Source organism: Panthera tigris, chromosome C1 (genome assembly GCF_018350195.1).
Source record: "Panthera tigris isolate Pti1 chromosome C1, P.tigris_Pti1_mat1.1, whole genome shotgun sequence".
In the NCBI taxonomy this organism is placed as follows: Eukaryota; Metazoa; Chordata; class Mammalia; order Carnivora; family Felidae; genus Panthera; species Panthera tigris.
In genome coordinates, this window is record NC_056667.1 from 24,094,693 (window position 1) to 24,354,710 (window position 260,018).

A 260,018-nucleotide genomic window follows, 5' to 3' on the forward strand; every position below is an offset into this window, starting at 1 on the left:
CATGCAGCTAATAAGTGGTGGAGCCGGGATTTGATTCTAAACTACAGCAGAGAAGGTGCTCGGAATAACTACACTTTAATATTGAAAACACTGCCTCACGTTTCCATGAATAAAACGGATACTCCAGAAAGCAGTATTGTGTTTTGTCCTGTGGTTGCACACCCCCACTGGGTACCACTAGAGGTCTGCATAGTCCAGGTAGAAAACTACTGATCCAGAGGACAGAATCGCCAGCCATGGCCCCAAAATAACGTGACCAAGGAAGAGATCCCAACTCTAGAGACTCAATGACACAGGACTGGCCTGGAGCCAGTGACATTTCCTCAAGAACCGAGACTCCTGGAGGAGCCAATAGAGAACAAGTTATTAGGAAATGAAGATGCAAAGAAGGGAAGCAAGGGCTTCAGGGTCACAAAACAGCTGGGACACGTGGCCACAGATCTGGAAAACAAGAACCTAAGCAACATCCTGCCATCTTACGATTCTTTCCCCCGGGGATCCTATAGGAGGCAGATGTGAAAAGACTAGGACCCTAGATGTTTCTGCTAGATGCTGGGATCGAAGTGTACGTTGTTCTGGATTATTTCAGTTGCAGTTGTCAGACCCCAAACACAAACTGGCTTTTTATAATAGAAAAGTCCATAAAGGATTCAGATATGGCTGGACCCAGGGGTTCAAATGATGCTATCAAGACAGTGTCAACTGATTTTTTTTACTTTTCTGTGTTTCCTTCATTGCCTGAGTTCTCCCTCCCTAAAAGGTGGCAACGTAGCCACCAGAAGCTCCAAGTTCATATCCTATTTGCTTTGACATCCCTGGGGGGCAGGGGAAGGAAGTATTTCCCAGTTGTTCTAGCAAAAGTCCTAGGATAGCATCTCATTTGGCCTGAGTAGAGTCAGGAATCACCCCTGCTCCAAAATTGGTCACTGTAGCCTGGAGTGGCAGGATGGAATGCTTTGATTCACCAGGCAGGGTTATCTGCCCACACTGAACCTGCAGAGTAAGGCAGCCCCACCAGACCACATGGACTGAGAGAGTGGGAGGGAGGGTCGTTTCGCAAGGGAAAATCAAAGTGTTTTAAACAGAAGGAGAAAGGATGTTGGGCAGGCAAAATCAACAGACAACTGATACAAGGTGGGCAGGAGACACGGGTAATGGGTTGCATGCAGAGCAGCCCATTTGAATGGCCTTCCCCTCTTACACTGGGTTACTGGGTCGTACGAATGCCCTCAAATCAATTAAGCAAACATTTCCTGAGCATTTGCCACGTACAAGGTCCAGCGCCCTTCCACGTAATAGACGGATAGCAAGACCTGCCCCTGCCACCAGCCCCAGTAAGGCAATTACTGTTACGCTTCCTCCCATAGGAGCATAACAGACAAACTCTTACTCGTCTCTCAGAAACCAGCTCTGATGTCATCTTTCAAGAAGCCTTCTCTTGACTACCTCCCCTGTCAGACTCAGTCACCTTCCCTCCACCTCTGAACTTGGTACATACTGCTATTGTTATCACACTGTGCCATAATATATTGATTCTTCTGTCTTTCCCAAGGATGAGCGGCACTTCTGTATCCCTAGTGCCCACCGTATAATAGATGTTCAAAAACATTTTTTGACCTGAGTTAAAATGAGTTCCCAGGAATGGCTCAGCTTCAGTCTTTTATGGACCATTCCTGAAACCACTTAGCTTCCCTTCCCAACTGGCTTTCCTTTTATTTATTTATTTTTAACGTTTTTATTTATTTTTGAGACAGAGAGAGACAGAGCATGAATGGGGGAGGGGCAGAGAGAGCGGGAGACACAGAATCAGAAGCAGGCTCCAGGCTCTGAGCCATCAGCCCAGAGCCCGACGCGGGGCTCGAACTCACAGACTGTGAGATCGTGACCTGAGCCGAAGTCGGATGCTTAACCGACTGAACCACCCAGGCGCCCCGCGGCTTTCCTTTTAAGAACCAGTTTGCTACTACCTGAATTCAACTGAACTGATACACATTTGAATGCCTATCAGGTGGGAGGTAGTTTAGGCTTTGGCAGTTCAGAAATTAACAAGATACATTTCAAACTCAGAACTCTAAAGAGATCAGAACCAGCTCTACTATCAGAATTTCTTTGGCCGAAGCAAGAAATCTCACTGATTCCTACTCTACTTTGTGAGTTGGTCATTCTCCCTCTCTTGGCCTCTTTTCCCCCAGATGGGAAGGCCTGACTTGGTGTAAAATTTGTAATTTAATAGATATCTATGAGTTGAATTAAACCACGTTTCCATTTTGCCTAGACTAAAACCCTTGGAGCAATAGGGGGCGCCTGAGTGTCTCAGTCACCAACTTCTGCTCAGGTTATGATCTCCTGGTTCGTGTGCTGACAGCTCAGAGCTTGGAGCCTGCTTCGGATTCTCTGTCTCCCTCTCTCTCTCTGCCCCTCCCCCCCGTCTCGAAAATAAATAAACACTAAAATAAATCAGTAAAAATGTTGGAGTAATACTTGATCTTCTCTTTCTTCCACACACCTATCCAATCTGTCCACAAATCCTGCTCACTTTACCGTCAAATCCAGAATCCAACATGTCTCACTCCCTCACTCAATCTGGTACATTCCATCAACATCTCTTGCTAATATCATTGCCCTATCTCTATCTGTTCTCCCTGCTTCCACCCTTGTGCCCCTACAGTCTATTCTCACACAGCAGCCAGAGTGATTCTTTAAAAATGTAAGTTCAGAGTTGCCTGGGTGGCTCAGTTGGTTGAGGGTCTGACTTCGGCTCGGGTCATGATCTCATGGTTCGTGGGTTCGAGCCCCATGTCGGGCTCTGTGCTGACAGCTCAGAGCCTGGAGCCTGCTTCAGATTCTGTGTCTCCCTCTCTCTCTGCCCCAACCCTGCTCATACTCTGTCTCTCTCAAAAATAAATAAACATTAAAAAAAAAATTTTTTAATGTAAGTTCAGAGGAGCCTGGGTGGCTCAGTCAGTTAAGCATCCGACACTCAATTTCAGCTCAATTCATCCACGATCTCACCGTTCTTGAGATCAAGTCCTGTGTGGGGCTCTGTGCTGACAGCACGGAGCCTGGTTGGGATTCGCTCTCTTCCTCTCTCTCTGCTTCTCCCCTCCACGTGCACACACGCACCCTCATGCTCTCTCTCAAAATAAACTTAAAAAACAAAATGTAAGTTCAAACCCTCCATCTTCCCCATCCCATTCAGAGTAAGTAGGAGCCCTATAGTGTCCACCCCTTCTCACATCCCACTCTCATGTCTATTTCAGCCAAGCCAAACTGACCTTGCCATTTCTTAAGTTAAAAAAAAAAAAATTTAATTTATTTTTGAGACAGAGAGAGACAGAGTGTGAGCAGGGGAGGGGCAGAAAGGGAGACAGAATCCAAAGCAGGCTCCAGGCTCTGAGCTGTCAGCACAGAGCCCGATGCAGGGCTCAAACCCACAGACTGTGAGATCACGATCTGAACCGAAGCCAGATGCTCAACCAACTGAGCCACCCAGGTGCCCCTGACCTTGCCGCTTCTTAAACACATTAGCTGGGTTCATACCTGATTTTTTTTTTTCCCCTCTGCCCAGCCCAGAACACCCGTTTTCTCTGGATGTCTACATGACTCACTCATTTCCTTCAAGTGTTTGGTCAAAAGTCACCTTCACAGTGAAGCCTACTCTGACTGTCCTGTTTAAAATTGCAACCTCCCATACCCCTCTCCTGTTTACCCCCACAATTATCCCCTCCTGATATACTACAGAATTTACTAATTTTATGTCCATCTCCTCCCAGTTAACTGTAAGTATGAATATCAAATATCTACTAATTCATTCAATTAATTGAATATTGATGTCTATTACGTGCCAAGCACTGTGCTAAGTCATGGAGCTACCAGGTGATTAAGACAGTTTACAGGTCTTGTGAGGGAAGAAATCATAACACTTGGTAACAGTACCTCATTTACTGAGTGTTTCCTGTGTTAAGTGCTTGCCATGCATCCTAATAATAATGATGGCTAACATTTTTAAAAACAGACCCTGTTCTGTGAGCGTTATCTCATTCAATCCTCACCAAGACCTATAAGGTGAATATTACGAGCCTCATTGTAAAGAGCAAGAAAAAAGATTTCAAGGCTCAGAATTGGCAGAAGCAGGATTTGAACTAAGGTGGTGGCAGGAGAAATATTTAGGATTTAGGGTCAGCAAAACTAAGTGAAAGAGTGGGTGTGGGGGGTCGAGGGAAACGACTCCCAGATTTTCGCTAGGGTGGACCAGAGAACAATAAGGCTAACGACAAATGAAAGCCCAATTTGGGACGCGTTGAATTTGAGCCGCCGGGGGGCCACTCAAGGATACAGTCCATCTCGCGCAGGAGCCGAGGGACGGTTCCGGTCCCCTCCCTCCGGCCTGAAGAGACGGTGGGAGAAGGCACGCAAGGGAAAAGCAGGAGGTGACTTCCCTCCCTCTGGGGTCTCCCGAGCAGCAGCTGCTGCAAGGGCGTAGGGGGCCTGGAGACAAAGAGAGCGCGCAGGCACCGCCTTTGTCCGCGCGGCCCCTTTAAGAAGCGCGTTCCCAGCTTCCAGCCCGCCTTGTATGCAAATTTGGCGGCCAGGCGGGAGCGCGCGACTGATACCCGGGGACTGGGCTGCGGCGGTTAGTCCTCTCCCGGCCGCCGTCGCCTCCGACATATTGCCCGCAGGAGCTGCGGCGGCGGAGCGGAGAGCGCCGGGGGGAGGAGATGGGTGAGCGGAGCGGGTCCGGCTCGGCCGGGGAACGGGCAGACGTGGGGGTCGGGATGGCCAAGCTGCTGATTGCTCCCCCACGCGGACAAGATCCCGGCGAGGGAAGGGGGAGGGGATGCGGGGCACAGAGGGGCCCCGCCCCCTCCTGTCGCTTTGCAGGGTGGGGCCTCGGTTATAGGGGCGGGGCATTGGCGCGGTAGGCGGGGCTTCTAAAAGGGAGAGGGCCCGTGGGGGCTTGGGCTTTGGTGAAGACCCGCTCACCTGGGTTAGAAGCGGGGACGGGGCGTAGCGGTAGGCGGGGCCTTACTGCTGGGGCGGAGCTCCTGGGTTGTAGGCGTTTGTTCGGGGGCGAACTTTCTGGGTTTTCGGGCTTTGCACGAGGGGCGGCGGGGCGAGAAGACCTTCCGGACCTAGGGAGCCCATTCTGGAGCCGCGCTTCTGGGCAAAGAGAGCTTTTATTGGCTTGTGGGCGCGTGTTCTGGGCTGACAACTGTGTGTAGGCGGGGCTTCTGGGCCTAGGGGCTTTACGTGGGTGTAGAGCTTCTAAAGAGAGGAGAGTGGGTGTGGGCAGAGCTTTTGGACTGAAGGTGCTTACGTGGGATGTTTTAAGCCAGGTGTAATAGTGTATGAACAAAGCTTCTGGGTTGGAGCCTGACTGGGGGCAGAGCTGAACAAGTACTTTTTGGAGACACGTGTGAGAAAACCTTCTGAGCTGGGAAGCTAGGCGAGTGCAGGCTCTGTTGCCATGAGGTGGTTTGAACAGGGATGTAATTTTGATTAGGACTGGGGTGGTGCTTAGGACCTTTGTGCAGGGCTTTTGTGCAGGATGGTGCCTGGGAGTTTGGGCTACACTGACAAGCTTAGAGAAATAGGGTTTGGGTCCACAACCACAGCATTCTCCCAGAACCCACATCCTTGACCCTGTGCTCAGGTCCTGGTCCTGACCATGAAACCCCAGGATGCCTACTGAGCTGGATCTTGGGCTCTTGAGAAAAAGACCTCAAGGGTGCCCAGAATCATAAGCCTAGAGAGGCTTGTAGTATCTGAACAGGACAGCGTACGCCAGAGCTAAGAGCTCAAGCCTCAGACCCACCAATTACCCGTGACACAGTGTAAACTCAGTTTCCTAATCTGTGGGAAACCTATTTTGCTGGGTTCAGCCACTCATCAAGACAGACTTATAGAGCACTTAACTTTATGCTGGGCTCTGTGGTAGGGGGAGGGGATACACAGTGAAAACGACAGCTAAAGTTAATGACCTCACTGACTTCCTGCTCTAGTGAGAAAGACGATACATATGTTAACAAGTGAGTAAGATAAATTCTAAGACTGAATTGTGAAAAAAGTAGAAATAAGAGGGTTATGGGGGCAGATGCTTAAAAAATGGCAGTCAGGGGAGGGCTCTCCAGACATACAGCAAGGATAAGAGGTAGCAACAAGTTTGATTTGCTTAAGGAGAGAAAGGACAGGATGGCTGAAGCTTGGAGGCCAGGCAGGGAATGGGAGATGAGGTTGAAGCCGTAGGCAGGGGCCAGATCAGAGGTCTCTGTGATTGAATGATAAAACGAGACACCAGGTAACTGGTAGCCAGTATCATTGCTGTTATCCTTGATATATGCCCTCCGGCTTGAGGATCTATTTTATGTTGAGTCCCACAGGAGGACGAAGAGGTCCCAACAGGACATCCTACTGTCGAAATCCACTGTGTGAGCCAGGATCGTCAGGGGGCTCTGGTGGGGGCCATACTTCCAGCGCATCAGTCACCAGTGTCCGCTCCCGCACCAGGTAAACCACCTCTGTGTCTTGCCCCTCACTGTGGGCTCACAGGGGCAGTATGAACAAAGCTCTCTCTCACTGGGCTCTAGGATGTGATACCCCAGATCCCAGACGGGGGCTTAGAGTGCAGTGAGCAGCAAAAGACCCAGAGTGGTGGTCACTTGGGCAGATGCAGAGGGACATAGTATAGTAAGCCCAGTTACAGGATTCCACTTACATTTCTGCTCCTGATTTTCTGGTGGCTTCAGCAAGTTGTCTCCGTTCATTGGGCCTCCTTTTCCTCATCTGTAAAATGGATCTAATAATTCTTTCCTTCCTGGGGAATGTTGGAAAGCCTGAATAAGATTAGGGATAGGAAAAGTGTCTGTCGGCTCCTTTGTCTGACAGGCAGGATTAGGACTCCGTGTTTGCCTTGTGCTGCTTTTCTGACCCAACCTCACCATCCTTTGCCCCAGAAGCCCTTCTTGGTGGGGTTCGCAGGACAGCTCCTGATGTTTTTTCCCTCCCCACCTCCCAGGAGCAGTTCTGGGACGGGCCTCTCCAGCCCCCCTCTGGCCACCCAGACGGTCGTGCCCCTACAGCACTGCAAGATCCCCGAGCTGCCAGTCCAGGCCAGCATTCTGTTTGAGTTGCAGCTCTTCTTCTGCCAGCTCATAGCCCTCTTCGTCCACTACATCAACATCTACAAGACAGTGTGGTGGTATCCGCCTTCCCACCCGCCATCCCACACCTCCCTGGTAGGTGCCCAGCCAGGACCAGCTCTGTGTGTGTGTGTGTGTGTGTGTGTGTGTGTGTGTGTGTGTGTATGACGTTTGGCTTCAGTTTAACACAGCTTACCGAGTGCCCTGTACATTTGGCCTCATGCCGGCCATAGAACATGTAGAAGGAACAGAAAATGAATGATTCCTGAACACTCACCCGAATTGCTCAGTACTGCATTAGGCGGTTCAAAGGTAGTGGAGATAAATTGGATAGATTTTGCCTAAAGGAAGGCAGAATCTTAAGTCCTGTGGGGGAGAAGAGCCACAGGCATACCTGAGTATTTTAAGGAGTGGAAAGATCTCCGTGTAGAAAGAGAGGTTCAGGGACTGGAGCATGGGTGATCAGAGCAACAGGGCTCACACACCACTCTCTTATCTCCAGGGACTGTCCCACTTCCCTCCTCTGGGTCCTGTTCTGCTCCTCTAGGTAATTTCCTGGCCTGACTCAGCTAGAGACTTGTGAAGGTCGGAGAGTGGGGATAGTCCCTGTGGAAAGGACCGGGCAGGGGGAGGTGGGTTTGAAAAAAGCCCGTATATGGGCAGGGGGCCCACGTGACCCCCAGCCTCTGCCCCCTGACAGAATTTCCACCTGATCGACTTCAACTTGCTGATGGTGACCACCATCGTTCTGGGCCGCCGCTTCATTGGGTCCATCGTGAAGGAGGTGATTGGGTCCTAGAGGATGACCGGGGACTTGGGGACTCGCCTTTCCCCTGGGGGTACCAAGGAAACACGCCTAGCCCTTCAAGCCCAAGGCATTTTCCTTGGGGCTCCCTTTGAACTTGGTTGAAGAACATTACTCACATCCCGTTACTCTTGGAGTTTCCTGGGCGCCAAGGAAGAGCATTCACCTTGCCAGGTTCTGTCCGGCCTGCTGCCCCATGGTTCCCTGGGTGGGATCACAGGTCACGCTGGGTGGGATTTGGGCACTGTCCCCGTGGCCTATCCAAGGCCCCATCCTGTCCTATCTCGCCCTGACCCAGGCTTCTCAGAGGGGGAAGGTCTCCCTCTTTCGCTCCATCCTGCTGTTCCTCACCCGCTTCACCGTTCTCACGGCAACAGGCTGGAGTCTGTGCCGCTCCCTCATCCACCTCTTCAGGACCTACTCCTTCCTGAACCTCCTGTTCCTCTGCTATCCGTGAGTACCCCTCACTCCACCCCTCACTGCCTAGCACCTGGCTCCTGACCTCTGCCCTGAGTGTGGCTGGGTCAGCAGGCCCCCATACCTGGAAGACTCATGGCAGGGCAGCAGCAATATCCTCTCACGTTGTCTGAGAACATCCCCCTGAGACTAAGGTGATTAGTTTTTTGCAGGAGCAGAAACTGAGACAGCAGGCCTAATTTACCCAAGGTGCCACCAAGGGGGAGGTCAGAATGGGACTCAGATCTGAGTGTATATGCCAAAGGAACAGTTCCTGATAGGGGTGCATGGGCTTTGTCTCCCTCTCTCTTTCTTCTCTCTCTGGTTCTTTCTCTTTCTCTGTCTTTTTTTGTATGTTAATGTTTATGTAATCTCTCGGTGCCTCCCCCAGGTCTGTGTGCATGCGAGCACCTGCGTGTGTGCATGTCTCTCTGTGTGGGTGTCTATGCATGAAGTGTGTGTGCATATCTACACGTCTATGCGTGTATGTCAGTCTTTGTGTTTGTTTTGCTCACTCACTCCATCTCACCAGAGCCCAGATTATTGAGGACGGAAAGACAGTGTCTGGAAAGAGCCCAGGACTTCCCCCTTCTGACCTAGAACCGGGGAGAGCTTTGGCAAGATGTCCACGCTGGCTGTTCTTGGGGCAGGCTCCTGGCTGCCTGGGCATTTACAATCATTTCCCAACCCTGGGCTTTCTGGTTTATGAACTTCCTCAGGCTGGGCCATTTCTGTGTCCCGGGAAGCTTCAGAGCTGGATACTCCTCCCTCTGTACCTTGCATGACCAAAAGGGCACTGTCATGGGAGGAGCCCATCACACTTGTTTCAGTTATAACTAGTGTTTAATTATAAGAGTGACACATGTGTCATATAAAAACATTAAACTTTACAGAAGCTTTTAATGTAGAAAATGAAAGTCCTATAGAACACCAGTCCTCCAGAAAACCATTATTTGCAGCATATCCTTCCAAATTTTTCTGTCCGAGCATACACACGTATACTTTTTTTTTTTTTAACAAAAAAGGAATTAAACTATGCATGATATTGTACAATTTACTGCATTTTTTTGCATCATCATATAACTTGGGTATTTTTCCATGGCGATGCATACAGGTTTGCCTCATTTTTTTAAATAGCCTATGGTATTCCATTGTGTAGATGTTTCACAGTTGTACTTGTCTTCTATTGGTGCCCTTTTGAGGTGTTCCTAGCTTTCCCTATTGGAGACCGTGAGGTAGGGAACATTCTTTTGCATACATCTTTGCCCACTTGTCCAATATTTCTGTCAACAGGTTCCCAGAAGTAGAATGACTGTACTGAAAGGTGCAGTACATTTTTGATAGATGATAACAAATGGTTAGAGCCGTCAATAGTCGCCTTAATTTTCTCACTTTCTGGTTGCTATCCAGTGAATCCATTCTCTTTGGGGACAGGTATCATTTAGTATTCATACTTTGCCTTTTTTTTTTTTTTATTATTTAACGTTTAAATTTTTATTAACATAAGACATACATAGCCTAACATCAGTCCAGTAGTGCTAAAAAGCTTATGATGAACAACAGCCTCCAACCCCACTTTTTCGCTTTTTATTTATTTATTTTTTAAGTGTATTCATTTTGAGAGAATGAGCACGAGCAGAAGAGGGGCAGAGAAAGAGGGAGAGAGAGAATCCCAAGCAGGCTGTGCACTGTCAGCACCGAGCCCGATGCGGGGCTTGAACTCCTGTACCATGAGATCATGAGTTGATCTGAAATCAAGAGTCAGACACGTTTAACTGACTGAGCCCCCCAGGCGCCCTACTTACTAGCTTTTTAGTCCCACTTCTCCAAAGCGATCTCTCTCACTGTTTCTGACTTTCAGTGTTTTTTGAGTTACCTCCATAATTCTAGTATCTTTATTCCTTTCAAAAAGGAGTTACCTCCATAATTCTAGTATCTTTATTCCTTTCAAAAATTTATCATTGATTTTATAGCTGGATAATAGGTTTACATAGTTAAAATTCAAAATGTATAAATATGTGTAAAAATGTATAAAGAACATAGAATGAAGAGGTCTCTCTTTGGCTCCTGTCTCTTAGCTACCCAGTTTCCCTTCCAAGAGGTAACCACCACCATTTCTGGTTTCTTGTATATCCTGGAAATAAATGTTTTATGCATATACAAGCACACACAAATACATACATTGATTCCCTTCAATGACAGGTGAAGATTTACTTAATTCACCCTTCCATCCATACTATTCCCAGTATTTGATAACTTATTATTTTTATTTTTCTATTGATTATCTTTTCCAATAATATCACCATGCCTGTATTTTTTATCTCATCAACAATAGTATCTTAATCCCTTTAATGTAGACAATAATGTTAGGAACTCTACCCTTCCACTTTTCCTCCCCTCTTCCTCCTCTCACTTCCTGGCAGCTATACTCTTATGTTGTTAAGCTTGACATTCACATTCTCCTATATAACCACATTTAAGTCTTCCATTCTTTGTTTAAGATTAATTCTAAAAGCTAGAAAGCAATAAGTAGCCTTGATGTTATTATGAATATGAAAATACCGTTCACTTCAGGACCAAGTAGTGTGCATAGATAACGTTCCTTCTCTGTGGTTACTGAGTTATAATCTTGGACCTCTTAAAAAAGAAAGTTCTTCATGTCAAAGTCAAATGGTTTCTCTTTTCTTACATTCCATCAATTGCTTAAAATCATGCCACATTTTAGTTTGCTTCGTATTTAGATTGTAACTGTCTAATACAGGCTCTTTTTTTTTCCTTGGAGTTCTAATTGCCTTTCTTTTTTCTTGTTGACAAAAGAGTGATGGGCCTTCAACATATCCTCAAGTTTATCCAGCCTCTCAATCATGCTACCTGTTGCCTGGAGTCCATTTTTCCCCCTAAAGACATCCTTCCTGGAGCCTTCCATCCTCCTGCTCCAGTCTGGAGTGGTTGCTCTTTAGGCCTGCTGTACAGCTCTCAGCCTGGGACTTCCCTTCGCTGCCCTCCTGGGTTGGATCCACTGTTTCCTGGATCCCATGTCTTCTTTCTTGGTTTTCTCCCTTATTTTGCTGGAGTGCGTTATCAGGTAATTTCCTTAACAATGGGTGTGGGAGGTATATACATTTAGAGGCCTTGCATGTCTAAAAATGTCTTTATTCTGCCTTCATACTTGGTTGATGGTTCAGCTAAATGTAGATTTCTAAGTTCAAATTCATATTCTCCCAGAAGTCTGAAGATATTATTCCATTGTGTCTAGCATCCAGTGAGAAGTCTGATGCCAGTTTGATTCCAGTTACTTTGTAGATGACTTGTTTTTTCCTTTCTAAAAGCTTTTAGAGGTAGCCTGTTTGTCTTTTGATTAGTTGAAATTTTATAAGGAGGTGTCTGGTGTGGGACTTCGTCAGTCATCGTATCTGTACTCTAGGACTTTTTAACCTGGAGATTTGGCTATTTCTTCAGATCAGGGAAATTTTCTCCTATTATTTCTTTGATAATATCTTCCCTTCCATTTTTTCTATTCTGTCTAGGACTTCTGTTCTTAAGGTGGTAGACCTCATAGAGTGATCATCTGTTTCTCTTATATTTTCCCTCATATTTTTCATCGCTCTCCCTTTCTCCACCCCCCCATCCCCGTCTTTCTTCCCCTCTGTCTCTCTCCCCCCTCTTTCTCCTCTCTCTCTTTTTTTACTTTGCCTTTAGGGAGATTTTCTCAACTTTATCTTCCAGCTTTTTTACTGAGTTTTTCAGCAGTCAAATTTTTTATCTCTCAGACCTCTTTCTTGTTTTCTGATTGTCCTTTTCTCATAGCATTCTGTTCTTGTTTTAAAAATCTCTCATGTTCCCTCAATTTTGTCTTTCCACTGGGGTCAATCTTTCGTTTCCTGCTGCTAGGCTTCTAAGCATCGTTAGTTTCTTCAGTTGTCTCTTTACACTTACAAATGAAGGACTGAGTAGGTTGGAGCACACTTCCTCTCCCTCTGCCATTGTATATATGAGTGGGAGCTTTGGCCAGGGATTCTAACTATAAGAGCAGGACACAACAGACTGGCAGACTTTGCTTTAGGATAAGTGAGTTGTGCGCCCCCATAGGCCAGAAACCAGGGTGAGGGGGTTACCCTAGGATGCCCCCATTAGAGATATCAGTTCTCCCCAGGGTAGTTTATTCACATTCTTTACAGAAGAATCTTTCAGGGTAGATTGTGTGAGGTGAATAAGGGAATAAATGGACTGACTCTTATAAATAAATACAGATCTTTGTTTAATCCCATTTGTTCAGTCCTGCTGCTCACTTCTACCCTTTATCAGATGTGTCTGCTTCAAGCCAGAGTCTCTCTTGGGTCACTGGGCAGATAAGCTCCTACCCCCAGTACAGCCCTCGCAGCATATTCTAGACCTACGCCATCCAGTTGAGCAGCTTCTAGCTACCTGTTATTATTGAACATTGGAGAGAAGTTCGTTTGAATTGAAATGTGTTGTTGTAAGTGTGAAGTACACGTCAGATTCTGAAGGCTTAGTACAAAAAAAGAAAGTAAGTAAAGATCTCATTGGTAAATGATGCCATGTTGAAATGATAATGTGTGGCATATATTGGGTTAAGCAGAGCATTCACATTAATTTCATTTTTTTTCAAAGTGGCTACCAGAAAATTTCAAATTACATACGTAATTCTCATTATATTTCTGTTGGACAGCGTCGCTCTGTTGATGGCTTCCTTCCTCCTCTGCCAACATGTTTCCCGCTGCTTTCTAAATTTGTCAAAATCGCTTGTGAACCAGTAACCCCACTCCCATTCTTTTTGCTGATATGAATTTATTACCTACTTTTATACGGTCACGTCTTGAGTGGAGAAGGTGAGAGGGAATCTGCCATCTTGCAGTGAAGCTGCTTCTAACCTGTGACCCGCGGAGCAGTCACTTGCTGTTGCCAAATAACGTAATTGTATCTGCAGTCCTCCTTAGAGGCAAAACCAGGAAGATTCTTGAGTACTTGCCCTTAAATTTGAGTCGGAATCCCTCGTATCACCCTGATCCCACCGGTGCTCCACTCCTTCGTTCCCACAGGGTATCCTGAAGAATATTTTGGGAGTCCCATTACAGTCTTCTTTTCTGTCCCACAGAATCCCTGGTCTCTCTTTTCTAAGCAAAATTTTACGGATCTTCTGCTTTGGGTCAAACACCATGCTGGGTGTTGTTACAAGGTTTGAAAGAGGGTATTTATGAAAACACTAGGTGTAATACCTGAGTGTAGAGGATCAGTACAAGCTATGTAATTTAAAGCAAATTAAGGAAACGGAGGCTCATAGAGATGAAATGACTTGCCCTAAATCAGAGTGCTAGTCAATAGCAGAGCTGGGATTTTAATCCTGGCCTGTTTGACCCTAACAGTTATGCTGCTGACCACAGTTCTCAAAGTAATCTTACTTAACCTTATACCAGGGAGAATGGTAGCATCCCCATTTTATAGACCAGAAAGCAAAAACCCAAAAAGGCCAACTGCTTACCCAAGGATACTCATGTATTCCTTCTTGGAACATCAGGGAAAAGGAAGAAAAACGCTACTCTGGGGAAGAAAATGTAGCATTCTCATTGGCCCTAACTCGTAGGGGCAGCCCAGGGACCTTTCTGGGGCTGTGTCTGAGGACCTGGGGAAATTGACAAGCCCCAAGCTGAAAAAAGGAACGCCTCGAAATAGCACCTACTACACTGTTCCATGGACACGTGCTAGGCTAACTTAGCTACTTTTCTCCCCCTACATATTTATTTATACTTAAAGTAATCTCTATGCCCAATGTGGTACTTGAACTCACAACCCCAAGATCAGGAGCTGCATGCTTTACCAACTGAGCCAGCCAGGCACCCTGGCACTTAGCTACTTTCTATAATTATCTACTCTCCTGGCCTTTAGGTCTATCTAGTTCTCTTCTCAAAAGATACCAGCCATACACTCAAAATACCCCACACTGAGTAGCACCAACCCTAAGGGTACTACTCAGGGAAAGGGATTTGTACTGTTCAAGGGCCCATTTCAGTGCTTGGCACATAATAGGCACACGGTAAATACTGTCCCTGAACTGCTTTCCTCCACAAGCTGAAGAGCTGCCTTTAATGTATGCAGCCATAACAACTTAGACCTCTTGTGGTACCGCGTCCGTTTTTTGTTTTGTTTTGTTTTGTTTTGTTTTGTTTTGTTTTGTTTTGTTTTGTTTAAGTAAGCTCTGTGCTGAGTGCGGGGCTCGAACTCACATCCCTGAGATCAAGCGCTGCATGCTCCACCGACTGAGCCAGCCAGGCACCCCTTGTACCTTTTTTTTTAACTAATGAATTACTCTTAGTATTTGTTGATTATGCGTCTCGGTCTTTGGTACCAGACAGTTCTGGGTTTGAATCCCAGCTCTATTGCTTCCTTATCATTGGGTAAATTTTGGGAATCCGCTTCACTTCTCTGAGCCACAGCTTTCTCAAAAGGGTACAAAATAACCGTACCTAATGCATTGTGTTCTTAGGAGACACACAAGAAGAGAACGTGTGTGAGGCACTTAGTACAGTGTCTAGAGCATGGAGTGTGCCTAAGGAATGTGGGCTGTTAGGATCACTGTTGGTCAGCAATAGACTGTGAGGCAGGGCCTTGTCTCCTACTTCCTACTTTGTTCCCGACGCTCGGCACAATGCTTGGCCTGCACTCGATGCTAATACGTGTGTTGAATGTCTTACCGGAGGATGGCTGTACAGAAGGATGGATAAATTCTCTCCTCTGAGCAGCCGGGAGAGCTAAGGCCCAGGGAGGAAAGAAGATTCCCTCCGTGGGTAAAGATTGGGATTGTGGCCCATGGGCAGGCCTACCCTCACCACTGTCTTCCCCAGCAGGTTTGGGATGTACATTCCGTTCCTGCAGCTGAACTGTGACCTGCGCAAGACAAACCTCTTCAGCCACATGGCCTCTGTGGGTCCCCGGGAGGCCGTCAGTGGCCTGGCACGGAGCCGGGACTACCTGCTGACGCTGCGGGAGACGTGGAAGCAGCACACGCGACAGCTGTACGGCCCAGATGCCATGCCCACCCACGCCTGCTGCCTGTCCCCCAGCCTCATCCGCAGCGAGGTAGAATTCCTCAAGATGGACTTCAACTGGCGCATGAAGGAAGTGCTGGTCAGCTCCATGCTGAGTGCCTATTACGTGGCCTTTGTGCCTGTCTGGTTTGTGAAGGTACGTAGCTCAGCCCGTGGAGTGGGAGTGGGGGGGAGCTGCCCCGCAGGAGCCCTCCCCCTTGCGTAAATAACTGGACCGTTTTTGACAAGATTCCCATCTGTTCTCTTGAGGGCTAGAGTGACCGCTACCTCGATTTTAGAGTAGAGAGCACAAGGCTCCCTGAAAGGGAGTGGCCTGCGCAAGGTCACCCAGCCAATGATTGGGACATGATATTGCTGTTCATAATACTTGATTGATAACAAAAAGCAGTGATGTTGTATTTCACTGTGGCTGTTTTGGCACAGGCATGTCACAATGTCCAGCTTCATCAGTAAGTAGGAAAGCCAGGATTCATCCAGACCTGAATGACTCCAAAAGCCTGTGCCTTCTCTCTTGCTCGTCTGGCCTTCTGGGAAGGTACCTCCCCAGCTGACAGTAGGCTGGAAACATTTCTCCAGGGGTAGACTGCGCTGAATGATTTGAGGCTGAGAGGACATAATATTTCTTGAACACCTACAATGTGCTAGAGCTTTCAGGAGTGTGATAATCCCCCTAACGCCTCTCATAGGTGGTTGGTAGCTATTCTTATCCTCATTTAACAGATGAGGCAGCTAGAGCACAGAGAAGTGAAATGGTTTGCCCAGCATCACATAGTTAATAAAGCAGCAGAGTCAAGATTTGAACTGATGTCTGTTGGACCCCGGAGTCTATGCTCTGGCTCAGAGTCGTAGGCAGCGGGAGCAGTTTTTATGTAAGAGGAGCTTGTGGAGAACTGAGTAGTGGGCACAGGGTCTAAGCCCATGATTAAGCCTTCTTCGTTAGGTATTTGATCCTTGGTCTCAGGCCCCCACTGAGGGCTGTCCTGGTTTCCGAGGCAGACAGAATCAGGGAAGGGGGAGGGAGGGAGGCCATTATGGACATCCCAGGCCTTAACCCACCACCCCCTGCCCCCAGAACACGCATTATTATGACAAGCGCTGGTCCTGCGAGCTCTTCCTCCTGGTGTCCATCAGCACCTCAGTCATCCTCATGCAGCACCTGCTGCCTGCCAGCTACTGTGACCTACTGCACAAGGCCGCTGCCCACCTGGGCTGCTGGCAGAAGGTGGACCCAGCGCTGTGCTCCAACGTGCTGCAGCACCCGTGAGTCGCCCTGCCCTTCTCTGCCCAACCCCGGCCCTCCTGGTCAGTGTCTGGAGTTAGTCCCCTCCTCCGTCACCAACTCATTCATTCAGTCAGCAGGTGGTTGTTGAGCACATCTGGTGTGCTGGGCCTTGTGGCCAGAGGAGGGTATGGCAGGACCCAAGGCAGACATGTCCTCTGTCCTTAGGTAACTTGCAGTGTGCTGGAGATGCGAGGAGGCCAGGCAGTAAATTCACAGACTCGTTGACTTTCTCATTCGCTGACTGTTCTTTATTCAGCTCGTTGACCAATATGCTCTTGCATTCATTCATTGCTTCTCTCCTTCTGTCCCTTGCTCACTCATCCATTCAATCATTAGGTCACCTCCTTTCCAGCAGGCATTTACCTCTACCGAAGCCATAAACAGCCTGGTGCTATGTATTGGACAGAGGAGCTTAGACTTTGACCTACAGGCAGAGGGGGGCTGGGGGGGTTTTGAACAGTGAAGGAACCCATTCCATCTGTCTGGTCAGAGGATATGTGCTGTGTTAGCCCTGACCGTGGTTATGGTGAGCCCTGGCCAGGGAAGCAGAGCCACGGGGAGGAAATGACTGAGACAAGGTCCTTGAGGTGTTCACAGTCTGGTGGGGGTGACAGCCGTACACAAATCGTTAGGATGATGGGCCGAAAGAAGCCCAGCTGCAGGACGGCCCTGCAGAGGCAGAAGTCACCTGCTCAGGAGCCCTGAGGTGCTGGGCCGGCCTCCCCTCAGCCTGGCTCGTCCTTCATGGTGCCTTTACCGCAGTACTTTTCGCCCAGGTTACCCTAATTTTCCTGCCTGCTTTCCCCCAGTAGACCAGAAGCTCCTTGAGGCTGGGCCCACCTGAATCCTATCTGAGCCGTGGGCCGAGCACAAGGTGTGGCAGAGAAGAGGCCCCCAGACAGATTTGTAGGGGTAGGCCCACCAAGAAGCAGAGATGCAAAGGAAGGCCACAGAAGCCAAGCTTCCTGATGTTGGCTGTCAATGCTAGTTAGGGACCCTCCCAGTCTCTGTCCAGGTGGTCCAGGAAAGGGGATGAAGATTGCCAAATGGGCTCAAAGGGGGCTCGGCTTAGCCATAGCCTCTGAGGGGAGCGAGGAGTAGAAAGATAGAATATAGCTAAGGGGCACCTGGGGGGCTCAGTCAGTTGAGTGTCTGACTCTTGATTTTGGCTCAGGTCATGATCTCAGTGGGGTCATGGGATGGAACCCAGCATTGGGCTCCATGCAGACCGTGGAGTGTGCTTAAGATGCTCTTTCTCTCTGCCCCCTCCCCTGCTTATGTGTGTGCGCTCTCTCTCTCTCTCTCTCTCTCCCCCCCCCACTAATAAAAAAATAAAAAAATAAAATGAGAAAAATAAGAATATAGCTGAACATGAGGGAGGTACCTGTCTGTAGCTCACCGTGGTCCACAGAGAAGACCCAGGCTCCTGCACATGGCTTCCCAGCCGCTACACTGGGTCCTGCCAGCCTTTTCTGCCTCATCTCTTACCATGCCTCCACTCATACTCTGCCTTAGCCAGACCAAACTGCTTCAGATCCTCAAATTCTGTATGCATGTGTGTATCCAGGGTTTTGCATATGATGCTTGTTTTGCCTGGAACACCCTTTCCAATTCTTTTCCTGATTAATTCTTATGCATTCCTTAGCACTTTGCTTCCTCCAGGAACACTTTCCTCACCACCCAGGATGGGTTTGGCGCCCCTCCCCTGTGTTCCCACAACCCCATAATATCATGATCATTGCACCTAACACTCTGCTGTGTTTGCTTAGTTACTTGGCTGTTATTCCAGGAGTAAAGCTCCCGGTTGTCAGGGTCCTTGCCTGTCAAGTACTCAGCCATCTCACTCCCAGAGTGCCTGGCTTATAATAGGGCCACAGTAAATTTTTGTGGTTCATGTCTAGTCTTTTTATAAGGTAAAATTTACATATAGTGAAATGCATAGACCTTAAAGTGTATAATTCTTTGAGTTTTGATAGTCATATATACCCACATAGCCCACATCGAATCAAGATGTAGAACATTTACAGCCTCTGAAAATTTCCTCCTAGCTTTTGCCAATGACCGCCCCCTCACCACCACCACCCAGACAACTATTTTTCTACATTCTTTCAAAACTAACCATAGGGGGGGTGCCTGAGTAGCTCTGTTGGTTGAGCATCTGACTCGTGATTTCTGCTCCAGTCATGATCCCAGGGTCGTGGGATCAAATTCCGCATCGGGCTCCGTGCTGAGCAGGGAGCCTGCTTAAGATTCCTTCTCTTGGGGCCTCTGAATAGCTCAGTTGGTTGAGCATCTGACTTCGGCTCAGGTCATGATCTCACGGCTCATGGGTTCGAATCCCCCATTGGGCTCACTGCTGTCAGCACAGAGCCCGCTTTGGATCTTCTGCCCTCCTCTTTGTCCTTCTCCGCTTGCCCTCTCTCTTTCAAAAGTAAATAAATCTCAAAAAAAAGATTCTCTCTCTCTCTCGGGGTGCCTGGATGGCTCAGTTGGTTAAGTGTCCCAACTCATGATTTTGGCTCAGGTCATGATCTCACGATTCGTGAGATCAGGCCCCACATGCTTGGCATTCTTTCTCTGCCCCTCCCCTGCACACGCTTTCTCTCTCAAAATAAAAATAAATAAACATTTTAAAAAAAGATTTTCTCTCTCTCCCTCTGTCCTTCTCCCTCACTCATGCGTGTACATGTGCTCCTGTTCTCTCTTAAAAAAAAAAAGATTTTTTTTTTTTAATAAATAAATAAACTAACCACAGGTTAGTTTTGGCTGTTCTACAAGTTCATGTAAATGAAATCTTGGGTTCAGTTTCTTTTTCATTCAGCACATCCCTGTGAGTTTCATCTGTGTTATTAGGTATAATGTGATAGCTGGTTTTTCTTTTTTGTTTTCTTTTTTTTAAGTTTTATTTTTTTATTTTCTGGGGGGGGGGCAGAGAGAGAGAGGGAGACTCAGAATCTGAAGCAGGCTCAGACGCAGGGCTCAAACCCACAAGCCGTGAGATCATGACCTGAGCTGAAGTCAGACATTTAATCAACTGAGCCACCCAGGTGCCCCTCTTTTTGTTTTTTTGTTTTGTTTTGGTTTGGTTTTTTTTGAGAGAGAGTACCGTGCAAGCAGGGAAGGGACATAGGGAGAGGGAGCGAGAACATCTCAAGCAGGCTCCATACCTAGCACGGAGCCTGATGCGGGGCTGGCTCTCACAACCCTGAGATCCTGACCTGAACTGAAATCAAGAGTCGGACGCTTAACTAACTGAGCCATCCAGGTGCCCTGATGACTGGTTTTTAAGTGAATGAATCAACAGGGTAGGAATGAGATAGAGTTTTTTGTAGACAGCAATTCTCTGTCCTCTGGCCCAGGACCCCGGGAGTCCCTGTGATATCTGGCAGAACACTGGAAGATTTGGAAGATCCCACCATCTCAGTCACATGCTTATTGAAGTCCCTCTGTGCCGGGCCTTGTGTCATGCTCTAAGGTCGTAGAAATGAATTGGATACCATCTCTTCCGTCAAGGGTTCCCAGATTAGTGAGGGATACAGGGAAATACATAAGTGATAAAACACTGGGGAAAGTGGACCAGTAGCAGGAGATTCAGGGAGCAGTTGAAGAATGCTGAACTCTGTGGGGAGTTTGAGGAAGGGTTTCTGGAGGATCCTGAGTTTGGAAAGAGCCTGCCGGAAGGATACGGCATCAGGAAGTGCAGTTCAGTCGGAGGGAGAGACTTGCGCAGAGACATGAAACGGTAAGCTGTGCTGGAGGAATTAGAGACAGTTCTGAATGGCTTGTGCCTGAGCTGTGCGGTGGGAGTCACGGAAGGGCCTCAGCGGCAACACCACATCCTTGGGGACTTGACTCCGAGAGCACTGAAAACACTTAAGGGGGTTCGAGCAGAGAATAGGCTCAGCTTGGTGTTTTACAAAGATCACTCGGGCAGCTGTGTAGTAGACCAGCTGGAGGCTAGAGGTTAAGAGCAGGTGAGGAAAATGCACCCAAAGAGGGAAAAGGGTTTTCTGGACGGTCTCTCAGACATGAATGACAGCCCTAGGCCCTCTGCCTCCCAGTGCAGTGAATTTCTCATGATTGTTACCCCATTTTACAGAGGAGGCAGCTGAGACCCAGAAAAGGAAAGTCACTGTGTCTAAATGATAGAAATGGGAGTCGGGGGCCCTGGTGATCACGCCAGGCCCAGGCTTCTGGTACCCCCTTTTGTGGGTGAGCTGGGCATAAGGGGCACTGTTGGGCTGTGCCTCCAGGTGGACGGAAGAATGCATGTGGCCGCAGGGCGTGCTGGTGAAACACAGCAAGAACGTCTACAAGGCAGTGGGCCACTACAACGTGGCTATCCCCTCTGACGTCTCCCACTTCCGCTTCCACGTGAGTCTCCTCCCCTGGGAAGGAGGGGTGGGGCCTGATCTGGAGAGCAGGAGGATCCCGGACGGGAAGGTGATGTCCTAGCAAGAGACAGCTATTTTCCGCATTTCCCAAATCCAGCGGAAACTACACACTGTGCAGCACAAGGACAGCCATACCAGTGGTGACTTCATAACTGCAGCTCACTTGGTGGCTGATCCTCGAAAACACCGGGTGGAGGCGGGGAGGATGATACAATAAAAGAAGAGGTTCTCAGTGGCGAAAATAAGAACTATCCCCATTCCATATGGTGCGCCAGGCACAGTGGTAAGCAGTTGCCATGTAGCCTCCGTGCAGTCTTCGCCTGTGTGTGAGAGAAACACCACGGCTCTCCCCATTTTCCGAGACTGAAATTGGCTCAGAGGGTCTAACTCGTTCAAGGGTGCCTTGCTCGGAAACTTGGGATCTGATGGTCATGACTCCTGGACTCAGCATTATGGAAAGGGTTGCTCAAAATCATTGAGGCTAGTGGTCTCCATTTTATTTACTTATTTTACTCTCAAAAGCCTTTTTTCCAACACAGTCATAGACTGAAGTCTGGTATATAGGACCTCCTGGCACTACTCTATTTGAAAGAGTTGGAACTCCCTTCAGTTCCCACTCACCACTGCTATAGCCCCTAAAAGACCTCCTCAGAACCCAGGGTTCCAAGGAACACAGTTTGAGGAATCATTGATCTGGGTCATCTCTTCACGGTAGAGAAACCCGAGGCCCCGACAGGAAAGGGACTTGCCCAAGGTCCTGTAGCCTGTCAGGTTCAGAACTGAGCCTGGCATGCTGGTTTCTTGGACTCCCATTTCCTGCCACTTCTCTTCCCATCCTTTAAGTAGCTCTTGAGGTCAGGTACCTTGGTCCCTGCAGAATTGAAATTCCCTAAGACGTTGATTGCACTTTGGAACGGATGAGAACATTTTTCTCGAGTCCCCACACTCTGTCTTCCTTTGTAAATACCAGGTCAGAGTGAGGTGTCGCCACATGCCCTAGAAGCTTCTGGCCTAGATCGGGATGCTACCCATGAAGAAGTGGGTTTCTCAGACTGTAGAGTCTATGATGACTTTCCATGCCTGTGTCGTAAGATTCTAATTTGTTCAGGCCTGACTATACCCAGGAGGATCACATATAAAAAGGTGTCGATTATAGACCAGAAAAAGTTTGAGGGAGTAAGCGAAACCTCTCAAGAAAAGCTTCCCGGAAAAGAAACACCACAGGCAGAGGCGGAGAGGTGGCAAAGTCCGTGTCCAACCTCACAGTCTTCCTCCCCACCCAAGTCTGCATGGGTCCCCCAGAGCTTGTCCCCTTCCCTGGCCCACCCCAAACCCCCATCCGGGAGGCAGGCTCCTCGAACATACTTTCCAGTCCCTGCCTACCCTTTCCTGGGCAGTTCTTTTTCAGCAAACCCCTGAGGATCCTCAACATCCTTCTGCTGCTGGAGGGTGCTGTCATTGTCTACCAGCTGTACTCCTTAATGTCCTCTGAAAAGTGGCACCAGACGATCTCCCTGGCGCTCATCCTCTTCAGCAACTACTATGCCTTCTTCAAGCTGCTGCGGGACCGCTTGGTATTGGGCAAGGCCTACTCCTACTCGGCCAGCCCCCAGAGGGACCTGGACCACCGGTTCTCCTAAGCCCCAGGGTGACCCCAGGGACAGCATCCAGGCTTCAGCCAGGAGCTCTCTGGGAAGGGGCTGTTGGGGAGGGTTGGGTGAGGGAGCAAAAAAACACAAAAACAGACAAAAAAATTGACCAGAGCTTTGTATTTTTGTTACATACTGTTTCTTTCTTTGATAATTGATGTGATTATGAGGGGGGAAAAAAGTCCTATTTTTATACTCCCATTAAGCCTGTGTGTCCTGTGTTTCTTTCCCTTCTTGCCTGTCAGGCAGAGAGCAGAGGTTAGGATTCTGGGCCAGGAAGCCCTGTGTGTGGCTTCTGGGGTCCTCATGGGTCCTGCCTGCTCCAGTGGAGAGGAAATGAGACACCAGAAGTCATGGTGTTTACCGCTGGCTGAATGCTGTGTATCAGACATTACTCTCATGTGTATTATAAGCCTTGTTTCAATCCAACTTTTATGTCAACCCTAGGAGGTAGGTACTGTCACTCTAACTCTATAGGTGAATAACAAGCTCAGAGAGCTATAGTGACTTGCCGAAGGTAACACAGCAGCCAAAAAACCCTCCCAAAATACAACACCACTATCCTCTCAAAATGTGATGTCCTGATTCTCTCAGCATGCAGTCACTGAGACCCTGCTCTGTGTCAGGTGCTATGGTAGACAGGACGCCAAGACAGAAACAGACAGGTCACACTACACTGGGATGGGTGTTAACAGTTACAAGACAGCAGCGCAGGAGAGAGCATGTTTAATGCTCTAAGAATTTCTCGAAGGAGGGGACAGTCTGAGTTGTCAGGCACTTTCTAGGTGGGCAAACTGGGGGAAAGGCACTTCAAGCAGAGTAAAGGAGACATGTAATACAGAGATTTGGAACATTCTGGTGTATTTGGGGCAGGTAAGCAGAATGGTTCCTAGAGCAGGAAGGATCGGGAACAAGGGGTGGGGGTGGGGTAGAGCTGGAAAATTTTGCAGGAGATGGATCAGGGTGGGCCAGTGGTTCTAGGCCAGGGAGGGTGTGTAAGCAAGGTCAAGCGCTAGAGTGGAAACAAAGCTGCTTGGAGGACCACCTGGCTCTTACTGGACAGGCTAGAGGGCTCACACTGGGAAAAAAGGACAGTCATAGCCACTCGTCTACTCTGTTTCCTGAGCCCTTTTTGGCCACAGGATATGCAGATGAGTCTGTGGCGGTGTATGGGAGACAAATACTGCAACAAAAACTTTTTGGTGTCGAGGAAGGCATCGTACTAGGTAAGCATGAGACAGATAAAAAGAAAGATGTACCTTAGACAACCAGGAGACAGAAACATACCTTGTAAGCAAATCAGAGTGCTAAGTGCTGAGGAAAATGTGTGTCCAGGGCACTGGGGAGCAGAGGATAGGTACCCAGGCTCTGTCTGGAAAAATCGGGTTTTTTAGGGAGGGGAGAGTTGAACTGGATCTTGAAAGTGAATTTGTTCACCCTATGGTCAAGGGGGGAGGGAGGGCATTGCATTCCAAGCAGGGGAAACAGCATATGCAAAGGCACAAAAGATGCATACTTGGGGAAAGGGGTTCCTCAAATATGAATGGAACCTGGGTGGCTTAGTGGAGAATAGCCCAAGAAGTGAATAAGGACCAGCCTGTGTGTCAGATTGAAATGTTTGAGCATTACCTAAGGGCAGACAAGTAACTAAGCTGAGGAACAATCTGACAAATTCTCTGCTTTTTTAAATCTGATTGTTTAATGTTTATTTTGTAAGTACCCATGCCGCATATGCACACACATGTGGGGTAAGGGCAGAGAGAGGGGAAGAGAGAATCCCAAGCAGGCTCTGCGCTGCCAGCCTGGAGCCTGACACAGGGCTCGATCCCACGAACGGCGAGATCATTACCTGAGCCGAAATCAAGAGTTACAGACTTAACCAGCTGAGCTACACAGGTGCCCCATAAGGTCTCTGCATTTTGGAGATGGTGGGCACAAGTGGGAGAATCTGGACACAAGAGACCAGTGAGGATCTGGCAAAATAGACCAAGAGAAAATGAAGAGATCTGACCTTGAGGAGTGGAAGTAGGAAGAGAAAGATAATGCTCCCTTTCCTGACCCTGAGTTCCGGATTGGCTTTTTGAGTTATTTCCCTTAATGGCCCAGGCACAAGCCAGGCACACATGTAGAAGAGGCAATATGTTGTGGCAGGACTTGGAAACCCAGGTCCCTCACTCTGCTTCCAAAAGACAGTTCCCTGTGGGCCTAGTGACTTGAAGATGTAGCCTTTCCCTGTTTGTTGAGGTGGGGGACAGGAGGGCTGGCCTGTCATGCAAAACGGAGGTCTGATGTGTACCAGCCATAAATTCCATGATTCAAAAGGCACGTGAACGCTCAGAGCCTCAATTTCCTCATCTCTAAAAAGGGAGATGATATCCCTCACTTTGTGTAAGTCTCAGGCCTGTTCATTTGTTTGTTTATTCACTAAACTATTTATGGAGCACATACCATGTGCCAGATACTGGGCTAGGCGCTGGAGGAGATACGATGATGAACAGTACAGAACCTACCACTGCCCTCAGCTTGCTGGTGGGGTGGGCGGGGGAGGATGAAATCCCACGGTCAGCTAGAAAGCCCTGCATCTGTCTCCTTATTTTTCCATTTGTCTCCCAATAAAGTCATGATCTGGTTTACTTTTGCTTTCTTAATTTCCTTATCTCCATATCCTTAAGCAAATCTCTTCCCCCTCTCCAGGTGATCCCTTACATCCAGCTCAGGGTCTATGATTGGCTTTAACTACGGAGAGGAAGGAATGTGCTTCTGGGAAAAAATTTTTTCAAGGAGAGGTGGCTTCATTATACAGAGGAAATAGGAGCAGAAAAAGCTGAGAATTCCTGAACACACTTGACTTTCTTTAGTATCCCTCCTAATTATCTCCCTCCACCACTCCTTTTATAGTCCATCCCTATTCCCCGCCTTCAGTAGCTGCGGTCTCTTTAAGTGCGCTCCTCCCCCGTAAGCTAGGCTGGGGGGCGGAGAGCGCGTTTCTTCCCGGGGTTGAATGTTAAGTTGTTTGTCCGTTTCGGGCTGCCGTCCTGCAGATCCGCCATATTGTCTGCTGAAGCTACTGCTGAAGCTGCCGCTGCTGCCGCCGCCAAGTAGGAGCGAGCGGAGCCGCGATGGGTGAGTAAGGACACCAGGCAATTGGGGACTCGAGCTGAGACACTCCTGGGGCGTGGGGCCTAGCGGGAGCCTGTCTCCGGTCTGCGGAAAATGTCTGAGGCCCCTCCAAATAGGTGTGAGGGGAGAAGCCAGGCCGGGAGAGCGGCTCAGGCCAGTTTGGGGCCGGGCTAGGGCCCCTGCGGGAGCAGTCTTTGGGGGCTGATTCCGGGAGCACCTTGCCACGCCTGGAGCCCCCACGTGGTGGCCTTGGGCCGGAGCCCTCGCGTTCCCAGGGGCTGGAAAGGGGCCGACCCTCCGGCCTGCGCCGAGACCGCGGCTGGGGGGACGGGCGCCCGGCGGCAGGCCCGGGCGGCGCTCAGGGAGCCGTTTCCAGGCGTGTGTTTGACCGACGCGCATCTTGACTAGATTCGGGGCTCCTCCGAACTCGAGGGAAATCCTGCCTACGTCGCGAGTAGAGTCCTCTGGTGAGGGAACGCCAGGCGAGCTAGCTCCAGGCCCGTAACGAGGGGCAGCCATGCCGAAAGCAGCCTGGGCCGCTGAAGGCCGGCAGAACTTCCCGAGCCGCGGGCGGAAATGGGGTGGTTCGGTTGGACTCAGTGACAGCTTGGTAGTAGAAAATCACAGACCGAGACCTCGGGGCCATGTGTGGTAGATCGGGACTTCAGGTTTGTGGGTCTGGCACTGGTTAGGAGAAAAGGAGCGACCTGTTGCTGTCTCTCTGAAGGGACTCCCGCGGGCAAGGCCTGTGCTCAGGGATAATACGATGGCGAAGTCTTTGGACTTAGCGACAGAACCATCAGTGAAGAGATACTTCCTCTTAAGCGTTAAAATCGATTCATTTTGCTAAACTCTTCCTACGCGCGGGTATTGTTCTGACTGCTTTACATGTTACGTTTTTCTTAATATGCACAAGCTAGTGAGCCAGTTACTACTGTTACCCCTGTTTTACAGGTAAGGAAACTGAGGCTTAGAGAGAGGTAAAGTAACTTACCCAAGGTCGTACAGTTAGTGGCTATACCCCGGTGATCCAGACCCCTAGGTTATAGCTGCAGTTCTTTATGGCTTGGCCCCCTAGCGGTTGGGCTGGAAAAGGGGGAAGAAAGCTTTTAACCCTAGGCAAAGTTGTAAAGGTGTTTTTGTGTGCTGGTGTGCCCACTTTGAAATCTTTAGTCTGAAGAAACTGAAAAACTACAAAGTAGATTGCTAACTCCAGCAGTTGTGTGTGGAAGGGAGTGCTCAATGAGGTTCTGGGATTTAGTTTTGTAAGATCCCAGATCCTGAAGAAACAAATTACTCCCTTGAGCAAGGCAATGACTTTTTTTTTTTTTTTTTTTTTTGCAAGGCAGTGACTTTAGAATCAGATCTGGGATTATAATCCTGCCTGCCACTTTCTAGCTCTCATCAGTTAAATATCAGATAGTAAGAGAAGTCACTTAAATATCACATGCAACAGTGCACATAGGAAGCATGTAGCACAGTTCACAGTAAATGTTATTTCTCTTCCCTTCTGATCCTTCCTTTCCTCATCTCTAGAAGGAGGGGACAGAGTGTTATCAAGATGTTTGAAGACTAAATAAGATAACAAGTGTTTAGAAAACAGTCTAGTACGGGCTCTGCAGGCATCAGAACAGATTCTTTTCTACCTGCAGTAGCATTCCTTTCCCTTAAGCACTCTGGTTTTCAGAATCGAGTGTCAAGCCTGATAGGTTTGTCTAACTGCAGCTTTATGAAGTGAAACATTTGGGGGACTTTTATGTTATAGATTTCTGTCGGCCTTCAATTTTAGAAACACTTCCTTCAAAGGGAAGGAGCTAGTGTTTACTTTATTAAGCGCAGTGAAATAAGTTTACAGCTTGGGAAACTACCTTAGAGAAGATAACACAGCTAGTAAGCAGCAAAGCCAGACATGAGATTCTTACTCATTTTGCTGTACATAAACCTCTTAGAAGAGTTAAGGTGTGAACTAAAATTAGTCCTTTTCTGGTAGACTTTGAAATGAAAGTTATTTTTTTCTTTTTTCTTTTTTTTTAATGTTTTGTTTATTTTTGAGAGAGACAGAATACGAGTGGGGCGGAGGCAGAGAGAGGGAGACACAGAATCCGAAGCAGGCTCCAGGTTTTGAGCTGTCAGCACAGAACCCGACGCAAGGTTCGAACTCCCAAACCATGAGATCATGACCTGAGCCGAAGTCGGACGCTCAGCCATCTGAGCCACCCAGGCACCCCTGAAATGAAAGTTCTTATGTGGAGCAACAAAGCCTGACCAAGGTCCTGAAGGGGCTTTTTAGTATAGAGTCAGGTGGCCTCCTTTTTTCTTTCCGACTCCATTTCAGATACCTCTCTCCTATCCCACTTGGTCTTTCCGCACGTCCAGCTATTGGTGTGTGTGTTTCTGGCTGGTCTTTATACACATGATGGGAGTGAAACTAGCGTAAGGATACATTTAATCCTAACATGGGATCCGAGGTGGTTTGGGTTATCCCCATTTATAAGTGAGTAAACTGAGGCTCTGAGAAGATTAGGTGACTTGTCCAAGGCTGGTGGTCTAGGCCCTTTGTGTGCTTCGACCACTAACACAGCCTGTACCACACCTCCATGAATCTAGAACCTGCTGTGTTTCACTGCCTGTCAGGTGTGCTCCACTCAGGCCCTGGCCTGTATCCTATACTGTTTGTCCTGTGCCAAACTTTATTAGCTTTAACAGACTTCTGTAGTGACTTTCACTGCCATTAGGAGCCCTGTGGGGGTGATGCTTGCAGCTCTGGAAGTTACTTATTCTGACCCTCCCTAGCAGAGACCACAGTCTTTTAAGACTAAGTCTTGGCAGACACTGGTTGTTTTATCAACCATTCCTGCCATTTTGCTAACCAGGAATCTGGCAGCCCCTCCCCAGCCCCAGGGATAGGTCTTGATTAATATAAACTATAAACCAATCATTGTAATTCTGTCTCCCTAGGCAGTGATTGATTTAGGCTTGGCTATGTGATACAGCTCTGGCTAATTAGATAGGAAGGGAAGCCTGAGGGATTTCTGGAAAAGCTTTCTTTATTTAAAAGAGATTTGTTAGTGGGGTGCCTGGGTGGCTCAGTCCTTTAAACGTCTGACTTTACCTCAGATCACGACTTCATGGTTCTTGAGTTCAAGCACTGCATGGGGCCCTGTGCTGATAGCTCAGAGCCTGGAGCCTGCTTCGGATTCTGTGTCTCCCTCACTCTCTCTGCCCCTCCTGTGATTGCACACACGGCTCTCTTTCGCTCTCAAAAATAAACACTAAACATTTTTATTTTTTTTTAATGTTTTAATGTTTTTATTTTCTTTTCTTTCCTTTTTAAAAATTTTAATGTTTGTTTATTTTTGAGAGAGGAAGAGAGACAAAGCATGAGTGGGGAAGGGGCAGAGAGAGGGAGACACAGAACCCAAAGCAGCCTCCAGGCTCTGGGCTGAGAGCATAGAGCCCAGTGCAGGGCTCGAACTCACAAACTGTGAGATCATGACCTGAGCCGAAGTTGGATGCTTAACCAACTGAGCCACCCAGGCACCCCTTTATTTCTTTTAATGTTTATTTATTTTTAAGAGATCGAGTGAGACAGAGCGTGAGCAGGGGAGCGGCAGAGAGAGAGGAAGACACAGAATCCAATGCAGGCTCCAGGTTGTGAGCTGTCAGCCCAGGGCCCGACGACACAGGGCTCAAACTCACGAACCACAAGATCATGACCTGAGCTGAAGTCTGACACAACTGACTGAACTATCCAGGCACCCCTGTTTTTATTTTATTTTTGAGAGAGAGAGAGAGTGTGAGTGGGGAAGGGGCAGAGAGAGTAGGAGACACAGAATCTGAAGCAGGCTCTAAGCTCTGAGCTGTCAGCACAGAGCCCAACACGGGGCTTGAACTCATGGACGGTGAGATCATGACCTGAGCTGAAGTCAGACGCTTAACTGACTGAGCCACCCAGGCGCCCACCCCAAATTTTTTTAAATAAAATAAAAGAGATTTGCCAGGGGGCTCATGGGTGGCTCAGTCCATTGAGCATCTGACTCTTGGTTTTGGCCCAGGTCATGATCCCAGGGTCCTGGGATTGGGCTCTACAAGGGGCTCCACGCTGAGAGTGGAGACTGCTTTGGATTCTCTCTCTCCCTCTGCCCCTCTCCTCAACTCACATGCTCTCGTTCTCTCTCAAAAAATGAAAAAAAAAAAAAAAATTGCCAGGTTTTATTTTATTTTTTGCCAGCATATATTTTAACTCAAGTATCACCAAAGTGTGAGAGCCTCAAAAAAAAAAAAAAAAAAGAGAGAGATGGAAAAGCTATAATAATAGCCAGCACTTAAATAGAACTTGCTATGTGCTAGGCACTAAGTACTATAATATTAACTCCTTTATGTCTCAGATTATCATGTTCTAGTTGATGAAACAAGCACAGAGAAGTTCAGTAACTTGTGCAAGGTCAGAGCTAATAAATAGAACCACTTAAGTTGTATGGTTCTAACCAATATATGGCAATTAAGGGCTATGTTCTGCCTCTAAAAAGGAAAGAGCCCTTTTCTGACTCTGAAATTGCCATTAGTAATGCTGGGGTGATGAGGCAGAATTTATAAATAAGAGCAGGCAGCTTGAAGAGTGAGAATAGAGAAGATGGGAAGAATCTGATGTTTTTAAGCTACTGAATTAGGCAACTTTGGAACTGTCTTATCTCTTGGTTTAACTAGGATACTGAAGGCCAATTCTTGTTTGTTTTTGGCTGCAAGTAACAAAACCTTTCTGATAACACTTCCAGGTCAGGAAGTAACTTAGCCCATTCTTCTTTTAGTTTCTCTCCAACCTTGTGCACCCACCCCACCATTTGTAACAGCTACTTGCAGAGATGGCACTGAACCATCAGTCACCACCTAAGTGTCCCACAAGCATCAAGCTCACTCCCCTTTCCTGACCTGCTTTTCCTGCATTTTTGTTAATGGTAATGGTAGGACCACTGGCCCAGACACTAGGGCATCTATCCATCTTTGGTTCCTCACTCTTTTCTTCCATTTCTGTATTGGCAGTTGAAGACTATGTGATTGTGTTACTGAGGTCTCCTCTAAATTGCTTTGTGTAGGTTTTTCTCACAGCATAGACCCACAAAGAATATTCTGTGCTCTTTAACCTTACTGAGTCTCAGGCTCATCAAAGTGAAAATATGGATAACAGTATTTATTAAAATTAATGAAGATTTGTGAAATATTAGATGTAAGCAAATAGTGTAAATTGTAAAGGTATTAATTTAGAAGCCCTCCAGAACTTTTCCGTAGCCTCCTGTACCACTGCTGTAATTCTTCTGCAGCAGCGTCGCTAAAACACCCATTTGATCTGGTCACTCTAGTCCTTAGCTTAGGAACCTTCATGGACTTGCTGTTATCTACGGGATAAAATCATAACCCATACGATATGGTATTCAAGGCCTTCCTATTGATTTTACTAATCTTACTCTATTTAAAGATGTATCCACATATCCTGCATTCCAGTTAGACTACCTCCTTTGTAATTTAGCATTACTGGCAGAGAAGGTAACACAAGTAATTCTTTCCCCACCAATCTTTTCCTATGGAAATCTTGCCTGATTTTCAAGGACTAGTTTATTTTCATTTTATTTTTATTTTATTTTTAAATGTCTATTTTATTTATTTTTGAGAGAGGGAGAGGGAAAGAATCCCAAGGAGGCTCCGTGCTGTCAGCAGAGAGCCCAGCATGTGGCTTGAACCCACAAAATCGAGATCATGACCTGAACTGAAATCAAGAGTCAGACGTTCAACTGACTGAGCCACCCAGGCACCCTTCAAGGTCTAATTTAAATGCTACCTCCTAGGGGCACTTGGGTGGCTCAGTTGGTTAAGTGTCTGACATGACATGGGTTCAGGTCATAATCTCAAGTCCATGATGAGTTCAAGCCCTGCCCCTGGCTCTGTGCTGACAGCTCAGAGCCTAGATCCTGCTTTGGATTCTGTGTCTCCCTCTCTCTGCCCCTCCCCAGCTCCTGCTCTGTCTTTCTCTGTCTCTCTGTCTCTCTCTCTCTCTCTCTCTCTCTCTCTCAAAAATAAATAAACATTATAAATAAATAAATAAACAAATAAATGCTACTTCATGAACTCTCAAATGCTTTTTGCCTTCCAAACTGGAAGTGGATTTCTGATTTCTGTAGCACTTTCTTCTTGCCTTTCCTGTAGCCCATTTCATATTCTTTTCCTGTGTTACAGTTAATCTGTAATATAATTCGTTCTTCAACCAGTAACTTAATTTCCAGTCTTAGAGTTCTCATGTCTAAAATGGGGATAATAGGGGCGCCTGGGTGGCGCAGTCGGTTAAGCGTCCGACTTCAGCCAGGTCACGATCTCGCGGTCAGTGAGTTCGAGCCCCGCGTCAGGCTCTGGGCTGATGGCTCGGAGCCTGGAGCCTGTTTCCGATTCTGTGTCTCCCTCTCTCTCTGCCCCTCCCCCGTTCATGCTCTGTCTCTCTCTGTCCCAAAAAAAAAAAAAAAAACGTTGAAAAAAAAAATAAAATGGGGATAATAATATCTATGTAAACCATTTTAGCATGGTGTTTATTAGCACATAGTACTCAGTAATTTCTTTTAGTCAGTGAATAAATAAAGGGCTTACTATATTTCAGGCCGTATGCTAAATATAGATTAATCAGTTTGTCTTTGAGGGGAAGGCAGTAACATGAAAACTTGTCAGAAACATACTTTTAGGGGCCAGGCAGTTATTCAACAGTTATTCATCAATTTCAGCAGATGTTTATTGAATACCTAGTATGTGCCAGGGACTGTTCTGCTCCAGGCCCTGGAAATATAGTGGTAAACAAAAGAGACAAAAATCTATCTTGTGAAATGTCAGAATTTAAATTCTAATGGGTAATCAGCTACATGGAGACTAGCATGCGAGGACTATGGAGCTCCATGCAGTCTATGCAGCTCTAGCCAATTGTTGCCCTGGGGGACTGTAGGTCTAATATTGCTGTATTGCATAATTTCCCATTCCTTTCATCATCTCTCTCCTCTTAAAGTTAGAAATCCAGATTTTCATGATATTTCTGGATTAAACATTGATAAATGCTACAAGTTAACTCTTAAAATCTAGAAAGCTTAAGCTAACCAAATATAGGATATTTGAGGCCAAATATAGCCCAAGAACATCCGGTTTTACTTGTAAAATATTAGAAAATAATATTCCATGTATTTTATAAAATATTTCTTAGTTTATGTATTTTACCAAATTCTATGTGTTTAAAAAAAAGTTTTATTATTGTTTCTTTGGGTTGTTTTTTTTTTTTTTTTTTTTTTTAAGTTTATTTTGAGAGAGAGAGAGAGAGCGTGCTTGCCGGTGCAGAGAGAGAAGGAGGAGAGAAAATCCCAAGCAGGCTCTGCATCGGCATCACGCTGCCTGATCACAGGGCTCAAACTCATGAACCATGAGGCCATGACCCGAGCCGAAATCAAGAGTAGGATGCTCAACTGACTGAGCCACCCAGGTGCCCCTAAAAAAAACCAACAAAAAAAATTTTAAAAGGATGAAGACAGACATTTTTAGTCTTACGGATCGTGATTGCATTACATATTCAGTAGGGACTCTTTTTAAGCACAATATACATTTGGAGTAAGATGCACAAGAGATTGTAAGTCCATATTTTAACTAGTCTTCTAGATAATTTTAAAATTTTGGCTGGCTTAGATCTGACTAGCTGGCCATAATATTTTGTTTTGTTTTATTGTGATGTGGCAGGTGGAATTCTGATACTTGGGAGATCTTTCTTCCAGGGACGTCAGCTCTGCTGTTTTTTGTTCCTCTTGTGATAACATTATTAACATTATCTTCCATTAAGTTTCTTGATGGTACTCCATACCATTTATCCATTTTACAAATATTTAGTTAAAACTAGATAGTTTGCAAATCCACTTAACTAGGCTCACAAACTACAGTATGAGGCACTGTCTTAAATGTGAAAGAACTAGTATCCTCACCTTTTTGGTATAACTTTTAGTCTTCCTTCAGGAAAATTTGGCCATCTGACTGACAGATAAACATTGCCACATTGCCAGTATTAATAGGCTTATATGTGTATGTACACCCATGATAAAGGTAAACCTTACTAATGCATGTATTAGCATATATACATGTATGTATTTCTTCCTATCTCCTACTTAAACTTGCATCCCATACTTTGGAGAGCAGTATAAAGTGGTAAATATTTGGATGAGGCAGTCCAGAATGCTATGGGCACATATAGTAAGGGGGTCCAGCCCAGCCCAGGGGAATCAGCGAAGGCCTTTAAGCTCAGTGAGATCTGACCTATCGATGAGAGTTGTCAGTGGGAGGGAGAGAATGATTATTTCAGAAACAAAAGATTGGTAGACTAAATGGATTGGTAGGATGGGGGGAATGATATTTGGACTTTATCTTGATAATAGGGAAATGCCATTGAATGGTTTTAATCTGTGATACCAAATTTACTTATTTCTATAACTTGGACAGCTCTAGAAGGATGAATCAGACTGCAGTAAGATTCCAACTAGGAGGTTCTTTAAAAATTTTTTTTAAAGTTTATTTATTTTTGAGAGAGAGAGCAGAAAAGGTGCAGAGAGAGAGGGATACACAGAATCCGAAGCAGGCTCCAGGCTCCGAGCTGTCAGCACAGAGCTCGACGCGGGGCTTGAGCTCACGAACTGTGAGATCATGACCTGAGCCGAAGTCAGACGCTTAACTGACCAAGCCACCCAGGTGCCCCTAGGAGGTTCTTCAAAAGTTGGTTCTTGGGGCGCCTGGGTGGTTCCGTCAGTTAAGCATCCGACTCTTGATTTTGCCTCAGGTCATGATCTCACTCTTCATGGGTTCAAGCCCCACTTCAGGCTATGCGCTGGCAGTGCAGAGCCTGCTTGGGATTCTCTCCCTCACTCTCTGCCCCTCCCCCACTCACTCTGTGAAAGGAAATAAATAAACTTAAAAAAAAAAAAGTAGTTGGTTCTTAAGTAGTGCAATAGTCCTGGCAAGAGAAGATGATGATGATTGAGGTGGTAATGGTAGGGAATAAGAGAGTTAGGAATTTGAATTAGCAGGACTTGGTTATCACCTGGAGGCTGATGGGGCCTGTGGGGGAATTAAAAATTGCAGGACTCCCTGGCCTCTTGCCTTAAACACCAGAGTGGATAGTGATGCTGTTAACTGAGATGAGTTTAAATTTCAATATTTTGAGGTATCTCTGTGATCTCCAGAGGAAGCTGTCTCAAAAGTGATTGGATATACAGTTCTGGAGCTCATGAGGGGTCTGGGGATGGAGTTAGGTGTTTGATCATCTATTTATCTGTATATGGTAACTAAAACCATGGAATCACTGATGTAATCATGGGAGGTGTACTGAAAAGAGAACATCAAGGTGCATCAGCCTTCACATGCAAGAAGAGGATCAGCAGCCAGAATTGGAAGAAGAAACCAGTGATTAATGTTTCAAAAACCAAGGAAAAAGTATTTCAAGAAGGAAATGGTTGTCAGGGTTGAGTGCTGCCAAGAGCACCAGCAAAATAAGTGCTTAAAAAGGTTGGTTGAATTTAGCATCATGCACCTGACAGTTGCTTTTACAAAACGAGTTTTGATGGTATGCAAGCAAATTGGAGCAGGCTAATGCAAGAGGAGAGGCAAACTGTTTCAGGAAGTTTGAAGTATATCGAGAAAGAAGAGGTTAATGAGGCTCTTAATAAAGTCTACCCAAGAAATCACGAAGACTGGAGTTAGGGCAATTGGCAGTAGGAATGGAGAAAAAGAATCCAAGAAATAATTAAAGAAATAAAACTGGCCATTCTTAGTGATTGGATGTGGGGATAAGGGAAAAGGGGTTATCAAGAGTAACTCCCACGTTTCTGGTTTGAAAAGCTGGGAAGATGTTGGTACAGACCCCTAATTCCTGTATGTGTTTTTCTTAGCCTTTTTTTTTTTTTCATTATCACCCTCCTAAGGAACCCTTTTAGACTTTTTCCTCCCCTGATGCATCCCTCCAATGAAATTTCTTTTTACATGCAGTAAATATATCTGTGCTTTCTTTATGCATAAAGAGTAAGCATACAGTTGGCTTTTATTCAAAGTAAGGTTAAAATTTGGGGTTAAAAGGGGCTCCTGGGTGGCTCAATCGGTTAAACGTCCGAGTTTGGCTCAGGTCATGATCTCACAGTTCATGAGTTCAAGCCCTGCGTCGGGCTCTGTGCTGACAGCTCAGAGCCTGGACCCTGCTTCGGATTCTGTGTCTCCCTCTCTCTCTCTGCTGCTCCCCCCACTCACACTTTGTCTCTCTCTCAAAAATAAATAAACATTTAAAAAAAAAAATTGGGGGTTAAAAGTTAAAAAGCTGTTTGCGTTTAACTAAGTTTTATAGCTGGTATTTGTTGAGTAACTTTTAATATACTTTACCTATACGAATTGTAAAGTATCAAATTACACATGCAAATTAACATTTATGAATACCTAACAAATGTAATTAAAAATTTTTTTAATGTTTATTTTTGAGAGAGAGAGAGAGTGCGCGGGTACGCATGAGACAGCATGAGCAGGGGAGGGGCAGAGAGCGAGGGAGACACAGAATCTGAACCAAGCTCCAGGCTCTGAGCTGTCAGTACAGAGCCCCATGCAGGGCTTGAACTCACGAACAGCAAGATCATGACCTGAGCCAAAGTCAGACGCTTAACCTAACCAACTGAGCCATCCAGGTGCCCCCAATATAATCAAATTTAAAAATCATTCACAGCTGTTCCTTTTCCCATGAAAGCTTCTTGTTTTCCAATAATAGAAAAAAATCACGGGGCACCTGGGTGACTCAGTCGGTTAAGCGTCCGATTTCGGCTCAGGTCATGATCTTGCAGTTTGTGGGTTCAAGCCCCGCGTCAGGCTCTCTGCTGACAGCTCAGAACCTGGAACCTGCTTCAGATTCTGTGTCTCCCTCTGTCTCTGCCCCTCCCCTGTTAGCACTCTGTATCTCTCTGTCTCTCAAAAGTGAATAAAAACATTTAAAAAAAAATCACTTTCTTAAAATTATTTTTTGTCAAACTTTATTGTTATTATTACCTAACTTATTTGAGAGAGAGAGAGAGAGCACGAGCAGAGGGAGGGACAGAGGGAGAGAGAGAAAATCTTAAGCAGGCTCCATGCTCAGCACAGAGACTGAGGAGGGTCTCAATCCCACCACCCTGGGATCATGACCTCAGCCAGAACCATGAGTTGGATGCTCGGCTGACTGAGCCACCCAGGCTCCCTATTATTGGTGAACTTTTAAACTGCTTGATAGGAAAAACTTACAACTTAACTAGCTTTTCGACACTCCTTTAGCTATCGTTGACATTTCTCTTTTCAATACTTGGCATAATGAATCATGACAAATTTTAGTCTGTGGAATTAAATAACAAAGTATAAACTTTAATTACCACAACCTTTGTCACACACAAAAGCACTGAGTATCAAACATATTAAATAACATCCACAGGCATGACAGTCATGCATAAGCCACCTCTCATATGACTTCAGGACCCAGTGGTTAGTCAAGAGAAAGTGCCCCCGTCATAGCCATCTGTTCACCATAGATTTGTAGTACAGATCTTGCATACTTATTGTCTGCCTTTCATGAAATTAGTGTCAATACTGTTCATGTAATACTCAAGAAAATCCAATGAGAGAAATTAAATACTAAGAAATAAGACTTTATTGATAATGTTGCACTTTGGAGCACCACATACCACTGTAATATCTAGGTCCTTCCCACTCCCCATGAACCAGTTTCACCCTTCTGGGTGCAGTATTTACCCCATTGAGAATGCATGTCTTGAAGAAACCATTTAAGCCAGATATTTCAGAATTCTGATTATTTAGATTTTAAAAGGCATTATAGTGCATATAAGTTGGATAGCACGTCCAGCAGGGTGTGGGATAGAGTTCTATATATATAGTCAATTATTGTTAATATTTTGTAGCAAACCATTAAGTGAGATAAAGAAGGGCTGTCATCTCATGTTTTGTTCAAGTTTCAGTAAATGTGTTTTGAAGCTATATTTACTACACTTGATCTTAGCCAAAAGGCCGAGAAGCGATGAAGCTATATTTACTAAAAACCTTATTTTCAGAGCTCTGTTGAATTCAGAATTTGAAATAAGGGATTGTGGATTGTGAATTAAGAGAAATGTATAAGGAGCAGATTTATGGGAAAAGTGATAACTTAAATTTTTTTTAATATATTTATTTTGAGAGAGCGTGCATATGTGCCAGTGGGCAAGGGGCAGAGAGAGAGGGAGAGAGAATGGCAAGCAGGCTCCACACTATCAGCACAGAGCCCAGTGTGGGGCTCGAACCCATGAACTGCAAGATCATGACCTGAGCTGAAATCAAGAGTTGGACGCCCAACTGACTGAGCCATCCAGGCACCCCTAAATTTTTTTTAAAACATGCTTTTTAAAAAGATGCTTATGGGTTATGGTTGGAAGGTACCTCTTGGGTATTAGGTGTGGACTGTAGATGTAGATTTGGAAATTATCACCGTCTTCCAAAGAGGCAGTAATTGTCTAATGAGACGTGATTGGAGTTGCTTATTTTGGGGTGAAGTAAATGGTAGAGAATAGGCCCTTTTTTTAAAACTCGGGCTCATTGGTTCCTACAGCCTAGCTCTGGAGGGAGTGAAGGTGGAAGAATAAAGATTAAGAGAAAGGAGCTACAGTGTCAGGAGAAAGGAAAAGGAAAAACCACCTGTTATGGAAAGCAGGAGAATATAGCTGTCCTCTTTGACCATAACTTCCTAGGAATTCCCCTCCTGGGGAGGTGAGGCCTTTTTAGAGGAGGAGCTGAGAAGAAATCACCTGTCTCCCAAATTGGCCTTCTTTCCCACTACATCACATTGGAGGGCGTTGATAGGATTTGAGGGGCAACATTGGCAGAGAGGATTCCCTTTGTGTGGCCTCTCAATCTGGCACTCCGCTGTATTGTCCTGGGCCCTTTATATATGGGGCCTCAGAAGATTGCCTTCCAAAATTGGCTCCTCCTTTTTGGATTATTATATATAGGTTAGAGAAATCTCTGCTTTTAATTTGTCAGAAGGGCTCTTGGAAAAGCCCTTTCTCAGATTACTAAAAGTTAAAACAAAGAGCTAATCAGAGAGATTTGTGTAATCCAACCTACAGACTTGCAGAACCCTCCTTGTTCAGTGACTAAGGCTGGAGCAGCATAGTGCTGCAGAATAGAGGCCCAGGAGTCAGCAGTTCACTGTTATAACTCAGAGACATTTTGCTGTGGACCTTTGTTTTTATACCTCTCTAATCAAACTTCTTGTTCCTCAAACAAATCTTGGGCCTTCTAATCTTGTAGTCTTTGCTCCCGGTGAACTGCTTTCCCTCCCTACCCCTATTACCTTTAGAAATATTAACATCTAGGGGCACCTGGGTGGCTCTGTTGGTTAAACATTCGACTCTTGGTTTTGACTCAGGTCATGATCTCAAGGTCCTGAGATCAAGCCCTGCATCGGGCTCCACACTGAACATGGTTAAAATTCTCTCTCCCTGTTTCTTGCCCCCGGCCCCAAAATATTAACATCTAGCCTTCAAAGACCACTGTAGAGCTTACGCTCAGGACACAGTTCTCACTCCCACCTTCTGAACTCATTGAATGCTTAGATTCATTGTCTTTTTATATTCTTGATGCTATGACAGTTGTAAAGTAAGTTATAAAGCTTCCTAAAGGCAGACTCCTTTACACAGTGCCTGGCACACACATTTTTTAAAATGAATAATAAATTACTTTTCTATTTGAGTCAGTTTAGGGATTATTTGGATTTTATATATGTACGTATATATGTATAATATATGTATACAATATGTGTATATGTAGATATATTTATAGAAATGTATAATATATTTATATAAATACACAATAAATTTATATATAAATTACAGTGTATAAATATATAATATATATTTATGTATACAATATGTGTATATGTAGATATATTTATAGAAATGTATATTTATATAAATACACAATAAATTTATATATAAATTACAGTGTATAAATATATAATATATATTAAGTATTATATAAATATATGTAAATTATATAATTATATATAATGATTTTATTTTTACCATTTTTTTAATTTTTTTTTTTTTTTTAAGCGTTTATTTATTTTTGAGACAGAGAGAGACAAAGCATGAACGGGGGGAGGGTCAGAGAGAGGGAGACACAGAATCTGAAACAGGCTCCGGGCTCTGAGCTGTCAGCACAGAGCCCGGCGTGGGGCTCGAACTCACGGACCGCGAGATCATGACCTGGGCCAAAGTCGGCCACCAAACCGACTGAGCCACCCAGGTGCCCCTAATTTTTTTTTTTTTTTTTTTTTTTTTTTTTTTTTTTTTAATTTACATCCAAGTCAGTTAGCATACAGTGCAGCAAGATTTCAGGAGTAGATTTTTTTTTTTTTTTTAATGTTTATTTTTGACCGAGAGAGACAGAGCATGAGTGGGGGAGGGGCAGAGAGAGAAGGAGACACAATATCCGAAGCAGGCTCCAGGCTCTGAGCTGTCAGCAGAGAGCCCCACGCGGGGCTTGAACTCACAGACCGCAAGATCATGACCTGAGCCAAAGTCGGATGCTCAATCGACTGAGCCACCCAGGCGCCCCCAGGAGTAGATTTCTTAATACCCCTTACCCATTTGGCCCATCCCCCCCTTCCAAAACCCCTCCAATAATCCTCTGTTTGTTTTCATATTTAAGAGTCTCTTATGTTTTGTCCCCCTCCCTGTTTTTATATTATTTTTGCTTCCCTTATGTTCATCTGTTTTGTATCTTAAAGTCCTCATACGAGTGAAGTCATATATTTGTCTTTCTTTGACTAATTTCACTTAGCATAATACCCTCTAGTTCATCCACATAGTTGCAAATAGCAAGATGTCATTCTTTTTGATTGCTGAGTAATGCTCCATTGTATATATATACACCACATCTTCTTTATCCATTCATTCATCCATCGATGGACACTTGGACTCTTTCCATACTTTGGCTATTGTTGATAGTGCTGCTATGAACATTGGGGTGCATGTGCCCCTTTGAAACAGCATACCTGTATTAGTGCAATTGCTGGGTAGGGTAGTTCTATTTTTAGTTTTTTGAGGAACCTCCATACTGTTTTCCAGAGTGGCTGCACCAGCTTGCATTCCCACCAACAATGCAAAAGAGATCCTCTTTCTCTGCATCCTCGCCAATCAGGCAATCTGTTGTTGCCTGAGTTGTTAATGTTAGCCATTCTGACAGGCATGAGGTGTATCTCATTGTGGTTTTGATTTGTATTTCCCTGATGATGAGTGGTGTTGAGCAGTTTTTCATGTGTCGGTTGGCCATCTAGATGTCTTTGGAGAAGTGTCTATTCATGTCTTTTGCCCATTTCTTCACTGGATTGTTTGTTTTTTGAGTTTGATAAGTTCTTTATAGATTTTGGATACTAACCCTTCATCTGATATGTCGTTTGCAAATATCTTCTCCCATTCCATCAGTTGCCTTTTAGTTTTACTGATAGTTTCCTTCACTGTGCAGAAGCTGTTTCTTTTGATGAGGTCCCAATAGTTCATTTTTGCTTTTGTTTCCCTTGCCTCTGGTGACGTGTTGAGTAAGAAGCTGCTGTAGCCTAGATCAAAGAGGTTTTTGCCTGCTTTCTCCTTGGGGATTTTGATGGCTTCCTGTCTTACATTTAGGTCTTTCATCCATTTTGAGTTTATTTTTGTGTATGGTGTAAAAAAATGGTCCAGGTTCATTTTTCTGCATGTTGCTGTCCCGTTTTCCCAGCACCACTTGCTGAAGAGACTGTCTTTATTCCGTTGGATATTCTTTCCTGCTTTGTAAAAGATTGGTTGGCCATATGTTTGTGGGTCCATTTCTGGGTTCCCTATTCTGTTCCATTGATCTGAATGTCTGTTTTTGTGCCATATAATGATTTTATTTTTAAGTAATCTCTATACCCAGTGTGGGGCTCAAACTTACAACCCCGAGATCAAGAGTTGCACGCTCTACTGGCTGAGCCAGCCAGGTACCCCTAATTTTTTCTTGATATTTTGAACAGTGTGAGTGCTTAGGAGATATTAAGTGAATATTTGGGGGTTGGCTTAAATGGAAGTTGAGCTCTTTGGTTTCTCTACTTTAATTCATCTTAGTTCCTTGTAGCACTTAGTGGTGTTGGCAGTTGGGTCTCTCTAAGAAGGTGAGAACTGCCATATTCTGCACAGTCTATAAAGGATAGTTGGAAGTTTTCTTTTGGAGAAAAAAATGTTTGGACTGTAGCTATCCTAGTCCTATCCTGTGTTTCTCATCACCCCTTACTTCCCACCCCTAGGTCTGACCATTGCACTTACGTATAGACTCAAGAGCCAAAAGGACTAATAAATTTATAGGAGAATCAGTATTAGAGAACTAGTATCTGGGACTGTCAACACCTTGTTGATTCACTACTTCAGTGTGCCATACTTCACTTAGACCTTGAGCTTTGAATACATAGTTGTGTATGCACGTAAGTTTCCCCATGTGGTCTTTTAGCCAAACCACCTAGTTTATAGACTCAACTTTGTTTCCTCGAGTGATGACTACTCAGCCCAGTCCTGTGAGGATCTGCCAGAATAGAAGTAGCCTTAGTATGGCCCCATTCTGGACTGACCCACTTGTCCTGTAGAGGAGCCTCTCCCATTGTCTTGATGACTAGCATTTTTGACAAGCTTGCAGATAACACCCTGAGAGCCTCATGCTGTCCTACCTGTTTCACACTGTTTCCTTGTTGGCCATATTTCCTGGTCATGAACTGCCGGGGAGAAATTTGAGAAGTTTGAAAAGCTATTACCAAACCTAATCCTAAATTATTTTCATGTATGTTCTCAATTATCTTCAACATAACTCTGAAGTAGACAGGGTAAGGGTAGGAAAATTGAGATACAGATAAATGACATCCAAGGTTGTACATTTATTAAGTAGCAAGACCAGAAATCAGTTTGTCTGGCTTTGTAGCCCCTTTCACCAGTACCACAGTGTTTCCAGTGTGCCTTTTGGTGGTTCATCCAGCACAGCTGCCTTTTCTCAGCCTAGCTATTTATTTACTTTTTTTTAAATGTTTGTTTATTTTTGAGAGAGAGAGCACTTGCGGGCTTGTGCCCACGAGCACAGGGGAGGGGCAAGGAGAAGGAAACAGAGGATCCGAAGCAGGCTCTATGCTGACAGCAGTGAGCCTCATGCGGGACTCAAATCCATGAACCATGAGATCATGACTTGAGCCGAAGTCAGATGCTTAACCAACTGAACCACGCAGGCGCCCTACTATATCTTTCTAATACAAACCCTTAAAGACATTCTGTCCATTTACGTAATGTTGAACTTCTTGAAAACATTTTCAAACCTTACACCATACTTAAATGACATTTATCTCCCTTCATCCTATTTCCCTCAACTTGATATCATCAATGCAGCTGCCGCCACCGTGACTCCCTCCTACACACACAAATAGGGTGGAGGGCTTCTAAAACAAGGATTAACTCAAATGGTTGTTTTCGGTTTTTCTTTGAGGTGGCAGACAGCCTTGAAATGACTGCCTAACCACTTGCCAGTCCCTACAGTTTTCTACTTCTGTTCATATCAGTGTTGTTATCTAATATTTTGTATTCCCTGTTCCTGGCAAGAACCAGACCACACCTCATTTGAGGGATTGAGTCAGGCAATGATTAGGATAGAAGGAACATTTACACTTCTTCCAGAAAATAACAAGGGAGTCCCCTTGTGGCTAGTATGCTATTAAGTATATGTAATGGAGAGAGCATTGGCTTTAGAAATACCTGGATTAGACCCATTAAATTAGCTGGGTCCTTCTGTAAATAATGCCTTGGTCTCCCTACCTCTAAAATGGGGGTTCTGTATGAGTTTAGCCTTAGGAGCTAAGCAAATCATTACTAAATTATTACCAGTTAAATTTGAATTTCCTTGGAAAAATCTTGAATTTTCCTTCTATGGAGGTTAAACATTGACTTTGGGTTATTTCAAAGATCTTTCAAAAGGGAGATCTTGGCTTTTACTCTGGATTTAGTAGATAAAACCTTTTCATCATGGGTAGAGACTTTGGAAAGCATTCTGTGCTGAACTCAAGAAGATGGCTTCACATCTAGCAGTGAGGACACAGATGTATGATTTTCTTGGCAGGAGCATCATGATCTTTGTCTGCTTTGGGGAGTCTGACAGAGGTCTCCTAGTGGGACACAGAAGTAAGAAACTTGACACAGGAAATGAACTTGTATACTGCAGCAGTTTCTTGGTTTAATAGATTGGTTTAATCATAAAAATCATTAACTTTGAAGACATCGCAATTAAAGATAAATTCATTAAGAAAGAACTTGTGTGGATCACTGGTTTATTTTTATTATCCTCATGTGCTAGGTATTATATCTAATGCCTAAATTATATACAGGTGTCCATTTGCAAAAGAATAAAGTTGGACCCCTCTGCCTTACATCATATACAAAATTAACTCAGTGGATCAAAGACAAATGTAAAGGGTCAAAGCCATAAAACTCTTTTAAGAAATTAGGAGTAAATCATGACCTTGGCTTAGACAGTAGTTTCTTAGATATGACGTCAGCAGCACCAGCAACCAAAAAAGGAAAAGTCAAAATTTTAAACTTTTGTGTTTTAAAAGTCACCATCACGGATAATGAAAATTATGTAAGTGTTTGCTCATTGCTTCGTTTTGGCTGCCAAGCAGCTGACCTGTCAAAATTCAGATCAATTTTAATAATGGATTCTTTGCGTCATCCTTGTCTGTATTCATCTCTTCTGTTTTTTATACAAATTGGTATATTTCTATCCCAGATTTTTGTTTTTGTAATTTTATTTTGTTGAATTTATTGTAAACCACTTTGGATCCTTTGGAAAACTGAAGTTTAAGATGTTGAATGGAACATTTGAGAGCATGTTCGTGGTGTGCATTGTGCCATGGATTCTTGCTCTCAAAGATTTAATAGTTTAGAAGTGAAAGGTGGTGGGTTGTAAAGTACAACAGTGTCATTGGAAGTTGTCAGTTGGAACCATTTTGGGGTAACGACTCACAGATAAACAAAGCTGGATACTAGTTAATGTGACAAGGACAGATTTTAATCATTAACATACTATTGCAACAGGGAAAAGTGTGAATTAAATTCAACCTCGATTTGTACAGGGGTAACTGGGCATTTTGAAGGGAGGATGAGAGAATAGAGGGGGCAGAGAAAGGGGGCTCAGAAGAGTCAGGGAAGTGAAAAATTACAAAATGTGAGAAAGAGGGGTTGGCCTGTCTGCAACCCGTCTGGGTTTGCTAACTGGTGCTTACTGACATTAGACTCTTACCCTCCCACAGAGCCTGGGAGACAGGGGCCCTGTTTTCAGGTGTTGGTGGAACAAACAGTAAACTCTTTTTGCAACCTTGAGATTTTCTTAAGCAGGCACTTTAAGGGCAGGGGGCTAGGGTCATCCTAGGAACCATGAGTGTTTTGTTCAACTATTATTAGGCCATGGTTGAGGCCTAGTTGAGAAAAGTTTCAAAGGAGGCTGGATAGAGTTTGGTTAAGGAGAGACTCTGGCACAGGTAAAAATCTGTTTATCTGTTGAAGCTTGGGGAGGAGGAAGTTCATGGCTGACTCTAAAGCCAGGTGAATGGTAATGGCGTTAACTGAACTAGGGAAGATACGAGAAGTAACTGGCTTAAAGAGAGGGTGAGGTGGAGATATAGCCAGTAGGCATTTGGAAATACACTTTCAGGCAGGAGGCTGAGACAGTAGGGATTTGGTTCTTGGTATAAAAGTGGAGGTTGAAGGGGCACCTGGGTGGCTCAGTCAGTTGAGCGTCCGACTTCAGCTCAGGTCATGATCTCACAGTTCGTCAGTTCGAGCCCTGCATAGGTCTCTGTGCTGACAGCTCAGAGCATGGAGCCTGCTTCGGATTCTGTGTCTCCCTCTCTCTCTACCCCTTCCCCGTTCATGTGCACTCTCTCGCTCTCTCTTTCAAAAATAAATAAACATTAGAAAAAAATTTTTTTTAAAAAGTGGAGGTTGAAGCTGGGGAAGATTACTTGCGGGAGCTGCTCCTGCTGTGATGAGGACCAAAGGTAGAACTTTGATGCACACTGAGAGTGAGAGATGGGCATTGAAGAGGAACACAGTATGAAACCTGAGGATTGGTAAGAAAGGCAGAACTGGGATAGGGTGGAGCTGTCAGAATGATGGGTAGAGTTTCAAGAAGGCAAAGGTGATCATCAGTGGCAAATTAGAAAGTCAAACAGAATCAACATTGACAAGGTCACTGGATTTAGTAGTCTAAAATGTTTTTTCTGAAGCGTGTGTGTCCTTTTTTTTTAATAGCTTCATTTTTTGACTTAGATGAACATCATGGTATATTATCCTTTTTTTAAGTTTTTATTTATTTATTTATTTTGAGAGAGACACAGTGCGAGCAGGGGAGGGGCAGAGAGAGAGAATCCCAAGCAGGCTTCGCACTGTCAGCACAGAGCCCTACGTGGTGCTGGATCCCACAAACCATGAGACCATGACCTGAGCTTAAACCAAGAATCGGACATTTTAACCAACTGAGCCACCCAGGTCCCCGTGTCCTGCTGTTTTACAACCTTTTTTTTTTTTTTTTTTTTTTTGCGTGGGGCGTAGGGGTGCTGTTTGTTCGTTTATGTATAGAGAGAGAGCAGGGGAAAGGAGGAGAGAGAGAGGAGAGAGAATCCTAACCAGGCTTCACTATCAGACCTGAGCCAAAATCAAGAGTCAGAAGCTGACCACCCAGATGCCCCTACAACTCTTTTTTATTCGGTTTTCTGTCAATTCTGGAAGAAACCCTTCTAAAATCTGCCTTTGGAAATTCTGCTCACTCCAGTCACAGAAGATTTCTTTGCTGTACATTTCTTCACTAACCTTACACCTACTGGCAAACACTTATTATGCAACTCTTACAGCTAAGCCCTGTGTCTGGGGCAGTGTAGGTGTTCAGTAAATATTGAATAAATATTTGAACAGTGACTCATTAACAAATTCTTGTGTATCTATGATAACCATAGATGCTGGAGATACAACAAAGGTCCCTGCCTTTGCGGAACTTAAAACATCCTACGGAAGAGAAGAGACACAGACTGTAAATAGTGTAATAAAGGAAATAAAACAGGTGTTCTGACAAAAATAGAGTAGCTTACTTTGGGTTAGGGTAATGAGGAAAGGACCTAGCAATTCTAAGAGCTAGGGAAGAGCATTGTGGGCAGAAAGAAAACAGGAAATGTAAAGACTACACCCGGAAACAGCCTCTAAATACCTAGCAGTGGTCTCTCTGGTTTTATTGTGGTGACTTATTGTGGTGACGGATGGAGAGTAAGGGGGAAGAGAGGAAGAGGTAGGTTGTTTTTTAGTAGCCAGGTGAGATATGGTAGTGACTTGGATGGTGTGGGGGTCAGAAATTGATAGATATGTAAATACATTCAAGATACATTTAGAGATAAAACGGACAGGTTTTGTTAAGAGATTAGATGAAAGAGGAGAGAGAAGAGAAGGAATCAAGGATGGCTTGAGTAACTTGCAAATGCTGTTGCTGGCAGGGGGGTGAGTAGAAGTTATAAATGGAGCTAGTTTTGGATATCAAAGTAAAGATTTCGATACGTGGTTGAATATATGGGTCTGGAGCTCAAGGGAAAAGGCTGCACTTGGGACATAAATTTGGAAGTTATCATGGGAATGAATGAAATCGCCTAGAAAGAGAGTAAAGATAGAAACCACTATCTAGATGTAGTGAAGACTGAGAAGACTGGGTGAAGTTGGAAGTGGTGCCAAGAGAGAACCTTCTCCAAGAGAAGGGATTAGTGATTAATATTGAGGGCTTAAGAAGAGAACAGAAATTTCTGTCTGTTAGATATGGCAGTGAGGTTGTTGGTGAACGTGATAAAAGCAGTTTCTGTGGAATAGAAGGAGTAGAAGTCAGGGTTGAAGAGTTAGAAGAATGAACAGCACACAGATTCAACAATAGTGGTAATACCTCTTTTAATAATGGTCGTTTCATTGTGCTTTATATCTTACACACAAAATATGTAATATTCAAGAAACATGTCAGAACAAAATCAAAGTGAATGTAGACTTAGGATATGTAGATGACCTTTTTTAAGTTTATTTACTTTTGAGAGAGAGAGAGAGAGTGTGGGCAAACAGGATAGGGACAGAGAGAGAGGGAGAGTCCCAGAGAGGGCATAGAGCCTGACGCTGGGCTTGAACCCAGGAAGCACAGCCTGAGCCAAAGTCAGATGCTTAACCAACTGAGGCACCCAGGAGCCCTGTAGATGACTTTCAGGAGAGATCTGGTTACCATCTTACCAAATTTATGATCATTTAGGCAGCCTACCATTACATGTCTCCTAATGTGATGAGTATGAAACACAAAGCATCGCCTATATGTGTTCTTGCCAAAAAAAATATTGTGAACCTGAATCTGTTCTAGCCTCTAGACCTAACTTCCATTTTACAGGAAACACAGGAGATAGACATAAATTAATGACAAAAAAATGAGAATGTGAGGCATTCATTAAGACAACTGACCTAGTCTTCACAAAGTCAGTATCACAAGTAAATAAAGGGATTGAGGGAGGGGTGCCTGGGTGGCTCAGTCGGTTGAGCATCCGACTTCAGCTCAGGTCATGATCTTGGGGTTTGTGAGTTTGAGCCCCGCGTTGGGCTCTGTGCTGACAGTTCAGAGCCTGGAACCTGCTTCAGATTCTGTCTCCCTCTCTCTCTGCTCCTGCGCTTGCGCATGCGCTCTCTCAAAAATAAACATTAAAAAAAATTTTTTTTTAAAAGGATTGAGGGAGAGGATGGGGATTTTGTAGATTAAAAGCGACCAAATGTTGGAATAATGATAATGTAATTTTTTTTTTAAATTTTTTAAAAATTTACATCCAAGTTAGTTAGTATATCATGCAACAGTGATTTCAGGAGGAGTAGATTCCTTAATGTCCCTTACCCATTTAACTCATCCACCCTCCCACAACCCCTCCAGTAATGTTTTCCATATTTAAGAGTCTCTTATGTTTTGTCTCCCTCCCTGTTTTTATATTAGTTTTGCTTCCCTTCCCTTATGTTCATCTGTTTTGTATCTTAAAGTCCTCATATGAGTGAAGCCATATGATATTTGTCTTTCTCTGACTGACTAATTTCACTTAGCGTAATATCCTCCAGTTCTGTCCACATAGTTGCAAATGGCAAGATTTCATTCTTTTTGATGGCCGAGTAATGAATGCTTCATTGTATGTATGTGCGTGTGTATGTGTGTGTACATACACACACACACCACATCTTCTGTATCCATTCATCCATTGATGGACATTTGGACTCTTTCCATACTTTGGCTATTGTCGATAGTGCTGCTATAAACATTGGGGTACATGTGCCCCTTCGAAACAGCGTACCTGCATCCCTTGGATAAATGCCTAGTAGTGCAATTGCTCGGTCGTAGGGTAGTCCTATTTTTAATTTTTTGAGGAACCTCCATACTGTTTTCCAGAGTGGCTGCACCAGTATGCATCCCCACCAGCGATGTAAAAGAGATCCTCTTTCTCTGCATCCTCGCCAACATCTGTTGTTGCCTGAGTTGTTAATGTTAGCCACGTTGACAGACGTGAGATGGTATCTCATTGTGGTTTTGATTTGTATTTCCCTGATGATGAGTGGTGTTGAGCAGTTTTTCATGTGTCGGTTGGCCATCTAGATGTCTTTGGAGAAGTGTCTATTCATGTCTTTTGCCCATTTCTTCACTGGATTGTTTGTTTTCTGAGTTTGATAAGTTCTTTAGATTTTGGATACTAACCCTTTATCTGATATGTCATTTGCAAATACTGTCTCCCATTCCGTCAGTTGTTGCCTTTTAGTTTTGCTGATTGTTTCCTTCACTGTGCAGAAGCTTTTTCTTTTGATGAGTTCCCGATGTTTTTTTTTGCTTTTGTTTCTCTTGCCTCTGGTGACATGTTGAGTAAAAAGTTGCTGTGGCCTAGATCAAACAGGTTTTTGCCTGCTTTCTCCTCGAGGATTTTGATGGCTTCCTGTCTTACATTTAGGTCTTTCATCCATTTTGAGTTTATTTTTGTGTATGGTGTAAGAAAGTGGTCCAGGTTCATTTTTCTGCATGTTGCTGTCCAGTTTTCCCAGCACCACTCTCTGAAGAGACTGTCCTTATTCTATTGGATATTCTTCCTGCTTTGTCAAAGATTGGTTGGCCATATGTTTGTGGGTCCATTTCTGGGTTCTCTATTCTGTTCCATTGATCTGAGTGTTTTGCCAATGATAATGTAATTAAAAATATATATTGTTTGAAGCTACATATTGAAGTATATATAGATGAGATGTCAGGAATTTGCTTAAGTGATTCAGGATCTGGGTGTAGATAGAAACAGAGATTAATGGCTACTAGTTGATGATTGGCTCTGAATGATTGCATTGAGATTCACTTTATTTACTCTTCTGTCTACTTTTGTACATATTTGAAATTCTCCATAATAAAATTTAGAAGACTAAATACAGTGGGTGAACCTTGACTGGATTCTGGTTTGGGTTGAAAAAAAGCCAACTAGCTATAACAATCATTTTGAAATAAAAATTGAGTATGGACTAGATAATAGGTGTTTTGATAATTTTCTTAGGTTTGAAATTGTGGTTATGTACGAAGGTCCTTATTATGAGGCACATACTAAAGTAATAAGGGTGAAGTGCCAAGTTGTGCCATTTACAACTTTGGTATATTCAGTTTGGGGTGCCTGGCTGGCTCAGTCAGAAGAGCATGTGACTCTTGATCTCAGGGTCATGAGCTTGAGCCCCACTTTGGGTGTAGAGATTAAATAAACTTTAAAAAATATAAAACAAAATGTGTATAATATTTGTAAAATATCATTTGTACATCTGATGGAGTAAAACAAATAGGGCATCGTTAAAAAGTATTGAATCTTAGGGGTGCCTGGGTGGCTCAGTTAAGTGTCTGACTTCAGCTCAGGTCGTGATCTTACAGTTCATGAGTTCAAGCCCTGCTTTGGGATGAATAAACATTTAAAAAAACTTTTGAATCTTAAAGGAGAGTTTATAGATGTTTATTATGCTATTTCAATTTTTCAGTGCTTAAATAATTCATAATAAAAAGGGAGCAGAAAAATTATTTTGGTCTTCATGAGAATAGAGAAATGGGGCAGTAGTTTGGATGGGGGGTGGTAAATGAAAAGATACACTCACAAGTGACTGGCTGATTCTCAGGATAAAGAATTGCAGGTGGTGTGGCACCTGTCTGGCTCGGTCGGTGGAGCATGTGACTCTTGATCTCTGGACTGTAATTCCCAGCCCCATGTTGGGTGTAGAGATTACTTAAAATAAAATCTTTAGGGGCGCCTGGGTGGCTCAGTTGGTTGAGCCTCTGATTCGATTCTTGATTTTGGCTCAGGTCATGATCCCAAGGTTGTGGGGTCACGCCCCATATCTGGCTCTATACTGTGCATGGAGTCTGCTTAAGATTCTCTCCCTCTCTCTCTCTCTGTCTCTCTCTCCCCCACCCCACCCCAAAATAAAGACATAAACATTTTTAAAAATAAATACGGGGTACCTGGGTGGCTCAGTCAGTTAAGCCTCTGACTTTGGCTCAGGTCATTATCTCGCGGTTTGTGGGTTCAAGCCCCATGTTGGGTTCTGTCCTGACCCCTCAGAGCCTGGAACCTGCTTTGGATCCTATGTCTTCCTCCCCCCCCCCCCCCCCCAATTCTCTCTCTCTTTAATATTTATTTATTTTTGAGAAAGAGAGAGACAAAGCATGAGCAGGGGAGGGGCAGAGAGAGAGGGAGATCTCTTTAGACAAACATCTTGGCAGTTTTCAGTTGCTCCCTCTTCGTATGAGTACTAATTAAAGAATCGATTGCCAGTAATTCTCAAGTTAAAATGACTGAGTACATAGATCAGTATAGACAGAACCTAGTCTAAAGGCAGGAGCCAAATTGAATAGAAATATATGTGTGTTGCTGGGGCGGGGGGGGGGGGTTGGAAAGAAGGGAATTCTCAGAGGTTGGATGAAAAGTGGATGCCTTTAGAATTAGAGGGTCTAGATTCCAGTCCCAGGTTCACAATTTTTTTTAATATTTATTTTTGAGAGTGAGAGAGACAGAACATGAGTGGGGGAGGGGCAGAAAGAGAGGGAGACACAGAATCCGAAGCAGGCTCCAGGCTCTGAGCTGTCAGCATAGAGCCCAATATGGGGCTTGAACCCACAGACTGCGAGATCGTGACCTGAGCTGAAGTCTGGCAGCTTCTCCAACTGAGCCACCCAGGCACCCCCCCCCCCCCGCCCCCCCGCCCCGGGTTCACAATTTAATAGCTGAATGATCTTGTGTGAGTCATAACACCTCTGAACCTGGGTCCTTAGCTATTAATTGCTATTTAATTACTGTCCTCAAAGCAAGAGTTTAAAACAGCTGATTTCACCCTAGCCCCTGTCAGATTTTGTTTGGCTGGCACAATGTTGTAAAAACTGAGTATGAAGGCAGTCCCTGATGTAATATTATAACTGTCCTGTAAAACCTGGGATGTGAGCAAATTTGTTTCTTTATCGGAGATGGAGTAGCCCCCAACTGAGAATTCTGATGGATTTGCTGCTACCAATAGCTTACCTTTTTGGGAAATGAGAAGAACCTGGAGTTTGCAATCAAATAGGTCAAGGTTGATGGATTAGCTTCCTGGCTTGTTACCCTCTGAGTCTCATTTTTCTCATCTGTAAAATGGATTCTCAAAATTATTGTGAAGATCAGATATTATGTCTACAAAAAGCTTGGCACATTAGCAATTGTTACTAGCCTGCTAAGGCTGTGGACTCTATATCCTGGTATACTCTTATTCCTTTCTTTTCTTTAAATGTTCATTTATTTATTTTTGATAGAGAGTGAGTGTGAGTGGGGTAGGGACAGAGAGAGGAAGAGAGAATCGCAAGCAGGACTTGGCTCAATCCCATGAACCGTGAGATCATGACCTGAGCCAAAATCAAGAGTCAGACGCTTAACTGACTAAGCCACGCAGGCGCCTCTCCTTTCCTTTAAATTAACTGTAATATGGCCGTAGTGGAGTTTTTGTATTTGTTTTTGTTTTGTTTTTTTAATGTTTGTTTATTTTTGAAGGAGAGAGAGAGTGTGAGCCGGGAAGGGGCAAAGAGAGGGAGAGACAGAATTTGAACCCTGCTCCAGGCTCTGAGCTGTGAGCTCAGAGCCCGATGCGGGGCTTGAACTCAGCAGCCATGAGATCATGACCTGAGCTGAAGTCAGAAGCTTAACGGACTGAGTCACCCAGGCGCCCCTGGCCATAGTATTTTAACCCAGGATTCTTTGTGTGTGTGTGTGTGTGTGTGTGTGTGTGGAGAGAGAGAGAAAGCGAGCACGAGCGAGAGCACGTGCCAGCTTGCATAAGCAAGGGAGAGGCAGAGAGAGAGAGAGAATCCCAAGGAGCCTCTGCACTCTCAGCACAGAGCCTGATGTAGGGCTTGATCCCAGGAACTGTGAGATCATGACCTGAGCTGAAGTTAACTGACTGAGCCACCCAGGGGCCCCCAACCCAGGAATCTTATGTTGATACATATTAGCTAGATAATTCCTAGTGAAAGGTATGAGAGGCCAACTAAAAAAAGCCATTTTTTTAGCCTAGGAGGAATCAGATTTCTTTCTTGAAGGAAGAGGCCTTAAATTGAGAGATAACCATTTATCTTTTTTATCCCTCTTCCCACTATCATTAACTAACCTTTAATGCATCATGATGAGTTGTAAAGCTTCCTAATTGTAGCATATGCCCAACAGTGAGTCTGCATGATTTAAAGCCTCAGCTCATCCTTGATGCCTAGGCAGCTACAATGACATTTCTTTAGAAAGCTTCCTTCTGCAGTGATCAGCGCCCACTCAGCTTAACACCAGGGCAAGGGAACTGATTTGAAAGGACTGACTGCTTCGTAGTGTTCCAAGTCCCATCTCCGTTGAAGATTGTCAGGTCATTACCTAGAAAATAATGCTAGTTCCCTTATTTACTAAATATAGCTCTTTTGGGCTTTTTCTAGGCAGATGCCAAGTGATTGCTTGGTACTTTTTGAAGTACAGACCATGAACATAAGGCTTTGATTTGGAAAGTCCTAGAGCCAGCAGGTATACAGGATGTGAGCTTGAAGGTGTAGTAGAATCATTCCCATCCCACACACAGGACAGCTGGCTATATGTAGTATGCCTTTTTCTGAGAACATGTGCATAATTTTAAAGTTGTATGAATCTCAAAAGAGACTCTGGGGGCACCTGGGTGGCTCAGTCAGTTAAGCATCCAACTTCGGCCCAGGTCATGATCTAGCAATCTGTGAGTCTGAGCCCCATGTCAGGCTCCAGGCCTGGAGCCTGTTTCAGGTTCTGTGTCTCCCCCTCTCTCTGCCCCTACCCCACTCATGCTCTGTCAAAAATAAATAAACATTTAAAAAAATTAAAAAAAGACTCTGATTCTATCAGTCAGAGCTTATATTATTTTGCTAGGGCTGCCAAAACAAAGTACCACAGCCAAGATGTCTTAAACAACAGGAATTTATTTTTCCACAGTTCTGGAGGCTAGAATTCCGAGATCAAGATGTCAGCAGGGTTGGCTTTTTCCGAGGCCTTTTTCTCTCTTTGGTTTATCAGTGGCTGTCTTCATGTTCACGTGATGTTTTCCCTCTGTGTGCATCTATATCTTAATCTTCTCTTTATAAGGACCCTAATCATAATTGGATTAGGGCCTTACCCCAGTATCCTCACTTTAAAAATACCCTGTCTGGGGGCGCCTGGGTGGCTCAGTCGGTTGAGCGGCCGACTTCGGCTCAGGTCATGATCTCGTGGTCTGTGAGTTCGAGCCCCGCGTCGGGCTCTGTGCTGACAGCTCAGAGCCTGGAGCCTGTTTCAGATTCTGTGTCTCCCTCTCTCTGACCCTCCCCCGTTCATGCTTTGTCTCTCTCTGTCTCAAAAATAAATAAACGCTAAAAAAAAAAAAAAAAAAAAATACCCTGTCTGGGGGTGCCTGGGTGGTTCAGTCGGTTAAGCATCTGAGTTCAGCTCAGGTCATGACCTTGTAGTCCTTATGTTCAAGCCCCCCATTGGGCTCTGTGCTGACAGCTCAGAGCCTAGAACCTGCCTCAGACTCTGTGTCTCCCTCTCTGTTTGCCCCTACCCTGCTCACACTCGGTCTCTCTCTCTCAAGAAAAAAATAAACATTAAAAAAATAAAAAGACCTTGTCCGCCGGAACTTCAAAATATGAGTTGTAGGCAGGGTACAATTCAGGACATAACAGTGTGTGTGCCTGTTTTGTATCATTGCTCGTCCCTTGGTTCCAAAAGTTTAGAGAGTACACTGTAACATTAGCCACTTATTTCCTAAGAAATGGGAGGTATAACTTCAGGGACCTATTCACTTTGAGAGAATTCCTTGACTAAGAAAACCCAAAGGCTGTCTAAGACAGTCAGGTGCTAGAAAAGGTTATTTGTATTCTGGATTTCTTAATCCAGTCTCTGCAAGTAAGGGAGTGCATGATGAAAACAAACCCTTTGCCTGTTGGTCCCTAAATGAGAGCCCAGCATTCCTTTGGTTGCTGATTCCAGATATGCTTCTGTGGTTGTTCCTTCTTCCAATCTAGCCTCCCTTGCCTGCCTTCTCCGATGAAGTCACAAGCAAATATTTGTGATGGTTTCTTGTCACCATGGTGACTAAAGAAGCACATCTTGGTTCTCCTTCCAGCTTTGTTGTCAGCTTTGCTCGAAGGAAGGGACAGCCCCCTGGGAGAGCCCAGGCTCAGAGTCATGAAAAACCATGTGTCAGGTAATGGGGGACAGCGGTCCACAGTCCTGCCTTTAGGAATCTCTGTCCTGTGCCTGTTAGTCTCCAGGCACAGGGGTAATCAGTAACCCCAAAGGGAGGCCACTGCATTCCCCTAGAATGTTTTTTTTTAATAATAAATTCACTTGGGACTTGCCAAGTGGGTGTGTAGGCTTGCACATTTTAAGACCCTACCGCTGCAGTTGGTTCACCGAGCTACTTTACAGAATGACGGTGCCTTCTCTGAAGTTTCATTTCCTCAGTTTCTCTAGCTCCGGAATTCAGCTCTTTCTTCAACTTCCATTTTCATTTCTCTTTCACTCAGATTCTCTTAATAGACTCTTCTCTCCCCCCCCCCCACTCCATTTATGTACTTCCTTATTCTGTTTCCACCCCCAACATGATTTCCTGGTTGAAGAAGCAGCCCCCATCTTCTTAGGAGATTTCTTTTTATTTTTATTTTTATTTTTTCAACATTTTTTTATTTATTTTTGGGACAGAGAGAGACATAGCATGAACGGGGAGGGGCAGAGAGAGAGGGAGACACAGAATCGGAAACAGGCTCCAGGCTCCGAGCCATCAGCCCAGAGCCTGACGCGGGGCTCGAACTCACGGACCGCGAGATCGTGACCTGGCTGAAGTCGGACGCTTAACCGACTGCGCCACCCAGGCGCCCCAGGAGATTTCTTTTTAAACTCTCGTTACAATCCCCCAACCATGCTACAAAGGGGGCAATCTTAGTTGTTCGTTCTGTGTGCCTATAAAACTTATTTTTCACCCCATTAGCAATAAATACTCTTGATAATTTCCAGTTAGAAATTCAGAGAATCAGAAAGGCCTCTAAAGGACTTATGGGTTAACATAATCAGCTTCACTTTCATCAGGTCTTTAGATAGTGAGATTGTTTTAAAAATGTAAATATTGGGTAAGGTACGATAAAGCCCCTCTGACCACAGGAAGAGACAGGAATGCGGCATGGAAGGAATACATTTGTTACACTCACAGGTCTCAAAGAGGAAGCCACTGCATGCGTGCAGGGTCACAGAAGAAATACATATGTATATATATACATATGTATATATATTGTCTGTGTGTGTGTGTGTGTGTGTGTGTGTGTGTATTTTGAGAGAGAGAGAGAGAGAACACACAAGCAGGGGGAGGGCAGAGAGAGGAGGACAAAGGATCCAACATAGGCTCCACACTGACAGCAGCAAGCCCAATGGTGCCCAAACCCACAAACTGAACCGAACAGTGAGATCATGACCTGAGCCGAAGCTCAACCCTAGGCCAGAGACTTTATTAAGGTTTCTGAGGGAAAGTGAAGGCAGGGCAGAGTAAACTGTTTAGGACTGGCAACTTTGAATTAATCCAAAGGATTTTGGTCTGTAGGAGTGGTTTCTACTTCCCTACTACCTCACCAAGAGATACTAAAGTGAAGGAATATTGTCTCCTGGGTGTATAGATAAAGTAGAGGAGGAGATATGGCTCTGGACTTTGCTGTTAGGCAAGTTGTTACCTTTAGGCATTAGCCATGGGAGGGGCAGTCTGTCCCTGGGTCTGTAAAGGTCCCAAATGCTGAAACATCAAGAACACAATGTAATGGGCACCTGAATGGCTCAGTTGGTCAAGTGTGTCCCCTCTTGGTTTTGGCTCAGGTCATGATCTCACAGTTCATGAGTTTGAGCCCCATGTCAACTTTTTTAAGTGCCAACACTTAAAAAAGAACACAGAAAATAAGAAAATAGAGTTAATACAATTGGCTCTGTAACTGGTGAATGCAAATAGACAAATATGGTATCTAAAAAAACATATAGAACAGGGATTCGGTGTTAGTTTTAATTGGCAGAGGTATGCTGCAATTAAAACTTTGGTAAAGGGGGGCTCCTGGATGGCTCAGTCGGTTAAGCATCTGACTTCGGCTCAGGTCATGATCTCACGGTCCGTGGGTTCGAGCCCCACATCGGGCTCTGTGCTGACAGCTCAGAGCCTGGAGCCTGCTTCAGATTCTGTATCTCCCTCTCTCTCTGACCCTCCCCTGTTCATGCTCTGTCTCAAAAATAAAATAAACATTAAAAAAAAATGTTTTTAAAAAAAGAAAACAAAAAGCTTTGGTAAAGAGGCGCCTTGGTGGCTTAGTTGGTTAAGCATTAGTTGGTTAATTGGACTCTGTGCATCATGACAGCTCAGAGCCTGAAGTCTGCTTTGGATTCTGTGTTTCCCTCTCTCTCTGCACCCCCCCCCCAGCCCCCACTCCCCTGCTTGGACTCTCTCTCTCTTTCTCAAAAAAATAAACATTAAAAAAAATTTTTTTTTAATTTTGGTAAAATATAACTCACCATTTTAGCTTTTTAAAAAATTTTTTTTGGTTTATTTTGAAAGAGCTCACAACAGGAGGGGCAGAGAGAGATAATTCCAAACAGGCTCTCACTGTCAGTGCAGTGACCCTGGGCTCAAAGTCAGCGAACCGTGAGATCATGACCTGAGCTGAAGTCAGACACTTAGCCAACTGAGCCACCCAGGCGCCCCATTCAATTTTTTTAGATATACAAAAGTGTAGAATTTACAGTCCCACCAGAAATGCACCAGATGCTAATTTCTCCACATCCTTGCCAACACTTGGTATTTTGTTTTCTTTTGTCTTTATTATAGCTATTTATTAGGCATGAAATCAAATCTCATTGTAGTTTTGGGTTTGTTTTTTTTTTTTAACGTTTATTTATTTTGGGGAGAAAAAGAGAGCACAGCAGGGGAGGCGTAGAAAGAGAGAGGGAGACACAGAATCAGAAGCAGGCTCCAGGCTCAGCTGTTAGCACAGAGCCTGACGCGGGGCTCGAACTCACAAACAGCAAGATCATGACCTGAGCCAAAAAGTCAGACACTCAACCTTCTGAGCCACCCAGACACCCCTGTAGTTTTTTTTTTTTTTTTTTTGTATTTTTTTTTTTTTTAATGTTTGTTTATTTTTGAGACAGAGACAGAACATGATCAGGGAGGGGCAGAGAGAGAGGGAGACACAGAATTGGAAGCAGGCTCCAGGCTCCTAGCTGTCAGCACAGAGCCTGACATGGAGCTCAAACTCATGGACTGCAAGATCATGAACTGAGCCAAAGTTGGAAGCTTAACCGATTGAGCCACCCAGGCACCCTTCATTGTAGTTTTGATTTGCATTTCTCAAGACTATGTTGAGCATCTTTCCATATGCATATTAGCCATTTATGTATCTTCTTTAGAGAAATGTATACAAATTATTTGTCCATTTTTAAATTGGGTTGTCTTTTTGTTGTTGAACTGTAGAAATTCTTTGTATATTCTTGATATTAAATCCTTACCAGATACATGACTTGGAAATAATTTTCCCATGCTGTAAGTTGTCTTTTCACTTTCTTGTTAATGTCTTTTGTTGCTTGTGTTTTTGATGTCATAGTAAAAGAATCTATTGCCAAATCCAAGGCCATAAAATTTTTTTTTCTATGTATTATTCTAAGTATTTTATGGTCTTAGCTTATATTTAGGTTGTTGATCCATTTGGAGTTAATTTTTGTGTATGGTGTAAGCCTGGGGTCCAACTTCATTCTTTTAGATATTAGTTGTCCCAGTAATATTTTTTGAAGAGAGTATTCTTATTCCGTTGAATGGACTTGACACTCTTATCAAAATTATTTGGTTGGCCATAGATGTATGAATTTATTTCTACACTGTCAATTTTATTCTATTTATCTGTATGTTTATCCTTATCCCAGTACCACACTATTCTGATTACTGTAGCTTTGTAGGAAGTTATAAAATCAGGAAGTGTGAGTCTTCCAACTTTATTATTTAAGAGTATGTTGTTAGTTTCCACATATTTCTGAATTTCTAGCTTCATTCTGTATGGTCAAATTTATTGAGAATTTATTGAGACTCTTTGTGGCCTAACATGGTCTGTTCTGGAGAATGTACCATGTACACTCGAGAAGGTATATTCTGCTATTGTTGGGTGGAGTGTTCTATGTCTTTTTAGGTCTGACTGATTCATAATGTTGTTGAAGTCCTCTGTTTCCTTATTAATCTTCTATTTAAGTATTCTGTTCATTATTGAAAGTGGTGTATGGAAGTCTCCAAGAACTATCGTAGAACTATTTTTCCCTTCACTTCTGACCATGTTTGTTTGCTTCATATATTTTGGGACTCTGTTTTGGTGCATATATGTTTTATAATTATTATATCTTCTTAATGAATTGACCGTTTTGTCAATATATAATGTCGTCCTTGATCTCTCATAAGAGTTTTTGACTTAAGGTTTTTTGTCTGATATTGGTTAGCTATTGCAGCTCTCTTTTGGCTACCATATGCTTGAAATATTTTTAAAAAAATTTTTTTAATGTTTATTTATTTTTGAGACAGAGAGAGACAGAGCATGAACAGGGAGGGTTAGAGAAAGGGAGACACAAGAACCTGAAGCAGGCTCCAGGTTCCAAGCTGTCAGCACAGAGCCCAACGCGGGACTCAAACTCACAGACTGTGAGATCATGACCTGAGCCAAACTCGGATGCTTAACCGACTGAGCCACCCAGGCGCCCCGCTTGAAATATTTTTTTCCATCCTTTTACTTTAAACCCATTCGTGTCTTTGGATATGCAGTAAGTCTTTGTAGACAGCATATAATAACTTAAGAGTTTAATCCATTTACACATATTACTCTGATAAGGAAGGACTTCTGGCATTTTATTCTTTGTTTTCTTTAGGTCTTCTACTTTTTTTGTCCCCCTCTTCCTCCAGTTACTGCCTTTTGTGTTTAGTTTAATTTTATGTGTTTAGTTTAATTTTATGTAGTGAATGGTTTTGATTCCCTTTTCATTTCCTTTCGTGTTTATTTTTTATTTCTATTTTGTATATGTATTTTTTTAGATGGTGTGGTTACCATGGGGATTACATTTAACATTCTAAATTTATAGCTATATAGTTTGAATTGGTACCAACTTCAAAAAATCTGTTTCTGTACAGCTCCAATTCCCCCTTTATGTTGTTGCCATCACACAAATTACCTCTTTACACGTACCCATTATATGCCCAGTAACATACATAAATTTGTAATTAGTTTATACACTTGTTCTTTAAATCATGTAGGAGATAAAAAGCAGTTACAAACCAATAATACTGATTTTTATATTTACCCATATAGTTACCTTTATTGGCTTCAAGTTACTGTGTAGTGTCCTTTCATTTCACTTCATTTTCAGTTTAAAGGACTCTCTCTAGCATTTCTTGTGGAGCAGGTCTCATGGTAACACACACTGTCAGCTTTTGTTTATCTAGAAATGTCTTAATTTCTCCCTTGTTTTTGAAGCACAATTCTGTCAAATGTAGAATTCTTTGGCTTTCTCCCCCCCTTTCAGTTCTTTAAATGTGTCATCCCAATGCCTTCTGGCCTTCATGGTTTCTAATGGAAAATTGACTTGTATGTGATGAGTCACTTCTCCCTTGCTGCTTTCAAGATTCTCTATGTCTTTGGCTCTCAGTAGTTTGATTATGTGACTAGATGTAGATCTGAATTTATCCTCCTTGGGATTCATTGAATATTTTTATGGGTAGATTCATGTTTTACATTGAATTTGGGAGGTTTTCTGCTATTATTTCTTAAATTTTTTCTGTCCCTTTCTTTTCTGTTTCTTTGACTCCCGTAATACTTTTTGGATATGCTTGTTGGAATTCCATGGACTCCATTGGCTCTGTTACTTTTCACTCTTTCCTCTCCTCAGAGTACATAATTTGTGTTCCTGTCTTCAAGTTTGTTGGTCCTCTTGTTTGTTCACATGTGCTATTGAGCCCCTCTAGTGAATTTTTCATTTTAGTTATTTTTCAACTAACTTTACTTACTTTTCAACTCCAGAACTGCCTTTTGTTTTAATTAATTAATTAATTTAAGTAATCTCTGCACCTAGCATAAGGCTCAAACTCACAACCCCGAGATCAAGAGTCACATGCTCCTCTCAACCAAGCCAACCAGACGCCCTTCAACTCCAGAACCTCTGGTTGATTCTTTCTCTATTTGTTGTTCTCATTTTGTTCTGGATTGCTTTCCTGATTTCCTTTAGTTGTTTGTCTTTTTTTTTTTTTTTTTTTTAGTTCTTTGTATTTAAGACAGTCGTTTGAAAGTCTTTGTCTACTATCTCTAGTAGTAGGGATAGTTTCTTGTCAATTTATTTTGTCCCTTCAAATGGGCCATACTTCCCTGTTTATCTCCATTATTGGTTTATTACCTTTAAAGAAGTTTCTTAATGGGAAGACTTTATTTTATATGTACTTACATGTTTACCATTTCTAGTATCCTTCCTTTTGTGAAGATCTGAGTTACCATCTGGCATAATTTTCCTTCTACTTAAAAGTAGTATTTCTTTAAAAAAATTTTTTTTAATGTTTATTTATTTTTGAGAGAGACAGAGACAGAATGGGAGTGGGATAGGGGCAGAGAGAGGGGGAGACACAGAATCCAAAGCAGGCTCCAGGCTCCGAGCTGTCAACACAGAGCCCGACACAGGGCTCGAACCCACGAGCTGGGAGATCATGACCTGAGCCGAAGTCAGACGCTCAACCAGCTGAGCCACCCAGGTGCCTCTATTTATTTTCAATTGAGAGAGAGACAGAGTGTGAGTGGGGTAGAGGCAGAGAGAGAGGGAGACACAGAATCCGAAGCAGGCTCCAGGCCCTGAGCTGTCAGCATAGAGCCTGACATGGGGCTCGAACTCACAAACTGTGAGACTATGACACAAGCCCAAGTCGGACACTTAACCAACTGAGCCACCCAGGCACTCCAGCTGTAGTATTTCTTCAATGCCTGTCTGCTAGAGACAAAGTCTCAGGTTTTGTTTGAAGAAGTCGATTCCTATTTCATTTTCATTTTTTGAAAGTATTTTCATTGGGTATAGAATTCTAGTTTGACAGGTTTCCTTCAATACAATTTCGTATTTCATTATCTTCTGACTTGCATAGTTTCTTTTTTTTTTTTTTTAAGTTAATTCATTTTGAAAGAGAGAGAGAGAGAGTAGGGGAGGGAGGGGCAGACAGCAAGGGGGAGAGAGAGGATCCTGAGCAGGCTGTACACTGCCAGCATGGAGCCCGAGCCCAATGTGGGGCTTGAACCTGAGCTGAAACCAAGAGTCAGTTGCTTAACCACCTGAGCCACCCAGGCTCCCTGACTTGCATAGTTTCTGACAGGAAGTCAGGTCATTCTTATCTTTGGTCTTCTGCATGTAATGAGTCATTCTAGCTGTTTTTAAGATTTTCGTTATCACTGGTTTTCAGGAATTTGACTATGATGTCCCTTAGTGTGATTTTCTTTGTTTTTACCATTCTTAAGGTTTATCATGATTTCTTGGGTTTATGGGATCAAGTTTGGAAATGTTTCACTCTTTGTTTCTTCATAAGTTTTTTGTCAACTTTCCTCACCCCCCACTTTTTCCCCTGTGAATGCAGCTACAGATAAATTAGGCATTTGATAAACATCGCATGAGCCACTGTGGCATCATTTTTGGTCTGTCTCGATTGATTTTTCTTCTTTCTGTGGGTGTGTCATGTTTTTCTGCTTCTTGGCATATCTACAAGTTTTTAATTGGATTTTTGATGTAATTTTTATTGTCTTTTTTTTTTTTTTGAAGGATGTAGAGCCTTATAGGTAGTTGTTACATTCTGCCCACTTGATCAGTTGAAGTGTTGTTTGGAAGCTTTGTTAGTAGTCTTGTCTAGGGACTTTTCCCCCCCTAAGTTTTATATATTTAAGTAATCTCTACACCCATCGTGGGGCTTGAACTCACGACCGCAACATCAAGAGTCCCGCACTACTCTGATGGAGGCAGCCAGGCACCCCTCTAGGGATAGTTTGATCTTACTCTTAAGGCATAGCCCTTTTTAGGGTTCACTGTATGCCCTGAGTGATCAGTGAGGAATCTCCATTCTGATTCATCAAATGCTTTCCAGCCCTGTGTGAGCTCTGGGAACTGTTGAGTTTACAGCTTCCCCATTGCTCTTTGCCTGACTCGTGAAGCTTCTTCACCTCACACCTGTACATCCTTAGTCTCTATCCCAGATTTAAGGGAACCCCAAGCAGATTTCCTGAGCTTTTTTTTCATGTATTTTGCTCTTCTCTGGAACTCTGCCTCACAATTTCCAGCTGTCTTAATCTCCTTGATCTCTTTCCTCAACTAGTGAGATTGCTTTGCTCTTTGGTAACCGTCTTCCTGCTCAGTGGTCTAGAACGTGCCTCCAGGCAGAAAGCCAAGGAGATACGTTAGGGCTCACCCTCTTGGGGATCACAGATTTTCAGTGCCTTGTGTCCAATACCTGAAACAAGTTTACAGCAGGAGGATAAATCCAATCCCTGTTATTCCACCATGGCTGGAATGGAAGTGATAGCTATATTTGTAATGCCTAACAAAATAAGACAAAAAGGAATTATAAGGAATAATTAAAAAACAACAACAACATGGGGCACCTGGGTGGCGCAGTCGGTTAAGCGTCCGACTTCAGCCAGGTCACGATCTCGCGGTCCGTGAGTTCAAGCCCCGCGTCAGGCTCTGGGCTGATGGCTCGGAGCCTGGAGCCTGTTTCCGATTCTGTGTCTCCCTCTCTCTCTCTGCCCCTCCCCCGTTCATGCTCTGTCTCTCTCTGTCCCGAAAATAAATAAAAAACGTTGAAAAAAAAAATTTAAAAACAACAACAACAGGAACTGGTGTTCAGACAGACTGTTCTAAATGTATGTACCTCTAATAAAATTGTCATAAAATATATAAAGCAAAATAAAACTACAGGGTGAGATGGATACATTTACTGTTGATAAGTCAAGAAAAAAGTTAGTAAAGTAATAGAAGAGTTGAATAACAAGGTGAACAACTTGATTTAATGGACATATGGTTAATAGAATGCCATGCACAACTATTAAAGAATACAGATTTTTCTCAAGCACACATGGGGCACTTACATAATTTGTATACATATTGAGCCGAAAAAGCAAATCTCGATATAGATGGTTCCTGACTTATTATTATTTTTTAATGTTTATTTATTTTTGAGAGACAGAGCATGAGGAGGGGAGGGGCAGAGAGAGGGAGATACAGAATCCGAAGCAGGCTGAGCCCGGCGTGAGGCTCAAACACGTGAACCGTGAGATCACGACCTGAGGTGAAGTCGGATGCTTAACCGACTGAGCCACCCAGGTGCCCCAATGGTTCCTGACTTATGATGGTTCAACTTACAATTTTTCAACTTTACTATGATATGAAAGCGGAAACACATTCAGTTGAAGCATTACTTTGAATTTTGATCTTTTCTCAGGCTGGTGACATATGGTACAATACTCATTCCCAATCCTGGCCAGCAGCAGTGAGTCACAGCTCCCAGTCAGCCACGTGATCACAAGGGTACACAATTGATAAACTTAAATCATTCTGTACCCATACAACCATTCCTTTTTTCACTTTCAGTGTAGTATTCAGTAAGTTACATGAGATAGTGAATATGTTACTATAAAATAGGCTTTGTGCTGCATGATTTTGCTTGGCCAACTACAGGCTGAAAGAGTATTCTTAGCACATTTGTGGTAGGCTAGGCTGAACTATGATATTCAGTAGGTTACGTGTATTAAGTGTATTTTTAACTTAACCAGGATCATCTTAACAGTGGGTTTATCAGGACATAGCCCAGTCATAACTCAAGAAAGATCAGTAAATTTAAAAGAATCCTTGAGACTCTGATCACGGTGTGATTAATTATATTAGAAATAAATAACAGAGGGGCACCTGGGTAACTCAGTCGATTAAGCATCTGACTTATGCTCAGGTCATGATCTCACGGTTCATGGGTTCAAGCCCCGTGTCAGGCTCTGTGCTGACAGCTCACAGCCTTGAGCCTGCTTTGGATTCTGTGTCTCCCTCTTTCTCTCTGCCCCTTCCCTGCTCATGCTCTGTCTCTCAAAAATAAATAAATACTAAAAAAAAATTTTGTTAAAGAAATAATAACAGAAAAGTAAGTCCCCAAACATTACTGATTAAAAAAAACACTCATGGTTCAAATAAAACCAAGGGAAATTTGGTATTCAGAAGTGAATTACAATGAAAATATTATTTTGAAGGAAATTAAAAAGACTTTTAGGAAGATAATAAGCAAAATACAAAGTCTGAATATTAATGACTTAGGTACACAGTTTAGAAAGAAAAGTAGTAAAGAGAAAGAAATCATACAGTAGAGAGAGGATTAACAGGCAAAATTGGATCTTTCAGAAGACTAAGATTAGTCAAATCATAAGATTTCTAAAGAATAAAAGAGGATACAAATAATATTAGAAATGAAAAAAAAAAGAACTACAAGTAACTAAGGAAATTAAAAAGAACATTAACAACTTTATGCACACCATTGAAAAGACAAATTCCTAGAATAACACAACTTAATAAAAGTGACTCTAATAGGATGTCTGACTAGCCTTATAATCATGACATATATTAAATTAGCAGCAAAGACTGTTCTCACAACGAAAATGCCAGATCTAAGTGGTTTTACAGAGGAGTCTTGCCAATTTTTTAAATTAATTCATTAATAAAAATTTACATCCAAATTAGTTAGCATATAGTGCAACAATAATTTCAGGAGTAGATTCCTTAAGGTCCCTTACCCATTTAGCCCATCCACCCCTCCCACAATCCCTCCAGTAACTCTCTGTTTGTTCTACATATTTAAAAGTCTCTTATGTTTTGTCCCCCTCCCTGTTTTTATATTAGTTTTGCTTCCCTTCCCTTATGTTCATCTGTTTTATATCTTAAAGTCCTCATATGAGTGAAGTCATATATTTGTCTTTCTCTGACTAATTTTGCTTAGCATAATACCCTCTAGTTCCATCCACATAGTTGCAAATGGCAAGATTTCATTCTTCTTGATTGCTGAGTAATACTCCATTGTGTATGTATATATGTATACACACACACACACACACACACACACACACACACACACACACCAAATCTTTATCCATTCATCCATCGATGGACATTTGGACTCTTTCCATACTTTGGCTATTGTCGATAGTGCTGCTATAAACATTGGGGTACATGTGCCCCTTCAAAACAGCATACCTGTATCCTTTGGATAAATGCCTAGTAATGTGGTTGCTGGGTCGTAGGGTAGTTCTGTTTTTAATTTTTTTGAGGAACCTCCATACTGTTTCCAGAGCGGCTGCACCAGTTTGCATCCCCACCAGCAATGCAAGAGATCCTTTTTCTCCACATCCTCGCCAACATCTGTTGTTGCCTCACTTGTTCATGTTAGCCATTCTGACAAGCGTGAGGTGGTATCTCATTGTGGTTTTGATTTGTATTTTCCTGATGATGAGTGATGTTGAGCAGTTTTTCATGTGTCGGTTGGCCATCTAGATGTCTTCTTTGGAGAAGTGTCTATTCATGTTTTTTGCCCATTTCTTCACTGGATTGTTTGTATTCTGAGTTTGATAAGTTCTTTATAGATTTTGGATACTAACCCTTTATCTGATATGTCACTTGCAAATATCTTCTCCCATTCTGTCGGTTGCCTTTTAGTTTTGCTGATTGTTCCCTTCACTGTGCAGAAGCTTTTTCTTTTGATGAGGTCCCAATAGTTCATTGTTGCTTTTGTTTCCCTTGCCTCCAGAGATGTGTTGAGTAAGAAATTGCTGTAGGAGTTTTGCCAAATTTTTAATAAATAAGTTATTTAACTCTTCTTACTTCCAGAAAACAGGAAAAGAGGGGATACTTCTTTTGATAATTACACCAAAGAATAATATGAGAAGCTCCTATACTTTTCTTTTGTCACTCATGAATAAGGATACAAAAATTCTAAACAATATTAAAACATAAACAGCAGTATATAAAAGGTGTAATTTATCCTGACCAAGTGGGGCTTATCATGGGTAGTCTGTAGTCTGGGGCACCTGGATGGCTCAATCTATTAAGTGCCTGACTTCAGTTCAGGTCATGATCTCAGGTTTATGGGTTCAAGCCCTGCATCAGGCTCTGCACTGACAATGCAGAGCTTGCTTGGGATTCTCTACCTCTCCCTCTTTCTCTCCCCTCCCCCACTAGTTATTTTTCTCTCTCTCTCTCTCAAAAGGAAAGGAAATCTATAGTTTGGGGCACCTGGGTGGCTCAGTCAGTTAAGCGTCCAGCTCTTGATTTTGGCTCAGGTCATGATTTCACGGTTCATGAGATCGACCCCCATGTAGGGCTCCACAATGAGTGTGGAGCCTGCTTGGGATTCCCTCACTTCCACTGTTTCTGTCCCTTCCCCCTTTCTCTCTCTCAAAAAGAAAAAAAAAAATTTAAAAACCTAAAAAAAAAAAAAAAAAAGAATCTTAGTTCAGTTCATTCATTATGCCTTTTAAAGAGAAAAACCATATATCATCTCAGTAGATGCAGAAAAATGATTGGATAATATTTAACAGTGGGGCTCAAACTCACAAACCATGAGATCATGACCTGAGCTGAAGTTGGACGCTTAACCGATGCAACTGAGCCACCCAGGCGCACCATTTGTGAAGAAAATTTTAAATCTATTGAGTAGCATTAACAAAAACAAACTAAGGGCTCCTGGGTGGCTCAGTCGTTTAAGCATCCGACTTCGTTTCAAGTCGTGATCTCACGTTCATGGGTTTGAGCCTCATGTCAGGCTCTGTGCAGACAGCTCGGAGCCTGGAGCCTGTTTCAGATTCTGTGTCTCCCTCTCTCTCTGCCCTTCCCCAACTCACGCTCTGTCTCTCTCAAAAATAAATTAACATTTAAAAAAACATAATAGTAATAAAAAGGAAATCAAACCAAAAAAGGGAGGGTGAGGGAAAGACCCACATGACCTCATTTCGTGAATATGGAATTTCAATACTGGTAACAGTAGTTCTGATTTAAATCCCAATAGCATTTGTTTAAGGTTTGGCAAGCTGATACAGATTTTCTGAAACTCAAAAAAGAGCCAGCCCACTTCTCAAGGTTTATGATTGGAGGACCAGCTCTACCAAATGAAGAGATTTGTTAAAACTTTATTTAAAAACTGGGATAGGGGCGCCTGGGTGGCTCAGTCGGTTGAGCGGCCGACTTCGGCTCAGGTCATGATCTCGTGGTCTGTGAGTTCGAGCCCCGCGTCGGGCTCTGTGCTGACAGCTCAGAGCCTGGAGCCTGTTTCAGATTCTGTGTTTCCCTCTCTCTGACCCTCCCCCATTCATGCTCTGTCTCTCTCTGTCTCAAAAATAAACGTTAAAAAAAAAAAAAACTGGGATATTGGAGGGATAGAGCATGTGACTCTTGATCTCAGGGTTAAGCTTGATCTCCATGTTGGTCTAGAGATTACTTTAAAATAAAATCTGTTGGGGCGGCTGGGTGGCTCAGTTGGTTAAGCGTCTGACTTCAGCTCAGGTCATGATTTCATGGTTCATGAGTTCGAGCCCCACATCAGGCTCTGTGCTGACAGCTCAGAGCTTGGAGCCTGCTTCGGATTCTGTGTCTCCCTCTCTCTCTGCCCTGACCCCACTCACACTCTGTCTCCCTCTCTCAAAAATAAATAAATGTTTAAATAAATAAATAAGATAAAATCTGTTAAGGGCCTCCTGGGTGGCTCAGTCAAGTGTCCGACTCTTGATTTCAGCTCAGGTCATGATCTCGTGGTTCGTGAGTTCAAGCCCTGCGTCTGGCTCTGCGCTGACAGTGTGGAGCCTGCTTGGGATTCTCTCTCCCTCTCTGCCCTTTCTCTGCTCATGCTGTCTCTCAAAATAAATAAATAAACTTTAATTTTAAAAAATCTGTTTAGGGGCGCCTGGGTGGCTCGGTCGGTTAAGCGTCCGACTTCAGCTCAGGTCACGATCTCGTGCTCTGTGGTTCAAGCCCTGCGTCAGGCTCTGTGCTGGCAGCCCAGAGCCTGGAGCCTGCTTCCAATTCTGTGTCCCTCTCTCTCTGCCCTTCCCCCATTCATGCTCTGTCTCTCTCTGTCTCAAAAATAAATAAACGTTATAAAAAATATATATGTTTAAAAAAATGTGATTGAAGCAAGATAGAAATTGACCAATAGTAGAGATTCTAACACTAAACTTGGTCACAGAGGGTGATTTTCTTGACGATAGGAGTGGCATAGTAAATAAACCGTGCTAGGACAGTTGATTTTCCACATGGAAAAAAATGAAATTGAATCCCTATTTCATATATAGACATAAATTCATAGATGAAACATTTGCATGTAAAAGGCAAACTTTAAAACCTCTAGAAGACATAGAGGCAGGCGCCTGGGTGGCTCTGTCATTTAGAGCATTCCACCTTGAGCTCAGGTCATGATCTCAGCGGTTTGTGGGTTCGAGCCCTGCATTGGACTCTTTGGGAGCCTGGAGCCTGCTTTGGATTCTGGATCTTCCTCTCTCTCTGCCCCTCCCCCACTTATGCTCTGTCTCTCCGTGTCTCAAAAATAAATAAATTGGAAAAATAAAAATAATACCAAATAAATAAAATCTCTTGAAGACATAAGAAGCTATCTTTCTGACTTTGGGAGCATTAAAGGATTTATTAAATAACAAAAAGTTAAGAATAAAAGAACATTTTTAATTACATTATAATGAAAAACTTCTTGTTAACTCCATAAGGTGAAAATCAAAAAAACTAAAAAGCTTCAAACTGCTGGAAGATATTTGAAGACACTTTATTTATTTGTTTGTTTGTTTGTTTGTTTGTCATTTTGAAAGAGAGAGAGAAAACAAGTGGGGAGGGACAGAGAGAGAGGGAGACAGAATCCCAACCAGGCTCCACACTGTCAGCACAGAGCCTGATTCAGGACTTGAACTCGTGAACCGTTGAGATCAGGACTTGAGCCAAAACCAAGAGTCGGATGCCTAAGTGACTGAGCCACCCAGGTGCCCTGCTGGAAGATATATGTAACACACATAACCAACAAGTGATTAACAACTAGAATATCTAAAGAGCTACAAATTAATAGGAAAGGGGCTAATAATTCAATAGAAAAATATTCAAAATACACAAATGGATTTTTTACAGGAGAAACATAGCTAATAAACATGAAATCTTACCTCATTAGTAATCTGGGATGTGCAAATCCTTATCTCAGTGAAAGACCTTACTATACAGAGTAGATTGGCAAAAGTGAAAATTCCAGGTAATAAGGTATATATCAACAGAAGCCTGTTGTGTATTGCTAGGATAGTATAAATTGACATCACATAAAGATGCGGTTTATATATACAATGCAATACTGCTTGGCAGTGAGAAAGAATGAAATCCTGCCATTTGCAACATGTTTGGAACTGGAGGATGATATGCTAAGTGAAAGAAGTCAGAAAAAGATACATGTTTTCACTCATGTGGAACTGGAGAAACTTAACAGAAGACCATCGGGGGAGGGGAAGGGAAAAAATAGTTTCAAACAGAGAGGGAGGCCAACCATAAGAGACTCTTAAATACAGAGAAAAACTGAGGGTTGATGGGGGGGCGGGTAGGGGAGAGGAGAAAATGGGTGATGGGTATTGAGGGCACTTGTTGGGACAACCACTGGGTGTTGTATGTAAGTGATGAATCATGGGAGTCTACCCCCAAAACCAAGAGCACTGTATGTTAACCAACTTGACAATAAATTATATTGAAAAATAAAGTGGCGCCTGGGTGGCTCGGTTGAGTGTCCGACTTTGGTTCAGGTGATGATCTCACGGGTCTTGTATAGGGCTCTGCACTGACAGCTCAGAGTCTAGAGCTGATTCTGCCGCAGATTCTGTGTCTCCTTCTCTCTCTGCCCCTTCCCTGCTTGTGCTCTGTCTCTCTCTCAAAACTAAGTAAACATTAAAAAAATATATATAAATATAAATTAAAATTTCTCTTAATGAAATGAAAAAAAATTTAAATGTTGGCATCACATGGAAGGCAACATGGTACTAGTTCATCAAGTTTAACATTAACCTGCCTACAGCCCAGCAATTAATTCCTTAGAGTTCTCAAAGTGTGATCTGCACAATATTTCAGAGGACCTGGGAAGTGAAGATTAAAATGTTATCTGCCGATGACATGATATTATACATGGAAAATCCGATAGACTCCGCCAGAAGTCTGCTAGAACTGATACATGAATTTAGCAAAGATGCAGGATACAAAATCAATGTACAGAAATCAGTTGCATTCTTATACACTAATAATGAAGCAACAGAAAGACAAATAAAGAAATTGATCCCATTCACAGTTGCACCAAGAAGCATAAAATACCTAGGAATAAATCTAACCAAAGATGTATAAGATCTGTATGCTGAAAACTATAGAAAGCTTATGAAGGAAATCGAAGAAGACATAAAGAAATGGAAAAACATTCCGTGCTCATGGATTGGAAGAATAAATATTGTCAAAATGTCAATACTACCCAAAGCTATCTACACATTCAATGCAATCCCAATCAAAATTGCACCAGCATTCTTCTCAAAACTAGAACAAGCAATCCTAAAATTCATATGGAACCACAAAAGGCCCCGAATAGCCAAAGTAATTTTGAAGTAGAAGACCAAAGCAGGAGGCATCACAATCCCAGACTTTAGCCTCTACTACAAAGCTGTAATCATCAAGACAGCATTGTATTGGCACAAAAACAGACACATAGACCAGTGGAATAGAATAGAAACCCCAGAACTAGACCCACAAACGTATGGTCAACTAATCTTTGACAAAGCAGGAAAGACTATCCAATGGAAAAAAGACAGTCTCTTTAACAAATGGTGCTGGGAAAACTGGACAGCAACATGCAGAAGATTGAAACTAGACCACTTTCTCACACCATTCACAAAAATAAACTCAAAATGGATAAAGGACCTGAATGTGAGACAGGAAACCATCAAAACCCTAGAGGAGAAAGCAGGAAAAGACCTCTCTGACCTCAGCCGTAGCAATCTCTTACTCGACACATCCCCAAAGGCAAGGGAATTAAAAGCAAAAATGAACTACTGGGACCTTATGAAGATAAAAAGCTTCTGCACAGCAAAGGAAACAACCAACAAAACTAAAAGGCAACCAACAGAATGGGAAAAGATATTTGCAAATGACATATCGGACAAAGGGTTAGTATCCAAAATCTATAAAGAGCTCACCAAACTCCACACCCGAAAAACAAATAATCCAGTGAAGAAATGGGTAGAAAACATGAATAGACACTTCTCTAAAGAAGACATCCGGATGGCCAACAGGCACATGAAAAGATGCTCAACATCGCTCCTCATCAGGGAAATACAAATCAAAACCACACTCAGATATCACCTCACGCCAGTCAGAGTGGCCAAAATGAACAAATCAGGAGACTATAGATGCTGGCGAGGATGTGGAGAAACAGGAACCCTCTTGCACTGTTGGTGGGAATGCAAATTGGTGCAGCCACTCTGGAAAACAGTGTGGAGGTTCCTCAAAAAATTAAAAATAGACCTACCCTATGACCCAGCAATAGCACTGCTAGGAATTTACCCAAGGAATACAGGAGTACTGATGCATAGGGGCACTTGTACCCCAATGTTTATAGCAGCACTCTCAACAATAGCCAAATTATGGAAAGAGCCTAAATGTCCATCAACTGATGAATGGATAAAGAAATTGTGGTTTATATACACAATGGAGTACTACGTGGCAATGAGAAAGAATGAAATATGGCCCTTTGTAGCAACATGGATGGAACTGGAGAGTGTTATGCTAAGTGAAATAAGCCATACAGAGAAAGACAGATACCATATGTTTTCACTCTTATGTGGAGCCTGAGAAACTAACAGAAACCCATGGGGGTGGGGAAGGAAAAAAAAAAGGGGGGGGGGTTAGAGTGGAAGAGAGCCAAAGCATAAGAGACTGTTAAAAACTGAGAACAAACTGAGGGTTGATGGGGGGTGGGAGGGAGGGGAGGGTGGGTGATGGGTATTGAGGAGGGCACCTTTGGGGATGAGCACTGGGTGTTGTATGGAAACCAATTTGACAATAAACTTCATATATTGAAAATAAAAATTTAAAAAAATAAAATGTTATCTGCTGATTCAAAATGGATCAAAGACTTAATTGGTAGAAACTGAAACTATAAAATTCCTAGAAGAAAACATGGGAAATAAGACCTTGGTTCTTGCCAATGATTTTTCGGATATGACACCAAAAACACAACAAAAGCAGAAATAAACAAGTGGGACTACATCAAACAAGAAAGCTTGAACCAAAATGAAAAGGCAACCTATAAGATGGGAGAAAATATTTGCAAACCATGTATCTGATAAGGAGTTAGTATCCAAAATATATAAGGAGCCCATACAACTCAGCAACAACAACAACAACAAAAACCCCCAAGTACTCCAATTAAAAATGGGCAAAGGACCTGAATAGACGTTTTTCCAGAGCAGGCATAGAATCGCCAACAGGTACATGAAAAAAGTGCTTAACATCACCAATCATCAGGGAAATGCAAATCAAAACCACAATGAGATACCACCTCACACCTGTTACGATGGCTATTATGAAAATAGATTAATTAAATAACGAGCTAAGCGGCAAAGAAAGACAAATACAAATACATGTACATGTAGAATCTGAAAAGACCAAACTCCTAGAAACAGTAGATTGGTGGTTGCCAGGGGTGGGATTGGGGAAATGGATGAAGGTGGTCAACAGGTACAAACTTTGGTTGTAAAGTGAATAAGGGATCTAATGTATAGCTTGTGACTACAGTTAACAGCACTGTATTATATACTTTAAGGTTGCTAAGAGAAAAATAAAGGCTGGCTAGTATTCTCTTGGGGTGCCTGGGTGACTCAGTCAGTTAAGCATCCAATTCTTGATCTCAGGGTCATGAGTTCAAGCTTCATGTTAAGCTCTGTGCTGTGCATTAAGCCTACTTAGGTAGACAGGTAGGTAGGTAGGTAGATATGTAGATAGAGCGAGTGCGTGCACGCGCATGCGTTCGTTGCTCCTTCGGTCAAGCATTTGACTCTTGATTTCAGCTCCAGTCATGATCTCCTCGTTCTTGAGATCTGAGCTGTCAGCCTGGAACCTGCACTGGATTCCCTCCCTCCCTCTCTGCCCCTCCTTTCCTCTCACTCTCTGGATAAATAAATAAACTTAAAAAAAAAAAAAAAAACAAGTTATAGATCACTTATATCTCTATAGCTGGAAAAAAGTTGTAAAGATGTTATTTGCTGTTTTTACTATTTTGACATTTGTACTGCGAAAGTAGTACAAAAGCAATGATGGGAAAAGTTCTGGTGTCTTAGCACAAATCAACACAGTGGCACCAAAGTGTACTAGTAGTCTGTATATTTGCCACTAGCTCACTCACTGTTGGGGAAAAAAATTGCTATGTCCTTGATGCAACAGGACAAATCCAACCTTTGAAAATGTGTCTGGAGGAAGATCGCCTGTGGTAATTAAGTTACTAGCTAAATTAGACGCTTTATAAATTGAAACTGTTTTTAAGGAAAAAAGAGACAAACTGGAAAACAGACTTAACTTAGACAACAAACTGATGGTTACCAGAAAGGAAGTGATGGCAGGGGCATGGGTCAAATAGGTGAAAGGGACTAAGAGCACACTTACCTTGATGAGCACTAACTAGTGTATACAGTTGTTGAATCACTATATTGTACGCTGATATAACACTGTAATTAATAGAACACTACTTGTTAACTATCCAAGAATTTTTTTTTTAATTGCCGCTATTTTCACGTGACTGAATGACAGACTATTATTCAGACTTAGATATTGGGCAGATGTTTTCTCAACATGCATGCCATTCAGGATAGCATTTTCCTTTTGCCTGGAGTTGGGGTGGGGCTGGAGGAGCCTGTGATAGAATGAGAGCCCACAAGTAGATTCAGGCATATTGGTAATGTTCTAGTTTAGATTTGGTGGTGGGTTTACAGATGTTCATTGTATTATTTTGCTTGGTAACATTATATTTCATCTCTTCGTTTTTATCAAATATTACAGAATTAATTAAAAAAAATTTTTTTAATTTGAAAGATAGATGGTGGACGTTAAAGATAACAGTATCTCACTGAATTAGATGTTTTCAAGTTTATTGAGCAAGTCAAGTTTTCTCTGTTGTCATAGAGGGATCATAACTTGTGACCATTTACCATATGGCCTAGCATCGTTCTAATACTTCACAGTAGTATTAACCTATTTAATCCCTCCCACAACTCTCTGAAGTAGGAATAGTTATGTCCATGTTTTAAAGATGAGATGTCAGGTGTTAAGTTATTGAGATTATCAGCCCTCCTCGAGGAGCTTCAGTCCCCCTGAGTAGGGGGAGTTGGGAGGCCGGGTGGAACCGAAGCCCAGTGAAAAGGAAATGCTGTCCTCTTAAGAGCCTTTATATTTGTATCTTCTCTTTTTCTAGAGACCATGGCGAGCCCAGGGAAAGACAATTATCGAATGAAGAGCTATAAGAACAATGCCCTAAACCCTGAGGAAATGAGACGAAGAAGAGAGGAAGAGGGCATTCAGCTCCGGAAGCAGAAACGGGAACAACAAGTAGGTTAACCTGAATATGCTCAAACATACTGTTCAGGGAAATGATCCAGCTGCCATGGTTGGGCTGCTCCTTGCATTTATTCTTCCTTTCCCCTTGGGAAAACAGCTTAGCTCTGGGGCCACTCATCCAGCTTTCTTTATTATAGAGAAGTGTTGGAAGCTTCGAAGAAAAGAACCAGTCCCTTACTCCTTTTCCACAATTTAGAACAACGTAGACATCATGTATGTCTTCTGTATAACATTCTAGTTCTAGCCCCTTGTTGCCTTCTCTCTTCTTCACCCCTACAGTCAGCATTAGGCCTGGCGCCTTAAGAGGTTCATCAGCTATTCTGGACTGCCTTACTTCTATGTCTTCAGTCCATTCTCTGGAAGTCTCCCTAGGACTGAGACTGTATGAATGCCTTATCAGCTATGCTCCACCACACACCACCAACCGATTGGTGCCTTGCCCCGGTCTAGATGCTATCACCTAACCTGCTTGTGCCCACCCTCTTGCTTTACTGTTACTCCTTTCCTTCAAAGCCTTTTATATCCATCACCTTTTATACAAAGGGCACAGAAATCTTTAAATGGTCTCTTAGGGGCACCTGGCTGGCTGGCTCAGTCGGTAGACCATATGACTCTTGATCTCAGAATCATGAGTTCAAGCCCTGCTTTGGGCATAGAGCCTACTTTAAAAAAAAAAAGAGAATGTTCTCTAAAAAACGTCAAACAATTAGATATAAAACAGTCAAGTGCTTAGATATCTTTCCATGTCCATATATGAAGCTTGGCATTGTCTCAACTATCCTAGCATTTCCTTGGCAATTATTGACATAATTTAACATCGGATCATTCTTTGTTTTCTTTATTACAGTGAGTAGTTTTACCACTATATCTTTTCTTTACTTTCAGCTTTTTAAACGGAGAAATGTGGAGCTGATTAATGAAGAAGCCGCCATGTTTGACAGTCTCCTCATGGACTCCTATGTGAGCTCTACCACTGGGGTAAGGCCCTTACATGTGCTTCAGGAAGGCCTGGGAAGTACCAACGTGTACAGAACAGGCAGTTCACATCATCCAGTGGCTTTGGCAACAACCATGCTAAGCTCTTTCTTCCATGGGCCCTTTTGTAGCTGGTTGGCTTAAAGAATCAGTAGGGTTACATCTGTGATGGAGACACCTGAGAAAACATTTTAAGGGAAGCCCTTATTTGCCTCAGAGGTTAGGAATCATTCAAATATCCCAACTTGAAGCAGCCATGAATTAAACAAACACCTTCTCCTGAGCCTGCTGTTATGCCATCCTCTTGCCCTCAACTCTTTAACAAGCAGGATGCCAAGCAGGGGTGTGTGCTCATATCTAGCTCTAGTGTTGGTTTGCCAAGTCTTAAATCTGTCTTATGTTCTAGGAGAGCGTGATCACACGAGAGATGGTGGAGATGCTCTTTTCTGATGATTCTGACCTACAGTTAGCAACCACACAGAAATTCCGGAAACTGCTCTCCAAAGGTACAAATCCTGGTCTTCCCCAGGGAGGCCCTACGTGATTTAACCTTATGTTTCCTTTCACTGACCTCATTTGCTGTTCCCCTTCACTCGTTCTACTCTAGTCATACTGCTTTGGTGTTCCATGGACAAGCCAGGCACATTCTTACCTTTGTTCCCTCTGTTCCCTCTGCCTGATATCCTCTGGTTGCAGATACCTGTGACGACTCCCCACTTGCATGATCATATTCTAGGTTCTCAACAAGCCTCCCCTGATGCCCTGTATAAAAAAGCAGATCCCCTTCACTCTCAGCGTTCTTAATCTTACCCTGCCCTACCTCTTTTTTTTTCCCCATTATACTTATTAATATAATAGAAAGTCTCTCCTCGTTAGGACATAAGCTCTGTAAGGGCAGAGACATTTGACTTTGTTCACTGTAGTGTTCTCAGTACCTGGAACTGGCACATAGTTTGTACTCAATAAAGATGTGATGTATGATAGGAAAAATACTTCTTGTCTCAGTAAATGAAGCAGTCCTGCCGAGAAAAGAATGCTCTTCTTAGAAGGGAAATATTTAGACTAGGGTTGCCCATTTCTTGGGCTTTCTTTTCCTTAATTACTTGCTTGCTTAGTTTCAGGAAGCCAAAGGCAAGTACACCTAAATTAGGGATTGGTTTTCTCTTTAGCATCCTAACTAGATCACACAGTTCAAAAATGACCAACTATTGTGAAAACCACCTCACCAAAAAGGAGTTTGGAAATGTTGATAAGGACGGTCAGGACTACCTAGGAAGGATGATAAACCGACCCCAGTGAATGCACCAGCCGAAATCTCTCCTGACTTTTCCTCTCTTTCCTTTCTCCCCTCTTCCAGAGCCTAGTCCTCCAATAGATGAAGTTATCAACACTCCAGGAGTGGTGGATCGGTTTGTAGAGTTTCTGAAGAGGAATGAGAATTGTACATTACAGGTGAGGACTGGTGTAGAGGGGTACCAGATGAAAGCCCCTTTTCCAAGAAATTGTAGTTGAGTGTTTCTATAGACGCATCTCTCAGGAAATAGACAAGTAATATGAGGAACTATTTAAGAGATGCTTCAGAGGTCTTGGCCTCAGATAAGAGAGCCAAAACCTCTTCTCTAAAACAATCTCGAAGGACACCAGAATAGGACAGGCTGATTATTCAGTTATAAATCAAAGGTTCTGGGGTGCCTGGCAGGCTCAGTCGGTAGAGCATGCGACTCTTGATCTCAGCGTTGTTAGTTTACTTAAAATATATATCTACTTTTTTTTTTTTTTTTTAACATTTATTCATCTTTTGAGAGACAGAGAGAGTGCAAGCAGGGGGTGGTCAGAGAGAGAGGGAGACACAGAATCTGAAGTAGGTTCCAGTCTCTGAGCTGTCAGAGCCTGACGTGGAGTTCGAACTCACAGACTACGAGATCATGACCTAAGGCGAAGTCCGGACGCTTAACCGAGTGAGCCACCCAGACACCCCAGTGATCTCGTACCTCTAATTACCTGTGTGACCTGAAGCAAATCATTTAGCTCCTCTGCGTCTCTCTTTTCAAAAATGAGTGATGAGTCAATGCATTAAAACTTAACCGGAAACTCAGCTGAAAGGGACTTTGAGTCACACGTGTCACTCTAATACTGGTTTCAGAAACGAAGAATGTGAATGAAGTTCAGGGAATAAAGCAACTTGCCAAAGGACTTGGGTGCTATGGTAGTGCAGAGCTAGACTTGGGACCACTGAAGCCCAGGTCCATTCTTCCCATTGTGTCACATCACTGCCCATACTGTGTTTTGTCATTTAAAGGAGAAGAGGAAAAGGCTCAAGTTTTAGTGTTTTAGTCAGGGGCAAGAGGCCTACTGCTCTCAACCAGCTGGTAGGCATGGCTGCTCTGTCTGGAATGACCTCTCAGTCATGGCTTAATCTCACTTCCAGTTTGAAGCTGCCTGGGCTCTAACGAACATTGCCTCTGGAACCTCTCAGCAGACCAAGATTGTCATTGAAGCAGGGGCCGTCCCCATTTTTATAGAGCTGCTTAACTCAGACTTTGAGGATGTACAGGAACAGGTAATGCTCAAGTTTGGCTTAATTCTTGATAGTACATGTATCATAATAACAAATACATTTGGTCTTTGTCCCCGGTTCCTAAAAATTCCTAAACACCTTGGAATTTTCTGAGTGATAGGAGTGTCTTTTGTTATTTATAATGGAACACACCCAATGAGATGACTGGGTGGGGTTCCTAGATAGCGTCAAGATGAGGGGGTTGTCATCAGAACCCCCAACTCTTCCATCCCTCCACCCCACCTCCCCAGAGAGCTTCTGGGTTGGTGAACACATTGATGTGGTGCCCTGCAGAGGGCACAGAAGTTCTGCACCACCCTGACCTCTCACCCCATACCTTGCCCTATGCATCTCTTCCATTTAGCTCTTTCTGAGCTGTGTCCATTACAGTAAGCTAGTAAATGAAAGTAAAGTGTTTTCCTGAGTTCTGTGAATCATTCTAGTGAACTGCTGAAACTGAGGAGGGGATTATGGGAACTTTTGCATTTATAACCAGTTGGTTAGTAGTATTATGACACCCAGGAATTGCGACTAGTGTTTAAAGTGGGGGTAGTATTGTGGGCCCGAGCCCTTAACCTGTGGGGTCTGCGCTAACTCTAAGCTTAATGTCAGAAATGAATTGGATTGTTGGACACAAAAATGGTGTGGGAGAATTGATTGCTGGTGTAGGGGAAAAAACATAACATTTGGCATCAGAGGTAGGTAGTATTGGAAAAAAGACACCACAGTACCCATTTCTCACTACCTATGCATCGTAGAGATAAAGACACAACTTGCATTTCTTCACTGGACTTTATTGATTGGATAGAAAATGGAAAGTGGTACCAAGATTTTTTCCTTCGTTACTACATATGGAGTAGATCCTATCAGGCTGCCAAAATGCAACTTTCCAATCGCTTTCTCTTTTTCTGGAGAGTGGGCATAGGGAGGTCTTGGTTTGGCTTCTTAGGCTGCAGTAAGATGTCAGCCTATCTTTCCCACTAAGCCAAGAACTCCCAGAGGAAAGGCCGTCATAGAACAAGTGCTCAATAAGGATGTCAACAAGGAGGGTACCTGATCCTGTTCAGGATGTCTTGGACGTTGATACGGTTTTTGTCCTAGTTACTGATGGGTACTCACTCTGGTGTAAAATATTGACAGGAGCCACTAGAGTCTGTGAGTGACAGTTCCACCGTCCCCTTTTCAGGCAGTCTGGGCACTGGGAAACATAGCTGGAGACAGCTCCGTTTGCCGAGATTACGTCTTGAACTGTTCCATCCTTAATCCTTTGTTAACGTGAGTAATTATGATCATCTGCAGCTGGGGCATCTATAAGGCAGACACATGGCAGATCTTTTCGGGGCAGCTTACATTAAGATGTTAAGTAAATGCAAAAACACTAAAAGTATGCTCATTGCCAAGGTAAAAGATCGGTATCTTTTGAGAGTAAGAAGATTGTGCCACTGGTCTTTGCTGAGTACAGTCTTCTGTTTCCTGACTGTATGGCACTATAGATTCTAGTGTTGGTCATACCTACCTCATCATTGAGCCAGAAGAGAGAGGCAAGACTAGCCCATCTGGAAAAATCCAACCTTCTCTAAAGAATGCATTGATTTATCATTTTATGCATAGGTACATTGGAGAGCTCTGTTGTAAAGCACAGATCAAAGACCCCATGAAGGAGCATAGGAGTCCTTCTCCCGTCCGTCCCTCCCATACCCTCAAATAGAACTTCATCTAAACCAAAACAGATAGATAAACTGTTCTTCCGAGACCACAGCCCCGTAGACTACCACCATAACTCTTTCTTGGGCCCTTCACAGACCTTTAGCTTTTATTTCCAAGGAGAAATAAAAGTATTCCTTGTTTAGATCTCGTGGCCACGGTTAGAGGCACAGTATGTCCTACCTTAAAAGGTTTTCAGACCTACTCAAATTCCAGCCCTTTGTCCTTATTAGTTGTGGTCTTAACTAGCCACAGCTGGTCCTAATTCTCTGTGAAGATGTAGGTCAGGCCTCCTGGTCCAGACAAGCACAGTTAACTTAGGTCTCTGGGTTGGAAGACAAGGTGAGGCTGCAAAAATCTTAAGGGTCTGATTGGACTTGCTCCTGGGGTTCATAGGTGACAGCCCTGTGCCAAGGGCATCATTGCTCAGGATCTGTCTTAAGACTTTGCTGTTTCCTTAGACTCCTTACGAAGTCCACAAGACTGACAATGACACGGAATGCAGTATGGGCCCTGTCAAACCTCTGCCGAGGAAAGAACCCACCCCCCGAGTTTGCAAAGGTAAGAGAGCTTACCAGTCCCTGAGTGAAAGCAGTTTCCTTCATATGTAGGAATTTTGATATGGGAGTTTTCAAGTCTTTGGGTTACCCCTTAGAGTCTCAGTCCCTGGGAAACTAGAAGAGGCAATTGTCAGTGAAGTAGGTGATCTCATGTATCTTGGACAGCAAAGTCAAAAAGGTAGTTCTGATGGTATAATGTAGGAGAAATCTCTAGGGCTTAGAATTACTTGTAGAGGAAGGGACAGCAATGTTAGGGTTAGTGGTAGAGCTGACGTAGCCCTGTCCCTCCATGAGTCTCTCTCACTCTGCTTCCAACAGGTCTCCCCTTGTTTGCCTGTGCTGTCTCGCCTACTCTTCAGCAGTGACTCAGACTTGCTGGCAGATGCTTGCTGGGCCCTTTCTTATCTGTCCGATGGCCCCAATGAAAAGATCCAGGCGGTCATAGACTCTGGAGTCTGCCGAAGATTGGTAGAGCTTCTAATGTGAGTGGTCTGATTAGAAAGTACAGATTCCCTAAGTTTCTCCCAGGCTCTAACTAAAGAACTGCAATAAGCATTCTGCTGCTCTCTGCAAAGATCTAGAGCCATGAGAGTGCTGCCAGCCTTGGTGGTCAGCAGGCTGGTAACTGTGTGCTGGCCCTCTACTGATCAGTTCTCCCTTCTCTGTAGGCACAATGATTACAAAGTGGCCTCTCCTGCCCTGAGAGCAGTTGGTAACATCGTCACTGGAGATGACATCCAAACCCAGGTAAGGAGGAAGAGAGCTGTTTATAGACAAAATCCTTCCCTGATGTTGGGGGGGTGGGGGTGGGGGGGTGGGTAGAGTGGGCAGTGTGGTAAGGAGAGAAAGTATGGGCTTGAGTAAAAAATTCCAATTTTGACACTTCCTGTATGATTGTGGGCAACTTAGTTGCCTTCATTTCTTCTACAAGTTGGAAGCAAATCATCTTCCACGGGGAGCTTTTGAAGGAAAACTGAGTGGAATAAACTGCCTTACTACCTGAGACGTTATAGGGTAATTCTCAAGTTTTGGAGTCCTGGTTCCCATGAGACACTAAAAGCTGCAGAACCTTATCCCTACTTCCTATACCTTTAGAATCCCATCTCATGTTAATAATACTTCCAGTGAGGGCACAGTAGGAACAGTCCTTTGTTCAAAGGCTAGAGATCAGAGTATTGTTTAAGTCTTGAGTTGGCATAATTTGGTAGGATTCTTGACAAATTCTTGAGTGATCTCACTCAAACCCACACTCACTACCTAGGTCATTCTTGTGTGTGTGTATGTGTGCACGTGCGCGAGCGTGTGCATGTATGTGCGAACATTCATAACATAAATTGTACTGCTTTTACCATTAAGTGTACAGTTTAGTGGCAGAAAGTCCATTCACCTTGTTATCTGTCAACACCATCCATCCCCACAACTTTCCATCATTCCAAACTGGTTTTCTGTACCCATTTAATAATAACTCCCCATCCCCCCCCCCCCCCCCTCCTCAGCCCCTGGTAACCATCATAACACTTTTTGTCTCTTAGGAGTCAATTGCTCTAGGTACCTTATATAAATGGAACTATATATAGTTGTCCTTTTGTGTCTACTTATTTCACTTAGCATAATGTCTTCCAGGTTCATCCGTATGTAGCATGTGTCATGCCTTCATTCCTTTTTAAGGCTGAATAGTAAGCAGTCCATTGTATGCATATATCCCATTTTGTTTATCCATTTGTCTGTTGATAGATTCCTGGGTCGTTTTTACCTTTTGGCTATTATGAATAATGCTATGTTGAACAATGTGTACAAAAGTATCTGAGTCCCTGCTTTCAGTTCTTCTAGGTACATACCCAGAAGTGGCATTACGGGATCATATGCTAATTTTATGTTTAAGATTTTGAGGGACCACCATACCATTTTGCACACTAGCTGTACCATTTTATACCTCCAATAGCTATATACTAGGTTCCAATTTCTCCACAACCTTACCAACACTTGTATTGTCTGGGTTTTTTTATAACAGCCATCTTGATAAGTGTGAAATGGTATCTTATTGCAGTTTTGATTTGCATTTCCCTAATGATTAGCGATGTTTGGTATCTTTTCATATGCTTATTGGCCATCTGTATTTCTTTTTTAAAGACTTTTTTTTTTTTTTTTTAACGTTTATTTATTTTTGAGACAGAGAGAGACAGAGCATGAACGGGGGAGGGGCAGAGAGAGAGGGAGACACAGAATCGGAAGCAGGCTCCAGGCTCTGAGCCATCAGCCCAGAGCCCGACGCGGGGCTCGAACTCACGGACTGTGAGATCGTGACCTGAGTGAAGTCGGACGCTTAACCGACTGAGCCACCCAGGCGCCCCTGTATTTCTTTAGAGAAATGTCTGTTCAAGCCCTTTGACCATTTTTTAATTGGGTTCTTCAGTTTTTTTGTGTTTAGTTGTTAAGAGTTCTTTATACATTATGGATATTAATCCTTATCAGATATGATTTGCATATATTTTCTCCTATTCTGTGACTTACCTGTTCACTCTGTTGATGGTATCTTTTGATGCACAAAAGTTTTTAATTTTGATTAAGTCCAGTTTACCTAGTTTTTCTTTTATTGCCTGTGCTTTTGGTGTTCTAGGTCATTCTTAACTGTTCAGCCCTCCCTTGCCTCCTCCACTTGCTGAGCAGCCCCAAGGAGTCAATCCGGAAGGAAGCTTGCTGGACCATTTCAAATATCACTGCTGGCAACAGGGCTCAAATACAGGTACAAGCAGTGGAGGGGAGGGCAGGAGCAGATGGGAAGGCATGGGAACTTGAGCAGTTGTGGGTTATTTGCTTCCAGAAGAAAGAATTTGTTTCCCTTTAGAAATTGGAGCCAATATGTGCTATTAAAGATTCTTTCTAAGAAGCCAGGTTCCTCTGTAGCTTCTCTACGGGGAGAACAGAGGATTCCCAGGAAGAGGAAGATGTCTGAATCATAACTGATTTTGTAGGCTAGATTTGCTTACTCTTTTTGAAGTGACTTTCTCTCTACCATGCTCCCCATCTTCTCTCAGGCTGTCATAGATGCAAATATCTTCCCTGTGTTGATCGAAATCCTTCAGAAAGCAGAGTTCCGTACAAGGAAAGAGGCAGCCTGGGCCATCACCAATGCCACATCAGGAGGAACCCCTGAGCAGATCAGGTATCACATTCATTTTTCATTGTCTTGAGTGGTATGTATACTGTCCTTCTTGGTTCATGGTCTGCAGTGACTGCTAAACTGCCTTTTCTGGAATAGATATGCCCTAGATCTAAACCAGCAGCTGGTTTAACTGGTAAGATGCTAGATTGGTACTGAAATTTGGAATAGATTGCTCTAAAGCATGAACTTCTTTTCCTTCCTAGAGAATAGAGACCTATAACACAGACATCCATTTCTCCTCTACTTCTTTCTCCAGAGAAATTTAAATCCATGTAATTCCCAATTATCCATATAAATGAAAGAGAACCAAACTGTGGCTCATTCACAACAGCTTCTTTGGGAAATCACTTTTGGGGGTGACACTTGGGAGAAACAAACAGAAAGCCACTGTATATGTGTGCATTCTTTGATTCTGGTTTCCGTTATCAACATGAGTAGGGGTGATGGGAACTGGACAAGTGTTTTGTCCTCAGATTGTGGCCCAGGAAGAGAAGTAGGAATAGATTCAACATATTTAAAGCCTTAGGAGAAAGGGGATAGCCGTTGGTTAAGCTTTGAAGGACACAGGGTTGCAAAAGCCCTTTGGGACAGGAAAAGCATAAGTAAAGGCACAAGAATCAGAAACTTGGAGATGTTTACACATTTGGAAGGTAGGGTCCTTGGAAGAGAATGATGGGAGGTGATGGGAGATGATGGGTAGGAACCTGATTGTAGAGGGTCTGTTTTGTCATGCCTATAGAGTTTGGACTGAAAATTTTAAGCAGGGAAGCAATGTGTTCAGAGTGGTAACATTACACTAAGGGGACATTAGAGATGAGAGGAATCTATGACAGCCTTCCCCATGGAAATGAACTAGACTTGGAGCATTGGGAGGATGGAGAGACTGAGATAAAGGATAGGTGGTTGTGAAGGCTCAGCAAGAGGGGGTTGCTCAGAGACCTGATGTGTGAGGGAGACCCACAGGCCCCACAGCACCTGCCTAGCACCTCCCTTGCGCTTTGTTAATTTAGAACTTGCCCGGTCTCTGCCTTTAGGTACCTGGTCTCACTGGGCTGCATCAAACCCCTGTGTGACTTGCTGACTGTGATGGATTCGAAGATTGTGCAGGTGGCCCTCAATGGGCTGGAGAACATCCTTCGGCTTGGAGAGCAAGAGGGCAAGCGCAGTGGCTCAGGGGTCAACCCCTACTGTGGCCTCATCGAGGAAGCCTATGGTATGTGCCCTCTCCCCAGCCTCACCTCTGCCTTCAGTAGAGAAGTTCTAGGTCATGACCCAGGGACTGTGAGCCCCCAAAGTAGTATACATGTGAGGCTGTGGGATTTGGGGGGTCATCATTGAATGCAAAGTTCTATCCCATCATATCCTTCTCCCTCTGAGGAGCAGTAGATCAGTTCTGTTTTTTGATAGGGTCTGTCTAGTAAGGAGGTATGGCACAGATGCAAAAATAAAGCTCTAGAATTGATGAGAGAATCAGGCACTGGAAGGTATGCTTCCAGCTGAGTGTCTAGCAAGTCCCAGTAAGAGTGCTCATCTTACGACTTTAGAGAGACTAATGATTTACCCAGGCCACACAGGTAGTTAAAAGCAGAATCAGGACTAGAACTTCTGGCTTATAGCTGACATTTTGGGTTTTTTCCTTTGGGGTTATGTAGTTTTAGGAAAAGGTCTTAATTCTCTTCTTTCAGGTCAAAGAGAGATCTGATCATATTACTTGGTAAACATTAACATACCACAAGGAAGGAAAAACGGATAAATATTTCATGGCCCCGTGGAAAAGCAATCACAGTTCACTCTTGTCCCTCCTTCCTTTTTGCCACCATAGGCTTGGATAAAATTGAGTTTCTCCAGAGCCATGAGAACCAGGAGATCTACCAGAAGGCCTTCGACCTCATTGAGCACTACTTTGGTGTAGAAGATGATGACAGCAGCCTGGCCCCCCAGGTGGATGAGACACAACAGCAGTTCATCTTCCAGCAGCCTGAGGCCCCCATGGAGGGCTTCCAGCTATAATGTCTGCCTCCGGGGAGGGGAGGGGATGGGAAGCACCACCAACCAGCGGAAAAGCAGCCCTCTGGTGGGCGGGAAACCAGCCCCCCCATCATCAGCCACCATACACCTCTGCTGCCCTGGAAACTGTGCTCTTGACCTGCTCCGCCCCCTTCCCTGGAGGGAGCACCCTCTGGACAGACAGAACCATCTGAGGCTCACATTTGGGTTTTGTGACAAGAAGGGGACGTGTTGGGTTTTCTTCCTTACACTATATTTTGGCTGCACATATGTCTTTAACCCAGGAGCCCCAGGGGTAGACAAAGGAGGACTGAGGTAATCAATTTTGCACCTTTTTTTAATTTTATTTTTTCTTTAGTGGTGACTTCCTTCCCTTTTATCTTCCTTCATCCTTCCCAGTTCTCTGCCCTGATCTGTGTAACTCTTATCTTGGGTACTTGAGCAGATGGAATGTTCCAGAGGTGGGGGGTGGGAGGGGAGGGGAGAAATCCAAAACAAAGTGTTCTTGCTCTGACAGAATATTAATCTTGTATGCTTGGATTGAGTTATTTAATTTTTTTTTTCTTTTGCACATTTTTCTTGTATTAAGATTGCTCTTTCCAAGAGCCATGAGTTCCTGGTTTTAGGAATCCCAGCTGCCAGCATGGTCTGGGACTAGAGGCTGAGGGGGAGGTCACCATGAGACAAAGGCCCCTTCTTCCCTCTAACCCCTTTCCAGACCTCTTTAGTTTGGGAGATCTCCTTCCCTCTCCAGGGGCAAGTACACCAGTGGGAGGGGAGGGGAGGAGCACAGGCCTTCAGATGGGGCTTCCCATGTGTCGCTACTGATCCCATGTTTCCTACCCACCTTCCTATGGTGCGACCCAACTTCATTTGTTTACTTGAAAAATTCCCCTCGGAGTTGAATGAACCTCTGAGGTAGCTGTATTTTCTCCTAAGCACGAGACAGGGGGCTGTGGGCCTTCCTCTCTCCTGAGGAGAAAGTCCTTGCTCTGGTGACCCATAAGTTGCAGAGGAGGCTGGAGTGAGAGCGTCATGTATTGGGATAGCCAGGGATCCCTGCCTTTGGCCTTTCTTCTTCCTCTTCCTCTTCCTCTTCCTCTTCCTCTTCCTCTTCCTCTTCCTCTTCCTCTTCCTCTTCCTCTTCCATAGTTGGATCATGTATATTTTACTTCCAAAGGAGAGAATGTCAAAAAGTTCTGTATTTTTTTATATTCTATATATTAGGTAGGTCAATCTTAATTGGTCTCAAGAGGAAGAACTGTCTGTAATTTCTAGAAGTAGGATACTGTGAGGAAGACCAAAAAGAGATGGGGAAGCTCCTTTGCTCAGGGAGCCTGAGCTTGGTCCTTTTCCTCTCTGCTTAGGTTCTGGGCCACCAACCTGGGACCAACCCTTAGCGCTGGAACCTTTCCATAGCAGGTCAGCCTGGTCTGATTGTCCCAGTACCTGAAGGGAGCAAGGATGGCCCCAGGGCCCAGTGAAGTCTACCACTCTAGTCCTTACTGCTAAGCGTCCTGCTTATATTAGGAAACCCAAAAAGCAGTCTGCCTTCTCAGATTCAGTCTCAAAGGCCCTGTCCACATAAGTTATCACACATGGCTGCTTCTCCAGTTATCACAGAACTTAGCAGCCTCCGGACTTTTGTGAGAGTCACTGGTATCTTTCCTGTTTGGGAATTCTTGGACCTGGTTTGGGTCTTGCCCTTCCTGGTGACAGTTATAATCCTAATGCCTTTTCTCTTTGAGGAAAGCTAGAGTGATGCTTCAGTGGCTTGCCTGCGCTTTGGTGGATTACAGGATAGTAGAGCCCAGTTGTTGGGGAAAAGGATGGAGAAAGCTGCTGGCTAAGTGTAGACCAGCTGCGGAGCTGTGGGCACAGTCGGGTCCCTGCACCGAGCTGTAGTTCCCCTTCCCCAGAGACTGTGCCACTCTTGCTCCCGTTCCCACATATCCCCCCCCCGGCTCAGGTTAAACCTATACCCCTCTGCTTACAGATCTAAAGTTTAGGTGCTCACTGTCGGCCATTGGTCTTGAATTTGCCCTCTCCTTCTAGTGTTGAGATCCAACTCCAGAACCATTTTCTAAGGAAGGTGGTTTGGGGCTTGTGGTTGTCACTAAAAAGTCACACCAATGCTGTTACACTTTAGTGAGTCAGATGCTATTCTTCAGCTTAAGAATGACAACTACCAACCCACAAGTAGGCAAGGGGCAGGACCCTTGTCACTTAGCCAGCTGACTCCATCATGAAACTATTCTCCTACAGTTCAAAGAAAAGCCACCCGCCCCCCGCGCGCGCCCCCCATCCTTATCCAAAGGGCAAAGCACTTTAGTAGGACCTATTTTATACATCTCAAGCAATAGTTGAGTCCCTGACATTGGGGCCAGATTTTTCTTGTGAGACATACACATCCTGCTTTTCCCAACTGCGCCTCTAAAATCTTACACTTCAGATCTGGGACCTGTACCAGATGGAAGATTCTCTTTTGATCTTCTGGCTGCTGCTTAAAGCCAGTTTTCTCCAAGGACTTCAAAGGTGAAGTCTCCCAGGGCACAACATGAGGACAGATTTCTCATCAGATAAAGTGGCCTCTAGGAGCTTTCCTTTGTTGGTGTCTTCCTCAGACCATATTTTCCCATTATTTCCCTCTAACCTACCCTTTCAGCCAGCAGGTAAGATTCTTCCAGCCCACAGGGGCAGTAATACCACCTTCTCTATCTCCTCCTCTCCTTTGGCCCTCTTGGGAAGCAAAACATTATTTCTGTGGCCCAGCCTTGACAGCCACTCTTTGTGGGCAGCCCCCACTTGGACTCTAGACCCTGGCCTTGGTGAAGTCGAAGGCCACTTTTTGGTGGATTTCTGAATGGATGTTGTAGGGATGTAGGGGCTCCCCAGCCTGTCGTAGGGAATAGCCTGAAAAGACCTGTTTTTAGAATCTCCCTATGTTGGCACATGGCTGGTCTATCCATTTTAAGATCTCTGGTGGAGGTGGAGGTATCTAGGTGTGGATTAGAGGACAAGGAGCCGCCTTCTTAGCTCAAGTGTTCTAGTACTGTTTGGAACAGTGCCAGCTTTTCTTTATTGCCAGCCCCTCTGGTTATCCAACCCCCTACATCTTCTCTAGTACTAATAAAGTCTCTAGTCTCAGAAACCTGCCTTCAGTTCTGAGCTATCCCCAGTGACTAACTGCCTCACCTTGGTGTTGGCTACAGCCTTCCGGTAGAACCACATGGGTTCCACTTTCAGCTGGCCAGCCTAGTTACTTGGGGCACTGTGTACAAATGACCCTTCGGAGGAGCAGGCATTGATGACCTCAGCTTTCAGGAACCCTTGCTGTCCGCTCCCCCCCCCCCCACCCCTTACCTAGAACCCTTAGACCTACTCCTACTCTTTGCCCTGGAAGCCACTTTCCCGGAGCCCTGTTTTTTGGAGCTAAACTGCACAGATTATAGCTGCTACTGTACTTGGTCAAGGAAGAGCAGAAGAAGGCTCTCAGGCACACTCTATTTCTCTCAAGCCACACCAGTTTAAAATGAAAACCGTCTTAGCAGAATGAACTGCTGGATTTCCATTTTCTCATGTCTACTACCTGCCTTTCCTCTACATCCTAGAGTTACCCATTCTAGCAGACTAGAAGGGAAGGAGATGAACACCTAACAGTACTTACTCCTCTTCCCACAGTGTCCTTTGGAGGCCTCAGCTCATTTGTTCTGGCCACATCTCCTCCCTGAGACTCATTCAGCTTGGTATCCATCATCTCTGACTCCTCAGTAGATTCATCTTGTGAGCTCAGATTCTGGAGTTTGAGTTGAAGGCAGGGAGCTGTAAGGAGAACAGGCTGGCTGGAGGCCTCAGGACTGTGTGTGCCTCCCTGGAAGAGGGAAGGGTGCAAGGCTCAGTGTGCTGAACCATAGGAAGTGTTCATAACCAGCAGCAACATCTCCCAGGTAGGACTATCCTAGAAGCGAGTGCGTGAGACTTGAGAATTTGCTCAGAGTAGGTTTCTTCCACAGCCGTTTAGGATTTCACATTGTAGACCAATCTTGTCCAGTATTTTTTCTGTTTTAACTTTTGAATTCTTTTGTTAAGCCAGCAAGCTGACAATTTGGCCCTGCGGGGATCCATGTGGTAGACACTAGCTGCTCTTTGGCCAAGGCCTTCATAAATGATTCAGTCATCCCACTGTCTACCCCCTAGCCCCACCCCCACACTAAGACCACGATAAGGGAAGAATTTGAAGTCCATACCAATCAAGTCTGTGAATTAAAGCTGTTATTTTTCCTCTGAGATGGCATTTTGCATCAGGCCTGGGGTATGTGTAGAACCAAAACTAGGTGTGGGAGTCAGCATTAACTTTTGGGTTGGGCCCAGAGCATCCAGGAAAAGGTTTGTGTAGTGTGTTACAGAGGTCTCCAGTGGGTCTGGGCCTACTGTGCTACTTCTGGGCCAGCCTGACTGCTGATGTTCACATTAGCACATACCTGAACGGCCAGACTTGCTCCCCTGTGTAGGTTAGATTTTCAGCCCTTGGGTTTGGGGAGAGAGAACTCTGCCATGCCTTGGGGGCAGTGAAGGAAGTCAAAGCTCAGATCCAGAGACTGGCTGGGAACCTCCGACTCAGGATGTCTTTAATGAGTCCACCTCTACAAGAACTCTCAGGCCCTGGAGCTAGGTACTGTCTCTTTCAGCCAGCTTCTGTGGGAACTGTCTGACTGAACCACTGAAGAAGCATGAGGGGTGGGAAGGCGGTATGAGGTCCCAGCCACCCAAGACAGACTGGATGTCCTTCAAAAACAGCTTGGGTTCCCAGCTAAAGACCCTAGGAAGCTGAATCAAAACTTTTTCCTCACTGGTTTATTCTTTCCAAATTCATTTGCTTTTAGTTTTCCAAAAACTATAAACTCTGGCTGTTTTCCATGTTCTCAGGGCCCCTGGGTAGACAGACAAAGCTTGATGATTTCAGAGCAGACATAGGCCAAGAAGCCGTGGCATTGAGTGTGCTGAGTCCAGACAAATGATATTTATATACACATCCAAATTTGAAGAGAAAATGTATTTCTTTAGGTTTCAAACACTGTACTAGATATAAAGCAAAAATAAAAACCTGTTGCAAAGTTCTAAATTGTCTTCTTTGGAATGATCCTAAACTAGAGTTTTGGGAAGTGAATGAGGAAAGGGTGTTTAAACTTAGGGCCTAACAATGGAATTAGGATTGCAGCAGCTTACTCCTGCTACAAAGAATTTTTTTAAATCCGCTTTATTGAGATATAATTGGCATACAGTAAATGGTACATATTTAAAATGTACAACTTGATAAGTTTTGACATATGCACCCATGAAACCATCACAATCAAGACACTGAACATATCCCATCACTTCCAGAATTCTCCACAAGCTCCTGTGGAATTCCTCCCCACCCAACCCCCAGCAACCACTGCTGTGTGTTCTGTCACAATACTTTAGTTTGCATTTTCTAGAGTTTATAGGATTTTGACATTTTATCAGCCCCACTCCTAGCCCTTTGAGCCCTACTCACATTTAGATCAATTCCAGGACAGAGATTACAAACAAACAGCCAAAAAGCTGATTCAACCCAAAAGGAGGATTTTGGTTTAATGTTTATTTTGAGGGAGAGGGAGGGAAAGAATCCCAAGCAGGCTCCACACTGTCAGCACAGAGCCCGACGCGGGGCTCAATCCCATGAACCGTGAGATTATGACCTGAGCCAAGATCAAAGAGATGCTTAACCGACTGAGCCATCCAGGGGCCCCCCTTGCTAACATTTTTTTTTTTTTTTAAAGATCTATCTTGAAAAATAAGCTGGCACTACTAGGTCTGAGTTTCTGCTTGAAAACAATCTGCAAGAGCTCTATTTTACCACAATCTCCACCATTCCAGTCTCCTTGACTGACTGGCAGGTATTAATACTGCTATTTTCTTTTACCGCAAAGGAGAAAATAACTTTCAACCCATGTTTCTTAAATTTTCTTATTCCTTGCCTGCCTACTCATTACCCAGCTGGCCTCTGTAGGCCACTGTTGATCCTTCCGGCTACGTTATTCCACCCGTCACCCCGTGCATATGTTGTTCTTATGATAACTTTATCTCTGCCTAGAACACCCTCTTCCCATGGGAATCCATCGAGGCCTGATTTGTATGTTACCTCCTCAAGAGATTTCCAACATGTTTGTCTGGAAATAATCAGGGACTTGGTTCTCAGAGACCTGGATTCCAAACCCTTCTGGCTTGAGTTCCACCTTCAGCCACACTGACTCTCAGTGTTACCTGGTAAACAGCAGACTAAGGGATGGGGGAGAGCATTGCCCTGCAGTCTAACTGAGGAAAATACTGAACATCTTGAAGAGCCCCAAAACAATGCGCGATTTGCACAACTTCATTCTCAACCTCACTGCCCCAGACTGATGCTAGGCTGTAGGACTAGAATTTAACCAATAGTTCTTACAATGTTCATTGACTCGTAAGCAAATAATTTCAACATCCCATTACTATGCTGTTACAGAGCTCTATCCAGACCGAGGAGCTGTGACAGACTGCAGAGCACTAGGAAGGCTCTGAAGTGGCCTTTGTGCTGGGCCTAAAAATACTGTTTTTGCCAGAAGGGCATTTTGAAAGCTGGAACAGCACCTGCAAAAACTGGGAAATCCTGGAAAGATTAAGAGTATACTGGAAGCAAAAAAGGCAGAGGGCATGGACAGAATTGGCTGGAAACAAAAGTCAAACCATTTAGGCATTAAATTCCAGGCACGTGGGTTGTTGGCTGTTTTTCTCTTGTCTATAGGCAGCTGAAAAAAGAACTGATCTCACGTTTGGAGAAAGTTTGGGTTCTCCCCCCCCCCCCCCCCCCCCTTTAGCCCAGTGCAACTGGGATTTTGTCTGTAGAGGGTGGGCCAAAGAAAAGGCTCAGGAATCTGCTGTGGCCAAACTGCTTGCAGAGGCCCCTCAGACCCTTCCAAAGAAGAACTAGGGCTAGTAATGGAGAAGAGATGGAAATAATTTCACAAATTACCTTGACTCATCCTCAGGGAAAGTGTGCCGTGGTTATTTCTCCTGGGTACGAATCAGGGTACTGAACTGTAGTTAAAATGGGTACTGGTGCCAGACTTCCTGCTTTTGAATCCCTGCCTGAGCCACTCATTAACGATGTGACAAAGTTATCTTTTATCTTACTGTCCTCAGATGCAAATGGGAAGAACACATACTACTGTTCTTGATAAGTAGTTACGAGGATTAAGCTAGTAGACGGGAAAGCACACGGTAAGCTCTCAAAGAACGGCTATAGTTATGAAGAGTTTTCATTTGAATACAGAAAATGAGGCCCTGGGAGAGACTGTCTGGTCACACAGCAAATTAGTGATGAAGTTAGGACTGGAACGCATGTCTCCAGATTCCCAGCCCAAAATTCCTTCTATCCCTTGTCCTCGGAGTTCCTCCTAGTCATAGATGTTCACAAAAGGGGGTAAGGCTTGTCGGGGCGTGCAGGAGAGAACAGCCAGTAGCAGGGCTTTGGACTTCTGCATGACAGAAACGGGCTGGACTCGTGTATCCGTGTAGAATGACTAGCTCCTTTCAGACCTCCTGGGTATCCGGCTCCTACGACTAAAGTTCTTTCCATTGCATCTTGGGAGATGGGGGCGTCAGCCCGGGCGCCTGGCGGGACTTGTAGTCCTTTCCCTCCCCCGCCTTCCCAACTCCCCCACCTCAGAGGCCGCCGTCGCTTCATCTTTCCCAGCAAGCCCCGCGAGAGTGCCGGCAATCGATTGGCTGTAGCGGGAGAAGGCGGCTCGGCCGGCAGCGGTTGCCCAGGGTTTCCGGTGCGAGGCCGGAGCGGGCGAAGCTGTCGGAACGTCGGCAGTGAGGTTCGTGTAGCGGTCTGGGGGAACGAGGCGACCAGAGGGTCTGTGGGCCTGAACGCTCTCGGCCAGTGGTGGGACTCACGCCGATTCCGCGCGAGGACTCAGGCCAGGCGGGGTACGGGGGGCGGGGGGGGGGGGGGAGGGGGGCAGGGCTGAGGCCTTTGCGCATGCGCTGGCGGGCGGTGCGCGCGGCTGGAGGGCGCGCGGGGCGTGGGTGGCTGCGCGCGCGGGGGGGCCCACGTGGGGCCTGGGGGCCGGGGGAGGGATGGGAATCGAGCGTCCCGCCACGTCAGTCTCCGGCCCTGAGCCTATCCCGCGCTGGGCCTGCAGTGAGGGGGTCGTGTAGTGCCGAGAAGCGGCTTCGATCGAGAAAGGAGGCCTCGCCTGCCCCGCTTCTGGAGCGGCGTCCTGCAAACCTGCCTGGGCGCGTCGAGCTTCCTTCACTGGCCAGAGGCAGAACCGTTGGCTCCCTCCCGTGAAGGCCGGCCGGCGTGTTCTAAGAAGCTCTGAGCACCCGGTACCGGGATCTCGGGTCTAGGCTGTGAAGACTATTGAAGTCTGGAGAATAGAGAGTGTGTTTGTTTCTATAGGATCCGCGCCCAGCCTAACACCGCAGACCACAATGAAGAACCAAGACAAAAAGAATGGGGCTGCCAAGCAGTCGGGCAACACTTCCAATGCAAAAAGCAACCCGGGGCAAGCGGAAGCAGGACCAGAGGGAGCCCAGGGGCGGCCCAGCCAGTCGGCTCCTGCGACAGAAGCCGAAGGTTCTTCCAGCCAGGCTCCGGGGAAGACTGAGGGTGTGTGCCAGCTCTGCTTTCCAGCGGGCAGGGGGAGGAGTTTGTGGTGCGCCAGGGTAGCTTCTGGAGTCAGAGGCCTTGGCCGCTGTCTGTGCCACCCGCCCCCCTCCCCCCCCAGATCCGCACAGCTTCCCAGGGTGGGGGGGTGATAGCGCCTCCCACTGTATGCACTGGAACAGAACTCTTGAGAGAAGGCTCTGGCAGGATTAAATCAGGGGGCAGCCAAAGAAGACACCCAACCAGCCAACCCGGGTTAGAAACCCCTCATTCACCAGTGGGCAACTGCTCTTCATATTGGAGCCATTCCTGGAACTTTTTTAATAGCAAGAAATAATTCTTGCGGTGAGGAGAAGGGTATGTACTAGACGTTTAGCTCCAGCTGTGTGCCAGCCCTATGTGCTGGATGCTTTATTTCCTTGATTTGTTTGACACTCACAAAACACATGGTTGGGTAATAGTAGGACATAGTTGTATCATTTTATAGGTAAGTAAACTGATGCTTAAAGAAGGTGGGCAACATTTGACCCAAACCAGTAAGTTTGGGCCTGGAAATTCCAACTGCTGGTGTAACCATCTTGTTTTTCATTTTGCCCCTTGTCCTGCCCTGCTGTAGGAGCACAAGCCAAAACTGCTCAGTCCGGGGCCCTCCGAGATGTCTCTGAGGAGCTGAGCCGCCAGCTGGAAGACATCCTGAGTACATATTGTGTAGACAACAATCAGGGGGGCCCAGGTGAGGATGGGGCACAAGGTGAGCCTGCTGAACCCGAAGATGCAGACAAGTCCCGGACCTATGCCTCGAGGAATGGGGAGCCTGAGCCAGAGACCCCAGTAGTCAATGGTGAGAAGGAGACCTCTAAAGGGGAGCCGGGCACAGATGAGATCCGAGCAAGTGACGAGGTCGGAGACCGAGATCACCGAAGGCCACAGGAGAAGAAGAAAGCCAAGGGTCTGGGTGAGCAGAGGGCAGCTTCTTGTGAGGCTGGTAAGGTGGGGAGTTTGGACCCAACATTCCCTGGGCTAACCTGCTCTGCCAGGATTCAGAGGAAACTACTTCCCAGAGCGGCAAGTTACATTAGTTTGATCTAAGCTGGGGCTGTAGGCCGTAGTACAGAGAGGTGTGTGAGTTGTTCGTTGCATAGGGACTTCTGGCCTTGGAAGGAAGTAAGAACCAAAATCTAGCTTGCTTTCTCTGTCTTTGAGAAAATGGAGAGTAGGAGGCCTGAGTGGGCTCCTATGTCAGCCAGCACTGTCTCTAACCTGCACTGTGAACTTGGGCAAGACCTTTCTCCTTCTGGTCCTTAGTTTTCACTTGTCTACAATAAGATTTAGACTAGACCAGGGTTGAAAACTCAAATAAGCCAAGTTAGACAGAGGGCCCCATGAAGACCAAGACATCGCCTACTTCATCCAAAGAGGTGATTGCCACTTGGTCCCAGCTTGTTGATAGCATGTAACATTACAAGCTAAGTATAGCCATGAAATTTCTCTGGAGTTTTAGCAGTTGACAACTAATATGCTAGGAGGCAAACAAAACCCGTCTTTGGGTTGGATTTGGCCTGTGTACATGTGCTTTGTGGTCTCCGCACCGATCTTTTGGAGCCTCCCAAGGTTGACACTCCAGGAGCTTGATGCTGTGCTATGTACAGCGGCCTTCCAGGGAGACAAGGCAGACTCGACTCAGGCACAGTGAGGGGAAGTCATTGGAGGGTTGGGCGGCTAATGTGTGTTAAAGGATCAAAGTTAGGTGATATTATATCCGTGTCTTAGTCCCTGCTTCCCCACTTCCTGCCTGTCATCCTGATTGAAAGAAGGTTTTTTGTTTGTTTTTGTTGTTACTTACTCTTGGAGTCAAATATTGGAAGGTATATGTGTTTTAAAGTTCACTGTCTGGAAGGGGTAGGGGAGGGAAAAAATAAATAAAGTTCGCTATTTGACTGCCTCTGTTGAAGAGAGTTTTGTAGTTCTCAAGGAGACCTCTTCCTTTTTGCATCCTTCTTTCATAAGGGCCTTCCTTGCATTGAAACAGTAGCACGTAATTTGCAGATGGGACATTTTTTTTTCTCCTGTTGGTAGAGCAGGCAGCTTTTGTGGTCCCACCCCTGGTGTTCACCAGGGAGTCTTCACATATATTCAGTCATTCATTTATTAAGCATTTGTTGAGTATGTCCTCTGAGGTGGGCACTGGGGACGGTACCGGGCAGTACTGGGACCACAGCAATAGGCAGAATTGGGTTGGCAGCAAACCTCATAAAGCACACACGGTCTAACGGGTCGGCAGCCAGTTCAACAAACAGAAGCGTAAAGTATGAGGAGAGAGGGCTGCGGAAGAGTGTGGGCCCAGGCCTGGGGAGACCCCCAGAGAAGGGGGTACATTTTTTTGCTCCCTGTGCTTTGCAGGGAAGGAGATCACGTTGCTGATGCAGACACTGAACACGCTGAGCACCCCAGAGGAGAAGCTGGCAGCTCTGTGCAAGAAGTATGCTGAACTGGTCAGTTCTCCCCCTTCTTGCACCCGCCCTGCCTTGGAAAGTCAGCAGGCCACCTGGCATGGGGTGGAGGGTGCAGGGGCAGGTGGGTGGCTTAATTGCTCTTCAGCCTCTCTGAGTCTTTTCCCCATCTGTTAAGTGGGGAGTCAAGTCCCAGCCGGCCTCTTCCAGGCTGACTGTAAGGAGAAGCTTCACATTCCAGTGGTCGAGCCCTGGCTTCCTGGCCACCGTGCCAGACACCGTGTCAGCTCACCCCTGTGTGCTTCGGCGTACATCTCCCCAAAATATGGAAACGCACAGTGCCATCGTCGTCACACTTGACAAGACTAGCATTAATCATGTGATGTTCTTTAGTACACAAATTTCCCCAGTTGTTTAAAATATCAGTTTGGTGACAGTCGGGCCAGAGGAGGTCTATTTAATACATTGGGTCCTTAACTTTTTTTTCCTTTTACTCCAAAACAGTCTTCATCTTACTGCCCACTGTTTTCCCCATGACATTGATTTATTGCAGGTCACTTATTCTGTAGGGTATCTCACTTTCTCACTTGGTGGTAGCATTTAACTTGTCCCTTTACCTCCTGTAGATAAAATGGAAATCAGCTGTAGAAGCTTGATCCGATCTGAGTTCAGCTCTTTTGATCAGAACTCTTCATAAATGGTCCTCTGTAGAGAAACAGAGTGTGCTGCTCCCACTTTCAGTGATGGAAGATTGTCCACTGGGTTCAGGTGGGGCCAGCCAGGTTCCTCCCTTGACAGGTTTCCATCAGAATTTGAGTGAACGGATTCATCCACTGAGGGTCATTGCCTAACTACTTATTTTTAAATTCTTTCATTCCATTTACATTTATTACCTGGAATTCTATAGAGAAGTGGTCTCATTTGTAAAATGGGGAAAATCGCATCTGCCTACTGGGGTTATTATAACCACTAAATAAAGGACAAGGTATGAAAAAGATAGCACCCCTTCAGAATGAGCCAGCTAGGGAACGATTGATGAAGCCAGAGAGGAGGAGCTGAGTCACTAGGGTGATGTTCTCAAGTAGACGAGGAGGTAAGGGCCAGAGCATGAGGAGAGGGTCGGCTGTGGTGGGAAGCACGGCTGGGGCCCGGTGACTGGAGGAGAGAGCAGGTGGAGGTGGATGGGCAGGGGTGTAGCTTGTGCCACCCCGTCTGGTTGCTTCTGTTCCCGGGGAGATGGGATCTCCCTGCTGGGTATGAGGAGAGGTGAAAAGGAGGAGGAGATAGTTGTCTAGGGGCACCTGGGTGGCTCAGTCTGTTAAGCGTCTGACTTTGGCTCAGGTCACGATCTCAACAGTGGGTGGGTTCAGGCCCCACATCTATGCTGACAGCTTGGAGCCTGGAGCCTGCTTCGGATTCTGTGTCTCCCTCTCTCTCTGCTCCTCCTCTGCTTGTGCTCTCTCTGTCTCTCAAAAATAAATATTAAAAAAAGAAAAGAAGTAGTTGTCTGGAAGAGGAGTGTGAGTGACAGGAGGGATGTAGTTGGGCTGCAAGGCAGACGAGGGTCTTCCCCAGAGGGGTGGTCACAAATTTAAAGTGCAATTCTTCAGGCAGGGCTGGTTCAGTGCCAGTGCAGAGGACTCAGAAGGTTGATATATCAGGGTTGGGGTTTATCAGGAAAAGGGGGCAAGAGAGTTGAGGATGTAAGAAATCTAAGCCAGGTGAGAAGGTCGGTGGTCATTTAAAGGAGGGTTTGGGGCCCCTGGGTGGCTCAGTCGGTTAAGCATTGATTTTGGCTCAGGTCATGATCCCAGGGTTGTTGGATTGAGCCCTGTGTCAGTCTGAGTGTGGAGCCTGATTAGAATTCTCTCCCTCCCTCCCTCTCTCTCTGCCTCTCTCGTGCTCACACATGCATGCACACACACTCTTTCTCTCTCTCAAAATACACTTCTATTATTATACATGTTTTATATATAAAGTAAAGAAGGGTTCAAGGAAAGTGAAAGGATGGTTGGGTCATTGAGTTGGAGGTCCAGTATGGTAGAATTTCTGGGTCCACAGATATTGGAATGAGCTAGAATGATAGGTTATAGTTGATCCTGCCCTGGGATGAGATAAGGGAGGTGCATGTGCTTCTGGGTAATGACAAAGTCTAGACCTGACTGTCCAGGACAGTAAGCACTGGCCAATTGAAGTACGCCTCATCTGAGTTTGGATGTGTTGTAAGTGTTGTAAGATACACATCAGATTTGAAACACCTGAGGAAAGGGGAAGAATTCAATATCTCCAGTGTTTTGCATTGATCGCAGGTTGAAATTAAAATATTCAGGTATTAGATTAAGTAAATATTTTACTAATGTTAATTTCATCTACTTTTTACCTTTTTAATTTTTTTTTTTTTTAACATTTATTCATTTTTGGGAGAGAGAGAGAGAGAGAGAGAGACACGGTGTGAGCAGGAGAGGGGCAGAGAGAGAGGGGGACACAGACCGAAACAGGCGCCAGGCTCTGAGCTGTCAGCAAAGAGCCCAACACGGGGCTCAAACTCATGAACCATGAGATCATGGCCTGAACCAAAGTCGGACACTTAACCGATTGAGCCACCCAGGCGCCCCTACTTTTTACCTTTTTATTGTAGCCACTAGAAAAACTATAATTACATAACTGAGTCACACTGTAGCTGCGTTGAATAGGCTCATGGGAGGGAAGCTGATCTGAGGAGAGGACAGGGTCTGAGGACGAAGTTAAGGTCTGTCCATAATATAAGACCAAAATGATAACAGCAATCGTGGTGAGAGAAGTGGTGCTAAGTCTCGGGGTAGCAAGAGGGAGTGATGGGTCTAGTGAGTACAAGGAGGGGGTGGCAGGAGATCTCGTCTGAGGGCATGAGTGTCCCAAGAGTTGAGGGAGTGTAATGGCCTGAGAGTCTTGAGAGCTGTTTCTTGAGTCAGAGCAGTCACAGAAACTGGGATCTGCACCCCTGCTTGTCCTGGGCACTTGTCTCTGTGTCCTCGAGATGGGGCCTCTGGGTTTATCGAAGTGTGTAAAGCTCCCGCACCACGTCCAGCTGGAGCGGTTACAGCCAGGGTCGGGAGATGGGGTTGGGGAGGGGCCCTTGGGAAGAGTCCCACGGGGCACTTACTTGCCCTCCCTGCCCCCAGCTGGAGGAGCATCGGAACTCCCAGAAGCAGATGAAGCTGCTACAGAAGAAGCAGAGCCAGCTGGTGCAGGAGAAGGACCACCTGCGTGGGGAGCACAGCAAGGCCGTGCTGGCCCGCAGCAAGCTGGAGAGCCTGTGCCGCGAGCTGCAGCGCCACAACCGCTCCCTCAAGGTGGGCACCCCCCGCCCCCAGCTCCTCTCTGATGGGCTTTGCCCTCAGCAAGTAGCACGGGCTTGGAGCAGAGAACTAGATGTGCCCAGCGGCGCCCTACCTTAGAGCATCTAGTCACCACTTGACCTGGACTAGTATCCCGTAAGGTGAGGGCCGAGGTGCTGGGGGAGCCCAGGACGCAGGGCTTCAGCGCCGCTCCGTTCCCTGGCAGTTCGCAGGGAGGCCGGGGCCCTGCACTGCCGGGTGGCTCCTCTTGCAGGTTCCAGCAGTCCCGGATGTGGCTCTTTTCTCCCGGTTCTGCCTCCCCTAGGAGGAGGTTCATGTGGTCAGAGCCTAGTCACTGCTGTGACCTCTGGGGGCGGTTTTTATGTGAATCCTTTGTCCCTCACAGATTTGGGTTGGCAAATATGTGGTAGTTTGCGACTTGTTTTGCTCATTTTTAGTTTGTCTTTGAAAACATTTCAACTTTAACATAAACTTGATGTGAGAGATTCAGAGGTGACAAAAGTATAACAAAGGTGACAGTTGCCCACCCTCCTCAACCCCAGTGTCCCGCAGAAACTGCTGGGAAGTAACTACTTACATGTAAGTTTACCTACAGACTTTAGACTTTTCTGAACACGTATGTAGTCTTATATAGGATTTTCTAAATGAAATAGCTATACTTCTATTGTTTCATATTCTGTTTCGTTTTGTCACTTTGCATAATGAATGCCTCTTTCCTTATCAATTTAGGAGTAACTCATTTTTAACAGCACTGTTGTATGGATATACTGTATTTCGTCAGTGCCTTAGTTAAGGAATCGCTGGGGTTTTTTCTAACTTTTCACTATTACATTAGTAGAGCAAAGTGAAAATTCTTGTTACATATATCCCTGGCTAATTATATAGAATTTATCCGTAGGATAAGTCTCAGAAGTGAAATGTCTGGGTCAAAGAGCATGCACGTTGTAAACGTCAATGGTTTAGCCAGATGGCCTTCCTGCCAATATGTCTGCGTGCCTGATTCTGCGCAGTCGAGCCAACCCTGGGATCACTGCATTTGAGTTGGTTGGGGGTGGGGAGGGGAGAGATGAAAGCACAAAAATTAAGACTTCTTAACCTGAGGTGTGGAAGAAAGGGCTTCGGGAGATCTAGGCTGCTTTAGAATGGCAGTTACGTGTATGCCTGCGTTTTTCTAGGAAGAGAATCTCTCACTTGATGTCACCTGATAGACAGAGGGGTTCGTTAGGAGCCCTTTTTGCATGACTTCTTGGAACCTGGCTGCTCCTGACTTGGAGAGCGGGGGGGGGGGGGTTGTGGGTACAGACCATTGCTGGCTGGGGAGCAGCGGGTGATGAAGCCGGGGCTGACTTCTCTGCCCAGGAAGAAGGTGTGCAGCGGGCCCGGGAAGAAGAGGAGAAACGCAAGGAGGTGACCTCACACTTCCAGGTGACACTCAATGACATCCAGCTGCAGATGGAGCAGCACAACGAGCGCAATTCCAAGCTCCGCCAGGAGAACATGGAGCTGGCCGAGAGGCTCAAGAAGCTGATCGAGCAGTATGAACTGCGGGAGGAGGTGAGGCGTCCCTCACAGCCATCACCCGTCTCCAAGCCACCTCTCCTTCGCTGCCCAAAAAGCGTATAAAATCCCCACGTCCCTTTTTGTCCGTTGCTTTGACCTCTGAAGTAGTACTTGAGTCCATCACCTTCTCTCCGTTCCTGCCCTCTCGCCTGGTCCCGGCTCCCAGGGCTCCTCCGGCAGTCAGGACTGCCAGTCCTCGAAACGTGCGCGTCTTGGGGCGGGTCTTTGCCAACTGAGCTAAGCTGTTGTGTTGGTGGAGGTGTCATTTCTGTCCTTTCTTCCCATCTGCAAGGGAGTCGGGCCACAAAAGGGAGGGTTGTTAGCCCAGCGGAGTGAACTCTTGGGGCTGGAGGTTTGAGGGTGTTCATTTCTTGGCTTCCTGGGAGCCGATTTCATCCCTGTGCACACCCAGGACTGACTGGAGAGAAGGTGAGGTTGGGAAGTAGGTCTTCCGGGGATCTGGGGCCCACGCGCTATGGTAGATGCGGGAGTCAGAGCGAGATGGGAGGATGGGCAGGAGACCCTCGGCTCTGCAGATGGGATGTCCCTGCAGCCGCCAGGCCTCCCTGAGAAAGGGCGCCGCTGACCGGTGGCCCTCCCACCGTGCTTTCCTGCAGCACATCGACAAAGTCTTCAAACACAAGGACCTGCAGCAGCAGCTGGTGGACGCCAAGCTCCAGCAGGCCCAGGAGATGCTGAAGGAGGCCGAGGAGAGGCACCAGCGGGAGAAGGATTTTGTGAGGCTCGGGCCCCGGGGGTGGAGGGTCTGGGATGAGGTGGGTTGGGTTCCAGCTCGGCTCATAGTTAAGCTGGTAAGGGAGAGGCTGCCGCCTGGCCAGACCAGGACACTTTTCCCTCAGATAGCAGTCTGAGAGCAGGAAGCCTCGGCGGGCTCTGGGGCCTGTGGCTTAAAAAGGCCAAACAGCCCCTAGGGGTTTCTGACAGGATCCGGGGTCCTGTCTTGGAAACAGCTCCTCAAAGAGGCGGTGGAATCCCAGAGGATGTGTGAGCTGATGAAGCAGCAGGAGACCCACCTGAAGCAGCAGGTGAGACCGTGTGTGTCCTGACCCTGTGCGTCTGAGGCCCCTCGCTGGGATCCATCCTGGGGGAGGGAAATAGGACCCTCGTTCTAGGACCACTTTGACTGCTGTGTGACCTTGCTGAGCCTTTGTTCCCTCTGGACCCGCCAGGCACCTGTGGTGGTGACCAGGTGGCTAGGTGAGCTTGAAGGACCTCGTTCCTAGTTGGAAGCGTGTGCTACTTTTGAGGAGGCAGCGATGCGATGGTTGTTTTTAACTACATAAGTTGTACTTAATTTCCGAAGGAAAGTTTGAAAACAAACATAAAGGCAGAACGTAAGGCAGCATAAATCCTGCTTTCCAGGCTTAGCATCTTGGATTCTGTCCTTCCAAATACACAGTTTTTTGCTTTAAAGAAAAAGGGTACCTCAATAGAATTGTCAGGTCAGAGGTCCGAGCGTGGGTCTGACCGTGTTAACCAGAAGTGCCCCCCGGAGAAGCCTAATCTTTGGACTTCTTTTTCACCCAGCTTGCCCTGTACACGGAGAAGTTTGAAGAGTTCCAGAATACTCTTTCCAAAAGCAGTGAGGTGTTCACCACATTCAAGCAGGAGATGGAAAAGGTAACAGTGTCCAGACTGCATAGGCTCCAGGGCACAAGTTGCTTCGTTCAGAATTGAGCACTGGGCCTATCGTCAGGAAGCCCCAGCCCCTGGGGTGCTTTGTGTGGGGAGCTGTTTACAGTAACAGTGTGATTGTCAGCAAAGGTGGGCTGTAAGGAGGCATCAGAACCTTTCCGCCCCCTCAAGCATCACTGATATGTGCATCCTTCAGGTTGTCCGAGGGGAAGGGGCAGCCTTGTCATTTTCTGTTGTTGGTGGTGGCACTTAACTTGAGATGTCCTGGTGTGGCACCAAAGGCACCGACTCTGCCCTGTAATGCCTTGCTCCCTCAGGACTGTTCCCCACCTTGGAGACACAGATGCGTAGACAGTCTGGCCCCTGACCATTTCCTTCTGTCTGCCCCATAACCCAGATGACTAAGAAGATCAAGAAGCTGGAGAAAGAAACCACCATGTATCGGTCCCGGTGGGAGAGCAGCAACAAGGCCCTGCTTGAGATGGCCGAGGAGGTGGGCTGAGTGTGCTCTGCCGCTGGGGGGAGGCGGGTGCAGTTTTTGAGTGTTCGGCCCTTTCCTCTACTTTGACCAGTAAGTCCTGCAGCTGGCACGAGGTGAAGCTGGGACTCACGTGTCCATCTGTCCAAGTCCAAAGGCACTGCCAGCTGTTTCCCTGTGGGAGATGGTGAGCCCAGTAGCAGGTCTGCAGTAGAAGCAAAGAGAACAAATGGAAGAAAGAAACACAGGAACGGAAAAACTAAGGGCTACAATGATGGACACGGTTTATGTGCAGAGTAGTTCAGCTACTTTGATTTCGTGGATTGAGATGTAGGAGAAGGGAACTGACTGCTGGAGTAGCTACGTATGCCAGACCCTCCTGAATGATTTAGATAATGCCTGTTCATCGAATCTTCTCAAGATCTGTGAGGTTGGTGTTAGTAGTCCATTTTAACAGATAAGGGAGTAGGCTCAAAAGCCAAGTCTTGACTTTGCCAAGGTCATCTGGTGGATAAATGGAGAAACACACTGTCATGCCCCCTCTCTGCACCACACTGCCCCCTACCTACAGCCACGTCTTGGCATCACACCAGGGCTGTTTTCCTAGGAAGGGACCAGCTTTTGACTCCGGTCTGCTCCCAGCATCATTAAAGTGTGGATGTTTTCTACCAAGAGGTATTGTTGCATGGGGGTTTGATGGCATGGCACTAAAGGCTCCATTTCTCCCCCTAGAAAACACTCCGGGACAAGGAGCTGGAGGGCCTGCAGGTAAAAATCCAGAGGCTGGAGAAGCTGTGCCGGGCGCTGCAGACAGAACGCAATGACCTGAACAAAAGGGTACAGGACCTGAGTGCTGGTGGCCAGGGCTCCCTCACTGATGGTGGCCCTGAGCAAAGGCCAGAGGCTCCAGCTGCCTCCAAGGAGCACGGTGGTGAAGGGCCTGGGGCTCAGTCACCTAGCTCCCCAAGGGCCACAGAAGCTCCTTGCTGCCCTGGAGCACCAAGCACAGAAACACTCGGCCAAGCAGGGCGCCAGGAGCCCACCTCCACCACCGCCTAGGGAGCCTGGCACGGGGGGCATGCTGGGAAGGGAGCAAGCCGCCCAGCCAGGCCTGGCCCATGCAAGGCTCCCGCCGCCAAGCAGTCCAGTGCTGAGGCCCAGGGTGCTCTGACCTGGCTGGCATCTGACACTTCGCAGTTTTGGATTTTGTGGGTCAGTTTTACATACATACGGCATATGTGCAAGGCCTCCTACATTTCTATCTGTAAGTGTAAAGTGGGCTTGCACTGGAGGTGGGGGTGTGTACAGGTGAAGTCACTGGCTCTTCTAGGAGCTCGAGAGTCTTAAAAAAGAGCTGTCACCTGTAGCTGCTGTCACAGTGAGCTGGCGGGACAAGTGACTTGAGCATTCCCCTGCCTGATTTGAGGCTTAGACCCCTCCCTAGACCTGCCCTTCAGGGCTCGTGACAAGTGACACACTCAGGCCTTGACCGTGTTTCCCTTGTTAGCCGGGCTTGGGCAGTCCTGGCTCTCCTAGCTCCCCTGGAAGTTCCTTTGCTTCTCAACCTGGAGAAGGGGTCCCCGGGCAGAGCCCTGGCAGGGCCCGCACAGCCAGGGATCCAGCTGCTGTCCTGCCTCGGACGGGGGACCAGGGGAAAGTTGCTGTGGGCTGGTACACTGTTAGGGAGCCCCCGGGCACCGCTTCCCCTGCCCTCAGGTGGTGCCAGGACCAGGCCAGTGATGCTTCTCAGTAGCCTTATCATTCACAGGTGCCTCTCTAGCCTGCACAAATGATTGACAAGAGATCACCCAAAGGATGCTTTCTGAAGGTTTTTGTTTTTTGTTTTTTTGTTTTGCACATGACAGTGTGTGTGTTGATCTGAGGGAGGAGGAGGGGTCCTGGAGCAGTTGGGTCTCCAGTGCCACCACCCTCACCATCCGACCTGGTACCTTTGCCATGTTGGTGCTGAGGTTTCCTGTTTGGTGAAACCAGATTGTTTGTGGTAGGAGAAAGGAAAGGGCATCTAATGGTTTTGCCACAAGCTTGCCTTTGTGTTTCAATCCTGGGAGGCCACCGCTGATTCCCATCACTACTGTCTCCATGTGGAAGTTGCTGGGCCCCGTGCCCAACTGTCCCTTTGGCTTTTATGAATCTGTTTCTGCTTCTGACCCCATCCCTAATGTGCAATCCTTGAGATTTGCCCTGGTTCCATTGCCCAAGGAATAAGAGCTGAAGTATGTCCCCCTTGACATTCCACCTCCCAGCTCTTGTCTGATAGCTAAGGGATAGAGTGAGACTTGACAGCTGAGCCTCAGAAATCCACAGGTGGCTGCAAATATTTGTGTCTGGTCCCTGCCCCCCAAACTTGCTACTCTAGACTGAAAGTTCTGCCGGTTGCACACTTGCCAGGGCACTAGCCGGTCTGTGCAGAGCAATTTTCTGGAACAACAGAACGAGTCTCAGACCCAGAGGCTGGGCTCTGCTGGGCTTGAGGTTCTAGATCCCACCTCTAGCCAGGCTTTGGCTTCGGTGCAGCTGAGGGAGGCACAGGGTCATAGAGCTTTTTTTGCTGGATTTCCTTAAAGCTGGTTCATTATCCTTCAGGTCCCTTCATCTTGCACGACCAGCTCACTCTCCACACCTTTTACTTCAGTCCATCACATAAATAGGTTCATGAAGAGTGTTAAGTACTCCTGAATCATGTTATGACCTCGAACAGAGATGGCAAATGAATGGCACACCATGGTCCCTCTGCCCCCCATGGCAGATACCACTAATTGGCCTAGAGTGTTTTCCACTAACCTCTGGAATATCCTCATTAACCAAGATTCCCCCAGCAGCCAGTAGAAGTATTGAGACTTACTTGCCATCCCTGGCTGAGCTTCTTCCCTCCTGTGGAGAAATGTTCCTGAGATCTTTCCCTCTGAAATTCCTGTGTCTGGAATGGTCCCTGGATATGCCTTTTCCTGCCCCAATAAGGCCTTCTTCCAATAATGCCTGTGTCAGGCTGAGACACACAAGAACTGTCAACCCCATACAGGGTTTGCTGGGTTCTGGAAGCACAGGGAAGAGGCAGAAGCTTCTGCCTGCCTGCTTTAAATAGCAGGAGGCCTGCAGTAGCCCATGTGATTGCCTCCCTTGCTTCAGCTACCTCGTAGAGCCTATGGGGTCGGGGGGGGGGGGGGTCGAGGAGCTGTTGGAGCCCAGTGTGGTGGTGGGGAATCATGACTGTGCAGCACAGCAGCCCTCTGAGACCCAGTCTAACTACTGTGGGGCTATGGTGAGCTACGGTGTGGCCCCAGCTCGTCTTCCCAGGTCCAAAATCTAGGTCCTGGGCAAGTCAAACCTTTGCTCTCAGCTCCAGCCATGTCTAGGTATCCAGACCAAGCTATAGATGGGAATCCCATTTTCTCCCTTCCTCTCCGTTGACCACATCACACCAATCACTACAGCTGCTCTGTTTGTTCTGCTTTCCAAAGTCAACCCAGGTACCTGGGTGCTGCCCTCACCAGCCAGGAGCCTGGGCCAGATGCGGGGAAGGTGGCCTGTCTGAATGAAGGCCAGTGCCTTCCTCACCAGGGCAGGTCCCGTGCACGTGACCTCAGTTTTAGGACCAAGTGCTGTGTTGGATTCTTCAGTTGCTAGCTTTTCCTCCAGGGGACCAGAGCCGGCGAGGCTCACAGCCTTGAGCCCTTGTCCCTACTGACAGTAATTTGTGTTCAGGACCTTGTCCAGCTGAGAGCCTCACATACACCAGATTGTGAAGAGGTTTCGGCAGCACTTTGTTATAATTTGTTTTCCATGAGGCTTTCAGACCATGGGCTGAGCTCAGGCACTTTCTGTAGGAGAATGTTCTGTCTGTAAAGATGGCTATTTCCATTCCTCCGCCCCCATCACCGTGGCCCTGCTGAGGGCTGACCAAGAGGCCAGTCGAACTGCCCTCATGGCTTTGGGGAGGGTCAAGGCCTGCTGAGTGGATTATCCAGCTGTGGCTCCAGCCCTCCCACCTTTGCAGCACAGAGGTGGTCACCCCAGGGACAGCCAGGTATCTGCCTGGGGGAGGGGTGCTGCCTTCTGTCCCTGTAACTGCTTCCCATGTGGCTCAACCTGGCCGCCCAGATTTGTTTTAAAGCTGTGCTGACAGCCTCTTTGTCTCCTTTTGGTATTCACAACAGCCAGGGACTTGATTTTGATGTATTTTAAACCACATTAAATAAAGAGTCTGTTGCCTTACTTGTTTCTCTTTTGACCTTTGTGGTCATTGGTGCTTCTGGATCCATCTAGCCGGCACTGACTTGTCTGGCTCTACTGCAAAGCTTCTGGCTGTGCCCAGCTTTCGTGCATCTTCCAGAGCACCCCTCTGGCTGCCTTCCAGGAATTACCATGGGCTAATGCATTTGAGCTGCCCAAGCAAAGCCATTGCCAAAGTTGGCATGATGCTCATATCCATAGAAGGATCAGATATTTTTCATTCAAGTCAGAGGTTACCCCTGCCCACTAAGGGTCAGGCTAGTGATGAAGAAAGATACTACATTTTATTTATTTTTGAGTAATCTCTGCACCCAACGTCAGGCTTGAACTCACAACCCCTGGGTTAAGGGTCCCATACTCTACCACTGAGCCAGCAAGCACCCTGGAGAAAGATACTTTCAGATACAGAAAAGTCAGTGGTGCTGTGGGAACATAAAGGAGGTCTCTGTCCCCTTCAGCAAGGAGATAGGGGTGGACACCTGGAAAGGAATTATGACCCGAAAGGCAGGTAGAAGTTTGACAACTTAGTAGCGAAGTAGTTTACCTAGAAATGCAGGTGTCCAGGATGGGTAGTGGGAGATCACCAGGAGCCTGTGTGCCAAGTTAAGTGATTTGGGCTAGATCCACAGGGCAGGAGGACCCACTAAAGGTATTTAGGACATTGGGAAGATCGACAAAGAAGGCATAAGGTAAGGAAACCAGAGAGTTAGGCATAGGCCAATTGAGGCCCAAAATCAGATGGCTGGATACTAATCCTTGCTGCTCAGGGCTGTCACAGGCCGCATCCTCTGGCATTGACCTACCTCTGAGTTCTTTTGATTTTGTACATTCCTTGAGAAGACCACATTCTGCATGCAGTCCTGAAGAATGGGCTGCTTTCTTAAACACTCCTGTTCACCCTGCCAAGCCTAGGCGCAAAAGTTTAGGCTCCTGTATGGGAGGCATCCTATTCTCTCCGGAGCCTGGGTTTGGTCTGGCACAAGGGATGGTATGTGAATGCCCAACAAATAAATGGCAGAGACAACTAAAGGGCCCTTCCCTCCAGGCCTCCATGAGCAGTTGTGTCCACACTGGCTGTGACAGTCCTCTCAGAGCCTCTGCCTTTTCTAATCGGGGTCCAAATGGGTTGATACTTTTCTGTGCTGGTCACAATGGTTTCCGTCAAAGATCCTTTGGAAGAAGTCCGGGGAGGCTGCCGCAACTCTTAAAACTCACAAAGCATCTCTGAGAATAACCACCCATAGTGGTGTCTCAGGACCTGCCACCATTTTCCTGGAGGAGCCCTGGTTCTCCTCTAGCAGCTGGAGGACAGCAGCTTCCCAGTTGTCCTCTCTGCCTGTGCAGACCCCTCCTTCCAACCTCTGGTTATTTAAAAAGTCCTGGGTTAAAGTGTCCCCTTCTGGGACAGTCTAGGTGTTGGAAGAACCTGGAAAAGAGCCCCTGCATGGGTGCCTGTGGGAAGGATTAGGTGCAGGAAAGCTGTTCCTGCCCATTGGTAGGGGGAGGTGAACAATGGGGCTCTGCACATTGCCCTGGGGCAGTTATTTGAGACTGCAGGGCAGCCTGGCCAAGGATAAGCCTGTCTCCTGTTGCATCAGATGGTTCTCTGGGGACCTGAGCTGGGAGCCTCTGCCAGGTCTTTAAATAGCTGCCCCATTGATCTGGCCTCCCAGGCAGTGCGGGCAGCGCTGGGTCACTCTCCATGTGGCGCTTGGGTTTCCCTCCTGGGGGCTGGGGTCAAGTGCCAGGTAATCGCACCGATTTTCCTCTGATCTGGTGCTCCCCACACGCGTCTCCTAGAACTGGGGAAGGGGAGGGAGGAGGCGTGGTCCCACCACTTCATCAGTGACTGAATATAGCCTCCGCTACTTACCAGTGAGGAGTGTCTGGGTATTGTGGAGTGAGTGGTATTGCCCTCAAGACTATAGTTGACTTTCAGCACAGGGGATAATGACAGTAACTTCCTGCAGGATTGTTACAGGGATCAAACGCACATAAAATGCTTAACAGGTGACCTGGACTCAATAGATGGTTGTCTTTTCTTGTAGTTTCTTCCTGCTGCTGCTGCTTATAGGCTTATGTGTGTGTGTGTGTGTGTGTGTGTGTGTGTGTGTGTGTGTATATATATATATATCTATATATATATCTATATATATATCTTGTATGTTTATATATATTTTACATGTGTCTGCCCATTTTCTCCCCCCCCCCCCCACATCCATATCCCTCCACCCTGGCCTTCTGACAAAGCCAGCACCATTTTGTAAGGGACTGTAACTTCTCCCCAAAACTGATGAAAAAGTGAGATTTTTAGATTGCCATCACACAACAAACATAGCCACCTTAGTTCGGGTGGGCAGGTAAAGTCCAGTGAGAGGGGCAGCCTGGTAACTGTTGTAGGCTCCTCCCATCTCCCAAGCACTAAAAAAAGATCACTTTCTCTTTAAATGCAAATTACCTCCTGCAAGCTCTGCTTCCACACGCTCAGTTCCCTAGGACGGGAGCGCTAAGGGCGGAGGGAACCACGCTTCTGCCTCACTCCAGACCCCAAACCTCCAGGTCAGTTGCCTGCTTCCGGGGTGTGTGTGGGGGGGTGTGGAACATCGCGGGTCCGATGCTGCATTTAGGATCCTGGCTCCCCAGCTGAGGGATCCCTTTGGCACACGGCTTTGAAGACTGAGTGTAGGAAACAGATCCCAGGTGGCCCCCAGCCATTCCTGGGAAGCAGGGGCTCCTGCTCTTCTATCAAGACTTTAACTGGGCCAAGCTGCAGCAACGCATGGCAGAGGACGTGCTCCTATCTCCTCTCCACCACACACCCCCTGGGGACCAGCCAGCCGGGTGCCAATTTCAATGCTTATGCCCCCAGTGCCGCCGCCACCATCCTAGACGCGGGCTTGGTGGCTGCAGCCTGGAGTGAGCAGCTGGGGAAAGCCCCTGTAAAGGGCCCCGGGCCTCCATCGGGAGGACCTCGGCAGACCTGAGACTTAGGGGGTGGAGCTGGACCGGAGGCTGAGCGGTACCAGCCACAGGCGCAGCCATTGTTGGAGGCCAAGACAGCCAGCTGCCCGACCACCCACCCCACCCTGGCTGCAGCTGAAGCGGAGCAGGGCCTTTCTGACCGGGGACGGTGAAGCAGCAGGAAGCCTGTCCCAGGGAACTTCTGGGAGTTGCCTGATGTTCGCGGTTGGGGGTGGGCGGAAGAGGAGGGATGCCAGCGTAGAAGTAGCTGAACTCACAGTGAACCCTGTCCCGCAGGCTGTGGCTTCTCCCTCCGTCCCCCATCCACTGCCCGACACCGAGGTCTTCCCAGGCGCCCCCACCCACACCTTGGTCACCGCCCTTTGCTGACAGGGTTTGTCAGCATCTGCCTGGACAGTCGATTAAATAGAAGAAGGTCTAGTTAAGACACCCCTAATCCTCAACTGGCCGCTCCTGCCAGCTCACATCCACCCTGCCCCTCCCCTCCGTGTTTCCTCTCTCAGGTCCGCCCCCTCAGCTCCTGGGACAGGAAATCCCAACAGCAGAGGAACGGTGTCTGGTCCAGCATTTCACGCAGGGCTCAGGTTTTCAGTTAGGGCTGGAGGGCAGGTGGGAGACCTGGGATGGGCCACGGAAGGTCCTTCACATACACATCCAAGACCCTAGCAGTGAGGCGCCGAGATCTGGCCGTGCCCATACTTGACAGAGAAGGGGACAGAGGTCCCAGTTGGTATGAGGGGACAGTTAGAAGTTCCCAGGGCCCTTCCTTTGCAGCTCTCAGGGGTTGCTGGGGAAGTGACGACTTAGCCTCTCATTGTCTCAGTGGGTCCTGAGGCTCAGCCAGCATCCAATGGAGGACAAGAAGAAGAAAAGGAGTCCCAAGCCCTGCCTGACCCAGCCAGCCCAGGCCCCGGGCACATTACGAAGGGTCCCTGTGCCCACCAGCCACAGCGGCTCCTTAGCCCTGGGACTCCCTCATCTGCCATCCCCCAAGCAGCGAGCCAAGTTCAAGAGGTGGGTACAGAAGAAAAGTAGGGCAAGGAGGGAGGGACCCCAACTCAAGCCTTGTGGGAAGGAAGTAAACCCAACCTTAGCCTAGTTACTTTGCAATGATTGATGCCTTCCCTTGGACTAAGAACTCAGAGATGCCTCAGACCCAGTCCTTGCCCTCAGTGTAGGGAAAAGGCTAGATGGGTCACTGGGATCCCACACTGTGCTGATGCCCTCAGCAAGGAGTGAGCAGTGCTGCCGGAAAGTGACAGGCTGTGGGGCACACCGGGCAGAGACAATGTCTAAGCTGAAGGGCTTGCCTGACATAAGTACAGAAGAAATATATTGCCTGGAAGGTTCCCAGAATCACAGGTGGTTGGGGGCCCTGGAGTGTCATGGAGCAGAAGATGGTAAGGGGATGCTCAGGAGTACAATTTGAATTTTCTGCTTAATTTTTCTTAATGGTAGGGAATTTACACCTTACCCTAAATGTGTCCCTGTTAGTGTCCCGCTAAACACCAGGTGTTCTTTCTCCCATTACTGTGCCTCCCTGTGGCTTTGCACGCTACCTGCCCAAGAGATATGGCTGGGGATGACCACAGTAGGGTGTCGCTGAAGCTCAGGGCTGGAGCAGGAACAGAGGAAATGAGACAGAAGAGAAGGTTCTGGTGGGTAAGGGAGGGGCAGACTGGGAAGGGTCCGTCAGTGCTTTCCTGGGGACAAAGAAAATTCAAAACCGTTTTGAAATAGAAGAGGAGCGCAGAAAGACATTTTTGGGAGAGGTAAGAGGGCTCTAGTGGCAATAAGGAGTAACTGTCCCCAGTGAGGACAAGTGATTCACCCAAAGCCATGGGAGGAATGAGTGCAGGGCTCAGACGAGAACCCCGAAGCCGCCTTCCAGGCATGGTTCTGGCTATGAGTGTCATCTGCAGAAAAAGACTTCTTTTGACCTCTTCTGCCTACCCCTCCTCACCCGCTCCCTTCCCTTCCCAATCCTGGTGCCACGGTAGAAGAGAAGAACAAACATCCCTTTATGGTCGGGAGTAGATAGGAAGATGAATTAGTGCATAGACAGATGGCATAAAAGACTTTGGGGTACCGGGCCACCCCCACCCTGTGACCATGGTCCATGCCCACCCCACCCAGGGTAGGCAAGGAGAAATGCCGCCCGGTGCTGGCCGGAAGTGGGGGTGGCTCTGCAGGCACCCCGCTGCAGCACTCGTTTCTGACCGAGGGGACGGACGTCTATGAGATGGAGGGGGGACTGTTGAACCTGCTCAATGATTTTCATTCAGGCCGGCTGCAGGCCTTCGGTGAGTCCCATGGGCTGGGCTGAGGGGGTGGGGGCGGGGGCAGACACGGCTGGAGGGCCTGGTCTCTGGGCGGTGGCTGGGGCCAGGGTCCCAAGCTGCTCCCAGGGCTCAGACAGGTGTTGTCCAGGGAAGGAATGCTCCTTTGAGCAGTTGGAGCACGTGCGGGAGATGCAGGAGAAGCTGGCCCGGCTGCACTTCAGCCTAGACGTGTGTGGGGAAGAGGAGGAAGAGGAGGAGGAAGAGGACGGGGTCACTGAGGGACTGCCAGAGGAACAGAAGAAGACGATGGCCGACCGAAACCTGGACCAGCTGCTTAGCAATGTGGGTCAGGGCTGGGTGCTTTGGTTCTTGGGGACATTAGAGGGTGGGGGAGGTACATCATCCTAAGACTAGTCCTGGACCCGGGGTGAAAAGCTGGGGGGTGCATGGAGCCTCAACCCCCATCCAGAAGATGGCTGGAAAAGCATCTGGGTCTGGGCCTGGTGCCTCTCCTGACAGAAACCTCCTTTTCTCTCTGTTGACAGCTGGAAGATCTTAGTAACTCTATGTATCCTTTTCAAGGGACCTTGCAGCATGTACATGTGTCCCCACCTCCCACAGAAGAAATCAGTTTTCTTCTCCTCACCACCCTCTAGGAGTATGTACAATATAACCAACATCTCCCCTTTCAGTCCTGCTAAAGCAGAATTGGCCACAAACTGCCCCCATGCAGAGTTCTCCCGAATATCAGGAGAAAAGCCATTGCAGGGAATGTGATTTATCTACTTATGAAAATCTCTGCAAGTGAGGCCCCTGGCTGGCTCAGTCGGTAGAGCAGGGTACTCTTGATCTCAGGAACACGAGTTCAAGCCCCACGTTGGCAGAAAATCTTTGCAAGTACTTTACTGACACCATGGCAAAACTTGCCTGATGTCTTTCTACTTTTTCAACATTCAACAATTATTTTTCACTGATTTAGATGATCTCCGCATCTAGTCTCAGCCAGAAGTAGTGCGGGTGCATGTAACTGCATGATCTAGAGCGAAAGAGCAGGCGGGAGGGGGAGGGGGAGGGGGCTGGTGGGAGGGGAGGGAAGCCACCCAGGAAGAAGGGCAGGTGTGGACTGCAACCTGGACCACAGACCACCTGAGTCCTTCGCCTTTGTGCAATTGAGGAAACTAAGCCTGTTTAGGATGGGGAGACAGGGCTGGAAAGACTGGGGTCCAAGGCATCGCAATCCTTGACTGGCACAGACAGAAGTTGCACCTGGCCGAGAATGCCGAGCCTGAGGAGCAGTCAGCTGTGTAGGTGTCGGACCCAGGACCAGACTGCCTCTCTCATTCCCTTCAAACTGTGACTTTTTACGAACTCGATCGGGTATTCCGCGGCCCCCCAGGTGCTATGGGGGAGGGGGGCGCTGGATGAAATTAAACCAGAAAGAAAGACACCGGCTCCGTGTGCTCCCTCCCCTCCTTGCGCCTTTACTCGGCCGGGGACCGCAGGCCCGGGCCTCCGCAGAGACACCGCTGCGCGACACACTGGTTTAGGCGGAACCGCTCAGGAACTGGAATTCCCAGCGTAGTTCTGGAAGCTGGAGTTGGAGGCAGGTGCCAGGACCTGGCGGCCACCGCGGGAGGAGCAAGGTTGCCGTGGAGACGGCGGGGGCGGGGCCTTGCGCGGCGCGGACTAGTGACGCACGGCGCAGGCGCGCGGTAGGCGGCCGGTCCGTTGGCGCCCGGATGGAGCGGGAGCGGTTGCTTCGCGGGGTGTCGGTGCTGCAGGTGCGGAGCGGGCTGGGAGTGCATGATTCCCACCACGGGGTCTCGGACTGGGGTCTTCGAACGAGATGAAGCTACCACGTTCGGCCACCTACCCTCGTGTCCGCCTCCGGAGTTACCGACCCATCCCCACCGCCCTGACGAATGCTGGGACCCACGGGCCCCCACCGGCCTTCCACTCCCACCACACGTTCCTGCGGGATCCAGCAAGTGGCGGGAAGGGCCTCAAATCGAAGAGGGGGATCCAGTCCAGCATCCTCCCTTGAACCCCCGGAGACTGTTCTGACAGCGTCACCTATCCTTTTCCCGCGGCCAGGTCCCTTCTTAGAGTCACGGGGATGAGCTCTCCAGGAGAATCCTCCAGGAATCCCCCCACTTTTGCAGTGATAAGCGTTTTCTTTCCCCTTATTCTCCACACCAGGCCTGCGTCCGGGGCTTCTTGGTCCGACGCCACATCCAGAGACTGCGAGATGAGTATGAGGCTGTTGTACGCGAAATCGAGGGTGACCTGGGCACGCTTCAGTGGACAGAGGGTTGGATTCCCAGGCCCCAGTTTCTCCCAGAGGTAGTACACACCCCAGTGGAAGAAGGGAGGGAAAGGAGGGACCTGGGCAGGGGATTCGAGGAAACGGTAGAAACCACCCTTCCTGTTGACAAGTTTTTCTCAGTGGAAGGACCAGCAGACTCCACTCCTCATATCCCAGTCCTTAGTCCTTACTGCCTTATACGCTAAATCTTGGCACCCAGAAATTTGGAAGGTTTAGCTGTCAGGTTCTCCTACTTCTGTTTTCTCAGAAAGCAAAATCCCATCGGACCTGTAAACCCCAAGAGAGGGCACCAAATCCAGAACAGCAATGGCGGGGCCGCTTCTCATGTAAAGAACCTGAGAGAGAAGCTGTCTTTGGGGAGATGATGCTGAAGCAATCAGGACAGAGCTCAGCAAACTCGGGAAGTCTTCCCTGCAGAGGTGACAGTCCCCCGCCTCAGGATGAGCACAGCAGGCAAGCCAGGAATCCCGGCCAAGAGGAGACCAGAGCTATGTCAGGGATGGAAAACCCAGGTACCTCTCTGCCTAGACTGAGGGCAAACCCCTGACGCTCTCTGAGCCTTAGCTTTCCCATCTGAAACGCCAAAGGCTTGTGCTAGATAAGCTGCATCTCTCTTCTTCCCAATGCCTGGTTAAGGGCAACTTAGGGGTGGGCAGGAGGAGAGTGTCAGGGCCAAAGGATAGGCCAGTGCCCAGTGTATACCCCTAAAAGCCTTCTCCCTTTTTCCCTCTCTCCTTCACAGAAGCTGTAGGTCCAGGACTGCCCCACAGCCAGACCAAGCTTCAGGAACTCCAGTACCACCACAGCCACTTGGCCATGGAACTGCTGTGGCTACAACAGGCCATCAATAGCCGTAAGGAGGTAGCCACTAATTTGAAGCCTTTTCTGCACGTTTAGGGCCAAGGGAGGAGGTTAGGGAAAAGCCTCCTGCTATGCTCAGACAGTCCTGCCTGGTACAGTGTCTTTTCTCTTCCCCAACAGTACCTAATTCTCAAACAGACACTGACATCCCCGGAGGCAAGCCAGATGAGAGACAAGCCCAGCATGTGCCCAGACCACAGGGCTCAGATCTGTGTGAGGGCTGGGTCACAAACGAGCCCACCACTGAAAGACAAGTTCTACAGAGACAGGACCATTAAAGACCCGGACCATGTAGATAACTCCTCCTGGAGGCTGAAATCACAACCCCACAAGTCCCTGGAAAGCCTGGCCACTACAGACAAAACCACTGCTGGGGTCAAGCACAGGGATCCATGCAACAGGAGGGCTAGAGCACAGCTGCTCACACTATCCAATAACCAGGCCTTAGAGAACAGGCTCACTAGAGAGCCACACCGTGGAGGGCCCTGCCTGCAGTTGATGAGAGTCCCGGAGGACCAGATCCCCAAAGGCCTCGAACCTAGGGGCTACTGTTCTGAAAAAGCCAGGATGCAGGTGCCCACACTCGGTGAGGACCCGGATATTGAGGATAAGTCTCCCAGAAAGCCAGAACGCGAAGAGCCTGATTGCCAAAGAGCTAGGCCACGAGAGTTGGACCTCTCAGAGGACCGTGGCATCTGGGATGAGACCTTGGCAGAGCATGGTGGCCAGGATCTCTGGGAGACTAAACCACCCAAGGGCCAGATCCCTAGGGAGAAAAGCTCCAGAGATAGAACCTCCAGTGAACCTAGCCATGAACAATCGACAAACCAGAGGGCTGTACCATGGCGATCGAGGCCACCTAAGAAACTGTCTTTGACAGAGTCTGCCCACACAGGAGAGGACCACTGGAAGGACAAGCCATGGAAAACAGGACCACCAGGCTAGACCCTGGGGAGCCAGGGCCTCATCCCTTGCTCCCTGGTACTAGCTCTACCTCCTGCCCTTGGCCATTGGTGGCTCATGGGGCCAAGAGAAGCTGGAGCAGAGAGCTGGCACCGGTATAAGGAGGGGTGGGAGAAGGATACTCTTTCATCTTCCGCCTGTGGCTTACTCCAAATTTGGGGGCAGGGAGTTACCTGGGATAAGTAAAGTGGGGAGCCTGGTGGAGAATAAAGGTTTTTCTTGGCTTCTGCACCTGGCTGTATTTGTCTTCTGCCTCTGTTTAGGACAGACACTGGGGCCCACGTGTTCCTTTCCTGCTGGCATGGGGCATCTTCCACAGTGCTGGCTGGGAACCACAGTCCAGGGGCAGACTGGCCATCCTTAGGAACAGTCCCCAAAGCTGATCCACCTTTGAGCTCAGCCCTTGGGCTGCAGGGTGGCAGAGAGCTTCAGAGAATTCCTCCCTCTATCCAGTATCGGAACATCTGTGTTTCAGTGCAATCTCCACCATTGCCTCCCTCACTGAGCCCCAGGGTGTTCCCTTCCAGTATAGTGATCAGATCCACCCTACTCTGTGTGGCTGGATGAGACCCTGAACACAAACAGACGCTCCTGCGGAGTCTCTCCCCACCTTCCTGGGCCAGGGTGCAGGACTCCACCTCTGATTGGCACTGCTCCCAGCCTGCCTAGTTGCCTGGCAACAGCTCCGCGTCTCTTGCCGAGGACACACTATGGCCGGTGGTGGCAATCCAGCAGCCAAGAGGGTAGTGGTATACCGGAATGGGGACCCCTTCTCCCCAGGCTGCCAGCTGGTGGTGAGTCAACGCCGCTTTCCCACCCTGGAGGCCTTCCTCTGTGAGGTGACATCGGCTGTGCAGGCCCCAGTGGCTGTGCGGGCCCTCTATACGCCTCGTCATGGCCACCCTGTCACGGACCTGGCGGACCTGCAGAACGGAGGGCAGTATGTGGCTGCTGGCTTTGAAAGATTCCGCAAGCTGCAGTGAGTGGGCTGGGGCTGCTTAGGGCCTTGGGAGGGAGGTAATTGCAAGCACAGTAGCACGTGTTCAGTACTATGTACGTACAGGCACTTTACGTGTTCTCTTCTGGAATATGGCAGCCCTACGCAGGAGGTGGTCTTATCCCTGTTCTTTAGAAGACAATCAAGGAAACCTGCCTAAGAGTACCCAACAAATAGTGGAGTCATGGCTCCGGGTGAAGTCTGATGTTCATGCCCACCACCGTCAGGACCAGAACATTCTCCAGCAGGTTGAGCCCCTTTTTCCAAAGGCTCTTGATTGGATTCTACCACCATCACCACCAAACACTTAAATCCATCTAGCACTTCCTCCTTGCTGTGATTAGGTCTCCTATGCTCCCCACTGGGCTGGGGCCACCCCCTTTGCAAGGTGGGGCCATGCCTTCCAAGATGGGAAAAGAATTTGAGCATCTGAGCTTCCAGGTGCTACTGAGCTGTTGATGGTAGCATAAGGAGCAAGGGGTGGGAAGTCAGGGCCCAAGGTGGGCCCTGTCACCTGTTACTTCTGTGTTACTTTAGGTGAGTACTTAGCTTTCAGTCTTCTAGAAAATGAGATAAAACCTCATGAATGAGAAAACTTCTGAGCTACAGTAAGATGCTTAATGAACTAGTTTCTCTTGACCTTTAATCTTAATGGTTTGTCTGAGGCTCCGGTCTGGGTGGTCAGCCTGACGCAGGGCCCTAAGGCAGGCTCAAAGGCCAGGATGTTTCTGGACTGAGGTGTCTTGAGACTGGCCCAGTGGGAATGGATACCTGCTAAGCTGAGCCCCAGACCCTCACTCTGGCAGCTAGCAGGGTGTTGAGGTCCCAGGCTCCCGAGATGACCTGTGACCCATCTGTCTTTTCAGCTATTTACCCCCTGGACGGAAGGCTCCAGGTGGAAAGAGCAGCAGACTCTCAGTGAGTGGGGTGGGTGGGTGGGTGGGTGCTGGCTTCTAGCCCTCTGTCTTCTCCCTGCTCTTGGGATTGTTCCCAGTTCGGTCTGGGAAGTCAGGGGCCCTGGAAGTAGCAGGATCTGCTGCTGGGAGGCGGGGCACTCTCCACACCCTCTCTGGAGCCAGCTACTACCCTTCCTGGGGTGCAGGATTTCAAGATGCTATCCCTTGCTCCTTTCCCAGCCTCTCCCTTTACCTCCAGGTTGTGGTCCCCAAAGGAAAAAGGAAGCTGTAAAACACACGAGGGCAAGGGGATGGTTGGGATGTGACTTCAGGGAGGGAGAAGCTCCCTTTGGTGTAAGGTGTGACCAGTCCCATCCCTCCTTGTCCCCTCCTTCAACCACCCTACCCACCTCAGACGAACCCACCCCTAACCAAAGGCCTCAACTGTCTTCTGATCTGAGGGCCTGACTTGGGTTTCAGGATCCTCCTGAGACTCACTGCCCATGTGATGGGACCTGTGGACCACGACCACCGGCAGGTTCCCCCTGCTATATCCAGTGAGTGCTGGTGTCAGGGAGCAGGAGCACAGATTTTGTTTCAGTAAGACCAAGATGTGGGTGGGATTGTTCCAGAAGCCCCTGGTCTCTGGTGGGGATATAAAAAGTCCCAACATGCCTGATGGGTGAAAATGGACCAATGTTCTTAGACCATTTTCTGGCCCTGTGCTACCCTTCTTCCTCTCATACGTGGGGAGTGCTGGGGACCCTTCTCCTTACCAGGCTGCTCTTTGTCCCAGTGTGTTCAGGAATGGGGACCTGTTAAGTCCCCCATTTAGCCTGAAGCTGTCCCAGGCAGCCAGCGAGGACTGGAAAACAGTGTTGAAGCTCCTGACTGAGAAGGCCAAACTACAGACCGGAGCTGTGTGCAAGTGAGTATGGGGACTGAGGAGACCCAAAAGTCCCTGGGGGGCATCTCCCTACAGATTTCGGCTGTCCTTAAGGACAACAAGGCAAAAGAAAACATGTTTCCCCAAATGGCACTTCCTTCTATGCTGAGCCCTTGGAGCCAGGGCAGAGCCTAAGAGACTGGCCCAGATGTCCAGAGGGCAAGTGGCCAAAGGGTACCTTGGAATAGTTGTACCCAACCCGTCACAGTCTGCTAAATATGAACAGGGATCTAGTCTACTGGCCCCTACCCACCTACCTCTCTCTCCCAGACTCTGCACCCTGGAAGGGCTCCCACTGTCAGCAAGAGAGGCTCTGGTGAATGGCCATTACTATGTGGCTGTGGGAAAGGATGAGTTCAAGGCCCTCCCCTATCTGGAGCTGCTGGTGCCTAGCCCCTCACTGCCCAGGGGCTGCTGGTATGTATGTGTGAGGCGGTGGGTAGCAGGGTAGAGCAGCGGAAGCCACCCTGATTCCATGCCTTTCTCTGCCTACTATAAACTTTTTCTTTTTTTTTTTTTTGTTGCAGGCACCCTCCAGACCCAAAGTCTAGGCCTCACAAGCAGCAGGTAGGTGATGGGGGAGGCCACGGGAGGCAGGAAAGATGAGGGGTGACTGGCTGACCTCTCCTCCAGCTCAGGCTCTCACCACATGTCCCTGCGTCCTCTCAGTCACCTTGTGAAACAGAGGTTATCGTTCCCATTTTCTAGTGGAGACACTGAAGTTCAAAGGAGTGAACTAATTTGTGCAGGATGACACAATTATTGAGTGGCAGGGGCCAGACCAGAACCTGGTCTAAGAGACAGCTCAACCAGGCTCCACGAAGATCTTTAGACTGAGTTGCTGGTCCTAAAGCCTTTCTGCCAGGTTGGATGCTGGGAGAAAAAACTGGCATATCTGACATAGCAAGATCCAAAGGAGCGTATCCGCTCCTCAGCTGATCCCAGACCTGAGCCCTCCCAAAAGATGAGCCAGTGAGCACTGGGGGGCTTGGGGGCACAGCCTGGCTTCACTGGGCTTCTTAAGTGCCAGGCACCAGCTGTTCTGTCCCTGGATAAGGCAGCCTGATGGGAAGAGGGAGCCAGGAGGGAGCATGCAGGCTATGAAGATGGACGGCATCTCTCCCAAGCTCCCGCAGACACCAAGGGCATTCAAGCGTGGCCTGGCAGGAGAGAAGGCAAGAAGAGCCAGCACCCACAGCCCAAGCCCAGTCTTCTCTCTACAGGCCCATGGCCACGGGGCACAGGCAACCCAGCCCTCTACAAAGGAGCCAAGCCAAATTGAGCCATCTGCTTTTCATGCCAGACGCCAGCAGGCCATTCAGCCAAGAAGCAGGCTCCCCACTCTCTCATTTCCATCAGGTGAGGGGACCCTGGGACCCTCTCACCCACCCTCTGACAGGGATCCAGGATGGTCCCTGCTGTCATGGGAGAGGCCTATGGGGGCAGAATGCCTGGGTACAGGGCCGGCCCTGACCTCAGCACAAATCTTTCCTGCTGCCCCATGTGCACATGCGGTCCCTGGCCTCTTCGCAGGGACCTGGCAATACAGAAAGAGGCACAGGGAAACTCAAAGCACTGAAACTTCAGCGGGGGGTTTGAAAGGGATGGAGGCCAAAGGCCTGCCTGGGAGCTATGCTGCCATCCTCTGAGGTAGTAGGGAACGTGGAGCAAGGCTCAGGGGAGGGCAGGGGGAGGGGCTGGGAGAGAAGGTCAAGGGAATGATGGCTCCTCAGCCTGGGCATCAGCCCGCACTGCGTCCCTCATCAGGAGTCAAAGGAGTATATGAGGCTCCCCACCCAAGGAAGGAGACAGCGGGGGCCCAGGAAGTGCCAGATGATGAAGACACCTGTGCAGAGGAACTCTTGGATCAGGTGTGCCGGGGCTGGAAGCAGTATGTTGGTTCAGGAGTTCTGAGCTGGAATCGCAGCCCTGGGTCCCAGGGTCAGTTCCCCCTTGGCGCTGTAAGCAGATCGAACTCTCCAAGCCCAACCTCCTACCTTGTTAAATGAAAAGCAGATCCAAATTTCTAGTCTCTTCCTTTCCTGGGGTCAGAAACTTCAGCTGAGGGCTGGAGACAAGGGATGCTAATGCTCCATTATGTACGGCCTTCCGCCTCCTCCAGAGGGCAGTGCAGATGGTGGACGAGGCCCTGTGCCTGGAAAAGCAGCCTGGGACTGGGGCAGCGATCTCAGCCTCAGCCCTGTCTCTGCCATCTTGGGCACCAGCAGTTCCAGCCGGGAACTGGGGCGTCCACTCTGCAGCCACCATTTATCCTTGCCTCCAGCAGCCTGTTCCAGGGGACCCAGCGCCCCGCCTGGGCTCACAGGATACCCTGTAGCCCCCTCAGCCCTGCCCCACTCTTCTGCTCCTAAACCCACATCCTAGTCTTACTTTCCTTTGAACAGAGCAGCCCTAGCCATGGAGGCCATGTCCTTAAGGGATTATCTGGCCAGAGAGAAGAGGAGCCAATCAACCTTTGTAGCCAAGAGAGACTACAAACTTGAGAGCAGGTCTGTCACAATAAAAGAATACTTACTATCCTCCGTCTGTTTAGTGCAGATTTATTTGAGGCTACTGCTCGCCAGGTACCGTACCACATGGCTGGAGTGAGGTGGTGCAGGGGCCCACAGGAGGCTGGCTGGCTGAGAGGGGCAGGCTGGTGAGGATTTCCACCCATCTCATGGGTGGGACAGGCGATGCTACCAGACCGCTCATCTCCTCTGCACCTGCCATTCATCCCCTCAGATGCCCCTCAGGCAGCGGGGGCCCCTGACAGCCCTGGAGGCCTTCTGTTTGCATTTCTGGCTCAGACTACGGCTGGCTGTCTCCATGCAGTCCGTGGAGCCTGCTGCTGTGACAGTCCGGATCAGGCCATAGTGACAGTGGCTGGGCTGGGGGCCTGACATGAAAGCACGAAGAGGGCTGCTGGGGCAGAAGGGTCGCTGGAGGAGTGTGAAGTCTCTTGTGCTAAATCCTAGCAGTCGAACAGATCTCGGAAGCTACAAAACCCTTTTGCTCCAGTTCTCTTGTGCAATCCACCACGAGGTAGCTCTTAGCCCCCTAAGAGAGGAGGACGCTGAGGCTCAGGCGGGGAAGTGCTAGGTCTGTCTGCTGCACCTCACGTGAGGCTGTACCTCACGGCTCAGGGGCTTCCTGGAGACAGAAGCGCTGCAGGGTGGCATCGGCCCACTCAACGGGCAGACAGTTGCCCCTGGGTCTTGCTCACGGAGCTTGTGACGCAGAGTGTAATTCCTGCCATGGTGAGCACCATGCCTGTGAATGCTCCTGGGAGAATGGGCAGAAATCGAGGGGCTGAGCCCAGCCACGCTAGGAGGAGCTGGTGCAGGGCTGGGCGCCCAGCTCAGATGGGGTCTGTCCCCAGAACACCCAGGGGAAGGAAACTCTGATGGCTCTAAGGAAGAGCTGCAGAAGAAAGGGGTGGGATGGGGAAAGATCCTCTCTTCCCCTGCCCTTGGGAGATGGCTCTGGAAAGGACTAACCAGGGGTGGCAAGGCCCAAGTAGCGGCTTCCTGCACTTGCAAGCAGTCTAACTTACCTTTTCCACCAATATCTTCTCCAAGGACCTTCCCAACAATCAGTGTGAAGATGATGGCCAGAGAGTTGCTGATGGGTACAGCTAGGGTCAGATCTGAGTGATCAGAATGAAAAAAAATCTCTGAGATGCCAAAAAATGCCTTTCTAGGCACAAAACAGTTTATCAAGACAGCCTGTTTAAAAAAAAAAAGAAAGAAAGAAAAAAGTATCTCTTTCCAGATGAAATCAGAGCAAAACTCAAGATTCAAGCCATGTTTCCTGACTCTAAATTTGGTGCTCCTTCAATTCCAGCATGAAGACCTGAACTATATAGTGGTCGGTGACCACGCGGTTGGCTGATAAGGATAAGGTCTTTGTACTCAGAGAGCTTCTGAGATCCCAAGGGTATCTGGACAGGCCACAAAGCCCAAAGGATGCAGGAGGACGAGTGCAAAAACACAGTCATCACTTAGTAAGTGCAAATTGTGTGCTGGGTGCTTTGTATCTTACAGACATATCTTACACAACACTGCAAGAAGAGCGTTGTCATTTTGCATAAAGAAAACAAAAGCTCAGAGGGGACACATAAATTGAGGCCGACTGAGAATGTTATTTATTTATCTATTTAGTTTAGCTCATTTATTTTTTGAGAGAGGGAGAGAGAGAGAGAGAGCAGGGGAGGAGCAGAGAGGATCCCAAGTAGGCTCCGCACTGCCAGTGCAGAGCTAGATGCAGGGGCTTGAAATCACAAACTGTGAGATGATGACCTGCGTTGAGATCGAGTCAGAGGCCTAACCGACTGTGCCACCCAAGTGCCCCCATCTTCTTAAAAAGTTATATTTTAGGCTATTTAAGAAGATGGGGGCGCCTGGCTGGCTCAGTCGGTACAGCGTGTGACTCTAGATCTCAGGGTTGTGAGTTCAAGCCCCACGTTGAGTGTAATGCTTACTTTAAAAAAAAAAAAAAAAACGTTTTAAGAAAATAGACCTCATGTTAAGTGTGCTTATTACACAAGCGTACAAAAAAAAGTTTAAATCAGAAAATGAGCTACTTACAATGACAAGACTAATAACTGCCAGGCCAACTGCTCACGTTGGCTCCTGAGTCAGCTCATTCCTTCCCAGCATTCCCGGCCTCACCTGCTTCAGGAAGAGGAGGAACTGTCCTGTTTCTCATCCCGAGAGTCCCCACCATGGATGGCATTCCCCACCCAAGAAACTGACCCAACTACCTACTCAGAGCTGCTTCCTGGGGCTCACACACCTTCCGTGGAATGCGAGGACTGCTATCGACTGGTGTGCAACAGTAGATGGGGAGGGGAAGCAGCATGGGGCCGTGGAAGAGCAAGGGCACTGGAGTGAGGCTGACCTAGGTCTCCCTGTGCCGCCTTGGTTAGGCCCTTGACCTCTGAAGTCTACAAGTACAACAATGATAGCAAGGTGACAACGCCTCCGCCTCCGTACCACACAGCGCTGAGGTAAGATAAGACGGGATAATGTGTCTAGCTCCTGGCTGAAGATATACATCTTTGATAAAGTGACCACTGTTGTTGATTACTACAATAGACAGATGCTAAAAGATGGATGTAGAGCAGGAGAGGAGATAACAGGACCCCAACGTTGCCATCTGCTCAAAACTTGGTAAGGGGCTAACTGCAGTCAGCTGGCATTCTTGGGCAGCAGGGAGTGCCAGAGGCTTTCAAACTTGCTTTTATTTATTTGCTTTTCAAACTTTTGGGGTTGTTTAAGTTTTATTTAAGTAATCTCCACACCCAACAGGGAGCTTGAACTCACGATCCCGAGATCAAGAGTCACATGCTCTACTGACTAAGCCACCCAGGTGCTCAAACTTCCTGTTAAATGATGTTTTATGGGGCGCCTGCGTGGCTCAGTCAGTTTAGACATCTGACTCTTGATTTCGGCTCAGGTCATGGTCTCACAGTTCGTGAGATTGAGCCTTGCATCGGGCTCTGTGCTGGCAGTGCGGAGCCTGCTTGGGATTCTCTCTCTCCCTCTCTCTCTGCCCCTCCCCACTCACTCTCTCTCTCTCTCAAAATAAATAAATAAACCTTTTTTAAAAATGACGTCTCAGGACGCCTGGGTGGTTCAGTCAGTTAAGCATCTGACTTTTGATTTCGGCTCAGGTCATGATGTCACAGTTCGTGGGTTCAAGCCCCACATCAGGCTCTGTGCTGGCAGTGCAGAGCCTGCTTGGAATTCTCTCTCTCTCTTCCTCTCTCATTGCCCCTCCCCTACTCATGCTGTCTCTGTCTCTCTGAAAATAAATTTAAAAAAATGATGTCTTATGAGAAGCCCCACATGTAAAAGGGATAAATGTAGCCTCTAGTTGAAGCTGAAGTGGTAGGTCTTGAGGTCAGCCTGTCTCCTCACCCTTCTGTGGCCTCTGAGGGGTTCTCCAGAGCTCTCTGGGGCCTGGGTGAGATTCCATGGGAGACGAAACCACAGCAGGGGGACTTCTCATAGTTAAGTTCAAGAACATAAACTTGGAGTAATACATAGCTTCAAATCCTTCTGCACTAACATGCTTGACTTCAGAGAAGGGAAATAAATTGCCCCAAGTTTTGTAACTTCATCTCCTACACGGATATCATGTCTGCTTCATAGCATCATGATCACAATCCAATAGAAATCCGGCATCATTTCATTGCACTTCTCTTGTTGGCACTTTGCAGATACTGTGTATTTAACAAATTGAAGGTTTGTGGAAACCCTGCATCGAGCAAGTCTATCGTTGTCATTTTTCCAACGGCATTTACTCACTTTGTATGTCTGTGTCACATTTTGGTAATTCTTGCAGTATTTCAAACTGTTCCTTATTATTATACATGTCATGCTGATCTGTGATCAGGGATTATGACTTGCTGAAAGCTCAGATGATGGTTACCATTTCAAGCAGTAAAGTATTTTTTAATGTTTATTTATTTATTTAAATTTATTTATTTTGAGAGAGAGTGGGAGGGAGGGGCAGAGAGAGAGGGAAAGAGAGAGAATCCCAAGCAGGCTCACCGCTGTCAGCATGAAGTCCTGTGTAGGGCTGAAACTCACGAACTGTGAGACCATGACCTGAGCCAAAGTCGGACCAACTGAACTTAACCAACTGAGCCACCCAGGTGCCCCAGCAATAAAGTATTTTTTTAAGATTTAAAAAAAAATTTTTTTTTTTTTTTTACTTATTTGTAAGAGAGAGAGAGCACATGCACACAAGTGGGTGAGGGGGAGAGAGAGAGGGAGAGACACAGAATCTGAAGCAGGCTCCAGGCTCCAAGCAGCACAGAGCCTGACACGGGGCTCAAGCCCACGATCCGAGCCAAAGTCAGTCTCTCAACCGACTGAGCCACCCAGGCGCCCCAAGTATTTTTAAATTAAAATATGTGCGTTGTTGTAGCAGACATGATGCTATTGCACACGTAATAGGCTACAGAATAGTATACACATAACTTTTTGTTTTTTAATTTTTATTTTAAATCTTATTCTTTTTTAACTTTATTTTTTATCTGTTAAAATTTACACCCAAATTAGTTAGCATATAGTGCAACAATGATTTCAGGAGTAGACCCCTTAGTGCCCCTTACCATTTAGCCCATCCCCCCTCCCACAGCCCCTCCAGTAACCTTCTGTTTGTTCTCCATATTTATGAGTCTCTTCTGTTTTCTCCCCCTCCCTGTTTTTATATTATTTTTGTTTCCCTTCCCTTATGTTCATCTGTTTTGTCTCCTAAAGTCCTCATATGAGTGAAGACATATGATTTTTGTCTTTCTCTGACTAATTTCACTTAGCATAATACCCTCCAGTTCCATCCATGTAGTCTCAAATGGCAAGATTTCATTCTTTTTGATTGCCGAGTAATACTCCATCGTATATATATAGACCACATCTTCTTTATCCATTCATCCATCCATGGACATTTGGGCTCTTTCCATACTTTGGCTATTGTCGATAGTGCTGGTATAAACATGGGGGTGCATGTGTCCCTTTGAAACAGCACACCTGTATCCCGTGGATAAATACCTAGTAGTGCAATTGCTGGGTCATAGAGTAGTTCTATTTTTAGTTTTTTGAGGAACCTCCATACTGTTTTCCAGAGTGGCTGCACCAGCTTGCATTCCCACTTAAATCTTATCCTTCAGTAAACTCTACACTCAAACTCACAACCCTGAGATCAATAGTTGCATGTTCCACATACTGAGCCAGCAGATGCCCCTAAACATAACTTTTATATGCACTGGGGAACGAAAAAATTCATTTGCCTTGTTCTGCAATATAAGTTTTATTGCGGTAGTCTGGAACCAAACCTGCAGTATCTCTGAGGTATGGCTATAAAATGTGTAAAACTAGCACAGTATCTGATGCAATAGAGGACAGTCATCAATCAGTGGGGGAAAGGAAATTTATATTTATTGAGCTCCTACAGTGTGCACCAGGTACTCTGCTAGATGCTTCTCATACACTAATTTAATTCTCTCAATGGCAAGAAGACCATCCTATGAAACCAACGCTCAATTAAGAGACTTACACAGGGTCAGACAGGTAGCACACAGTGGAAACAAGAGTGCCAGTGCCAGCCATTAGCACAGCAAAATGAACCTTCCCTCTTCCTCTGCTGCTGCGCAAGACTGCTGGGCTACAGATCAACCCAAATGCCTGGCAGCATACTCATAATCAGCCCACTGTGCCCCAACTGCTCAGGGAAGAGGGTGCAGAGAGGGAACTGGAGATAGTGGGCTCTCCCTCACTCATGGAAAAAGGTGTTTCAGGCACCCTCCCCAAGTGACTCTTCTGGGTGGCTTCCACCACTGAGCATGGCAGTTCTAAGTCAGAAACCCACCTGTTGATGCCAAGGTGAGGTAGTAGAGAAGGGAGCCACACTGGTTGAGGAAAAAGGGCATCAAGTACTGGAAACAGAAGAAATCTGCAGTCAGTGTGATGCTGGACTGAGGAGCATTGCCTTCTTTGAGCTTCTTGCTATGCCTTTCTTTAGAAGGAGGGGTAGCTATAAGGGCCCAGAGAGTGTTTAGCCTTCTGAAAAGGACCCTTCAGGGCAGACAGGAAGTTACTGACTGAACTCCAAGCCTTTGCCTTGAATGCCCCTCCCACAGCCCTGCTACTCCCATCTTCCCCCTCCAGCAAGTCCCTGAGTGCCAATGTCACTCCCTCCAGAAAGCATTCCCCCAGGCTCCTAGCTCCAACCTCCCTCCTGTGAACTCAGGAGGCACCTAATCTGTACCTATTTCATAGCCCTTAGCCCAGAGAGGTGGTTGTGTCTGTGTCTTGTCTTACCCACTAGCCTAGACGGGCAGCACTGAGGTCAGGGGTAGTTCTCTAGATCTTCCCACCCCAGGGTCAATTTAAGACCCAAGTCCTCCCTTGGAAAGGTCTGTTGGAGGGATCACCATAATAAAACATTAGTAACAGCAGCCATAGATTGAACACCAATTGTGTACTAGTTAAGTGCTTTATGTGCCTCACCTCACTGAATCCTCACAACTACCCTATAAGATGGTTACCATTCTTTCCCATTTTACAGATGATGAAACTGAGGCTCAAGCAGGACAGGTGTCTCATCTAAGAGCTTCCAGCGAGTAAGCTGGTGGGGAGCAGACTCTGACTCAGATTTGTTTGGCTCCAGAGACCACATTTTTAGCAGCTATGCGCGAGAAAGGGGCCATTCACAGACGTACCTCAGTGTTCAAGAAGAGGGTCTTCATCTCCTGCAGCAACTGCCGGGCCCAGGTCCGCTCATGAACTTGCTGCAGGCGGGAGGAGGCCCGCTTCAGCAGCGGCTGTGTGCCACCCCACAGGGCAGCCACCAGCACCAGAGCCAGCACCTGCCCTGGATGGAGACGCGAGTGACCCTCACCCCCACCAAACTGCCGCCCGCGGGGCCCAGCCCTCCTCTGGCCTCGCCTCCTCAGCCAGCCGCTGCCACATCTCTCCTTCGCTCTCCAACGCCCCGGGTGAGACTGGCGAATAGGGCAGGGCCCTGGAGGCCGAGGAGATGGATCCAGGAGCCCAAAGTTTGGGGCTGGGGCAGGGGTCGAGGTTAAGTGGTGAAGGTGGAGCAAGAAATGAACTCGGGGCAAGGCTCGGGAAGCCCCTAGAGGGGCGGGGCCGCCTACCCACCTAGAGATGCCGCCATGGCAACGCCGCTCCCGGCCACTTCCGGGAGCGAAGGGGCGGAGACCCACAATCCGGAAGTGGCGCTAAGCCCCTTCCGGTCCCACTCACGTTGCTGCTTTCCTTTCGTCAACGCAGGGATGGTGAGTTCCCCTGAGCTGGGGTGTTAGCATGGGGGGGTCTTTGGGGGTCTGGAGCTGGAGCAGGGGCCGATATTTGGCGGTGACACTCCCGTCTTGTCTTCACAGAAGCCGATCCTGCTGCAGGGCCATGAGCGGTCCATTACGCAGATTAAGTACAACCGCGAGGGAGACCTCCTCTTCACGGTGGCCAAGGACCCTGTGAGCGTCGGCAGAGGGCGGGCCGGCGGGACCTTGCAGCAGGGGCCGAGAGGGGGCGAGTTCACTCTCACTGGGCGGTGGGTGGACAAGCCAGTTTTGCCCGAGAGGAGAGACCATCCCGGGAGAGAGCATTTTACCGGGAAAACGCAGTTGTTGGTAGAAGGAAGGAGTAGCCAGGAGGAAAAAAGCCACAGACCATTGTGGAAGGGGGACGGAGATGAGAGTCAGCCCCTTCAGGGGACTGGGAAGGGACCATTCTGAGAAAGAACAAAACTATTCTTCCAGGTAGGGGAACACACCATCTCTAGAAAAGGACAGCTGATCCTTGGACTGTGAGGGACAACAGAGGATTTATGGGGGTGTCCCTGGGCTCATTTCAGTCGGTCCTTCTGGGCCCCATCCCGCCTTTCACTGAGTGCAAACAGCCTCTCACAGCACTGCCCTTTGAGGCACCTCCCTATGCAAGACGTTAACTCTAGTGGCTCAAAGTGGGAGTTGGGAAGCCTACAGACCTGATTTGAATCGTGACTCCCACGTCCAATAGCAGCGTGACTTTGAGCCTGTCATTTAATCTTTCTAAACTTCATTTCCTTTTTTATACATTATGGGTACAAATAGTACCTCCCTCGTGGGGTTGCCTTCAGGGTTAAATGAGATTCAAGTAAGGAGCTTAGCACAGTAAGTACCCGGTGTGTATGAGTGAAGAATTGTTAGTCATTTATATTTTAAATCCCTTAGACACCATTTTATTGAAGCTTCACAGCTACCCTTTGAAGAAGGCATTATTGTTGTGGCCATTTTACAGATAGGAAAAGAAGCTCAGAGGAGAGAAGCACTGTATTTGAGAGTTTGGGGGAGGACTGGGACAATGGCTTGGAGATGTTTTTGCAAGCCTCCTGGTGCCCCTGCCACTTACCTGCAGGAAGGGGGAGAATCTAGGAGTTGTTCTTTTTACCAGCAACCTGCTGTTTCCCAAGAAATGAGCAGGAGAGGATAAAACGTGGCCTCAGTAGAGGCTGTGGAGGGTTCCTGGGGAACCTCTAAATAGAAGGCCATTGCTCTGCTTGGGATGTTTACCACGTGTCGCTGTCATTAACTCCTCCAGATCGTCAATGTATGGTACTCTGTGAACGGTGAGAGGCTGGGCACTTACATGGGCCATACTGGAGCTGTGTGGTGTGTGGATGCCGACTGTATCCTTGTCTTTGCTCTGAGTCTGTGCTCCCAGGGTCTGCCAGCAACGGAGAGGCCGCCAACTTGGAGTTGAGAGTTTGGGAGGATATTGTGGGTCTAGGGAACGATATCTACCTCCTAATCCCAGTCCGTACCCTGGTTGGGGGAACAGTCAGGACAAGTTGCAGTTCTAGATGAGGAGGGTAGAATGCTCCGAGGTAAGAGAGGAAGGAAGGCTGGCGGGGGCTGAGTGGGGAGGTGATTCAGTTGGTGTTCCAGGAGGACAGGGGCTCAGGTGAACTGGGTTCTATTTCTTAACACCCTCTTCAGGGGACACCAAACATGTCCTCACCGGCTCAGCTGACAATAGCTGTCGTCTCTGGGACTGTGAAACAGGTAAGCCTGGATCGTTTACTTTTTCCTCAAACAGCAAGAACCTACAGTATACCTGTTTAGGTGAATACGTTTTGGGCAAGTAGAAATCCAGACATCGCTCCTGTTCTGAGGAACAGGAAGCAGACAAGGAAAGGATAACAGACAAGAAAAGAGGTGCTACACGGGGCACCTGGGTGGCTCAGTCGGTTGAGGGGCTGACTTCGGCTCAGGTCATGATCTCCCGGTTTGTGAGTACGAGCCCCGCGTCAGGCTTTGTGCTGTCAGCATAGAGCCCGCTTTGGATCCTCTGTCCCGCCCCCCCCCCCCGCCCCTCCCACACTCTCTCTGAAAATAAATAAACTTAAAAAAATAAAATAAAAGGAGGCACTGTGGTGAGACATAAGCCATGTTGGAGAAAGCACAGAGCACTGTGGAAGGCCAGAGGGGGGCAGCTGATGTCTGGATTGGGGATGGAAGCAACCCGGGAAGGTTTCCCAAGAAAAATGTCATGTGAGCTGGGGTTTAAAGGATGAGAAAGAGGTCATCAGTTTGGCACAGACTGGAACGAAAGCATGGCAAGTGTCCTGTCCAAGTCATCTGATCTGTGGGGAGTTTCTGCTTCTTAGGAGATGAAATAGGAGAGAAGATGAGGCCGGCAAGGGTCAGAATAGGCCATGAATGACAAACTCAGGAGCTTGGCTTTTTTCCGTCAGACTTGGTGTGCTGTCCCTCAGCGGGGCAGAGCATGTTCGGTTTTAGTAAACTCTGGTGGCGGTGGGGAGCATTGGAAGAACAGACCGAAGACACGGGAGCCTATGAACTTGTTCCATTGAATAAATATTTACTCGGCACCCAGTTCTGTGCCAGCTCTATGCTGGGTACTGGAGACACGCAGAGAAATTCTGAGAAGACAGATACATTTGCACTCCGCTATGAGAGCAGTGCCACAGCGGCAGGATGTCTGAGGAGAGACAGAGAGGAAATTAAAAATCTTTTTTTTTTTTTTTTTTTTTATTTTTTTTTCAACGTTTTTTATTTATTTTTGGGACAGAGAGAGACAGAGCATGAACGGGGGAGGGGCAGAGAGAGAGGGAGACACAGAATCGGAAACAGGCTCCAGGCTCCAAGCCATCAGCCCAGAGCCTGACGCGGGGCTCGAACTCACGGACCGCAAGATCGTGACCTGGCTGAAGTCGGACGCTTAACCGACTGCGCCACCCAGGCGCCCCAGGAAATTAAAAATCTTGAGCCAAAGCGTAGCCACCAAGGTGGCGGTGGGTTGGGGTCACTAGACCAGGAGAAGCAGTGAACAGGAAGATAGGTAGATGTAGAGAGTGTCGTCTTCTCAATGGCGTTGGACAAGGGGTAGCCCAGGTTTCTGCCTGTCTCCAGGGAAGCAGCTGGCCCTACTCAAGACCAATTCAGCTGTCCGGACGTGTGGCTTTGACTTTGGGGGCAACATCATCATGTTCTCCACGGACAAGCAGATGGGCTATCAGTGCTTTGTGAGCTTCTTTGACCTGCGGGATCCAAGCCAGATCGGTGAGGCAGAGCTCGGGGGGTGAGGACCGGGGCTGGGGTACGGGGCGTAGCTCCAGAGCCCAGGGCCTGACCTCTTCTACTGCACACAGACAACAACGAGCCCTACATGAAGATCCCTTGCAACGACTCCAAGATCACCAGTGCCGTTTGGGGACCCCTGGGGGAGTGCATCATCGCGGGCCACGAGGGCGGAGAGCTCAACCAGTATAGTGCCAAGGTGAGGAGGTGGGTGGGGCCCAAGTCCACCAGAACGATTCCCTTCAAAAGGCAGGATAGCACAGCAGTGAAGAACACCACTTTTTTAGCTGTGAATTTAGGCAAGTTACTTCACTGAGCCTGTTTATCTGTAAAACGTTGCAAGGATCAAAGGACATCAGGCATTTGAAAAACTTGTCACACAGTACTCTGGATAGGTTCATAATGATCACAAGTAAGCATTTTCCTGCCACTACTGAGTGCCATGCTGGGCTCTTAGGACAAAGACATGAATCAGACATGCGCCCTGTCCCCAGGGAGACGGACTGGCAAACAGCTAGCTAGCACATGAGTCAGGTTGTGAGTTGTGCCACCACAGAGGTCTTGAGCCAAGCACAGAAAGTGCCCTCCGTCACAGAGAAGGTGGCACGTACATTAAGCCGTGAAGAATAAATAGAGCTTCAAGCAAGAAGAGAAGGCAGTTCCACAGGTGAAAGGAACAGTGCACACAAAAGCACAGAGTTAAGGGAGTAGGGGGACTGGTCAGAAGAGAGTCTGGTGTCATTGGGACACGGTATTGGAGAAGATTTTTCGAGTGTCAGGAGGTAAAGGAACTGTGATTTTCCTTTTGGTAGCGGGGAATCTTCAAATGGCTATTGCTGATCAGATTTTCTCTTTAGAGGCTTTTGCAGGCATAGTTCAGAGAATGGACCTGAGTGAGGCAATAGCTCTGGAGGTGTGGAGCACCTGAGAGTCAAGAGATGTAGGGGTGACTGATGAGATGGGGGATGAGGACAGGGCCAAGCCCAGGCTGTCTTCATTTCTTGTTTGGGTGCCTGGGCAATGCTGGAGGGCACTACCATAAAGGTTAGTCAGTCACTCAGCAAACATCGGCTGTAGTCCACTAGGCCCCAGACCTACCTGCAGAAAGGGAATGGAAACCAAATCAAAGGCGTGAATCATGCTTGATGCCAGCAAAGAGTGGAACTGATCTGTGCCTTCGGATAGGCCTGACTGTAAAGCTGGTGTGCTTATTCCCCGAAATACAGGAGCCAGATATGTCCCTACCATGTGTCCACATTGATGAAGGAGACAAAAATACATCCTTCCCACAGAATAGGTAAAAATAATTCAGGAATGGGGCGCCTGCATGGCCCAGTCGGTTGAGCATCCGACTTCAGTTCAGGTCATGATCTCACATCGGGCTCGCTGCTGTCGGCACAGAGCCCGCTTTAGATCCTCTGTCCCCCTCCCCCCCTCTCTGCCCCACCCCCACTTGTCTTCTCTGTCTCTCTCAAAAATAAAATTTTTTTAAAAAGTTTAAAAACTAGGGTGCCTGGGTGGCTCAGTCGGTTAAGCGGCCGACTTCAGCTCAGGTCATGATCTCGTGGTCCGTGAGTTCGAGCCCCACGTTGGGCTCTGTGCTGACAGCTCAGAGCCTGTAGCCTGTTTCAGATTCTGTGTCTCCCTCCCTCTGACCCTCCCCCGTTCATGCTCTGTTTCTCTCTGTCTCAAAAATAAACGTTAAGGGGCGCCTGGGTGGCGCAGTCGGTTAAGCGTCCGACTTCAGCCAGGTCACGATCTCGCGGTCCGTGAGTTCGAGCCCCGCGTCAGGCTCTGGGCTGATGGCTCGGAGCCTGGAGCCTGTTTCCGATTCTGTGTCTCCCTCTCTCTCTGCCCCTCCCCCGTTCATGCTCTGTCTCTCTCTGTCCCAAAAATAAATAAAAAACGTTGAAAAAAAAAAATTAAAAAAAAAAAAATAAACGTTAAAAAAATCAAATAAATAAATAAAAATAAAAAGTTTAAAAACTAATAATAATTCAGGAAAGGGGCACCTGGCTGACTCAGTCCATAGAGCATGCAATTCTTGATCTTGGGGTCGTGAGTTCAAGCCCCGCAATGGTCATAAAGCTTACTTAAAAACAACAACAAAAATAATTCAGGAGAGGAAAGGAAAATTCTCTGAGGGTCTAGTGTGTGTGAGGCTCAGTGCTCAAAAGACCTTTTAATCATCTCACCAGTGTCTGCACAATGTAGACCAGGTTCATGTCACAACGAAGTCAAACAAGACACAGTCACAGTCTCCCTCTAGTGAACCTCGGTGGTGGGCTTTTAGTAATCTTGTTTTCTAGATAGAGAAGTTGAGGCACAGAAAGGTGCTTTTGAGGGCAGACTCTCAAATTCTGCTCTTTGTACTGTACAGGCTAGCCGGTTGCTGAGTGGGAAGGGAAATCAGGAGGTGAAATGGCCCTTGGAGAAGATCTAAAAAAAGCTGGACACACAGCAGTGCTTGTGGACTGTGACTCCACCCCTGGCTGGGGAGGGGTGAGCTCAGGCACTCTGCCCCTTACAGGTTGCACAATCTCCAGCGGGTCACACCATCGCTCTGAGCCTTACTTTCTTCCTTTGAAAATGTCCTTTAGGGGCGCCTGGGTGGCTCAGTCGGTTGAACACCCAACTGTTCATTTCCACTCAGGTCATGATCTCTTGATTCATGAGTTCAAGCCCCGCGTCAGGCTCTGTCCTGACAGAGCCTGCTTGGGATTCTTTCTCTGCCCCTCCCCTGTGTGCTCTCTCAAAAAAAAAAGAAAAGAAAGGAAAGAAAACAGGTGTTGAGTATATAGTACAATGCTTGGCAAATTGTGACTGTTCACAATTCAGTGACTGTTGAAAGGAGTAAGTGAAAAGTGCTCTGCCCTTGTAATGTGCTGATTAATTAATAGGTCCATAGGTATGTCACCATAAGCATGTATTTTCGTAGATGGACTACCAGTGTTGATGAAATGTATACGTGGGCCACGTTTGGGTGTGGGCTTTGGAGGGGGTAAATGTTAGTTCAGGGAATACTTAGGCCATCCCAACCCAGACCTCCCTTCCCCCGGCTGGGACAGGGGGCAGTATAGAAGCCCTGCTGAGCAGTGGGGCCTGTGGAGGTCAGGCCACCCAGAACCTCACTCTTCCCCTTCCGCCTTCCCCAGTCTGGAGAGGTACTGGTGAATGTTAAGGAGCACTCCCGACAGATCAATGACATCCAGTTATCCAGGGATATGACCATGTTTGTCACTGCCTCCAAGGACAACACAGCCAAGGTGAGCCTGGGCAAGGGGTCTGGCAGGGGGCTCCTCCCACCATCCTGCAAGGCTTTCAACTTGCCTGACTTCCCCGAAGAAGACTCCTTTTACAGATTGCTTTCCCCTGTCTTCTCCAGCTCTTTGACTCCACAACTCTTGAACACCAGAAGACTTTCCGGACAGAACGTCCAGTCAACTCAGCTGCCCTCTCTCCCAACTATGACCATGTAAGGGAAGCACACCCAGGCTTCTGCTGAAGCCTTGGACTGCTTCCAGCATCTGGGTGTCAATGGAGATCTGAATTCTGGAGGAAATAATGTCAGCTAGAGAGGAGATTCCCAGAGCAATGATTCAATGATTGGGCAGCCCCGGGGGATAGGGCAGGAGGTGGCTAAAGTATCTGTTGGGCCCTGCCCTTAGCATCCTTCCAGTCTGATGTGGGAGATATTAAAAGCTTATGAGCTGGGGATAAGAAACAGAAAATGGACTTGCCTGCCCTTTGGGCCTGTCTAGCTTTTCTTCTTCCCTTCAGGTGGTGCTGGGTGGTGGTCAGGAAGCCATGGATGTAACCACCACCTCCACCAGGATTGGCAAGTTTGAGGCCAGGTAAAGGCGGGGGGGGGGGGGGGGGGGGTAGCTCTTCCAAGTCAAAACCCCATGGAGTGTCTTTCATGATGGACACAAACCATATACCCGAGACTTCCCTTATTTCTTTGGCTGCTAGGAGGTGCAGCTAGATTTGTGGCCTTCCTGGGACAGGTGTGTGATACAGCAGTTACAGCATGACCTTGGACCCACTGTGAAGGCCTGGACACATCCTTGTGTTTCTCTATGCCCAATTATTGATCGTATAATGGGGACAGCGATAATACACTTACCTCATACAGTTGTACAGATCAAATGCATGAGTTAACGAGTTAACACTTGCTGCACAGCACGCAGTAAGGAAGTTAGCTATCCAGTCTGCCCCCCTGTCTTATTTTGTTCACATTCCCCACTCTCTACTTTGCATTTGGGGAGTGGTACGTCCAATGTGTCTCGGAAGGAGATGGAGAGTGAATTGTCCCTTCCCACCACCCTCCTCCAGGTTCTTCCACTTGGCCTTTGAAGAAGAGTTTGGAAGAGTCAAGGGTCACTTCGGACCCATCAACAGTGTTGCCTTCCATCCCGATGGCAAGAGGTAGGGCTCCGTGCAGGGAGCTGAGCTTAGCCCGGGACTGGCCTCTATCCCTTTACCATGCCCTGCCCGACAGGCCTGTCTCCCTCCCCCAGAGGGGGCACCTGACTGGTCCCTGGCTCTTCTCTCTCCAGCTACAGCAGCGGTGGCGAAGATGGTTATGTCCGCATCCACTATTTTGACCCACAGTACTTTGAGTTTGAGTTTGAGGCTTAAGAAGCTTGGATCTCCATCAAGACCGGGGAAGTTTCTGGGCCTGGACTCACAGAAAGTTTTGGACTCTGAGAAATAAATTAGTTTGGAAATAAATGGCTTCTGGCGAGAAGTTTTATGGGAACTGTTAACATCATTTTCCCTTCTCATTGACACCCAGGGAGCTGATACCAGTCATGGATATCTTTATTATTTGGACCTTCTCCCCCACACTACGGACACTTCAAACCTGGAGCTTCGGTATTAAGGGCTAGGCTGGGTTGCAGGCACCGTCATCCAAGGCCCAAAGTACTGAGGGACCTGGAGAGGTCTCAGGAACGTCTCAGCCACTATCCAAGGAGCCAGCCCTTAAAGTTGGGGCTCAGAGGCTGAAACTGTTGGCTGAGAGAGCTTGGTCTTCTCCTTATCTGTCACTATTTGCCACACCTTCTCCCATGCTACCTCTGAAGGTTCAGGTGGGCGGATCCAGCGCAGAAATAGGCCTGAGGAGGAGGAGGACAGATAAGGAAGCTGAGCAGAGGGGTTAGCTAGCTCCCCAGGGAAGAAGTTGGGGTAAGGGGTCACCTTGCCAGAGTCGCAGGCTCTGGAGCTCCACGGAGGGCCAGATGGCCAAGGGATTGGGGGCGTAGAGCGGGTTCCGGAGTTTCCGTTGCTCTTTTGGCTGGTTGAGCCCAGACCACAAGGAGTGTGTTCGAGTCCTCACTTCACAAAGGCATCTGTAGGAAGTGAGTTTCCAGACTCAAGCTATGCCTTCTGGGATTCTGGGTTGGGGACCCTGGTTAGTAGGGTGCCAGCCATCCCGGGGCAGTAATAACCTCTCCTTTTTCCTGCACATGTTCTTGCCAGTCAGATACATGTACTGGGCACTAGAATAAAGGAGAACAAAACAAAGTCCTAGTTGTTCAGGGGTTCCACTTAGTTCTGCCTGGAAGTATCAGGGAGGCTCATGAGAATGTGCCACTTGGGCTGGGTCTGTCTGCAGAAGTTCACCAGGTGCGCAAAAGCGTGGAAATACTCAGGAGGGGAGACTGGGGCCGAGAGCAAGAAGGTGGGAACAGGCCCAAGTGAATGTTGGCGAGTTTTTTTAAGCTGGTGACGGGAACTACAGCAGTGAGACGGCTGTCCCAATAGCCTACATGGGAAGGAGAGTCTGGACTGGGGTTAGCAGGAGGGGCCTTTGACAGGAAAGGGCCAAGTAAGAAAGTTTTAGGAGAAAGGCTGTATATGAAGGACAGGGGAGAGGGAGTTACACAAAGATAACCATTTCTAACCTGGATGACCCAGTAGTGGAGTCAGCGAAAACAACATGGGGGATGGGGACCCAGGCAACTAAAGAGAACAGTCTCATCTCAGACCGATGAGAGATGGCTCTGGGGGGGCTTGGGAGCATATGCCACGAGCCAACCAAATGGTAAGAACAACCACTGCTTGTGTGCCAGGCACTGTGCTAAGCACTTCCCATGCCTTAACTCCACTAATCTGCACACAGCCCTGCTCCACAGAGATTGTGGCTGCCGTTAGAATCCTCTCCTTGCTACAGATGGATAGAAACTGAGACAGGTTTCCTAGGATGCCCCAACAGGTGAGTGGTGGAGCTGGAAGTTAAGCCCAAAACATTTGACTCCGTTTTCAACCTCTACACCATTGCTTCACTAGAATCGACCCTGCAAGTGGTAGGGAGCCCCAGAAATGATTTATTTTGCAGCAACTCTCCCCATCGGTCCTTGTTTTTAAGCTAGGGGTGCACGTGCCCTTGGTTCTGGACAGAGTAGGTAGGTCTGTAGGATTGGCCTTGGACCCATTCAAATCTGGGTTTGCAGAAATTAGGGGAAAGGGTGGGGTTTGGAGGCAGGGGAGGGAGGAGAGAACACTCCAGAGTTTTCCCCAAAGAGAAACTCATTCAAAAGGCAAAGATGCCTTCCAGGGACATAGGTGCTGACACAGCAGGTGTCTGACCCCATCCTGTGCCTGGGCCCTGACTCACCTTGACACCCCCTTAGCTCACCTCTCCTTTTCGCTGTTGCAGAGGAAGGTGCCAAAAGGGGAGGCATACGCGTGCTCAAACAGGGCCAACAGCAGCCCCTCCCCAAACTCCAGTGACAGCGGGAACTGGCGGCCCAGCTGCCACACGCAGTCCAGGAAGAGGAGAAAGGTGGGTGCCTCGTGCTTGGGACGGGCATGGGAGAAGGCCGAGTGGGCACAGCGCAGCTGGAAGGGGTGGCCAGCCTGGGAAAGGGGTAGAGCCATGGGTGCAAGGAAACAGGGTTTCTGGATAGAGGGGCTGGGCTGGGGCTGAGTGGCCACTTACCTGGATCCACTCCCGCTCCACCAGTTCCTGGAATCCAGCCATGGTCCGGCTCAAGGGGTCCAGGATGAGCTGGGCCAGCGAAGTCACAAGCAGGGTGCTATCTGTGCCTTCAGCCCCATGCACCAAGATGCAGGCCCCTTCCCTGTGGGCCAGGACTTATTAACTGGCCAGTCCCTCCCTGCCTGGGGTGGCCGGGCCAGGAATCGAATGGGCCCATTTCTAGACTGTATGTGCTTACTGAGACGTGGTTGTGTGCCCAGGGGTTGAGAGCCCTGCCCGTCCGCCCTGTTCTCTGCCTCGTAGGGTGGGGCCTTACCTCTCCATGCCCTGGGCTGCTAGGCAGGCGGTGCTCAGTGCCTCTTTCACATGTGCCAGCCAGCAGCAGCCTTCTAGTCGACGGAGCCAGCTATCCGTGCTCTGCTGCGGGTCCCCACAGGCCTCCACCAGGCGCACGAAGCTCTCCTGTAGAGGCTGTCCCCTGCACAAGTGGGAATCTGGTCATCCCATCTCCAGCCCAAGCTCTGGTGAGCACAGCCTGGGAGCCAGTGCTCCAGACCAATGAGGAAGACAAAGAACCCTCAGAGGAGCCCATTCGACAAGAGGGACACAGGACCCTTTGGGGATCTCACTTAATCTGATGGGAATGATTCAGTATCTTTGGGGATTCCCCAATCTGATGGAGGAGACCCAAGACCCCTTGGGGGAGACCTAGTCTGTTTGGGGGGGTACCTGGGGAAAGGTCACACAACTCTGTCGGAAACAATGCCATGGGAAACGCCCAATTTGATGGGAGCAGCACAGTACTCCCTGGGGAGTCCCCGTCTGACAAGAGAAACACAATACTCTTAGGATTCTGGTATCTGCCCCTACTTCCCAGAAACTGCTCTGCTCAAGATCACCAATGTGACCTCCCACCAGAAAATCTAATGGAGATTTTTCCAGCCCTGTTTAAAAGCCTCCAATGGCTCCCCTCTGCCTTTAGGATAAAGTCTAAGCTCATAATCGTGGCATTCAAGACCTTTTCTCTGGTCGCTGTCACCCCTTTAGCCCCATCTCTCTCTACACTCTACCTCACACTCTATACTCCCACCAGACTGACATACTTGCAGCTCCCCAGGCAGGGCGAATGGCCAGGAACCCTGCAGTTCTGTCCACCTGCAGTGTCCTGCTCTCTGGCTAACTCCTCTCTGGTGTCAGGTAAAAGGGATGCTTTCTTTGCACTACCCACACACAAGAGAGGGGCGCCTGCTCTATGCTGCTGCTTATCACACTGAATCCTAACTGCCAATTTACCGCGGATCTCTCAGCCACGTCTAGGCTGGCCACCATCTCAGCCCCTGGTGCTCAATCAACACTGGCTGAATAAAGGAATGAATGGGTTTATATTCTAGACAGGGGAGCTTCCTCAAAGCACAAAAACTCCCTTAGGACCTCCTCTCGGTACTACCAGCACCTGGAGACCCAGGCAATAGGTACAGGTGTGCAGGTCCAGCACTCAGGGCAGGGCTGGGACCAATGGGGAAGGGTGTGTGTGTGTGTGTGTGTGTGTGTGTGTGTGTGTAGTGTAGTTGCTCCTGGAAGTCAGTTTAATGTAGAGAGGCTTTTTCTTTTCCAGGCAGAGTTGGGGTGCCTGGAGAGAAATGAGATCTGTCAGTGGGGGTGTGCAAGTGGGGATGCCCACCTGGTGGGATGGCTACCCGGAAATGCCTGACAATTCCTAAGGTTCCTGGAAGACACCCCCCTACTCCTACTACCCCCCCCCCCCCCCCCCCGCACACGTTCATGGAGAGTCCTGTAGGAGACCGCCTAGGAGAGGACGAAGACCCTTCACCTCTCCAGCGGCCGGTGCAGCCTTTTCCAGCCAGGGTAAGCGGCTTTGGCCTCAGTCCCGCCGCCAGTCATGCGGGCCTGTTTGGCGGCCTGAGACGAGCGCGTGTCCACGATGAAGCCCCGGGCCCCAGGGCGAGCCCCCGCCAGCACAGCTCGCAGCAGCTCCTCGTCCTCAGCGCAGCGCCTTTTCTGGGGACCAGTCAGGGGCTGGCTGGAACGTACCAGCACCTGCGGACCGGGACTGCGCTCCGGAAGCCGTAGCCACCCAGCCTTGGCTTGGGAACTCCTCTCCCGGAGCCCCGAGGGAGGGTCTACACACTAGGGCAGGTCTAAAGCTGGCAGGGGCAGGCCGGAGCCTAGGGCCTTGGCGGCAGAACTTGCCGGGCGCCGGGCCCGGCCCTGGGTGTGTTGTAGTCAGAGGGGAAAGGGACCCGAAGAGTAGGCCGTGGACGAGTCCAGGGTTGACAAAGAAGGGACTAAGCTCAGGGGGCCCGACCGGCCGGGGGCGGGGCCCGGGATTGGCGAGACTCCGAAACTGGGGAGAGGGGCGAGGTCAGAGTCAAGGAAGGCCGGAGGGGGCGGGGCCTGTTGGAGGCAGGACTGGGCGCGGCCAAAAAGGGTTGGAGCCGGCCGGCGGCAGCCGCGCTGCGAATTGGCCGGACCGGTGCAGAAAAGGGCCAAGAAGGGCCGCAGTTGGTCCAAGAGGCAGAGTCTGGGGAGGGGCGGGCTCACGGTTCCGCTGGGCGCGTGGTGGTAGCTGAGCACAGGGAAGCGGCCTCCCTGGCGGAAGCGGGCGCTGCGCGCCAGGGCACCGTCGTCCACAGAGCGAGGCACGATCACCGCGCGGGGGTAACTGGGGCACACGCTGAAGTCCTCGTTCACCTCGCTCAGCCGCCAAGCGTTGGTCTGCGGCCCAGGGAGAGGCGAAGGCCAGGTGTAGGGCACCCAGTGAGTGTCCGGACCCCATGCCCCTTCCAGGCGCGGCGCTCACACAACCGTGGGCCCCCAGGACCTCACCCACCTCGCGAGCTACTCGCTTGTAGTAGCGTTCGGGTGGGTGGAAGTGCCAGGCGTCGCCCAATCTCAAGCCCTTGGGACGGTAGAAGAACGGAAAGGAAGTGATGACCGATTCCAAGGAGGACAGCGCCTGGGGAAGGAAGTTGGGCGATCTGGGCAAAGTCGGAATCATCTCACCCGCACCCTCCCAGCCCCTTTCGCCCCTCAGCTCCCTCCTCTGCACTTACTCCAGACCACCCTGCGTCCCTTACCATTGGCTACGTTCCAGGGTAACACTGGATGCTGAGTCCCCTTGCGCAGTAGCCCCCGTTTACTCCTCTCGTTACGGAGTAGGGGTAGTTTAGGGGCCTCGGGTGCACTGCTTGTGTACCTCGATGGACCGGGCGATGTCCAGCGACGCTTCCACGCCCTCTATTTCCAGCTGCAGCACTCGGAGGTCCTTACAGCGCAACGTGATGGTGCCGGAGTCGCTTGCGACCCTGGGGATGGACGGGCTTAGGTTTAGTGTCACCCGCCCGTCACCAGGGGAGGAGAAATGAGTTTCTTAGGACTGGACGTAATGCAAGGGTGCAAGGGCTCCAGCTGCTCTTGCCCTCCCCCCTCTCCTCCCGGAGCCGCAAACTCCCTGACTACGGGGACGCCCCCGCCACGTCTCACCGCTTCTCGATAGAGTCTACGCTACGCAACAGCAGCAGCCACAGCTCTGAAGTCGCCTGGGGCCCTGGCGACAGCAGCAGGTGGTGGCCGGTGAGGCATAGCGTGCCACGCAGTGGGGGTGCCTCCGGACCCCTCAGGAGCTTGGCTTGGGCCCGGCCGGTACGAATCAGGTCCGAGAACTCCATTCCGCCTGGGGTGGGCCTAGGGCCCAGCAGAAAGACTCCAGGAGCGTCAGGCGGGGCGAGCGCGGGCTCCGAAAGGGACAGGAACTAGCTGGGCAGCTGGCGACGCCGGCAGGACAGCTGTTAAGGAGGCCCCTTGGAGGAAGGGATCGAACAGTTTCACAGGAATTTCCCCCTCCTACTGCCAGCACCTCTTAGCGAGGAACCCGGCCAGAACCTGTTAAGGAAACCTCAATTTCATCATCTGTGAAATGGGGAGAATAGTCTTGCTTAAAGCCCGTTACCTCGTGTCTTGGTCGCAGGTGGCACTTAACAATTTTGTTTTTTTAAAACTCAGGTGCTGCCACTCTCGCTGATTTAAAAAAGAAAGAAAAATACCATTTCTCGTACCCTGGTGGAAGGGGTTGGAAAGTGTGGGTGTGAAACTGGGAACTGTCTACTTCCTCCCTCTACATCTGAGGCTGGGTGGGGGAAATCCCTTAGTCCACCTTAAATGCAAGCAGCTGTGTAGCTGGTGCCCCTCCCCCACCACAGCTGGAAGTCGCTGCCTGTGGGCGCCCTCTACGGGGGCCACTTCTGGTTTAGTCTTGCCCTCCGAAGCCTCGACTCGGATCACTCCATCCTTCCACCAAATATGAATTGCCTGTACACTGAACTGGGCCCTGTATTTAGTGAGAGGACCCAAGGATGACTGGAGAAGGTTCTGTTCATTAGGATTTTCAGTCTAGCAAGAGACACACACTTAAGCTGATAAATTACAAGAGTTTAAAGGATTTACTGGAGGACCCATCCATCCATCTATCCATCCATCCAATTATTCTTTCATTTCTTAAATGATGCCTACACTCTGTTAAGTGCTGATTACTAAGAAGAATAAGACAGATTCTTGTGTTCAAAGGGCCTTTTGGTCCATTAGGTTTCACACGTCTAGAGTCCAGGCACACACACACACACACAAAACCCTTCTTTCAACACACACACACATTTCATTAAACACACACACAAAGAAAATAAATCATAGGGGGACACCCATAAGATAAACATAAAATCGGAATAATCTGTGAAAGGAACCAGACATAAAAGAATACAAATTGTAAAATTCCACACCAGCTGGGATGGGAATTCGTTAGAAATGCAAATTATCAGGCCCCACCCCATATGTCTCTTTTAACAAGCTTTCAGGAGATTCCCATGCACACTAAAGTGTGAGAACCATTGGAAAGTACACAAAAAGGCAAAACTAATCTTTGCTGTCAGAAATTATGGTAACATTACCCTCAGGAGAGTAGTGACAGGCCAGGAGCACTTCCTGGATGCTGGTAACACTCTTGCTTTGTCTGGGTGCTGGGTACATAAGTGCATTCAGTTTGGGAGAATTCAGCAAGGCATGTATTTATGATATGTGAGTTTTTCTGTGTGTATATTTCAAAACAAAATTTTAAAAAGGGAACAGCTCTGGTTGAAGCCCTGGGAGGGACAGGAAGAGAGAGGGTTTAGGAGCCCTTCTACGGCTCTGTCTTTATCCCATATACAGTCCTTAAGGGGTTTCCAAGGGAACCTAAAGTTCCTTAAAGTATAGCTTGAAATCAATCATTGATCTGTCCCAATAGAGAGTCGGTGACTTGTCCAAAGTCTCACAGAGCCAGCACCAGAACCCAGATCTCCTGACTCCCTGGCCAGGGTTCTGGACACTGTTCCTTTGCTAAAAGGCCAGTGTCATGAGTGAGGATGGCGAGGGGGAACAGCTCACCAGCCTCTGTCCAATCCCCACCCCTTAACTTGGGTCTTGGGAAGAAGGCCAAGACTCTAGTGTGGATGATGCTTTTCTCATCCTGGAGCAACTTCCGTTCTGGGAACTGGGTGTCTCCTTCTGGGCAAAGACAATAAAATTCATCCAAGGGGCTGGAGGAACAGGGCTCCTCCTGCCCCCACCCGGATGAGCATCACGTGGCTCCTGGGTTAGCAGGCCAGGAAAATCCCAGCCCTTGCACACTTAGCCTCCCATACCCCTCTATTCACCCAGCCTGGCACACTCAGAGAGACCAGACCCACCTTGAATGCTCACCGTCACACATTCCCTGGCACAGTTCCATCACCTTCAGCTCCTGCCACCTCTCCCCAGCAATACTGCCACCCTTTCCCAAATTCCCAGAGCTGCAGCCTTGCCCTGTCACTCACCCCAAATCCACCATGTCCCTGGGGCCACTGAAATTCCAGGCAGTAGGTGAAGAAAATGAAGAGGATGAGGAGGGAGAGAGCCTGGACTCCGTGAAGGCACTGACGGCCAAGCTACAGCTGCAGACACGACGGCCCTCATATCTGGAGTGGACAGCCCGGGTGCAGAGTCAGGCCTGGCACAGGACCCAACCCAGACCCGCACTGGGGGGCCCTGGGACCCTCTGCGGCTTCGACTCAATGGACTCTGCCCTAGATTGGCTCAGACAGGAGCTGGTGAGTCAGGTGGGGTGGGCGGTCTTGCAGAGGGCCTAAGGGCCAGTCATCCTTAGGACCCAAGAACAATGGGTGTGGGGAGGGGTTGAGAATGGACCTCAACTCCAGCAACTGCCTGCTCCTGTTGCTTTGTCCTGGGGCTGAGGCGCCATGAGTGGACTTGTCCAATGTTTTATCCAGGGAGCCTTGCCAAAGCAGGATTCCATCCAATCTATCTTCCACCGGCTACTCCTGTGGCTCTGGGGACAGAGCCCTGGCACCAGTTATAGGTGGGGAAGGTATGGCCTCCCCCACTCTGGGAATTGCTATACCTCAAAGATGCAGTGAAGGACAAAAGGAGGCATTGACCACACCGTAGGCAGAATCTGAGGAGGCGAGCATTACATAGGTGGCTCATAACCCAATATGTGGGAACAGAAAGAAGTCCAGGCTCCAAATTGGAGATTCCGCTTAGTTGCCCTGGGGTGGGGCCCCAGGCACCTGTATTTGTTTAACAATCTCTCCTTAACTTAGTTTTAGAGCAAGATCTGAGAGACGGGGAGGGATCAAGCTGGGGCGAGAGGGGGTGGGGAGGCCACAGCCTGTGCGAAAACCCAGGGTGTTGACAGGAAGGGAAGAATGACGAAAGTGGCTGAGGACCAGGCCAGCAGTCTCACGCCCCCTCTCGGCCGCAGCGGGAGATGCAGGCTCAGGACCAGCAGCTGGCAGGACAGCTGCTTCGGCTGCGGGCCCAGCTGCACCGGCTGAAGGTGGACCAAGCCTGTCACCTGCACCAAGAGCTGCTGGACGAGGCCGAGCTGGACCTGGAGCTGGAGCCGGGGGCCGGCCTTGCCTTGGCCCCGCCGCTGCGGCACCTCGGCCTCACGCGCATGAACATCAGCGCGCGACGCTTCACCCTCTGCTGAGCCACACCTGCACCTCCTGAGACCTCCCGGGAAGGGGAAAGGAGGGGTGTCCCAGAGGTGCCAGCACCTCGCAAAGCGTGCTGGGAGGGTTGGGAGATCACTCAGCTTTCTGGGAGCATAAATGCCCCTGCTGCCTTAGCTTGGGAAGAGGGAGTTGGAGGAAGGGGAGAGGCTCGCCGACCCCCAAGCTCTTCAATAAAGACCCTCTCTGCTTCCCGTCAAGGTCTCTGCAGTCATTTATTCAGGCCCAAGGTCGTTGTGTGTCATCTGTAGCTGGGACCAGGGATTACACTGCAGGAGAGAAGGCCCAGGTGGAGATGAACAGAGGCACCCCCCTCTCCCCCTAGCTCCTGCTCTATCTCCCTATTTTACCAAGATCAGAGCTGGAAAAGAACTTCAAATCCTAAATCACCCCCATGAAGGTGACCCGTCAATGGGCAACTGATGAATGCAGGACCTGGTGGACCTGGGTTGAAAAGCCAGCTCCACCATGCATTTTCTATCAGATCTGGAGGCGAGCCCCTTAAGCCTGCAACTGTTTCTTTCTCTCTAAACTGGAAATGCTACTTCTCACTCCGCAAATAGTTGGAGATGTCTTAAGTGAGACAATGCACAATAGACACTCCATAAACTTGAACTGTGTCTTGCTTATCCTTGCTATCACCCGTGGTATTAGTACCATTGTGCTGAGGCCCAGAGATGGGCTGTGCAAGGCTCTGTGTCACCGGGTTCTTTTTTTTTTTTTTTTACATTGTATCTCCTCAGCCTTTGTTTCTGTATTACCCTCTTTGTCTGACTTTCCAACTCAGGCTTCCTCTTCCCCCCACCCATTTCCTGTCTCCCCCTTCCCTCTGCAGCTGAGGTGCAGGCAGCATCAGCTTCCACCTCACAAACCCCAACAATGCTCTGTGGGCTCCCCTCCCCCAACCTGTTCACTAAGTGTAGGTCTGGTGGTGGTGACGGTGACACATTTATGTTTTTCTCCGGGTGGGGCCAAGGCCTCGCTCTTGTGCCTGATAGATGCCACCCAGGGTTCCTCATAACACTGGTGACCTGACACTTAGCCTATGATGGGTGCCACCCTCAACCTGGCCCCAGGGGAAAGGGAGATTCTTGGCCTGCGTGCTGCTTGTGACAAGGTTCCTGTCTCCCGCCTATAATAGAAAGTCCTGCCAGTCAGCTACCTGCACCTGGGTCCCTGGGCAGGCGTGTTTGTCTCCCACTTGTTGCAGGAGATGGTGGCAGGCCCTACATTTCTAACAGGGGCTGTGTCCTTGCCTCGTCCTGAATTAGAAATGTCGTCCTAATTAGTGGGGGCTTGTCCTGTCCTCTGTCCACAACAGGGGCTGTGACTCTGTCGTCTTGAAAACACGGGGTTGTCCTGCCTGCTTCCTTAAACAGATTGTTGTCCAGCATTCTGTCTATAAGAAGGGGGTTATTAGCCTACCCTCTGACTCTAATAAAGCTATCGTCCTGAGCCCTGAGATGGCATGACTGTTGTTTTGCCATAGTTATTTGTTAACCTGACATCTGACTGTAACATAAGGTGGTCTGCTCTCCAATGACTGAACAGGGAGAGCGCTCTCTCCTCTGACTCCAAAGTCCCTCTCTTAGTCTGTAATGAAAAGGTCACTCAGCTCTCAGACTGTGACAGCAGTGCCACTTGTCTTTCACCAAAAGCCGAGTGTGTGTCTGCTTGCCCCTGCTCATTGAGATATAAAGGCTGCCCTTGAATCTCTTGTCCAGGTCGCCCCCGGGGGGGCAGGAGGGAGGTTCCATCAGGTACCCTTTCTTCAGCTCTAAGAGCCCCCCTCCGGTGGGCTGGAGATGTAAAGGACCCCCAGGGGCTGAGGAGCTGGGGGCTATGGCAGCAGGAAGCTTGGGGTGCTGGAGGCTTGTGGTTGGGCTGCTGGGGCCCCGGTTGGCTGCGGAGCCCTTAGGAGGAGGCAGGAAGTCAGGGTGGGACGTGGGCGCGCTAAGACAGGCGGTGGCTACCTCGGCAAGGGGAGCTGAAACTGTGTGTGAGCTACCAGGCTAGGCCAGGAGGACCATGTGAATGGGGCTGGAGGGCTCCTGGGCTGGGCAGGTAAGGAGTACTGGGAACAGGGGTCTAGGACTGTGGTGGGAGGACCGACTGGGGGAGGGTGGTGCTGCACCCGGGCATGGGGCGCGGCTCCCTGGGTATTCAGCAGCCCTACAGGCGGGGCAGGGGGATAGAAAAGCCTCACTAGAGGTCAGGTGGGCGGCGTGCGGTACAGCTGGAGGCCCCCTTCCCTACGTAGCTCTTGCCTCTCGCCTCTGCCACGCTGTCTGCACTGGTCCCTCCCTCACTGGGAGCATCTTCTTGGAGATCTGGCGCATGTACTGTCAGGTGTTGAAAAGGCCTTCAGAAATCCCCAAGTCCAGTCCCTGATCCCATTGATGGATGAGCCTCCTGAGGCCCAGAGAGGGCAAACGCCCCCTCCTTGCAGCCACTCAGCAAGGCAGTGGCAGAGTCAGGCCCTGGGAGAGGGTGGTGGCCTAGGCTAGGACTGCCCCCCACCCCACTGGGCAGGGTGATGATGGTCAGTCTTGAGTCAGGGGATCCAGGAATCCTGCTGATGGCTGGGACAGACCCCAGTGACAAGCATCTTCTGAGAGAGAGAGAGAGAGAGAGAGAGAGAGAGAGAGGGATTGAGACAGAGGAGTCACCCAGAGCATCCAGATGGACACGTGACAAGTGATTTTAGCCTCAGTGACCAGCAGTGCTGGAGAGCCTGGGGTGTCTCCTATTGGGAGCATGTGGATGCGGGAGGGTGTATTTATCATCTGGGATGGGGCCTCCAGGGTGGAAGCATCTGACCAGAGGCTGGGAAGTTGAAGGAGAGAGAATGGAAAGGAAAGGGCAGAGGAAAGGCTATTTTTATCCCAGACAGGGGCACAGTCGGCCCTGGGTAAGGAACGTCCACGCTTCCATCTGGAAAGTTGCCATTCCTGCCCCTGCCAAGTGTCACAGGATGTCCTTCCCCGCCCCCCCCCCCCTTGCTCTCTCTGGCCTCAGCACCCCCCCCCTCCACTTGCATGTACAGGGCCAGCTGGTACTGCAGAAACCCCGGGAAGGTGGAGGCCCAGGTAGGCATAGTCAGCTACCTGCCCACCCCCTCACTTTCTAACTCTGAGCCTTCAGTTTATGGGGGGCATCCCCGTGTGAGCCAGACTTTCCAGGGTCCCCCTACCCCACCCTCCACTGCTGGAGTTTTCCTTGACACACGATTTCCACCTAGTTAGTGTGTCCCAGCCTTTCTCTCGTCCCCAGGCCCGATGCCTGTAGCCTTTTGTGCGGGCTGGAGAACATGCTGGCTCTCCTTGTGCCTTGGGGGGGGGGAACCCATCCGCACCCTGGACCTGCACCCCCTCATTCTGCCAGCATGTGCTGAGAGATGACGCAGGACCCCTCGCCCTCCAGGCTCAGGGACAGAGGTTCTTCTCAAAGGGTAAAGGGCCAAGTGATGGGGCAAGAGCATGAGATAAGGGCCGAGACTACCGAAGACTTCCCTTGGGTGATCTGGAAGGCTCCCTGGAAGAGTCAACACAGTTCTGAGAAGGACAAAGGCCCTTTTTGGAAAGCACCTATGACAGGAGCCAAGGTCACTGTCCCTGGTTTCTGTTTCTTGGGTACCATGAGGGTAGCGCAAAACCAAACACCAGAGAGGGGATGGGTATGGTGTAGTGCAAAGAACATAGGTTTCAGGAACAGGCCAACCCAGGAACAATTCCGGGGCTGGCATTTCCTCAAATGGTATTGCCTTCGCCTCTCCAGACTCCAAACTCCAGATCATTAATCTGCAAAGAGGCAATAATCAATTTCTCCCTTACAGACTGTTTGTGGGGCCTGTCATGTGCCCTGGGTTGTACTTGACACACAGTAGGTGCTTAACGGAGGTTAGGCAGTCCCTCCTCCTGTACATGGTGCACCAAAAGGAGGGCTGTTCACACCCAGAATTACGCCTACTCAGCACCTTGGCAGGCCAGTGAACCCCGTCCCCTCACACTTGTGGTATAGCTTTGCAAATGAGCTTGTTTCCTGTGTATGGTGGGTGTGAGAATTCTAGGCTGAGCCACAGGGTCTACCTTAGAGGAGAGTCCCCCCAACAGCTTCAACACACACACACACGCACTCCCTATCCCAAACACCAGACATATCATCAGACATTGCGTGTGTGCATATGTGGGCAGAAGCAGAGTCAGGGTCTCCACACACAACACACATTGGATCTTACAAGGCTATACATCCCCCCACAGGGTGATGACTTCAAGGCCAAGCTCTGTTTAGTGAAAGCAATGCTGAGGGGAGCTGGGTGTGAGGGTGGGATGGGGGCAGGCAAGACCAAGATACCATCATCCAGGGATGTGGCCAAACTCCAGTGTTGGCTTAAAGTGCCTGGTGCTGCGTTTCCAACACTTGTTCTGAAGAACAGCAGTTCACGGGGTGCCTGGGTGGCTCAGTTGGTTGGGTGTCTGAATTCAGCTCAGGTCATAATCTCACAGTTTGTGAGTTTGAGTCCCTTGATGGGCTCTGTGCTGACAGCTCAGAGCCTGGAGCCTGCTTCGGATTCTGCGTCTCCCTCTCTCTCCACCCCTCCCCTGCTCATGTTCTGTCTCTCTCTCTCTCTCTCTGTCTCTCCCTCTCAAAAATAAACATTAAAAAATATTAAACAACAACAACAACAACAATAAAACACCAGTCTCATGAAGCACCTGGAGAGAAAATGGTCTTGGGGCCAAATCCACATGGCTTCAGCTACCAACCAGCCCAACCCATGTTAATTTCATAGTCAATGTTAGCTTGTAAAAGCTTTGAAAGTTCCCCCAGAGTAGGGGCCTAATTGATTTTGTCCAACTCATCATTTCTCAAACTTCTTTGGTCACAGAACCTTTTCTCCCCCTGATCATCTATTCCACGCCTACTTTTCTTGTGATAGGGAGAGGAACAGAAGAGTAGGCTGTACAGTGAATCCTCCTCGAATGATCGTATCTCTTGGCAGGGTTTTTGCATCGGTGGTGGGGTTTTTTTTGTTGTTTTTTTGTTTTCCAATGACAAGATTAGCACACGGCTGTTACAAAAAATTCAAACAGTACAGAGGCATGAACAGAAATATAAGAAACACAGCCCCCTCCAACCTCACTTCTGGGATGTGTTCACCGCGAACAGTTTCCAGAGTTTCCTATGTGTGGCTGCTGACAAGTGTCGTGGTTAGAAGCCCAGGCTCTGGAGGTAGACCAAGGTTCAAATCACCACTCTACCACTTACTTATTTGTTATGAGGCCTCAAACAAATCGTTTTACCTCATTTGTGCCTCAGTTTTTGCATGTGTAAAATGGGGCTCATTATAGCATTTACTTGATAGGATTAGTATGAGAATTACATGGAAACATGCAAATAAAGTATTAGCACAGAACTTGGCTTGAAAGAATCCCCGTATAGATGCCCATTTAAATGCAAATAGGCTTCCATTCTACATTCTGTTCTGTAACTTGCTCGCCATGTTTTTTGGTTTTGGGTTTTTTGCTTGCCATGTTATAACTGGGATGTCTTTCCATGTCAATACCTGGAGACGGTCCTTCTCTCTTCAACAGCTTCAGCTAACCGTTCACTTGGTAAATGGGTAATGGTGGTGATTTTGAAATGCTACTTCCTGACAAGTATTGCTGTTTTGCGTTGCCAGTGTTGTTGTGAGTCATAGACATTACCAATCAGTAAGCTGAAGACAGGCCTATGGCCTCCTGGGAAAATGGAGTGATCTGCCAGAGGGGCACCCACCTCTGTCAGAGAGGGCAGGGCCAAAAGGACAGGAACCTCTTGATCTGCTCACCTCTGTGTCACCAGCGCTAGAACAGAGCTTGGCACAGAGAGATATCCGTGCAACTTTTGTCAGTAGGCTGACCAGTTAAGAAGATTGTCCCTCCATGGGGCACCTGGGTGGCTCAGTTGGTTGAATGTGTGACTCTTGATTTTGGCTCAGGTCCTGATCTCAGAGTTCATGAGATCGAGCCCCGCATCGGGCACCCGCTTGGGATTCTCTTTCCCTCTCTCTCTGCCCCTCATCTGCTTGCACGTGCTCTCTCTCTCTCTCAAAATAAATGAACATTAAAAAAGAAAGAAAGAAAGAAAATTGTCCCTTCTCTAACTCACCAACAGAGGTCTAAGCCCAAAGCTCTGGCTCGTGTCGTAGCATTTCCCAAAATATGGCCTGTGCACCACCGATGTAGGTGACTGATATTAGGGGGTAATGAATTTGAATTTACAGATGATATTATGAATTTATTTTAATGTATCCTGATTTCTGTTTATGGATGGTGATACTGATTTTCCATTTATGGTAGATAAATATATTCCATTTTAGGTAAATATATTCAAGGTGAAAAGGTGGTCTATGGAAATGCTCAAAATCACAAAGGAAAAGGAAAATAATTGATAATAGCTAATATTAGCGTTTAGACTGGAAAATGTTTAAGGCTGGTGTAACGAAATGCTCATGTTAGCCACGAATAATAGTTAGAGTTGACCTTTAAACAACAGGGTTGTTGGGCTCCCACCCCACGCAGTCGAAAATCTGCGGTGTATAACGTTCAGCTGCCCAAAGACTTAACTACAGTTGACCCTTAACTACATACAGTCAGGGGCGCTGACTACCCGCATAGTCAAAAATACCTGCACTGGGGTGCCTTGGTGGCTCAGTTGATTAAGCGGCCAACTTCGGCTCAAGTCACAATCTCATGGTTCATGAGTTTGAGCCCCACATTGGGCTCTGTGCTGACAGCTCAGAGCCTGGAGCCTGTTTCAGATTCTGTGTCTCCCTCCCTCTCTACCCCTCCCCTACTCACACTCTGTCTCTCTCTCTCAAAAAAAAAAAAAAAAAAACATTCAAAGAAAATCCTGGTATAACTTTGATTCCCCCTAAGACTTTACTAATAGCCTACTGTTGACTAGAAGCCTTACTGATAACATAAACAGTTGGTTAACACATATTTTGTCCATTTTTATTTATTTATTTTTTATTTAAAAAAAAATTTTTTTTAATGTTTATTCATTTTTGAGACAGAGAGAGACAGAGCATGAATGGGGGAGGGGCAGAGAGAGAGGGAGACACAGAATCGGAAGCAGGCTCCAGGCTCTGAGCCATCAGCCCAGAGCCTGACTCGGGGCTCGAACTCACAAACCGCGAGATCGTGACCTGAGGTGAAGTCGGACGCTCAGCCGACTGAGCCACCCAGGAGCCCCAATTTATTTTTTATTTTTAGAGAGTGAGCACAAGCAAGGGAGAGGGGCAGAGGGAGAGAGAGAGAGGAAGAGAGAGAGAGGGAAAATCTTTTTTTTTTAAGCTTATTTATTTACTTTGAGAGAGAGAGTGCAAGTGAGGGAGGGGCCGAGAGAGAGAGAGAGAGAGGGAGAAAGAGAGAATCCCAAGCAAGCTCCACACTGATGGTGCAGATGTGGTACAGATGTAGGGCTGGAACTCACCAACTGCAAGATCATGACCTGAGCCGAAGATGGACGCCCAACGGTCTAAGCCACCCAGGTGCCCCGAGAGAGAATTGTAAGCAGGTTCCACCCTGAGCAGGGCTTCTATCTCAGGGCTCAATGCTATGACCCTGGGATCATAACCTGAGCTGAAATCAAGAGTTGGATGCTCAACCCAATGAGCCACCCAGAGGCTCCAGATTAACTTATATTTTGCATGTTATATGTTTTATACATTGTATTGCTACAATAAAGGAAACTAGAGAAAAGAAAGTGTTATTAAGAGAATCATAAGGAAGACAGACCACCTGGCTGGCTCAGCCGGTAGAGCATGCGACTCTCGATCTTGGGGTTGTAGCTTCGAGCCCCATGTTGGGTGTAGAGGTTACTTAAAAATAAAATCTTTGGAAAAAAAAAAGAAAGACAAAGAAAATCATAAGGAAGAGGAAATACACTTATAGTACTCTACTGTAAAATATCCACACATGAGTGGAGCCCCACGGTTCAAAGCCCTGTTATTCAAGGGTCAGGTGAACTCTCATGTACGCAGTTCTCCCTATGTGCCAAGCACATGCTAAACGCTTTATTTATGGGATCATTTATATCTCACATATAATGCTTACAACAGCCCTCCATGGAGATCCTGTTTTAGTTCCCATTTTGCAGATGAAGGAATGGAGAGAGGCTCAGAGAGGTTTAGTAACCTGCCCAGAGGCCCTCTGCCATTACGGTCAAGCCACTCTCAGTTTCGTGAGAATAAATTCATCTTGTTTGCATTTAAGAGAAAGCTTATCTTTTTTGTTCTCTGTGGTTTAAAAAAAAACGGGGGGTGTTATATCGCAAAGGAACTCAGGACACATCCCTGTTCTATCCGTTAGAAATTATTTACCATGCCTACCAACCCTGATTCCTAAGTACCATGATGAGGGTTCTGCGTAGGCCTCCATAGGCAAGGTTCAACCGTGCTAACAACCAAATCTTGGTCAAAGGAAAAGGCCAAGAAAATGTTTTAAATGATTCCTGACAGATTTTGCCACAAGGTGGCCCAAAGTACCACAATGGTCTGCATTGGAACAGCCTGTCTGCTCTTGACCAAGAATTCCTGGCAAGAAGCTGGCACACATTTTGGACAGAATGTTCAATAAATGAATAGGTTTACAGTTTAGGGGAGAAAAAGTGTTGCCCTTTTTTTTTTTTCTTCTTCAAGGGGACAAAACACATTCTAGGCAGCCAGGCAAGATAATGTCTATGGAGTTGATAAAGGTGAACTGGTTGGCAAAAATCAGAACTCACAGTGATATGAGCCCTAAACAGCCCTGGGTTTAGACAATCCAGTCCAGGAGCTGCACAGAGCCTGGGATTTTTGATCAGTTCTACACAGTGTGAGCAGGGCCACTGCTGCATGTGTTGGGCACTATGCTGAGGGTCATGAAGGGGTGGGGACTGACATCTAGCCCTCGCTCTACTCTCCAAGTTTGAAACCCCAGGGAGGGGTGGCTCTTTATAATTGGCACAAAGTGCTCTGTGGACCATGGGCAGCTTTGAATTTGACCGAGAACATTACAGACCCTAGTCAGAGGAGGTCTAGATCTATAAAATTCCTGCTATTGACCTCGAATTCTGGGGTTGGGAGAAGAGAATGTCCTGTTTCACTCACCCCAGAATCTGCCCTCATTGCTGGTGCTGAGAGCCCTGGGGATTCTCTGGATCTGTTTTGTCTTCATCTTCTTTTCCTTTCTTTCAGACAATGAGACATTTATATTAAGATTTAATTTTGATTTTCTTTTTACTGGCCTCGTTTCTTAACCTGATTAGATTATTTTGGCTACCCAGTAATCTTTGTCAAACTAAGACCAGAAGGATGGGACCCACATTGTGTATAAATAGATGTATGCATATATGATCTCACAACTACACAGGGACAGGCACAAACTATACATACGCCCATTCTGTGATACATCCATCTGCACAAACAGCCTTGGACAAGCCCATGGGTATGCACACATAAGCACGATGTTCACAGAATCATCCGCCTTCATATACGCAGACTTGCATTCACCAATTGGCTAAATGTACACTCAGAAACATGCATTCTAGGTGGAAGGAGAATCGTCTTGCAGAAAAAGGCCTTTGTTAACAGCACAATGATCAAAGTTTTGATGAAGAGCGGTTCCCCACCCTGTCAGACCTCCTCCCCTGCCCTGTTTCCTCCATGGCCCCTCAGGATCCTCCACCCTCTTTAGAGGACTTCCCAAGGAGTAAAGAGTAGAGGAGAATACCTTGGTAGGTAGGGTCCTTATCTGAGTTTCGCCTCTGCCTAGAGTCCTCATGTGCTATTGGGAAAATCACTTAACCTCTCTGATCTCCCAGAGTCTCCACCTTTAAAACAAGGCTGATAAATTACACCAGTGCTTCTAAGCTCTTCCCTCCCAGGCTCCTTTGCCCTTTTTCCCTGTTGTAGTCCCCCCCCCCCCGCCCCCCAGGACTCATGGTTTTCAAGTTACTTTGTTTAGGTACTCATTTTCTTGTTTTCTAATTCAAATTTTAATCAGAGACTTAATCAAGTATGCATTGAAGAAACCATCATATAATTTGTCAAACTAAGAAACAAATTATAGTGCAATTTCCCTTCAGGTTTTTGAAATACTGAAATAATCTGCAGGCCTCCAGCATCATCCTGGGGCCTCCCAGAAACATGGAGCTCCCAGTAGCTGGGAGCCACTCACCAAAATCCTCTCTGGCATTGTCGGACCCCAAGGTCTCATGATGGCTGCCAGGCCCTACACCCCACAGCTTAGACTTTTGTAGAGGGCTCGATGTGCTACCTGCTGCTGGAGGCCTCCAGGAGCACAGGACAAGCCACAGAGGAAATTCTGGGGTCAGATTCCCCAGAAGAGTTAGAGTTCCTTTTGGCTTAATCAGGACAGGTTTGACTTCTTCCCCATTCCTGACTCCAGTATATATTTTTATATATTTTTAAATGTTTATTAATTTTTATTTTTTAATGCTTATTTATTCTGAGAGAGAGAGAGAGAGGATGAATAGGGGAGGGACAGAGAGAGAGAGGGACAGGGAATCTGACCGAAGTGGGCTCTGTGCTGACAGCAGAGAGCCTGAAGTGGGGCTTGAACCAAGAACTGTGAGATCGTGACCCGAGCTGAAGTCAGACGCTCAACCGACTGAGCCACCCAGGTGCCCCAATTTTTTTTTTTTAAGTAGGCTCCATGCCTAATGAGGGCCGGACACGGGCCAAACTCGCAACCCTGAGGTCAAGACACAAGCTGAAATCAAGAGTCTGATGCTTGAAGCACCTGGGTAACTCAGTGGGTTAAGCATCTGACTCTTGATTTCAGCTCAGGTCAGGATTTCATGGATTCGTGAGTTTAAGTCCCGCATCTGGCTGACAGCACAGAGCCTGCTTGGGTCTCTCTCTCTCCCTCTCTCTCTGCTCCTCCACCTACTTCAAAATAAATATACTTGAAAAAAAACCTTTTTTTGAGGAAAAAAAAGTCTGGGGCATCTGAGTGGCTTAGTCGGTTGAAAGCCCAACTTTGGCTCAGGTCATGATCTCACAGCTTGTGAGTTCGAGCCCCGTGTCGGGCTCTGTGGTGATAGCTCGGAGCCTGGAGCCTACTTCAGATTCTGTCTCCCTCTCTTGCTGCCCCTCCCCTGCTCATGCTCTGTCTCTCTGTCTCTCTCAAGGATAAATAAACATTAAAAAAAATTTTTTTTAATGAATAAATGTTAAATTTAAAAAAAAAAGAAAAGAAAAAGGAAAAGGAAAAAAAAAAAAATGTCTGAACCTTAACTGACTGAGCCACCTAGGCGCTCCTGGCCCTAGTAACTAGGGATGTCAGGTCCTCTCTGGTAGGCCCAGATTTAGTCCATGATATAGATCCTGTCTGCATGCTGTCCTGGACTGTGGCCCAAGGCCCTGTGGCTCTTTTCCCTTCCCCGCGTGACTCCGGCCTGGACCAGGCACCAGCTTCCAGCCCTGTGATCTCCAGCCTGGATTCCTTCTGGCCCCTCCACCGGCTTCTCCTCGCTATCGCATCCAAATTCATCCCCTTACCTCAACCCCAAACTTTTCTCATCTGTCTCTTACCCTTTTCTGAAGCCTCTGAGAATGTCAGCCTAGATGGGCCCTACGATCTCAGTCCAACTCCGTCTGATGTTGGCGTTCTCTTTACAGTACAATCAACCTGTGATCTTCCAAGGCCTGTTTGAATATCACAAACCATGCGATGCTCACGGCCTCACCCATAGCTCATCTCCTCTTTGGCTGCTTCCAGATTGATATCAGGGCTTCTCTGGAGGCGTTTGCTGCTCATTAGTTCCTAGCCATAATAAAATTAGCTGTCAAAAAGCCATTTACAGCCACAGATGGGTAGACTCTGGTTGAGCAGGATTTCTCGAATGTCTCTCCCCCACACTCCAGGACTCCTCACAGGAGCAGGGAGAGTGAATGTGTATCCTTTTCCTTGAAAGTCTCTTGATTTGGCTTAAAGTTCCATGTACATTTTACATTTTCCTCCACAATAGGTCTATGTTTGTTCAACTCTGAATAAGGTCAAGTAACACTCATGTTCTGAGAAGACACACACCCATGACTTCTGGTATCCATGAAGGGTCCTGAGTATCTCAGTTTGACAAACATGACTTTCAAGGGAGGCCTGGGTGGCTGAATCGTTTAAGCGTCCAACTCTTGATTTTGGCTCAGGTCATGAGCTCATGGTTCCTGAGATTGAGTCCTGCGTCAGGCCCTACACTGACAGTGTGGAGCCTGCTTGGGATATTCTCTCACCCCCTCTCTCTGCCCCTCCCCAACCCCCCCCCCCTCAAAATAAACTTAAAAAAAAAGAAAGAAAGAAATAAAAGAAACATTGGATTATCTACTAATTTCATTCTCCCATCCTCCAAAGTAGGGCCTGGGAGGGCAAAATGAGCAGTGGTGGAAGTCTTTCTAAGCTCTAAACTAAGCTAACATTTGTGCAAGCTTATGAGAAAGGGATACTAAGACCCCTCTGACAGAAAAGGAAAAGTGAAGCTTAGGAAGAATGATTTCAGCAGTCATACAGTAAGCGTCAGAACTGGGGTTTGAACGCAGGTCTCTCTGATTCTGAGGCCCGTCTTCGAGTTTTTTGTTTTGTTTGCTTGTTTATTTTTTAAGATTTTATTTTCAAGTAATTTCTACACCCAGCGTGGGGCTTGAACCCACAACCCTGAGATCAAGAGTCACATGCTCCACCAACGGAGCCAGCCAGGCATCCTGAGTCTTTTTTTTTTTTTTGAATTGAGATACAATTGACATGTGTCCTTAAGTCTTGCAAACCAAAAAAATCTCCACTACCCTCCCTCCACTTCTACTTGGTCCCAGCATGGATTAGCATCTCCAGCTTTGTTCTGTCCCAAATAGGTTGTGTGAGGTATTTTTTTTTAAGTTTATTTATTTTTGAGAGAGAGAGAGAGAGAGAGAGAGAGAGAATCTTAAACAGGCTCCACTCTCTGTGCAAAGCCCAACGTAGGGCTCAAACTTCATGAACTGTGAGATCATGACCTGAGCTGAAATCAAGAGTCGGCTGCTTAACTGACTGAGCCACCCAGGCGCCCCTCGATGGGGTGAGTTTAAGCAGGCCTCTCCGGGCCTGCTTATCTAAGGCTCAGTTTGCTCCTCTAAAATCAGAAGTTAGACTTGGTGGCTTCTAAGATCCTGGAAGACGGGATGCATCAATCCTCCGCATACTAGTCAACATTTATTAACGACAACTAGTTCTGGGTGCTGGAGCATTTAGGCAAATAAAGCACAGCTTCTGTTCTGGATGAATCCACCGTCTCATCAAGGGAGTGGGAAATGCAGTGCGACCGACACATAAAATCAGTCCAGTCATGATACTCCGTGCTAAGCTGACAACTCTGTTTGAGTGGAGTGTGGTAGGAGGGCTTCACAGAGTAGGTGATATTTGAGCTGAGCCTGGAAGGTTGAGTTAGTTCAGTAGGTAGACAAGAGAGCATTCAAGGTAGGGGAGCCACACGTGCAAAGGTATGGAGTAAGAAAATAGCATGGGGTGTTTGGAAAAGGCAAGAGTAGATAAAAATGAAGGCTGTGTGAGTGTGAGTGTGAGTGTGTGTGTGTGTGTAGCAGAATAGACCATGGAGGTGGATTTGATCTTGATATTAAAGGGTCTTGAGTGGTTAATTTTATCTGAGGACTGGTGATTTCTAAGCAGTTCGGAGAAGCAGCCCCAGGAAGGAGATGCTCTCAGGACTCCTGGGGGCTTCACAATGAGGCGTCCAGTCTACTCTGTTTCAGGCAGAACAGCCCCACTTTTACCTGTTTTATCTATGAGGTTCTGCGTTCTGCTTGATTTCCATCTGACAAAAAGTTTCCACTGCTTAAGCAAGCAAACAAATAGAAAAGTTATGGTCAATAGTGTCGCTGAAGGTTTTTCTGCTGGTGAGAATCAGAAAGAACCCTCTGAAGGAGACTTGTTGCGGGGGGGTTGAGGGGGCTGGGGCCTGACCGCTGACATTAGGGAGCAGGAGTCTGCCATTTGGCTGGCTTCCTTGGCTAGAAAGGGGGATTGTAAATAGGAGGTGGGGTGTACACACCTCTCTGGTAGGGGAAGATGAAAATTCAGGTCTCCTCCACGGCCTGGGGAAGTGTGTGAACTTTAGTAGGTATTCCTCCAACATGGGGGATGGGCAGAGAGAGAGAGAGAGAGAGAGAGGGTTGGGGGAGAGGCAGGAAGTGGGCAAGTAGGCTAACAAAGGTAGCTGTGGCGGTTTGCCCACCCCAGGTGGGAGGGCGGGGCCTAGGGCTCAGTGGGGGCCCATGTGTGACTTTACTTGTGGCCTGGGGGCTCAGAGGGAGCACCAGTCTGGAGCTAGGACCTCATTTCAGCTTTTCTGTGGCTGGTGAATGGGGGATGGGTGCCTGACAATCTCAGGTACTTGTGGAAATTCCCAGGGCAAGGCCCTAGGATGTCTGATGTCCAGGAAGTAGATCTTGGGGGAGCCCCTTCAGCCCCCTCTCCATTCCCCCAGGGACCATGGGCTGTAGCTGCAGCTCAAACCCTGAAGATGACTGGATGGAAAACATCGATGTGTGTGAGAACTGCCATTACCCGATAATCCCACTGGATGGCAAGGCCACGGTAAGAGGCAAGACAGGGGACTGACTTGGCGAGGGAGTCTGGTGGAGGACACAAACCAGGAGAAAGAAACCACCACTGGAATAACAGAGTGGTCTTCTCCCCTTGGAAACAGAAAGGAAAGGAGGCTGAGAGAGGGGAAGGGACTCTTCTGAGTAGCTGGTAAATTCAGGGACAAGACCCAGCCAAGCTGGAGAAGTGAGCACAGTGGGGAGGGGAGCCAGTATCTGACCAGTCTTTTGCTCTCTGACCCCATTTTCACCCCCCACCCTACAGCTGCCCATGCGGAATGGCTCTGATGTGAGGGATCCACTAGTTACCTACGAAGGCTCCAATCCCCCAGCCTCACCATTGCAAGGTGACCTCACAACCAGTGGGGCCTGAAAGTTAAGGCCTGTGGATCCTTGGCTCTTGTCTCCCATCTCCCTATCCACTCTCTACCTTGTCTTGCCTCTCTTGTTCCTGATCTTCTTCGCTGCCCTGTAACTCTTGAACTCTGTACTTCCAGCCTATCCAGGCTGGTTCTCCCTGACCCCCACCCCCACCCCTGTCTTTACAGACAACCTGGTTATCGCTCTGCACAGCTACGAGCCCTCTCACGATGGAGACCTGGGCTTCGAGAAGGGTGAACAGCTCCGTATCCTGGAGCAGTGAGTGTCCTCTCCACGCCACCCATCCTTGCCCCACGGGAGCGTGGGAGGGAGCAGGGATCCCTGTACCGCGAGGCCCCTGAGTGGCATGCAGCGGGAGCCCTTGGGACAAAATGGGAGGCTCCGGAGTGCCGGGCTGGAGGCTGGGGTGTCATGGTGTAACTGGGGGCTTTGAAGGTTTCCAGCCGAATCCAAGGCCAGGCCGACCCCACTGACTGCCTCTGTCGCGCAGGAGCGGCGAGTGGTGGAAGGCGCAGTCCCTGACCACAGGCCAGGAAGGTTTCATCCCCTTCAACTTCGTGGCCAAAGCGAACAGCCTGGAGCCCGAACCGTAAGTGGGGACTCCTCGTGGCGAAGGATGGGAGCAGAGGAGGGGTGCTAGGGGGTAGTGGTGAATGCTTGAGGGCGATGGAGGAGGAAGTGACCAACAACACAAGACTGCCTTCGCTTCTGCCTTGCGCAGCTGGTTCTTCAAGAACCTGAGCCGCAAGGACGCGGAACGGCAGCTCCTGGCGCCCGGGAACACGCACGGCTCCTTCCTGATCCGGGAGAGCGAGAGCACCGCGGGTGAGCGGCTGGGCGGGGCCGCGGGGGCGGGGGCGGGGCCGGGGCGGCCCGGGAGCTGGACCGCGTCTCCGAGGTGTGTGCCGCGAGATCCCAGGGAAGGGGCGCGGGACTAGGGGCGCCCTTCGCAGGGCGCACCCGCTCCCTCTTTTTGCATTCGTTCACCCATTCTTTCACCCAGGATCGTTTTCACTGTCCGTGCGGGACTTCGACCAGAACCAGGGAGAGGTGGTGAAACATTACAAGATCCGTAACCTGGACAAAGGCGGCTTCTACATCTCCCCCCGCATCACTTTTCCTGGCCTGCACGAGCTGGTCCGCCATTACACCAGTGAGCCCCGGCAGGAGCCCCTCCGACGTGCGCCTGAGGCGCCTTCACCTGTGCCCCACCAGCCTGCCTCCCCTAAGCTCCTCTGGGCGGGAGGGGGGGATGGTACCCTCCGCCGATCTCTCAGTGCGCTCCTTCATTCCCCGCAGTGGGTGAGGTGCGGCACCCGATAGCCCAGGTGTTGGGTGACAGCCTCACACCTCCCCTGCCAGTCTATTTCTCCTTGGCCAAGTGGGGACTGAGTGGGGGCACCGAGTCCCGCCGTATTGACAACCCTAACCCCCCTCCCTTGTCCTCGCAGATGCTTCGGACGGGCTGTGCACGCGGTTGAGTCGCCCCTGCCAGACCCAGAAGCCCCAGAAGCCTTGGTGGGAGGACGAGTGGGAGGTTCCCAGGGAGACGCTGAAGCTGGTGGAGCGGCTGGGGGCTGGCCAGTTCGGGGAGGTGTGGATGGGTGAGTGAAGCCTTCCGGGACTGCGGGGGAAGGGGAGAAGGGGAGGCTTCCGCTGAGGTCGTGAGAGTCCCCAGAGAGTGTCCAGGCAGCTACGTGGCTCTGGGTGCTCGGGCTCCCAGTGACTCCCCAGCCCCTCCCCGCCCCAGGGTACTACAACGGGCACACAAAGGTGGCAGTGAAGAGCCTGAAGCAGGGCAGCATGTCCCCCGACGCCTTCCTGGCCGAGGCCAACCTCATGAAGCAGCTACAACACCAGAGGCTGGTCCGGCTCTACGCGGTGGTCACCCAGGAGCCCATCTACATCATCACGGAATACATGGAGAATGGTGGGTGCCACCACTGTCATCGACCGCTGGGGGGCGCTGACATTCCCTCTGCTCCTGAATAGAGGATGGAGGAGATCTGCCATTTCACCGGGCTCAGGACTGAGGGTTTCTTGTTTTTCTGGGCCTCTAAAGAGTCACCACCAGGGACAAGAAGAGGGTGTGATGTCTGAGCCTGTCTAGGAGCACAGGCTAAAGTGCTCTGGAAGAGCTCTGGAAGGCTCTGGAAGAGCTTTGACTTCTCATCTTCCCTGACCTGCAATCCTGTTTGCCTTTTTCAAAGCTCTACCTTGATCTCAGGATGCTTGATTTCAAACGAGTGCGTCCCTAGCCCCATTTCTCTCTTCCTTTTGACCCAGAGCCTTGGGAGGGCAGATCTGCCCCAAATCCCTCTCTTTCAGTTCTAGGTGAGCCCCTTGCCCTCCTTTGGACAGACTGAGAGCCCCCAGGGAGGTGGATAGAAGTTTCTAGGTCCACCTTTGCCACCAATTTGCTGTGTGACTCAGGCCAAGTCCCTGTCCCATCCCTGGTGCTCATTTTCCCCAAGTGTAACATCAGAAATCTAAACGGGCTCACCCAAAAATAATTTAGAGTAGTCCTTAAGGGTTCTAGGATCTGACTGCCTGTATTAGAATCTTGCCTTCGTGATTGTGTGGCCTTGGGCCCATCACTTCACTTCCCTCTGCTATGGTTTCCTCATCTATAAAATGGTGGTAGTAATGCTACGGTAACTTTTTCATAGGGCCTTTGTGAGGATGAAAGAGTCAGTGTATGTAGAGCAGACAGAATAGTGTCTGTTCAATAAATTTGTTGTCATCTGGCTCAGATTCTTGGGGAGTATAAGATCTGTCACTCTTTTGGCTAGTGGATTCTGGAAGTGGCAAATAGGTTTTACCATGTGGGCCAACTTCAGATGGTAGTTGCTTGGAGTTCTGTGTTGAGGAGGATGCTGAGGCTCATTGGAAGTAAGTGGTGGGGTTGATTACCAGCATCTGCCATGGACCAGATGCAGGAGCGGCAGTTCATGCCATGTATTTACTGTGTCTGGGTGAGGCTTTTATCTTTGGTGACTAATTCAGCACTCATAACAGGACACTTAGGTTGCTGCCGTCTTTAAATGCTTATTTATTTATTTTGAGAGAGAGAGAGAGAGAGAGAGAGAGAGAGCAGGGGAGGGGCAGAGAGAGAGAGAATCCCAAGCAGGCTCACACTGTCATTGCAGAGCCTGATGCAGGGCGGGATTCCACGAACCGTGAGATCATGACCTGAGCCGAAATCAAGAGTCAGACGCTTAACTGACTCAGCCACTCAGGCACCCCCGGTTGCTGCCATCTTTACCCAGGCTTTTAATCTCTTGAGAAGGGCTAGCAATTACTAGCTCCGTTCTAGTAGCTTCCATCCCTGGTCATCTCCTAGTCACCCTCTATTACCAGATGTGGTCCCTCAGGCCCCCAGGCACCTCTTTCCATACTCCATTGAATACATTCAGCACACATTTATCACTGCTTACTTTGGGCTAGGCACTGGGAGCACGAATGGACAAAACAATGTTCCTGCTATCAGGGAAAACTCATTTTAGTTATGTGGCATAAACTCTAGGAAAACCAGAGTTTCGCCATGGGAAAATTCCAGCATGCCATGGGGAATGTAGATAATGATGCAATTTATTAGGCCTGGTAGGACCTAGAGAGGCTTCCTAGAGGAATAGTCTTGCTGGGCCATGAAAGAAAAGTAGAATTTTTAGCAGGCAGAGATGGGACAAAAGAGACTTTGGGGTGAGAGCCCAGTGGTCTATATGAAAAACCTCAAAATTGTCTAGGGTGGATAGAATGAAAGAGGCAGAAGTGGGGGAAAGAGAAGCAACTATGAATGTGGACTGTGCAGGGCTTTGGACATGGGGCAGGACATTGAGCTCTACCCCATTGGTGATAAGAAGCTTACAGACTTCTCCAAGCATACCCCATCCTAGACCCTGGGAAAAGACTTCATGTATCCTGGGTATCCTCACCCTGAATGCACACTTGTCCATTCTCACCCCTTACTCTTCTTTCCACATGTCAGACACTACTTCTAAATAGCCAGTTAGGGGACAAGGGTCAGGGAGCTTTCTGCTGGGCCAGCTTGAGTTAGCAACTTTTCTGCTCCTGTTCACAGGGAGCCTGGTGGATTTCCTCAAGACCCCTCCAGGCATCAAGTTGACCATCAACAAACTCTTGGACATGGCAGCCCAAGTAAGGAGACTGGGGAGGGGCTGGGCAAGTGCACAGCCCGGTGGGGTAAGGATGTCTGGTCCAGGACTGCTGACCTCCTCTCTGGCCTGCAGATTGCAGAGGGCATGGCATTCATTGAAGAACGGAATTACATCCACCGTGACCTGAGGGCTGCCAACATCCTGGTGTCGGACACCCTGAGCTGCAAGATTGCAGACTTTGGCCTAGCGCGCCTCATTGAGGACAATGAGTACACAGCCAGGGAGGGTAGGTGTGGGATACAAGGGAAGTCTGGGGCCTGCAGGGTCTGGCCAAACAGACCCAGGTGACCTCACTCTGCCTCCCTCCAGGGGCCAAGTTTCCCATTAAGTGGACAGCACCAGAAGCCATTAACTACGGGACATTCACCATCAAGTCGGACGTGTGGTCTTTTGGGATCCTACTGACGGAGATTGTCACCCATGGCCGCATCCCTTACCCAGGTCAGGGCCAAGGGCAGGAGCTGAAAGAGTAATGGGGACGAGCAGCAAATCCACGTCTTTCTACTTACTTCATCTGTCCCTGGTTCAGAATCTGAATCTTTCTAACTGATTTTCCTGTATTCACTGAGGACTCCAGCAAGCCCAGTCAGGTGCCACATCTCCCAGGGCTAGCGTCCATCTCTGTGTCGATTTCTCTCCTGCTTCAATAATCCCAGCTCTTTTCTTTAGTTCAGACACAGGCAGCCTAGGAGGGTAGAAGAGGATCTGGCTCGAAGGCAGGAAGCCTGCCTTTATCACCAGATCTGCCATTCATGCCAACTTTCTGATTGAGTTTGATCAGATCATTCTTTCTTTCCCCATCTGTAAATTATGAGGTTAGAACAGTACCTGGCCCATACTAAGCACTTAAGAGTGTTAGGTTTTATTATTAATCATCATTTTGAGCAAGTGACTTTAGGCAGGTGACTTTACCTCTCTGAGCCTCAGTTTCCTGATATGAAAAATGAGACTGTCTGTAAAAGAGTTTGACTCCCTGTAGGTGCTCACTAAATGCTGACTTCCCTTTCCTCCGAAACTTTCCATCTAAAGAATGAGAGAGACATGTACACAACTAATTCCTACCCTCTGGCTTCTGCACAAAGTCCTTTACCCTGAATTCAGCCAAGACGGATGGAATTTTTTTTAAAGTAACTTGCTAGGAAACTATGGGGAAAGGAAATGGAACACAAAGACAGAGTAGAGAGGTCACGGAACACAGTGGCCAGATACGCAGAAGCTTCACATAGCCCGGGAGCAACATGTACAGAACTTTGCTCCTAGGAAGGTAAAAGTACCTTAGAATCAGGTGAGAACCTGAAGGACTTCCCTGCCCGGGATTTGCCCCATCACAGAGTCCAAGGGCAGCACCGGGGCTAGAACCACACTCCAGTCATCCTGCCAAGTGTCCTCACTGCCCCTCCACTGGGCCCATAGAGGTGAACCCATAGAGAATTTCTCCTTTAGAAGAAACAAAGCATTGGGGCAGCTGGCTGGCTCAGTCAGTGGAGCATATGGCTTATGATCTCAGGGTCATGAGTTCAAGCACTACATTGGGCATACAGCCTACTTAACAACAACAACAACAACAACAAACAGCAACAAAAGCATTACAAGTATGATGATAAATGGCAACAGAAATGTGGCTTCAGGGTCAAGGAGACAATGAGGAGTAATGGGGACCTGGGTGAACCTGGGTGAGCATCTATTCCAGAGGATGGTTGCTACTAAGACATAGGGACCCCTAAAACAGATCCTTTCTTTTTCCAAAAGCCAAAACTTGAAATTTTAGGAAAATTTGCCCATATCCAAATATCAGTGATTGATTCAAATTGTTGAAAGACACTGTAGGGACTAAACCGAAGTAGATCTATGGGCTATATTTAAGCTGGGTGTAGACTGTGAGTTTCCACTCTCGCCTCTAGCCATGGGTGTTTAGTTCACTGGTCTATGTCCTTGAATTTCCGGGTTTTAAAGGAAGTGGCCCCCAAATTATTTAATCTGGGTCACACAGGGGCCTTTGCTGGGGGGTCCATCTGGTTTCCTGATGCAGCATCTCATGTGCCTGGTCCCAAAGCCAGAGAAGCCTCACCACTATGCTGTCTGTGAGCTCCCGTTCTGTCCTGGGCCCTGACCTGCCACCATCTCTCCCCACCAGATCGTAATACTCAAAGATATTCTTCATGCAGCATCTCTCCAGGCACTATACTTGGTGCTTTATATGCACTCTCACTCAATTTTCATAACAGCTCTATGAGGTAGGAGCTACTATATAATCCATTTCCCAGATGAGGAAACTGAGGCCCAAAGAGGGGAGGTGGCTCACCCCAGGTCTCACATTCAACATTTACGTGTTTTGAGTGCTTAAGCCACAACAGACACTCCAAGTGGCGTGACTGACACTGGGCAGGTACCTGAAGTACGCTGTTACCATTGGTGAAGACCAAGATCCTTTGGGATTGGTGCTCACACCATACCAGTTAAATATTCTAAACATCATCCCTGCTGTGGGCTTCCAAAGCCCGGATCCTTGATCTTTCTCCTGTCAACCTCCAGGGATGACCAATCCTGAGGTGATTCAGAACCTGGAGCGAGGCTACCGCATGGTGCGACCTGACAACTGCCCAGAGGAGCTATACCACCTCATGATGCTGTGCTGGAAGGAGCGGCCAGAGGAACGGCCCACCTTTGACTACCTGCGCAGCGTGCTGGAGGACTTCTTCACGGCCACAGAGGGCCAGTACCAGCCCCAGCCCTGAGAGGCCTAGCTGGCCGGGGCCTGGAGCCCTACCTCCATCTAGTCAACCTGGCTGGGGGAGATGCAGTTCTTGTGTCTTACCCATGTGGCCTATGCACATATGGACTCTGCATGTGAATCCCATCCCCCGTGTGGCACATATACTTCTTGTGTCTTATACACGGGTTCTGTAGTTGTGTGGGCTCTGCACATGTGTCTTGTACATGTGTGGCATGTGCATATATGACTTGGACACCCATTCAAGTTGTCCCTTTGTGGGTCCTTCTACCTCCCAAGACCACCGGAGAGAAGGGAGACGCCTGTGATTGATACCAGCTTCTGCCCACCCCCCTTTCCTTTCCCCTAGCCATCAAGAAACTCCTTGAAGGCTGGGACCTTATCTAATACCTCTGTGTGCTCCTCCTTGGTGCCTGGCACACATTAGGAGCTCAATAAATGACTCTCTGTTGACGAAGACTGTACATCTCTCAGCTCCCTACTCCCATCTCCTCTTCCTTGGGAGGGAGGAGTGGGGGTTCAAAAGATGGAAAGTAAGTCACCCTGAACTGGGGTGAAAGATGGGATGAGGGGATGTCTGAACTTTTTTCAGCCCTGCTGATTTGGGGGGGGGGCAAGGGGAAGTTCTTACACTTTGCTGTATGGGCTTTGTGAACTCCTTCAACCCCACCCCTACCCCAAAGGATTAAGTGTGAACCCCTGCGCAGAACCTCCTAGGGAGTGGGTGTGTCCCAGGACCCTCCCCTTCCATTATGTAAGGGCAATAGCTTTTTTTACAATTACTGATTCTGGGGCTAGATTTGTACTCAAATATGTTTTGGTTCACGTTCAAGATGTTTTTGAACACTGAATTAATTTACTCATTTGGCAAATATTTATTGGACATCTACTGTGTACCAGGCATGGTTCTGGGTCCATAGAATATACAATAGATTAAACAAAATCTCTGTCCTTATGGAGCTTACATTCTAGTAAGGGAAGACAGACAATAAACATCACCAAGAGTAAATGATACGGTATGGTGCTGAGTGCTAAGGGGAAAATAAAACAGGGTAAGGGAAATTAGGAATGTCATCGCTGGGGGAGGTTTTCAATTTTAAACAGGGTGGTCTGGGAAGGCCTCATTGAGAAGGTGACTTTTGAGCAAATATTTGAAGGAAATGAGGGAGCAAGCCACAAGGTATGGGGCAGGAGCAGAGGGGGATGAGGGAACAGCCTGAGGCAGAAGCTTCTTTGGCAAGCTCAGAGACCAAGGTCCTGAGTGGGGGAGGGGGGGGCCCTGAGGGGCAGAGATCCTGTGTGGCCTGGGGCCTTGTGATCTTTGCAGGAACCATTTCAAGGAGACTTTTCCGGGGATTTTTGCAGAGCCACGACATGATCTGACTTACATTTTAAAAGGATGGCTGCTACTAATGTCTTGAGTTAGTCAATTTATAAAACTGGGAAGATTTTGCATAAATCTCCAGATTTCTAGGCGCCTGGGTGGCTCAGTCAGTTAAGTGTCCAATTCTTGATTCATGATCTTGTGGTTTGTGAGGTTGGGCCCCAGAGTCGGGCTCTGCCCTGGTAGTGTAGAGGCTGCTTGGGATTCTCTCTCTCTCTTCTCTCTGTCCTGCCTCTGCTTGTGGGCATGCTCTCTCTCTCTCTCTCAAAATAAATAAATAAACATTAAAAAAACACTATAGATTTCTACCTTCTCTTGAAAAAAAAAAAAAAAAAAAGGACGATTTGGCTTTATTGGATTTACCTGTCATGGAGCTGAGTCGTGGCCACCCTCTTCGGGTGGGACTTGAGCTCTTTCTTTGCCAAAGTCCCTTCCACTCCCAGACAGTGACACTGAGTGTTAGTGGTTATTTATCATCATGCTTGCACTGTTGTTCTTATAATGAAGAGGAAAATGAAATGTTTTTTTCACCTATATTTCCATTAAAAAGTGACAAAATAAAAGATACCTGCAGATGGCACTGTGTTTGAAGAAAGATAGGGGAAAGAAAGGCATATTGCTTTACAAAAGTGAAAAAGGATCCAATTTTAGAAATATGCAAAGCACCTGAATCAAACTAATATAAATTAATATAAATCCACTTATTTTACACCACCTGCCTCACCTCTGCAAGGATCTGAGTGTCTGATTCCTGTTCTGCATTTTATAAAATGTTGCCACACCCATGACCGCATCTGATCCCCACCCTCCTTTTCGTTCCTGCAGCCATAGAATTGGTGAACTTTGCATTGTTATCCTCTCCAATTTACCAAGAGGGAAGTGGGGCCAGAAAGGTTCCTAGCTGGGAAGCAGCAACACAGAACTGGAAATAGGGCTTATTCCCTGGCCCTTTAGCTGTTTTATAATAGAACTGCCAGTCTTAGATCTGTTACTTTTATAATTAGTGCCCCAAATGCTGTTCTCAAATGAGAAACACAAGTGCCCAAGCCCTCTTCAAAGGCTAGGGGCATAAAAACGTATCTTATGGACTACAGGACCATGAGTTTGTAACTTAGTTGGCACACAGATGGTAAGCATTTACTAATATTAATTTTGTGTTGTATTTGTTATTTTAATAGCTCATCACTGTGCTTTTCAGTCTTTCAGCTTTCAGTAATGAACAGTTGATGACTGATGGGTTTAGTGCAGTGTTTCTCAAGGGTAGGGTGAGAGCAATTTTTGCCCTGGAGACATTTTTGCAATGTCTGGAGACAATTTTGGTCATCGGTACTGGGGGTGAGAGTGGAGGTTGCTATTCACATCTAATGAGTAAGGGCCAAGGATGCTGCTAAACATCCTACAGGGCAGGGGACAGCCCCCTGCAACGAGGAATTATCCAGCTCCAAATGTCAGTAGCTTCAATAGCTTGAGAAATCCTGCTTTAGTATAAGGGGGCAATCAGTTCCCTCCTGTGTAAAGGCACTCTTTAGTCCTCCTGGTGTGTGTGTGTGTGTGTGTGTGTGTGTGTGTGTGTGTGTGTGTGTGTGTCTGCACCAGGGAGGTAGGCTTTGGAGTAAGAAAGGCTGGGTTCTACCCCTTTGTTAACAGTGTCTCTGGTGCACAGTAGGCATTCAAAAAATCTGTACTACTGAAAGCTGAATTTAATTACTAAATGTGTGACTCTGAGCAGGTCTCAAAGGTCTGAAGTTCATTATTCTTACCCGTAAAACGGGGATAAAAAGTCCTCTTCCAAAGCCGCTGTGAGCAATCATTGAGATAAACGTTGGTAACTCTATTCCACAGTACTCGGCCTAGAGCGGTTTTCTTTCCTTTGTCAGTTTACTTCTCCCTCTTGCAAACCTGTGTTCTTTCTAATCGACGTTCAGCCCTGTCATTAGCTGAGTGACCTTGTGCAAGTCACTTTCCCCCCACAGGCCTCGGGTGATTCTCTATAAAATTACAAAGTTGGCTTCTGACCTTCAGGCACGCTTCCAACACCGAAATGGGACCGTGGAGTGTACGGATCTGCTTTCCTCCCCCGGGACTAATGGTACGGTCCCCGGGCAGTTTCCCCCACCCCCCTGTCGCAGACCTTGGTACAGGCCCAGGGGGCCCTCGGCTGCCTCTCAGGGCTGCCCTTGCCCCCAGCCGAGTTCCGGGCCGTCCTTGCGCAAGCTGATTGGCTGGAGCCGTGCCCGGGCTGCGCGGCTATAGGTGAGCCCGGGAGGGGACGGGCGGAGCGGGTTGGAGGCCCGCCCCCTCCTCCCCTGGGTCGGACGCTGAGCCGAGCCGCGGGCGGGAGGCCGGACGGACCGACTGACGGGAGGGACGGGAGCCGAGCAAAATGGCGCAGACTCAGGGCACCCGGAGGAAAGTCTGTTACTACTACGACGGTGAGCTCCGTGCGCGTGGCGGGGGCGGGGGCGGGGCCGGGCCGGGCCGGATCCAGGAGAGGGAGGCTGAGGAGATGTGAGCGGGGAGGCTGGGAGAGAGGCTGAGGCGTTGGGGAAAGGCTGAGAGAGGAGGCTGCGAGGAGGTCGAGGCTGAGAGAGGAGGCTGAGAGGAAGGAGGTCGAGACTGAGGGAGGAGGCTCAGAGGAAAGAGGTCAGGGTGAGGGAGGAGGCTGAGAGCAGGAGGTCGAGGCTGAGGGAGGAGGCTCAGAGGAAAGAGGTCAGGGTGAGGGAGGAGGCTGAGAGCAGGAGGTCGAGACTGAGGGAGGAGGCTCAGAGGAAAGGAAGGGAAGTCGAGGCCGAGGGAAGAGGCTGAGGCCGAGCGGGGGTCGTCTGGAGAAGCTTGGGGTAACTTGGTGGCGGGGGGCGGAGAAGGGGGGAATCCTCAGGAAGCTTTATGGGGAGAGTTTTAGTGGGACTCCTGGAGGGGAGGCTGGGTCTGAGCGGGGAGGCAGGATCTGGTGGAGAAGGGTGCAATGATCTATTTTCCTTGTGAGAATACAAAAGTCTTCCTCTGCCCCTTTGCTTCCTCATCCTTTTTGGTGAGAGTCCTGCGGAGTCCCCACCTCCTGTCACCAGCCTCCCCTCCCCCAGTCTCTGAGCTGGGCCTGCAGTTGCTGCTGGGAAATGGGGCCCCTGGGCTTGGAAGGAGAAAGTTGCAACCTGTTAAAACAGACTTTTCCATTTAACGAAAGCCTATGGAGCAGCTTACTCTGTACTAGGGATGATTAGCTGCTGGGACCATGGGGCTGAGCAGGTCACTTCCCATCTTCTCAGTCTGGAAGGGGAGATAGACAGTGGCAGGGAACTGCTCTCCAGTGTCATGCTGGGATAAAGGAAAGCTCAGAGTGTTTTGGGAGCACAGAGGAGAGGCACTCAGCCCAGCCTGGGGAGTCAGGGAGGGAGGTGCCATCTTGGACCCGAAGAACAGGAGTTATTAGCCAAGCTCCGGGAAGGCAAAGGTGACAGTAAGTTTAGAGGTAAGAGAGAGGACAGCATTTTTGAAAGCAGGTGTGTGTACAGCATGGCTGAGGCATAGGTTTGAGGGCAGAGTGTAGAAGGTCAGGAAATAGGGTGGAGGGAAAGGTTGCAAGTGATGAGGCTTGAACCTCATGATCTGGGGACCAGATCATGAAGGGCTGGACACACTGTCTTAAGGAAGTTGGACTTTATTGTGAGTGCACTTGTGAATCATTGAAGTTTTATGCAGGTTGTGACATCAGATTTATACCTCAGACCTATCACTCTGAGACAGAAATTGAATTCGCCAGTGTACGGGTAAGGAAGACGGCAAGGATCCCAAACTTCTGGGTTGGGCAGTTTGATGTTGAATGTTTGGAGAAGGTTATGTCAGTTAATAACTTTGGGTTTTGGGTTTTTTTAAGAAGTATTTTTTGAGGGCTATCTCTACTAGGATATCCAAGTAGAGGCATCCAGTAGGCAGTTGGCCATTCAGGTCGCCATTTTTATTTTTATTTTTTTCAATTAATTTTGAGAGAGAGAGAGAGAGAGGCAGAGTGCGAGCAGGGGCTGGGCAGAGAGAGAAGGAGACAAGAATCTGAGGCAGGCTTCAGGCTCTGAGCTGTCAGCACAGAGCCCAATGCAGGGCTTGAACTCACTAGCCGTGAGATCATAGCCTTAGCCGACGTCTGACGCTTAACCAGCTGAGCCACCCAGGCGCCCCCAGGTTGGCCATTTAGAAGACAAAAATGAGAAGGTAGAGATTTTTGGTAGTTGTCAGCATGCAGATGGTAATTTTAGTTATGGAAGAGGATACGATCACCCAAGAAGTTGTATAGCGTGGGAAGAGAAGAAGATCGGAGTGGAATTCTAAGGACATGCACTGAGGAAAAGTCTAGTGCCCTTCATGCTCTGTATTCCCCTGTCGTAGCACTTGTCACTGTGTATTGGAATTGCCCATTTACTTGTTCGTTCTTCTTAGACGGTAATCTCCTTAGGGAAAGAGACCATGTCTTGTCTAGCTCTGTATGCTCAGCCCCCAGAACAATGCCTAGCTCAGAGTAGGCTGTCAATAAATACTTGCCGATTAAATTGTACAGAGGGAATGTAAGTGAACCAGAAAGTCTTGGGTTACAGTAGCCAAAAGAAGGAAGGAGTGGCCAAGTGTTGGCAAGAACTGTTTTGTGTGTACAGTTTGGAACTGAAGTGAGATTGCGGTAGATTGAAGAATGAATGGATGGGTGAAGAGAAGACATCAGATTGAACCCTTTTCAAAGGAAGCTTGGTTGGGGCAGAGAGAGAGGGTTGTTGATACAGGGGGATGTAGTGGCTGAGAGTTGAGCATATTCAAAATTTGAATGGTAAATAGCCAGGGGGAGGGGTTGAAGATACAGGAAAGAGAGGGATGGGTAATGATGGAGGTTCCTGAAGAGACCAGGTGAGATGGAAACCAGAGCACAGGTATGGACACTAGCCTTCAGGGGGACGTTTCTTCATGATGAGAGGCAAGGAAAAGTTCAAATGTAGGCAAGTTTGATGAAGAGAAAGTTGGAGTTTTCAAGATGAGGTAATAGATTATTTCTTTTCCTGTGAGTGGGGGGAGGGTAGTTGGTAGAGTAGGAATCTTGAGAGAGATAGCTGTGAAGTAGCTGTTGTGAAAGAGGGAGGTAGGAAAATAAAATTTGGAAGAGTTGCTGGGCAGTGGTGAGGGCCTATTTGGGGCTGGAGCCTGTGACTTTGTAGCTGTATCGGTTTGCACTGTTTTATGATCTCTCCACCATTAGTTTAAAAAGAGAAAAAGTGGAAAGACTGCAGTTTTTAGGCAAGGGAGATTTCTTGCTCCTTGAGAAACCGCTTTTGAGTTTTGCAGTGAGGTCACTAGCTTGGGACTCAGACTTGGTTCTGCCCCTCAGAAGCTTTGCAGTATTGGGCAAGTCACTTTACCTTTGCAGGCCTCAGGTCACTCTCCTATAAAACTGAAAAACTTTGAGAACAATGGGAGAAGCTTTCCACAAGTTTAAAGGTAGTATCTAAAGGAAAATGATTATTTCTTTTAAAAGTCTCTTAGCAACTGGATTAAAAGCTGTTAAGAAAAGGATGGTGTCTGGGCCCCACCCTCAGGTACTCCCCTAGCCTTCTAGATAAGTTATCTTACTCCCCCAAGTCTAAGCCTTGGCTGAATTCAGGTTTGATAGGCAGAGGAGTTGCTGGGGATCAAGGCCCAGGCCAGAGACCTGGATAAGCCGTGATCTAATTATGTAACAGTAATGGTCATGTTACTGACTGCCTTCAAATTGGGTCTGCATCTGGATGTCTCAGCCAATGCCTTGAAAACCTATTCTGTCAATCCTCATAGCTGATAAGCTTGTCTGAGGGTCTCTGGGAGCAAATGTCTGCCTGCCTCCTCTGCTACTGCATCTCAAAGTCTGTCTCTATGGGACAAGGGTCCCAATTGAATGCCATCAAATACTGTACTCTGGCTTGCGGCTCTGGCTAAGATCACAGTTCCTGCCCTCAGAGGCCCGCCTAAGATTAAGAGAAGAGGATAAAAGGACATTAAGCAAAAACTAAGGAAAACTAAGAAAATTTGAATAAAGCATGGGCTTCTTTTTAGTTAATGACTATCAATATTGGTTAATTAACTGTAACAAATAGTTCTTATTTTATCATGTAGAATGCTAATAATAGGGGAAACTGCCAATGAGGTATCTGAGAACTCTATCTTTGCAATTTTTGTGTAAATCTAAAATTGTTCTAAAAAGTAGTCTAATAAAAAGACAGAGAAGAGGGTGAGATCCTAAATATCCAACTGTTTAGAAGTTTCCCATTGTCCCAGGCCATGTCTATGACCAAGAGTATTGGAGTGTGGCTTGGATACTATTGGTGGCATTTCCCACAATGCATTGCTCCCAGGAATGAATTCTGTTACTCGTGCCACCAAACCACAGTGCATAAGAGGTTGGGACCTTCTTTTCACTGGTGCTCAAAGATCTGCCTCGTCTTGATGGACTTCTAAGGCGAGAGAGATCTATCCTTGGGTGTGCAGTTCACTTGATTTTTGTGCTGTTTTTTGGCTTTTAACTTTTTCATTAAAATTTTTTTTTCTTAGGTTTATTTATTTTGAGAGAGAGAGCGTGCACAAGCAGAGAGGAAGGGCAAAGAGAGAGGGAGACAGAGGATCCAAAATGGGCTCTGTGCTGATAGCAGAGAGCCTGATGTGGGGCTCGAACTCAAGAACTATGAGATCATGACCTGAGCCAAAGTCAGATGCTTAACTGACTGAGCCACCCAGGCACCCCAGTTTTTTCATTTTTTTATAGTAAGCTCTGTGCCCAAGATGGGGCTTGACCTCACAACCCTGAGATCAAGAATCGCATGCTCTAGCAACTGAGCCAGCCAGGCGCCCCCACTTGATTTCTGGAATATTTGTTCCAGGAACTTTGTGGCAAGTAGATTCACAGAGCCCTCTGGATTAAGTGCAAATTGAAGTAAGTATCTGGTAAACCCAATGTAGCTTTTAGGATACTGAATTTGGAGTCAGAAGAGTTGACCCCTGGATCAGTTATTGGTTGTGTGATCTTGAGCAGGCACTTAACCTCTCTGAATCTCACTGAGTTCAGTTCCTTGAATCTTTATTCAGCTTCTGTGATGTACAGGGCATATTTGTCCTTGTCTTCAAGGAGCAGCCAGTCTTAGGAATATAAATAGATTTGTAAGGGGACGCCTGGGTGGCTTCAGTCAGTTCTAAGTGTCTGACTCTTGAATTCAACTCAGGTTGTGATCTCATGGTCATGGGATTGAGCCCCACATCAGGCTCCCCATTGATCTTGGAGCTTGCTTCGGATTCTTTTTCCCTCTGTGCCCCTCTTCTGCTCTTGTGCGCGTGCGCTCTCTCCCTCTCTCAAAATAAATGAATAGATAAAAATAGATATGTAAGTAATTCAGATACAAAACAAAATTTGTTAAGTGATATATACAAATTGTATACAGAGGAAAGGACCATTTATTTTGATCAGGAATATGTTTGGCACTTAAGCTGGTCTTTGTTGTATGAGGATCATCAGAAAAGGAAGGACAATCCAGGTCAAAGGAACAGTCTGAACAAAGGCTACTTGGGTGTGAAGGTGAATGCCATGTTCAGGATGCTGATAATAATCTAGTGTGTTTAGAACAGAGATTGGCAAATTTTCTGTAAAGGGCCAAATAGTAAATATTTTTCACTTCGTGTGCCATATGGGTGGGTCTCTGTGGCAACTATTTACTCAGCTCTGTTATTATAATGTGAAAGCAGCCATAGACAATATTTAAACTAATGGGCATGGCTGTGTTCCAGTAAAATTTTATTTACAAAAAACAGGCAGCCAATTGTATTTGGCTCAAGGGTCATAGTTTGCCTATTCCACTTTGGAGCGGAGAACTGTGAGAGGGAGAAAGGGAGGGAGAGGGAGAGTGTTGTGGGTTGAATGCCAGGCTAGTGAAGTTGTTCTTTATCCTGTAGGAGATGGGGAGCCATTCAGGATTTTTTGAGCAGAGGAATGATGTTATGAAAGCTGTGTATTAGAAAAATAACTGGTCGTTGTAGCAGATAGTTTGAATTGAAGGCAGAGGAACCAATTAGAAGTCTTTTGCTATAGATGAAGCAAGAGATAAGAACTTAGTTTTCTTATTTATAAAATTAGAATAATACTTCCTGTTCTAACTATTTTATGGGGTTATTGTGAAGATCCAGTAAGAAAACTAATGTAAATGTGCTTTGACTCCATAAAGTGTCACAGCATGATAAAGGTGAACTGTGACTTATAATAATTCTGAGTACTAACGGTTATTTTTCTGTTGTGGGAGTGAATTCTTTGGAGATATATAGTGGGGTGAGTCACTCACTGCCTGTTATTCCCAAGTAGCTTTGGAATGAACCCCTTACACTGTCTAGTTCCTGTGGACTAGACTTAACATCCTTAAATGCTGACCTCACCAGGGTCCTCTGCTTTTTTTTTTTTTTGTTTTTAATGTTTATTTAGAGCACGCACGCATGGAGGGGAGGGGCAGAGAGAGAGGGAGAGCAAGAGAATCCCAAGCAGGCTATGTGCTGTCAGCCCAGAGCCCAGCTCAGGGCTCAAACTCACAAACCATGAGATCATGACCTGAGCCAAAATCAAGAGTCGGATGCTTAACTGACTAAGCCACCCAGGCGTCCCTGCTTGCTTTTTTTTTTTAAATTTTGGAGTTACCCTTCCTCAAGCTGGGTAGAATCTTGGAGACTAGAACGAAAGAGAAAAAGAATTTGACTAGGAGATAGTTATAAAGATTCCTGGATTCTCCTGGGAGTATATGTCGAACTGTGTCACTGAAACTGTCACTCTTTTTTCTTCAGGGGATGTTGGAAATTACTATTATGGACAAGGCCACCCAATGAAGCCTCACCGAATCCGCATGACTCACAATTTGCTACTTAACTATGGTCTCTATCGAAAAATGGAAATATATGTGAGTTACTGGGAGCCCTACCCCTCCCTAACCTCATCAGCTCTGGTCATAGTTATTCATCTCATTTTTCTCAACTACTCATTCATCAAATGTGTTGAGTGGCTATTATGTGGCAGACACTGTAAATGATAGAGATTTCTGTTTTTAAAGGGTTCACTCCAGTGCTGGAGACTGACATGTATACAAATAAGTTGTACTATAGTCTATTATAAGTGCAATAATTAAAAAATGTATAAGATGCAGAGATAATAAAGAGTGAAGGAGGAAGGGAGCCTTGGAATGTTTCCTAGAGGTGATATCTGAGCACAATTTTAGAGACTGAATAGAAATTAGCCTGGAGTTCAGGAGGAGACCGACATTCTAGACCAAGGGAAAAGCATAGACAGAAGGCAAAAAGAGGTGAGAACAATATGATGTGTTGGGGAACTGCTACAAGTAGTTCAATGTGCAAGTAGTACTGTAGTGTAAAGTTCACAGTTATGAGTGAGGGGACCTAGAACTGGAGAGGCCAGAAAGGATTGGATGTGCTGTGCTATGTGACAAGCAGCTCTGACGGGCAAGAGTCAAAAAATCCAACGTTGAAATGGGGACTGTGTTGAACTAGACGCCCACGTCTCTAGTTACTAGAGAGCATAGACTATCTAAGTTCTTTAAAAAAAAATTTTTTTTAATGTTTGTTTATTTTTGAGAGGGAGAGAGAAAGAGACAGAGTGCAAGCAGGGGAGGGGCAGAGAGAGAGGGAGACACAGAATCGGAAGCAGGCTCCAAGCTCTGAGTTGTCAGCACAGAGCCCGACGCAGGGCTGGAACCCACGAACCGTGAGATCATGACCTGAGCCGAAGTTGGATGCTTAACTGACTGAGCCACTCAGGCTCCCCTAGACTGTCTAACTTCTTGACTCAGTTCCAGCTGATTTTTGCCCATTTACAAGTTTTTAAAGAGAAGCTGGAAATCTACATTATTATGTAAAATTGCCTGGGTTTCAAATATTGACCCAAGTTGGTTTTGTGGTTTGGTTTTTGTTTTTTAAAACATGTTCAAACAAAAACACATCAGTACATCTGTGGGCTAAATTTGGTCCAAAGGTTCCCAGTTTGAACCTCTTCTGGAGGCAGTGAGGAAAAAGTAATGGATTTTGTTTTATTTTATTTTTTTAAGTTTTTATTTATTTATTTATTTATTTAAATGTTTATTCATTTTTGAAAGACAGAGAGAGACAGAGCACAAGCAGGGGTGGGGTGGAGAGAGAGGGGGACACAGAATCCGAAGCAGGCTCCAGGCTCTCAGCCGTCAGCACAGAGCTCGACACGGGGCTCGAACTCACAAACCGCGAGATTATGACCCGAGCCGAAGTCGGACACTCAACCGACTGAATCACCCAGGCGCCCTTAAGTTTTTTTTTAATGTTTATACCTGCCATGGGGCTCGATCTCACAATCACAAGATCAAGAGTCTCCTACTCCACCAACTGAACCAGCCAGGGGCCCCCGGGCATGCATTTTAGAAGGAGGGAAGCCAGTTAGGAGGCTGTTGCAAAGATCCAAATGAGAAAATCAAAAAGGGCTGAGGACTCGTGTTGCCTTATGGTTAGAGCCTAAGAGTCTGTGGTTGAAGTCTGTGCCGGCAGCTTAAGTATCCTAGCAACAGCAGTATCCTTCCTCACCATTCCAGAGACTGAAAGAAGATGAGTCTTCTGTCTCAGATGGCCATGTTATGTCCCCAGAGCCACTGGAGGCAGCTGAGGAAGCAAGGAGGGAAGGGAGACAGAGGAGCAGACGGACCTTGGGACCAGAGAGCTTTTTCAGGTGTGAAAGGCAGCTGGGAATGAAAAACATAAAAAAGGTAGCAGAGGTTTTGAGGGACTCTAGGGAGGAGACTAACATTTAGATAAAGAGAGGATACCTAAACGTGGAATAGCAAGCACCAAGACCTTCCGGAGATGCCTCTTGCACGTGTATACCATGCTAATCTGGCCATGACTTGTCTCCTTTCCTGCCACTCCCCTCTCAGAACCCTCCAAGTCAGCCAGATCAGATTCTGCCTCTTTCCACCCCATCCTGATTGGGAGGAGTATTTAATCTGCCAGTCATATCTTACTCATCTTCAAAAGTCACCTCAAGCCTTCTTTCTTTCATTCAACAGATTTTTGTTGAGTACTTGTCATACCCCAGGGACTATATTAACCTCCATGAGTGATATTGAGATACTAAAAAATGGATCCGATCTTCAAGTGAGAGGAAAAATAAACTAACATTTATTGAAGATTGCTAGTTCTAAGCCAGAGCCACTTGTTATTTCGTGTAATCCATACAGCAACCTTAATTTATAGATGAGAAAACAAGGTCAGAGAGGATAATTAACAGGTTCAAAATCACAAAATCACATGAACTAAGACTCCAACTCAGATATATCTGGTTCCAGAGTCTTTATCTGTTCATTTGTCCTATTCCCTCTTCCCAAACAGCATTTTAACAAGAAGCCTAGAGGTAGAGTGTCTCAAGATTTTTTGGTGATGTCATCAGGGACCCAGGCTTATTCTGTTTATCCTTCTGCTCAATCATCCTTAGTTTATTTGATTTTATCCTTTTGTTTTTTGCCTTGAAATCACATGATGGCTGTCTTAGCTCCAAGTACCATGTCTTCATATGACAGAATCCAAAGAGGAAGGAAACAGGCAAAATAGATCATTTTCTACTATTTCCACACACACCCCTCCCCTTTTTATTAAATAGCAAAACCCTTCCTAGAAGTTTCCCAACAGATCCCCCTTTAAATCTCATTGGGTCATTTGCCATCCTTAGACTATTCACCGGCAATTGGCTTAGACTAATCACATTTGATCCCTTCGGCTGAGTACATTAACACCCAACCAAATTGAGATCTGTTAACAAGAAGGTAGAGAATGGCTCTTTGGGAAGCATCTAACAGTGGCTGTCATAGAGATAATAAATAATATCTTACTGGAAATTACTTCATCTGTGTGGTATTCTTATTGTAAACTTGTAAAGCAAAATTCCAGTATAATCTCTTTCTTAAAAATCTAGACTTGCTGCTCTCTTTAGTGTGATCCGTTTCCTTCTTTGGCCACTGAGTATGAATCTTCTTCAGTCTTCTTCCCCCAACAGTTCATCCCTTCTAGACTTCTCTGGGCTGTGATCCTAGTTTTCTTTTCCCAAAGCACAGATAGCCATTTTAGTATATGTCCTGAAATTGATGGCTTTTTGGGTCAATCCTAGAAGCAGCTCCTTAGACTTCTTACAGAAGTTGTTGTATTCTGGGGCATCTGGCTGGCTCAGTCAGTAGAAAATGCACCTCTTGATCTTGGGGTTGTAAGTTTGAGCCCTACAGTGGGTGCAGAGATAACTTAAAATCTTTAAAGGGGGGAAAAAAAGCAGTTTCTGTATTCCATCTCTGTACCTGAAGGAGACATGTAGAAGTCTTTCACACAGTTGGTCCCTCCCCCAATTCTGCCTCCACACATCTAATTAATCTCTCCCAGAATCTACATCCTCATTTTTCATCCAGGAACCTTCTTATTTACATAATCAACAATTCTGCTCTCTTCCTTGCCTTGGATGCTAATTTTGTATATTCCCAGGCTTCTTATTCATCGCCTTCTGTTCTTTTGTGCTTTTTTTTAAAAATGTTTTTATAAAATATTGAGTAGATATGAAAAAATTTTTATAAAATATGTGGAAGGTATAAAGAATCACAATTCACTTAATACCACCTAGTTTAAGAAAACAAACATTGCCATGACTGCTAAAGCCCCTATATGCTCTTCCCTGATCCTGTCTACTTTCTTCTTCCCCAGAGTTAACCTCTGTCCTGAATTTGGGACTTATTATTTCCTTGCATTTATTTATTTATTTATTTATTTATTTATTTAAAATTTTTGTTATTTTATTTATTTTTTTATTAAAAAAAATTTTTTTTTTTAACGTTTATTTATTTTTCAGACAGAGAGAGACACAGCATGAATGGGGGAGGGGCAGAGAGAGAGGGAAACACAGAATCGGAAGCAGGCTCCAGGCTCTGAGCCATCAGCCCAGAGCCCGACGCGGGGCTCGAACCCGCGGACCGCGAGATCGTGACCTGAGCCGAAGTCAGACGCTTAACCGACTGAGCCACCCAGGCGCCCCTAAAATTTTTGTTATTTTAGAGAGAGCGCGTGTGCAAGCAGGGGAGAGGGGTGGGGGGACAGAGAGAGAGAATCTTAAGCAGGCTCCATGCTCCCTGCAGAGTCCCAACTGGAGCTGGATCGCACAACCTGAGCCGAAATGACCCGAGCCAAAATGCAGAGTCAGATGCTCAACGAACTGGGCCACCCAGGCACCCCTATTTCCTTGTTTTTTAAAAATAATTTTGCCAGGGGGCGCCTGAGTGGCTCAGTTGGTTGAGCGTCCGACTTCGGCTCAGCTCATGATCTCGTGGCCAGTGAGTTCGAGCCCCGCGTTGGGCTCTGTGCTGACAGCTCAGAGCCTGGAGCCTGTTTCAGATTCTGTGTCTCCCTCTCTCTCTGACCCTCCCCCATTCATACTCTGTCTCTCTCTCTGTCTCAAAAATAAATAAACCTTAAAAAAAAATTAAAAAAAATAATTTTGCCAGTATGTATTCTTAAACGATACATGTTTTAGTTTTACGTGTTTGAATATTATGTAAATGGAATACAGTATTATTATGTGACTTACTTGCCTTTTTTGTTCAACATGTTCCTGAGAGTCATACATGTTGATGGATGTAGCTAGACTTATTTTCACTGAAAGAATATACTACAGGACATATGCACATATTTACCCTTATTAGATAATGTTAAAATGGTTTTCAGTTGCCACCAATGTAGAATTAAAGTTGCTCTCAGTCCTTGTCAGCACTTAATATTGTCATGTTTAATTTTTTTGTCTGTTTAGGTTGGTGTGAAATGATACTTACTATGGTTTTGATTAGTATTTTCCTGTTTACTAGGGAGATTGAGGATCTTTCTGTATGTTTATTGGTCATTCAGTTTTCCTTATTGAAGTCCCTATTCAAGCCTTTTATCCATTTTCTTATTTGATTGTTCTGTTTTTGTTTTTGTTTTGATTGGGCCTTAGATACACAGAATTGAGATAAAACATTATCCTTGGCTCATAAGCATCAAAAGAAGGTCCATTTTTGGTCTTTTTGAAATACGTATTTTTACTGTTTATTCATTAACTTAAATATTTTCGTAGTGCTATGAATATCCCTATTCGTACACCCCAATCACTCTTCTAAATTTTGTGTTTATTATACTCTTGTTTTAAAAAAAAAATGTTTATCCTGGGGTGCCTGGATGGCTCAGTTGGTTGGGCGACCGACTTTGGCTCAGGTCATGATCTTGTAGTTTGTGGGTTCGAGTCCCGCGTCGGGCTCTGTGCTGACAGTTCAGAGCCTGGAGTCTGCTTCCTTTTCTGTGTCTCCCTCTCTCTGGCCCTCCCCTGCTCACGCTCTGTGTCTCTCTGTCTCTCAATAATAAATAAATGTCAAAAAAATTTTTTTTAAATGTTTATCCTGTGTATATATGCCTAAACAATATATAGTAATTATTTACTTGTTTTTGAACTTTTTAAAAAAGGTGTCATACTGGGGCACCTGTGTGGCTTGGTTGGTTAAGCATCCAACTTCGGCTTAGGTCCTGATCTTGCGGTCTGTGAGTTTGAGCCCTGCGTTGGGCTCTGCTGACAGCTCAGAGCCTAGAACCTGCTTCAGATTCTGTGCCTCCCCCAGTCGCACTCTGTCTCTCTTTCAAAAATAAATTAAAAAAAAAACATTAAAAAAAAAAGGTGTCATACTATGTAATCTTCTGGGACTTGCTTGTTTTTTTTTTTTTTTTTTTTAAGTTTATTTATTTATTTATTTTTAGTAATCTCTATACCCAGTGTGGGGCTTGAACTCCCGACCCTGTGATCAAGTCACACGTTCTCCCAACTGAGCCAGCCAGGTGCCCCCTGTGCCTTGCTTTTATCACACAATATTATGTTATGAAAATCCATCCACCTTGCATATAGCTTTAGTTCTTCCACTTTTCTCTGATGAATAATATCTTATTGTCATTATACTTCAGTTTATCTGTTTTTCCATTCTTAATTTGTGTCTAGTTTTTTAATGTTGTGAGCAGCGCTTTGAATATTCTTGTACACGTCTCAGTTCATACGTGCAAAAATTTTGGCTGTTTCTCTAGTACTAGAATTGCTGGGCTGTAGGGTATGTGAATATTAAATGCCTCGTTGCTTTTCATTGTGGTCAAATGAATTTATAGTCCCACTGACAATGTATGAGAGATACCTTGATTCATATCCTTTCCTATACTTGGAATTAGACTTTAAATTTCGCCAACTAAATGAGTGTGAACAGTATGTGATTGTGATCTTGATTTGCATTTCACTAGTAACCAGTGAAACTGAGTATCTCTTCATATGTTTATTAACTATTTGTGTGTCCTCTACTGTGAAATGTTTTTTCCTTTGCCCATTTTTCTCTTTTTGGTTGTTTGGCTTTCTTTTTCTTACCAGTTTGTAGTAGTTCTTTTTTCTGGTATAGATAGTCCAGTGGCCATACATTGCTCCAAATATCTTCTGTTTTGGTTTTGTCTTTTCACTCTAAAGTATCTTTAATGAACAGAGATTCTTGATTTTAATATAGTTATATTATTTCCTTTATAAGTGCTTTTTGTGTTTTAAGAAATCCTTCCCTTGGGGTGTCTGGCTGGCTCAGTCAGAAGAGCAGGCGACTCTTGATCTCAGGGTCATGAGTTCAAGCCCCGTGTTGGGCATAGAGCTTACTTAAAAAATAAAAATAAAAATAAAAATAAAAATAAAAGCTTTATAGGTTTGCCTTCACATGTATTTACTATATCTAGAATAGATTTTTATGTCCATTGATGGATGAATGCATAAAGAAGATGTGGTATGTATATACAGTGGAGTATTAGCAATCAAAAAGAATGAAATCTTGCCATTTGCAACTACGTGGATGGAACTAGAGGGTATTATGCTAAGCGAAATTAGTCAGAGAAAGACAAATATCATATGACTTCACTCATACAAGGACTTTTAAGACACAAAACAGATGAACACAAGGCAAGGGTAGCAAAAATAATATAAAAACAGGGGGACAAAAACATAAGAGACTCTTAAATATGGAGAACAAACAGAGGGTTACTGGAGGGGTTGTGGGAGGGGGGATGGGGCACTAAAGAATCTACTTCTGAAATCATTGTTGCACTATATGCTAACTAACTTGGATGTAAGTTAAAAAAATAAAATAGAATCGATTTTTAAATATAGGTTTTTTTTAATTTTTTTTTTTTTTTAACATTTATTTATTTTTGAGACAGAGAGAGACAGAGCATGAACAGGGGAGGGTCAGAGAGAGGGAGACACAGAATCGGAAGCAGGCTCCAGGCTCTGAGCTGTCAGCACAGAGCCCGACGCGGGGCTCGAACCCACGGACCGTGAGATCATGACCTGAGCCGAAGTCGGCCGCTTAACCGACTGAGCCACCCTGGCGCCCCTAAATATAGTTTGAAGTAAGAATCCACTGAAATTTTTTCATTCCGCAAATACTTATTAAGCACCTGCTTTGTGCCAGGCATTGTGTATGGGTCTGTTTTTGGGCCTGTGTTCTGTTGACTTGGTCTGTTTATTGACGCATATGCCAGTACCCAGTGCTTAATTGTGATAGCTCTTCAGTAAGTTTTGACATCTAGTAGCACAAGTCCTCCCACTTTGTTCTTTAAAAAAAACAACTGACTTGCTATTTGCCCTTTGGGCTTCTTTTCTTTTTTTAATATTTATTTATTTAAATGGCAGTATTCTTTTTTTAATGTTTATTTATTTTTAATGTTTTACTTATTTGAGAGAGAGGGAGAGAGAACGTGAGCAGGGGAGAGGCAGAAGGAGGGGGGCGGACAGAGGATCCAAAGTGGGCTCTGTGCTAACAGCAGAGAGCCTGATGCAGAGTTCGAACTCATGAACTGAGACATGAGATCATGACCTGAGCTGAAGTCAGACGTTTAACCAGCTGAGTCACCCAGGAGCCCTTTGAACTTCTATATAAATTTTAGAACTAATCAAGTGCTGGGATTTTGGTTGTAATTTTATTGAATCTTTACATCATCTTTTTTGTTTTGTTTTTAAGTTTTTTATTTATTTAAGTACTGTCTACATCCTATGTGGGGTTCACACTTAAAACTCTGAGATCAAGAGTTGCATGGTCCTCTGACTGAGCCAGCCAGGCACCCGTGAATCTTTATACCATCTTAGGGAGAATTGATATTTTGAGAATATTTAGCCTTTGCATCAGTGAACATGGCATATTTCCATTTATTTGGGTCCTTTTATTTTATTTTTTATTTTATTTACATCTTGTCTGTTTTTTTAGAGGGAGGGAGAGCACGCAAGGAGGGGCAGAGAGAGAAGGAGACAGAGAATCCCAAGCAGGCTGTGCCCTGTCAGCACAGAGCCTGAGGCGGGACTTGATCTCAGGAACTGTGAGATCATGACCTAAGTGGAAGTTGGACACTCAACCGACTGAGCCACCCAGGCACCCTAGATTTTTTTTTTAATGTTTATTTATTTTGGGGAGAGAGAGCTCAAGAGCACATGCACGCACAGGGGAGGGGCAGAGAGAGTCAGGGACAGGGTATCAGAAGCAGACTCTGTGCTGTCATCAGAGAGCCCAATGCAGGCTTGAACTCACAAACTGTAAGATCATTCCCAAACCAAAGTTGGATGCTTAACTGACTGAGTCACCCAGGCACCCCTGGAAATATTTTCAAAGTAATTACAAAAATTTTGTTTTTAATGTTTATTTTTGAGAGAGAGAGAGAGAGCGCGCGCGCGCGAATGCGCACAGGGGAGGGGTAAAAAGGGAGACAGAGAATCCTAAGCAGGCTTTGCATTGCCAGTGCAATGCCCCATGTGGGGCTTGAACTCACAATCCATGAGATCATGACCTGAGCTAAAATCAAGAGTCTCTTGCTCAGCTGACTGAGCCACCCAGGCTCCCCTCCAAGTACTTCTTTTTAATGCTATCATAAACTATCTTTTAAAATTTTTATATTTAGGTTGTTTACTGGTATAGAGAAATGTAGTGCAATTCTTTTTTATTTAGACATATATCCAGGGTCTCTGTAGATCTCTTTCTACTACCTGTTGTTTCTGTGAGCTCTCACTCGTAGTGCTTTGTTTCCTTGCATGTTTTGTAATTTTTGACTCTGCGGTCATATTTTTTGGAACTTTGTGGCCTGGGATGAAGATAGGTTCTTAAAGCAAGATTTGCCTTTACTTTGTAAAAGAGGTAGCTTTTGAGATGGGCTTTGTCCTTGTTGAATGTAGTACATGAGGAACATGGAATCAAGGGGTGGCTTCTGTCTTAAACATTTGGGTAGTTGGTGGTGAGAATAGGAACCCTGGGAAAGAAGAGCATAGGAGAAATAAAGCAGTGGATGCAGTCAAGATTATGGAGGAGGTGTAATGAAAGGGATGGGCTGTGGATTGAAATGGAAGTCAAGAAAGGGTGTTGTTAAAGATTATAATTAGTTTCTCAACCTGAGTGGATATTGGTGTCATTAACAAGAATATTAAAAGAGAAGTCTGGAAGTTAAATATGAATGCCTCTCTATAAGTTGTTAAATCCAGTTGAATTTGAAGTGCCTCTAGGATTCACAGGTGGAGCTGGCTGGGAGGTTGTTGGAATGTGAATCTGGAGCTCAGAACAGAAATCAAGATGGAGTGAGTCTGGGTGGGCATCTATATAGAATGTAGAGTTAAAGCTCCATCTACAACATTGCCATGAAGGTAAAAGGCTTAATACAATAAAAACAACTTCGGGGGTTCCTGGGTGGCTCAGTCAGTTGAGCATCCGACTTCAGTCCGGGTCATGATATCACAGTTTGTACCTGACATCAGGCTCTGTGCTGACAGCTCAGAGCCTGGAGCTTGCTTTGGATTCTGTCTTCCTCTCTCTCTGCCCCTCCCCTGCTCATACTCTGTCTCTTTCTCTCTCAAAAATAAATAAACTTAAGCAAACAAACAACTTAGTATTTGGAGCCAAGTCTTGCTTCTTTCACTATGAGTGTGGTATATAGAACAGTATCCACCTTTTAGTCTTACATTCTGCCTTATACCGAGGATTAAACAAGCACCAAATAGTGCCTGGAGCCAGACCTCTGGGTTTCTATCCCAGTTTACCAACTGTGTAACTTTGGGCAAATTACTTAACCTCCCTGTGAGCAGAGTGAGGATAATAATAGTATGGAGTTTAAGAGGTTGTTGTAAGGATCACAAAATCACATACAGTGCCTGGCACAGGGTAAACGATGTTATATGTGTATTGAAAATGCTTTATAAACTATAAAGATATTCATAATTGGAAGAGCAGAGGGTCATCTTCGAAGAAGACCTACCTTTAAGGGATGAGAGGAAGAAAAGAGAATTTTTAAAAAGAGGGAAAGAGGACTCAGAATGTTGGGATAATCAGGAAATGACCATGTCAAGGAAGGTTCAGTGGGGAGGGTGTGATGAGAATTGTTGTGATGATGATTTATAAAAGATTTCCTATCTATTTCAGTTATTGTTAGTCACCTCTTTTTCTTAAACTCTTGGAGCCATTTGGACCATAACTATTTAAAAAGAAATAAGAGTTTGTAAGCATTTCACAATTTACAAAGAGATTTAACTATCTCCTCCAATTCTCACACTGTTAGGTAGAAGTTGTTGCCTCTATTTAGTAAGTGAGAAAACTGAGGCTCACAAGGTAGACTTGCCCAAGTAACAGAGCTTGAGTTGCAGTTCTGTTTTTTGATACTGAATCTCCTTTGATAATCCTATATGCCTAATTAGATCGCAAGTTTCCTGAGGCATTAATCTAATCAGTAATTCCTTGCCTAGCTCAATGCTGGGTGGCTCTTCTCTTAGTGTTCAAAGTAGACTAAGTGAAGAGTGGCTTGGGTCTGGAATAACATGTCCTTTCTCCCCTCTTCCCTCTAGCGCCCTCACAAGGCCAATGCTGAGGAGATGACCAAGTACCACAGTGACGACTACATTAAATTCTTGCGCTCCATCCGCCCAGATAACATGTCTGAGTACAGCAAACAGATGCAGAGATGTAAGTCCATTCTGTTCCCTCCTTACTCTCAAGGCCCCAGTTGGATCTGCCCTTCAGTTGCAGAGGCTTACCCTGCCTTCCCTTGTATCTCCCATTCATCCCACACTTGATTTCCCCTGCCTTCCAAAGATGCCAAAGTGCAGCTCTTTTCTCCAGTCTAGCTTTCCTTGTTTCTTGATTATAAAGAATAGTGTTCGATCTTTGTCTAGTTAGGTTCACAACAATATGCCAAGAAAACCGTGATTGTTGTAATGGAAAACGCACTGACGTAGGAGAGGGAGACAGAGATAGAAGTCCCAGCTCTGACTCTTAACTGACCAGGCTGGTCACTTCCCCTCAGATTTTTCTTTCGTAAAATGGACTGGATGTCATCCCATACAACTATAACTGCTCTCACTTTGTATTAATTGATAATCGAGGGGCCACTTAGGACAGATTCTAGATGATGTAATCTTTGAGTTGAGGTGATTCTACCCCTGCTTCCTGAGACTTGAAACAGGTGTCATCTCGGAAGCTACACTCAGTTTGTAGGAATTAATGAGGCTTATTTTAGCTATGGGAGAAAATGTGTTTAAATTTGGAAAAAACTTATATCTGACTTCTCCCTGTGTTATTTTAGAAATTATCTCTTAGCACCTAATATCTCATATAATAAAACAATGAAACAGCATTGTCCAGAAGTTTTGATTAGCTTGTAACAGTTTATTTGGAAATATCAGCAAATCTGTGGCACTTGTTGCTACTGGCCACAAGGTAGTCTGACTCCCAAGGCAGAAAGTTTATTTGTTATAATAGTTGTGCAGTTGTAATGATTACAGAACCACAGAGACCTTTTTTATTTTTTTATTTAAAATTTTTTAATATTTATTTATTTTTGAGAGAGAGAGACACACACAGAGAGCGAGCGGGGGAGGAGCAGAGAGAGAGGGAGACACAGAACCTTGAAGCAGGCTCCAGGCTCTGTGCTGTCAGCAGAGTCTGATGCGGGGCTCGAACTCATGAACTGTGAATCATGACCTGAGTCAAAGTCGGACGACTTTAACCGACTGAGCCACCCAGCTGCCCCTATGGTTTTTTGTTTTTGTTTTTGTTTTTTTACAGAGGCCTTTTTTAAAGTATTATTACCACCCACAACTCCAGGAGCTGCTGCCCCTGTAAGTGCAGTATTTGCTCTTTGAATTGGCAGGATCTTATTTCCTTCCAAGATGAGACAAATTCCTTTCTTTGCTCTAGATGGCTTTAGAGCTTTTCATAACCTATCGAGGCCAGTGATCAGGCTCCACTGTCAGCAAAGAGGACTCTCATTAGAGAAGCAGCTTGGTATTGAGGCAAGAAAATGAGTTATTTTTTGTTTAAAAAAATTTAAAAAAAATTTTTTTTTCACATTTATTTATTTTTGAGACAGAGACAGAGCATGAACGGGGGAGGGTCAGAGAGAGAGGGAGACACAGAATCTGAAACAGGCTCCAGGCTCTGAGCTGTCAGCACAGAGCCCGACGCGGGGCTCGAACTCACGGACCATGAGATCATGACCTGAACTGAAGTCAGATGCTTAACCAACTGAGCCACCCAGGCACCCCTCTTTAAAATTTTTTTTAATGTTTATTTATTTTTGAGAGAGAGGAGAGTGCCAGTGGGAAAGGGGCAGAAAGAAAGGGAGACACAGAATCTGAAGCAGGCTCCAGGCTCCAAGCTGTCAGCACAAAGCCTGATGTGGGGCTCAAACCCACAAACCGTGAGATCATGACCTGAGCCAAAGTCGGATGCTTACTGACTGAGCCACCCAGGCACTCCAAGAGAATGAGTTTTGATGTCTTGGTTTGAATCCCTTAGCTCTACCACTTAACTGTGTGTTCTTAAGCAAGTCCTCTAGCCTCTCTGAGCCTTGTTTTCTCTTCTTTAAAAGGACGACAATAGTGCTTATTTCATAGTGGAGGTTGTCGGGGATAGGTGAGATAGCACTGTCAATGAAGCACTGACTGTCAATGAATAGTAACTTTTGCTGTGATGACTTATTATTTTCATCATTTTCCAATCTGTCAAGGCAGACATAAAATATTAGGCCCTCAGGAGTGCCCAGGTTTGGGTCTGACTTCCAGTTTGCTCCAGTTTTCCTGAAACTAGCATTCTAAGATTGTGCATTAAAAAATTAGGTCTGGGATTTTCTCTCATTGAAGATGGGTTAGGAAGGATGAGGTTCTCTATGGACTTAAGGTACCTTACTGACTTGACTTACAGGGTTATAGAAAGATGTCACTTAGTGAAGTGCTGTATAACCAGGGGTATCTTCAGAAACAATAACAGCGATGTGTGAGCTGAGCTCTTTTTTTTTGTATTTACCAACACCTAACCTAGGAAGTTATACATGTAATAAGACTAAATAAGTTAGGTTTCCTTGCTCTTGGCTAGGATGTAATAAACATTTTGTGGTCATTTTGAGACTTTGAGAACTTTGATCAGAAGTTCTGATCTAATATTTTAATTAGTTAAAATGGGAACATGATGAGCAGTGGGCTTCCTGACAGCCTGACTCAGCCTGCCCATTTGCAGTTGGTCCCCTGGCAGCCAGCCTTGGCCTGCCAGGGAGTTCGTGGCTTATTGGGCTGAGGCCTTATTAAAAATAATAATAAATAAAAGGGTGCCTGGGTGGCTTAGTTGGTTAAGCTTCTGACTCTTTTGTTTGTTTGCTTGTTTGTTTATTTGGGCAGGGGGGAGAAGGGCAGAGGGAGAGGGAGAAAGAGGACCTGAAGCAGGCTCTGTGCTGACAGCAGAGAGCCCCATGTGGGGCTTGAACTCATGAACCACGAGATCATCACCTGAGCTGAAGTCGGACGCTTAACCAGCTGAGCTACCTGGGCACCCCAAGTGTCCAACTTTTGATTTTGGCTCGGATCATGGTCTCACAGTTTTTGGGATTGAGCCCTGTGTCAGGCTCTGTACTGCCAGTGCACAGCCCGCTTGGGATTCTCTCTCTTCCTCTCTCTCTCTGTCCCTCTCCTGCTCATGTGCATGCACGCATGCTCTCTCCCTCTCTTTCAAAATAAATAAATACTTAAGAAAATTAAAAAATAACAGTGAATAAAAAATAAGATGGATTCAAACATGAATAAGTGCAATTTTTTTTTTTTTTTTTTGCCAGATTATCAGAATGTGAAATGTGGTGGAAAATGATAAAAGGGAATTATGGTGGTAAAATTTGAAGATATTGTCATTGTCATCTTTTTTATAGATGTATAAACTGAATTTTCCAGGGTCTCCTAACAAGGTAGTGGTAGAATGGAGAATGGAACTTGTCTCTTCCTGATTCTATAGTATTTTTATTTTTATTTTTTATTTTTATTTATTTATTTTTAAATTTTTTTAACGTTTATTTATTTTTGAGACAGAGAGAGAGAGAGCACGAATGGGGGAGGGTCAGAGAGAGAGGGAGACACAGAATCCGAAACAGGCTCCAGGCTCTGAGCGGTCAGCACAGAGCCTGACGCGGGGCCTGAACTCACGGACCGCGAGATCATGACCTGAGCCGAAGTCGGACGCTTAACCGACTGAGCCACCCAGGCGCCCCTCTATAGTGTTTTTAAATATGTTGCATGTAAAATATTTCAGACACACACAAAACGTATAAAAACATAATAGAATGTACATCCATGTACCTACTACCTGCCTACCTTTCTTTCTTTCTTTCTTTCTTTCTTTCTTTCTTTCTTTCTTTCTTTCTATTTTGTTTTAATATTTATTTATTTTTTTTTTTTTTGAGAGAGAGACAGAGTGTGAGCTGAGGAGGTGCAGAGAGTGGGAGACACATAATCCAAAGCAGGCTCCAGGCTCTGAGATGTCAGCACAGAGCCTGATGCGGGGCTCGAATTCACGGACTGTGAGATCATGACCTGAGCCGGAGCTGGATGCTCAACTGACTGAGCCACTCAGGCACCCCCTTTTTTTTTTTTTAAGTTTATTTATTTTTGAGAGAGGGGGACAGAGCATGAGCAGGGGAAGGGCAGATAGAGAGGGAGACAGAATCTGAAGCAGGCTCCAGGCTCTGAGCTGTCAGCACAGAGCCCGATGTGGGGGGCTCAAACCCACAGACCGCAAGATCATGACCTGAGTCGAAGTCAGACACTTAACTAACTGAGCCACGCACGTGCCCCTACCAACCTTTCTTTCTAGGAAACAAAACGCTGCCAATACAGTTGAACCCCCCCCTGGGCACCTCCCCTTGGTCACACACCCTTTCTGTCCTACTCCCCATTCCACCCCATTACACCACCACAGTGGTATAAGCCCTCTCCTGAAACCCCTGTTAATCCCATGCATCTTTCTGCAGGGTGCTTTTTACCACCTTCTCCACCTTCCTCCGCTCTCTCATCTCTCACCCAGTATTGTTCTCTTCAGTATAATGCCACCCTAAGAATAAGAAAAGTATTTGTGATAGGAAGAGGAGAACCCATACAAGAGTCCTCCCGGGGCGCCTGGGTGGCTCAGTCGGTTAAGCGTCCGACTTCAGCTCAGGTCACAATCTCGCGGTCCGTGAGTTTGAGCCCCGCGTCGGGCTCTGTGCTGATGGCTCAGAGCCTGGAGCCTGCTTCTGATTCTGTGTCTCCCTCTCTCTCTGCCCCTCCCCCGTTCATGCTGTGTCTCTCTCTGTCTCAAAAATAAATAAACGTTAAAAAAAAAAAAATTAAAAAAAAAAAAAAAGAGAGTCCTCCCTAGTCTTACAAATTAGTCCAGGTGAGGGTTTCCATTTCCCCCCTTTCCGTCTCCAATCACACAGCTTGTTGAACTGGGAATAATGGGCTGGCCACTTGAGCCACATGTTGGTTTGGGGCCTGAAGGGAAATATTTTTTTCTCATATCTAAAATAACCATTTTGTGGGGTGCCTGGCTGGCTCATTCAGTAGAGCATGCAACTCTTGATCTTGGAGTCTTGAGTTCAAGCCCCATATTGCTCTTAGAGCGTACTTAAAAAAAAATAAATAAATAAGACATATCCCACATGAGAGTATAAACAAAACTCTAGAAACCTAGGCAGGCCAAACCCAATGAAAGACAAAACAACCGGAGGAGGCATTCAGTTGCCAGTGGATAGATAGCTTGGCCCCAGGGACCAAAGTTCTTATTGACACAGCCTCCCAGTGTTTACCCCGGAAGTGGGGGTGAGAGCCACCTACTACTCCTTACCCCGTTATGCAGGCCACACTTCCTCAGAGCACTTGTCTTGGCAGGGCACCCTCCCAAGCTTAGGGCAGTGCCAGAGTTGGTAACGCTCATGGTTATTGCAGACTTTGAGCTTCAGCTGTCTCTCAGAAGGTTACACAGTCCGAGCTGGGCTCTGCTACCCTCCTCATTCTAGGGCTTCTCCTTGCTCTACTTTGGGAATCCCAGTTGATAGCAGTGGATGTAGTAGGAAGGCTAGGGCAAGAGAATAAGGATCTAGCCTACCCTTGCCTCTAGTTTCCTGTGTCTCGTTGATGTCTCAGTACTTTCCTTTTCTGTGAGAGATGACTTGGAGCCTTAAGGTTCCTCTCTAGCTCCGTGACTACAGCCCTCAGGTGTGCTTCCCTTCCTGTCTTTCGTTTGTTTGCATTACTATTTGCATCCATTTCCTCATTATGTGTTAGTTTGTACTTTTGCCCCGTTAGGCCTGAAATAACCTTACTCCAGTTGTCACTTGTAGGTGTAGTAGAAAGAGCACTATACTGTATGGGTCAAGACACCTGGACTCTGATTCTGGTGCTGCCATTGTCTTGTTATACAACCTTGGCAGCTCACTTAATTCTTCGTATCTGTTTGTTCAAGTACTTACTTGCTATATTCTTCCCCACATAAGATTTCTGTTAATCTTCTCAACATTTAGGTGAGGTGGATATCATGATTGCTTGTTAAAGATAATAAGCCAGGGGTGCCTGGGTGGCTCAGTCGGTTAAGTGTCCGACTTCGGCTCAGGTCATGATCTCACGGTTTGTGAGTTCGAGCCCCGCATCAGGCTTTGTGCTGACAGCTCAGAGCCTGGAGCCTGTTTCGGATTCTGTGTCTCCCTCTTTCTCTGCCCCTCCCCTGCTCATGCTCTGTCTCTCTCTGTCTCAAAAATAAATAAAACATTAAAAAAAAATTAAAGATAATAAGCCAAAGCTCTAAGAAGTTAAATGACTTGACCCAATCACAAAGCCAGTAAGTAGTAGAGCCTGGACTAGAACCCAAGCCTTCTGAATCCAAATTCTTTGTTTTTTCCCATGAGCTCATAAATATGTAAACAAAAAACTAAAGGAATTGTGGAAACTAACTTTCCCCTTCTGTCTTTCAAGTCAACGTTGGTGAGGACTGTCCGGTATTTGATGGCCTGTTTGAGTTCTGTCAGTTATCTACTGGTGGCTCTGTGGGTAAGGAATATACCTCCCTCCTCGAGGGCAGTGCTGGGTTGTATTAGTGAGGTCTGCCTTTTAGGCCACTATCCTAGTAGGGCTGATCTGTGACCCCATAAAATGGGTCTTGTGAGTTTTTACCTTAGGTCTTTAAAATATCCTTCTGGTTCAGTCCCAGCCCAGGTTCAGTCTCTGACATGGTACTGACAGGTGTCCTTGACTGTCCTCTCCTACCCAGAGATCTTACATACTGGAATTCCCTGCAGACCTCGTGGGGTTGTTGAGATGCTGTACATAGAAGCAATTTGCAAACTGCAAAGTGCTATAAAAATGGGAAGTGTCATCATCTGTGTCTTACAAAAGAGCATGGTAATTACCTTTAGAGGTCAGAAATACTCCTCACGTATCTCCCACTTCCATTATTAACTTCTAGACTACCTCCAGGATTACTCTAAACCCTTTTTTAACAAATATATATTTTCCTATGATCATTGTTTGGTCTCTTCTCCCCTTCCCCCTGCCTCTCAATATAACCTCAGAAAACAAAGATGTACACAGGAAAAAATTACCCACAATCATACTGTCCAAAGATAATCATTACTACCATTTTGGTGTTTGTATATGCATTCTTTTTTGTTAGTATATATCTGGATATAACATATACATCCATATTTTATAAAAATGTGTCACGTGTATATAGTTTTGTGTCTGAATTTTTTATTTAGTAAATCTTTAAGATTTCTTTGGTAGTCTATAGCATGATTTCTAGTGGCTTCAGGATTATGCCATGTTATGGACCAACGTCAGTTGATATAATTGGTCCCTCTTGGATCATTTGGCTTGTTCTGTGTCTTTATTGCTGTTAAAGTTACATGCCACAAATGCACCTGCATACACAAGTGTATATTTCTCTCACTTCTTGGGCCTGTTTGTGCTTTGAGCTTCTAGTTCCTTTAGTATCTTCATCATTTTTTGACCATGAACCATGGTAAGAAATACATTTACTCTTGCAATCCAGGTTGTGCACACACACTGTCATTCTGAAGCCAGTTTCACAGAAGAGCAACTTCCTTTACTGTTATTTTATTCTAGTCTGTTTTGTTTAAAATTGTGTGTGTATAAACACACACACACACACACACACACACACACACACACACACACTAATCATGACCCACTAAACCAATTTTAAGGCCTACTGATGGGTTTCCACCTTCAGTTTGGAAAAAAGTTGTTTAGAGTAGCCAGCCAATGTCGTATTTACTCCCTGTTAGAATAAGGAGGGAGGGAGAGAACAGTCCAGCGATTGAATAGGCAGGTTCTACCTCTCACCAGGTTTCCTGGGCTTCTTGGGGAAAGGGGGAGAATGGCTTGCTAACAGTCTTGTGTTCTCTCTTTCACACCCAGCAAGTGCTGTGAAACTTAATAAGCAGCAGACGGACATCGCTGTGAATTGGGCTGGGGGCCTGCATCATGCAAAGAAGTCTGAGGCATCTGGCTTCTGTTACGTCAATGATATCGTCTTGGCCATCCTGGAACTGCTAAAGTATGCCTGCCTGGCCTTGTCTCTTGGAGGAGCACCTTAGGCCAGGTTCCCACTTCCCTCTCCCCCTGGGCTTGCCTCCCTAGTTTGCTTTTCCTAGCGGTGTGCTGGCTAGGATGTGTTCAGTGAGTGTCTCTGGCTGGCCATCCTCTCTTTGACGGGGTCCCGGTTTGATTTGAGCCCACGGCAAGATCAGGGGCAGGTGCTGCTCAGATCCTGCCTCCAGAGTGTCCCTGTGTGGCTGGAGTTGAGCCTGGCTGTAGAGTAGGAAGATCGGACTTGGTCGGCTTGGTCAGGCCTCTGGAGACACCCTGCCGCTCTTCCACCTTCCTTCAGCCAGTTTCCACGTCTCTGGTGCTTAGAGATACCTGAGGGAGGCAGCCAGCCCGGTAAGCTGGGACCTGGCGCCCTTGGCGCGTCCCACTCCCAGAGAGCCGCCAGACCCCTGACCCCCTTCTGATCCTAGGTATCACCAGAGGGTGCTGTATATTGACATTGATATTCACCACGGCGATGGCGTGGAAGAGGCCTTCTATACCACAGACCGGGTCATGACTGTGTCCTTTCATAAATACGGAGAGTACTTCCCGGGAACTGGGGACCTACGGGTGAGAACTCCCTTCAGGGGCCAGCCAGCTCACCCCTAGCTGCCAGCTCTAACTCTCCTATCTCATGTCACCAGAAACCACTTCCTGCCCCTTCTGCCATTCAGAATGCCATACCCCAGCCTAGGGTACCTGCCCTGGTCTTCCCTCCCTTATTCTGGAGGAAGGGAATGATGAGACACAAAGGGTTGGGAGGGATAGGGGTCTCATGACTCATTGCAAGCCCCTCCTGGCCACAGCTAAGTTGCACTGCACTATTCAGATGCCCCAAACAATTTGAATTTTAGGCTAGAGACATCAGGTTCTCTCTCTCATGGGCTAGGAATTGAGACCCTTATGGACCATCTCAAGGGTTCTTAACCTTCCCCTTTGATCATCTGACTGAAAGCTATGGACTCTGTCACCAGGAAAGCATAAGGAATCTTTTGTATCTGATACTGAATAGTTAATTAAAGACACCTCCCCTTACTGAAGCCCATCTATAGACCTCAGGATAAAAGTCCTTGGAAACTAACTCACTGAACTGTTGTATCTGCTTCTATTAGCATGAATATGAAACCAACCCTTTGCCATGCACTAGCCCTCTGGTGAAAAAGTAGCACTAATTCATGTTTGCTGTGGCCAGCATAATAAATGGTCTTTCTTCTACCTTCTCTGGAGAGGAAAAGGTCGTCCCAGGGTGGGTGTTAGTTCTGTGACCCAACTACCAGCAGCTCTAACCCAATCCAAAGATGGAGGTCTTGTGCTCTGGGGTAGGATATTCCATCTCTGGCTCCATAAACAGTTCTCAGCCTGGGCGCAGGCTCAGTGGTGTGTCCAGAAACGTGAGCTAGACTTGCTAGTGAGGGGAATGGTATTAACCAAGGTGCCCCTGCTCTGTCCCTGGCCCACTTCATGGATCCCAATTGTCTCTCTTAGAATACTGCCTCTTTCCTTAGCCTTCCAGCCCCTGTCCTTGAACTTCTTCCTAGCTTCATCTTTCAGTTTTACTTTAATGTCCCTCTTGATTAGGATATTGGGGCTGGCAAAGGCAAGTATTACGCTGTTAACTACCCGCTCCGAGATGGGATCGATGACGAGTCCTATGAGGCCATTTTCAAGCCGGTAAGTGGCTTATCCACCACCCGGGCTACCAGTGGTAAGATTAGTCTAAGGGATGGGTAGCAAAGTACCCCCAGCATACCTCAGGGACCTCACCCCACTGAGAAGCTGGTTGGGAAATGAGCTGTGTTTTGACCCTGGATTGTTATGCTGTGTGGTCAGCTAGAGGAACAAAATTCATCCAAATATTTATTGATGCCTTCTGTGGGTCAGGCCCTCTGTCGGATACAAGAGTATCTAAGACATGAATCATGCCCTTAAAGACCTCACAGTCTACATCGTGGGAGGCAGGCACACACACAACAGTGTGTGGTCATTACTGTTTTGCAGGATGAACAGAGGAAGGGGAACAAACCGCTGCCTGGGCTGGGGAGAGGGTAGTCAAAGAGGATTTCACAGAGGTGGTGACATTTGAGCTGGACTTTGGAAAATGAGGAGTTGCTATGTGAAGAAGGAGGTGGAGGCCGGAGGGCAGGGATGGCATTCAGCAGGGGGGACAGTACATAGCTGTATGTAGGTCAGTATTATGGGTGGGAGGAGTGTTGAAGGACGTGGGAAATGTATATGGGGGTCTTGGATGCCAAGCTGAGGAGTTAAATCTTCACCTGCAATCCACAAGGAACCATTACTGGAGTATTAACCTAATAAGGTTAGGTAGTCAAGTGCCTACTGTATGCCTTGCAGTAGGGGTGACAGAGAAGTCCAAGGTATGATCTTTGTCCTAGGTAACGTCAAAGTCTTGTGAGAATGGGAAAGGTGAAGGTGAGCACTCCCTCACAATAGGAGGCTCAGAGTCTCAAAAGACTGAAGGAGCAGGGCAGATGAAGCCAAGGGTCAGAAGAAGGGGCACTGGAGCTTGGGTAGTGAAAGAAGCGGAAGACTGAGGGAAAGGTGAGGCTGTTCTAGGTTCAGCATTACTAGAGCTAGAAGAAGCCTCTTGGAGAGCCTCCTAAATTGAAAAACTGAAATCCTAAATAGGGAAACAAGAACTCCAGACTGATACTTCCTCCTTACCACCCCGCACGAGGGAGAGTGGAAATGTAGGAATAAATACAGGAAACGGAAGAAGTACTGCAGCCCACCCTTTGCAGCCCCTAACATCACATAGCTTTTCTTGAAGCTGGTGGTGACGAGGATGTGTCCTTTTAGGTCATGTCCAAAGTAATGGAGATGTTCCAACCCAGTGCAGTTGTCTTACAGTGTGGCTCTGACTCCCTATCTGGGGATCGGTTAGGTTGCTTCAACCTGACCATCAAAGGTGAGACCAGGTAGCATAGAGATGGGTGGGCAGGGTTCTGCCAGGCGCTCCTGTAACCCAGCACCCCTTTCTCCCATCAAGGGCACGCCAAGTGTGTAGAGTTTGTGAAGAGCTTCAACCTGCCTATGCTGATGCTGGGAGGAGGTGGTTATACCATCCGTAACGTGGCCCGCTGCTGGACGTATGAAACAGCCGTGGCTCTGGACACGGAGATCCCAAATGGTAATAGCCCTGGGCCAGGTTGGGCTGGGCAGAGCCAGAGCTCATGTGTCCTAGAGTCTATAACCCCTTCCCCATTGGCCATGTGGCCTCTCCTCTTCTTATACTGGGCATTGATTCTCTTCCCTATCTTCTTGTGATTGTCAGACCATCGCTTTTTCCTGAGTCCTTTTTTGACCCTGCCGCCTCTCCTTCCCACTTCTGGTCTAGACATAATGATCAGTGGTTATTTATAGCTTTGGAATTTCTACTCTGTAGGGTAACTGGGGTAGTGAGTGAGGAGGTGCTCCCGACGAGCATTGCCTAAATTTTTCTAAACCACGAGCTTGTGCCTTCTCCTCAGTGGGGGGTGAGGTGTGGACACTGGAGAATGGCATTAAAAAGACTGAAACCCTATAAGCACTCAGGTCTCACCCTGTCTCAGAGGCATTCTTCTCAGTTTGATGGTTGGGCTAGCAGTTCCAGATAAACCTACAAGTGCTTTTCTCAGGGTCCCATGGTAGCCAGGTCTTTGACTCTTATCTCCTGCCCCCAATTAGAGCTTCCATACAACGACTACTTCGAATACTTTGGACCAGATTTCAAACTTCACATCAGTCCTTCCAATATGACCAACCAGAACACCAATGAGTACCTGGAGAAGATCAAGTGAGTATATTCCCCAGACACACCCTGATTGAACATTCCAGGCTCTGGTTTGTCCCTAACCAGCGCCAGCCACCCTCTCTACCATTGGCCATAGACAGCGACTGTTTGAGAACCTGCGAATGCTGCCCCACGCACCTGGGGTCCAAATGCAGGTGATTCCTGAGGATGCCATTCCAGAGGAGAGTGGCGACGAGGACGAAGAAGACCCTGACAAGCGCATCTCGAGTAAGACCCAGACCCAGGGGCCTGTAATTTCCCACTCAGTAGGTCGCTGACTTCCCACCACTGTTCTTGGTTCCACTTTCCTCTCAAGCTACCCACCTGTTGAGAAACCCAAGTTCTGGTAGTTGGGACAGTTTAGGGAGTCTGAGTTTCCTTCCTTTCTTCTTGGTCACCCCTTCCCTTGGCGTCTCTTGGACACACAGGGAGGCACTGGGCACAGGTCCTGAGGTAAAGATAATCTCCTGCACTCTCACCCATTATTTCCCATTACTTCCCAGTCTGTTCCTCTGACAAACGAATCGCCTGTGAGGAAGAGTTCTCGGACTCTGATGAAGAGGGAGAAGGCGGTCGCAAGAACTCTTCCAACTTCAAAAAAGCCAAGAGAGTCAAAACTGAGGATGAAAAAGAGAAAGATCCAGAAGAGAAGAAAGGTGGGTTTGGGTTGTATCTGGACTTGGGTCTTGAGCCCCAGGCCCCAGAGGAGGATGAATCTATGTAGGGCACTGGGAGGAGGGAGCTGACTCAGGCCCTGCCTTCTGTGGGGCTGTCTCAGCTCCCAGAAGTGGCAGGGCCCACAAAAGAATGAAACTCGATTTGTCATCTCCAGTGGCTGATTGAGCCCTGCCAGGCTCCAGAGCCAGGGACATGCCTGGGCTCCCCTTGGTCAGGAGTGTGGCTCTCACATACCACCCAAGCCCTTTTCCCAGCACTTCACCCCAGTTTCCCAGGGGGCTGCCTCCGCCCACTGGGTTCAGGCTCTAGCAGGCCAGGAAACCGGTCCAACCTGTTTGTTCTCCACAGGGCTCAATGGGAGGGCCTGGGATGGGCTTTTCTCTCTTTAGTATGTCCACTGAGCTGCAGTGTTGGGGAAGGGGTTTCAGGTAAGTGAAATTCCGTGGGTCTTTCTGGAAAGGATCCCTTCACCATCCCTACATTCTTATGTTCTAGAAGTCACAGAAGAGGAGAAAACCAAGGAGGAGAAGCAAGAAGCCAAAGGGTGAGGAAGGAGCTGTCAGCCATCTCCCTGGCATTGGAGCACCAGCCCTTTTGTCCGCTATGCCGAGGGAAGGCGCAGGGACAGCTGGTGCGGCTCACAAAGACCTCTTTCAGGGACCAGTCCATCTCTGCAGTTCTAGGCAGAGCTAGGAAGCCCCAGCTCTCAGCAGTCACCTGGGCAGCTAGGGTCCTATAGAAGTCATTGTCCCCATATTTTTGCCTCAAGGCCTCTGGGGTGCATGATCTCATGCCAGTCTCTGCTCTCTCCACAGGGTCAAGGAGGAGGTCAAGTTGGCCTGAGCAGACCTCTCCAGTTGTGGCTTCCTGCCAAGTTTCCCACCTTTCTCCCACAACCCCTCAGATTTTATATTTTCTATCTCTCTGTGTATTTATATAAAAATATATTAAATATAAATATCCCCAGGGACTAGACAGGAACCAGGGCCCTGAGCCCAGGGCACGTGTTAGGAGTGAGCTTTTCTAGTGGCTGTCTTGCCACCCATCCTTTCCCACTTCTTAATTTTGAACCATAAAGGGTGCTGGGTCTGGAAAGCATATTCTTAAGAAGCCATAGGACAAAATCCTGAAATGTTAAGTGCCTGCTTAGTGGCTTTGGAAAGGTGCCCTTACTGGGCATTCTAGGAGTGGCTAGATCTTGAGGGACCCCCTGTCAGGCTCCTTAAGGTAATATCAGCCATTTTTAGATTGGTTCTGTTATCATACCTTCCCACTGGCCCCCTGTGAGCCAAGAAACTCACACTGCCTGCCCTCTATCCTCACCCAGTTCTGCAGGTGGAGATTGGTAGTCTAGTTTCCTTTTTGAGATACTATTTTAATTTTTGTGAGAATCTTTGTAATAAAATGGTACATTTCTACATCCTCCTGAGCTTGTCTCCTAGCAGTATCCCTGGGTTGATTTCAACTCCACTTCCCTGTCCTTCTGGTGTCCATGAGAATCTGGGCAACCCTCCTGAACAAGAAGACAACCCCACAATCTTACCCCTCACCTTAATCCCTCCCTCAAGGGTTGAGGTTAACCAGTCTTCTCACCCTACTCCCAGAAGACCACTCATTAAAAAGCACTACTAAAGGGACGACATTTATTCCTTTTCCAAATGTTACAGTAAAACCAGGTGGAAGAGAATGGTTTTAGCAGTTAGAAAAAAAAAAAAAAAAAGTACAAATCTGGGGTTTGGCCATTAAAAGTTATTTACAACAATGGGAGGGGGAAAAAAAAGACAACAAGAAGTTGTTTCACATTACAGACCTCCCCCCCACCCCAAAGCCTAATACTTGCTTACCAAGTCAAAAAAGAGACACAGTCGATTCACAAGCTGGAGGTTTGAACTTGAGTAAGACATTTATAAAAACCTAGACAGGGGCAGTGTCCTCCCCAGCCCAGGTGCCACTAGGCACAGCACAAGAGACTAAAAACTCAACAGGGGTTGGGGGGGAGGGGGAAGGCTGGACACTCAGGGTTTGGGAGTGTAGGCACCCCACATCTGGCTCAGGGATTTGGGGAATAGAGTAAACAAAACCTACTTGGAAAAGAACTGGGGAAGAAAACCAGCAATTGCCTTCTGCAGGGCAGGACAGGGGTGGGGACAGGAGAGGTAGGGCCAGGGGCAGGAGCATTTCACATCACTAACCTAACTTGGGAAACTGCAAGGGACCATCTTCAACTGGCCTTAAGAGGAAGGCCAAATGGACGATGGGAGAATCCACAGGAGGGAAAAGGAGAGGGAACGTGGCGGGGAGGGGGCAACAGCCCCTTCCTTTCTGGGCACAGGAAGGCAGCCAGGGCACCAGGTCCAGGCAGTGACCTCACAAGGACAGCACAGTTTTTGCAGCTTAGAGATCACCCACCTGCCCCCACCCAGCTACTCATTCTGCTCGCTGGCGGGTGTAGGGCCACTCTCCGGCCCCGAGGGAGTGGATGGCTCTGCAGCCTGGGGCCCTGCCTCTTCTGTGTCTCCTCCCTTGGAGGCAGCACTAGCCTCTGCCCCCTTGGCCTGGGGCTCCTGGCTCTCGGGGGTGGCAACAGCCTTCCCTTCCTGGGCTGTGCCTTCCTCGCTGCAGGCACCGATCTCCCCCTGCTCCTGCTCTTCCTCTGTGGGTGAGGAGGCAGAAGAATCACCCCCACCCTCCTTCCGATTTCTCTTGAAGGACAGACCACTCAATTTGAAAGGCTTCTTGAAAGAGAATTTCTTCTTCTTCTTGGGGGTCTCCTTGGCGGGGGCATCCCCCTTGACCTCAGCGCCCTGGCTAGGGGGTGCTGGCTCGATGGCATCGCCAGTGGCCCCGGCTGCCTCCTCTGTTCCGTTCACGGGGGGCGATTCCCCTTCACCCTTGGGGGATAAGTCTCCATTGCTTTTCACGTGGCCATTCTCCTGCAGGGCAGAGGAGACAGCAATGAGGGCCGGGGCTCTACCCCACCTCCCCCAGCCCGCCCCTGACCCCTTCCAGGCAATGGGACCCCGACTATTCTGCAACCCGGGAGGTTGGCTGTAGCTTCACCCCCACCGGGATCCCGTCAAACATCTCCCTCCTGCCCTCACGAGCGCGCGGGGGCCGAGCGCGCAGAGGCCGCGGCCGGCAGGAGGCGCTGGGGTCCCGTGGCCCCCCACCCACCTCCCCCGGGGCGCGCTCTCCATTCGGCGCAGACCCGCTCGAGGCCGCCGATCCCCGGCGGGCGGGCGAGCGAGCCCAGCAAGCCGACAACGGGCGGGAAGCCGCCCCAGGGCGCTCTTCTCCGCACCTGGACGGCCCATTTTCCCAGCCTCCTGCTTTGTGTAAACGGCCCCCCACCCACCCTAGGCTCTCCCATCTCGATTCCCCCCCACCTCCCCACCGCCGCCAAAAAGAAGGCCGTGAGCCACCGAGATCGGGTCTAAGGGTGGAGTGCCCTCCCCCCCGGGCGCCCGCCCCGCGGCCCCTGGGCGCCCCCTTGGCGCGGCCCGGCAGCGCCTTTGTTCCTCGCGCGGCACTCGGGGCGGCCGGGGGGCAGCGCCGGGGGCCGGGGCCGCGAACAAAGAAGGCAGCGGGGCCGGGCCGGCGCCCCCTCCCCGCCCCTCCCCTCGCTTCGCCCGCGGGGGCTGCGGCGCCGAGAACAAAGGGACCGGGCGGGGGAGGGGGCGCCGCGTGTCCCGGGCCGGACAAAGCGCGCGGCCCCGGCCCAGGGCCCCAAAGGGGGCGAAGTGAGGGAGGAGGGGGCCGGGTCGGGCCGTTCCGAGTGCACCCACCTGTCCGTTGGCCTTAGCAGGGGAAGCGCCTGCTGCCTCCTCGGCGGTCACGTCGCCCCGGGGAGCCTTGGAGCTCTGGCTGCCCATGATGGGGGGGGTCTGCTGGGGGGCGCCCGGAGCCGCCCCGGGCTCGCGCCGCAGGGGATAGTTCAGCCGGGTCGGCCTGGCCGGCGGAGGGGTGGGGCTCGCGCCTGAGGGGGAGGGGTATCGGGGGGGAAACCGAGCTGCACCCCCCTCTCCGCGCCCGACCCGCTAGCTGCGCCCGCCGCCGCTCAGCTCCGCGCCAGAATGCCGCCCGCCGCCCGCCGAGCTGCCTTATATATGCGCCCCAGCTCGGGGCGGGGCCGGACATTTAAATAAGCGCCCAATCGAGGAGCAGAGGCGGGCTCAGGTCCCGGGCCCCACTTGCGCAGTGGGCGACGCCGGCGGTCTGGTACCCCCAGCCTACTCGCCTACCAGGGCAGGTGGGGTCCAGCGTGGGTAGGGGAGAGGCGGGTCTTTCGGCGAGCTGGGCAGAGGAGTGGGGGTGGGGGGCTCCTAGAGGAAGGGGAGAGCAATCCTGTCACCACCCACCCGTCCGAGTGGACGCCCCAGCAACTGGAGTGGTCCCAACACCTTGGTCCTGCACTGACAGCCCCTGTCAGTCTCCCCCTAGAACTCTTCGAAGGGCTCACATGCCCAGACTCGTTAGAGGTTTGGTCCTGAGTTATGCTCCGGAGAATGTGGTCATAGAAGCCGCAGGGCCCCGCGCTGGGATCTGCGCCCCCTCAGGCCGGGAGACCCGTCAGAGGTCCCACCCACGTCCCTGCCTGCCGGTCCCGGTCAGCCTGGGGGGTCTGGCCCGCCGCGGAGTCCCTCTGGTCAAGACTGGTAAGATGCGTCCCTCAACTCCCCCTCCCCCCCCCCCCCCTTCGCAGCCAGTCACACACGAAGCCCCCACAGACAAACTCACCCTTGGTCTCTCCTGCCCCCAGCCTGGACCCATTACAAAGTTCCGATTAGGGTGGTCCTGCGACCTTGAAGGGCACCTCCATCCCCACCTGAAAGCTGGAGAGTCTGAGGCTCAGAGACATTGGCATAACCTGTCTGACCTGTCAGATGCTCTCCCCCCACCTCTGCTCCCCCATATTAGGGAGCCTCCCGGAGCAGGCAGAGGAACCCCAGGAATTTAACAAACACTGCAGTGGAGGGGTGGGACATCAGCAAGGCTCCTGGGACAGCCCCTTGAGGACAGCCCCAAGACTGCCCAGCCTGGCCCCCTACCCAGTCTGAGAGTGAGGGAGCCTGGAGAGAGAGGCGGGGTGCAGGGGGTGGAGACCCTCCAGCTTTAGTCCCCTGCCACTTCCCCTTCCCCTGGTATGGACAGGTCTGTGGGAACCCCCGAGTCCTGACTGGCCCCGGATGTGTGTGTCCGGTTGCCTGCCCTCAGCCCCCAGGAGGAAAGGGATGGGGGCTGGAGGAAGCAAAGTGTTGCAAAAGCAAGGCTGTGCCCTGGACAGCTCAGCACGTCCCTCCCTCCCTCCTACTGGTATGGCCTCCTGGGAGGCCTGAGGCTGTGAGGTGTGGAGACACCGCAGGGCCTGAGAAATCAGGAACTCCCCACAGATCTGACCACAAAGGGGCGGAGGAGGGCTGAGGTGACATGACAGCACTCACTCCCGTAGACCCCCCCCGCCACCCCACCCCCCCACTCTGAGGCCACAGAATACTCTCAACTGCTTCAACACCCCTCCTCATTTTCCAGACTGGGACACCCAGGTTCAGAAAGAGAAAGTGATGCGCCCAAGGACACACAGCAGATACCGGTAACTGAGGGTGAGAAAGGATTTGGAAAGACCCACTAAAATGAGGTGGGGGCTGTAAGGAAACCCCTGGAGAAGTCGTCCATTAAGATCTGGGACTGCCTGGCCGAAGTGGGAGGTCAGAAGGAACCAGCCTGGGGCTGGGAGGGGCATCCTGCCCCGCTGAAGTTCACTGACAGAACAGTGCCTTCTCCACCCACTGCCACTAAGGAATGGACTCCGTGACCTGCATCTCTGTCTCGACCACAATAGGGAACCCACAATGCTGCCAGGCGCTGCCCGCACCGGCTGGCAGGGCTCAGATGGAGGGTGTGCGAGTCCTGGAGGGGTTGGGGTCAGGGGTGAAGAGCAGATCCCAAAGCTCCCGATTTCTGGGCGCGCTGCGCTGAGGGGCTGAGAGGCAAACCCAGGAGGAGAGAGCAAAGGGCTCTCTGAATGAAGGACCCTGAGTTCCCAGAGCCCCAGAGGGAGCCAGGCCCACAGGGAGCTCTGCCTCTCCTCCAAGACATTGCTGGAGTCTGAGGAAGGGTCGTCTGGGAGCCCAATCCCTCAGTAAATCCAGGTCCCCGCAGGGTCTGGCTTCTGGAAGAGGAAAGAAGCTGAGGATGCTGTGGGAGTGAGCGGGGGGCGGTGCACGGAGCCCCCACGGCCTCCTCCGTCCACACTGTGGCTCCTTCCTCCCCAGCTGCTGCCAGCCCAGACAATGCGCCCATTGTTCTGTGTCTCCAGGGGCCTGTGTGCAACTGTGTGTGTCTGTTTCTCTCTGTGTGTGACTGTGTATTGCTCTGTATCTGTGTGTGAGAGACTTTGTGACTGTGTGTGAGTGTGTATGTGTGTGTGAGTGTGTGTGTGTGTGTGTGTGACCAGGTGTGCACGTTTGTGGTTGTGTGAGCCTGCATCTTTGTTGGGCCGTGGGTATTTAGAGGGAGAGAGAGACTTGGTGACTCTTGGCGACTCTGAGACTTTCTGGGTGTGTGCCTGTCTGTCCTTCAGATTGCGCGTTGGTGACTGAGTCTGACTGAGATTGGGTGTACAACTATGAGGGTGTGCGGCCGTGTGAGAGAATGTGAGTGTGGATGAAAAAGTAGCTGTTGGCGTTTCTGTGCCTGTCCCCGTGGGTGGCTGTGGGTGCCTCAGTTTGATGGCTGAGGCCGTGGTGGTCAGAGCCTTCGAGGTATGGGCTTTTGCCAGCACAAAGGCAGAGAAAGGAGCAGTGGGAAGGACAGGGGGGCTCTGGGATGGATGGGGGAAAGGCAGCTGTAGAGACTAGAACCCCATATGTGAAAACACATCCCTCATCCGTCCCAGCTGTCCAGTGAGGCCTCAGCCCCCTGCCCTGGCCTGAGATGCTCCTAGCCTCCCTGGATGGAAGGGAGTGAGTTTCCTTGGCAGGGAGCCTGGGACCTCAGGAGAGCCACAGGGTGGGGCTGAAAGGTGGGAGGAGGGCAGAAGAGAACATGGCCCTATAAAGGAGGATTGGGTACACTTGAGGTCTCCGCGGGGACCCTGTGCTGGGGATCCGGTGAGATGCCAGGTGAGGGGTGAGTGGGCAAGAGCTAGTCAGAGGTGGGGGATGGGCCTTCCTAGCATGGGTGGGGGGGAGGGGGGGCAGCACTTGCACAGGCCTGGAGAGGGGAAGAGACATCAGAGAACGGCTACGTCCCAGTGGAGACCTCATCAACGGTGACTCGATACGGCCCGGTTCCCAGCGCCAGTCACCCCGTCTCCTTCTGGGGGGCGTCAGCTGGACCCACAGACCGTAGTTTTGCCCCGGGTCAGCCTCCTCCTGCTCTGGAACCTCCTTAGGCCTCAGTTTGCCGGTCTGTACAGTGACCGGTTGGACTCCATGATTCATACTCACAAACACTAGAGTTCCTCCACCAGCTGTGAGTCACGCAGAGCCCTTGCCCTCAGGGGTTTCCCATCCAGGGGAAGAGGCAGGCAGTGCCTTAAAGGGAGAAAAAGAGCCAGACCGGGGTCAGCTAAGGAGGCTGGAGGCTTCACGAAGGAGGGGCATGTGCACGGGCCAGGGATGGAGGTTGAGTTTGGAACAGAACAAAATGGGAACAGCAAACGGTTTGTGTGAAGGTGTGGATGGAGCCACAGGCCTAGTCTGGAGCAAGGTTTGGAGACAGGATCCCTAGGACTCAGGGGCTGGCCGGCTGCAGGGCTGGGGTAGGGAGAAGGGAGGGATAATGTCGCCTGCATTTCTGATGTGGGTGACAGCTGGCAAAGTGGATCTGTTGACTGAGACAGGAAAACGGAGGGAAAGAGAACTTGGGCTGGGGGGGGGGGGGCGGGGGGGGCGGGGCTTGCTGAATTGAGCTTTGTTGAGTCTCAGGTGCCCAGGGAACATTCAGGGGCACATCCAGGAGGCAGCACATAGACATGCTATCGGATCATGTTTCCTGAGCCAAAGGCCGGGGCCCAAAGTCTGGCTAGTGACCTTACAGGGACAACGGACAGAGAAGGTTTTAAGTCAGAACCGACCCCAGGGAATCTGGGCTTCTGGAGGCTGTGAGATGAAGGTAAACAGAGCCAAGCAGTGCATGAGATCACCCAGGAAGTGCCCAGGCAGCGAGGAGCACTGTCGTTGGAGGGGCCCTGGGAAGGAGACTGGGAAGGAGCCAACAGAGAGGGAGAGGAAACACCCCCGAGGACAGAATCCTGGAGATCCTTGAAAAGGCAGGAATGACCACCACCAATAATACTCATAGCTGCTAGCATTGTTTACACCCCTGTTGTATGCCAAGCCCTGTGCCAACTGCTTTCCATACCTTAGCTCACGACCTGGTGACATGTGTACCCTCATTGTTCCTGTTTACAGAGGAGGAAACCCAGGGAGGCGGGGTGTTTATGGGAGCAGCAGAGGAGGAGGTCAGAACCAGCAGAAAGTGGCTCTCAGGATCTCAGAGGAGCATGGCAGTGCTAGGTTCAGCCAGAGGCATTCATAGAAGCTTCTGATGCTTCGGGTTTGTGAGGCACAAGTAGGATGTCAGCAGGGAGAGGCAAGGCAGCCACAGGCTCAGCACCCCAGGGACTCGACTCCCCAGCATCCTGGGTACCCTGGGATCTGGTTCGGTTGTCAGCGGGACCCGGGTCTGCAGCCTCCCTGCCAATCACGAGCCTTGAACCTGAGTCTGGATACTGAGGCACCTCAGGGGCGCTTCCCTAGGACCCACCATCCCACCAGTCACCAAATCACAGGGACCTGGATTCCAAAGATTCCCTTTCAACATTTTAGGCCGCTCAGCCCTTTTATTTCTTCCTCCCCCTCCCTCTTGCCTTGGTCTCTGTGAACGTGCGTGTGCGTGTGTGCGCGCGCACACGCGTGCATGTGTGTGCATGCGTGCGTGCGTGTGTGGGACTGGGGTGGGGTGGTTGTGTAACACGGCCAGGGCCCAGTCACTATCAGAGCTGTCTCTCCGGGGCTCAATTTCCCCAATAGCCATGCGGCGTGTCATCGGCTCACCTGCCTATCTCCCCCAGGCTTGATGAGGTCACCAGAAATTCAACCCGGTTGCTCTGAACCTCCCTAGCCTCTCCCTTCCCCCTTCCCTCCCCTCTTCCCAACTTTCAGTTTCTTTTCAGATCCTGGGTGCCACTGGGGAAGAGGCAGCCAAACCAGTGGAGTGTGGGTTGCTTACAACTTTCCAATCAAAATTCCCCACTCAGGGGAAGTCCCTTTCAAAGGGAAACTGAAAGCCTGTCCTAGTCCAGTCCCCAGTGCCACCCCTTCCTCTCCGCACTGCTCAGACCCCTCACTTCTCCCATCCAACCTCTTCCTCCAAATGATCTGGACCCACCCTGCAGCTTTGTGACCCCAGACGAGTCCCTCCCCTCACCGGGCCTCCCAGTGCACACTCTGTAAAATGAGGACCCTGGGTGTCACTTCAGGCTGTGGCCAGGGTTCAGCGAGGTGTTTTTGTGTTGAGGCAGTTGTAGTGATGAAGCGTCGCGTCCTTGCGGTGTGGCTGCAGGCCCTCTCTGAGCCTCGGTGTCCTCGTCTGTAAAGCGGGGATGATAATAGCCATGTCTTGGGGTTCCTGTGAGGTAAATGAGCTACGGCCACCAAGTGAGGCCCTTAAAACCGAGCACGTGGGGCGCAGAGCACAGGGGGAGCATCCAGCAATATTCGTAGGTGCAGTTGAGTGAAATCCTGGCCGAGGGCGTGGCACAAACTTGGCATTCACCAGTGTGCCCATTCCCTGGGCCTGGGGAGAGGAGGCAGGAGTCCAAGAGCTCCCTGAGATGACCTTGTGTCCCCTCCACCAACCTTCTTCTGGGACAGGTGGTAGAGGGCTGTTCTAAGGATGCTGACTTATGCAGAGGGATATTTATTTGGCTCGATCAATTCCTTACATGGCAACGGAGTCTTCCCAGAACCCAGAGGATTCTCTCCCTCTCTTCTTGCACCTCAGAAGTATCCCAGTGGGACCTCCTCTTAGTGACTTTTCCCAGAAAGACATGCTAGAAAGCCCCCCTCCAATACACACTTCATCTGTCAGTCCCCTCCTAGTCCCTTCGCAAATTCTCCTTCCTTCCGGTCTGCCCAGGGAGGTCTGATATCCTGGTGAGCCTCCCCGAGTGCTCCAGGTCATGCCTCAGAGAGATCAAGCTCCCGGCCTCATTTCCCACACACCCCCCCCACCCCCCGCCGAACTTTTTCTCTGGCTCACTGAACTTCAACTCTACTGGCTTTTCAGCTCCTCAGAGTATCAAGCTTCTCTCCCCTCAGGGCCTTTGAACATGCTGTTCCCTCAGCCTAGAATGCCTCTCTCCACTTCTCTACTTCCTGAATTTTTACTCTTCTCTTAAAGCCCAGAAACCCAGATCAAACCACTCCTGAGGACTTCCACGTTCCGCAGGAGGAAGAGAGGGCTCTCCCCACCACATACCCTATGGAATGGAGCCCCTCTGGGCCGAGGGTCCCCCTACTCTGTTGCCCAAGCCAGGAACCCAGCCTCCCACCTCAGGCTCATCATCCGCTCTCCACCCCCATAGCTGTGGTCCTTCTCACCTGTGCCTGGGCCTACAGCATTTCATCAGCTCCTTGTTTGTGTCTCTGTCCCAAGTCCAGCCTCTCTGGCTGTTCTCTTCTGTCTCCGGGTCACTTTCCAATAGAGGCTGCTCAGTAAATATTTATTGGTTGATGGAGTAGATGTGTGAAGGAAGGCACGAAGGAGTGAAAGAAATGTCAAATCAAGTATGTCCCTTTGGCTTTAAACCCTTTCTGTGGCTTCCTACTGCCCTCGGGATGTCTACACCTTATACGTAAGGTCTTCGCTATCTGATGCCCATGGTGCACTCTGGACTTTCCTCCGAGCCATAACCCTGCTCTCCTTCCTGCCTTTACACAGGCAGTCGCTCTGCTTGGATGGTCCTCCCTGCCGTGCAGCAGGGAAGCACTGGGTGGTTGCAGTCACCCAGGCAAGAGCCAGTGGGGGCCTGGGCAGTGTCAGCCAACACCAGCATTTCCGGAGCTGGGCCCGTTCTCAGTGCTGGGGCTTACGAGTGTAGCCTTGGAGTTAATGTTTGAGATGCCCATTAGAGTCCCCATGGAGACATCAGGCTGGCAGTTAACGGGTCCATGAGCCTACACTTAAGAATTTGGGGGTGTCCCAAATTTGAAGGCACACGATTCACCAGAGAGGAGTGGCTCAAGAAGACAACTCCAGGGACTCACCATTTAGACTCTGGGAGGGGAGCTGGCAGGGACATTCAGCTGATGGTCAGTGAGAAAGGAAGAGGTCCAGGAGCAGGGGTGTTCTGAACGCTGAGGGAAGCGATGGTTTCCAAAAGCAGTGAGCGACCCACCATGTCAAATGCTGCTAGAGGGTGGAGGAAGATAGAGGGAGAGAGGTATGGGTGGCGTTCAGGGGGCAAAAGGGGCGGGACTTAAGGAAGGACTAAGACTTGAGAGAGTGAGCCCCTGAGGAGGAAGGACGGAGCATGGCCAAATGCTGAAGGTCCAGCTTGGACAAATGACGGGAAGGAGGTGCCAAGCGGTCCATGGAAGCTTAGAGGAGGAGCAGTGGGTACGCTTGGGAACAGAGAGGTCAGTTTGGGACAGGTTGAGGCGAGGTGACTTTGGGATGTCATTAGGATCCATGGGTCTAGACAGAAATGTGTGTGTGTGGGGGGGTGGGGTGGGTGGGTGAGAGAGAGAGAGAGAGAGAGAGAGAGAGAAAGAGAAAGAGAGAGAGAGAGAAAGTCTATATGCTGATGACTGAAATCTCTGTCTCTAGCCTAGATCTCTCCAGAACTCCAGCTACCCTTGGAGATCAACCTGGGTGACCCACAAGGACATACAAAACAGGAAAACAGACTCTGGTAGTGTAGATGGGACAGAGTTGTTGGTGAGAAAACCAGGAAGAGACTGATCCAGATGAAAGTGATAGTGGCCGGAACTAGGTGAGGCCAGAGGGCAGGAGGAGAAGACAATATCCAGAGACAGTCAGGGAGCAGGGAGCACTAGAGACCGGGACTGGGTCCCATGTGGAGGGAGAGGGGCTGGAGGAGGAAGGGAGATGGTTCTAGGAGCCTGCTCCTTTGGGGAGCTAGAGTGGGGCTGCCCTGTAGTTACCTGTTTACATGACTGAGGCCCCCACCAAGGGCATGGGATGGGCCATATGTGGGTCTCATGGGGTTGGGAAGGGAGCTGGTGTTGACCATGAGTGGATGAGTTAGGATAGCAGCCCAAAGACTCCCTCCTCCAGCCATCAGCACCCTCTGAGGCCGGGCAGGATCCACTCTTGGCCTCAGTCTCAGGTAGGAGCCAGGAGAGTGTGTGAGGGGGAGCACAGGGAAAGGTGCCCTGAGGCCTTGGACCTAGTTGAGAGTCAGAGACTACTCATTCACCAGCATGGACCCTGAGACTCAGGGAAGGGGGTCTAGACCTGGAGATGCCATGAGGCGACCGTGTCCCTCCTTTGCTTTAAACCTGTCCTTGGCTCTCAACCTCCTCCTGGAGAATGTCCAACCCCTTGTCTTGGCGTTCAAGGTCTTTGAAGCTCCAGGCCCAGTTAGCCTCATTTTAGGCTGAGCCCACTGGCTGCCAGTCTCACAGTTCCCTCAGCGGGATGACCATTTCAGCCTGTATATGAAGGAAACTTCCTCCGTGCTGCCCACTCTGCCTGGAGTGCTGTTCCCTGTGTGTGCCTACTCAGTGCCTGCCTACCTGTTAAGATTTAGCTCGAGGAAGCCGTCCTGAAGTCTTTCCCGATCCATCGGAGGACTCACTGTGCCCCAGACAAACTAATGTCACCCTCCTGCAGCACTTTACTGAGCTGGCGTATGTGTCTGTCTTTCTCTAGCTATGGCACTGTGAGAGTCTAGACAGCAGGAGCCAGGTCTGGTTCATCTAGTCTGTGCCACAGAGGGGGCTCGGGGGGATCTGGGAGCAGGGGAAGGGTCAGGAGTGACCGCAGATGCCCTCCCAGCCCTGTGGGTTCAGTCTAATTCAGTGTGTGTGGGTGGGGAGAACCGAAATGATCATGCCCAAAGTAGAGAGAGCCAGAGAGAGGTGAAAACTGCTTTATTTGGGCAGTGAGGGGCAGAAACATGGAGATCCCAGGGGAGAAGGCAAACGTAGAGAATCTTCACGCACAGAGAGGGACATGGGGACTGTGCATTGTTCCCAGGACATCTTTCTGCTCATCGTGGCTCGGCACCAGTCAGCCTTGGGACAATCATGTGATGAACCTGAAGCCTGTCTCCCCAGATCCCTGGAAAACAGACATCCGTGACACTCCTCTGGAGCCCCGGGGCGCAGGGTGTGTACCTGGGCACTCCACACTGCCTGGTGTCACACGCAGCTCTGCCACCAACACTCTGGGTGTCCTTGGGCAAGTCATGTGATGGCTCTGAGCCTCAGTCTCCTCCTCTGAGGATAATGGAAATAATAATGGTATCCGCCTTGTAGGTTTGTGAAAAGTCTTAAAAAAGAAAACTCACGCCAAGTTTCAGCATAGTACCTGGCAGAGAGTAAATGAGCAATACGGATTTGTTACGATTATTACTATTCTGACAAGAGATCTGGGTTCTGGTCCCAGTTCTGCCCCGTTTTCCTCTCTGGGCCTGCTGGAATTTCTGTCTGTAAAATGGGGTGTTGAAGGACTCAGTGAGAAAAATGGCTGTGGCAGAGGCTTCTGAGATGAGTTATCACTCGGCCCCTCTGCGGTTCGCCTCCCCGGGGCTGCAGGAGGGTATTATTCCCACCGTGTTAGGTCTTTACTGGGTTCTCTGTCCAGGCAGGACTCCTCTGCCTGCAAGGCAGAATGAGAGGAAGGGCCGGGGCTCCCTTGGCAGGACTGTGGTTAGATAGCATGAGGGACTTCCTGCCGGGTTACAGGATGCTACTCTGGGAAGGAGCCAGAGGCTGTGGGACTCAGGCGGCCACGGGGAGGGCCTGCTTCCAGGGGGAATGGCCAGGCCAGGCTAGTTAGGTCAGAGTCCAGGGGGTGAATCAGATCGGCAGTGACCTCACTTCCAGAGACCCTGGAGGGCCGCTGTTTAAACCTGCCCTTCGATTCCCAAGATCACGGAGACAGCAAAGAGAAACAGAGACACAGCAAACAGGGAGACTCCAGGGCAGACAGCCAGAGGCAAGGGGCCACCCACTGAACGTAGGCTGTTCCCTCTGCTCAGAACACTCTTCCCAGGGTCTGGAGTGGCTGACCCTCATCCTTCACACCTTGACTGAGAGTTACCTTCTCAGACCAACCCATGCATTCATTCAACATTTACCAAGCCCTCCAAAAAACAAACAACAAAAATAAAAACAAAAAACCATTTACTGAGCCTCAATTATGAGTCAGGCACTGTTCTAGATAAGACAAAGTCCCTGCTCATTCCATATAAAGCAGCTGGCCCAGCTTGTTCTTCTCAAGCACAGCACACTGTTTATCTCTGACTTCTTTTTATTGTCGGTCTCTCTAACCAGAATGTAAGCCCCATGAGGGCAGGGACTTCAGTAGTTCGTTTTGCCAGTGTGAACCCGATGACTCGGAATATAAACCTGGCACAAACTAAAATAGGCCCTTGATAAGTATTTGTTGAATAAATGAATGGACATAGAGATCAGAGATGGATACCCAGAGAAACGGAGCCACGCTCAGCGGTGGGCACAGATATTCAGAGATACGCATCATAGGATGACTGCCAGGATGGTGCCTTCAAGGCAACCAGAGCTTTCCTTTCTCTTAGGTTGCTAGGCAGGAGACTTGTTTGGAATGCTGTTTTACCTTTATTATTATTACTATTGTTTTAAAGTAGTCTCTATGCCTAACGTGGGACTCCAATTCATGAGCTTGAGATCAAGAGTTGCATACTCTGCTGACTGAGCCAGTCAGGTGCCCCTCTGTGTATTTTACCCTTTTTTAAATCAATTTATTTTGAGGGGTGCCTGGGTGGCTCAGTTGGTTAAGTGCCCGACTCCAACTCCGGCTCAGGTCATAAACCCGCTGTTCTGAGTTCGAGCCCCACATCGGGCTAGCTGCAGTCAGCACAGAGCCTGCTTTGGATCCTCTGTGGTGCCTCTCTCTCTGTCCCTCCCTTGCTCATGCTCCCTCTCTCTCAAAAACAAATAAACATTAAAAAAATTGAGTTTATTTATTTTGAGAGAGAGCAAGTGAGCAGGTGAAGGGCAGAGAGAGAGAGAGAGAGAGGGAGGGAGAGAGAAACTCCAACTGGCTCCACGCTGTCAGTGCAGAGACGGACACAGGGTTCGATCTCACTGAACATAGAGATCATGACTGGAGCAGAAATCAAGAGACCCACGCGCAACCGACAGAGCCACGCAAGCGCCCCTGCCTATTTTACATTTTTAGGTGCCTTTTGATGAACAGAAATTTTAATAGTCAAATCCATCAACCTTTTAGATTCTGTATATATATATATATATATATATATATTTACATAAATACATATATATATATATATATATATATATATATATATATTTAAGTAACCTCTATACCCAGTGTGGGGCTGGAACTCACAACCCAGAGATCAAGAGTCACACGCTCCAGTGACTGAGCCAGCCAGGGGCCCCAGATCCGTCAATCTTTTAAAAAAACTGTTTGTGGTAGAGAAAGGAACGGATGGGTAACCCCGCAGAGTCCCACAGCCGCCCTAGGGGCCCTTCGCATCGTGGCTCAACCCTCCAGGTCCTGGAGCCTGGGAGGGAACGGCTGCTGAGGACCCACTAGGTGCTCACACCTTGCTCTTCCCCCACCTCACCGCTAGGCCCCGCCTCTGCAACCGCTTTCCCCAGGGGTCCCGCCCCTATCGGCCGCGCCCTCTCTTGGCCCCTCCCCTCACCGGTTCTCACGGGCGCAGGGGAACTAGATGTCTCTTCCTCTTGCCCAGAAATTGATAGTTAATATTCTGCCATCGGTGCTTCCATCTGGAGGGAGGGAAAATTGGACAGACAGGATAGGGGCAAGGCTCCGCCTCCCTCCGGGTCTACGCCCATTCGGCATAGCCCCGCCCCTTCCCTCGGCTCTCAGCAGCCTCAGGCCCCGCCCTTCCTACTCAGTGCCGCCCCCTCCTCCCGCTCCCAGGCACCCTCAAGCCCAGTCTATCCAACCCCTGACAGGCCCTGGGCTCTGGGGATGCGCTCTTTCGCTCAGGCCCCACCTCCCACCCGCGCCCCGCTCCCGCCCCACCCCTCCAGGGCCTCGGCCCCGCCCCGCGCGCTCACGTGAGGCGCGGGCGCGCGCTGTAGCAACTGGGCCAGCGCGCCGAGGGTACGTCTGCCAGGCCGGTGGCCCCCGGCAGCAGCAGCAGGTTCCGCGCTGGCCAGCGCCAGGCGGCGCCCGGCGGGCGGCGACGCTGCGGGCTCAGCCAGTAGTCGCCCAGGCTGCGGCGGGAGGCAGGCGCCGGCAAGGCCGGGCCCCGGCAGCCCCAGAAACACAACTCCTGGTCCAGGCGGTGCGGGGGCGTGGCCCGGGGCCGTCTGCGGGGGGAAACGGGGCAGCAGTCACCCCAGAGCACGACGCGCGAGGAGAAGGGAGCCGCCTCGGATCAGACGCGGCGGGGCGGGGGTCAGAGTCACTCTTGGTCGACACTTTAGAGGGACGGGGAGGGACATTGGAGGGGTTGCATCGGGGCACTCAGGCCTGGACGCCTCCTCCCCCGGCTGCGGGACCAGACCCCTTTATCCCGCCAGCGCCCTCCCCGGGGCCCCCTCACCGGGACAGAAGAAAATTCACTACGAAGTGGGCAGTCTCGGTGAATAGCATGGCGTCCAGCCCGCCTGGCCCTGCTTCGGCCTCTTAAATACCTGCCGGGGGTGGAGGGGGAGGCCTGAAAGCCCATAGTCCCCCCGGGACGGCTGTTTTTAGCAGGAGGCGTCAGCTGGCAGAGCAGGGTGGGGGCAGCACCAGCCCCCTCGGGCGGGTGGGGTCTGATCTATGGTCTGACTTCACCAGCTGCTTTGGTGGGAGGGGGCCAGGCACCAGATACCCAGGATCTCCCGAGACGCTCCTCCCCACCCCATCCCCCCCAGGACCGAGGACAGAAGGGCAGAGGCAGCAAGAGGGGGCGGATGGCAGTAAGGTCAGCTGCCAGTTAAACTGTGCCCATGCCACCCAGGCAGACCCCTGATGGCATGCTCAGGCAGAACCCGCACCTCAAAACGTGGCCCTGCTCCCAGGCTTGAGTCCTCTACCTCTGCCTCCCATGACCCTTATGAGAGCCTTTTCCCTTGCTCCAGGGCACTTTCAAATGTCAGAGGCAGAAGGCTCCTCAAGCAACACTAGTTCAGGGTTCTTATCTGGAGACATTCTATGAGTGAACTTCTGGGGATCCAGGACCCCCTAAACTGTCTCAAAGTTCCAAATACACATATATTTCTGGGAAGAATTTAGAAAGGATCTGTGACAGCATCTCCCCCCCTCCCCCACGCCTCCCCCCAAAAAGTTAAAAGCCCTCGATCTGGTCTAACACACTCTTTTGGGAGGGGAAACTGAGGTTCAGAGAGTGGCAGAAAAAAAGCCAAAAGAAAAACCCAGGCCTCATACTACTCTGCCTGCCCCTCCAAAGGGTGAGGCAGCTCCTCTGTGCCCTTGTTCTGGTCAGAGCATGGGGTTCAGGGCTCAGAGCTCAGGGCTCAGAGCCCAGGCTGGGCCCTGCTCCCCGACCCCCTGGGGATCCTGAGGAACGTGCTGGCCCAGCTCCCTTTCCCACACTGCCAGTTTGGGCTATTTCCCCCCCAGTGACTCACACTGGCTGCTGGGGAGAGTGGGCAGCTGTTCCGAGCCCCCAGGGCCCAGTACAGGCCCTGACTTGCCCCCCAACTGTGCAGCCATATTTGGGGATTTTTCCTCCCTTAGGGAATCTTCCCTGCCTTTATCCCTTCCTCTTTTCTCCATCTCCAACCTCTCCCTCCCTGATGGCTCCTTCCCAGCAGCAAACAAACAGGCTCTAGTCTTTCCTATCTTTGAAAAAGAAGAAAGCCCTCCTTCAACCCCATGTCCTTCTCCAGCTCCCCTTCACAGCCAACATTCTTGAAAGAGTTGTGTACACACGCTGTTTCCACTTCCTCACTCAGCCCCTACAATCTGGCTTCCTCCCCCACCATTCCACAGGAACGCTCGCTCGTCAAGGTCACCACTGACCTTCTTGTTGCTAAATTCGAGGGATGCTCGTGAGTCTTTATCTGACTTGACCCTTTAGCAGTGGCTGACTTCAATACAAATACTCCCTCCTACTTGAAATACTTTCGTGTTCTTGTTTTTCTGGACACTGTGCACTCTTGATTTTCTTGCCGTCTTACTGGTTGCTGCCACATGGCAAATTTCTCATCCTTTGCTTACTGCCTAATCAGGTCCCAAGGGGATCTCATTGGTTCCCGTGCCTTGGGTGTCCACCCATGTCAGAGACTCACTTCTCTCTTTCAGCTCTGATCTGTCTTCTCTGCCCTACACCTGTCTCCTGGACATCCCTTCCCCCACCCCCCTCCCCCTCCCCCCAGGTGCCCCACCTCACAGGAAACATGCCCCATACCTGCCTTCCCTCCTATGTTCCTTAGCTTGGTCATTTTCTTGGTCGCCAGGACCAAAAATCTGGGTTTTTTTTCTAGGCTCTTCTCTCTTTCATATTTAAGCAGCTATGAAATCCTGTCCTCTCCAGAACATTTTATTTTATGTTCAAGCTTATGTATTTATTTCGAGAAAGGAGAGAATCTTGAGCAGGCTGTCAGTGCGGACCCTGATGGGCTCGAACTCACAAACTGTGAGATCATGACCTGAGCTGAAGTCAAGAGTCAGATGCCTAATGACTGAGCCACCCAGGGCCCTTGCATTTAAAAAATCCCATTGCTTCTATTTCCATTGCTAATGAATGCCTGGTCCAACACCGTTGCCTTTCACCTGGGAGGACACGGCAGCCTCCTGACTGGTCTCCCTGTTGCTACTCTCTATCCCTTTATGTGGCCTGTTCCCCACAAAGCAGCCAGCGTTGTATTTCCAAAACATGAGTACGTCCCTCTGGACAGTGTCTTCAGCACCAAGCTCACCCTTGGCATGCACCAATCACAGTGCCGGGGACATTTCCCACCTCCATGTCCTTGCCTGGGTAACTGCTGCTCATCTGAGATTCACTGGGGGAACCATTCTGGGTCTCCTAGCTGGTTCTGTTCCTTCTCCACACAGCACTGGGGCCTCTCCCCTATGGACTTACCGAGCATTCACTAGCTCGTCTAATCTGCAGACATCCTACAAACTCCTGAGCCTGGCCATTCTAGGCCCCTGGGATGTCAGGATGAACACGACACAGCCCCTGCCCTCAGTGAGTCCACAGTGCGATGGGGGAAAACAGACATTCGTCAGGCATCAAGGAACAGATAAGCAGGCGCTATGAGAGGGGAAGGACCGGTGGTCAGAGGAGGCTTCCTTGAGAAGTGACAATTGGTGGATGTCTGAAGGGTAAGTGGGGTTGGGAGGGAGGCTATTCCAGGCAGAAGGAACCGCGTGCTGAAAGGTGGGAAGAGCGTTATGTGAATTGCTGAGGCGTGTCTAGTGCTTTCCATGTGCTTTTCTCTCGAAGACCAGATCGAGGCCCAAGAGGTAGAAGGCTGCTGAGAAGGCCTCGGAGGAGGCAGAGGGGAGGAGAAAGGGGAAGTTGGGTCAGAGCCCGGATGTGATGGGGTTTCAGGAAAGTGGCATCTGGGGTTTCCTCAGAGTCTGGAAATTCCACTGTCTCTGCTCCACCTTGAGACCCCCCAATTCTGAGATGCTCGGACTCAGGGGCCCAGTCCTCGGAAATCCTCTCGAGGCTCTCTAGGGGCTGTGCTTCTATATCTGAAGTGCCACATCCATTAATGGGTACCTGAGACTCAACAGCCCCCAATGTCAGGGTGCACCAATCACGAGCTGGCCGAATGCCCATTACCTGTGTGATCCCATGAAGTCCTCACAGTAACCCTTGGAGGCACATAACTCCTTCATCCCCCTTGTACAATGAGACTTCCAGAGCTGAAGGAACTTGCTCAAATTCCCACAGCTAACACGAGGCAGAATGAGGATTTGAACCAAAGTTTGACTGACATCAGACACTGCTTTTAACTCTGTGCTATATTAAGCCTGTCGACCCCCTGGTTGATCGGCTCAGTGAGGGGAGGAGGCTTTGTGGGGTATTTGCTTGTGGTTGGGGTGGCTGCCCCCCTCCCCCCCATATCAAGCAACGGGAAATGGTAGTACTGACGTCAATTGTTGCCATGACGATACAGCAACCTTTTCCCTGCCATCTCCATGGTAACCTGGGGGTCCATCTGTACTTCGCCCCCTCCTTCTAAAAGGGGTTCCTTTAGGGAGGGGCTAGCTAATAGGGCGCCTGAGAGGCGAGTCAGGGGAAGCAGTGATTCGAGCATGCCCCTTTCCCCAGATGCCTCCCTATTCCTTGGGCCCAGAGAATAAAGTTGGAATCTGGGGGTCCTGCTTTGGGGTCTAGGGACGGCTTTACCCTCGAGGGTGAAGGAGGCAGCTCTCCCTTTTCCACCTGGGGATTCCCCTGGAAATGTCCCCCGACCAAGTTCCTAAGTTCATGAGCGGAACTGCTGGGAAGTTGGCAGAGGAAAGCGAAAAGGGATTCCCCAGTCCTCTCCAAGGCTGGACATGGCCCAGCCCCTGGGGACATGACTGGCTTGGCTCTCTGCTGCCCCTTGGAGCCAGAGGTAGGGGCAGCAGCAGCAGCAGCAGCCTCTCTTGCTGAAGTGCTACCTGTGCCAGAGATTCCTGCCTGGTGCTGTACATGCATGAAACCTTCCAGCAGGTGTCATTAACCCCATTTTACAGATTTGGAAATGGAGACTCTGAAGGGCTAAGTAACTAGCCTAAGTTTGCACAGCTAGTAAATGGCAGAGTCAAGACTCAACTCTAAGACTACAATTTAGGCCAGTGGCTTTTCTGGAGGCTGCAGGGCGGGGGGCGAGGCGGGGAGGTCAGGGAGGAAGAAACAGAGAACAGGATGGAAAAGGAGAAGAGAAATAGGAGAGGGAAGTGACTCAGGATGGAACCTGTCATGCTCCCTTGTCAGCTACAGAAAAAAAGCTCAAATTCAAGGCCTCCTTGATCCAGCTTGTCTTCTGTTAACTCGTCACTGGATCCCCTGAATTCTGAGCTCTGCAAGGGCCAGGAATCTGTCAGAATCAAGCCTGGTTCTCAGCACCTGGTGTAGCCCAGAGAGGTAGGTGTTGGTAGAAGCTGACTGAACTGACTTCCTGGAACTCACCCTCTGCTTTCCTGCCTCCAGGCCTTTGCCGGAGAAGTTCCCTCCATCTAGTGGAGCTAACCAGCCCCAGGGTCTGGCCCATCTGCAAGGTCTGTGTTTGAAATCTTTGCATCACTCATATATGTGGGGTGGCTGGCAGCAAATCTTTTTTAAAGGAAAGGAGGATCGAGAAGACGGGAGAAAGGAAAATAGGAAGGATTTAGCGTCTTGGGGCTGGCAAAGTCCATAGAGATCCGTTGGTGCCTTTTTGGTAAAATTAAAGTTTATTTATTTATTTAAATAATCTCTACACTCAGCGTGGGGCTTGAACTTACAACCCCAAGATCAAGAGTGACCGAGCCAGCCAGGCACTCCCCCGACCCGCTTTTTTTTTTTTTTTTTTTTTTTTCAGTGAAGAAGGGACTTGCCTGAGTGAGGCTTTCCACCTGCTAGGCTATGTGAGTTCCAAAAGGGCCAGTATCTGTGTCCTTCAAGTTCACTCTGAATCCCCAGTGCCCTGCACAGGCCTGGCTGGTAGATTTGTATTGGCCGAGTGAGGGGCAGGGCCTGAGCTAGAACCCGGTGGCCTGACTCCTGGTCACACTGTCCAAGGCTCCTCAATGCCACAGAACGGAGTTGTCACCCTGGCTCCCGCAACTCTCTGTCTCTTCTTTTCAGGCTTCTTTTCCTCCAGGTATACCTGATCTTTGCATAAGCTCTCTCTGCTCCTGGAATTTTTCTCCATCTCTGCCCATTATTTTCTGGTGATGCTCTCAGTCACCTGGCCATGCTTCTAACTCCAGGGTAGGCTCACGGCTGGCCCAGCTCATCAGTTATAATCTCCCATTTCCCTGATAATGGTAACTGGCCAAAGGAGTGTGCATGTGACTTAAGAAGGGCCAATCACTGCCCTTCCCAAGGTCAGGTAAACTGAGACTGGGAGAAAGCACTCTCCCTTCCAATTGCAGATTTCCAAACAGCAGCAGCCGTGTTTCCTGCCCAGAGGAGATAATCAGGGATTAGAGAGGAACAAAAGGGGGCAGTCCTAGTGGGCCCAGCCAACATCCTGGTTCCTACAGTTCTTCCTTTAAGTTTAGGGATGTGGAAAGCTTATATCCTTCCCCAGCCACTTGAAACAATCCATTCCTTTTTGGCATAAGTTAACTTTAGTTGCCTGCAAAGGAGAGACCTTATCAATACAGAGGCCAATAATTTTTTTTCTCTCTAAACTTACAGTGGCCTCCTAAGGAGGAGGGGTACTGTTTCCAGGGAAGAAGGCCCTTTTTCTGCAGAGCAGCAGCCCAGGTTGTTAGGCTGAGTAGGGCCTGCCTGGAGTTTGTTGGGGATGGAAACAGCTGGATTACTCCACTTAATAGAGAGTATTGAGAACCCTGGGGGCTCTCTAGGAATTAAGGGTGGAGGAGGAGAGGAATAAAGGGGAGAGTGAAACCAGCACTGTGGCCTGAAGCCAGGGATTCTCCTGGTGGGTGAAAGAGAAAGAGAGGCATGGAAGGGCTTTTAAGAACTAGGGTGTTTGAAGGACCAGGCAGTGGATGGTCAAGTCTAAAGTCCTCACTTCGAAGTAGACCCTTTCTTGGCAAACATTCTCTCCTCTTTATTACTATTATTTTTTCTAATGTATATCTTTTTTAGGGGCACCTGGGTGGCTCAGTCCGTTAAGCATCCGACTTTGGCTCAGGTCATGATCTCATCATGGTTCGTGGGTTCGAACTCCGCATCGGGTTCTGTGCTGGTTGGTGCAGAGCCTGTTTGGGATTCTCTCTCTCCCGCTCTCTCTCTGTTCCATCTGTGCTCTCTCTCTCTCTCAAAATAAATTAAATTTCAAAAAATAATAATGTATTTAAATTTTTTTTTTTTAAGTTTTAATTTAAATTCCAGTTAGTTAACCTACAGTGTACTTAGTTTCAGGTGTGCGATATACTGACATCCTGTTCTCTTGTAATAAGTCTCCTACATTTGGGACTGCCTGGGAGAGAAATTGTGTGGAGATTGACAATGGTGGTCCTTTTGGGTGACTGTGGAATTCTGAAGTGCTCTAGGGAGGACTGGGACTTCTACCCCATGTGGAGTAGGGGTGTTAAGTCATTTGTACTTTGATTTCAGGGGGCAGGAGACTGAACCTGACTTTTGGGTTACGTATATTTTTTCCAATATTAAAATAATCCAGGCTCATTAAAACAAAATTGGAAAGTGGAAAATACTTGTTCAGTTCAATGTCACACTTCCAGGCAGCCTTGGGTCATGGACCCCCTCTTCCCCCCACCCTCCCCATGGATGTAAATTTTAGAGTATTAAGTCAGAGGATACTGAGGAGTGTGCTAGCCTATCCACCTATCATCTGGGGGAACCCTGGGAAAGTCTCTCAAGGCTCAGTTCCCCCACCTATAAAATAGAAATGAGAAATCAAAATCTTTCTTTAAAAAAAAAAATTGCTGTGGTTCCTAGAGTTCTTCTTTTTTAAATGTTTATTTATTTTTGAGAGACACACAGAGCACAAGCAGGGGAGGGGCAGAGAGAGAGAAGGAGACACAGAATCCGAAGCAGGCTCCAAGCTGTCAGCACAGCCTGATGTGAGTCTAGAACCCGCAAGCTATGGGATCGTGACCTGAGCCAAAGTCCGATGCTCAATGGACTGAGCCACCCAGGCTCCCAGAAATCAAAGTCTTTCAAACGATTTCTTTCCCTATCTTTTTCTGGTCCCACCTCTCCTAGGAGAAATCAAAGCTCTAGATGGCCTAGGAGGCCCCTAATCCCTCCAACAAAGCCAGAGGTGCCCAGGGTCACAGAACAGCAGGTAGCAAAATCTAATTCCATCTTGGGAGAATTAAATGGGCCTAGTGTGGGCTGCCATTCTCTTTATTCTAAGTTGTCTGTCCAACCTCTCCAGTCCAGAGCTTCTCGGGACCCCCAGAATGCAGCACAGCTATGCCAATTTCAATGGAGAACCAAGGAGAGGGATGAGAAGGACGACGGCAGGGGGTAAGGTTGCCCTGGAAGGGGTCAGGACCAGTAAGAAATGGGGGAAAGGCTTGGCGAGGACTGGGAGGGCGGACCTCTACGGCTAGGTCAGAGGGAGGAGACAGCCGAAAGGAAGGTGCTATTGGATGGGGCAGAGCAATTTGCGGGCCGATCGACGGGATAGACATACACGGCCAGCCTGGAGTGGAAAGAAGAGTTTATGCTGTGCTTTATTAAAATGTGCATCATTCTTTTATTTTAAAATGTGCATCATTGTCTCGTGCTCGGCGCGCGCGACCTCAGCGTGGTGGCCCGCGGCGGGCCTCGTCCCGCCCGGCTCCCGGGGAGCCGCCGTGCGCAGGCGCCCTCAGGTGGCGCGGGCCCGGGGGCTCCCGCCCATGGCCAGGTAGACGTCGATGGGCACGTGCAACAGTGTCAGGCAGTGGCAGCCCGGGCAGCGTCGAAGCGGCCTGGGGAAAGCGGGACCCGGCCGATGCTGCTGGGAACGCGCCCAGGGAGTGCACCCGGGCCCCGCCGAAGGGGTTCCGGCGAGGCTGCGGGGCCCTGACGCGGGGGCGGGGACCTGGGGAGGGAAAGAGGATTCGGGCCGCCGGGAGCTTCGCGCGGCGGAGAGGGCGGGGGCGGCGGAGGGGGTCGCGGGAGGGCGCCGGTCTCACCTGACCGGGTTGTGCTCCGTGGCTACCGGCTCCGGGCTGTCCTGGGACTCGGGGGCGGCGGCAAGGCCAGGGGAGTCTCCGGCCTCAATGGGGAATCTCCGACCCTGCGAGGGCTCCTGGGCACTCATGTCCAGGCCCCGGGGCGCTCTGCGCGGGCAGTGGCGGTCAGGCCGCTCCCGGGCCGCCGGGCGCCCCCTGCCCGCGCCCGCCCCCTGGGCCGTTGCTCACCTGCCGGAGGCCGAGGCCGGTCCCAGGCTGGAAGCAGCTGCCCGACCCCTGGCCGCGGGAGGACGCTCCGGTCCAGGCGGAGCCCGGCAGGTGTCTGCGGCGCGCCACGGCCCGGGCGTCGAGGGGGCGGGCTGCATTGTGATCCGGGCCGCGGCGCGCTGACCTCACAGAGCCCGTTCCTCCCGTCGGGAACCTCCAGCCGTCCTGGGCTGCCCGGCACTCCGCGCCGCAGCGAGGCCGGGCTGGAGGGCCTTTGCCATGGCGCCTCGGCACTGGGTCGGGCAGGTTCCCCGCAGTCCGATCCGGGCGCAGGAGGCGGCGGCAAGCAGCCGCGAGGCGGCGTCCAAAAGGAGCCCGTCATCCCTGGAGACGCGCAGACGTCCCGGGGCGCCCCCGGGAGGGCTGCGACTCCCTGCCTGGCGCGGGGGCGGGGGCGCAGCAGGGACTTAGCCCATACTGGATTTGGTAGTGGTGATGGTGAGGACAGGTAAGGGCTCTGCCCATTTTGGCCAAAGGGTCACACAGCATTTACATCACAATTGGGCCGGAGTTTTAAAATGTCTGGTCCTCTCCCTCCCCACCACCCGTGGCTGCTGTGTCCAGACGGAGAATGTTCTAGCGTGGGGACGGCTGCGGATGAAGTCCTTGGGGGGAAAAGGAGCAGGCCAAGGGCGATGGTGGAGTAGAGCTGCCTCACAGAGGCAGCATGAGCTGAGAGGGTGACAGGAAGGAAGGAGGCGCTAGACAGCATGGAGGACTTTCTGCTCTCCAGTGGGTACCAGCTGGGCAAGACCATTGGGGAAGGGACCTACTCAAAAGTCAAAGAAGCATTTTCCAAAAAACACCAAACAAAAGTGGCAATTAAAATTATAGACAAGATGGGAGGGCCGGAAGGTGAGCTGGGGCCCCTTTGGAGAAAGGGAGGGCTGGTTGAGGTGGGTGGACACTTCCACCAGTGGGAAGGAACATCCCCACCTCCCCTTTAGTCTGCAACCAAGGAATCCCAAGAGTTTGTGGCTCTGGTGGAGGTCAGCGGGGAACAAAAGGATGCTGTGAGTCCAGGAACATCACACCCTCCGAAACCCAAAATTTAAGTGGCAGTTAGTGAAGGGTCCTTAGAACCAGAAGCCCAGCCTGCCGGCCTTCCCTGTTCTAGGAGGGGGACAGAGACAGGCAGAGAGACCATGGCCTGGGCTGGTGGAGGGCAGGAGCTGTTGCCAATGCAGTTAGGGATGGGAAAAAGGAAGACCGGGCTCATGGGAAGAACCGTGGGTCAGGAGGCAGGGGTGTGAGGAGATGGCAAATCAGGCCTCATAACTGAGATTCAGTGTTTTTTTCTAAAAATCCCCAAAGCACTTTGATATCCATGGTCTCACAGGCGGCTCACAACAGTCCTTGAGGATGGCCTGGAGTAGTTCCTTTGAATAATATATTAACTACAAAAATAATAGCAGTGAACATTCTTTGCAACGTCCAAGTAGCTAGACATTTAAGACTGTTAATGGGAACCAAGGCACAAGACCCAGACATGCTGGGCGGAGAAACTGGAAGGAGGGGACAGGAGTGAAGGGTTATGCCCTCCTGGACTTGAGATCCCATCTCTTTTCTCGTTTCCTCAGAATTTATCCAGAGATTCCTGCCTCGGGAGCTCCAGATTGTCCGTACCCTGGACCACAAGAACATCATCCAGGTGTATGAGATGCTGGAGTCTGCTGACGGGAAAATCTACCTGGTGATGGAGCTGGCTGAAGGCGGGGACGTCTTTGACTGTGTGCTGAATGGGGGGCCACTTCCCGAGAGCCGGGCCAAGGCCCTCTTCCGTCAAATGGTCGAGGCCATCCGCTACTGCCATGGCTGTGGTGTGGCCCACCGGGACCTCAAGTGTGAGAACGCCTTGTTGCAGGGCTTCAACCTGAAGCTGACTGACTTTGGCTTCGCTAAGGTGTTGCCCAAGTCACGTCGAGAGCTGAGCCAGACGTTCTGCGGCAGCACAGCCTACGCCGCCCCCGAGGTGCTGCAGGGTATTCCTCACGATAGCAAGAAGGGCGACGTCTGGAGTATGGGCGTGGTCCTGTACGTCATGCTCTGTGCCAGCCTACCTTTTGATGACACAGACATCCCCAAGATGCTGTGGCAGCAGCAGAAGGGGGTGTCCTTCCCCACTCATCTGGGCATCTCAGCCGAATGCCAGGACCTGCTCAAGCGGCTCCTGGAACCAGACATGATCCTCCGGCCTTCAATCGAAGAAGTTAGTTGGCATCCATGGCTAGCAAGCACTTGATAAAAGCAATGGCAAGTCCTCCCCAATAAAGCAGGGGGAGAAAGCAAACCCAAAAACGCGCTTCTAAAATGGTGATATATATTTTACACTTTAAGTTTACTTGTGTCCTAAAACTTACCTACACCTTCCCCGGCCTTCTCTCTCTCTTTCCCTTGAAATATCTTCGTGGAACCACAGGGCCTCATTCAGACTTCCCTTTTATTACAGCTAACAAGTGATTTGCACACAGGCGTTTTAACTAAAGTTAATTAAAAACAGACCCCAGAATCATACATGTACAGGGGGAGGAGAGGAGAAAAATGACCAAGAGCAGCTGGAACCACTGTTGCTGCAACTTCCTTTCCGAATAAAAGCAGAAGCGTTGGGAATGCAGAAGTGATCTCTTGACTCCTTGTCTTGGTAAGAGGCCTATTGGGAGCCCTATCCCTGCCTCATCCCAAAGTCTAAGCTGTCTGAGATGAGGACCAGGGGTTTCCTCGGGACCCAGACGTCCCCCCAACTTCCACCATCCCTGCCCCTTCCCCGGGCTCCAAGCAGAAAGCCACGCTGCGCACTGTGTTCATCCCGCCCCGGCTCCAGGGCAACTGCTGTTGGGGACAAGAACGGACCCCCAGACACCTTCCAGCTTCTGTTGAATCTCTTTAATGCTGTTAACGGCAAGTCTGGAAAAGGTTCAGGACAAAGTTCTTTTTTCTTTCTTTTTTAATTACAAAACTAACAGCTGTTAGAATCTTTTTTTTTTGTTTTCCTTTTTTCTTTCCCTGGCTACAAAATACTCTGGGGAGATGCATTATAATTTAAAATATATAATATTGCACAAACAACCAAAAAGTTAATTAAACTAAAGAAATAATTACAAAGAGAAAAACCCCATCCCATCAAAAAAAAAAAAAAAAAAAAAAAAAAAAGATTCTCTCCATCCCACCCCCCTCACTGAAGGTTTCAAGTGGAACTGACCACCACTCTCTTGGCGTACCTGACCACAATCCCTTTAGATCATTGGTGAATACACCAGATTATGTACAAGAATCACCAGAGCAGCATCATGAAGCACCAGGGTCTCCAGGGATTCCTGCAGCCCCTCAGTCCTCCAAGAGAGGAATAGCTTTACCAGAGTGAAGGGTGAGAGCCACAAAGACCGGGTCTGTCTTCAGGAAGAAGAGCTTTTGCAGAAGCCTGATAAGAGTCTCAAGAAGTTCACCCCCAGCATATCCCTTCAAGCAGCAGAAGGGCTGAGGCGGAGAAGTTGGGCTTACCAGAGTTGTAAGGACTCAGCTTTGATCGCTGCTCTGTACCGCCGGTAGCTGGCTTGTGTCCTAAGCTACAGGGGGGTCGAGGTGGGTAGCTGGTTGGACAAGGTATCCCGCCAGGCAATGCACAGAAGGGCCTGAAGTGACCCCCTCCCTTCTTGGGGAGGGGAAGAAATGCAAGAGCAGACTCTTGCAGGTGGCACAGCTGAGCTAAGGACTTGGGTGCATCTGACATGAAGAAGCCCTGGGAGAGGCATTGGGGACATACCAGCCTGGGCTGGATGAAAGGGAAGAGGTGGGAACTTGGGGTTTGGTCTCTAGATTTGGAACCACAAGGAACCTTTCTGGGAATGGAAAATGCCTGGGAAGGGGAGATCCCCAAGAGAGGCAAATTTCCCAGAGACGAATGCCTCTCCTTGCCATCCCTGTCTAGCTAGGACAGGTGGAATGGCCCTCCTTGCCTACTTTTGGGTGGACAGAATGTTATCTCAGCTTCCTCCAAGAGACTGGTGCTTAGGTCCTGCACAGATAGAAGGGCTAGAGTTATCCCTTGGGACTTCCCAGCAAGAGTCCCCAAGAACAGTGGGTGTTCAGCAGAGAAATGTAGGCTCTTCTGGTGAGGGGGGTAGGGCTCCTCCCCTTTGAGTCATCCTATGGTTGGCACAAGTCAGAGTTCCTGGTTTGGATTTAGTGAGCCCCTTCCCAGATGTGAGCAGAGGCCCAAAAGACCAGTAAAGAGCCACCCAGAGGTCTGGTTGACAGAAGCCATTGGGGGGACATTCTCAGTCAGTGTCTTCCAGGGCTGGGCTGAGGTGAGCGAGGGGGTGGGAGGTTCTGTGGGCGGGGGAGCTGCACGCTCTGGCCCCTCATTCCCAGTCCTCCCACTCTACATCTTCCAGCTGCGGACAGGAGGGGATAACGGAGAGCACAAGCACATATTTACTCCTCTGAGTCAAGCCCGGACCCAGCCTCCCCTTGCTGCCCCCATTTCCAGACAGCACCCCCCTAAACATCTTCCCCCAACTCCCTGCACACCCCGCCCCCCCACCTTGGGCCACACCCTGCCCCCTAGGAGAGTGAACCACTGTCTTAAGGAACACGTCTGGGAGCAGAGCTGCCCTGTGTCCGAGTGGTGGGGCTGCTGCTCTGATCATTCCAGACCCAAAGGAAATGCTTCCATCAGCCAACACTGGACACTGGGAGGGGACATCCTGCTTCCAGGAACCAACTCAGTCAATCCCTTAAGGAAAACTTGAGAGTGGCCCCGTGATCAGAAGCAAGGTGGCACTGTACTGCAGGTGCTCACAGGGTCTTCATCAGGGGCTCTAGTGCCCTAACTTCAGCTGAAGTCTCTTCAGGGAACTTTCTATCGGCCTGCTGTCAGCTGATCCCCGGTATGATGGGTTGTAGAATGACTGCCTGGGTATATGGTGGCCAGGTTTTACAGAGGGTCGCAAAGACCCAGAAGGCATTAAGCCCCTGTGACATGATAGGGGATCATGGCCCTTCTCTACCCTGGGTATAGTGAGGTCATAGAAGCAAAGTACTCATGGGTAGGTCTCTACCTCTCCCCAGGCTTCAGTTTTCCCATATGAAAAACGAGGCCCTGCCTATCTTTCTACTCTGTTTACCTCTTTACAGCAGGTTTATGAGCTACATGATAGAAGAAATCATGTGATTCTTGTGTAACAGTGGGAGTAACACTGACTTGAATGTTATATGTCTGGGCTGCAGCCTCACTCTTGCCACTTAGCTGTGAGAGCTTTTTCCCTGCCTTTCATTCAAAAATGACTCCTTCTTGATTTTGGCAGGTAATGAAGAGTTAGAGTAATAAGGCCTCTGAGCTTCTAACTGGACTGGGTTTTGTGGTGGCTTCGGTAACATTCACTGGGAGCTCGCATGTCCCAGGCACGATGCCTAACATGCCTATATGCATTACCTCTCACAGCTTATGTGCTTCTAAGATCAATTCTGTTTTCGATGGGAAAACAGAGGCTCAGGTTAAGTGACTCGCCCTAGATCACACTATCTTTTGTCTCCAAGGCCAGGAATCTCTCTGTTCAGGTCCCATCCCTGGGAACCATGAATCAGAAGATCTGGGGCAGGGTTTGGAGTCTACATTTTTTAGTAGTTCCTCAGGTGACTCTGATGCAGAGCTAACATCAGGTACTCTCTCACCATCTACCCTGGAACTGAGGGGAAACAGAGCCTGCTGACGGAAACCATTCAGGGCCCGAAGCTGCCATCTCAGGAACAGGGATCCACCCTGAGGGGACAGTTGGACTTGATGGGAGGAGTCCTCAAACACTGGGATCATTGGGCTTGCTTCCCTGTGGCCAGCCAGGCCCACTCACCTCCCCAGTGGCATCCACTTTGGAGAGTGCCATCTGTACTTCTTCTTCAGTCATGTCCAAGTCAAAGTCCTTCTCCCAGTCCTCACTGATGTCCGTGCTTGAGCCTGGAACCATGATCCACAGTGTCAAAGGTGGGAAGGGGTATGTATGAGCAGGTTGTAGCTGGGGGTTATGGCACTCTTCAAAAGGGCCTGGCAAATATACATCAAAGCTCTCACATTCTGTTGTCACTCTGGCTCAGTGATTCCACTTTTAGGAATCCATTCTAAGGAAAAATCTTGGATTCAGTAAAAGATTTAGCCAAAGGGATGTTCACTGTAGTGCGGTTATAGTGATGAAAATTTAAAAAAACCTGGGGCACCTGGGTGGCTCAGTCGGTTAAGCGTCCGACTTCGGCTTGGGTCATGATCTCACGGTTTGCGGGTTCGAGCCCGGCATCGGGCTCTGTGCTGACATCTCAGAGCCTACAGCCTGCTTCTGATTCTGTGTCTCCCTCTCTCTCTCTCTCTCTCTGCCCCTTCCCCACTCATGTTCTGTCTCTCTCTCAAAAATAAATAAAAACATTTAAAAAATTAAAAAATTAAAAAATAAAAAAATAAATAAACCTGAGAGTCCACTGATAGGGAATTACAAAAGTAAATAAATGGTATAGTCACATGATGGAACATTATGTGGCTTTTAAATGTTAGGCTGTAGAGCACTTATATGCATGGCAAAATAATCTAAAACTATTAAGTGAGGAAAAGTAAGTTACTAAATAGTGAAGAAGCACTTTGGCCCAGAGGCTCCCAGGAGCCACAGAAATCTTCTAGAAGACATAAACAATGAACCTCTTCCTCTTCACTCACTCCACGCTACCTACACTGACCTCGCTACTCCTGAAACACACCAGACACATTCCTGCTTTAGGGCCTTCACATGGGCTGTTCCTTGTACTTAGAACGCTCTCCTCAGACATCCACAGGCCAATTTCCTCACCTCCTTCACGCCTTTGCTCAAATCCTACCATCTAAATGTGGCCTGCCCTGACCATCCCACTTTAAACTGCAACCCACTTCCGCACTCTGCTCTCTTTATTCTTTTTTCCATTGCATTTATCACTTTCGAACATATTACATCATTAGACTTAATATGCTTATTGTCAATAATAGAGGAACTAGCATGTGAGCTCCCTGAGGGCAGGGATCTTTGTTTTCCTTTCTTAGGTATGCCCAGTGCCTAGAATACAGAGTTTGCACCCAACAGATATTCATGGACCCTTTTCTAAACCAGGGTTGGCAAACTACGGCCCATGGACCAAATCCAGCCTACTGCCTGTTTTTGGAAATTCAGCTTTGGAACACAGCCCTTGCCGTTTGTTTACATATCGCCTATGGCTGCTTTCCTGCTACAACAGCAGAGCTGAGTAGTTCTAACAGACTGTATGCCCCAAAAGCCTAAAATATTTGTGATCTGGCCCTATACAGAAAAAATCTACTCATCCCTGCTCTGGGTGATTCTGATGCCTGCTAAGGTTAGCAGTCACTGCTCTAAACATTCGTTATTTGGATAGGACTTCTTAGAGGGAACATAAAAAAATGTCCATGTGAAGGTTATTACTAAGAAGAAAACTACAAAAAGAGTTTTTTAAAAAAGAATATGCAGAAAAAAAGTGTATGTATTATAAGTCCATTAAAAAAATATGCTCAAAGGGGCACCTGGGGTGACTCAGTTGGTTGAGCATCCGACTTCAGCTCAGGTCATGATCTCGCGGTTCGTGGGTTCGAGCCCTGCATCGGGCTCTGTGCTGACAGCTCAGAACCTGGAGCCTGCTTCGGATTCTGTGTCTTTCTCTCTCTCTCTCCTCTGCCCCTCCCCCACTCATGCTCTCTCTCCCTCTCTCAAAAATAAATAAGCATTAAAAAAAATATGCTCACAGATGCTTGTACACAGAGAAAAGATGTGTAAAATACCCACAAAAATACTAACAATAGTTACCTCCAGGTGATGAGGTCATGGGGTAATTTTCTTGGTATTTTTTTCTATAATGAACACATACTACTTTGTAACTTTTTTTGTCTATTAAAAGCATATTTAAAAAAAGTAGGTCCCTGATCTCCCAATGGCACGACCTGTAAACACGTCCTTGTTTCTTGTACAGCTTGCTCCTCACCAGGCACCCAGGCTCTGAGACCTCCCCTAAGCCCTGCCCCTGTGCTCCTTATAAGGGGTCTTGCTCTCACTTCCTAGCCACAAGCATCCTGGGTCTCTGGAGCCTTGTAGACCTGGATGGAATCTTTACTTTTTTTTTTTTATCTATTGTGTAGTCTTGGGTAAGTTATTTTGGGCTTCAGTCTATTTATAAAACAAGGATAAAACCACCCTCTTTGCAGAGAACCACAGGAGGAGCTTATTATGCAGATACCTGCCTCCCCTTCCCCCTCATTCAGATTCTGAACGTCTAAGTGGTGGCCCAGAACTCTGCATTATAAATAGATACCTGGGTGATTCTTTGTAGGCCTGGGCCTGCAGTTTGAGATCCAACAGTGTTAAGATTAGAAGTGTCAATGTGAAGTCCACGTAACACACATACACATAGTGGGGATTTAACAAATGGGGGCCGTTAAAGGCACGGTCTCAGAGTTCAGTAATTTTGCACGTGGTCCCACGGCTAGCCAGGGCAGACTGGCAACCAAGACCAGGTTCTTCGGACTCCGCATCCAAGTCTCTCTATGCCTTCAGGACATTTTGGTGGCACACACCTGGCTGGCTGTCAGTGTTGGCTTCCTGTGAGTTATGGCTGATTCCTCATTTCAGAGGTGTGGCCATGGCCATGACCGCTTTCCCTAACCTCAGGTTGCCCTCTTTTTCAGGCTTTAAATGTTAGGGCAGTCCTTCCAGGGGTGGAAAACAGAGTATCAGCTTACAGTTTTGGAGCACCTCACACCCACCCTCTGAGGTGGGTATTAACAGTCCCAATTTTCAGATGACGAAATGTAGCCTTTGAGTGGCAGAGATGAGAACCAGGGCTGTCTCTGCCATGTGCCTCCTCCCACCATCTTGTCCTCTCACACAAGAGTACTAACATCTCCATTACACTGTGCATGTGGCGGAGAACTGAGCTATGCCAAAACAATTTAAGATTTCCTGATGGAGTTTGTCTGTTGTTTTTTTAAGAAAGGGGAGTTTTCAGGTGATTACTAACCTCACAGTGTTGCCACTCAGCTCATTTTCTTCTGTTTAATTGGATCTCTGCTTTCCCAGAGAAGAGATGGAGGCAAAAGCCACTCTCAAGTCAGTCATTGGTGAAGTAGGGCCTTCAGCCCAGGGCACCTTCTGGTTTGCAGGCCATAGGCCTGTCTTAGTCTCTCCTTCCCCTCCTCCTGCTGAGGGAACCTGAGCAGGGTAAGTCCAGGCTCTTAGATTAAATGGCTCTTGGGTCAAAATGCAGGTGGGAAGCAGCTCTGCAAGGACAACGATTGCCCCACTGCCCCTGGACTGTGGGAGACTGTGTGGCTAGCCTACCCCAAGAGACTCTGCTGTGCCCAGAGACCAAGCCTCTCTTACGTCATCTAAGAGAAAAATGGAGTCACTCACCGTCTCCAAGCCTTCATTATTTCTTTTTAAGATTCACTCTCTCTACTCTGTTCCCACTGTCCTCCTGTCAGTCCAAGGCCCCATCTTCTCCCGCCTAAGTGACTGCTTGTGGTGGGTCTTCGGCAGCGATAACCCAGCCCTCCTGCAAACCCCCGAGTGTCAGAGGCAGCAGAGCAGAGCAATGAAGAGCTTATGCCACAGCTCCCCCGTAATCTCATTTTGTCCCATTTCAACCCACCACTCATTTTTCTGACCCTGCTCTCCCACAGCCCAATTCCCAATGGAGCCTACAGTATTTTTTTTTTAATAAAACAAAAAATTTTTGTATATTTATTTCCGAAGGAGAGAGAGGAACAGAGTGTGAGGGGGGAGGGGCAGAGAGAGAGGGAGACAGAGAATCGGAAGTAGGCTCTGAGCTGTCAGCACAGAGCCCGATGCGGGGCTCAATATCGGGCTCAAACTCACGGGCCATGAGATCATGACCTGAGTGAGCCAAAGTCGGACACTTAACCGACTGAGCCACCCAGGTGCCCTGGAGCCTATGGCTCTTTAATCCGACTGTTTCACTGTCTCTCCTTCCCTTTCCCAGCTCCAATTCCATGAGCCACAATTCTGATCACTTTTTTGCATATACTTGTGGACTTTCCTCTTTTCCTGCACCGATTTCCCCTGGCTAAATTTGAACCCTGGTTAAATCCAGCTCCCCATCTATTCTGTGCCTGCACCTAGGCTACTGAATGTAGCTGGACAAAAGTACACCAGTGCTGACTGGTGTCTCTTAAAATTCATGACTGCTATCTCAAATGGGCCCTTAGTACCACCCAGCCAGCAACTCCATACCACCTGTTGGGTCCCTCACCTACTCTTCCACTTTCCCAAAGTACTTTTTCATGCTTTTGTAAAGACTTAGTGAGTGGGTGGTTGATCTCAAGTTTCCTACCAGTAAAAAAAAAAAGGGGAGGGGGGCGGGAAATCACACAGACCTCTCTTGGGCTTCTGTGAGGACTAAGTGATATGCATATCCAGTGCTTAGCACAGAGTGATACAGACATATAGAAAGTGCTCAGAGATAGTACCTCTTATCATCATCATTTCCCCAAAGCAGGGCTCTACTCATACTTCTTCCCTGATTGAGGACCTATTGTGGAACAATTACCCCCAATTTGTAGAGGAATAAATGGGGCTTAGAGAAGATCAGTAACTTTTCTGAAGTCACATGGCTTAGGAGCAAGGTTGGGATTTGAACCCAGAACTGTTCAAACCCCAGAGTCTGATCCCTTAGCCTCTGTACGTGAGGCTCTTTGTACAGGTCAGGCATCTAATGTGAGCAGCATGCCCTGCCACTTTATGGCACCAAGTCCAACGTTCCAAGTTTGGCTAAGATTTTAAGTTCTTAAGTTCTGCTTCTGAGTTAACCCATCTACCCTTCTTATTCCTCCCTCTCCTGGGAGATAATACAGCAAAGTGGGCTTTACTCACCACTTCTCCTGCCCATGGCCTCTGCTATCTGGACTTTGTAGGCCCCTGAGCCCCGCAGCTGCCCTCAACTCTCCACCTCTCCTATACAATGCCTGTCTCCTCAGTAAACCAACCGCTGATACCTGGAGCCTTCCTTCTTTCTCTGAACTCCTCCAGCATCAAGCCTGCCCCATACAGCTTCATGTTTCATCATAAAGACTGCAGCTTTTGCCCCTCCCTTCTCAGTGTCTCATAAAGAGTAGGTAGGAGCTCAATGGATGACCTCACTGAATCAGAGCCAGAAGGAGAGCATTGTGTTGGAAACTGGAAACCCTGTGGTTTCCATCAGGGAGCAAGGGGAGGGGTGTGGTGGGGCCAGTTTCCCTTCCACTGCAGCAAACCAGTCTCTCAGCACCAGCAGGCCAGGGCTCACCTGCTGGGCAAGTTTCGTGGCTGACTGGTACTGTGTGTGTGTTTCAGGAGAGGCCTTGCTGACAATCAGCTATCTCTGAAGAGGGATTCTGGATGTGGCAAAACAGTCAACCCCAGAGCTCTTACTGTCCTTTCCTTCCCAGAATTAGAGAGGTTCCCCTTTGACAAAAAGTCAGAGTCTCCAGTCTCAAATTTCACTACACAGATAAGAAACTAAAGCTTTAAAACTTAAGCTGGGTCACAGCAAGTTCATGAGGATTCATTTAATTCTTTTTTAAACTGTACCTGTTAAGTTTTATGGATTTCGTGCTCCTAATAATGGGATAAGCTTAGGGAGGCTAAATGACTTTCCTGAGGTCAAAAAGGGTGAGGACCCCTGACAATCAATGACACAGGGATTTCCAACCCAGGGTAAGACTTAATTGTCCAAATGGACAGTGTGGTAGTTACGGGCATAGGCTCTGAGTCAGAGACCTGGGCCTGAATCTGGGCCTGCCACTTCCTGGCCATGTGAATTTGAGCAAGTTACTTAACATTTCTGAGCCTCATTTTCTTCATCCATAAAATCCCGACCTGACTGGGCTGTGAGATGAAATGAGAAATTAAATGCAATATAACACACTAAGCCCAGGACACGGCATAAACCTTATTCTGTTGGACCTAAGACCCCAACGATTGTAAGATGCACCCTTATTTCAGAGTATATGTACACCTTGGATGAAATAAGGTAATAAATATTCAACAGATAGCAGCTGTCACCATCATCAGTATCACAAATGAAAGGGTGAGGAAACTGGCACCACAAATGCTTCTGGGATCCTAAAGAGACAAGTCTGTCTTATGGGGTAACAACTCTTGCTTGTCCCCCTCCCCCCTGCTCCCTGGGATTTTGGCCTCGACTTACCTTTCTTTCCATTGTTAGAGGGCGTAGACTTCCCACTGTCCGAGTTCAGCTCAAACACCCGTAAGTCTGTGAGTACCTCCTCCCTCAGAGTCTCTACTCTGGCTGGAGGCCTAGGCTCTGGGCCGCTGGGGCGGCCAGCAGGGGTGTGGGGCTTGAACTGAGCTGGGGGCGGGGGTCCAGTCTCACCCACATCCACAGCCAGGCCCTGTTCCTCCAAAGATGCCTCTAGCAGCTTCTGGGACAGGTCCTTGGGCAACACGGGTGCCTCAGCTGCAGTGGCAGGTTTGGCGATCTGGGTCACGGGGGAGATGCTCTCACTGCTCTCTGAAGGAGTCACCTCTGTTGGAGGCTCGGCTGGAGTCATCAGATTCTCTTCACAGGGGCTCAGGGGGCCAGGTCCTCCTTCAGGGGACGTGGAGGTTTTGGCCACAGGAACCTTTGCCTCTTTTGCAGAGGTGGGTGAGTCGCTCACAAGCTCCTCTGTTGAGAGAGAACAGGAAAGAGGGCTACGTACCCTGGTCAGCCCCAAGACAACCTTGGAGCTCTCTGAAGACAGACCTCAGGTTCCCACCAAAGCTTACTCCGATCAAGACTAAAGGGTGCCAGTTTCCTCACCCTTTCCCCATCACGGTTCCTCTGCAGATACTTCCTGCTGGTCAAAGTCTCTCCTACGCTGAGGCCTAGCATATGTCTGGTGGACACTCAGCTTCTGGCAGCACATCCCAAGATGGTATTATAGATTCGAAAGCTAAGACTTGACAGTCAGTTCTGGGTTCAGGCTGGGCTCTGCTCTATCCTCAGTGTATGATCTCGGGCAAGACCCTGGACTTTTCTTGAACTTACCCCAACTTAATAAATGTGTTAATAGCATACAGGTGGCTCCAACATACTATCCAAAGTTGAGCTACCAGGTAGAGGAGGCTGAGCTCTTAAGCGAGTGGTTCCCAAACCTGGCTAGGCACGAACCATTACCAGGGGAGCTTGTTAAAAATGCAAGTTTGGGGGCGCCTGGGTGGCTCAGCCTGTTAAGAATCCGACTTCGGCTTAGGGTCATGATCTCACAGTTCATGAGTTCAAGCCCTGCGTCGGGCTCTCTGCTGTCAGCACGGAGCCCACTTTGGATCCTCTGTCCCCTACCCCTCTCTGCTCCTCCCCCACTCACGTTCTCTCCCTCCCTCTCTCTCAAAAATAAACATCAAAAATTTTTTTAAAAATTTAATGTTTATTTATTTTTGAGAGACGGAGAGAGAGAGAGAGAGCACGAGTGGGGAAGGGGCAGAGAGAGAGGAAGACACAGAATCTGAAGCAGGCTCCAGGCTCTGAGCTGTCAGCACAGAGTCCGACATGGGGCTCAGACTCACGAACCGTGAGATCATGACCTGAACCGAAGTCGGTGTTTAACTGATGGAGCCACCCAAGTGCCCCCCCCGAAATTTTTTTAAAGTACAACTTTGGCCACATCCCCAGAGTCTCATTTAGAATGGGGGGAAGGGAATCTTGAATTCTGATAAGCCTCCTAGGTGACTGTGAAGTGGCTGGCCCATAGGCTGGCAGGGGAATCTGTTGCTACTGACACATGTGATTTCCTTACCTAAACCGGGAATTCCGCCAGCCCAGGCAAACATTTCCTTTTTAGTTCAGCCTATCCTCAGCATGGACAAGCGCCGTATACATGCCCTACGCTTCCCTGCCTGCCAGGTCTCTCCGGTGTTCAGAGATGGCCAGATGGTCCCTACAGGCAGCACAGGACCTGTGACTTGCCCATCACCTTTCAATACCTCTTACCTTCTTCCTCCTCCCAGCCAGGCTCTTCAGAGATGCTCTGTTCTGCCCGTTGCTTCAGGGCATCCCTCCGGGCCTGCTCCTGAGTGTGGGGGAGATGGCCAGAAGCAGTCAGGGCTCACTCTCCCCAGACCCTGGCCCTGACCCCAGAACCCTTGGTACCTTGTGCCCCTTCTTCCCTCAACAAAATCCAGTCTATTTCCCCAAGGGCTGAGTGGACCTCCCCGGGCCAGGCCAGCATACCTGCTCTAGTTGATGGACTTTATAGAAATACCGATGCCAGAATTCTGAATGGGAAACAGCTGCTGGGACCTGGAGGGAGGGGACAGTGGAGATGAGACTTTGGGAGTGGTTGTGTACGGTCTGTGTCCCCAGCCTTATCAGCCTGCTCCCAGCTGCTCTGGATTTAAGACGTGGCTCCGTGGCTGAGCAGTTTTCCTCAGAGCACTTAACACCCTTCCATCCCCAGACCCACTTTCCTGGCCTAGCTTGGCCAAGGAGAGAGAAAAGAATTCCCATCAGGTTTTGCTGGCCCTTCCATTTTTCCCCTGATTGCCAGAAGCCTGGCGAATCAGCTTTGCCCATGTAGAGTCTTGGCTCAGGACCTGGCTGGTCTGGCTCTAGAGGGTCTCAGACTGCTCTCTGGGCCAGGTAACTGCAGTGACTCGAGCTAGATATGTGCCTCCCACCTCCTGACACCTCAAGCTGAAGCTGGGTAAAGTCCTGCCAGCTGGGCCCTCACCATCTTGGTGTAGAGGGCCCGGATGGAGGGGCTGCCTACAAGGAGCTCTGAGATCTCCCCCTTCTTCTCCTCCAAGCAGAACTGGGAAAGCCAGGCGTCAAACAATTCCGGGGGCCCTGCAGAGGGACAGACACTGATGGTCAGTTTTTTGGGTCTGGAGAAAGAACACCGGGCCTACAGAAAACATAGCTAAGCCTGGACATGGACAGTGAGGAAAGCTTAAGGTTTTTTTTCAAAGCCATTTGGCCAAAGGTGGGGGGTCGGGAAGGGTGAAGGGGTGGGTAGGCCCCACTGGTATCACGGCATAGCATTTAAGTGATCTCTAGAACGGGCTACTATCTGCATGTTCTAATGCTGCTTGCTTTTTAGCCCACTGCACTTGGCTACTGAATGCCCTCCTCTCCAAAACTGTTCTCAGGTCCCCAGGGACCCCCATGTTGCCAGTCTAAAGGCTACTTCCTGGGGCACCTGGCTGGCTCAGTCAGTTGAACGTCTGACTCTTGATTGTGGTTCAGGTCATGACCTCCCAGTTTGTGGGATTTAGCCCCCTGTCAGGCTCCATGCTGACAGCATGGGGCCTGCTTGAGATTTTTTCTCTCCCTCTTTCCTCCCCACTCCTGCATGCACACACGCACTTTCTCTCTCAAAAATAAATAAACTTAAAAAACAAAAATAAAGGCTACTTCTCTGCCCTCTCTCATGTGACCAGTCCGGCTTCTGACCCTGGGAGCCACTGTCGTCCTCGTGACGCCCTCTTCTCTTCTGGCTTCTCAGTCTTCTATGATTCCCCTCCCCGCTTTCCAGTTGTTCCATGTGAGTCTTCAGTGGCTCCTCTTTTTTCCTCTCCTTATGTCTTCCCATCTCTGTTTTCTCCTAAGATAACCTCTACTAAGCCACAGTTTTAACCTCTCCCTCCCCCACCAACTCCTCAGTCTGTCTTTGCAGCCCAGGCTACCCTTCTGGGCTCCAGAGCCAGGGGTCCAGGTGTCCTCTGGAAACTTCTATCAGCTCAGGTGCAGCAAATGCAACGTGTGCTCATTTTCTTCCGTCCCTAAGCTGTCCCACCTAGTTATCCACCAGAACCCTGGGTGCTGTCCTGGACTCCTCCTTTATCTGATCGCCCTGGGTTCCACCTCCTCGCTGTCTTCCACACCTCACTCTTCATTCCACCTGCCACTCCCTGGGTTCTGGACTTACCTCTGACGTGGGGATTCCTGCCAAGCCTCCTACCCAGTCTGCCCATCTTCTATCTTTCTCTATGCTTGATGGCTCTTTTACAAAATACAAAATCTGATCACCTCAGGCTTCAAAACCCTTCAGTAGTTCTCTAGGGAGGGCTTTTTATTTATTTTTAATTTTTTATTATTATTTTTATTAAGTAAAGTCTATACCCAACGTGGGGCTCGCACTCACGACCGTGAGACCAAGAGTCATTTGCTTCACTGACTGAGCCAGCCAGGTTCCCCTGTAGGGAGGGCTTTTTAAGCTAGGGTCCAAGCATAGGCTTCACAGAGGGTCAAAGACCTCCCATATGGCATTATAAAATTTTGTGGAGAGGGGTGCCTGGGCAGCTCAGTTGGCTGAGCGTCCGACTCTTGCTTTCAGTTCGGGTCATGGGATCGAGCCCAGGCTCTGCACTGAATGGAGAACTTGTTTGGGATTCTCTCTCTCTCTCTCTCTCCCCACCCCCCTTCTGCCTCTCTCCCCTGCTTGTGCTCTTTCTCTCTAAGTAAGTAAGTAAGTAAATAAATAAAATTTTGTGAAGAGAGGGCCTGTCATTTTCAACAGATTTTTAAAGGCCTTTGTGACTAAAAAAAAAGTTAAGAACCACTACTTTGAGCCTTTTAGGACAAAAATTCAAACTGCATGGTCTGGCACCCAAAGCCCTTCCAATCCGGCCCCCACCAGCAGCTCTCATTGCCACCCCTCCCTCACATGCACCCCTTAATCTAGACTTCTCAAATGCAGGACCTTAAAATGTCCTACTGCCATGCTTGAACACCTTCCCCCACTGCTAAAAATAAAATTGGTCTACTTGTTTTTCTTTTTAAAGTAGGCTCCACGCCCAATGTGGGGCTTGAACTCATAACCCTGAGATCAAGCGTGGGAACCTCCACCAACTAAGCCAGCCAGGCGCCTCCCAAACTAGTTTACTTCTAATTTATCCTTAAAAACTCAACGTAAGTGTCACATCCTAGGTTCCCCAGGTTGCACCGGGTGCTTCCCTTCTGGGTTCCTACTGCCCCCACCTTTCTGTGGAAACAGTCACTCTACCTCTACTATCCTTGCTTTAGTCATTGTTTCCTGTCTCTCTTTCCTAACAGCAGGTTCCTGGAGGTCTGCACTGGGGTGAGGGTTTGACTAATTTCTGAGCTCCAGTTCCCAGCCTGGGGCTTGCTGCATGAGGGGGGCTTGGCAAACAAGCGCCAAAGAGAAGGCAGGCAGGGCAGCAGGGCTGGGATGGAGCCTGAGCTGAGAATGAGGGAGCGGAGCAAAGTCTCTGCAGACTGCAGAGATGAACACAGTCTGGGTTCAGGGAGGAAAAGGGACTGTCAACCCATCCTACCACACATAAGGTACACTCTAGTCCCACTCTGGTCTCTCCACACAGGAGGTGCTGGGCCACTGCTACTAGAGACCAACAGGGTGCTCATCCCAGATTCCCGTGGTCTCCCTTCCCTGCAAGCCTCCCCCTCACCGCTACCCCCTCACCATCTGGTTCATTGCAGTAGGTTGCCGGGTCTGACTGCAGGCTGTAGAGGCGAGCCTGTAAGAAATAAAAGAACAGAAATTCTGGAGTGCTAGGTGGAGAAAGCACCCCCTCTCTGACAGCATAGTCTACCATTGTTGTTGATTTAGGTGCTCAGAGACTGATCATTCCCCTGTACGTTTATTCCCATTTGGAAATCAGCCTCAACCCAGCCTCTCCCCCGCTGGCTGCCAGACCCCACAGGGCACCTGTCAGCTTGCCCATGGCTAGAAAGGGGAATACTGGGCTAGGAGTGAAAAACTGAGGCTCCCGGAAAAATGGTCTCCCCTAGTATTCCACCTGGGGAATTAAGATACAGTGTAAGCAGGCTATAAACTTGTATGTATAAAATGCTTTTGAATTGTGTGAAACCTGAAAAAAGTTAGTGCAAATACACTAATAAAGTCCAAATTTATGGGCAAAATTTGAAATAATGTATCTCCCCAAATTAAAAGCATTCATCAAGAATTTCTTTCTTTCTTTTTTTTTATTACGTTTCTTTATTTTTGAGAGGCAGAGAAAGACAGAGCACGAGTGGGGGAGGGGCAGAGAGAGAGGAAGAAGACACAGGATCGGAAGCAGGCTCCAGGCTCTGAGCCGTCAGCACAGAGCATGACACGGGGCTCGAACTCACGAACCGTGAGACCAGGTCCCGAGCCAAAGTCGGACGCTCAACCGACTGAGCCACCCAGACGCCCCAAGAATTTCTTAATTCCATAGCCAGTCTGCCGAGTGAATTATCTGCCGTGTTCCCGGTAAGGCCACAGGAGTGGCAAACTTTAGCTGGTCAACAGAAGACCCCACCTCCCCTCCTCAGTGTTATGTGGAGCAAAGGCCAGCTGTCTGCGTTAGAGCTTCAGCAAGTGGCTTTGGTGACTTACAGCTGTTAGAATTTAAAATCCTACAATTTAGGAAATTTCACACTCCCACTCAAATGTCCACTAAGTGGTGGTATTGATACTAGTGCTGGCAGATATGCTTGACAAATCAGTAGGTTTGGAAAGGAAATTCAATGCCAACCTGCTGTGACATCACGCTGTGAATTTAGGAAAAAACACTCTATGAACCGTGAAGAAGTAATGTGAGAAGATAAAATGTGGAAGAAATATTTTACCACTGTTGTTGATCTAAGTGCTTTGAAGACATCCTCCCCCCATACATTGATTCCCACTGGAAATCAGCCTTAACCCAAACGGGGAGAAGACCATGCCTGTACAGCATTCCTTATCAAGGCTGAAAGCTGAAAGGACTCCCCAAGAGCAGCACTACAGAAATGAGTGGAATAATTATGCTCTGTTCACTTGCAAGAAAGTAAATAATTAAAAGGATGGTGAGTAAGAAAGATGCTGATATTTTTTATATATGTTTTTATAGCAGGTTATAAAATTCGATGTATAAAGTGTTTTTGTTAAAAAGAAAGAGTTCAAACTATCTTTACCAATGTTTGTAAACAAAAAGAAATGAAAGGTTATAGCCAAACAAGAAATAAGTGGTTCTCTTTCAGTGATGGGATTATGGATTTAGCGATAATTATCTTCTTGATTAGTACTATTCTCCCATATAGTTATACACATATATTTATTTTCTGGCCTGAACACATACTGCTTTTATGAGTGCACATTGGAAGATGGCATCTAGTGCTGTTAGGCACCTGCAGGGGAGGCTGCTAATGAATACCTTGGTGCCATCATAGGGCTCAGCTGTGCCAGAGGGTGTGCCCATCAGGGTGATGACATCGCAGTCTATGGTCTTGTCTGGTGAGGGAGCGAAGGTGTCGGAGATCACCCCTAGGAAGTCAGACAACCCCTTCTTCATCTTCTCTGTTGCCCCCGAGGAGCCTTCAGTCTGCAGAGAGAAGCGGAAGAGGAAACAAGTGGCCCAGGAGCAGGCTGCAAGTTAGAGTTTGGGGTACTGAGGGGTAAAGCATCAGGGGCAAAGGAAGCATCAGGGGTGAAGCATTCCTGTGTAGGGACCAGGGAAGTGCTCATGGCCTCTTACCCCATCTCTGAGGTTGGAGAAGGACAGAAGTGGCCAGGGTCCCCAGACACCAGAAGAGGGTGTGGAACAGGACCCCGGTAGGCCTATATAGTCAGAGCAGAACTCCCTGACTGGCTGTTTCATCAAAATTTCAAGGCTAGTCATACTGATCAAAAACTGGCAGGAGAGGGGATGCTCGGATGGCTCAGTTGGTTGAGCATCCGACCCTGGATTTCGGCTCAGGTCACGATCTCTCAGTGCGTGGGACCGAGTCCTGAGGTGGGCTCTGCGCTGACAGCAAAGAGCCTGCTTGGGACTCTCTGTCTCCCTCTCTCTATGCCCCTCTGCTGCTCATGCTCACTTGTTCTCTCTCTCAAAATAAATAAGTAAACATTTAAAAAAATGGGCAGGATAGGATGCATGCTGTACACACTCTGTGGGGAAGGGGACCTGTGGGTGGAGTGATGGGAAAGGTACTAGTTTTGGAGACCTAACCCCCTCTGAGTCAGCTTCCTGATCTGTAAAATGAGGACAAACAGACTTCCTTCAGAGGGCTGCTGTGAAAAATAAAAAAGATCAGGCATGTACAAGCCTGGCATAAAACAAACATCTACTAAATAGCAGTACTGTAATATCACAATGTCATCATCATTGTTGCTCAGGAAGTAGAACATTCTCTATGAAAGACCGGGGATACATGGGCAGGATGAGAACACGCATCCTTGCCTAGACGCAAACCTGGGACCAGCTGAGGGCCAATGTATGCATTGTCTAGAAGGGGCAAGTGGGACACCAAGCTTGAGCCACACTGGCCGGGATATCCTTGAACAAGCAGAAATAGGATGCTGACAGGGCCAGGCTCTAAAAACCTCATGGAAACCATAGCATTTACTCCTGATTAGGCTATCCAAGCATTTTCCACCCGGAATCTACCAGCATGCCTGGCACATGCTAGCACAGATATACAATCATATTTGTCAAATGAAAAAAAAAAAGGAATAAATAGCCACCTGGGTGGCTGAGTTGGCTAAGCGACTGACTGTTGATTTTGGCTCAGGTCATGATGTCACGGTTCCTGAGATGGAGCCCCACATCAGGCTCTGAACTGACAGTGAGGAGCCTGGTTGAGATTCTCTCTCTCCCACTCTCTCTCTGCCCCTCCCCTGCTTGCTGGATGTCTCTCTCAAAAATAAATAAATAAACATTAAAGAAAGAAAGAAAGAGAGAGAGAGAGAAAGAGAGAAAGAAAGAGAGAGAAAGAAAAGAGAGAGAAAGAGAAAAGAAAAGAAAGAAAGAGAGAGAGAAAGAAAAGAGAAAGAGAAAGAAAGAAAAGAAACAAAGAAAGAGAAAAGAAAAGAAAAGGAAAGAAAAGAAAAAAGGAAAGAAAAGAAAAAGAGGCGCTGGGGTGGCTCAGTCAGTTAAGCGTCCAACTCCTGATTTCAGCTCAGGTCACGATCTCACAGTTTGTGAGTTCAAGCCCCACATTGAGCTCTGTGCTGACAGTGCAGAGCCTGCTTGGGATTCTCTCTCTCTGTTCCTCCCTCACTTGTGCTTTCTCTCTTTCAAAGTACACTTTAAAAAAAAATAAAAATAAAATTTTAAAAAGGAATAAATAAACGGAAAAAATGAGTGGTGTCTTTGCTGCTGGCTGGACCCTAGCAGTTCAGCAGGATTACTATCTGTCACTCCTGCTCATGCTCATGAGTAGCTGTGATTAGCCCGCAGACAGTATTTTACAAGAGGAGTCAACAAAATTAAGGTTGGCTAAAAGAACTCCAAAACATGTTTTTTATGACATGGCTTCTAATCTCAAGGCAACTGATTCAGCTGGAGATCAGATGAAGAAAGTGCAATTTCCCCAATACTAAAGGAGAAACTGTTCATGCAAAACCTATATATTATACTTCATCAGAAGCTTGAGCTTTGCAGGGATAGCCAACCATACACTATTTTCACTTTTCACACTCACTTTAGAATCTAAATCCTATCTCACAAGAAGATTCTGCCACACATCTTTGATTAATAAAAACAGGGACCGTAAGAATAGAAGTTGGCACCACCTTTCTGGAGGGTAGTTTTGCAATAAATATTAAAAGGCCTACAACTGTACTCACCGTATGATCCCTTCTAGTATTTTATTATAAAGAAAATATGAAGGGCAAAGATTTAGCAGTCAGAATGTTTACTGTAGCTCTGTTTATCCAGTACCAGAAAAAAATGAAATAGGAAACTAGGAACTGGTTAAACCTACAGAACAAAATAACAAGCCATTTATGATGCTGGAGAATGAGGTTTGCAATGATTAAGCCAGAAAGTAGGTTATAAACCGTGATATTCAGTTGATTCCAGTTTTGAAAAAGAAAGTGGACAAAGTGAAAAAGAATGAGGAACATACTCCCCAAATATTAACAGTCGTTACCTCTGGGAGATGGAACTAGGTCTTTCTTTTTCTTTTACTTACGTGTATTTTCTAAACTGTCTACAGTGAATGACTTTGCCAGAAGGAAAACATTTGCTAAAACAATACAGAAATGGGAGAGTTTATTAATACTTATTCTATATAGCTTGTTTGCTTGACAGACAGAATTCTTTCAAAGTGGGAGCCTATGGGGGAAAAACAATCACTTAATAGTAGAAAGGTTGGGGTGTCAGGCTGTGAAGGACAGTCACTCAGAGCGTGAAGGGAGTACTCACAGCTAGCTTCTCCTTGACCACACTGGCTGTGGCTGCAATGGTGCAGGCCGTGTCATGCTGGACCACCTGGGTGAACTCTGTCAGGTCTCGCTTCATGAACTCCAAGGCTTCGGAGGACTACGGGGAAGACAAGAGAGGGATGACAGAGCCAGCTGGCTCCACTACCCTTTGTTCCTGTTCCCGGGGCTGCTTCTATCCCTGACAGACACATGGAAACCTCAAGTGACATGGGAAGCCTCAGCACAGAAACAATGATTGCCTGTCCCAATCCCATGACCTGGGATTACCGAACAGCAGAGAGTACAGAGGGACTCCCTGCAGCTCTGAGAATCGGGATGAGACTCAGCCCTGACCTTTATAAGCTTTGTGGCCACAAGTAACTCTCATCTAGTTTCAGTTTTCTCCTGAGGGAGGTACACTAAATCGGTGGTTCAAGAGCAGACTGGGGAAGGGGGTGCACACAGTCCGGAAACGAAACAGACTCCGATGCATTGCTCTGAAATCCTTTAAGTCATGACATTTGTTTCAAATTTCAAGTAACCTGAAGAAAAGGTGTGTGATTCTTTTTTATCAAGGGAAAGTGTTTCTATTTTTATTTATTTTTTATTACAGGGAAGTTCAGTTGAAATATGAGGCAGTATGTGAAATTATTTGTCTGAAAAACTAAATAAACATGTTGTACTAGTGACGGTAATAGTTCAGAAAGCGTTTATGAGCGATTCTTGGCAATTTAATACCAGAAAAAAGGTGTGTGGTTTTTACATTCCACAAAGGGGGTGTTGAGAGAAATACTGGATTGGATTGCCTCCGAAGTCTTGCTTCTACCATTCTAGGGTTCTATTCATCCACAGAGATCCTTCGGGCAGAATGAATATTTGCTTCTGTCAGACTGACCTGCTGCTCGCCCTGCACTCAGACCAGGTTTGAGAGAGCAGGCCCTCAGCCCTGGTCTGAGTCTTACCCTGCTTTGTTTCATCCTTACCCACTCTGGGGCACCTTCCCAAACTACCTCTGTGCTCCCCTGGCAAGCCCCCTCATTTTGCACATGGAGAGTCACCTGTATTTTTTTTTTTTTTTTTTGCATTTTTGAGGGTTCTGGTGACTTTTTTCTGGTTTTCATCAGTCTGGGATGAAATGGGGCAGTCTTGTCTATCAGCAAGAAGCTTCTCTGGGAGTGGGAATCATGTCTCCATTTCAGACTCAGGACTCTGTAATTGGAGTGGAGGGGCCATTTATTCTCTATGTCCATCCACTCTGCCATTCTCCATCCTGGTCCAGGCCAGCCTGCTCTGTCGAATGGACTCCTCGCAGGTTGTATCAAATACCTCTACTGCCTTCTCCTTGTGACACTGCTGGGAGCTTTGGAAGTCACAGCAGATCAGGTTGCCCCTGCTTTACATTCTACAGTGCCCATAGTGTCCTATGAGCAAGTATACGATCTTTCCCTTCACTTACAAGGCCATATAATCTCATCTCTGGCCCTCATCCTCTACCACTGCGTTCCTCACTGAGCTCTAGTTGGCTTTCTGCAAGTTTCTCAGATGCTCTAGCATCTTCCTTACCTTCATGGTATTAGAACATATGGTTCTAACTCTTCCAAACAAATAAGTGAAAAAAACACAACAAATAAACCCCTTCAACTGGTTAACTCTGGTTTCTCCTTCAGATCTATGCTTAAATGTCACTTCCCCGGAGAAGCTTCCCTGATGCCACCTCAGATTAGGTTGGGTCCCTGCTTCATGTTCCCAGGGCACCTGAATGTTCTCTAACACTTGTCATACTGTAGATTATGATTACCCGTTCCAAGTCTAGCTTCCTGGATAAACTGAGTTCCCTGAGCACAGAACCCGTGTTTTTTGTTCACTGATGCTTTCCCAGTATGTGACACAGAACGCGGCACAGAGCAGGTGCTTAAATTTGCTTGTTAAATTTACATGTACAGGAGCAATTTTAATTAAATAGCCATTAGCATGATTATTTGATAAATGGCTGTCACTAGACTGTGAGCTCTGAGGGGACAAATATGAACAGACATGGTACCTGCCCTCAAGAAGATTGTAGTCTACTGGCAAAATGTTCATATAACAGTGTTGATACACAAGGGCAGAGTGGTGACCAGTGTATTATCAGGAAGCTGGAAAGACTTGGTGAAGGGAAGCCTGGACTTAGCCCTAAAGAATGAGCAGGAATCAGCAAAGGAAGCCTGCCTGGGGCATAGTAGGGCATAGGGCTTACCGAAGCCCATGTGCATTTCAGTCCTAATGAACATAAAAGGTAAAGCAAAACTGTTTCGAATAAAGCTGGAGAGGTTGCCAAGGGCAACTATGGAGGGCCTGGTCAGCCCTGAGGGTAATGGGGAGCCACCAAGTGTTTGAAGGAGGTGGGACATGATGAGCTTTGCCTTTTTCACAGGTCACTCCAGTCACTGGCATACAGTGCCATGGACGGGTCCAAAAGTGACAAGAGTAGAAGACAGAGGAAAACCAGTCAGGAGGCTGCTGCTGCAATAGTCCGGAAAAGAAAACAGAATATGAATAAGGACAGTGCTGGTCAGGATGAGAGGATGGGACTGGTTCAAGAAATATTCGTCAAAAAAGGTAGATTTGGTGATTAAATGGATGTGTTGACTGAGGGCAAAAAAGAGTCAAGGAAGGGCCACTGGCTGCTAAACTAGGTGCCTGGGTGGATGCAGGGCTGCCAGCTGAGGGAGAAAGTGCCGAAGGGGAAGCCCGCTTAGAAAGCGGGTGATGACAATGATTTCGGTCCTGTAGAATGTGTGGCGTATCTGGATAGTTGTCCATCAGCAGCTATTCTCAAACACTGAAGTTAAGAGTAAAGGACTAGGAGTCACTCTATCACGGAAATGGAGGAGGTCACCCAGGAAGCGTTTGTAGAGTGAACAGAGCAGTGAGCAGAGGACAAGACCCCTCAAACACTACACTTTTAAGGCGCAGGAAGGGGAAGTCATGAGACAGTCGGGAAAGAAAAGCCTGGAGATGTGGAGAATTGAGAGAGAAGCATGCCACAAAGCCAAAGGAGTAGAGTTTCAAGAAAGAGGGAGTGATCACTAGTGTCAAATGCAGCAGAAACGTCCAGGAAGATAAGGGCTGAAAACCACCCACTGGATTTGGCAAGCGGTAGGTGAAGCTGAGTGTGTTTACAGATAACCTTGTATGTGGTAGCTGCAGGGATGGGGACGGAGTCATGAGAGATCATGCTGTTGATCTCAAATTATAAACAGGAGGAGATGAGGTTGTCTCCCAGAGGTAAAAGAAGAAGCAGTTGAACAGTGGACTTGAGGAAGAGTTAGGTTTGGGGAAAGTTTCTGAAGGCAAGGGGGAAGAAAAGCATATCAGAGACTGGAAAAGCTTGCTGGGTGTTGCTCAGGCCTGAGTAAGGTTGGTGAATCTGTGGTTGGGCCAAAGAGCAATACGACTTTCTCTATCACTGTCTGTGGGTAAATGTAAGCACACACGTACACTATAGGATGAGGTAAGATGCACAGGAAGGTAGATTATAGCACCATCTCAAACTTGTCTCTAGGGCAGTACGCTAAGGGGTGCAAGGGAACGGAGGGTCCTGGGAATTGAGTGGTCCAGATGGAGCCAGGATGGGAAGGGGGAAGGAGGCAAGGCCAGGAAAGCACTGCAAGACCAAGAAAAAAAAAAAAAATGGAAGTAAAAATGGATGGGTGGTGTTTAAGGGATTTCCCCATCACCCTCCTCAGGACTTAATAAAAATAACTTCAGCTTATATACTATTTACTGTGTGCTAAGCATTGTCCTTGGTGCTTTACACATTATCGCTCAATCCTTACAATACTATCAGGTAGGTATAATCAGTACTCCCATTTTGCAGATGAGGAACTGAGGCCTAGAAAGGTTAAATAACTTGCTCAACTTGGTCTAACAGTAAGCAGCCGAGAGGGAGATTAAGTCCTCTTTCTGAATGGGGTAAACTGTCAAAGGCAGAAACAACGTCCACACCCCTGCTTCAAACTGGGAGTTCCCCAAGAACGAAGATAGAAAGCTAACCAACTATCTATTTTTCATGAGTTACGGTAAGACCAGCCTTGAGAGAAACACACAGCAGCCCCTCGCACACCTGCTGAATGAACGTCAGACTCTCCTTCCAAGAGATCGCTCAATGGAAGTGACCTTCTTTGAGGTCTCTTCAATTAAACTTCCTTGTGAAATTCTCCTCGTGCTTATCAACAACGTAAACAACTCAGGGCATTCTTAGATTTGCTAGGCTGTAGCTGAGAGGCTGTCCAGGACTGCATAGGCTAAAGGAGGTATTAAAATGCTCCCAGAGTAGAGGACTGATTTGACCGAGATCAGAAGCCTCCCCGAGTCTGCCCTGAAGCAGGACTCACCCCAATTCCCTGAGGTAAACGGTAATTAACTTTTTTCCACAGTTCACTGGGGCCCGTTTTGACAAACTAGCACGGAAGGGAACAGAAACACACAACAGCATTGTCCGTTGGTAGAGCAGAGCCTCACTCATCCCTCAGGGATTGCTGCCTCCCTGCTAGACTGAGCTTCGTGAGGCCCAGGATTGCAGCTTATCCTCAGGACCTGTCAGAGTGCTGGCTGTGCCATTCTAATACCCGAATGACTAGAGCAGTAAGTTTCTATCGCTAGAGTTCTTCCTCAGGGCCTAGATCAAATGTTCTCTCTTCTACGAAGCTGTGAATTTCCTGAGCTGGAATAAACTGCTCTTCCTATGGATTCCTACAAAAGGGTCGCGCCAGCCTTTAAACCAACATGTATCTCACCGTGGCTACTGCCACACTGGCCTGAGTCGGGGTCAGTCCTCCCTTACACCGATAAGGTATAACAGTAGAGCTCGGTGGGCCTCATCTCGAAGGCCTGGCGCCCACATAGGGCGGGCGGGGCCGCTCGGACCTGGTTGCAGTGAGGCGGAGCGAGGCCCTGCCGGAGGAAGGGCGCCGGCCCGGCTTACCTTCTCCTTGACTGCCTGGTAGCTCTGCTGCAGCCAGCTCCGCCACCATCCCACGTCCTCCCTGTGGAAGACAGACACATCTGGCGGCCCTGCGGTGCGACTCTTGCCCGCGCAACGATCGGGTCTCAGTTTCCCCCTGAGATGTGGTCCGCGGGCCCAGACTTGGCAGAACGCTTCCCCACCCCCCTCACACTGCGACTCCACCCCGCCTTTTCAGGTCCGTCCACTCGCGCGCTGGCCTCCTGCTCCCCACGGGGACCCTGGCCCAGCACCCCGGCCCTCAGAGAATTCAGGCCCCAACGCCGGAGAGCAGGATGACGGGCTCACCCTTCCGCCATCTTGCCCGCATGACATCACCACTATTTACTGACCTCTGACTTCCGACACGGCACCGCCCCCTCAAGCACCGCCCCGGAGCGCTCGGCCCAATCCTCGCGCCGACACCGCCCCCAGCCCAATCTCCGCTCCGGTCCACTACTGGGCCCCGCCTCCTTGAGCCCCGTCCAGTGTCCGTCTACAATTCGCCCTTCAACTCCGCCTCTGGACTTTTGGCCCAATCCTCACTCAGTTCGGTTCTCAGGGTCCACTCCCCAGCGGTAGCCCTACCTCCCCACAACAACTACTTTTTAATCAACGTACATCGGATACGGTGGCTGCTAAGGGCCACGTTCGTCCCTCTAGCTGGACCGCGGAGGCGCGGGAGCGGAGCGGAGAAAGGGAGGGAGCGGGGCTGGAGCTCGAAAGTCTGGACCCTAGAGCTCAGGTCTAGGACCACCCCCCTTTATGAAACAAGCCGCGTAACAGCTGCTTGGGGTCTCTTCCTCCTTGTTGGCTAATCCAACAAGTGCAGAGCGGAGCCCTGGGCTAGGGTCTGCAGGTGTGTGGAGAAAATTTCATCACAGTTAACTTCCATGAGGCTTCTCGAGGGGCTCTGAGGATATTAGGGAGATAGACACACATTCACCTACCTCAACTTTTGATAGCCCAAATCAGAACTTTTTGAACTGGAGCTGAATGTGGATTGACTTGTGAAAGGGGGACAGAGACAGAAACTTTCTGGATCTGCTACCTGTCAAGTCTCATGGCCTCTTGTCTGTTTAGGGGCGTAGCTTTAGTAATTCCCCCACCCGCCATTCCGTTTTTTCTCTTTACATGATTGTTCCTGTCGTCATACATGGTATTTCTCCCACATTAAAAGCATGGAAATAACTATCAACCCTCTCTTGACCCGACACCCATTCCCTAATTCCCTTTACAGCAAAACTCCTATAAGACTTGCCCACCCGCGCTGTCTTCAACTCCCCTCTCTTCCCAGTCTCGCTTGAATTCACTTTAGTCAGGTTTTTGCCTCCCCACAATAAGTTGACCTAACTTTTGTTAAGATGTTAAGAGCCATGGCCAATTTTCAATTCTTATTTGGACCATTAGCATCTTACTTGTCACAGTTGATCACCTTCCTACTTTTTATTTTATTAAAAGTTTTTTTAATGTTTATTTATTTTTGAGAGACAGAGAGACAGAGTGTGAGTGGGGGAGGGACAGAGAGAGAGGGAGGCACAGAATCCAAAGGAGGCTCCAGGCCCTGAGTTGTCAACACAGAGCCAGATACAGAGGCGAACTCACAAACCGTGAGATCGTGACCTGAGCCAAAGTTGGAGACTTAACTGACTGAGCCACCCAGGCACCCCATCTACCTTTTAAAACTTTTACTTTCTTCACTTGGCTCCAGGACACCATGCCCTCCTGACTTTCCTCTTACCTTGCTGGCATCTCCTTTTCAGTGTTCTCTACTGTTTTTTCACTGACCTCTTGTCGCTGGAATGTCCAAGGGCTTAGTCCTTGACCTCCTTTTCGATGTCTGTAATCATTCACCAGATGATATCATCAAGTCTCACAATTTTAATTAACTAATTTAGAGAGAGGCAGAGACAGAGTGAGTGGGGGAGGACCGGGGGGGGGGGGGGAGAGAATCTCAAGCGGACTCCTCACTGCCAGCACAGAGCCCCACGCAGGGCTTGAACTCATGAAACTGGGAGATTATGACCTGAGCTAATTCCTCAGCAAATCTAGTTGGCTTTACCTTTAAATTAAAAAAAAAAAAACTTTATTTATTTTTGAGAAAGAGAGACACTGAGTGTGAGTGGGGGAGGGGCAGAGAGCGAGGGAGACACAGAATCCCAAGCAGGGTCCAGGCTCTGAGCTGTCAGCACAGCACAGGCTCCAGCTCACGAACTGAACCGAGATATCATGGCCTGAGCCAAAGTGGGATGCTTATCTGACAGATCCACCCAGGCGCCCCGGCTTTACCTTTGAAACAACACCAGAATCCTGTCACTTCTCACCACCTCCACTGCTGCTGTGTAAGTCCCAGCCATTATGTTTCTCACCTGGATAAATGCAAGAGCTTTGTAACTGATATCTCTGTATCCACTCTTGCCTTCCTCTCGTATAGCCTTAATTCATCCTGAAAGTAATCTCTTAAAAAATATAAGAGAGTGGGAATGTAAAATGGTGCAGCTGCTGTGGAAAACAATACGGTGATTCCTGCAAAAACTGAACACAGAATTACCCTATGATCCAGCAATTCCACTTTCTTGGTATATACCCAAAAGAACTGAAAGCAGGAATTCTAACAGATATTTGTATACCAGTATTCACAGCTGCATTTTCTCAGTAGCCCAGAGGTATAAGAAACCCAAGTGTCATTGACAGATGAATGGATAAATGAAATGTGGTGTATACTTACAAGGGAATGTTATTCCGCCTTAAAAAGGAAGGGAATTCTGACAGGCTAAAACGTGGATGAATCCTGAAGACATT

General features: G+C 48.1%; 17 protein-coding genes, 1 long non-coding RNA gene, 1 other non-coding gene and 1 pseudogene across 40 annotated transcripts; 12 read left to right on the forward strand and 8 right to left on the reverse strand.

Moving 5' to 3' along the window:
• Window positions 1-4,640: 4,640 nt before the first annotated feature.
• On the forward strand, window positions 4,641-22,994 carry TMEM39B (transmembrane protein 39B). Of its 2 annotated transcripts, XM_042996596.1 has the most exons (9): window positions 4,641-4,722; window positions 6,381-6,507; window positions 7,016-7,235; window positions 7,840-7,923; window positions 8,243-8,397; window positions 15,264-15,600; window positions 16,537-16,724; window positions 21,000-21,120; window positions 22,538-22,994. In XM_042996596.1, exons 1-9 carry the CDS (start codon window positions 4,719-4,721, stop codon window positions 22,778-22,780), a joined length of 1,479 nt encoding a protein of 492 aa, XP_042852530.1. In that variant the 5' UTR covers window positions 4,641-4,718; the 3' UTR covers window positions 22,781-22,994. The 2 variants fall into 2 exon arrangements, with proteins under 2 accessions (XP_042852530.1, XP_042852532.1); XM_042996598.1 differs by lacking the exons at window positions 4,641-4,722; window positions 6,381-6,507; window positions 7,840-7,923; window positions 8,243-8,397 and having other exon boundaries at window positions 7,161-7,235.
• A 2,821-nt stretch (window positions 22,995-25,815) lies between these two features.
• On the forward strand, window positions 25,816-92,396 carry KPNA6 (karyopherin subunit alpha 6). 3 transcript variants are annotated; one of them, XM_007092406.3, is made up of 14 exons: window positions 25,816-25,912; window positions 76,171-76,304; window positions 77,199-77,291; window positions 77,695-77,794; window positions 78,646-78,740; window positions 79,717-79,848; window positions 81,032-81,120; window positions 82,011-82,110; window positions 82,428-82,591; window positions 82,778-82,856; window positions 84,727-84,852; window positions 85,145-85,272; window positions 86,307-86,485; window positions 87,095-92,396. In XM_007092406.3, exons 1-14 carry the CDS (start codon window positions 25,909-25,911, stop codon window positions 87,280-87,282), a joined length of 1,611 nt encoding a protein of 536 aa, XP_007092468.1. In that variant the 5' UTR covers window positions 25,816-25,908; the 3' UTR covers window positions 87,283-92,396. The 3 variants fall into 3 exon arrangements, with proteins under 3 accessions (XP_007092468.1, XP_007092467.1, XP_042852224.1); XM_007092405.3 differs by lacking the exon at window positions 25,816-25,912 and adding an exon at window positions 55,702-55,806; XM_042996290.1 differs by lacking the exons at window positions 25,816-25,912; window positions 82,778-82,856; window positions 84,727-84,852; ... (1 more) ...; window positions 86,307-86,485; window positions 87,095-92,396 and adding an exon at window positions 55,702-55,806 and having other exon boundaries at window positions 82,428-82,595.
• On the reverse strand, window positions 37,855-38,002 carry LOC122241577 (annotated as a pseudogene).
• A 2,480-nt stretch (window positions 92,397-94,876) lies between the features above and the next one.
• On the forward strand, window positions 94,877-109,671 carry TXLNA (taxilin alpha). Of its 4 annotated transcripts, none has more exons than XM_042996287.1 (11): window positions 94,877-95,268; window positions 95,744-95,953; window positions 96,567-96,905; window positions 98,351-98,442; window positions 101,562-101,732; window positions 103,098-103,292; window positions 103,916-104,035; window positions 104,270-104,344; window positions 104,847-104,939; window positions 105,352-105,447; window positions 106,165-109,671. In XM_042996287.1, exons 1-11 carry the CDS (start codon window positions 94,926-94,928, stop codon window positions 106,489-106,491), a joined length of 2,061 nt encoding a protein of 686 aa, XP_042852221.1. In that variant the 5' UTR covers window positions 94,877-94,925; the 3' UTR covers window positions 106,492-109,671. The 4 variants fall into 4 exon arrangements, with proteins under 4 accessions (XP_042852221.1, XP_042852222.1, XP_007092469.2 ...); XM_007092407.3 differs by having other exon boundaries at window positions 95,071-95,156; XM_042996289.1 differs by having other exon boundaries at window positions 95,210-95,258.
• A 2,466-nt stretch (window positions 109,672-112,137) lies between these two features.
• CCDC28B (coiled-coil domain containing 28B) lies at window positions 112,138-116,567 on the forward strand. Its single transcript, XM_042996297.1, has 6 exons — window positions 112,138-112,242; window positions 113,489-113,679; window positions 114,802-114,968; window positions 115,096-115,289; window positions 115,493-115,515; window positions 116,201-116,567. Exons 2-6 carry the CDS (start codon window positions 113,516-113,518, stop codon window positions 116,253-116,255), a joined length of 603 nt encoding a protein of 200 aa, XP_042852231.1. The 5' UTR covers window positions 112,138-112,242; window positions 113,489-113,515; the 3' UTR covers window positions 116,256-116,567.
• Window positions 116,568-116,634: 67 nt separating this feature from the next.
• Window positions 116,635-119,326, forward strand: IQCC (IQ motif containing C). 2 transcript variants are annotated; one of them, XM_042996295.1, is made up of 5 exons: window positions 116,635-116,728; window positions 117,147-117,290; window positions 117,521-117,785; window positions 118,016-118,134; window positions 118,255-119,326. In XM_042996295.1, the coding sequence occupies exons 1-5, from the start codon at window positions 116,687-116,689 to the stop codon at window positions 119,077-119,079; spliced, it is 1,395 nt and encodes a 464-aa protein (XP_042852229.1). In that variant the 5' UTR covers window positions 116,635-116,686; the 3' UTR covers window positions 119,080-119,326. The 2 variants fall into 2 exon arrangements, with proteins under 2 accessions (XP_042852229.1, XP_042852228.1); XM_042996294.1 differs by lacking the exon at window positions 116,635-116,728 and adding an exon at window positions 116,739-116,931.
• An 18-nt stretch (window positions 119,327-119,344) lies between these two features.
• Window positions 119,345-124,453, forward strand: DCDC2B (doublecortin domain containing 2B). Of its 5 annotated transcripts, none has more exons than XM_015542193.2 (9): window positions 119,345-120,076; window positions 120,961-121,012; window positions 121,471-121,547; window positions 121,787-121,918; window positions 122,207-122,353; window positions 122,464-122,503; window positions 123,064-123,295; window positions 123,704-123,807; window positions 124,342-124,453. In XM_015542193.2, the coding sequence occupies exons 1-9, from the start codon at window positions 119,808-119,810 to the stop codon at window positions 124,438-124,440; spliced, it is 1,152 nt and encodes a 383-aa protein (XP_015397679.1). In that variant the 5' UTR covers window positions 119,345-119,807; the 3' UTR covers window positions 124,441-124,453. The 5 variants fall into 5 exon arrangements, with proteins under 5 accessions (XP_015397679.1, XP_007092472.1, XP_015397680.1 ...); XM_007092410.3 differs by having other exon boundaries at window positions 123,160-123,295; window positions 124,059-124,423; XM_015542194.2 differs by lacking the exon at window positions 123,704-123,807 and having other exon boundaries at window positions 124,342-124,424.
• A 28-nt stretch (window positions 124,454-124,481) lies between these two features.
• On the reverse strand, window positions 124,482-131,652 carry TMEM234 (transmembrane protein 234). The gene is made up of 5 exons (XM_007092412.3): window positions 131,611-131,652; window positions 131,169-131,320; window positions 130,316-130,382; window positions 125,493-125,585; window positions 124,482-125,221 (listed from the first exon to the last, which is right to left on the reverse strand). Exons 1-5 carry the CDS (start codon window positions 131,624-131,626, stop codon window positions 125,127-125,129), a joined length of 423 nt encoding a protein of 140 aa, XP_007092474.2. The 5' UTR covers window positions 131,627-131,652; the 3' UTR covers window positions 124,482-125,126.
• EIF3I (eukaryotic translation initiation factor 3 subunit I) lies at window positions 131,559-139,787 on the forward strand. The gene is made up of 11 exons (XM_007092413.3): window positions 131,559-131,747; window positions 131,853-131,945; window positions 133,051-133,138; window positions 133,449-133,514; window positions 134,886-135,035; window positions 135,125-135,252; window positions 138,209-138,319; window positions 138,439-138,528; window positions 138,834-138,907; window positions 139,389-139,481; window positions 139,613-139,787. The coding sequence occupies exons 1-11, from the start codon at window positions 131,625-131,627 to the stop codon at window positions 139,692-139,694; spliced, it is 1,098 nt and encodes a 365-aa protein (XP_007092475.2). The 5' UTR covers window positions 131,559-131,624; the 3' UTR covers window positions 139,695-139,787.
• A 66-nt stretch (window positions 139,788-139,853) lies between these two features.
• LOC102971640 (myotubularin-related protein 9-like) lies at window positions 139,854-145,740 on the reverse strand. Of its 2 annotated transcripts, XM_042996292.1 has the most exons (10): window positions 145,504-145,740; window positions 145,217-145,325; window positions 144,851-144,976; window positions 144,562-144,735; window positions 143,831-144,057; window positions 142,316-142,477; window positions 142,000-142,141; window positions 141,697-141,917; window positions 140,256-140,407; window positions 139,854-140,173 (listed from the first exon to the last, which is right to left on the reverse strand). In XM_042996292.1, the coding sequence occupies exons 1-10, from the start codon at window positions 145,686-145,688 to the stop codon at window positions 140,040-140,042; spliced, it is 1,632 nt and encodes a 543-aa protein (XP_042852226.1). In that variant the 5' UTR covers window positions 145,689-145,740; the 3' UTR covers window positions 139,854-140,039. The 2 variants fall into 2 exon arrangements, with proteins under 2 accessions (XP_042852226.1, XP_042852227.1); XM_042996293.1 differs by lacking the exons at window positions 145,217-145,325; window positions 145,504-145,740 and adding an exon at window positions 145,098-145,209 and having other exon boundaries at window positions 139,856-140,173.
• FAM167B (family with sequence similarity 167 member B) lies at window positions 145,653-149,282 on the forward strand. Its single transcript, XM_007092414.3, has 2 exons — window positions 145,653-148,136; window positions 148,811-149,282. Exons 1-2 carry the CDS (start codon window positions 147,876-147,878, stop codon window positions 149,039-149,041), a joined length of 492 nt encoding a protein of 163 aa, XP_007092476.1. The 5' UTR covers window positions 145,653-147,875; the 3' UTR covers window positions 149,042-149,282.
• Window positions 149,283-150,995: 1,713 nt separating this feature from the next.
• On the forward strand, window positions 150,996-172,266 carry LCK (LCK proto-oncogene, Src family tyrosine kinase). Its single transcript, XM_007092415.3, has 13 exons — window positions 150,996-151,127; window positions 163,587-163,696; window positions 163,970-164,051; window positions 164,253-164,343; window positions 164,576-164,674; window positions 164,807-164,910; window positions 165,089-165,238; window positions 165,537-165,689; window positions 165,836-166,015; window positions 168,167-168,243; window positions 168,336-168,489; window positions 168,573-168,704; window positions 170,796-172,266. The coding sequence occupies exons 2-13, from the start codon at window positions 163,592-163,594 to the stop codon at window positions 170,996-170,998; spliced, it is 1,530 nt and encodes a 509-aa protein (XP_007092477.1). The 5' UTR covers window positions 150,996-151,127; window positions 163,587-163,591; the 3' UTR covers window positions 170,999-172,266.
• Window positions 172,267-174,644: 2,378 nt separating this feature from the next.
• On the forward strand, window positions 174,645-206,278 carry HDAC1 (histone deacetylase 1). 5 transcript variants are annotated; one of them, XM_042996298.1, is made up of 14 exons: window positions 174,646-174,810; window positions 181,199-181,311; window positions 192,324-192,441; window positions 198,744-198,818; window positions 200,208-200,346; window positions 200,810-200,951; window positions 201,960-202,052; window positions 203,199-203,307; window positions 203,389-203,529; window positions 204,066-204,174; window positions 204,269-204,399; window positions 204,675-204,827; window positions 205,345-205,393; window positions 205,665-206,278. In XM_042996298.1, exons 1-14 carry the CDS (start codon window positions 174,762-174,764, stop codon window positions 205,690-205,692), a joined length of 1,449 nt encoding a protein of 482 aa, XP_042852232.1. In that variant the 5' UTR covers window positions 174,646-174,761; the 3' UTR covers window positions 205,693-206,278. The 5 variants fall into 5 exon arrangements, with proteins under 5 accessions (XP_042852236.1, XP_042852232.1, XP_042852234.1 ...); XM_042996300.1 differs by lacking the exon at window positions 174,646-174,810 and adding an exon at window positions 176,089-176,145; XM_042996299.1 differs by lacking the exon at window positions 174,646-174,810 and adding an exon at window positions 177,780-177,850.
• On the reverse strand, window positions 185,364-185,448 carry TRNAR-UCG. Its single transcript has one exon. It is a non-coding gene; the product is annotated as a tRNA-Arg (tRNA).
• A 200-nt stretch (window positions 206,279-206,478) lies between the features above and the next one.
• Window positions 206,479-208,911, reverse strand: MARCKSL1 (MARCKS like 1). Its single transcript, XM_042996303.1, has 2 exons — window positions 208,635-208,911; window positions 206,479-207,782 (listed from the first exon to the last, which is right to left on the reverse strand). The coding sequence occupies exons 1-2, from the start codon at window positions 208,719-208,721 to the stop codon at window positions 207,273-207,275; spliced, it is 597 nt and encodes a 198-aa protein (XP_042852237.1). The 5' UTR covers window positions 208,722-208,911; the 3' UTR covers window positions 206,479-207,272.
• A 9,047-nt stretch (window positions 208,912-217,958) lies between these two features.
• Window positions 217,959-225,088, reverse strand: LOC122241153 (U1 small nuclear ribonucleoprotein C-like). Of its 4 annotated transcripts, XM_042996305.1 has the most exons (5): window positions 224,834-225,088; window positions 221,633-221,723; window positions 221,142-221,396; window positions 220,760-220,844; window positions 217,959-218,163 (listed from the first exon to the last, which is right to left on the reverse strand). In XM_042996305.1, exons 1-4 carry the CDS (start codon window positions 224,887-224,889, stop codon window positions 220,818-220,820), a joined length of 429 nt encoding a protein of 142 aa, XP_042852239.1. In that variant the 5' UTR covers window positions 224,890-225,088; the 3' UTR covers window positions 217,959-218,163; window positions 220,760-220,817. The 4 variants fall into 4 exon arrangements, 3 of the variants coding, with proteins under 3 accessions (XP_042852239.1, XP_042852240.1, XP_042852241.1); XR_006221145.1 differs by lacking the exons at window positions 221,633-221,723; window positions 224,834-225,088 and adding an exon at window positions 223,060-223,128; XM_042996306.1 differs by lacking the exon at window positions 221,633-221,723 and having other exon boundaries at window positions 224,834-225,079.
• Window positions 223,759-229,325, forward strand: LOC122241155. The gene is made up of 3 exons (XR_006221146.1): window positions 223,759-224,367; window positions 226,193-226,260; window positions 229,064-229,325. It is a non-coding gene; the product is annotated as an uncharacterized LOC122241155 (long non-coding RNA).
• Window positions 229,326-229,334: 9 nt separating this feature from the next.
• FAM229A (family with sequence similarity 229 member A) lies at window positions 229,335-230,316 on the reverse strand. The gene is made up of 3 exons (XM_042996308.1): window positions 230,035-230,316; window positions 229,807-229,953; window positions 229,335-229,599 (listed from the first exon to the last, which is right to left on the reverse strand). Exons 1-3 carry the CDS (start codon window positions 230,169-230,171, stop codon window positions 229,497-229,499), a joined length of 387 nt encoding a protein of 128 aa, XP_042852242.1. The 5' UTR covers window positions 230,172-230,316; the 3' UTR covers window positions 229,335-229,496.
• A 33-nt stretch (window positions 230,317-230,349) lies between these two features.
• On the forward strand, window positions 230,350-232,371 carry TSSK3 (testis specific serine kinase 3). Of its 2 annotated transcripts, none has more exons than XM_042996304.1 (2): window positions 230,350-230,521; window positions 231,654-232,371. In XM_042996304.1, the coding sequence occupies exons 1-2, from the start codon at window positions 230,509-230,511 to the stop codon at window positions 232,313-232,315; spliced, it is 675 nt and encodes a 224-aa protein (XP_042852238.1). In that variant the 5' UTR covers window positions 230,350-230,508; the 3' UTR covers window positions 232,316-232,371. The 2 variants fall into 2 exon arrangements, with proteins under 2 accessions (XP_042852238.1, XP_007092480.1); XM_007092418.3 differs by lacking the exon at window positions 230,350-230,521 and adding an exon at window positions 230,583-230,928.
• Window positions 232,372-234,157: 1,786 nt separating this feature from the next.
• BSDC1 (BSD domain containing 1) lies at window positions 234,158-257,942 on the reverse strand. Of its 2 annotated transcripts, none has more exons than XM_015542203.2 (11): window positions 257,838-257,942; window positions 257,199-257,259; window positions 252,234-252,350; window positions 249,240-249,407; window positions 247,526-247,580; window positions 244,814-244,929; window positions 244,315-244,383; window positions 244,075-244,153; window positions 242,290-242,769; window positions 235,920-236,023; window positions 234,158-234,464 (listed from the first exon to the last, which is right to left on the reverse strand). In XM_015542203.2, coding segments are annotated over exons 1-11 (1,284 nt in total). In that variant the 5' UTR covers window positions 257,840-257,942; the 3' UTR covers window positions 234,158-234,431. The 2 variants fall into 2 exon arrangements, with proteins under 2 accessions (XP_015397689.1, XP_007092479.1); XM_007092417.3 differs by lacking the exon at window positions 257,838-257,942 and adding an exon at window positions 257,526-257,551.
• Window positions 257,943-260,018: the final 2,076 nt, after the last annotated feature.

What these genes read in the sequence shown, in the direction of transcription:
- TMEM39B (XM_042996596.1), top strand. An exon ending in TGCCTGTCTGGTTTGTGAAG is followed by an intron (nt 15,601 to 16,536) that starts GTACGTAGCTCA and finishes CCCTGCCCCCAG; the next exon opens with AACACGCATTATTATGACAA. An exon ending in TCTCCCACTTCCGCTTCCAC is followed by an intron (nt 21,121 to 22,537) that starts GTGAGTCTCCTC and finishes TTTCCTGGGCAG; the next exon opens with TTCTTTTTCAGCAAACCCCT.
- KPNA6 (XM_007092405.3), top strand. An exon ending in CACCCCCCGAGTTTGCAAAG is followed by an intron (nt 82,111 to 82,427) that starts GTAAGAGAGCTT and finishes TGCTTCCAACAG; the next exon opens with GTCTCCCCTTGTTTGCCTGT. An exon ending in GGAACCCCTGAGCAGATCAG is followed by an intron (nt 85,273 to 86,306) that starts GTATCACATTCA and finishes CTCTGCCTTTAG; the next exon opens with GTACCTGGTCTCACTGGGCT.
- TXLNA (XM_042996287.1), top strand. Translation starts at nt 94,926, where the DNA reads ATGGGGGCGTCAGCCCGGGCGCCTGGCGGGACTTGTAGTCCTTTCCCT. An exon ending in GAGGACTCAGGCCAGGCGGG is followed by an intron (nt 95,269 to 95,743) that starts GTACGGGGGGCG and finishes TTGTTTCTATAG; the next exon opens with GATCCGCGCCCAGCCTAACA. An exon ending in ACCAGCGGGAGAAGGATTTT is followed by an intron (nt 104,036 to 104,269) that starts GTGAGGCTCGGG and finishes TCTTGGAAACAG; the next exon opens with CTCCTCAAAGAGGCGGTGGA.
- CCDC28B (XM_042996297.1), top strand. Translation starts at nt 113,516, where the DNA reads ATGGAGGACAAGAAGAAGAAAAGGAGTCCCAAGCCCTGCCTGACCCAG. An exon ending in CAGCGAGCCAAGTTCAAGAG is followed by an intron (nt 113,680 to 114,801) that starts GTGGGTACAGAA and finishes CACCCCACCCAG; the next exon opens with GGTAGGCAAGGAGAAATGCC. An exon ending in GAAGATCTTAGTAACTCTAT is followed by an intron (nt 115,516 to 116,200) that starts GTATCCTTTTCA and finishes TGACTGGCACAG; the next exon opens with ACAGAAGTTGCACCTGGCCG.
- IQCC (XM_042996294.1), top strand. Translation starts at nt 116,794, where the DNA reads ATGAAGCTACCACGTTCGGCCACCTACCCTCGTGTCCGCCTCCGGAGT. An exon ending in GGCCCCAGTTTCTCCCAGAG is followed by an intron (nt 117,291 to 117,520) that starts GTAGTACACACC and finishes CTGTTTTCTCAG; the next exon opens with AAAGCAAAATCCCATCGGAC. An exon ending in GTCAGGGATGGAAAACCCAG is followed by an intron (nt 117,786 to 118,015) that starts GTACCTCTCTGC and finishes TCTCCTTCACAG; the next exon opens with AAGCTGTAGGTCCAGGACTG.
- DCDC2B (XM_042996296.1), top strand. Translation starts at nt 119,808, where the DNA reads ATGGCCGGTGGTGGCAATCCAGCAGCCAAGAGGGTAGTGGTATACCGG. An exon ending in GAAAGATTCCGCAAGCTGCA is followed by an intron (nt 120,077 to 120,960) that starts GTGAGTGGGCTG and finishes CTGTCTTTTCAG; the next exon opens with CTATTTACCCCCTGGACGGA. An exon ending in GAAAGAGCAGCAGACTCTCA is followed by an intron (nt 121,013 to 121,470) that starts GTGAGTGGGGTG and finishes CTTGGGTTTCAG; the next exon opens with GATCCTCCTGAGACTCACTG.
- EIF3I (XM_007092413.3), top strand. Translation starts at nt 131,625, where the DNA reads ATGGCAACGCCGCTCCCGGCCACTTCCGGGAGCGAAGGGGCGGAGACC. An exon ending in TCTCTCCCAACTATGACCAT is followed by an intron (nt 138,529 to 138,833) that starts GTAAGGGAAGCA and finishes TCTTCCCTTCAG; the next exon opens with GTGGTGCTGGGTGGTGGTCA. An exon ending in TTCCATCCCGATGGCAAGAG is followed by an intron (nt 139,482 to 139,612) that starts GTAGGGCTCCGT and finishes TTCTCTCTCCAG; the next exon opens with CTACAGCAGCGGTGGCGAAG.
- TMEM234 (XM_007092412.3), bottom strand. An exon ending in CCCTCTTCTTGAACACTGAG is followed by an intron (nt 130,383 to 131,168) that starts GTACGTCTGTGA and finishes TTCTGTTTCCAG; the next exon opens with TACTTGATGCCCTTTTTCCT. An exon ending in AGAAGATATTGGTGGAAAAG is followed by an intron (nt 125,222 to 125,492) that starts GTAAGTTAGACT and finishes CCATTCTCCCAG; the next exon opens with GAGCATTCACAGGCATGGTG.
- LOC102971640 (XM_042996292.1), bottom strand. Translation starts at nt 145,688, where the DNA reads ATGGAGTTCTCGGACCTGATTCGTACCGGCCGGGCCCAAGCCAAGCTC. An exon ending in GCAGCCCAGGGCATGGAGAG is followed by an intron (nt 142,142 to 142,315) that starts GTAAGGCCCCAC and finishes CCTGGCCCACAG; the next exon opens with GGAAGGGGCCTGCATCTTGG. An exon ending in TGCAACAGCGAAAAGGAGAG is followed by an intron (nt 140,408 to 141,696) that starts GTGAGCTAAGGG and finishes CACTTCCTACAG; the next exon opens with ATGCCTTTGTGAAGTGAGGA.
- FAM167B (XM_007092414.3), top strand. Translation starts at nt 147,876, where the DNA reads ATGTCCCTGGGGCCACTGAAATTCCAGGCAGTAGGTGAAGAAAATGAA. An exon ending in ATTGGCTCAGACAGGAGCTG is followed by an intron (nt 148,137 to 148,810) that starts GTGAGTCAGGTG and finishes TCTCGGCCGCAG; the next exon opens with CGGGAGATGCAGGCTCAGGA.
- LCK (XM_007092415.3), top strand. Translation starts at nt 163,592, where the DNA reads ATGGGCTGTAGCTGCAGCTCAAACCCTGAAGATGACTGGATGGAAAAC. An exon ending in CAGCTCCGTATCCTGGAGCA is followed by an intron (nt 164,344 to 164,575) that starts GTGAGTGTCCTC and finishes TCTGTCGCGCAG; the next exon opens with GAGCGGCGAGTGGTGGAAGG. An exon ending in CACGGAATACATGGAGAATG is followed by an intron (nt 166,016 to 168,166) that starts GTGGGTGCCACC and finishes TCCTGTTCACAG; the next exon opens with GGAGCCTGGTGGATTTCCTC.
- HDAC1 (XM_042996302.1), top strand. Translation starts at nt 174,762, where the DNA reads ATGGCGCAGACTCAGGGCACCCGGAGGAAAGTCTGTTACTACTACGAC. An exon ending in CGGGAACTGGGGACCTACGG is followed by an intron (nt 200,952 to 201,959) that starts GTGAGAACTCCC and finishes CCTCTTGATTAG; the next exon opens with GATATTGGGGCTGGCAAAGG. An exon ending in AGATCCAGAAGAGAAGAAAG is followed by an intron (nt 204,828 to 205,664) that starts GTGGGTTTGGGT and finishes CTCTCTCCACAG; the next exon opens with GGTCAAGGAGGAGGTCAAGT.
- MARCKSL1 (XM_042996303.1), bottom strand. Translation starts at nt 208,721, where the DNA reads ATGGGCAGCCAGAGCTCCAAGGCTCCCCGGGGCGACGTGACCGCCGAG. An exon ending in CTGCTAAGGCCAACGGACAG is followed by an intron (nt 207,783 to 208,634) that starts GTGGGTGCACTC and finishes TCTGCCCTGCAG; the next exon opens with GAGAATGGCCACGTGAAAAG.
- LOC122241153 (XM_042996305.1), bottom strand. Translation starts at nt 224,889, where the DNA reads ATGAAGGAGTTATGTGCCTCCAAGGGTTACTGTGAGGACTTCATGGGA. An exon ending in GACTTCATGGGATCACACAG is followed by an intron (nt 221,724 to 224,833) that starts GTAATGGGCATT and finishes CACCCCCGGCAG; the next exon opens with GTATTTAAGAGGCCGAAGCA. An exon ending in GTGAATTTTCTTCTGTCCCG is followed by an intron (nt 221,397 to 221,632) that starts GTGAGGGGGCCC and finishes TTCCCCCCGCAG; the next exon opens with ACGGCCCCGGGCCACGCCCC.
- FAM229A (XM_042996308.1), bottom strand. Translation starts at nt 230,171, where the DNA reads ATGCAGCCCGCCCCCTCGACGCCCGGGCCGTGGCGCGCCGCAGACACC. An exon ending in CCGGCCTCGGCCTCCGGCAG is followed by an intron (nt 229,954 to 230,034) that starts GTGAGCAACGGC and finishes CTGCCCGCGCAG; the next exon opens with AGCGCCCCGGGGCCTGGACA. An exon ending in ACGGAGCACAACCCGGTCAG is followed by an intron (nt 229,600 to 229,806) that starts GTGAGACCGGCG and finishes CGCTTTCCCCAG; the next exon opens with GCCGCTTCGACGCTGCCCGG.
- TSSK3 (XM_007092418.3), top strand. Translation starts at nt 230,784, where the DNA reads ATGGAGGACTTTCTGCTCTCCAGTGGGTACCAGCTGGGCAAGACCATT. An exon ending in CAAGATGGGAGGGCCGGAAG is followed by an intron (nt 230,929 to 231,653) that starts GTGAGCTGGGGC and finishes TCGTTTCCTCAG; the next exon opens with AATTTATCCAGAGATTCCTG.
- BSDC1 (XM_007092417.3), bottom strand. An exon ending in AGCCCTATGATGGCACCAAG is followed by an intron (nt 247,581 to 249,239) that starts GTATTCATTAGC and finishes TATTTCTTACAG; the next exon opens with GCTCGCCTCTACAGCCTGCA. An exon ending in GGGCCCTCTACACCAAGATG is followed by an intron (nt 244,384 to 244,813) that starts GTGAGGGCCCAG and finishes CCCTCCCTCCAG; the next exon opens with GTCCCAGCAGCTGTTTCCCA.